The 279,584-nt window shown below is 42.0% G+C and overlaps 7 protein-coding genes and 1 non-coding gene across 10 annotated transcripts; 3 read left to right on the top strand and 5 right to left on the bottom strand.

Moving 5' to 3' along the window:
- Positions 1-11,854: 11,854 nt before the first annotated feature.
- On the bottom strand, positions 11,855-18,304 carry mbip (MAP3K12 binding inhibitory protein 1). Its single transcript, XM_073482715.1, has 9 exons — positions 18,175-18,304; positions 17,143-17,259; positions 16,686-16,895; positions 16,003-16,099; positions 15,632-15,697; positions 15,049-15,207; positions 14,745-14,842; positions 12,195-12,233; positions 11,855-12,104 (listed from the first exon to the last, which is right to left on the bottom strand). Exons 1-9 carry the CDS (start codon positions 18,292-18,294, stop codon positions 11,997-11,999), a joined length of 1,014 nt encoding a protein of 337 aa, XP_073338816.1. The 5' UTR covers positions 18,295-18,304; the 3' UTR covers positions 11,855-11,996.
- A 19,922-nt stretch (positions 18,305-38,226) lies between these two features.
- nkx2.1 (NK2 homeobox 1) lies at positions 38,227-39,931 on the bottom strand. Its single transcript, XM_073484214.1, has 2 exons — positions 39,565-39,931; positions 38,227-38,903 (listed from the first exon to the last, which is right to left on the bottom strand). Exons 1-2 carry the CDS (start codon positions 39,929-39,931, stop codon positions 38,227-38,229), a joined length of 1,044 nt encoding a protein of 347 aa, XP_073340315.1.
- A 7,766-nt stretch (positions 39,932-47,697) lies between these two features.
- On the bottom strand, positions 47,698-55,162 carry nkx2.9 (NK2 transcription factor related, locus 9 (Drosophila)). Its single transcript, XM_073484384.1, has 6 exons — positions 55,086-55,162; positions 54,022-54,168; positions 53,775-53,852; positions 53,445-53,523; positions 48,527-48,719; positions 47,698-48,316 (listed from the first exon to the last, which is right to left on the bottom strand). The coding sequence occupies exons 5-6, from the start codon at positions 48,684-48,686 to the stop codon at positions 47,745-47,747; spliced, it is 732 nt and encodes a 243-aa protein (XP_073340485.1). The 5' UTR covers positions 48,687-48,719; positions 53,445-53,523; positions 53,775-53,852; positions 54,022-54,168; positions 55,086-55,162; the 3' UTR covers positions 47,698-47,744.
- A 7,181-nt stretch (positions 55,163-62,343) lies between these two features.
- On the top strand, positions 62,344-69,769 carry pax9 (paired box 9). The gene is made up of 4 exons (XM_073483124.1): positions 62,344-62,581; positions 63,206-63,820; positions 65,731-65,870; positions 69,521-69,769. The coding sequence occupies exons 1-4, from the start codon at positions 62,344-62,346 to the stop codon at positions 69,767-69,769; spliced, it is 1,242 nt and encodes a 413-aa protein (XP_073339225.1).
- Positions 69,770-74,726: 4,957 nt separating this feature from the next.
- slc25a21 (solute carrier family 25 member 21) lies at positions 74,727-170,279 on the bottom strand. The gene is made up of 11 exons (XM_073483002.1): positions 170,072-170,279; positions 169,867-169,948; positions 106,183-106,231; positions 93,767-93,850; positions 84,590-84,656; positions 83,480-83,539; positions 81,049-81,156; positions 80,792-80,956; positions 78,613-78,794; positions 77,504-77,556; positions 74,727-76,679 (listed from the first exon to the last, which is right to left on the bottom strand). Exons 2-11 carry the CDS (start codon positions 169,934-169,936, stop codon positions 76,618-76,620), a joined length of 900 nt encoding a protein of 299 aa, XP_073339103.1. The 5' UTR covers positions 169,937-169,948; positions 170,072-170,279; the 3' UTR covers positions 74,727-76,617.
- Positions 170,280-173,390: 3,111 nt separating this feature from the next.
- plekhh1 (pleckstrin homology domain containing, family H (with MyTH4 domain) member 1) lies at positions 173,391-203,640 on the bottom strand. Of its 3 annotated transcripts, XR_012180178.1 has the most exons (31): positions 203,424-203,640; positions 198,044-198,229; positions 191,534-191,596; positions 190,662-190,811; positions 190,483-190,566; positions 190,159-190,240; positions 189,204-189,386; positions 188,052-188,815; positions 187,574-187,652; positions 186,116-186,207; positions 185,804-185,951; positions 185,523-185,659; positions 185,304-185,414; positions 184,952-185,038; positions 184,452-184,610; positions 182,706-182,786; positions 182,127-182,306; positions 181,912-182,023; positions 181,219-181,331; positions 180,034-180,210; positions 179,825-179,922; positions 179,553-179,730; positions 178,681-178,836; positions 178,220-178,317; positions 177,811-177,952; positions 177,573-177,715; positions 177,046-177,175; positions 176,711-176,794; positions 175,921-176,067; positions 175,213-175,468; positions 173,391-175,005 (listed from the first exon to the last, which is right to left on the bottom strand). XR_012180178.1 is itself a non-coding variant. In XM_073482982.1 (30 exons), the coding sequence occupies exons 2-30, from the start codon at positions 198,188-198,190 to the stop codon at positions 175,316-175,318; spliced, it is 4,278 nt and encodes a 1,425-aa protein (XP_073339083.1). In that variant the 5' UTR covers positions 198,191-198,229; positions 203,424-203,640; the 3' UTR covers positions 173,391-175,315. The 3 variants fall into 3 exon arrangements, 2 of the variants coding, with proteins under 2 accessions (XP_073339083.1, XP_073339084.1); XM_073482982.1 differs by having other exon boundaries at positions 173,391-175,468; XM_073482983.1 differs by having other exon boundaries at positions 173,391-175,468; positions 198,044-198,224.
- A 15,353-nt stretch (positions 203,641-218,993) lies between these two features.
- On the top strand, positions 218,994-219,085 carry trnar-ucu (transfer RNA arginine (anticodon UCU)). Its single transcript is given in 2 exon segments — positions 218,994-219,030; positions 219,050-219,085. It is a non-coding gene; the product is annotated as a tRNA-Arg (tRNA).
- Positions 219,086-270,594: 51,509 nt separating this feature from the next.
- On the top strand, positions 270,595-275,197 carry zfp36l1a (zinc finger protein 36, C3H type-like 1a). The gene is made up of 2 exons (XM_073483038.1): positions 270,595-270,825; positions 271,975-275,197. Exons 1-2 carry the CDS (start codon positions 270,775-270,777, stop codon positions 273,040-273,042), a joined length of 1,119 nt encoding a protein of 372 aa, XP_073339139.1. The 5' UTR covers positions 270,595-270,774; the 3' UTR covers positions 273,043-275,197.
- Positions 275,198-279,584: the final 4,387 nt, after the last annotated feature.

The raw sequence follows: 279,584 nt of genomic DNA, 5'->3' as shown, positions 1-279,584 counted from the left end.
CAGTTTAGCTACTTATTTAGGCATCCAGCAGATCCAGAGCTACATTACCATTTATTTGGAGTTGTTTTTCTGCTAACCCAGTGAACATGAGTTAAATATGTATGCTCCTTTTAGCTCTGTTTCGGTCCCCACCAACTCCTGAGGGAAATATCTGGATCTTTAGCAGCTAAACTCTCCACTATGTTCACCAGCTAGCTTCTAGCTTTGTCTGTCTGCTGTTTCGTGCTGGGCAGCTGCTGGTTGCTGCTGGAAACGATGCTGATGAGACCAAAACAGGGAGTTTGTAGGCTGTAAAACCAAGACAATGAAAGATGCTAAAATGCTCCTGGGAGCTGAGGGTTGATAATACGGTCGGTAGGAGCACCTCTACTGCAGATGCCAAGTTGGAAGAATATGAAGCACCACCTGTCTTTCCACCATGATGCGATTATGACAATCCAACAATCCCTGTCCACATCTGGTCACACTTTTAACACCAAAATCTGAAAAAGACAACAGTTCTATTGGGCTTTTTAAATTGGTTATGCCAACTTAACATTACTTTCATAAATTTAATCAATTAACAATTATGATAAAAATATGATGTACAAGAAGTAACTTGTACTTTTACTTGAGTAGATTTTTCAAGTGGGAATTTTCACTTTTACTTGAATCATTTTTTATGTGAGTAAATGTAATTTTACTAGTTTGAGTCTTTTCCGTATAGATTTTCAGTACTCTACCCACCCAACTTAAAATGGTCAGATAACACTTTTATGCCCATTTATTTAGTGTGTGTGTTGTAAAAACTTTCCTCACTTCAGCCACATATAGTCAGGCAGTGTATGTATATCTAATGGGTGGGGTTGTGTAGGTGAACTGAAGCTTGCACACCTTAAAAACACTCAAGTTTACCTTCTAACTCTCCTCCTTCCTCTCCAACAAACAGAGAGCCAGACGTCTGTCTCCGCCACACAGATACGACTGCAGCCGCACTGTAAAAGGCACCCCAACAACTGCCGCTGATTCCTCCCAGAACGTGTAATTTTCTCATTTAGCTCACAAGCGTTCTGCCCGACACCAATTAGCACGGGGCCCTGACCTCAGATGTCTGCACTAGGAGACATGGCGGCGAACGATGCGCCGCGTGGCGCACCTCAATCAGCCGCTTGCACCCTCTTTTCTATTTTGCAGCCATCAAATCATTGCCATATACATAATTCATACACCTCAGATTTGGAGGTTTATTATAACCCCCTCTCTAACTCTGAGAGTATGATTATATCTTCAACTTTATAAAAACAGGACGATGGGCTGTCTCGCTGTTCCATCTACATATCATCTTTCAAGAACCCCTGTTTTACATAGCCTCAGTGACTGTTGTTTCTTGCAATATTCAGACAAAGACAAGCTTTATGCATGTCATTTTATTCATCATTGATCAATACCTTGTGATCAAGTTGCACTCTAGTATTATTTAAATCTCAGACCAGTTGATAGTAGACGTTAGCATGTGTGGACTGACAGTAAGCGCCTTCCCATAAATCACCTTTTTTTATTTTCCCAGGCCATGTTATGCAATACCACATCTCACCATAGGAGGGTGGGGTCATACCAAAGTGCTAGTGCAGTCACCCATGGCCTCTCATTATAAGAGATCCATGAATGTCAATGAGGAGGTTGCAGTGGGCTTTGGGGCTATCACAATGTAATAGTAAGATATATTGAAACCTTGATGATCAGGGAAATTGGAGGCAGAATTGTAGTCTTTTTAACAAGGTATAGGATGGAGACAAGTTAAATAAAAAAGGAAATTAACTTGTAATTCCTCCTAAAGATGATGGTTTTCTTACTGTGAAACTCCATGTACTTCTATTGATTCTAAGTAATACATACTGCAGTGATGCATTAGTATGCACCATGAGCTACAATTAGATGAACTTTGGTTGTTTTGTCATTAACCTCTCATGCTCATCTTGTTGTGGAAATTCACATTTAGTGGACCCGCATTATATCTGATTAGTTTCCTGATGCACTTATTTTGATTTAATTTGATGATGTTTGCGTGTGTGTGCGAACGAGTGTTTACATATGTATATGTATGCATGCGAGTGCGTGTCTGTATGTGGGTCCATTTGCACGTGTGTGAGTGTGCAGCATGCACATGTCTCTCCTCCTTGACGTCGTCTGTGCACCCCACCAGGCAGCTCTTGGCCTCCTCCTTTCATTGCTAAGAAACCATCCATTCTGTGTGAGTAATCAGAGCTGTGCCTCCAGGAGCCCAGCCAAGCCTCTCATCCTTGGGCTGCTCAAGAGCTGCTTTAATTAACCATCATACCACAGATGGGATCAATTTTTCCCCCCACCCCCTCTTTCTCGCTCTTTCTCTATGCCTCTCTCTCTCCCTTCTATCTCTGCTGCTTCTTTCCTGCACCCTTCTCTCCCATACACAAGCCCCATAATTGCACTGGAACAGTGCCAGCCGCCAGTCGGGCCCCAGACTGCAGGCCTCTCCTCTCCCTCTGTTCTCCTCCTCAGCCCCTGGCCTCACCTGCTCAATACCTTATTAGTGTCAGGATCTGTAGAGAGCCATTGCGGATTAACTAAAGAGATGTGAGATTGATTTCTGCCCCTGCAGATAGAATTGAAGTTTTCTTCTTGTGTGTGCGCACAAGTGCATGTATGTGTGTGTGTGTGTGTGTGTCAACGAGGGACAGAGAGTGAAAAAGAAAGTAGGAAAGATATTTCGGAAAGAAAGAAAAAATGTCAGATTTTTTTTAATCTACAACCTGGCAGGAACATACTGTATGCATATGCACATACATGTTGTGTGTTTGTGCATTACAATTCTCTAGTATGTATAAGGGTTTTTGAAATGAGGGTTTGCTAATTTGCTATTGGAAGACCCACTTGAGCCTCTGCCTCTCTCACAACAAATTAATCCCCCCTCTTGCTTTACCTTCATTGGTTTTCATGTGGTGCTATGAAGGCACAAGGCAGAGTTATATTCCTCCGTGAGAGCTCCTCCCTCCATACACATGAACACACACACACATAGGAAGAAACATGCATGCACACACACCTCCACCACCACCACCACCAATCTGAAAGTCCAATCTCAGATTCTAATCTGCCACAGTAATAGTCACAAGAAATGACCTGTTCTGGGAAAATATGTTCACGAAAATAGCGCCCTATTGATTATTCATGGCTCAGGCACAGCTATATGTGTGTCAACGAGGTCTCAGAGGCAGCCAGTTGGGCGAGAGATTAACATCTATTTCAGAGATAGGTGAATTTGTCGGGAGGAGAGGCGGTAGGGGTGGGGGTGGGCGGTGTGTGTGTGTGTGTGTGTGTGTGTGGAGTTGCAGAGGTTGGGGCTGGAGCGGGGTGGAGGGTTGTCTCCTCAGGATTGTGCTGTAATCACAGGCCTCCGTCTGCATGGCACATCTCAAGAGTGGTGTCAGCTGGGCTCTCTTCTGTTTGCTAATAGCAGGGGGTCAGGCCTCTCTCACAAAGAGGTGCGTTTGATCCCCAGGTATGGGACACGGAGGGAAAGAGGTGACACTACTGAATACTAACAGGGCGAGCTACACGGCTGCTTATCTTTCATCTGGTGTGTGTGTGTGTGTGTGTGTTTGATATCATAATGGTGTTTGTGTGTTGAAGGCAAACAGTTAGGTTAGTGAGTTTAAAGCTTGGAAAATGTGCTGTGAATTCATTTTTCTCAAGGACTTAAAAAACAGGAGAAACTGAAACTAATGCCACTATGACATCTCTAATACGTATGATAATATCCATCAAGCATGCAGCAGATAAAACGGAAACCATTCTAAGCAGCCTTGAGAAGCCAGAGAAACTTTTCCAACACATCCGTCCTGTTTTTTGTTGTTGTGTGATGGCAGGTGCATTGCCTTTGTGTGTTACAGCTGCTGATTTGTAGTGTGGTGTTTGTGCGTTTGTATAACAGCCATTGTGGTGGCGGTTGTGTAGCAGTTCATGGGTCCCAGGGCCCAGCTGCCGGAGTGAGGCAGAAGAGTCAGACATCATTGTGGTGTGATTTCCTCCTCTCCTTGCAGATGGAGTGTTTTTGTCAGAGCGAGGGCCACTGTGATTGCCTCTTCGCCAACGGTGTCAGCCCAGGATAATACTGCAGCCGTCCCCCCAGGAACAAAACAGGATCAGCGCAATCCATTTTCTTTTTCTCTGCCAAAATGGAATAATTTCAAAGAGACAATCCCTGGTAGTCTCCAAAGCCCAGGAAAAATCAAAAGACAACCATTATGGCAAAAATCGTGAAAGAGGTGTTCCACCTTTCCCCTTGGCTCCGCCAAATACCATGCCCAGCTCTAACTAACAAGCACGGCCACAGATAGACAATGAAAGTGGATTGAAGAGCAAAGCTAGCAATCTCAGAAAACAGAGCTCTAAGGTGATACATGAAAGATGCATGCAGGCGGACTGCAGATAAAGGAACGGCAAGTGTAGTCTCCAGTATGGGCCTCTCGCATTAGGTGTCACACTCAGATCTTTACATTCAAAATATGGTGGTTCTATGAGTCCATACATCCGCAGCAATCCAAGTTCTATGGCAACCTGCCCTTTACAATCCTAATGACACTTCAGTAAAGTGTGGTGGCTGAGAGAGGGCGGGAGCCGGGAGGCTTTCCCTCTGAAAGCGCTGAGAGCATCTTATTGGGAAAAGGGGCTAAGAGTGTTGTTGTGATGCCTGACTCCATATTCTCGGGTCATAGATATTCAAGAACCGCACCTCCCTTTCCATTCTGCCTTCCTGTCGCCATAACACATCAGTCGGGACACGGAGTCCTATAGTCAGCCACCTGCAAATGAATATCCGTGCAGAAATAGCAGAGTGATGGGGCTTGAGCTTGATGGTCTGATGTGTAATAAAGATAGGGACAGGCAGGAAGAATTTTGTAAAGCTGCTTTCTCCTGCACGTTAAGGTGTAACAGAAATGATCAAAAACACTTACCTGTGGCTTTTTCAGTGTCCCTTTAGGGGAGATAACGCTTCCCATATTTCTCAAGAACTCGCAATGACAGATTACATGATGTTTTAAGCTCTGCTATGCACAGGTGCTTGAAGGACAATATCGGAGCAGTTGTCTATTATTGTACAGTGTGAATGAATGAAGAGTGATTGAGTGCAGTACTCCACGCCACCTATATAAGAAGAAGTATTGCAATGTGAGGGCCGGAGAGAGAGAGGTTGAGAGAGCTCTAGAGGCCTAAATGAGGTGAAGGGAAGTGGAAGTGTCCAGTAGGGGGTCTACTGCTGTGGGAAGAGAGAGGGAGAGTGGGGAGGAGGGGGGGAAAGGAGGGCTTGCTCTACGCAACGCCTGGGCCAATGCATGAGGGTTTGGGGCTAAGTGTCTCATCAGCATCCAGCTCAGGTGCTGCCAGGGCCCACGCACTAACTATGCCCTGACTTGATTGTAATTGCCTGAATTCAACTCCCGCTGCTCCCTCCTGGCAATATCACAGGCACATTTAACTCCAGAGAGCCTGGGGACCGTGCAGCAGGGCCACAGAGAGCAGCTGACTGCCTCTTGTTGAAGCCTGTGGGCCGCGGGGGGATCCTCTCTTGTGCTGTCTGCTTTGTGGGGGAGGGTCACAGGTGCATGCACCCCCTTCCTCCTCTGGATGTTTGTGAACATGAAACAAGTGCGTGTGCATCGGGTGTACTTTGACAGTGATGGCATGAGCATGACAGAGGCATTTTCTGTTTTAATGTTGCCTTATGGGGAATAACAAATTGCCCCCTAGCTGTCCTGAGGCCACTTGTTCTAAAAAGCTCCAAAGTAAGTACAAGTTTAGTGCTTATACAAGCCCAGCAAAGGTTATTCATGAGAAATAGAAGTTCTTTTTTAAATTCGGTGGTTTATCAGTGGGTTTCCAGAGCTATGAAAAATGGGACCAAAAAATAAATAAAGCAAACACTCTTGTTTCCTGTCACCCTGTGTTTATCATGTCCAATTCAAAGCCAAAGAATGCACTTGATTGCTTCGTATTACCACCTACAGTACTTTTCTTTTAAAAACTGTTGTGAAAATCATTATCATGCTGTAGTTATGCTAATGTTTTGGGGGTTGAAAATTGCTCAAATCTGCTTTCAAAAGAAGAACAAATACCCTCCAGATGCCAGAAATAATTGGATGAAAAACATGAGACCACCATCAACAACTTTACAGTAAGTACATTTGGGTTTTCTATAAACAATGCATATAAATTTTGCTCCAAATATGTAGTTATAGAGCATTCAGCTGCCTAAATTCCAGTCCTTTTGTTTGTGACATTTGTAACTGACAAGTGCATGAATGAAGCACTTCACTGCTATGCCGACAAAAGCCCTTATTCAAAACAAAATACAGAATTATGGGTAGAATTAGATTTTGCAGTGGTTATAAGTAATTTATGTTTCCCAATCGGCCAGCTTTGGCAACTGCAGCAGGGTTAACTTAAAAAAGTTAGCCTGTGGCGCTCCTCACCCTGTGATAATAGGGCTGTCTGTAATGAAGAACAGGCTTGTTGCCAACAGGTGGTCTCTTTAAAAGACCAGAGCCACAGCACTCAGGATGAGGAAAAAACTGCCATGGCAAAATGTGTCAGAATCTAATGTTCTGCAGAGTGAAAAGCCTGTTTTCTGTCTTTTGTTCCCTGCTAGAGATTTAGCCTTGTTCCTCATTGTTCGGGGCACAAACGAGCAACAGTCTTTTTTGACACGGAGCCACAGATGAATAAAGACTGGAGCTGACTAGTCACAGGAAAGAGCTTTCTTTTTGGAGGGCTTGGAGCCCATTAAGAGTTTGTGAGATATGAATGGATATGAATCCTCTCCTTCGACCCCACCAAAAAATACAACTGGACCCATAGAAGACAAGGAACACCTCTGTGTCTTTTTTACCGAGGTTCCCAAGAACATAACAAGAAATCAGGCAGAGGGAGGACTGATTGACAGGCAGGAATTACATAGAGTCAATGAGGAAGTGGCTCTTTGTTAATTTGAAAGGGTACACTATGCCCACCCAACCTTAAAGCAATAACCACTGACACCAATGTTAACTTATATTCTTGACATAAGCTGGAGGAAATAATAATAGTAATTACAGTGATTACAAACTGCATTATTCTGATATAAACTTTACATTTTAGTTAATTTCACTGTAGGAAGCTGCGCGCATAATGCGCCCATGTAATAAAACAGACAGGATAAAGATAATGAGATATTTAGTGAGCCACTTCATGCAGACGCTAGTCAGCGTGCTCGGCTCAATGGGCAGATGATGGGTGGATCCCAGCAAACGCAGCCCACAAAATACAACCTTTTGTCCAACTCTATAATCCATTTGTTACACTCAGACCAATTTGTCCTCATTAACCCTCATAAGGGGACTATGTCTGAGACAAAAGCTCCTGGGGAACAATGAGCAACCCCCCCACACCCCACCCTCCTTGTCCATCCACATCGCTGTAGCTCAAGTGCTCCCCTTCCCAGCACATTGTGGCCCCTTGTTGCCCAGAGGGTTCCAGTCTATGAGCAAGAGACGGACAGAGCCGAACAAGCGAGGTACACCTGAAAGAGGGGGTGAAAAAGAAAACCCCCATTTCCGCGTTAAGAATGACATATCTTCCGCAAAACACAATGCAGCGTCTTCTATTGTATTCAGGTCACTCCATCAATCAACTCTGAAATAAATCTTGACGTGACATACAAAGAGCAACCGCAAAGAAAAGGAAAGGGGAGTTACAGTAATTTCCAGAGACGTGAGAAAGTGTTTTTCTTTCTTACTGTTTGCCACACCTGTTGCAAAATCTATGCTGTGCACATTATTGTCATTTTGTTCCACGAGAAGAGGCACAACTAGAGTTGGATTTTGAAGTATCTTAAACTTCGATCCAGTGTCTCTGAAAGACGGTGTGCATCAGTGCTTTCATTCAGTCAGCCATGAACTGGTCAAGGTACTTGCTTCAAAACAGCTTTTTATTTGCAATTAATTAATTTATAAGAGTTTCATGTTGTAGAAAAGTGTCATTGAGGAAGAAGTTACTAAAACTTTGCTCAAACAGACAGCCTTGATAAGCAAGGGGATTTACTAAAGTACTGTACTTCAGGACAGTTTTGAGGTACTTCAGTATTAAATATTCATGCCATGTCATGTCTATTTTTCAGAGAAAAAACATAGTACTTTTTCACTCAACTACATTTATTTGACAGCTATAGTTAGCAGTTACTTTACATTTGTTATTTATTTTTAATATAAATTAATGTTTGTTTGTATAGGGACAATACCGTAGCATGAATCAATGCATCATAATGATGAATTAATAGCCTAAGCTAATTTGCAATTCAGGTCCCTGGAAGGGCCTTTAAAATACACAAAGCTTAATAAGAGAACACACAGAACAGCACAAATCACAATTACAGAGATACAATAAAATTACCATAAAACACTATGACAAGCAGCACATCATTCATGACTACATGGCTTTTACCTCTTTAAAGTCGGCTTCATCTTAATAAACCCAATAAGAGATTTATTTTTGACACTGTAGCTACATTTCTGTCAGCTGCTAACCAATTATGGCTAATTATTCTTAGATTTTTTCTCTAGTAAAATAGATTGGATTAGATACAGAATGACTTCCTCATCTCTAACTACCTCTGCAGAATAATTCATACAACATTCATATGCTGAGTCCCAGCTAGTCTCAGTTCTTACACATTTTGAGACTCACTCTTGTCTAAATTGGTTTCAGCTTCAAAATCAACTATCTGCCTCCTGGACCCTCTTCCAGCAAATCTTTTTAAATATCTCTGGCCATCTCTTGGACCTACAATGCTGAATATTGTCAATTTATCACTTGCAACTGGCACTAGTCTCCACTAACTTTAAAACTCCTCCTCCAATACCACACCTTGATCCAGGATTGCTGAATAATTATTGACCAGTTTCTAACCTTCCATTCTTTTAAAAGTATTATAGTTGTAACAACAACTTTCCACCCATAGCAATCTTTCTGAACCTTTTCAATCTGCTTTCATGGCCTCTCACTCTACCGAAACAGCACTTTCGAAGGTGGTCAACGACATTTTGTTTGCTATTGGTTCAAATTCCACCTCTGTGTCTCTACTACAGGATCTCAGTGTGGTTTTTGATACCATTGATCACAGTAAACTCCTCGACTGACTTGAAAACCAATTTGGCATCTCTGGCCTGGCTCTGGCAAGGGTGAAATCTTACCTATCCGAAAGAACAGTGCGTTTATTATTGTGAATTAATAATTTCTGATGTGAAATTTGGTGTACCTCAGGGCTCTGTTCTTGGACCTCTTCTGTCCTCTTCATTTATTTCAACTCTTAGCTAAATTATACACATTTATAGAATGCATTTTCACTGCTATGCTGACGATACTCATCTGTGCTTGAAAAAGCTGAAGATCACGCTCAAATAATTAATTCAGAGGCCTCTTTATCCAATGGCAAATCCTGGATGTCACCTATTTCCATATATTTCCTGCTCCTAATTTCTGATAAAACTGAGATGCAGGTCATTTGCCCTGTTCAGCATAGACACCAGTTTGACAGTACAGTAACAATCGACAACTCTGTGATTCCTCTAAGTTTAACAGCTAAAAATCTCAGAGTCATGTTTTATCCTACTGTTTACTATGATCAGGACATTGACCTTTTCCCCCTGCACAACATGGTTAAAATTAGGTATTGTCTGTCGATGGCTGATGAAGAGACCCTGATTCGTGCCATTGTTTCATCCCGACTTGATTACTGTAATACTTTGCTGTCTGGTCTGTCAGATGCTAGTACAAAAATGGTTCCATATTACACCAATTTGAGCTTCACTTCATTGGCTTTCTATCCAAGTCAGATTAGACTTCAAGGTGCTTCTATGATGACTTATAAAATTGTAAATTGTCTCCCACCTTCATATCTCTCTGATCTCATTATACCTCGTATCCATCCCGTGCTCTTCGCTCAAGTAAAATGAAATAAAAAAGCCAGCAAGCTAACCTTGTCCTATCATGCCCCTTTCCTCTTGAATAACCTCCTTGTTAATATCAGACAGTCTGGCTCTGTGGAGTCCTTTAAATCTGAGCCAAAATCTCATCTTTTCACCCTTTCAATTTTTTCTTCTTTTTTTTTTCATTGCTACCATTATCCATACAGCAGGCTGGTCGCAGTCTCAATGGATCTATTACCTTTAGCACTTAAAGTTGATGTTAACAAACTGCAAACTTCTGATAACCGCTGAATCTCTCTTACCTTCTGTTTTTGTTTCCCACAAGCCACCAAGCCGTGTGCGTCTGTTCTCTCTCCTCTCTCTCTCTCACTAGTTTTGTCCTCCTTCCCCTCTCTTTGCACTTAAACATCTCTCTGCTGGACGGTCGGCTGTCCGCAAATCTCTGTCTCTCCTGGCTGTTGGCAGGTGGTATGCTGCATCAGACCCAAAGTAGCGCATTTTTAAAATTATTTATTTTATCTGCCAACATAAAAAAAAAAACAGAATCCAGTAATCAAAATATGCTGAATATCAGATCTGCTTATCAGCCAAGATTATTATCAGTCGGCCAGTAGTATACAGTACATACATACATGTAAATATAATTTAATTTCACTTGTACTTTTCATATTGTATATTGTATATTGTAAATTTAATATTAGATACTTTAAGACTTTTACTCAAGCACTATAAGCACAAGTGACTTTCACCTTACCAAAGTAATATTTTAACATGATATCATTACTTTAACTCACATTATGACTTTGGGGTTCTTTTCTACATCATCTTGATGTTTGGATCTGGATCATCGTGCACCAGGAGATTTAGCCTTTTCTCTTCCCTCCCCCTAGTCTGCATGTTATCATGTCTCTGTTTCCCTCAGTGTGTTTGTCCCTCCTCCTTCCAGGTCTCTCTGGATGATTGGTCTTCCCTTATGTTTTTACAATCTACACGTACTTTTGCCATCAACATTTCTATATATCATGTTTTTTGTTGTTGCTGATCTAGTCTGTACATCTTTAGGTTGTCTGTCCATTTTGGATAAACGTGACATTATTTTACAGATGTCTAGCAGTTGTTAGCAGTTTAATCACAGGGATATGGTCTATTTTAAATTATTTTGAATTTTAAACCAGCTTTGAAAACCAAAAGATCCACACAAACATTCTAATCTGGTTTACTCATGACAGAATAAAACTGAATTATTGCTCCAGCCTCCTTCACAGTTAACGCTCTACGCAAAAGCATTTTATAAACAAGTCACAGTGTCAAACGCAGCAGCGTCCCATTTAATGCTGGTTTGTTGGGTCTCCAATATGTTTTCCAAACAGAGTTGCTGTAATCAGGTCATTTGTTATAATGACAACCATTAGGGGTGATCATCGTCACACAGCAGTCAGGCAGATAAATCAGGTGCTCTCCCAGATTCATCTCAATTACACTCGCGCACACAGACATGAACACACACCTTCCCAGCATTAGACATTAAAGACGAAACTGAAAAAACAACCAAGATGAATTCTTAAGGTATCATAATCTTTTCTTTTTTTTTTTAAAGATGTAGCTCAGTTACAACAGTATACAACAATCTAGTCTAATAGTTAATACAACAGTTATATCTAATAGAGCTAAAACAATGCTGCAATTGTCAGAAAATAAACAATTGATAATTCATTGTTTAAGTTAAATTCCCTGATTATAGCATTTCAAAAGTAAACATTTTATGAACCAAATGGTTTTAGAAAAATTATTTATCTCTTGAAACTGAAAATCTGATTGGAATCACATTACAATTAATAGTTGAGATGTTAAGCTCATGATTAAATTATGAGTTCAAGTTTTCAATGAGGAAAAAACACCTTTATTTTCAGGGCAATTATATCTCAGTTAGTTACAAAACTATTTAGAGGAATACATTTTTTATGCCATGTTGAATGCATTACAGACATAGTGTGCTTGGAATGTTGGTTACTGGGTGTGTTACAGTGGGCACTCTGCTCCATAACCAGGCCCGAATTCATTCACCCTCTTCAGTAGCGCTGCTTTCACTGCACTGATCTTCTCATCCAGCTCTGTCAGACTGCAGGCCTGAAGGACAACGTGAGGAAAAAAACCCATCAATCGATCAGAACAGGCTAAACTAACAAAGTGCAGTTAAAGAAAAACAAAACTACTAACCTGAGCAGGGGATGTCTTTGGTCGCTTGTGCAGGTGACTCTACAGGGAAAAAAGCAAACAAGTACACATAAGGCATTTTTTAATTGGTAAAATATTTAAACTGGCTCTCTTTTTGAAAAGAATACTGAGGAATTTGCTCATTTCCCTTCTTACTTTGCTTCAAGGACTGAAAAACAATTTATTCACAGACAGCCACAATGCAGCAGAAAGACATTATGTAAAACCTAAACTATTTTGGTATGCTAATATCCACTCAATGAAATACAACGAGGTGAACCTTTACAAGCAAAGAACACTTGAATATTATGAGAAATACAGTATGCATTTAATTTTGAGGTTATTTTTAATTCTGTCTTTATTAGATGTTTTAAGAATAGTTGGACAGTAATCATGGGGAGAAAGATAAGAAGGGATAACATCTGAGATAAAACTATATGTCACAGTTAAATAGCATGCGTATAAGACTGCTCCTAAAAAAATTGTTTCTACTGCACATCTTCGACTGTAAGCTGTGAAACTTTGTGGTATTGTTTATTTCTATGATGCTGCATAATTTGTTAAGGAGCCTCCTTTTGCTGTTCAGTGTTAAAATGTTGTTCCTAAAAATCGTGAGCCAACTGTGTACAGCTCTTCAGCAAACACCAAACTACAGTATTTTCCAAAAAAAAAATGAAAAAAGAAAAAAGTGGTACTCCGAATATAAAAGACCCCATCAGTTTATTGAAAGACACTCGACATCTCTTGCTCTGCTCACACAAACATGCAGTGAGTCAAAAGCAGATGGAGAGCAGCATACTCACAGAAGCAGCATGCGGTGCTGAGAAATACCAGTGTGAAGAGACATGCAGCATCTTAAGCACTCTTACTCAAGATAACTAAACATACGCCGGACAGACTCCTTCAAAATGGGTAATAAGAGTCTGTGACTCTGCCGAAGTCTGTCAGGTTGAATATAAAGTCCAATAAATTACCTACTGCCATCCTTTCAGTCTGCTCTACTCTATAAAGCATGGTGCAGTGAAAAGTAGTAATTTCTCGAGTGAGCTTTTTGCAGTGACCTATAAGTTTAAGTAAATCTAACTATGCTGTTTTTTTGACTCAAATCAACTTAAGTGTAACTAGAGGAGGGAGACGTGGTGAAGTATCGGGGCATGTCAGGGGAAAATCCATTAGCATCATGAACAAACTCCTCTCAGAAGTAGATTTCATTTTGAAATGATTCTGCCACCAGCAAACCAATATTCTACTTACCAATTTAGGCATCATACACATTAAATGCACAAGCTGACCAAGTATTTTTAGCATGTCCATTTCACTCCCCCCTTAGAGCTGCTCACCAAATAGTCTTTGTCTGAAATACTGTCAAATTCGTGAGCACAAATTTTAAGATTCTTTCAGTCGATGTATGCAAAATACACCTGTACAAACTTGGACCAAACTGAACAACCAGAAGGTAAACTGCACTCAAAATACATGTAAAAACATTTTCTTTTCTTATATTCTGTGTTCTTCCTGTACTTCTACTGTACAAAAAGTGTATCACATTTATGTCTAAATGGTTATTCACCTTGGTTTATGCCATATTGGGCAGAGTTTCTTTTGGTAAATCTCAACCCTGTCACGTAAAATGTGAATCAGAGGTGGCGCATGGTTGTCTACACCTCCACAAGCTAAGAGAGAAGTTGCCATTAGCAGGGACTTGCAGGTATGACCTACCCTGTATAGTTTATTTTACCATCAGTGGTGCTATGGAGCGATGTTTTTATGAGGTCATCTGCTGTTTGTTCTTGTGAATATGGCTGCAAGTCATTTTACACAAAGATTGTTAAACTGTAAAATATCCTTCCTCTGTTACATTTCTTTTTCACAAGTGTTTCAGGGGTCATATCAGCCGATATATCAATATTAATATATGTCTATCAATTACTTAGTCAAACTGATTATCAAAATAGTTGGTAACTATTATATAATAGCTTACAACTAATTTATTAATAACTGCAGCTCTACCTGTGAACATGTAGGTAAAGCAACATCCAGCCAATAATTTCACACTATTCCACTGAACGACAGGGGGTGGTAATGCGCCAAGTGCTGCAATTTACCACCAAAGGCAGGAAAGAAGCAAAATGCTAGCAAGTAACTACAAATGTTAACAATTCAGTTTTCAACATTTTAAAAATCAGTGGCTTACGAATTGTTTTATGAGACACGAAATGCTTTCAACGGGTTTGTTAAACCTCAAGGATACATGTGGATGAGTGAGAGTGAATGATACCATAACTTTTGTTTGTTTACAAGGACACCTTAAAGTTCAAAGCGCAGATTTGGCTGAAGTTTAAGAGCTCCAGAGTTCAACTGTCTGTAGCAAATAAACAGTCTATATCTGTGCAAATTAAGTTAAACGGAAAATTTCAAATAAAACATCCATAGCATGAATGTTTAATAAAAAAGTGTAAATTACATCCATTACTGTGTATGAACCCTGCCTGAACACTGAGTAGTAATTATCAAGTGCCTTTCATTAATCTATTTCGATGCCTCAAGACTCACCGTGGACTGAAAGTACTCGGGCGAGAGACCCTCCAACTCCAGGATACGATCCTCCAGTTTCTTTAGTCTCTGGTAGACACTCAATGGAACTGGACCCGCTGAGGAATAAAAACACTTGTTAAACAGCCTGAATACTGATGATTTCAAAGTTCAACAAACATAGGGTGGAGATTGTGAGTAAGGCATGTGTGTAAGTTTGAGAAGAAGCACCACCATATCATGCTTGTCATACCAGGTAAAAAAATAATCATTTGGCTTATTTTTAAACACTGACTTCTTTGCTTATTCAAAAAAAGAGTTTAACCTGTTGGGAGTTTCAGGTGAGTCTCGATGTTGTGAAGTCGTTCTTCTATGGCTGCATTTCCACAGTCTCTTCCCATCTGCCCCCTCTGGTGCTCTCCAGGCTCTCCTTGACCTCCCCCACCACGAGTCTGGGGCCCGTAAGTGTTTACCACTCGCGTAACTAGTCAGTCAAACAACAAAACACATAAACAGAAGCTGTAACTAGAGATTAGTTAACAGTATGGTTTTACAGAGGATCAAGAGGTTCTACTAAACCCTGGACCTTCGTGGGCAATTTAGATTAATTTACAGTGAAAAAAATCTGTTGGTGCTTTAATTCGTTCAGTATTCCTCTTTTATGATTTCTAGCAGCAAGCTGCCCCCAAAATCAGATTTTTGTCATGATAAATGTAAGGTACTGTAGAGTGACATTTGAATTTAATTGTATTAATTAAACCAAGAATTACATGGTAGCATTTCTCGTTAAGTCAAGCCTGACTTTCTGAAAATGATGTGTATAATTTTAAAAATGATGGTTACATTTCATAAAATGAAGCTGCTTAGAAATACCACCTGACATTTGTGGCGACTATTTATTTTCTTACCTTTTACGTGACTTTTAAAACCGGGATAAGGAGTGAAAACTGCATCTGTTCTGGCACAGCTGTTTTCTGCAGAAGAGAAATTTAGGATGTAAAAGTGATTTGCTTTTATACACATCTTCTTCCATTAGTGTGTCCTGATTTCTAGTACTGGTGTCTCATGCAGGCTTTAAATTAAAAAAGGCCCTCTGTCTCGTGTTTTTCTGGACTGAGCTGGTTGTGTTTTGAGGCCGAGTGTGTTAGCTACTTCAGCCCCACTCTTGGAGCAGTTCAGCCTGACCTCTCGCCTGTGGAAATCAGCTCTCTCCCAAACATTGGCAATCTGTGTGCAGGCTCCCTCTCCACCCTGCCCCCAACCTCTCTCCCATTCTCACCCTGATTGCAGTCGATCACGTTGCAAAACTCGCGTACATTGTTTTCATTGATCTCCATCTGCTTGCGTTCCATAAATGCAGATATTCTCCGCTCAATCTAGGGTTACAATGGAGAGACAACACATAATAAGATGCAATGGATTGATGAGCCAATGATAGATGTCAAGAATGCATTGAGGGTATTTTTATGCCTGCATAAGTCTAATGATGTGAGGCAAATGGGGTGCAGCAAGTTAAATGACATGGAATGAGAGATGTAGTAGGAAATTACTCCAGGTAGCCAAAAAAGTTGAATTGCTTGCCATCATCACATGATGGAATATGAATACTGTTTGCTTGGCTACCAAAATAAATGCACAACAGAATGGGGCCTCTTGTCCTTCATCCACATGCAATCTCAGAGTAATGAGCATCCACTTCATAATCCATCAAGGACCTGGCCCTCTCTCAAAGCCCTCCAGCAATGTGGTCTGTTCTAACCGACCACAGCACTAAAGAACCCCTTATTCTCGACTGAACTCGGCTTATCAGATCTCCATCAAGCATTTGCTTCACTGCAGCACGTCATGTGCACATCCTTGGAAGCAATTACTTATGATTATTCATTTGCTTGACAGAGAGTAAAGAGGGCTCTAAAAATGTCACTGCCAGAACAGCTGACAGATCTGCTGACTGAGACCAACCTCTGACTTCCTGGCTCTGATCTGAACCATGATGTCATCAGCCTCCACCTTGCTGTCCGCAGCCTCTGAGCTGGGAAGATCATGCTCAGGCAGCGCAGTCGCCAGCTCTTTGAGTGATGATGAGGTGACAGCATCATCTGATGTGTCGTCTTTTGAGGTTGATGTATCACCGTCCGCAACCACCAGTGTATTCAAGCTTTCTGAAACAGCCTATATAAACAGGGCAGAATGAATATTGCATGAAAGAACAAATAATATTTTAAATGAAAGACCCTTACCAACAAAGAAAAGAGGAATTAAATACTTAAAATAGCATCGTGCCATCTGAGATAATGTGCTGTTCAAAAATTCAAACTAATTTCAGCAAATCCTTTTAGACTCAACATGCTAAAAACATTCAATTAAACTGATGTCAAAATGTAGAAATTAGCAATCATTCAATATGTGATCTCTTTACCTGTAATTTAGTGATATGCTTCTGCAAGCAATTGTACACGTGAGCACCTGGAGATGACTGAAGATCCACAGCATCGATGTTCACTTCTATTCTCAGAGCAGCATCACTTAACTTGAGCTGAATTTCAAAGACAAACAAAGCCAAGCCGAGTCAGTGTTAGTCACAGAGTAGCATGTTGTAATGTAGTTTGAAAACTGATTATGGATTATTATTTAGTGACTTGATGAGAAGAAGAAAAAAAAGCCAAACATTTACTGGTACAAGCTTCTTCATTGTGCAGTATTAAGTGGTTGTTTTGCTGCTTTTCTCTGTTGTATATCATTGAAAATTAAATAGCGTTTGCTTGTGTACTGTCAGACAAGAAATTTGAAAACATCATTTTAGGATCTAGTGATGAACATTTTGTAAACTAAATAATTAATCAAGAAAATAATCTTAACTCAGGGCCACTGGGACGGTGCTACTTGTACTAAAGAAAGATCTCTTGTACACAATGAAGGCAGAGTATGTGCAAGGACATTTATACATTTAACATCGCAGACATACAAATGATACTTTTAATACACTGTGCCCTCATTCGTGCTTTCCAAGACAACGGGCAGGACTTCAGATCGCAAATGTACGGAATAATGCGACAAATCATTTACTATACCAAGTGAATATGAAGTATATAGTTCATATGTCCAATACAGATGGCAAGAAAGAGCTAGAAAAAGAGCTGTGAACGGAGTAAAGTGGTATTCAGAGCTTTTGTTTACATTGGTGAGTGGCTAACTTAGATTAGCATGTCTGAAAATGTAGATAAACAAAAATCGGTTCAAATTAGAGGAAGTTAATTAATTAGAAACCCGAGCACGGGTATTGTGTGGCATACTGCTTTTTCAAAAACACCACTTGAGTATCAATGCATGGGGCGAGAGGCATCGACGCTATCCTGCTACACCGGGATGCTAAAAACATTAGCATGTAGCTAGCTAACAACACGGAGCAAAAGAAGCGTGACTCGACGCGGCTCGAACAATGTCAACCAACCTCTCTGCCGAAGTCTGCTAGCAGCTTCAGTATCACACGCATGCAGTCCCTGTAGCTGGACATTTCACCGGATTCATTAGCAGGAACGTGATTTCCACTCAGCTTCATTGTCTCCGCCATTGCAGTCCACCCCCGGAAAGTGCTGCCCGCTGATTGGTTGAAATGACACAGCGTGTGCGCTCACACGCATGCGCAGACTCCTACAACCAGAGCACAGTAAATAAAGTACAGAATAAATCTAGGTGTTTACATTATAAAGAAAATTATATCATTATTATTAATTTAATTGCTCTTTATTTTGCTCTATTTGACGTCAGTCTTAATCTTTTAATATTTTTAATCTTTCTTTAAATCGTCACTAGAAATACTTATTTGTATTGTCTCCACTTTAGTTTATTTGTCAGCCTGTAAAATACTTTATAGTTATGTTATAGATTGCTGCTTCAATGCATGCATAAATAATAGATAAAGTTGTTTAAATTGTTAAAAGTACAGAAACATTAACAACAAAATGTACCGAGCATCAAACATAAAAGGACTTCTTATGCATAAATGTTACAGTATGGTAAATATTTAGATTATTGAAATCACTAATGTACATGCAGCATTTCAGAGTTGCAGCTGGTGATATTTGTATACATATTAGGATATTTTACAAACTAATCTTGTGTATTCTGTTTAAAAGTTGGATCTAGAAAGTAACTCTAGTAATCATGGGTTTCCCACTATGTTTCTTATTGAATTTAGCCTCTGTTTTTGTGCCATTATTTTCATTTTTACATCTTTTATATACATATTTGCCAATTAATTTTTTTCTGTGTTTGTATTTTCTTTTTCTACTATGTTTGAAGTTAGCCTTTGTAATGTTTAAATGTATGTAAAGCACTTTGAAACTGCCCAGTGTATGAATTGAACTACATGAACAAATTTGCTTTGCCTTACCTTATAGATGTAAAGGTCGCAGGTATTGTTGATATTATTAGGAGAGGCTTCAGCAGGATAAAACGTGGCTTTGTTCTTATTATTAAGAGGCTTGAAATGCAAGATGAATGATGCTTAAAGAAGAAAAACATCTTCTGGCTGTACATACTCAAATAAGCATGATTTTACATGTGTTTCTTAACTAATTGTATAATAAGCCTATAATGCAACTTAAATAATTGAAGTACATGGTATTGTTGCTCAGGATTTTCACTCAATTATATCTGCAGTCATATGAGAAACAAATCGACATGGCTTCCTGCAGACTGGACTGACTCGAATGTGAGATTTGTAGCTGCATTTGACTGTATTCTCCATCACTCACTTTTCAGTGAGAAAGAATGGTCAGTCAATTATAGGAACATTGTCCCTCAGACCGCGGCAGACTGTGCAGCAGGGCATTGGGATGGGAACCTGGCGACAATGGCGTATTTTTCTGAGTTGAGTGACTGTGGGAAAATCTCCCTCTTCTATTCAGACATTTTTTCCTTCTTTTCATATAATGAGGAGAGAGACTGATGAAGGCAACAACAGAAAAAGAACAATTACAGGCAATGAGAAAGCACAACCACTCAGAGCTCAATAATGCTCTCTAGAAGGGTTAATCATTTTAGGAAGGGGTCTGAAGACAAGCCTTTTTAGTTTAATTCATCTCTGGGGTGATATTTTTTTCCCCCGAAACAGGAAGGGAACTGTAACACTTGACATGGTTTGACATGCTGAGCCACTGCTGAATGTTCCCACACAGCAAGGAGCTCAGAAATTAAAAAACTGCTCATTTAATTTGCCTGGCTGCAGACCGCAGACCTGTGATTATTTTTTTACTTTAAACTGGCAGGAATAGGGATTTAAGGTGCATAATATAGCATTTAGGTTATATTTAAGGTTTTAAAAAGAAATTTGAGCATTGCAGATAGTAATAATGTTAAAATGTGGTGGAAGAAGTTTTTATCTTTTCATTTAAACTAAAAGTACCAGTACTGAACAAAAAAAAGTATAATTGCAAGAGAAAGTTTAGTATTCTAAATTTTACTCAAAAAGTACAGAAGTACTATAAACAAAATATACTTAAAGGTACAAAAAGCAAAAAGTGTTCTGTATGCAGAACAGGCCCCGTCGGCAATGTATTATATTATTGGATTGTTGTTATATAAAGTACTTGAGTAAATGTACTTAGTTACTCTCTACCACTGAGAAAGACATGCACTTCAAAAGAAACATATTTTCAAAATGTGTTTTGATGAGTTTTTAAACAAACAAAAAGATATTTAACCATTCTATTTAGCATTCATAAGCAGTAAAACACTTAAGAAATCTAAATGTAGCTGTAAAAAGATATTTTTAAGTGGCTAATAATGTATTTGTCAGCATTACTACTTGTTCTTTGAATCCGTAACTGGTGTATAAACAGTTAATGAAACATAGTAACGTCCCATGAATGTATTGCAGGATATAAGGTTATTTTAAATGGTTTTGGGTTCAAAGAATCATTCTTGATCTTGGAAATTAATGCTTACTTACAAGATTTCTGTAGCTTTTCATGGCCTTCATCGGTGGTTGTCATGAAGAGTAAGAAATATTCATAAATATATAAATTGCCCTACTTAATGAATAGATATTATTAATACAGACAATAGAAAATGTATATTTAACAAACAATATAGAGACATCATGACCACGACTGTTATATTGTCTATCATCTGTCTGTACACTTACTGATATACTTCACAAGAGCTTTACGTCTTGATAAATACAGTTAAAAATAAAAAAAAACTGATGTAACATTTAGTAATGCTTAAAACTAAATATGGTAGGTTAAATTATAGTGTTACTAGTAACTCCTCCATAGAAAACTTGCAAGTATTTTGTCTAGTTGACACAAGTTTCTGAGGTGCATCTTAGTGCATTTTCAAGTATTTACCACCATGAGGCTTATTAAAAAAAGAAAAGAGAACCACAAGACTTTCTGCAAAACTCAAATTTGGTTGCTTAGAACAGCATTATATTTAATGACAGTGTGTTAATAACTATTATTAATTGTGCACCAAGATACCTTTTTAGGTGGAAAACTCTTTGCTTCACAAGAGTGCAGGCTTGGCAGAGAGAGGGAGCTTGTGTTGTGCAGGAAACAAGGTGGTGGTGGTGGAGGGAAGCGAGTGAAGAGGGATTTGTTGCTGCCTCTTGCCTCAGTCACATCAGCCACCTGCAGGAAAGTAAAAAAGCTCTGCTTTTGAGCCCGTCTGCACCACAGTGGCAGATGATGTTGACAGAGCATGAGACAGAGTAAAGGCCAGACGGGAGGGTTGGGAGAAAGAGGGAGCACAATGTAGAGAGGCAAGTGGATTGCGGTGGGAAGGTTTTGCCTCGTTTAACTGAGAGGGGAATAATTAAATGTATTCCTCTCCTGTGGACTTAGGACTGAGCCCCCAGCAACAGCTGAATGTATAGAAACGTTTTTAACAGCTACCAACAAATGTTTTTAACAACCATCTTTTTATTTTGAGACACTACGAAGCAGCAAAACAACACACTGGACAAAATATGTGGAATCACTGTTTGACAAGACTATCTACTTAGACACAGCAGTGTTTTAAGCTAAATGCTAACTTTATCATGCAAACATGTAGGTTATGCTGTCTGTACATAAGTACAGACAGCATAACCTAAAACATAAGTTAGTGTGTAAGTGGTGTGACTGAACTTAGTTATTTTAACCCAATGTAGAATCTTTTCTAAACCTAACAAAGTATTTTTTCCGGGGAAAACTTTGGTTTGCTATGCTTGGATAAACAAATGTGACTTTCTGTCACCATCCTAGGAGGAAGAATCATAGTCTTAGTCAGGTAACCCTTGTCATCATGGAAACTATAATAAATGTAGACAACATTGTGAAACAGTCAGTTTGGTTAGGATTAAGCAACAGAACTATTTGGTTAGGATTAGGGAGAGTTCAAAGTTTGGGTTAAAACAAGCATAGTAAATTAGAATTTTGGTTTCACATTTAACACAAGTTAAGGAAGAATAATTATATCATACAATACAATATACCATCACGTAGGTGCAAGGCTTTCAAGAGAGCAGGAATGATAAATGGTAACACCAATGCCACAGACCATGTCCATTCTTGCTCTTTATACTACGCCACATTGTTGTTGTTGTTTTATGATTTTGAGAGTAAAATGACTCACAAAAAGATTTACCAACAGACGTCAGCCCACACTGTCATCTATCACTATAAGATACATCAATAGTGTGGATAAAAATCCAACCCCAACACTAAAGTCAGACAGAAATACTGGTCACTGTGTTTTCACTGCTCACATGGAGGCAAACCCAGCTCCTCCAAACTCTCAGTGAGTTAATGTGATGGGGAGAACACCACATTCCTGTTCAGTGCAGTCTCCACTGAAACTTAGCCACAAAGGTAGGCAGGTTATTGCTTTAAGCCACTTGTGACTGTGAAGAGCATTAATGATATGGACAAAGCGCTAAGGATCCTCATAAAGTTATTAACTGGCTTTTACTGCTGCATGCTGCTGTTCCTGCCACATTTCCAATCAGCAAGAGGAAGATGCACAGCCACCAGCACTTCAGCCTTTCAATGTGCAGCCGCTTAATCAGTTTAATACAGGTTCCCTGCTACATATGTAGCGACTGAAGAGGTCTCTTTTCTTACCTATGTTTAGATAGTTTTCCATTACATACCTTAGACTGTCAGGTTTTTTTAGTTACCTCATATCTGATGCATAACAAGACTCTAAAACTCATGAAATAACAGCACCAGCATCGAAGGGTAACCAAAAAGGCCAACAACGTAGTAGTCGCTCAGGAACTGTCATGAGTGGATGATGTTTGCCCAGTTGTCCTTGAATTGTAGATTAGTTGCTGAGAAAACTACATAGATTCCTTTACTTTAAGCTGTGAGGTTGCAAATTGCAACCAACTGAAATCCCCTCATCCTTGGAGATCTGCGTGATCGTCTCAGCCAGTCCTCTGAGTGCATGCTGTTTTTCTATAATTTGTGTATTTCACCTTACATCAATGTGCAAGGAAAGTAATAGTCTGCCTTATTTGACCGTTTGAATCATTTTATGACAAGTTTTCTGCCAGAAAACCTTCAGGAAGTTTGGTGATATAGTGTAAGGACAGACAAGGACTGGTTTCATAACACGTCATGTTGGATGAATGGATCTTGTAGAACCTTCAATGCCTGTTTGTGATCAAGAGGTTTAAGTGGACCTTATATTTTTGGACTCCAGGTATTCTAAAGAATATTTTCCATTTTCAGCTGCAGTTTGGTTAGGTTTAGTCACAAAACTACCTGGTTATATTTAGGAAAAGATCATGGTTTGGATTAAAATAATAAGTCAACTTATTGTAGTAACACGTTGCAGTGAGGAAAGAAACAAAAGCAGAAGGTTAAACGAGTCTTGACGATCGGGGAGGTGCAGTCAACGGGTTTGCTATTATGGTGGTGAGATGTTAAGTTTCTGTCAACAGTAGTATTCTAGCTATTGTAGCCTCAAGGGCTAGAATGTTTGCCACTGCTGGCAGCACCATCAGCTGCTCTGGGATGCCTCTCCTATTGGTTGTTGTGGTCCAGCTCAGAAATCACTCCAGATATGAAATATTATAGTGTATATCAAATTTGTTTGATATTATTGGGGCGGCCGACCTGTGAGCAGCTCAGGAGGCTTAAGACTGGATCTGTTAACCCGTCTCATTACCAAAAAATCTGTGCCGAACAGCATGTTCTTGAGTTAATGTGCTTAAAGACTGCACTTACTTGAGCAAATTTGTTATTTTCCACCACTGCTATTTGGTGTATGTGTAGCTAAATATGTATGAAGCTTTAAACTACAATGTATTTAATAATGTTGTAATGTTTAAAAAGAATTGTTGACATATTCCTTTGGATTAAAAGATGTTCAGTCAGCCCACAGACAATCTGTCTCACCTCAGTCTGTAAATCTGTGGCCCTGCGGATACATCATGCTATAATAAACCCCCCCCCCCCCCCCCCCCCCCCCCCCCGTTTCATGACACCATCCCTGCCCCCACCTTCAGCCGACTGCACCTGTCACCTGCGGGCCTCTGCCTACATTCAGGATCAATTTACATAACCTCATTTAGCAGTTCACAAATCAGAGCCATTAAGAGCTACTAACAGGAACCAAGAGTTCTAATTTAGCTTGCCTTTCACAGTGGGAAAATTGTTCAGTTCAGGCCTACAAATAAAGATCCAGGTCTTGGCTTTGATTGTTGATTGTGATGGTAAATGTACAGATGATTAGAACAGATTTTCCCCCCTGTATTGATTTCCTGCCAAAACACAGCAGGCACTGGTCCTGCACTGGGAAACCACGGGAGGAGGTGAGCACAAATGGAGTTTCTTGCAGACATTGATATGTACATATATTTAGGTTTTTTTTTAAAAAGTGCTCATTAAAATGGTAAGGTGCTGCAAATTGTAAAAATGAGATGTTAAAGATGGTAAGGTGATCTGTAAAACATTCATGGTTTATTTTTGTGTATATCATGCAAAAAAAGCAGTGAAACAAATTTAAAAATACTCATACTCAAATAGTGATATTTTAAAATACTAGTAAGAAAGGAAATAATAAATTCAATATAACAACTTCATTTAAAGTAACTTGACGCTTTGATGTCTCTATGCACATTAGACGGTAACCCTCAACTGACAGCTGCACAATCATTTGAAGGATTTCTCTGAAGACTTAAATGCCTTTATTTACATTTGTGTGGCAATGTGACAGTAGCAAAAAACCAATTCAGGGAGCCGTGAATAGCTAAAGTCAAGAGCTGAAAAATTATTTTCAATCTGCAATTCAATTTGGCAAAGATGGGGCTCATAGAATAAAGAGGCTGATTCAAATTTCCACTTGTTCACCACTAAACTTGGTGGTACGGCATTGTGAACATGTGCTTTTAGGGGGCATTTTTGGGCGAGCATGTTTTAATTAATGAACAAATCAGCGCTCCTCTCCGCTGGCGTTCCCAGACGCATATGTTTGCACTTCAGGCTGTAGGATAAGGAGGAGGCTCGGCATGAGATGCATCAAGCCGCCTACAGATTTTGTCTGTTGCAAAATGTGATTGCATAACATCAGTCATCAGCAGGCAGATAAGTAGGCAATAACAGTAGGCCCATAGAGTTGGCAAGGTTTAGAGGATATGCGCTGAAAGACCCAGACACACTGCATTGACTGTATAAAAGCTTTGGGGGTCAAGTCATACAAAAAATGAAAATGTTTATGAGGCGTGATTCTGTAAAGTGGGCCCTGTCCAGCTTTGGTCCAGCTCATTTTAGTCGTTTCACTTGAGGATAATTTATTACAAGTGTGCTGAGCAGGTCTATGTGGGGGTTGGGATTTAGCAGAATGGTGCTTGAAAATGCTATAGCAACCAACAAGAGCTTGTGGGCCTTTGGTGAAAGCAACTCTGATTGTGTAAAAAGGAGATAAGATAGCATACTGATCACGGTGGTAGAACATGACATTTTAACATAACACTTGGTTAAACAACAGAGATCAGGAGGTTTTTTTCTAAGCAAGGCAGTCTGAAACAAATGAGAGTGGATGCATAATTGCTTTTTAATGAGGACGGTCAACGTGGAGTTTTTAAGTTGTTTAAAATGGATACAAGCAGAGGATTCAATTACAACTGGGGACATATCCCCGGAAAGTTCACATCAAAAAAGCAGAATTTGTTGAAGTGTTCTAAAACAAAGCTTGCAACAAGAAACGTTAGCTAACAAATGAGGACGATTGTTTGGCTCTTCATCAGCAGCTGCAGCTGAAACTGCCTGCCGCTGATACTGATGCGTGATCTGACAAACCTTAAACCCAGGACCAGTGGCCTTTAGTAAGGCTAAGCAACATGTTCAGGAAAACAGTTATTGTTCATTGGGATAATAAATGTGATACGCATACCGTGTGCTGTCATATCCACATAAGTAATATTACGTACCCGTACTGTAATTATCTACTCTGACCACATGTGTTCTCCCCATTACAGTGCCTTAAAGGATAAGTTCACCCAAAAATGAAAATTCAGTCATTATCTACTCACCGTCACACCGATGGAAAGTCGGGTGAAGTTTTGAAGTCTGCACAACATTTCTGGAGCTTCACAGCAAAACAGTGTTGCAGTATTCTCCTAAACAACTCAAGTCACGTCTCAAGACTATTTTAAAAACATAAATTAACGATAAAAACATAAAAGGGCATCATACAGCTTGTCCTGTGTAAAACAAACAAACAAACAAACAAACAAGATGTTATTTAGCTTAGCAGCTACAGCGATGTTTTCAACCTGAAAAAGGGTGTAAATAATGTCTTCTCAAATCATTTTGGGATCTCTGGGCTTCCGGAGACTTCGGTTACAGCGTACGAGCTCCATTGAGCCATTTTAGGTTTTGTTTTTGTTTTTTTTCCCAAGTTTTATTTTTTTAAAACAAGTCCCCATTTACTTCAGTTGTTTTGCCTTGAAGCTCCGGAAATGTTTTGTGGACTACGAAACTTGACATGGCTTTCCATCCGCATGGCTGTGAGTAAATAATGACAAACTTTTCATTTTGGGGTCAACTTATCCTTTAAATTTTATAGTTAATGACCATGAGTGACCATCTGAGCTTTTAGTTCCCCACTTAGTTGACTTTTAGGCTGTTTTGAGCCTAACACAGACAGTTTGAGACCACCTTGCCTCAAACTCCTCTTGCTCCAAAAAGTCCCAGACTGACTGAGATTAAATTGCTAAAAAAAAAAAAAGAAAAAGAAAAAAAAAAGGGGGTCTTGGACTCAGGCCAGTGTCTTCTTGTCCATCACTCCGTGGAAAAAAAGGACAAGGAGGAGAAAACTGTTGTTGTTTTGTAGCCTGGACGAATTACTTTTAATGAACATGTAATTAATGGAAATAGACTCAACGGTTTCAAAGCAAACAACGATTCTAATTGATTTGCATTTCCCTTTTTTTTTTTGGACGCCCTGATTCCCTTTGTCCGGCGTCTCTATTGATTACCCCTCTATGTGTATCGCTCCGCATGTGTTTTCCTTCATTAAGAGATAACGGGTTCCTGACTACTCCCATCCCTGGGTTTAATGTTGCTTAATGTCTACTTTGTTCCCGTGTCATGTCGGAGGGCAGCGAGAATAATGTGAGAGTGGGTGGGCCTTGATTGGCCCGCAGTAAGGCAATAGTGTTTAGGACGCCGGCTGCAAGGGGATCAGTGGAGAGGTTAGAAAAGCAGAACCTTTTGGGCTGGCTGAGACGCAGCATGTGGCCTCCCGAGTCCGATTCACTCTCACTTACACCGCTGTTTTTCTGTTAAACTGCCATTTTACTATCAACACCTTGACAGCCCTTTTTTTTTTATTAAGCTGCCTGTCAGCCTTGACACCCCTGAGATGCGCGTAAAACATAAACGCGCCTCCACGCACCGCACATAGCCGCTCTTTGGGGGATTAGGATATAAGCCCTTATTCTGTCGATTTCCGTTCATTCAGCCTGTAAATTGACCAAGTAAGAAATCACATAGGCTATATCCTACTGAGCAATTCAGCGACCGGAATAGCATACAGTGACAATTGGCCTAAGAAGAGAACTATGGCGTTGTGAGCAGAATTGCATGTTAGCTAATTGTTAATTTAAGCGGCTCGCAGTGGCTAATTATGTCGGCACAGCCAAGCCATTTGCATGATGGACCAGCCACCTGCCTGAAGGCGCTGCCAGGGCAAACTATGTAATTACTGAACAGCAGTGGGGCAATTTTTGACTGTCGCCCCTTTTGTGTCACATGAATTCCTCGTAATGACATATTTCATTAGGGGGGCAAATATCACCCCCTCCTCCCGTCTGACGAACAAAAACGCGCAAGTCTCAACAGGTCCTAATATACAGGACCTATTTACATCCAGCTCCACCCTGTGTTTTCACGAACCTGCAGTTATGTGGGTCTTTACTGTGAGATAAATGGACTGAGTCCGTGCCTTTTCTCAGCTCGGCTCACACAAGGCCCTGCGTGTTTTGCTCGGGTTAAAATGGACCAGACCTTTTCTTAAAGTGATTGCAGCCTGAACTCATTAAGCTGTCAAATGTCCACGCTTTTGGGCTCTTGATTGCTTATTGTAGCAACATTTAAGGAATTTTTTTTCTTTCTTTTTTTCCCCCACAGCCCTACTACTGAGGAGTGAGCAGACTACTGGCAGCCTGCATAAAGTTGTATTAATTATTTAATTTTAGCAATAAAACAAATAAAAGCCGATGTCATTATTTCGTTATTTCATTTTGTTGCATTACAACATTTTTACTGATGTTATAGTGTTTTTTCAGTATCACTTTAGTATTATTTATTAAAAACTACACTATAAAAAATCTCAATTACAAGTTAAAATCCTCCATTCAAAATTGTACCTAGTATTATAGAAATATTAGCCACACAATGTACTTAAAGGGGCACCATGTAGTTTTGGAGAAGAAATTCAAACTCAGAATGATTTATCTTGAATAAACATGCTGTTCTCAGAGGACAATAATGTCCCCAGAACACTATTAATGTAAAATGTGTTTATTCAGTGTGTTTGTTTATTTGTTTTTGTTTTTTTGTGAGGATGAAGATCTTTCTCTTTGGACTAAAATGTCTTCCCCAAAACTACATAATGGACCTTTAAAGTCCTTATGCACTTTATCATAATCATGATCATGATCATTAATAAATGGTACATTTAAATAAGTTGTTAAACTTTAGTTAATAGTTAAACAATTAAATACTTTATAAACCATTTATTAAGTGATTGTAAAGGTTTATAAACATCAGTTGCAGCTTTATAATGGCCATCCAAACAATGTTTATAGATCACCTACAGAGTATTTCTAAATATTTACAAAGTATTATAAACATCAGTTGCAACATTACAATAAAGAATTGCTCAATAAATAGTTTATTGATCATTTCATTGATTGTTAACTGTTAAATAACTATTAACTAACGTTTAAGTAGCTATTTACTATGTGTCAATAATGACTATTGTTAATGTTACCAGTTATCCAAATATATAATGACTGGATCACTATACACACAAGACCTACTTTAATGTTGTAGTTGGGCATTGGTAATTAGTAAAGTCACAGTTAATTACACCTGTAAAATAATTGTAATGGAGTTAAACTTGCAGTACTCTTTTTGAAATGTAGTGGAGTAGAAGAATAAAGTAGAAAAAAAAATCTAACTACTCAGGTAAAGCACAAGTACCTCCTACTTTAGTTACTTTCCTGTTTAAAATACTTTGTATGTGAAACTTTTCTAGGTCTGTCCATCTAAAAAAAAAAAAAAAGTTCTTATATAATCTAAGAGCCCTCGTGTTTATGGCGTGCAGGTCAATTTAAATTCACTTTAGGTCCTGGCATTTGAAAGGGATAGCCTTGGACTATTCAAACCTTCATTAAATGGAGAAGTTATTGCCGCGGGCCTTTAGAGCGAGCAGCGGGACCCGGGTCGGTCTGGAGGGTCTGGTGTTAACGGGGTTAGTGATGGCTCGTTGGTTTCTAAAGGACTCCTGCTGGTACTGTACACAGACATGACAACTCCGCTTTAGTCTGCTCGCATTTAATTGGCATGTTTAACGGGAGCACGCGCATGGAGACGCGCGCGCCCGCAAACGCACACACGTTTTCTTGAATTTCTATCCTTGTGAGGACCCCTCCATTCAGCTCAACAAATATCCAACTTTAATCCCGGTCTAATTTAAATACTGTATCCGAGTACAATTTTGAGGTACTTCCATTATCTGCTACTGCAATATAGTACTTTTCACTCCACTATATTTATTTGACAACTTTAGCTGCCAGTTACTTTGCAGATTTAGTTTAATAATACAAAATATAATAAACAAATGATGTATGATGTTATATTATAGTTTGAGTTAAAACTTTCTTGATAAGATACCCAGCAGAAATAAACTATATAAAGTAATACAATAATACAATATACAGTATTTTTTATATATGCCATTCTGCATTGTGACTACTCTTACTGTTAGTACTTAAAGTGCATTTTGGTGCTAATACTTTTATACTTTTAGTCCAATAAAAAAAATGAAATGTATGGCTTTGATTTGTATCAAAGTATTCCTACTTTTACTTAAGTACAAGATCTGAGTACCTTTTTCACTGAAATGTAAAGTTTGCAGGATTTTAGGAGTGAAATCTAGAAATCCTGCTGTGGTATTAAGTGAGATTTAGTTCCAGGTTTGAGCCAGAAAGTTTGAATATGTAGAGAAAAAAAAAAAAAATTGGTTTATTAGTATAAACACGAAGAGGACAACAGCTCATTGGAACATCAGAAGGAAGCATCAGTAAAACTATTTAACATACAAAACTCTAATCTATGTTCAAGTTTGGCTTACAATGCTGGCATTCATGGGTTAAGAATATGCTTTTGAAAAAATGCAGAACAGATGAATGAGGTTGTTCTTTGGGGAGGATACAAAAGTTTGCATCCATTGCAGTATGGGTGACATGAGATAGCAGCCCTGCAGTGTTTATAAGATGTTAGAGATGCATGAGAGCAGGTTTGCCAAAGAAAAAGGCCATTTTTGTGTGATGAAGAAAAACGTATTGTTAAGATACTAGATGGTTTGGGCAAATTATGTTTTTGACTATGCTTGGAAGGAAAATCTGAAAGTACCCAATGGTTCGTACATAGCAAGTAGAATTTTACTTAAGAGAGAAGGGGTCATTGTGTGCACAAATTAGTTTTGAAATATTGGTGCAATAATTATGTTATCACCAGAGGGTTTTTTGCATGCGTGATCACACTGAGTTCTTTCCTTAATTCTTGCAATTTGGTCTCATGAGACTAGAGTCTGGTAAACAGGGTGTATTAACATACAGTATTTTGTCTTGTAGTTAAATCCATGATTTGCAAGCTCCTGGTGCCCGATGCTTCTCATAGAGCAAATAAAAATGCAGGCATTTACACAAGCTCAACCAAAGCTTATAATCTAAATCAACCTCATCAGACAAATTAATCTTAAAGCCTAATTTTAAACTTTTCAACAAATCCATATCTTAAAATGTACCCCTCTAAAATGCAGATCAGGGATTCTAAGGACGGATGACGTAATGCGAGCACTTGTATTAGCTTGGACACAGCCAGGAAAGTACTTCAGTTTAGAGGAAGAGAGCCAATGAACAACTGACTGAAATGGTTTGAGTATCATTGCCAACACTGTCTGAACTCGTGGAGTAGATATTAGTTTAATGCTGCACATCTACGGCAAATATGATGTCTTCATTTGAGGTACAGCCCTCAGAATTTGTCAGTTTATCAGGTTTCTGTTTCTGTTTCAGTTTCAGTCATAATGGTTTTAATTATGTTGTAACTGACCCAAATAAACTAAGCTATCGCATTACATCTGATCTGTGAGTATGTGCTCATGTTTTTACGCATACCTCTAGTAGGCATTCATCAACCTCCTCACTATCGGCCAAAACAAAAGTTGCGAGGGTGTATTCAGGTACTTAACATTTACGCACTTAGGATAATGAAGCAGACAACTGAAGAGAGACACATTTCCTAATAATTATAAAAAACAAATTCAATGAATTCAATAAACTAAACTGTCATGGTTAATTTTCCAGCTTCAGTGGAGGTCATGCTAGCCTGCTGATATATCCATTTAAAATCTCAGAATGAACAAAAAGTGCATTCATGGTTTTATTTAGAATACTCCTAACTCCCATCTGCACCAAGATGTCTCAGTGCACGCCTGCAACAAGATTTATGACAAAAGGCTGTCAAGAGTGAGGGTGAGGAACGTGGTAAAGTCTGTGTTGGTAGGATGAGTAATTGTTCTGGGTATTTTTGTTGGAGATGTTTATTTCCTTTTTTGACTAAATGATTCCAGAACAATTAAATAGAACTTCGCTACAAACTAACCATGGTTGCACATTTTTAAAGACTGAAAGATGTCAGAACCAGACTGGGATAAAGACAGTGCAGACAGAACTGTTCTAAAAATAATGACATTATGACCGCAACTTGTGATTTTCCATCAAAACACAAAAGGACCAGTTTGCACATCAAAAATTGTTTTAGCATCAACTTGTTTTGTATGCATCTACAGTTTCTGGCTCAGATAATTGACTAAATCTCTTATTTTTTTCATAAGACAGTCTTTGTCATTCCTGGGGTGCCACAGGGTCCAGTTCTTGGAACAGCTATTTTCTTATTTTAGATACACCCCCTAGGCTATGTAATTATTGTTCCATCTTTACTCCTGGATTTATTTAATAGCTTTATATAATGTAAATAACATTATTTTACAAAGTGTGTGATTGGATTCAAGGTAGATAAAAACTTTGCTTATATTTCCAAAGAAAATGTCTTTGCAGATCCATATCTTTGTGTTGCTCCATACTACCACACAGCTCTGTGTTGCAGTGATTTCTAAGCCAAGTCCCCTTCTTAGCAATCCAATGACATTTGATTTGAGGACTTGATTTAAGGTCCTTTCATAACTAAACCTTGTCCATTTACTCGGTTTTGCTCAGAACACCTCACAAAACTAAAGCATAATACTCTTAAACTCATGTTTCAATGTGACTTCTATTCTTTGCAGATGATACTGTCCTTAAAACCTCAAAGATAGCATAAGCAGATTGAACAGCAAGGTCATTTTTAATTAGTGACCAGAAAGGGTTAGGAAACATAGTTCTAGTACTTTGAAATGTACATGAAAATCAGAATAAAGACTTATTTACAAGGGTTTTCCCATTTCAGGTTTTTAGATTCATGAGTTTGGAACAGCTAAATTAAAAAATATGCCAGGCCTGTTAGCTTGTAACAGCTCTTAATCGACAAGAAATATTAACATTAGAGCTATATTTTTTTTAAAATTTGAGTTCTTAAAAGATTGACCACAAGCAAAGGAGAATTTATACCTGATATGTCCTTAACCACTGGTATTTCCCAGTTTAATATTTTTTTCAGTTCTGTTACAAATTTCAATAAGTTTTCTCATAATTTGTGCTACATGTAAAAGGGGATCGATAAAATACAACAAGTATGTGGTAAAATAAGTATCTTTCTGTTTTGAAGACAAAATCATCACTGGTTTGCTTTTTCACTTTTACTCACTTTTTAAGATGTCTGCCCTTGGACCTTCATCAGGTAATATTAGTGTTTCCTTCTGTGTTTCTCAGAATTAAGTATATTTTACATGTTTGTTTATTGTGATTCTAAAGCACAGGTCACAAATAAATATGCAGGTCTAGATAAGTCTTGCAATGGCTGTAACATTTTACAAGTTATTGCTGGTCTGAAGGTAATGTATAAAATTAAGTTTTTGTGGATTTTCTTCTTCTTTTTTCCCCACATCAATTGTAATTTTGACCGAAGAAACAGTTATACATCCAGTCTGAAAGATGCGGTTAATCCCTTCATCAATCACTGTCTTCCTGAAGTGTCCTTGAGCAGGACCCCGAAGTCCTGCTGTCCGGTATCATTAAGTTAAACGCCTGTCATGTCAAACTGATGAACACATCCATTTACAAGTTTTCTTTCTTCTTCTTTTTTAGGGGGGGGGGGGCTAAGCATGAAGTCCATTGTGAGGTGTTGAATTGAGAAATCTTGTGATTTGTGCCGTTTTTCCGCCCCAGCAGTGTTATTAAAATGAAGATAAATTGCAGCCAATCCCAAATTTTCTTCAAAAGAAACAAAGCCAAATGAACACCGAAGATGTATAAAATGCGCTTTGTTCATCAGAGGGAGGGAGAGAGAAAAAGACTCCACTCAGCGAGCACTGAATGCTGCATTTCATGCCTGCAACAATTATGCTGAAAGGTCAAGTATTACAGCATCTTGTGCTCCGCTTTGCATGCAAAGTATTTCAGTTCACAAATGACCCTCGTTTGCGCTCTTTGAACAATGGTTTCAAGAACCAGATAAACGTAGGACAATTAAAGATTTTTGCTCCTAGCTGACAATAACATTTACCAAAGGGGGGGTGATTGCAGTTGCTGTGTAATTGTCCTATTTGTAATGCCCGTGAATGCTTAGTCCTGCTGCCGTGAAATGTTTAGGAACTCAAGAAAGGGCAACCTTGGAAAGAGGCACGAGAGTGGCCGTGCTTTTATTTTTTTTAAATCTCCAGACAAGGTTATTATGAGACTGTTTGGAAAAGTAGTTCTGTATAGGTTCTCGTTATTATCAAATATATGTTAGATTTCACTTGATTTTACCAAACACATTTTCCTCAGCCTCATATTGCACGTGGTTGTGCTCTATTTACATATATTTCAGAACCGTGGACAGCACCAAGTTCGTCTCTTGCTGAAATAAAAAATAAACAACATACAGAAAAAATATAAAACGTTATTTTTAAAAAAAATTGAAATTCACTGCTAAAAATTGTAATGTTTTAATAAGATGTGTTGTTGGGCTTCTACCTAATGCAAGCCAATAACAGCACAGTGTTAATGCATATATAATGCCCGCTTCTCAGCAGTATATATGTCAGAAGTCACACTTGGACGTTCACGTAAAATCAGTCTTAGACAATTATGTTTTTGTATATTTTTTCTATTATTCATAATTTTGGATTATTTCTATTTTGAACTCTTGTTAAGATTTAATTTATCTCATTAAAGTTTGATTCAGTCTTGCAAATCTAAGTTTTAAATCTGAGACCCTCGTTATTGATTTTGCCAGAGCCTGCACACAAAGAACACCGCAGAAATGTCCATCTTCAAGTGATTTAATCATTTAAAACCTGCAGTAAAGTGAGATTGGGTCATTTTCTTTACGCACTATAGATACTGACACCACATTTATTATAATATTTATCTTAAAACAGTGAACTTGCACCGGAAACAAACCCCCAGTGCGTCACTTTCGTTAATTTAAGTGTAGTCATAATTTGCTTTACTTTCACTTGTCGAAGCCACTGCGAAGAATTAAATTAACTCTAGCGTGTTAATAAAAATTATTGAAGCCTTAATTTTAGACGCACACCTATTTGATATCTTATAAAACCTTAAATTCAGCCTAAACTACACGCCACTGATACATAAAATAGGTTTTATGGATGCTACACATTACCACAAAGTGATACTGAAGCTAAACAGGCGAATAAAATTCAACATCCAGCCGCTAACTCAAATATGATTACCTTGAGATTAGGGACTAATTGCTTGGGGTTCATGGAGACCAGCCCACCATAAAGCCATGGAGGACTTGGGGAGTTGCACTGTGAGTTTCTACAAAAGAGAGCGATGAGAGCACACACGCTTCCAACAAGTCATTCTCAACAGCTACAAGCTGCACACAAAGACCACACACCGCGCCAAAGACATGTTAATGTAATCCCAAAGTTCTCACTTTTCTCCCGAACAAAACCAGCTCTGCAAAATACCTAATAGAAGATAGTTTCTGATGCTGGTGAGATTTCACTTAAAAGTCTCCCAAAAGGGCTTTTTTGGAGGCTGGCTGGTAGCCTAAGAACTGGAGCTGGAGCTGCTGCTGGCTTAAAGTAACAGACGCAGATTGGAGAAGAGGCGGATATTAAAGTTCAGCTTCATTTTCTGAGCATTTTTTTTTTGTGAGCAACAACTTTAAGTTTCAAGTGAGTTTTGTATGAAATTACTCACTCCAGAAAAAAAATCAGTGAACATGCCAATAGTAACCTGCTCTTACTGGATAAGGCTAAAGGTGCTGAAAGCCATTACACCAAACCTCTGAGGGATTTTAACATATTTAAGGAATGTATTTAAAAAATAAAAACATGGATATAACCAAATTACGCATCAGGTCAAATATAATTTTACAACATAATATTTTATAGTTATGGCTGATAGTTATAAAATGCAGCCTGGATAATGTAAATACCAGCAAATACATGCATGAAAAATCAGCCATCCCACGTAAAAGACGCGCTTTAGATGTGGAAACAGGACAAACAGGACGACTGCAGCTGCATGTGAGGGATCACCGACGGCACACACTTCATAGTTGTTTTTATTCCAAGGCAGTAATAGACCACATAGCTGAATAGTCCGGTGGTGTGTCAACCTATTAAGTTGTGTTTGCGTTTTCATTTTACGTCTGAATTAAAAGCACCAAAACAAGTCGTTTGTGGTGAGATTTGACGTGAAGAGGACGCAGGGTCAGAGAGGCCGCGCCGCCTACAAATAGCTCAATTGGCCCATGCGCAGAAATGATCATTTATCTCAAAACAGTCGATGCTCCAGTCTACAAAAAAAAATGTGCCCTTTAAAATGAAGCTATAGCATTTCAATCAAGCTGGATTGTTCTGATCTCCCTCCCTGACCGAAACTATTTGAAATAATCTTTGCAGGACAACAACTGAATAGAAAAGCAACTTGTTTCAGCCACGAACGAAAATCACCTGTCTTTACCTCCGTTGCTCAGCAACCACGTTGTTTACAGTGAATACTTATAGCGCTATTAGGCGGCGGGAGAATAGTCCCCTAATGGTTATTATAGCTTATATTTATAGGCCGACTGCACCTACAGAGAAATAAATTACTGGTTGTGCGTGCGGCCGTTAAAAAAAAAAAAAAAAAGACACATCGAGGTAAAATACAACCTCAGAAAAGAAAAATGTTTGTGGAGACTTTTGTGTGTGTGCTGGTTTTGTTATTGACACCGGACACAAACAACCCTTCGCCGTTTCCTTTCAATTCCCCTGATTGATTATTGATAACGCAGCTGATAGCCGCGCGTCGGCAGTTATTTGAGAAGAACACCGCGCTGTTTGGTCAGGGATTTTTTCTTTCTTTCTTTCTTTCTTTTTTTTTTTTTATCGATAAGCTGTTTCTTTGCGCAGCCCTTTTGTGTTTGATGTTGGGAGCCGACTGACCTCACCTTTTCTGACTCACACACAGTCAGCATATAGGGGCAGAGAAAAACACACACCAGCGCTTCAAACGCAGACAGAAAGAGAGAGGGAGGAAAGAAAAGAAAAAACCTGCACATAAAGGCTCAGTTTACTCATGCTTGTGTGAGCTGCAGCCTTTTGGCGATAAGCCTGAGCGGTGTGTGATTTGTCACTGAATATAAAACAGAAATTAAAAAAAAAAAAGGCCCCAGTGTTTAATTGTAGTGTCAGAATAAGAGCCTGAGTGTTGATAAAGTATTTAAGTCCTGTTAGGTTGCCAAACCGGATACGTAGTGCTTGGAAATTTTTCACATTATCTCACAATAAACCCAGTAATCAATAAAACCAGTAGAGGAAAAACACCTATAATAGAAGTAGACATAATAATAATAATAATAATAATAATAATAATAATAATAATAAACGCACTGGTTTCATTTTTTCCCTACTGATTTTTCCCCCAAAGGACTATTTCCGCCATTTTCCACCGCATGTGTTGACATATTTCACAACCAAAACCTCAACTGTCTTGTTTCCATAATTTATTAATAGGACTGTTTTGTTGTAAGTCAAATATCTATATAAGTTACAAAGAAATAAAACGTACAAATACCAATGAAACGACAACAAACCGGCAATAAGCGTCAAAAACTTTGTACAACAGATAGCTAAAATTCAAACCTTTTACAGAAATATACAAGCTAGATCTACGGCTTACATTAAATTCTATTATAAATCAGAGCCATCGTGTGTGTGTGTTTGTTTTTGAGGGGGGGAGGGGGAGGGGGATTTCACAGCACCCATATACAGCAGTTTTTTTTAGTTCAGGTTCACTTCTTCCCAACTAATGCGGCCTATAATGACTGCTGATTCTTCTTTTTGTCTCAAATATAATTTACATAAATAAATCCAAAGACTTTCACATCCGCAGTTTCTGGTCAAAAGTGTCTCTTTCTCTCCTTCACTTCCGTGTAAGTCACACTTCCTTCCAAAAGGTGAAAATTCAAAGAGGAGCTGCTGCGCCGGTGTCGCTCGGCGTTTGTTCAAATGCGCACATTTACAGTGAAACTGTCTTGAAAGAAAGAAAAAAAAAAAGTCTCTTTTTTTTTCTTTAAATAGAAGAATTGGTTTAAATCATAGCCGGCGCCTCTTGTCACCACGTCCTGCCGTATAACAGGGCTGAACACTGCAGGGCCGAGCCGTACTCTGCGCCGGGGGAATTGAGGTGGGAGAGGCCGGCCACTTGGCTCTGCAGCGACGGCGGACTGGAGGAGTGCGGCGCCAAATCTGGAGAGTGCCCTGTGCTTCCCACCTGCTGGCTCTGATGCTGCCCGAGGCCGGACGTGTTGTTGGACATGATCATGACATTGCCCCCTTGCTGGTGGTGGTTCTGCGCGGAGGATGTGGGCGTGTGTCCGCTGCCTTGGCACGGCTTCCCGTCCTTCACCAGCACCGGCACGGCCACCCTCCGCGGGGACTGCTGCTGCTGCTGCTGGCACGAGCCGTTGTCCTGCTGCATCTGCTGCTGGGACACCTTGTCTTTCGCCTGCCTCTTCATCTTGTACCGGTGATTCTGGAACCAGATTTTCACCTGGGTCGGGGTGAGGTGGATCATACTTGCCAGGTGTTCCCTCTCGGGCGCCGACAGGTATTTCTGCTGCTTGAAGCGTCGCTCCAGCTCGTAGACCTGCGCCTGGGAGAACAACACTCGCCTCTTTCTCCTCGGGGTGCTGGACAGAGAGCCCATACCTTTGCCCACGTCTGCCAGGGAGCTGAGGCTGCCCATGCTGCCCATGTTCATGCCCGACGACGAGCCCATGAAGCGAGAAACTGAGGAGGGAAAAACATTAAATTAATACAATGAAATTACTGTTTTTTACTTGCAAAAATGAAAGTAAAAAAGTCCCCCAGAAAGCCGGCTCGGATAAAACTTTGTGTTATAATGTCTTTAATGTCGTAATTATTTGCACAGCTGCCAGCAAATATCCACTCAACATGGTCAGCATTTTGAGTCTTCAAATGATTCCCATTAAAACAAACCCTAACGCGTATCAAAGTCCATATTCACACATTATCCAGCTGTCACCTGAGCACAAATTTCAGCACGAGCTCATGACTGGCGGAGTATTATTATTAGATTCATGTGATAAAGCGTTCAAAATTAAATTATCTTAAATAATGGCGCAATGCTTGGAGGGGATTTCCCGCATGAATGCGTCTTATGGTGAGACTTTTCCTCCAGATGTTGCACACAGCACATGAAACGCATGTTTTTTTTTCTTTATCTTTGCCCTGCTTGATAATATTTTTCAAAACTAGCGGATGAAATCTAGACCGTAGGGGATTTGGAGAGTGTGCACCTTGGCGCACAGACACGCACAGGTGACAGAAACAATACAGCAAGCGCTAAAAATGCACACAAAACTGCACTTCAGCCCCCTGCGATAACCCAAAAGCTTGAGACGAAGCACAGGTGCGGCTGGATACTCACTGGTGGAGAAGCGCGGGTCCGGGTTGGCTCCGTACCAGCCGGTGGCCGTGGTGCTGCCCCTCATGCCGTCCTGGTACGACGGCAGGTCGCCCATGTTGCCCAGGTTGCCGTTACAGTAGCCCCCCATGGCCGTGTGTGACAGCTGGGAAACACCTGCCGCAGTCATGTGGTAAGCCGCAGACACAGTCCCATTATGGCCCATGTGGTGCTGCTGCATCGCCGCCTGAGAGACCTGCGGCTGCCGGTAAGAACTGAGAGGTGCCCCCAAGTTGTTATTCTCCATACTTACTTTCTTATAGCTCTCCTCAAGAGGACTCAAGATATCGGAAACAGAAAAAGGAGTCGTATGCTTAGGGCTCATCGACATTGTTCTGGGGCTGGAGAGGGAGAAATTAGAAGGCAAGGCAATCTCTCCTTCTCTCTCCTCTTTTTTTTTTTTTTTTTTTTTTTTTTGGCCAAAGCCCCTCTGGTTCCTGTTGTCTCAACGTCGATCCTGGTAGATGAACACGTAGGAGAGCGCCTCAAGTCCGCCTTAATTGGATTGAGTGGGAGCTCGGTGCTGGCTTTGGTTTGTTTTAGCTGGGTGCCAGGTTTAAGGCTACCATCAGAGGCGGGGCATCGGCAACAATACCAAACAGCTCTAGCCTCCTTTCGCCGAGCGTAATTTCACTTACAAGACATGTGCTCCCCTCCCACTAACAATAACATAAGCGCTGTACATGATCATAAATGTTCATCCCGGCGGCTGCAGGCGCTGTCCTGACTCGCTGCTGAGCTGCTGCGTTTGGAGTTTGTGACTTGTTGCTGCCGCTGATAAACACACGGCTGCACCTTGAGACTGCACTGACCACACAATACACTTTATTAACTGTAGTGATGTTTACGAGGGCCTCTTGATGAAAGGAGGCCTATATGGACTTGAGAGTTGGAGAACCACTCCTCAGTTGAACTACTGACTTTTAATGGCCATGAGAGGCCTCCAGTGATTGCAGGATTGTTTGTGTTATGCCTTATCGTACTCAGACATGCAAAAGTGCACTTGCGGGGAGGGAAATTGACTGATACTGATAAGTAAATAAATACACATCCGCGTGTTAAGTGGCTGCGTAAATGATTAACCTCCCCCCGTTCTTTTTTTTTTCTTTTGATATCATTGGACCCAAGCAGCGTGTAAGCTAAATTCAGATGCACACACTCGTCCAGGAGACCCAGTGAAAAATACAAACATGACGAAAAAAACCCCACAACAAAATACAGTCTGGAGGAGGAGAGGCTCTCATGTGAAGTTAACGGCGGTGAAGGACTCTCCTGCAACACAACGCCAGGTAGCCCTCAGTAGCATTTCGGCTTAATGCTCAAGGAGCCTCAGCAGTTTAACTCAATCATATCTCATTTCTAAAATTTGACTCAGGAGCACGGGAAAAGATTTTCTGGCTTCATCCAACCGGCTTTGAAGTAGAGAAATGGTATTCTGTGCCCTGTCGCCTGTGCGTAAAGTCCACTTTTACGCACAGCTTTTAGGTGACGTTTCTGCGTCTTTTACTCCAAAATGAGAATCAAAACATTTTTTTTTACACAAAATATTAATAGATTACTCTAATAGTGTCGCGTGTGCGTATTTTTGGTTGTATTATTATTGAGATTTTTATTACTGTTATATTTGTAATCGGCCATTACCACCAGTACTTTTTTTTAGGATTTGTATAAGTTTTCTTTTTACCGAACAGTACTAGTATAATTATTTTGCATGTTTGTCAGTTTTTTCACATAAAACAGCCAAAAGTAAAAGCTATCATTCGGCCACGGATTTATCCAAATTCTTGTTGTTTTTTTTAGGTACAAACTATCAACCTACATCATTACAAAATAAGAATTGAAATCGAGAACTTCTAACTTACACAATCTGTGGATGTCAGGATCATACCGGAGCTCAATCTATGCCTACTGTAAAATATTATCAATACATTTCGGTTCTGTAAAGGTCCTGCCGGGAGGTCTAACGTCAGTCTCGCAGCAGAAGCAGCAGCAACAGATGCCACCAGCTCCTTCCAGAAGAAGAAGTCTGAGCCTGCAGGTTGAGTCGATATTTCCTAACACAGGAATTAAAGAAACACAGCGTCTTCTGGTGGCAGACACAATAATTTCTAATGTTGTGAGAGGTTTTATTCCACTGTGACTCTACGCATGTATTCCTTGTTTCTTTTACAAAATAAAACGATACATTTTCAACCAGTTTAATTGTTTCTTTTTGCTCAAATTAATGATTCTGCGCCCTCAGCAGCAAACTGGCTCGGCAGCGGTGTGAGGGTGTCCCATTACTGCAGTGACATGCAGATCACTGACAGTTTGTCACGGGGATCACCAGCCACTGTAGCTTGTCGCTGCATATTTCACGGCTGCCTGCATGTTGCAGAAGGATAATCTGTCTGTGCACTATTTGCAGAGATGCATGGAGGTCCAATTTAAAGAGCCCGGCACAGTAAACAATCTATATCCTCCTATTACCGTATAATTACCTCTAATGAAGCAATATTATCATATAGTGCCAGCCTAAACATTACAGTTAAAACAAATTGTTTGGATGATAGCCGAGCTGCGGTGAGCATAATTCACAGGCCATATAATCGCAGGCAATTAGAATTACAGCATGTTTCTGCATCCAAGGTAAATCTTGCTTATGCCTTCCTTAATTACGGAACTTCGCAAGACATTCTTAATCATCTAAATCAGTACCTTTTTACTGTTCTGGCACACGGCTATTATGGCCAATTAGCGGCAATTAGTCCAAATGTTCCGACTAATTCCTCAGAATAATGAGGACACTTTGAAGTGGAGGGTATGAGGCTACCGAGACTTTGTTATCGAGGCTTCAGGTTGTTGTTTAGGAACTGATTGGTGCATGATATAAACCCACAGAGCAAGTGTATGTAATGAAAACTAAAAAAGTGAAGTTACTTACTGTTATTATTCAACATGGAATATTAACCATGTTTTCTTTTAACGATAGAAAATTCACTGCAAATATTTAGTACCCAAAATATATAATAAGGTAGTTACAGTGACACTGTAAAGAGAGATAAGTAAGAAGATATCATAAAATGCACCTCAAAGCATGCATACATCGAGGCTAATGAAGGGCAAATGACGAAGGATGAGAACATCCGCACACATATCTCCAGAGAAATAACACATTGTTTAAACATTTGGTTTGTTTTGCATTAAAATGTAACACTTTATAATAACCATCGTTAATAAATGGTAAAGTTATAGTTAAATAAACTTGAGTGAATAGTTATTTCACTGTTAACAAACAATCAAACGCTTTATAAACTATTTATTAAGCAATTTATCATTGTAATGTTGCAACTGATGTTTACAAACATGTATAATTGTTTGTTAATAGTAAAATAACCATAAAGTTGAATTCATTCTACATTTGCCATTTATAAATGATGGATATCATGTGTTACTGCTTGCATGCTGTCCTGAATGTCTCAGACCAAATTAAATCTAATTTGAGCAGATTGAGGATAATAACTGTAGCCTCTTGCTCTGATATCATTGGCTCCCCTGAGGATTTTTTTCCCTCTAAACTTTTTTCTGACTTTTTTTTCTCCTTCTATTTTCTGCAACTCTGTCGACTCTTGTTCTGCCAGGAAATGAGAAAGCAGACAAAAGGGGGGAAAAAAACAGACGCTGAGAAGGAGGTGATGAAAGAAAGCAGATCTTCACCTTCACACATGAGACTTCATCTGATGATGAACTTAAAAGTCTTTCTTTCTTTCTTTGGACCACAGGGTCAGATAGAGTCATAAGAAAGCATCTTTTCCACTCATTATCCAATTATGTCACCTCACATGGACATGTAAAGATTTATGGGTAACACCATCATTAATAAAAAAGTAAATTCATAGTTAATTAAACTTTAGTACATAGTTATTTCGCTGTTAACAATCAGTAAAATGCTTTATAAACCATTTATTAAGCAGCTGGTTCATGTAAAGTTGCAGCTGATGTTTATAAACCTTAACAAGTGCTTAATGCATGGTTTATAATCATAAAGGGAAAGTGACAGGATTCACTAGAGAACAAGTGAGCTTGTGCAACACCCTTGATCACATACTGACACATGACGTCACTCCATGCAGCCACACATCACTGCGGGTTGCCATTTTTTGCACCCAATCAGCAGATGCAAAGCAACATGGTAGAGGGGGACTCGAAGAGTAAAACGTGGTGTTTCCCCAGTGAAGTGCGACCCCTAGTGGATCACCGGCTGTCCGCAGCCAAAAGAACTAAACACAACATTCAGTCAAAATCACCGCCCGAGGTGAGAAGTGATACTGTGTGTTAGTGCGCCATCTAGTGGACAGTTGGGCCATAAACAGCAAACACCTGTTTACATCTCACTGTATGTATTTATTAATACCTGTTTACCTGGTGGTGACAATACAACTTTTATTATTTGTTGTTATTCTTTTTGTGTTTTTTTTGTGTGTTATTTTTTGTTATTTTTTTGTTATTCTTTTGTTATTTTTTGTTATTCTTTTGTTATTTTTTGTTATTTTTTTGTTATTCTTTTGTTATTTTTTGTTATTCTTTTGTTATTTTTTTGTTATTCTTTTGTTATTTTTTTGTTATTCTTTTGTTATTTTTTGTTATTCTTTTGTTATTTTTTGTTATTTTTTGTTAATATTTTTGTTATTTTTTTTGTTACAGGCCTGATTTTGATAGATTAAGAATGAAGACTGTATTTTAAGCACATTTACACATTGTTCCATTGAGTGAATTGTAGATGGGCCTGAGTTAATTGGGCGAGAGAGTTATCATTAGCTACATCCATTAATAAGGCTGGTCTCATTTTATTTTTGTCTTTATTTAGTCTTTCCATGGGAGGAACTCTGAAGATTTCACTACACCACTGCATAACAGATGTTTTTATCTTGGATCCAGTTAGATAATGTGCATTTACTTGCTGAGAAAAGACACGTATTTAGTATTTTAGATTCATGAGAGCCTGAGATTCCAGCGTTGGATCGCAGCTTTGAGGTTTATTCTATATTATAACTGCTGCACTCTTCAATGTCTTAGGTCCTGCTTACATTTTGGTCCATTTAGGTCTACATGATATTCCTTTACACATATTTTTCTGTAAGATCACTGTTATACTTTAAACACAGTAACTTATTTCTAAATTATAGGGTAAAGGAGCATTACGACTATTACTAAACAAATACATTTTGTGGCCAGTATGTAAAACACTAAATTTATGAGCATACAAAAACAAATCCAAAGAGGAACTGTGACTTTAAAAATGTGATGTGGATAGAATACATATGTTTTGGTGCCATTAGAGCCATTAATGTGTTTTCAAGTTTAAACCATATATAAGTTATACCTATGGTCTGACCTTGGCCTTTGAAAACATAAACGAAAACTCTCATAGTTTTTAACGTTTTGAAATGTGTTACAAGGAACACCATCTTCTTTTACTGGCATTAGTTTGTGTTATGACAACACAACACTGTAGATCTTTATAAAGACCTCGGGGCAAATTCCAGCCATGTTTGAGGTGTTTGTGGTGACCAAAACAGGCATTTCAAGCCAAAACACGATCTCTTCCTAGCTCTAATCAAATGGTGTTTGTGCCTTAACCTAACAAGAGCATAAGCACAGCATTGATACAACATAAACATTGAAAACTGAAAAAGCAAAGTAAAGCTGCATCATAAAAAAATGTAAAGTTTCAACATGTCTGTGGTTTGCAGAAAAGTACATTGCCAATATAAATTCTGGCGACTGACTCTCTGTCTGTACCATCTCCTCTCTTCAGCTGCTGTCATTCACCTGCAGTGAATTTAGGCTGGCACTCACTCAGAGCTCCAGGAGAGGCAGTAAATCAAACTTAAGTCTCACTTCAAGATAGTGCAGAGCTCACTCATACAGGCTCACACAAGTCAATAAACTGCTAATTTAGTCATTAGATGTTGTTCATCATTCAACCAACAAACATAAACGCTGCGGTAGCTCTTCACATAGTGCCAAATAAATGAAGGCCTTATAAACTCAAATTATACATCTTCATCATCTTGAAACATGATCAGAAATCAGGCAGTGATGTTTAAATGTTGAGTAAGTAAAAAAACATTATATTTTCTTAAGTTTGTTGCTGATACTGCACGTTTTCACACAGTCAGTGTTTGCAAATGGCAACCGAACAAATTCTGTCATTCTAGGTTTTGAAATGATCATATCTAACTTCAAAAAGATGCCAACAAATGATCTTCGTAGAATTTGAAAAATACAATCGGTCTCTTTGTCTCCGAGGGCCATTAGCAGCTAATACATAATAAATGTTATTTGCAGCGACTTAACAAAAACTCCTCCTGTGGCCTAGTTTATGTGGACCTTATAACTTTCCTGAAAGGGGCCCCTGGGGGCAGAGCAGTGAGTAAAACTATAGGATGGGCAGGCTAATACAAGCCCATCCTTTTCAGACAATTCCTCTGACCAACTTAAAAAACCAATGGCAACCTCTAAAAAGCCTGTCTTTGTCACCCTTAAACCCCGAGATGCTCTAAAACACCATTGTGCAGTTAAACCTCATAAATTTGTCGCAGGGACTGATTAAACATCACGGGAATTGAAACACTAAAGATTTTGTCTCGGTCCCTTTTGGATGAGGGACAATGGTCCATTCACGGGGAGACACACAGACAAAAAGAGTGTTTAAGGGGAGATGCAGCGAGCTGAGGGGTTCGGCCAGTCCCCTCCATATGTGATACAAGGTGGCCCCAGCGCGGGGGACAAAGGACCAGGTGACAGGGACGATGGGCTGCAGGGTCACAGGACGAGCAAACAACATTATAGTGGGCGTGAAAGCAGAAGACCCCCCTCGTCACTGATGAAATACTGACATGATTTTAAACACCGAGGCATATTTTTCATGGGAGTGGAAATCGGTGACACGAATAACACAAGCTGTGCTCTAAATCCATGTTCACTGGTAGTTTGGCAGCTTTTAACAGCTGGGAAATGTAAAAAGTCTGTAAAATCTGCTGTGCCAAACAAAAAACATTCATAAAACCTCTTCTTATTCTTGCATATTTCTGGATTTAAAAGCATCTTGATCCTCAACTGCACCTGTTCAGTTATCTGATTGTTTAGGATTATCTGAAGAAAGCTGATCATCCGCCTTGCACCCCTCAAATATCATATCCTCAATACACAAACCAAGATTTTCCTCAGTGTAATAGCCGTATTTATCCCCTCCTGCTTTAGAATAACAAAAGTTAATTGTATGAAAGTGAAAAGCAGGCCCATGGGCCCAGACGACAACAGGGTGCTATAGTGTGAGAGGCTGTAATGTTTACTAGGTATTCTTATGCTTAACCAAAGCCAGGCCTTTTAGGGAGTGATGTTTGCTCAGCTTCTGGGTGCATAATTAGTTTTTTTTAACATTATAAAAGCCTCCAGGCTCCTGTCATGACCTGCTACATATTTTAGATTTTATGAATTAGATTATATATTAGGATTTTTTTTTTTTTTTTTTAAACAGATTTTACTATGTCTGGAAGATGGGTTAAGGTTAAATGCACTTTTTAAAGAAACAAGAAAAACCCACATAGATTTTTCAAAAAAGGTTATTTTTTGGGGGCCCAAACTTGAAAAATAAAGCACGTTGCACAGTCAGATTTATCATCAAAATATGAGAAACTTTTTATTAATTATTTCGTTCACAAAAAGAAACAGTTTAAACAGTTAAAACCTTTAAAGAAAGTCTCCTTAAAGACAAAACAAACAAACAAACAAAACATTTCTTCCTTCAAACTTCAGGGTAATATAGTGGCTTTGCTGCTACCTCTCCTATCTCCACCTACTTATTTGACTTTAACAAAAGTTATTTATACAAATATTATGTTTAAACAGCTTCACATACAAATGCATTATCTCACTGGATAATTAAAAATCTACAGGCTACACCAGTAAGCCCATGCATGAGAAAATATTATCAAAAATAGTCACAAACACGCGCAGAAATATCAAAATAAAATGTGCAAAATATCCTTCGTTCTATAGTGAAAATCTAAATGTTTAAGTTGCTCGAAAATTTGCAAAACATTCAGAAAACATTTGATGCTATTCTAAATGAGTCCGTGCATTGAAGTGAGGCCTTCGCTTCACTTGAAGGAATTAAAGGCGACCGAGTCGCTCCAAAAGTCCCTCCAGGCGAATCTGGAGGCCGCGGCGGTGGGAAAGTGCTGGTGGTACCGTGGGGGAAGAGCGACGGGGGACGGGTGCTGCAGAGACGGGTAGGCTAAGGGGAAGGGAACCCCCGGAGAGGGAGGTAAACAGCCAGATTTCTCCGTGTCAAGTAAGCAGGTGTGAAATGGTTTCCCATCCCGGACCAGGATCGGAACAACGACCCGGCGCAACATCGGAGGTGGATGCGGTATCTCCACGTCCTGCATCCCTCCCTCCGCCCGGCCTCTCTTCATCTTGTAGCGGTGGTTCTGGAACCAGATCTTCACCTGGGTGGGGGTCAGGCTGAGGAGGCGGGCCAGCTGTTCCCTCTCAGGGCCGGACAGGTAGCGCTGCTGACGGAAGCGCCTCTCCAGCTCCAGGGTCTGCGCCTTGGAGAACAGGACCCGGCGCTTCTTGCTCTTTTTGCTCTTGTCGGGCTCCGAGTCCGGGGACGAGTCATCCGGCTTGGTGGAGTCGGGTGAGGCCTCGACACTCCCTTCATCAGAAGCTGTGGAAATAAATAACGCAGGTTAGTCCAAAATCAAGTAAAACATAATGAGATATTACGCATTTTATCCATCTATCTATTATATCTTATAATTTCAAAATAAAACTACAAGATGTTAATTTAAAATAAAGACACAAATGGCAATACATTTAGCGTAGGGCTGATGGATATTTCAATAAATTGCATTCTTCATCATCATCATGTACTCACATATGCAAGGACTCCGGTCACAGTCCATCCAGGAGGTGTAAGGCGAGCTGGAGGAGCAAGAGGAGTAAACCGGGGAGGACCGCGGCGCAGCCTCCGCATCCTGCTCGGGCAAATCCAGGATGCTCCTGACGGAAAAACTGAACTTGTTGGCGGCAGCCATCGTGTCCTGTGCGTGTACTCCGGGTTTGTTTTGCTTGAGAGAGAGAAAAAAACCCACACACAAGTCCTCAAAGTGAATCTATCCAAAGGAGGAGAAAAAAGACGCAGCGGATTCCTCTCCACTTTTACGCGCTGTCCAAACACCAATGTGTGCACTGGGCTCAGTGTTTACACAAACAGCACTCCATAAGCTGCAAACACAAGGCTGCTCCGCTTATAAAGCCTCCTCCTCTTCCTCCTCCGCTGAGTACCTGAATGGCTGGAGTGCTGTCACCCAATGATGGTAGGTGTGGAATAAGAAAAACGCCTCAACAATGAGCGAAGGAAACACTCGTCATCATTACAGATTCGTCCCGTATCGTCAAACTGGGGGAACAGATAATGGTAATTGTTGGAGCTGAATCACGTCTTGGGTGGCAACTGACAACAGAGCCCGTCCCATCATCAAATTCTCTCCCCCTCCTCCTCCTCCTCCTCCTCCTCCTCCTCCTTCGTCGTCTCCCTCCTCCTCTCGCCCAAACAACGTGTCCAACATTTGCATACAAAGTGAGCAATTAGCGTGATGCCCGCAAGTTGGTTTAACTAATACGTCCATTAGAGGCGTATTAATTACAGGCGTGAGAAGTTTGGACGTTTATGGATGTGGAGGACTTCCCAAACATGCTTTTTTCCCCCCACCTCTCTCTTCCAGAGCATTCCTTTGACATAGGGAATTGTCAACAGGGAAATCTTTCTTTTCAAACTTTCTGGATGATGTATGATGATATTCTAGCTCATGACGGATGAAAAAAAAGGGTAAATTTTTGCTTTAACGTTCAATAAATAGTTTTAAACACGATATAACGTTGTTATGGGCAGATTTAAGTGTTTATTCATTTATTTTTAAACTCCTCTTGTGGGCACGAATAAGTGAAGGACCATTACCAACTAAGGAAGTAAGTAAATAAATGAATAAGTCATAAAGTAAGTAAGGAAGTAAGTATATATATAAATATATATATATATATGTATATATATATATATATATATATATATATATATATATATATATATATATATATATATATATATATATATATATATATATATATATACATACATACATGGTAAGTAAATCAATCAATAACTGCAGGTAATTAAGTACGTAAATAAACAATCATATATGTACGTTAGGCAAGTAAATAAATATATAGATAAGTAAGTAAGTACATAAGTTAAGTAAGTAAATAAATAAGTAAGTAAGTAGTAAAGTAATTAAGGTGAATTAATAAATGAATACATAAATAAATAAGTAAATAAATAAGTAAGGTAAGTAAATAAATAAGTACATAAATGAATAAATACACAAATAAATACATCAGTAAATTAATAAGTAAGTAAATAAATAACTAAATGTGACATTATACTGAAATAGTTGTAAAAAAATACCAAACATGTCTTCCTAAAAGAAGTTCTAATAATACTTCTGTACTTGTGTTGTTTTATAAACACTTATTAAATGTTTCTGTGGTGTTTATAGATGTTAATAATGGGCTTAGACTAACGTGTTTATTATTAATTGTACTGCAAAAGCAAATTGATTGTAAATATATAGGTTGTATGCCTCACTTAGACCTCTAAACGGGCCTTTCTCAGCTTCTGACAAATTGGGGCAGTGACTGATGACTGCTGACAAGATTTTATTAATTGGTTATCAAGATTAATTATTGATCATTCATCATGCTTCACGCACAGAACCTAAATGGAGCACGTCTGTTTATTATGATATTTAGAAAGTCTAAAAGTTTGATAACCTTATGTGAAAGTAGTCTGATCGGTCCCTGTGCAGGCTGACGGCTACAGGCTGATATCTCGTCTCTTTCTGTCTCTCCACACATATAAAACGCATTAAATGCAAAGCGTGAATCCAGCCGTATGTGGGGGGGCTTCTTCCCCCCTCGTATTTGATATTGATATCGGCCCTCATCCACTTCAGCGAGGCGCATGAGGCCGGGGAAGAGAGTGCTGGTGGACATGCCTCCCCAGGCGTCCTGGGTGGTCGGACGAGAGGGAACACAAATACATGCCAACCAGAGGAGGGGAACAAAAGGGGAAAATGTAGCCCCGCGTCCGAGACCCGTTGGAAGCATTTGTTCCAGTCAAGATTTTGCATTTGTTCAGTCCCGCAATAATGCCTGATTGACGCCCCGGCACAATGTCCTTTAACTTTGCAGGATAAATCCGAGCTTGTTCCGTGTTGTCATGGTTTTGAATGGAGCTGAAAAGGATCTGGGACACTATCTACTGCTCTGCGTCTGCTGCCGCCAAGTCTATAGTCCGGAGCAATATTACATGTGTGATTCGAGACGTATTAAATCCCGTTTACATTTTCAGAGTTCATCAAGTCGGTGACCTGTAGTGTTGCCACAAAATGTACCTAATTTTCGCCCTTTACGCACATTACGCACGAGTTTCCTCAGAAAACAAATATTATGATGCGACTTTTAAGATGAGATTTTCCATCACTAATAACTGAGGGAGCGGACTTCCCTTCCCTGCGCACACAACAGCCTCCCAGCGGTTGACAAACACCAGCGGATTACAGTACCGCAGGGTCGCTGGAGTGGATAGTTTACAGAGGGCACTCGATTGGAGAGCAAAAACACGCAAAGGCAAAGAGAAGTCATGTCCAAAGAGCGGGAATTTCTCTGTCCACAATGACCCAGCAGCCACTTAATCTATTTAACACCCGCAGGCTTCAGCCAGAGAGGGTCCTCTGCAGCTCCCAAGAGCTCTCCACTGCCAAATATTTACTCTGTTGTTCAGCTCTCCATTCCCAATCCCTTCCTCGGCTTAGCCAAATGGAGATTTTTCTCACATGGTTCCGGATTCAGCAGCTGAAGTGACAGCTCCGACCTGAGCAACTGAGGACACCCAGTGAATGTGTTGCAGACTGATCAACCACTCTGAACATTTAACACTGAACCACATAGAGTTGTTTACTCCAGTGTTACATTATATATGAAATCTCAATTATTTAAGTCCCCCTCCACTCAGAAATGTGTTTTGCCTCCTGTTACTTCATTTGGATATTTGACCTTCACTGTGGAGAGTTGGACACTAGAAGGATGTTTTCACATTCATCTGCTGAAGGCCAAAAGTTTCTCTGTGCTCACCTTAAATCTGACATTTAAGAGACACCTACATGGAGCATCATTTTTGTGACATCACTACTTGCTTCAAAGCTCACAGTCCAATGTACAAATAACAGAGATTTAAGGAGTGGACATCTTATGGCTATAGGTTAATATTTGCAGATTAACAGATTCATTTTTGAATGAAGTAGTAGAGAGAGAGAATGAGTAGATGAATTTTAATGATTTGAACAATGTAATCGCACTTTGTGGGGGTGTAAAAACTAGATGCAACGCTTAGTAATATTCAAAGTATGTCTTCAAAGTAGGGTTGTCATGATAACGTGATATCTATAGAAATATGAAAAAAATGTCAAAATATCAGTCAAATTCATCTTTAACTCTGGCAAATAAGTTACACTCAAAATACAGGTGTAAAGAGGTGGAAGAAGACTTGATACCTACATTACCCCGAATGCAACTAAGCCGCCAACACTCTGGTTGGAGATTTGGGTGTGTTATGCGAGCCGCCAGCCTCAAGAGCAGATGAGAAGCGAGCTACATAGTTTCCGGTGAACTCACTTCTTTCTCACACCATCAGGGTTTTGTCATGTTAGACCACGTGACCCCAACTGACAATCAGTCGCCTCCTGTGATGTCACATAAGGCGATTGATCAGATTTCAATCAGTCGTCTCTGGAGCCACAAAAGGCTTTCAAATATGCTCATCACCACCTCTAAACAGACTGTGATGTGTAAAAATTGGAGGAGAAAAGCGTAGTTATCTTCTTGCATTCTGTCTTTGCTTACTGGTAATTGCTTTTATTGTGGAGCACTTGACTAAACTTGAGTTTTGAAAAGTGTTGTTTGAATAAATCTTTACATAATTTACATATTCAAATCAGATATCAGTGCTTGTCTAAGTTAACATCTTCTAACCAAACACGCACCGGCTCTAACCACGACACGGCGTCTCAAACTGTGAGCTTTGTGAGTCGACCGAAGAAAAAGATAAAGCCCAGGATGTTTATCTGATTATCCATCACCTAAACATCCACAATGACCCCTCTGTTACTCTTCAGTGTAGCATGATGCTCCAGCAGCTGCACCTGCCGCTGGTGTCCTCTCCCTTCTCTCAGTCCTGTAAATACCATTAGCATTTTGGAGAGGGGCTGCGGGGGGATAATGACTTGGCAGCCACATCACTCTCTCTGCAGTAAACTGGAGTCTTGTGAGGCTGCTTGATCATGAGGCAGCTGTGTGTGTGCTGTGCTTAGTGAAAGTGTGTAAAAATGGAAGTCAGGTTTGTTTATACAGAGCTTTAAGACATGTGTGCTGATGGGATTTTCATGAAAGGAGTTACAAAACAGGGGAAAGTGGGACATCGACAGGCAAATCCTGACATTATAGAAACAAAGTGCGTTTAAAAGTAAGAAATAAGGCGACATAAAGAAATGTTTGAAATGTTTTAGTAGTAAAATGTAGTAAAAGTTTGGGTTTTTTTACATTGCAAATGATATAGTCAGCTGTGATCAATCATTGCTCTGATTGGACTTACAGGAAGTGATTATATACTTCAGTTCATTACCTCACGTCAATGTGAGACATGCAAGAAAGTCTTTAAAATATAACTATATACTACTTACTTTTGAGTTGAACTGCCATCGTCACAGCCAGTCAGGGTGGCTCTAAGTCCCAATAAGTTGACGTCATCATCTGACTGATCTATTTTAAAAGCAGCAAAGCAATAAATCACATCATCAAATCTCTATGTATTATTTTGTCCTATGTCAAATAAATATTTACTGCAATTCTCGGGACAAAATACATGTAAACATATCCAAGTATACACTATGAAAAGATCAACAAGATTAACAACAAGACCAAATGTGGGAAACACCTGTGCCTGTACCAAACTCACTTTGTGTTATATTTATAAAGTCAACATGGAAGTGAAGAAATCTGAGTTTACTTACATGCAACAGAACAGACTCTTTAGAAGATCTGCAGCTCCTGAAACTCAGATGATGGTCAGTGTTGAACCTCTTGAAGGGCTGTCGGGAAAGCATGTGAATGAAAAGATGTGTGAATGAAAACTATGGGAATGTCACAATAACTCTCCCTATCCTCTGTACCACTGACGCACGTGTGTGTAAATAATAAAAATTAACTTTATAAATACAATATAATATAATATATTTGTGAATGTATGTAATTTCTGACCTGACGAAGAGCCAAGTGGGATAGAAACGTTGTCTTTCTTAAACTTCTGTGGCATGGAGTAAGTGTGCAGATGTTATAACATGAGGCTGTGTGGAGATTAATAGGTTTTTTCAGCCGGAACAGCCAGCCTGCTCCAGACTGCGATGCCTTGAGGAAACAGAGGATGTAGGCATCAGTCACTGCCAGTGGAACTACCAGTCTCCTGACAGTTTTGACAATCCTGTAACAAGAAATGAAAAACGTTTCATGTCTGACTTCCTGAACACGACTTCTGAGCACCAACCAAGACTCTGAACTGACACTGCTCTGTTTGACTTGTTGCACATGTGTGATACTTGGTTGCCCTCTGCAGGACACACTGATGAAAGACTGTCAGACGCCTCATGTTAGCCCTTCTCGACTCTTGTGGGTGGAGTTCAGTTCACTTTCAGGGCAGTGCTTTTGCAGCCTGAGGCGGAGGAGGTGTTCAGATGCATAACTTATTCAGAAGTACTGATGCAACACTGTAAAAAAGTCTTCTTTAGTAAGTCCTTCATTGAAAATGTTAAGTATAACCAGAACACCAGAAAGTATATATAAAAATACTCATGCTGTTGTAATTGGTTGAAGTGGAGCTCATTTTAACAATTTCAGGAATGTAACACATGGTTTTTTTCATGAGGAATTAAACTGCTGATTATTTTTCTGGATTAATCACTAGTTTGTTTGGTTTGTGATGAATCTGAAAAAGTGCCTGAGAAAGTGAGAAGTCAGAAATGTCATCAAAGTTACCACATATATCTAAAAGTACACTTCTTTAGCTTTGTGATGAGGCATTTTCCAGATAATCCAATACACTGCATCCCATTGCCAGAGTAAATATAAGTGATATAGGTAACTGTTTGCAATGTACGTTTCTGCAAACCACATATGTGTTAAAACTTTACTTTTCTATAGGTTAAATTTGATATTTTATGTTGTGACAACGCTTTGCTCATGCTCTGGTTAGGTTTAGGCACCAAAACAACTTGGTTAGGGTACGGAAAAGCTCATGTTTTTGCTTAGTATATACCTGCTTTGCTCACCAAAAACACAGCTGGAGAGAAGTCCTGAGGTCTCGTCAACAATGTCCAGCTTTTGTCGCACACACATGGTTGCAAACTATCTTGATGTGCCCTCAACACTGAGTGGTGTCATGCTTACAAATATTAAAAAACAGTCTCGACCACCAGATTTGGAGAGGCATGGTTTTCACTGAACATGGACAAGATATAAAAAAAAATGATAATCAGAAAAGTAGCTAACTAAAGCTTGTTACATTTGCAATTTTACAATAAACACTTGCTTAAAAAATGGTTAATGAAAATTATTCCATCAATGATGTGTTACCATATTAAGCTACATGAAGTATAATTCCTTGTATTTGGAGCCTACTTAAGTAAATGTTCTGCCACTGCAGAATATTCCTGGAAAATACCAAGTTGCTCCTCGAGTACTGGCGTTTGATTCCTATTAATGTCCACCAGATGGTGCCACCGTATTTTGGAATAAACAGGCAGCAAACAGCAGCAGCATCAGTGACCCTCTGCAGACAGTCTGACCATCTAGGGCAACAACTACAGAATAAAATAAGTTGATTTAACATTTCTGATAATTGGCGATGAGGAAACAACTGGACAGATGTTTTACCCCAAAGTCTGATTCTAGGAACATCTGTTGCGCAGAGAGTACTGGATGTCTCCGTTCATACCAAACATTTCACTCTAAAATCAACTCACCTCACTGTACCTGATCCTCCTGCCAAGAAATGCTGCTTCAGATTCCACCAACACGCAACTCGTCATTAGATAAAGCAATGATAAGCACCGGTCTGACACCATTTGCATGCTGGGAGTGTCACCACGCTGCACGGAGGCCTCAGTGCTGCTTCAGTCCTGTGAACTGATCTCCTCTTCATCAGGGAGAAAGATTACATCACTGAGCTGAAAATAAAAAAAATAGAAGAGACGTTATTCTCATTTCTATCATTCATGTGTTGGGTTATTTTCCTGCCAGCAGGCTCCATGTCGGCTCATTAAATAACAAAAAATATCAGAGGACTTACTCCTTGTCACAATTCTCACTGACATTACGCATCTGACTCTGTTTGTTTATGAGGATGTTGAACGCTCGCTGCTCTCAGTAATCTAATAAGACTGTGTAAAAATCTGACGCTCGTGCGCAGCCCAAGAGTTGACTAATTGCAGGAATGTTTCTGAGATCTTAATGGATGAGGAAATTTAATATAAATCCAATCCAGGTATGACTCAACGATTCCTCGGGTTTGGAGCGCACGACGCGGCGGTGTGGTCTGCATCAACACCCCATTTGCACTTTTCGGCACAAAGGAAACGCCGCGTAAAAGCGCACTAAAGGTACGACTCTCCATTTTTCTCCCGGTGTCCTTGGTTCGGGACAAAAAGCGCTCCAAATTAGGGCGGAATGAAATATTTAATACTAATGGGTGCCAGGTGCCAGACGAACAGATGTCAAAGTGATGTATGCTTAAAAGTGTCGTAAATATTGTTTCTTTCTGTCCCCTCTCTGCTGAACTCCAGGCCTGGCCCCTGAAACACGACTACATACGTCGTTAACCCGCGTTCGTCCTCATTAAGGCCGCACTAAAGTTACCGGGCCACTCAGCCCGGGAGAAGTGCTAACCTGCAGAAAGTCTTTAATGGTGTCACCGCCGCTCGGGCCGCAAAGGTTAGGAGTCATCAGTGCGGGTTATTTTAAAGGCGCCCGAGTGATGGCATGTCCCTAAAAACTGGCAGCCTCCACACGTTAAGAGCTCCACAGTCTTATCTTATTTGTATCAAGCAGCTGGAGGCGACACCACCTCCCTCTCCGTCTTAATAGCCCGGATTAGTGGCGCGTTTGGATGACAAACTGCTTGGGCCTTGTTTCTGAAAGCGCACACTCACACACTCACACACACACACCATAACTCTCCACGCGTGTGTATCCCATTGCAGATGTCAGTCAGTTTGGGGACAGTTAGTATGAGATGACAGACCTCCAACCCCTCTGTGAAGCAAGAAATCACTGCGCGTCCCCCCATAACAACCCATTAGTGGTGACTTGGATTTCCCACAGGATCTTACTGGGAACACAAAACCGGGAACTGGGAACTTTTTTCCTTTTTTCCCACCACGGAAAGGTCTGAGCAGAAACAGAAAATCTGCCCAGCACCAGGAAGAAGAAGAAGAAGAAGAAGAAGAAGAAGAAGAAGAAGAAGAAGAAGAAGAAGAAGAAGAAGAAGAAGAAGAAGAAGAAGAAGAAGAAGCGGTTGACGGATTACAGTCAATTCATCCGCAGTGACTTCTTCTCTCTAGATACAAGAAGTTCAAGTCATGTCTGATGTCAGATCCATCCGCGTTAATGTCTGGAACTAGATAATAACACAAATTATTATTATTATTATTGTTAATAATAATAATAATAATAATAATAATAATAATAATAATAATAGAGACTGTTCAATTCACCCTCCACACTCATATAAAGTAGTTTTTCTTTTTGTTTCCTTTTCTGTGATCTCAAACTCAATTTCGTTTTGCAGCCCTGGCGTTGTTAGAGGATAAATAAACGTAACCCTGTAACCTTGTGATTATATGATATAAAATATGGGAGCTGAGGCCTTCAAAAATGACACAAGTGCATAAATAAATAAACAGCTGCAATCACCGCTCTTATTTTTGGACTTTCCAGTTGACTTGTTCTAATTGTTCCTGCATCGAAAACGTAATTTACCACCAAGTTACAGCGGATTAAAAATATATCTGAGAGCCTACAGCCATGACTGAACGATCGCTCGAGTCTTTTTTTTTGGTCAACTTCCTGCAGCTCTGGAAGATGAACGTATCTTCATGTAGGCATTGAAGAGGTCAGACTACTTAAATAAATAATAAATATTAAAACTAATAGAACGAATAATATTTGTGACCTGGTTGTCATTTTGACATTTTGATGAAACACAAAGATGTTTATGGCTGTTGGAGGAATCATCCTCGTCACCCTTCACAGATAAATAAAGGTCTTTGACAGGTTTTGAATAAAAAACAGCTACAATAAATAAATACATCTAAAAACATTTTCACAATTTAAACTTTTGATTCTTTTGATTCCGATCTGATTTTTCAAGCGTGAAACTATTTTGTTTCACAACGAGATGTAAAGGATGAGACGTCGTTTTCTTTTTTCTTTTTTTTTGTCATCTTTCGTCGTTAATCGTTTGTGTTAATTCGGTGACTAATGGTGTATAGATTACCTTAATCTCACTGTTAGATGAAGAACACCTCGATTGTGTGACACACTTTGACTGAGATGAATCTTGATCAGATGAAATATAGAAATATTATTAATTAACGTTTGATTTTTACGCAGACGCGCTGCTTCTCTCCAATGAGGAGAACCCTTCATAATAAAAGCAGTCCACACAGACTGACATCTCTTCGATCAGACTTCATCGAAATCAACACAACAATCCGCCTGTTTCTTTGTGTACCTGACGTGAAAAAAGCCAGAACAGGTATCTCTCCAAACGTGGAGCTGCATTTCTCTCACCTTGGCGACAACGGCTGAGGAAACAAAAGTCTATCAAGTCTTCACTTGTCCGAAATTAAAAACAAAAAAAAAGCGGTTGAGTTACTTTGCTCACACATGAAGGAGATAGTTGAGGCGGGAGTGGCTGCCATCAGCGCACTTTATGGCAGTACACTGTGTACATGTCAACAAAAAGTCACCTGGCACACTTTTTGACAAAGCAGTCTCCAGCAAAATGGGACTGGAGCTGCTGTGTGATTTATACCTGCGTAAATTTGATTTTGCAGAAAGATGAGGTGAACATCAGACTTCGTTTTGAGAGTGGGTAAAGGTGCGCGTCTTTATGTTTCACATATTCACCTGAAAACTCCCTTTTAGCTTTATTTTCTCTGCACTTCATCCTGTCTGACGGTGTCTCCTGAAAGTCCTCATCACTTGGGGCCAAACGCATCTTAACGGGGACTGAAATGAGCGGCACAAAAATAATCTGTGACCTGCTCGGCCCGTGAAATCAATTAGGACCCAAGCAAACACTGTTTAACGTGAAAGAAAGCTGTGATATATAAACAGGTAGGACATCAGACCAGAGCAGCATGAATCATAAAGCAGCTCCAGCTGGGACGAGACATGATTTCCCAAACGAGGAAAGGAAGAAGAAATCTGGACACAAAGGACACAAATGACAACATATTTTAAAATTATTTAAATCATTTTTATTATTATATATGAGCTAACTTCCACACCTCACATTTCAAAGTGTTTTTATTACACAAAATCTGAATATTTTCCTTATTTTAACATATATTTTTAAACGTTATACAATTTTTTTTGTTGAGGGATTATTATATTTGTACAGTAGGAGATTCTGGCACAACTTCACCTGCTTCAAAGGTGCATGGAGAAGGGAGAAAGTCTCAAGAGGTCAACACATGTAGCATATAGAACAACTTTATTAACTTTTTAAAAATATTCATTTTTATTTTGACCTCTAAAAACTTGATGTAAGGAGGGGGAGCTCCGCAGAAGAGGTGTTAGAATATTATATTATTTATAACAAAGGCTCACTGAGACTGAGTGCTCTTGCACTTACTGTATATCCAAAACACAACAAGACACTATATCCTGCGGGACTTCACCCCCACAAAGAAACACACTTTAAAGACAGAACCATCATTTTATTTAAGCCATTTTGGTGCGTTTATCTTGAGACGTCTGCAGCAAATCTTACTAGTATTATGACGCAAAGGCCCAGGAGGACAACCCTGCTGCCAAACCAAGCAAAACGGTATGAGATGAGGGGATAAGTGAGTGTAATAAGTCGGCGTGTCCTCCTGCTGAGAGAGACGGTCGAAGCTTTTCAGTCCATTGTTACACAATTTGTCTGATAAATGAAGCGTTGTTGCCTTCAACGACTCAACGACGGTGGACGAGTTTGGGCCGGTGAGCTTCACACACACGTGACAGCCGTGATGTCGAGTCTGGAAATCATTATTAACAACCGGGGACACGCATAATAATAATAATAATAATAATAATAATAATAATAATAATAATAATAATAATAATAATAATAATAATACTGTATGGGAATTTTAAACATTGCGTTCAACACCCCGCAATTATTTTTTTTCTCCAAACCAGCTATTTAATGTTAATTTTCTCCAGTAGTTGCATGATGTCATTAATAGGATAAACCCGGTGACGTGGCTGCAGCATCCTCAGGTGGACATCCATCAGATCACAGCAACAAGAAAAAAAAAAAAAAAAAGCAGGAAGGTGTCCGTTCAGCCTCCAAAAATCCAGACGATGGAGACCTTTGATCCCTCACCGCTGACCTTTTGTTATTTCAGCCACCGGAGGAACCTCAATGGAAACAAGTGGAGCACGTTTCCCCACGGTAAACATTATCCTTGACGCATTAGTGGCCTGGGAGCTGAGCCGGCTGGGCAGGCAGGCAGGCGGGCAGGCGGGCAGGCGGGCAGGTGGGGGCGCAGGACAAAAAGAGTAAATTAAAGGTGAAATAAGCCGACATGGAAACACAAATATGCAGAAAAGTGTTAAAATAGGCCTCCTTTAACTGACTCGTATTGACGCCAAAACGCGCTGCAACGTGCGTAATTGCAGAGATCTGTGCCATCCTGAAAAGGTGGGAAATAAAAAACAAAACAATATAGGTATACAGTAGTGCGTTCCCCCTCCACCCAGCCTCCGTGCTGAAACAAATACTGAGGAATACTTTGTGTACATTTTAGCCCCTCACAGACGCGTCGGTGTTTAATGTCAGCAGAGGTTTCTCAACAATATTCCTAATTGCACTGCTGTACAGGAGCGCCGTTGTTTGATGTTTACATGCACGTTGATCCCTTTCGAGGTTGCGCAGAGATGAAGGTCAGTCATGCGCCGTGGCCTTTTAAAAATATGACACGAGAAAACCCAAAGCATGTGTCAAAGTGAGAGTGGAAGGAGAGAGTGAAGGCGCAAAGTTATGGCGTGTGTTTGTTTCTCGTGTCGGGAAGCAACAAATCTTTCTTATTGCTTGTGAGTGTTTTTTTTTTTCTTCTTCCTGAGAGCAGAGGTAGTAAAGTTAGAAATAATCCATTTATAAGATCTGCAAGCTTTGAGTCTGAAATGTAATTATGTAAAGGTTGAGACTTAAAAGGTCATTTCTTTATCATTTTAAGCTCGGAATGCGTCAAAGCTTTCTGTGCGTAATTGGCTAAAAAAAAGGCACGTTTGGCCTTTAGCCTTAATGCAAATCAAATGGACGCTCAGTCTAAAATGTAGAGGCGAATATTAGTGAGTTAAAACAACACCTTAAAGTGTACCGTCGTTACACACACACACACTTCAAAATAAATCACATAAAATTCAATTTAGAATTGGCACAAGAGATAAATCTGGCGCGCGTTTATTTTCAAACTGCGCGACCAGACAGATTCCTTCCAGAGGTGAAACACGTTTTATCGCCTCATTTTCATCCAAACATCACCCCAGTGAGGGATTTGTTTTTGGCGTGTTTTAACAAAGTGTAGCAGTCGGTGCTTGATGCGTAAAGGAGAGTTAGAATAAAACAAAATAAAATAAATAAAAAACCATGGGCGACAAATGAGGGAAAAAAGTGTGATAATCCTCAAGCGCGCTGGAGATACAATTTACAAACATCACCCGGCCAATCACATTACTCAAAAACCAATCATTCATTTCCTCCCATTTCCTTAATGATGCCATTTAAAAGGTTGAGATGAAGGGTGGTGTAGTGGAGCGTAAAAGCCACCCAAACTCAGCTTCTCCACCTTTTATGTTTTCTCAATTTTGCACTTTGAAAGTTTAAATCTCACTGATAAAAAAACAAACATAACTAAAGTATGAAGTGAATGATAGATTTTTATTTAAATTGCAAGGTTTTAATTGTAGAAGTTTGTGCGTTTTCATAAAACTAAACACTTTCTGAGGTGATGGTTCCTTGTCACCAACTTGAGCGTCTTCTCATCTTTCCATCTTTTTATATTTTTTCCCTCATCACAGCTGAACATGTGAAGATCTGATCCAAAGTCTCGATATGGCATTATACTCACCCTATCTGTCTCAATAACAAACGCATTCATGGTGGTATATCCCCAGCTTTGCTCACTGATGGGAGAGAGCAGGACGAGGAGGAGGACTGTGGGGGGAATCTCTGCGGACTTGTCATGTCAAACTTTTGGACCAATAGCAACGCGGCTCTCAGCAAACTCATAAGTCTATTGGCGAGTGGAGCCAATGAGTGGGGGAGAAGCGTTGGAAGTCCAGCCTCCTGATTTCAACAGATTGAAATGTAAGCCTGTCTCCAGCGCCGTCAGGAAACAGATCGAGAATTTTGTTCCTCTTGTTCCTTATCGCGCAAGAAGATTTTCTTGGACGCGGTTTCGGACGGTGGACACGCTGGACGCGGAGCAGGACCCACGCAGGAGGCACGAACCGGACACCGTATTCTTCGTTTGCGGCTTTAACACGATGGGTGAGTTCAGTGTCGTATCGGGTTTTTTTTTCTCTTCTTGTCAGGGATGCAAGCGAGCGGTCCAACGGCAAGGTGGGAAAAATACAGCGAGATTTGGTCTGTGTGTGATGTTTTGGCGGGTCGTTTTAGCTGCAAATCCAGCGGGAAGAAGCCAGCAGACTGAATTATTACATGTGCCAGTTACGCATGAGTTTTGGCAGTGAGCGCTGGACATCCGTGTGAAGTTAAGCCTGCGTGAACGACAGCTATCAGTCAGCTATTGGCTGGTACTTTTCACTCAAACATTATACTTAACTGTAAGTCACAATCTGGTGTTTAAGGGTGACACTTTATGGGTGGAAACACTTGAAGTTTAAAAATATGCGCAAGTGCGTAAAGATGTTTTTACACAGTGGATTAGTTTTGGTTTCACAAATGATAAAAACTTGGAATAAGCAGATTAAAAACTCAGTTTAACTCTTAACATCTTTGCCGGATTTGATTGTACACAATGGTGTGTTTGGTAAGAAATATCAGGCTTCACATGTGTGATTTAACCCAGGTTAAAGCTTGGCAGGCCTTGGTTTGGTTACCTAATCACTTTCTCATTGTTCGGCCTGCTTGTGTGTTTGTTTCTGACACCAGAGCCAGCCTTCGGTGAGGTGAACCAGCTCGGCGGTGTTTTCGTGAACGGCAGGCCGCTCCCCAACGCCATCCGGCTCCGGATAGTGGAGCTGGCCCAGCTCGGGATTCGACCCTGTGACATCAGCAGACAGCTGCGCGTCTCCCACGGCTGCGTCAGCAAGATCCTGGCCCGCTACAACGAGACCGGCTCCATCCTCCCGGGGGCCATCGGAGGCAGCAAGCCGCGGGTCACCACACCCACCGTGGTCAAACACATACGGACATACAAGCAGAGAGACCCGGGGATTTTTGCCTGGGAGATCCGGGACAGGCTACTCGCCGACGGGGTTTGCGATAAATTCAATCTGCCCTCCGTCAGCTCCATCAGTCGGATCCTGCGCAACAAGATCGGGAATCTGTCCCAGCAGAGCCAGTACGAGTCGGGCAAGCAGGGGCCTCATCCACCGCCACAACCAACGTTACCCTACAACCACTTATACTCATATCCGACATCCAAAGTGCCCACTCCCCCTGGCATGCCCACCCTTCCCGGACACATGGCCATGCACAGGATATGGCCCTCCTCGCACTCTGTAACAGATATTCTGGGGATACGGTCTATTACTGAGCAACAAAGTAAGCATGGCTGCATGGAGGGCGGTTTGCATTTGTTTATTGCACTACATTTAAACAACTTTTGAAGGGGTTTTGCGCGCAAGAGTGCGAATGTGTGTGTGTTTGACAGAGAAAGTGGATTTATTTTCCTCTTTGAGTTACTCTAATTGTTCTTTATAGGCCTCCGAAAGTAACTATCGGGATGTTATAAACTCACAGGCCTCTGAGACAGAGAGCGAGAGAGAGAAGGAAGGGGGGGTGGGGGGGTCATAGAGAGAGTTTAAATGGCATTTGACCTGCCTGCTGATATTGATTTGAAAGGGAGGCAGGTTAGTTGAGAAACAGATGGTCCGGCTTGCAGTAATAATTAAGAGGCGGATGTGGAATATTAGAGGGACAGAGGAGGGAGAGGCGGTGAGGTGAAGTGCATCAAAATGAGGTGTGCTGCAGACATTTTGTGCCGCGCATCGAGGAGCCAGCAGCTCACATTAGGATGCATATCTGCTGCACGGTGCTGTGTTTGTCGTATATGTGTCACATGCAGGTAGGCCCAGATACGTTTGGCGCGGACTCAGGCCACAACTGTTTTGGAAACAGTGAAACAGGATCCGGCATAAATCAGTGTTAATGGCCGGCTCGGTGTTGTGAGAGGGATTTTCTGAGAGCCTGTTTTCCAGTGGCAGGGGAAAGGGAAGCGCTGTCAGTCCACTGCGAGCAAGTCCTGCTGTCAGGATTCATGGCTACCCATGCAGAAAACACGCCCCGGCTCCTCTCCACAGGCGAACTCGGGGGATCTAAACAAGACAAATGTAGCGCGAATATCCACGAGAAATCACAGGAGATAAAAGGGAAAGGATGCCTTTATAAACAATTTGTGCATTTGTAAATTATTAGCAGATGTTTGTGGCAGGTTTTTGAAGGCTTAGTTTTACAGTACATTTGGTGAGATGAGAGCTCATTTTGCTCAAAAATGATTTCAACGGTCAGATTGTTTTAAAAAAAGGATTTGGAGTTTATGGAAAATGGTGGATTTTAGTGAAATATTAAGAGAAAATGTGCAGGATTGTTATCATAAACTGTTTGTGATTTTATTTCTGTTTGATTTGACGCGCATGCGGGCACACGCAGGCTGCATAGAGTCGATTGTTGTGGGTGAATTCAGTTGCATGCATCGAAAATTGACGCAAAAGGCTCTTTGTCGAGTTATGACTTCAGTGGGTTTGCTTTTCCAAGTGTTAACTGTGAGGACTGAGTTTAATATAATATCAATCACCCACAAAAGGAGGGAGACGGTGAAAGTCAAGCTAAATCGTCCCCGACAGGAAGACAGTTTTGGTGGGATAAAATGTCCCTGACCCTCCTCAGAGTCGTCTGCACATCTTCAGCTGGGCCCAAGTTTGAATCTCAGGAGGAGCCAAACTTTACTTTCGAAGATTATTTTACTTTTACAGTGTTCAGTGGTTGTAGTCGAAATCCTGAACAGAAAAAAGTTGAGGCCTGGTGAAGTTTATTGGTTAAAGAAAAATTACAGAAACAAGAGAAAATATCCCAAACTCCATATTTTAGGAAGCTTCACTCGCAGAGAGTTAGAAAGAAAAAATAACTGACACAATATCTGATTATGTGAGCGTTTGAGAAAGGCGACCAAAGGTGATGTTCTGTCTCGTGTTCAGCAAACTTTACGCACGCGGAACTCCATTGATATATGAGCTAATTGTGCTTAAGATGACAAATAACCGTGCTCCAGTGCAAAATGTCACGGGGTTTATTGTCTCATGCAGCCTGGCTAACCTTGGCCTGCTGATGGCTGCATGAGAAGTAGCACCGGCCTGTGCGGGTCATTTTTTTTTTTTTTTTTTCTCTCCTCATAGTCTTCAAAAATCTCCTCTCTGATTTTCCTCTCTTCTCTTTTTTCTCTTTTGCCCCCCCAGTTAGTGACAGTCCATCCTTTCCCAGCGCCAAACTAGAAGAATGGAGCCTTATAAACAGGACTAATTTCCCACCAGCAAGCTCTCCACTAGTCAATGGCTTGGATAAACCGCATTTAGATCCTGAAGCAAAATACACACAGGTAAAACAAAAATGGACACCTCTTATTTTCTGTAAGCTAAAATGCAGCAGTAGTAGAAGGAGTCTATCAGAACTTCTGGCAACCAGACTGTTAATCTAACAGAGTATTTTTCCTTTTTAAATATTATAATAATTATGTGGCTTGGACATTTCCCTCTCACAGCTTTAATGCGCTCCTTATGTTGGCTATAATATCTGATTATTTTTTTATTTCGGCCTAAAGCTGCAGTTCCTGTAGGCCCTGCTGCTGCTGCATGGTCACTGCTTTTATGAATCATCTGAGTGTGAATTATTTCATAATTAGTAGGTCAAAGAGTTTTGGGATAGCCCAGATATTCTCTCGATTCTTGTTTTCCAGCTTGGAATTAATTGTAGCGTGCTTAACACTCAGAAACTGGCTGGACCCATAAAATATGAGTCAGAAAAGTGATATGTGGTGTGTTTTCGGGTTTCCTGGTGAATTATTCTAGCATAGGCCTAGAGTTTTTTTTAATGGGATGGTTTAGTGCGAGAATCCATGCAGGGTTTTCGCCAAGATATTGAACTGCGTAAGGAAAACTGCATTTTTGAAAGAGAAAGAGAAAATAAAGCTGCTGTTAGGCTGACACGTTGTCTGAGGCAAGAGTCGTGCAGGCCTAATATTTCGGCATTTTAATTTGTTATATGCGGCAAATAGGCGTGAAATAGCCATTTCCGAAATAAGGCAGGAGCGACGTTCATTCAGTCATCGACGCCGAATTTCGCACGTTACACACATTCACATTAAATTAAAAATAGTAGTTTTTATTTTTATTTTAAAGGATGGAAACACATGGTGAAAATGTAATTATAGTAGTCTCTAAACACTTTATATATTTTTTATATTTCCCTACTTTTCTATGCAAATCTAAATGGAGTACGTTTATGTGAAGTAGGCTTTTATTTTTGGTCTTATTGGGCTATGATAACGCCAACTGTGCGCGCATGCGTGCTTGTTTTCGCTCATTTTTGACAGGCCGTGCGTTTCTCGTCACAGACAAAAAAGGGGAAATAATAATAATAATAATAATAATAAACAATTTCATGCGGCATAATTTATTTTGCCACTTTATCACGCTCATTACGCAGAGAACAGGGCCGATGCTGTGAGATTAGGAGCGCTCAGAAGTTACAGCACAGAGTGGACACTAACTGTCTGAGCGGTTAGCCAACCGGCTGCACAAAAAACAAAAAGTGAACCATTAAAGGCAGAAAATAACAACTCTATAAATTACTGAGTTTATTGCATGAAAAACAAAGGATGGTAAAGCGAGCACTCTTTCCACCAGAGCGGTGCAGGATTAATCGTAGCCTTTGTCACTCAGACTTTTTATACAGGCAGCTCTCAGCCTGCAGAGATGTGATGTTAAATAGGTCTGTTTGTGTTTGGGAGAGACAGTAAAACAGAGAGATGTCATGCGAGCATCGTCTAGAAATGGACGCCGAAAAACTCAGGAGTTTTCAAACTACAGTTTATATTCTTCATGTCATGTTTTTCCACATTTTCTTGGAGCCTAAGGCCTTGTTTTGTATATTTTCCTCACGGTTGACAGAAAACTGGTGAAGGTCTTTTTTTAAACATTTTTATTTAAATTTTTTTCTTTTAATTCTTGTTAGATATGACTAGTTTGAGGCTGCGGTTTGTAGGCCCACATGTGGCCTATAGGCGCTGCTCAGAGGGCAGATGCACCCATGGGACTCTCAGGTTTTTAACTAGAGGAAGAAGAAGAAGAAGAAGAAGAAGAGCATCATTAAAATAGATTTAAGGTTGAAGTCATGAGCTCAGTGCGCGCAGCGGCGGAAAAAAAAGTAAAACTTGCTTTATATATATATGTATATATTTATTTATATATATGTATTTGTTCGTGTCAGATTGGTGTTTTTAAATAGTCCAAGGCTTTAATGATTTATTTGAAATATAAACAAAGGCATCAGAGCGTGACGAAGTTAATCCGTTTGAGTTGTAATTATTTGGATGAATGGCGTCAATGCTTTTATTATTCATTATTCAGTTCTGCTTACTACTTGTGCTTAATGATGGCCGAATTTTAAAAAAACATCAATTACCAACGCATGTTATTAGAAATAAAATATTCTGATCCACAAAAGAAGAGAAACATTTTTTTTCTTTAAATTAGGCACTTTTTAAATGGAAGTTTTGTATGTGGGTGGATACATTTTTTGCATAGTATGTAATTGTTAAATAAATCTAAATCTTAAGATGTGTTTAGATATAGTATGGTTTTATAGTATATCCACCTATATAGATAATGGGTGGTGAAGTACGGGTGGACAAAATAACAGGTATACCTGAAGAAATTATGCAATCTGATACAGGAACACTGCCATAAATACGCCTTTTGTTGACCTTTTAAATTTTGTTGACTTTTTGTTACACACTGTGTGTGTGCAACACACTGTGAGAAGTTTCTCATTATTTTGTATATGTGCTGTGATTGTGTGTTACATATGCTGCTCTTCATTGCAGAAGAGGTGATAATCTTTGGAAAATCTTTTAACAAGAAAAACTGGTTTAAATGAAAAAAAACAAAAAAAGCAAACATTATTTTAAAACGCAGCCTCAAGCCTGTGAGCCCATTTGTGAAATAAGCTTCGATCATTCCAGCATTATCACACCCACAGTCACCGACAGACACCCACAGTCACCCAGCATAGACCCACAGACACCCTCAATGGCGTGTGTACACACACAAATCCAGTTTTCACTCTATGGTTATGTTTTATAATCACCACAAATGTCAGTTTAGAGTTTGTTTTTTTATATCTATTTTCAAAAAATAGCCGGTGACTCTGCCAGTCGAGCAAAGGAGGTCAAAGAAACCGAAAAGGTCCCAATTTTAGAAATAATTCTCAGTAGTCGCAGACCACCCAGGAACCGAAATTCAGCCTCCCTGTTCAAATGCTTTGGTGAATTCCTCAAGTTAAGTCCTGTCGCTGTGCCAGAAAAGCAAAGCCCATTCATTCATGCTTCGAACCCTGCGCTCGCCTCATTCTCTATCATATTTCCCCTGTTCCTGCCCTTTCACTCTCAATCTCTCATGACATCTGTTTTGTGGCGCCCCCAACCACCTCCGTCTCCCATTGTCTGACGTGGTGTATCACTGCCGCCGCCGGAGAAAACGTCCGCTTTCTCAGTTCGAAATTATATGGACATAGATGGGCGATCATGCATGTATGGTTTTCATACATGTTTAATATGTTCCAGGGGCATGAGGGCGCATAATTGATCATTCATACTTTCATCAAAAATTGGGAAAATGGGGTTTTTTTATGTGGTGGCTGTGAAGTTTGAATTTCTGCTGTTTATAATTCGACCAACATCACTTCTCCTTTCACTTTCTTTCTCCTTCTACAGCTTGCCTCAGCTTTTTCCTGTTATAACTCAACTGCTTGTGTGTGTGTTGACCTGTGGCAGGGTACGCCACCAACTATTGTAGCTAAAAATGGAGGTCTTGCTTTACATTCCCCTCTTAAGTGACTAGATTTAATGAGGCAAATAATTTCCTTTTTCTCCAATGTTGGAGGAGAATCACTCACCACAATTTCTACACTAAGCAGTGACCTTTAAAAATCAATTTCACCTACTAATGTTCTCATTTCCTTTGTCCCCAGACGCCGAATGGATTGCCCACAGTGAACAGCTATGTCACAGCACCCAGCATCCCTCCCTACCACCCTCCCACCCAAGTGTCTCCCTACATGGGGTACAGCGCCACCACCTCGGCCTATGTGACCGGACCCACATGGCAGCCGGCCAGTGGCAGTGCTCTATCTCCCCACAGCTGTGACATCGCCACCCCTCTGGCCTTCAAGAGCATGAGCCGTGACGCCATCCACCCAGTCACCGCCTCGGCGCTGTGAAGTCAGCTCCGCAGACTGATGGGGGAGAGGAGGAGGGGGGGAGACGGCGAGGACAGGAAGTCTGTCGCCTGTGGCTTCATTTCATTCCTCCTTTCTATGAAGGACTCGGCCCCCAGGACCCATATTTGTGCCGTTCTGTGTGTGACCCCCCTTCCTCGTCCTCCTCGTCCTCCTCTGCTACACACACTCAGACCAAAGACATGAGAGGAATAAACAGTCTGTCGATTTTAACTACAAACTTGCAGGACAGGTGTACCGAAGAACTGATGTATGACTCCTTCCACATCCATCAACACAATTCCTCCTCTCAGATTCTTTACTGCACACTTCTGCAAATGTCTTTGGGCAAAATGGGGTAATGTACAACTTCATGAATAAGCAATCACAGAAGAGGGAGAGAAAAAAAAACTTTGCATTAGTGTTTCAGGGTGCTTATTAACTGCTATTGTTTTTATATGTTTGTATGCTTTTTTTTGTGTTGTAATGTTTTGATAAAAGCAACCGTCTTATGGAGCATCGTTTCCCCCTACACTTCTCTTAAAATGTAGCCAGTGCGAGAGCTCCAGAGAGAAGTTTATTTATTAGATTAAGGTACGTTGAATGAAGTGCAATTAGCCTTATGAGACAGCAAGGGAATCTCCACGCACGTTTAGACAAAATTGGCATTGGTCTTATGATGGAGTCGAGAGCATTAATTGACAAATGTTGCACAATGAAATTGAATGTATCTTATTAAACTGTTTGGCTGTTATTGGAGTTTGCCGGTCGTGTGGAGAACTTTTATATTTACTTTATTTAAATGTCCTCAATCTTAATGTGATTGCGACTATGCTAAATTGAAGGTATTGTAGCCTGGTCTGCTTTACATGAGCAGGAAACTGCTTTCCATAAAAAAAGAGAAGTGCTCGTCCAAGGCCTGTATTTTCTATTACCGAATGTCACGGCTCATTAGGAAAGTTCATCAGAAATGCTTTGAGTGTTTGTCACCACACGAAGTCATTGTTTTTGAATGTTTTGGCCATTGAAACTCACCTCATTACACTTAGTATGGCCCCATCTACTTTAATTTATGTCCGGCCATTAGCTCAACGACAAAAGGAAACGTGGGCTAAAGAGATTTAATATGTAAAAGCAGTACTAAAATTTGCACCATTTTCAAATAAATTTAGCATCTAAAACATGTATTTTATGTTAAAAACGAAGCACTAAAAATATAAAATAACTGCTATTACCAAAAAATAGACATGGTATTTTTAATCTCACTGTTCATACAGAAAAGGCGTCTTCAGTTACTTTCTCATACTTTGTAAGTTATAGTGAAAGTCTACTGCAGAGGCGCCCAAACTTTTTTGCTTTGGAGGGCCAGTAATTCAACTTTAAAGGTGCACAATGTAGTTTTGGGGAAGACATTTTTATGAGAAGAGAAAATCTTTATTGAACTTAATATACAAACTCTTTGTTTTCATGATTGAATAAACAAAAGGCGGACCCTGCCAGGGGACCTTATTTTCCTCTGAGAGCAGCTTATGTAAATTCAGTTACGGAAAAAAAAAAAAATTCTGAGTTTGCATTATTACCTCATTGATATTGTAAATATTAAAATTCTGAGTTTGAATGTATCTTCCAAAACTGCACCGTGCCCCTTTAATTGTGGGCAACACTGCAAAAACAAACACCTATTGTTATTTTATTGTAATGTATTGTTAAGATGCAAAATGACACCTGGATCCCACGTTCCTTTAGTTCCATAAGTGTCACTTTACCTCACAAAAACAAAAAAATAAAACAGCAAAAACATTATTTTAATATTTTTTAATTATGACTTATAAATATATATCTGCTGAGCCAAACTGAACCCACTTTGGCCAGCCCTGGTCTGATGACATGTTAATTTTAAACAGCTATAAGTCATAAAGGAATTTTCAGTAAAGCGTGTGTAAGGCACACTAAATTAAAACATTGCTGTTGCATAAAAATTTGAAAATCTGTGTGCGGGGGGGACTCCCCAGCCTCCGGGGGTTGAGGTGGAGTCCACGTGCATTCAAAGAGCCACAAATAGGCTCATTGGCCTGCGGTCTCCAAGGTCATCAGACATGTGACCCAAACGCGAACCTTCAGCAGCCACAAAACAGCCAAATAGGGCTTGTCAGGGCCAACTCAACATGTTCATTACAAAAGAAAAAGCACACGGCCCGGTTGACAAATGACATGTTTGCAAAATGATGCAAAAATACTTTCTGAAAGTTTTGAGGGGGGAAAGTGTAGTGTAATAAATTATGAGTGCGTCTGGCAAGCCCTGTCTAGCCCTGCAGCGGAAACCAGAGATTTAAACTAGCCGGGCTCTAGCGTGGACATGAAGTTTTTAAGATTAATAACTTGATAAAATTGCTCACCTGCTCTTTTACATAGCATTACCTGCTGCTGAGGGTTCAGAAGGTGCTTGAGTTTAGTTTCCATTCCTCCTGTGTTACAGCATAAACAGTCCCTCCGTGTGACAGTGTCAACAGTCCTCCCCACGCAGGAGCTGATTTGACTTGGAAAGCACTCTTCCCCGCATCCAGTGGTCACGGACCGTTGCTCAGGGATCGTAGTGTTTCTTTGACCGTACGTGAACCACATCACAGGGACGTGATGATACACTCTCTGTACCAGCCAGCCCTCACGGCCACCCCATTACCCTGCACCATCCATCACGTAGGACTGCAGTAAATGATGGTGAACTCTCTGAGTGGCATGAAAAAGTCGTTACATGCTCTGTGTTTTTACCTCAGCCTACAAACAACAAGGCCAAACAACTTTTCCTTTCAACTAAGCTACATGAACTGAGCACAGTCTTGTTAGTCTCCTCTGACTCATGCAACAAAATTAAAATGCGGTCGTCTTAATTGACACCAGTTTTTATGTATAAAAAAGAAAAAATAGGAACAGTGTGTTTTCTAGACAGGACGAATAGCTTCTCGAAAGTCTAATGATCCCTGCTCTTGTAGTCTAATGTTGGTCAGCTTTATGGAGGCGAAGGTCTAAAAGGCGTAGTCTTAAAAATAGGAGCAGACACGTGTTTATAATTAATGATGTCGAGTCTGACTTCAATGTCATATGGTTATCTTTACTTCTCCACATGCAATCAGAAACAAGACAGCCATTTGCAGAGTAACACAGAGCAGAGTACGCAACACCGGGTGAACACAGCACTTCATGCGTGTTACTGCTCAATGAACAGTTCTTAAAAGAAGCTGACAACAGCCAGAGTGTTTTCTTAATGCCTTAAAACAGCAATTTAGAGCAGACAGGTGAGTGAAACCTCTTAAAAAACTGGGCTCGGAAAAATCACAACACGTCTGGTTCAGCGTCTTTGGTATGTAAGTGTAAGCATGTGGTTCTCGTGCTCGATCACACCGAACGTGTCTCCGTCTATTCGTCAAACAAACCGATGGAAACTTTTGAAATGTCGCACAATGTTCAATTTGGCAAGTTGTTATTATTCTCTCATGGCATTTAGTAGCTTTTCTTCGTCGATGATCAGTCATGCGAGTTAAATGTTGGCTATGTCATCTCTTTTTTTAAAAAAAGGTGAAAACCATACCAGGGCAAAAGCTTTTTTCTTTGCAAATTAAGTTAACGTTTATTTGTCAAGCTACTTTTAAAAAGTCGCAAAAAAGGAAGTAAAAAAAAATGCAAATTGCGCGCATTTCGAGGTTGCAAAACCAGAAACACAACCAGTTGTTTGCCAATCGCCAAAAAACCTCAAAGAAGAAGGATTTTTTTGTTCATTTGAGTTAGTTGTAATTATTCTTTCATGCTAGCTAGTATTTTTTCTTCTCCCTCTCACCTAGCAGAAACAGGTAGTCCGTCACGTACGTTACATGTTTCGCCCACAGAACCGTCTCCAATTAACTCTTTCGAAAAGGCAAAACATTTTCGCAAGACTCAAGATGTCGTTCCCGTCAGCGTTTTTGAGTGCAATACTTCAAAACGCTGATGGAAACATGACTACTGGCATGAATTACTTGCTTTTCTTTCCACATGTAGTGTAAATCTTGGACATTTTAATCTATTTTAATCATTAACTGCATCTGCGTTGAGAGAGACAGGTACAGCCATGCCCAAATTGCAGGCTTGTCAAAGTGGAGCCACTGGAATTGAAATGTTACAGGTGAGGATGAGGAACATACATGGACGGGGTTGCGAAGAAAAAACGAGGAGAAGGGGACTTTGCTGCTGAAGATTTATGATCAGTGCGGGGAATCCAGGTGAAGGGTGGCTGTGTTGCCTGGCTACCAGCAATACACGTCGCACATGTTACAAACTGTCACGTCTGAAACAAACATTCAGCACTCCATTACAGAAAAGGACAGGTTAAGCGCTTACAATTCCATCAGTCTGCAAGCCGCAGTTGTTAGTCTATCACCACAGGCCCCCCGGCAAAAAACCAGGAGCCGTTTCATTTTGGCAGAGAGAGACTCCCACATTAATGATGACTGTCAAATGCCAACGTGGCTCAGTTTTACCTACTACCAGATGAGGTTATGATGAGTATCTTACAGAACAGCCATGATCCCTAAGGCTGTGCAACAGGTGTGTGTGAGAGTGTGCATATTTGTGTAAGAGATAGACTGGCAAAGAGAGAAAATGTGTGCGGTCACCCCCCCATTCCTGCAGCCACATTTGCATTTCTTGAGCTTGTTGTTTTAGCTTGCACTGAAGCTACGATAGAGAAAGCACTGACGCTCGGTTGGCTAATACAACTTCTCTTGACAGGTTCTCAAACAACACAGTGCTCTGATGGGGGAGAGAGGGGGAGGAGGGTGAAGAAGGGGTAAACTGAGGGAAGGTGATACACTTATGTCAATGCCAAAACTCTCCCGGAGAACACGCAACAACACAAACTCACAGTTACAGGACACACAAGTGCTTTACCCTTAACCCAACACACACACACACGCACTGAGACACCAAGTGAGGAGTTTTATTCCTTTTTATTTGTTATGAATACATGATAGTAACTTTCCACAAATGCTAATATTTAAGATCGAGATTAAAAAAAAGTCAAATTATCACAATTTCTTACAAGTAAATGCTTGAAAAATAATGATTTCAATCTAGTCTAATTTAAAGGAGGTACGTAAAAATGTCAGTCATGCAAAAAAGATTTAAAAGGCCTTAAACATATCAGTGTGTAAGAAATTCTTATACACAATAATTCTTATTAAGAATTATAGGCACTATTGCAGCTGAGATACGCAGTACGGCTCAGTACTATGGTTGAGATCACAGTTAGTATTTGTGATCACGTACACATTATTGTTCAGAAAGTACATACAAACGGTATGTATGTGTGCGCATAGACACGTGTGGGTCACTCCTCGGTTGTAGTTGGTGTGTGTAGCTGACATCACAGGCTTTTCCTTAAAGGGGCAGTGCACCCCAAAATCAAAAATACGTATTTTTTCTCTTACCTGTAGTGCTATACGTGCATCTAGTCATTTTGGTCAGAGTTGTCGTTGAAAGTTTTAGAGGTATCGGCTGCAGAGATGTCTGACTTGCCTTGAATATCATGAACCTAGATGGAACTCTGTTCAAAAGCAATGTTTTTTTCCCCCAGAAATCAAGACCAGGTTACTCATGATAATCCACAGTCCTTGTTGTGTGCAGTTTCACACAGGAACGATTTTCTTTTATGGACGAGAGGCTGGTTAACTAAGCTAGCTTACATTACAGCTCAGTCTCTCATCTGTGGCTAGATGCACGCTTCCTTCTGTGTAGTGACATGACAAGAAAATAGTTCCTACATAAAACTGATCACAAAAAGGTCTGTGAATCATCTCGAGTAACGGGGTCATGATTTCTAGGAAGAGACATTGTTGTTGAGTTCTTCAAATTAATTTTTTTGGCGCTCTGAGTAACTCAGCCGAGTGCCAGCTACTCACGCCAAAACAGTCTAGATAGATAAATAGCACAGCGGGTAGGAAGAAAAATAAATATGTTTGATTTGGGGTGAACTGTCTCTTTTATAAGTAGTTTATATTAAGACACAAGAGGTGGATGATCTACTGAGCGTAAGGAAGTGAATCTCACCTGAGCTCAGCACGTGTTCCTTGCTTCATGTTACATGTACTGTGCAGCGATATAATGATGAGATCACTTCAGTGCTCTGTAGTTGGTTTAGAGCTGAGTTTTTTGGTGGTTGTCCTGGAAACATTCCTTCACTCACACTGATTATTGAAGTCCATGAAAACTTGGCTTCAAACACCAAGAATTTATTTTGAACATTAAGTAATATTGACTAAATAAGCTAACATTCTTACTTCTTTTTATTCTTCAAGAGTTTAACTCTCAAAAACTCTTAATTTGCTTCATTAGGACTGTGCGGGTGTGGTAAACAAACAACCCGACAATTATCTTTTGTAATAATCTCTCACGTCAAATAATCAGAATGGTTATAAATTTGGTAGAAAATATTGTGTTCATGTAGGGCCATGATGCTCATAGTAAGAAGCTGATTTAAATAAAAAAAAAATAAAACAGGTTTGTACTTTCGTACTGATCCACTGGTAAAAACCTGTTTAGTATTAGAAATGTATTTTTCAGTTTTCAAACGTTGCAGCTATTTTTAATTCCTGAGAAACTCACTTTGATGACAATGTAGTCTTTCCTGCAGAAAGCTGCATACAAACATATATTGTAATGCTGGTTTGGTATTTTGCAGGGCAGTATTTTGTATTCACGGTAAAAACAAACAAACAAAAAAAATCATTTGGTCTGACGTTACTGGAGGCAGTCAACGATATTGCAACCAGGCACAATCCGGAAGGCACGCTTGGAGTTTCCTTTTTTCCTTTCCGTCTTTTTTACCAGTTCTTCTGCAGCCACCCAGACACATATTCATAGACCAGCAGCATCACCGCTCCACCTGTCAGTGAACAGAAGAGAGAGCCACAGTCAATCAATCCGTAGTTTCCTGCTTGTGACGAAGCAGCGTAAGCTACACAACCAATAGAAACTGATGTTTAAGAGTCATGTGATCTACAGTGCGGATTCAGAGGCTTTCTGGGAAACACACAGGAATATATTATGTATTCCAGATAGATATTACATGTTTGGACAAATTAGGAAAAACTACTGTGGTGGAAAGAGGCTCGAGCTCACAAGATTTCCATTCAAACATTACATAGATGTTAGAAAACACAATGTAAACATAGATTTGACATTTTTGTTATTGAGCACACAGTACAGAACAGCATGAATTAATCAGCCCAGTTGCCAGGATAAAATGTTGGCAGTTAATGTTTCTGCAAACCACTAATGCATTCACATTTGTACGTGTCATACATAGATTATTGACATGTTCATGAGCTGTCTTTTATATGGAGAGGTGGAGGGGATTGGTGGAGTTACAGGCGAGAAGGCTGCCAAGCCAGTGACCACAGTTTGAGACTGTGTTTCAACGTTTGTAAGCGTGACACCACTGGATATTTTTAAGTAGACCTCGGGACGATCTCCAGCAGTGTTTGTGGCGACAAAAACAGGTATTTTAAGCCAAAACATGATCCCTTCTAACCCTAACCAAGCGGGTGTTGTGCCTTAACTAAGCCAGACCATAAACAGTGTTGTAACAAAATAAAGTAGAAAATATATCCTAAAGAAACGTAACGAATCGTTTTCATCTGTTGTAACTGACAATTTGCGATTATAAGGACTATTTTAATATCAGTATAAAGAACTGTTTATTGTTACCTGGTCCAAGCCTCATTATCTTGGGCACCAACCCCTTGTATAGTGCCAAGTACCTGTAGAAAAAAAGAGGATGTTAATAATGTGCAAACACTCAAAAATACATAGTTTAAATTTGAAGTGTGTAAATCAAGTCAAGATTTCAGCTCAAGAGCAGACTCATTCAGTATGTGTGTGTACTTAAGTGTGTGTATATGCGGCGAGTTCTTGCCTGGCTGTCTGTCGGCTGCCCTGCCTGCCTGCCTGTCTGTCTCTCACCCCGTCAGGTACATAGTTGGGGTCTAACGGCCGGTGGAGGCGAGGACCTGCCCCTTAATGCATTCAAGGTGATCAGTGGCTGCCTGCCTCCGCCTCGTGCTCCCTGTCCCGCTCCCTGCCCCCGCCACTGATGGCGTTAATAAGGCTCGACCCACTTCCTCCCTGGCCCTCTGTCTGATTAGATTGACCCGTGGAGCGCCGCGCGGCTCGTTAGGGTCTGCTTAACGACGTCTCCCATAGGGACCACTAATTAGCTGGGACTGTGTTGTGTTAGAGCAGAGGACTGGATGTGGCGGAGGGGGCACCCTCCACGCACCCCTGCGACGATTCAGTGCCGTTCCTGCAGCAGCCCCCAAGGCTCCTGTGTCCACTAACTACAAACGTCTCGCTGGCCCTTGTCTAGTGGAGCTGCATGGGGGGAAAGTGGAAAGCCCAGGGCAATTGCTAACATAACATACATCTTTCCTTGAAGCTTCTATTTAGAGCTGTCATCCTCTGAGGCTTGAAAATATGTTAACATTTACTGTACGACTGACAGACTGCAGAAATGTATGATCACACACACGAGGGGAACACAGCCCAGAATGTAACGTCACTATTTGGTTTCTATTCTTCAGATCGCAGCTTTGCATCAAGCTTTTCATGCACTCCCCTTGTAGTTAGAGCAGGAAACTCACACTGCACAATCAAACCCTGCTAACTTGTAGCTACAGCTGGTATAATTTTTCTTCTCTGACAGCCAGTTTGGCAGCTAACCAACTATCATCTGCTAAGAAAGCAGACAAAGTGCCTCATTAATTCTTGGATGCACCATTGACAGTTTTTCAAGTTGCGTTTCCCGACTTATCCCTTACCCTTCCTCCCGGTACACCAGTGCCATGGTCTGGAAGCAGGTGCGGTACTTGATCTCTCCGGGCACGGGCTGGGGGCCTTGGATGCGGCTCTTGGCTACGTCGAAGGGAATGTTCACGCAGGACGAGATGGTCCCAGACACCAGGCCGATAGCGAACTTCCTCAGGAACTCCAGGGTAGGGTCCTGGCAGAGACGAAGACGAATAACAATAATAACAGTTTGGACATTATGACCACTATGTATTGTTCTGCAGGCATATCTACTGAAGTTAGCATGCTAACCAGCTAACCTTGGCCTGTCCTGGGCCAAAACTACTGTGCTAGCAGTATAAACAAACCCTAACTAACCGAACCACTAGCTGCACGGCTAACTGAGCTATCTAGCTAACAGGAGCTACAGTGAGCAGCCGTTAGCAGTTACCCTAGTGACATGTTGGAACGAAAATGTTGGAAAAACGCCCCAGAAAGTAAGAAAAATTGGATCTGTCACTTTATCTGGATCCGCACCAAAATTTAACGGATTCTGTTCTGAACTGAGACCCATCCTCCATCCAAGTATTGTGGAAATACATTCAGTAATTTCTGTGTAATCCTGCTGACAAACCAACAAACCAAGCGACAAATGGACACTGGTGAAAACACAACCTCCTTGGCGGAGGTCATACACAAGCACCGGGAAACATTTCTAGAGTGGGCACCAGGTGTTAAATATAATAACACAAAGGACAAGTAGTAAATAAAACTTACTGCAACAGAGAGAAAGTTAACAAAATAAATGCTGAGCCATTGTGTGTATATATACATGTGAAGGAGAGCATGAGGGGGCTTGTGCATATGATTGTAAAGCTGGCATGAAAGCCCTGATCATTTTAAGGTAGCGGGGGGCAGATTAGTGCTTCCTGACTGCGGTGCAGCATTCTGATTGGCTGAACAGAAGCACATGTTCTTCGGGGAGCCAAGACGGAGGATTTATAAACAGGGTGCATGCAGGCAGACTGGGGAGGCATATGGGGACAATTTGGGTAATTGGGCTGTGACTCGGCACAGGGGTATTACTGTACCAAAGAAGCCCAGACTCAGAGAGCTCTGACAGCTAATTGGCCGGGATATTTTTACAAATGACAGCGGCCTCACTGGTCCAGGCCTTTCTCAAGCGGCTGGACACCCTGAGAGCCGAGGTAAATCAACAGCTAATCCCACTTCTTCTTCTGTTTTTTTTCCAAGTGGGATGTGAGGAAGGAGGTAACATACCCGCGTCCTAAGTACACCCATCAACCCACTTCCTAACAGCCTTAAGCAAACATGTCCTCACACATTCACTTGCGAATGATGGCAGTGTGCTATCTGACTCCTCTGCCCTATTAAAACAGCGTTATGAGAGAAGCCCCAAGCTCGGCCGGCTCAATTTGACTACGGACATGTTTGAGCTGCAAGCTCATCGCTCATGTTTCTGACAACAGGGCTTTGGAGAAGCGCCACTCTCCGCTCCGCCTGTAAGCTGTTGGAGGCCACAATATTTATCCTTTTCTGCCTCAACAATAGCCATCGTTAGCCTCTCACAAACAAGATCATTCCATCATACCGAAGGATCGTTCCCAAAAGCGACGGCCGCAATCTAAGAGAGCTATTTGGGTCGTCCAGCCACATAATTATCATTCAGAGGATGACCACTTGGTTCTCTGTATACCATGCGTCACTGGAAAAATGTAGAAAATATAGCAGAGGCTGGGCTCCCACTGTAACCTCCTCTTGAAAATAGTATCGTTGTCTGCTTCCAATTAGTTCATTGGAGTTAATCTAATGCTCCCAGTTTGTACATGTGGAACCGGCGTATGGTAACGTTTCCATTAAACAAAATTAACTTTTGTTTGGGCCATCAGGCCCTGCCGGATGTGTAATCTGAGACTTTGAGGATGTTATGAGGAGCAAACAGACGAGGTATTAGCAGGGCTGATCTTACAAGCTCCTCTCTGATTTTTGCTTCCTCCTTGCCATGGCAGGCAGGCTAACTAATCATACTGTCAAACACTTGCAATTCTCCACTGGTGAGGTGGCTGGGACACGTGCGTATCAGATACCCTGAAGGCAGCAAAAATTAGTTGTAGTCAAGCATGGGTCACTTGGTTTGCATTTTCAGCAAGGAGGTTGGAGTATGATCACAGATTTTGATTGGCATATTACCGGGCTGGTAGGAATGGCATCCTTGACATTGAAGTAGAAGCCAAAGTAGATCATGTTGAAAACTCCATGGCGTCCCAGTGTTGATGTTAATCCTTTATTTAGACCATGACGTCCGAATCCGTCTGTCTTAATTATGCGTCTTGCTTGAGCGAATGAGGAGGGTTGCTGTGTAGGAGAGAGTGAATTTCAAATGCTGACAAAGAGAAAAGTGCACATTACCAACACGTTATGAGTCACGGTATTTTATTTCTATTGACCTCTTTGAAGGAATCTCTGTTGGCCTGGAGACTGACTTTCACCACCTCGAATGGATTGACAACAACAGCCTCAGTCAAGCCCGCGCCAAGCCCAGCTACAGACAGCGCCTGGAGGGGAGATGGACATGATTTAGGAGTGTTAGGAGAATGTGAAGATAGTATTTGGGTAGAGACAGAGCAAACTGACGCAGACAATGAGGACGGATGTCAACGTGTCCGAGCTGCGAGAGGTTATTAATGCTGAATCATAGTTTCGTTTTCAGGAAACTCGTTCACCGAGTCTTTTTGTCTTCTCGTGTTTCTGTCACGTCCGTCATTGTTGTCGTTTGACAAATGTCTGAAGGCACACAAGACACCTGCGCTTGTTATCGTTTGAGAAATTGTTAGATGACAGACGGGAGGGAGAGGAAGGTGAGCGAAAGGAGGAAATAGGAATGCGAGTGAGAGGTTAAAGGTTGTTTAAAAAAAGGCAGAGTATGATTCAAGGACGACAAAAAACTTCATGATCAGTCATTTTCTTCTATTAAAAAATATCTAATATAAATGTATATCTCTGACATGTTTATGGGGCTGTAAATGTCTGCATGTAAGTGTGTGCGTGTTTGTGGGCGTGCATGCGTGCTCACAGAGAAGCGTAATGGGAACATGTCAGGATCGTGTCTTTAGCTCATTACTCTTTCTACCTCTTTATCCTGCTGTCAGAGCCCCGGGACCCATCCTCTCAGACATGCCTCGCGATGTTTACACAGCTAGCCAGCTACGCTTTAATTCCTTATTTGTATTATTACTGTGCGTGTCCTCATTAATCAGAGTGAAGGCATTCAGCTGTGCCACACTGAGTAGGAGAGAGAGAGCGATCCTTTCAGGACTAATCTGTAATTCACTCGCGCTAATGACCTGATGTGATTACAGTACTTGATACGAGGGGGCCTCTGGGGGAAATGGGGCTGGAGGCACTCGAGGAAGAGGAAGATGAAGAGATAGAGAAGGAGAAAGGGGGGGGGGGGGGGGGGAGCATGATGGATGGGACAGGTAAACATTTTTTCCACTAGTGTGCTGTGAAAACAAGACGAGGATATGCGCCGTGCCGGGGCGGCCTCCACGCTGCGTTACAGGTGAGCCATCCATCATGCCTGACACTTGGCTGCCACCTGAATAGGTGGTGTGTGGTGACCACACCCCGGCAACGCAAATCTGTCTTACTTAAAACTCTGACTCAATATAACAGAAACCAGATTAGTCAAGAAGGACGAGACTACTTTATTTGAGGTTTAAGCAGGCACTCAAGTCTTTTGGTCCAAGTTTCAAGCGAGTCCCAAGTCATTTTTTCTTGGACAAGTCACGTCAAGTCCTTAGTTCTGACAAGTCAAATCACTTTCTACTACAGTCTCACCAGTCTTTATAATTAGAGAAGGCAAGGTATCAGTGCCTGTCTGATAATAGTATTATTGGCCAGTTTTGATGTTCAAAAGGTATGACAGTGATTTGAATTTGTATTATAATTATTGATATTTTTATATATATTATAGAAGCATTTTTTTTTACCAACCTGAGCTCCCTGACTTCCAACTACACACTAATTCACACAACAGCGCTGTCTTTTAAACGACATGCTTCATATACCTCATTCCTAAATCTGAGTGAAACGTTCAGGTTCTGATTTAGAAGTAAAAAAAAAACTACTAAACCTGGGTCCCATTCTTTTTTTCAATAAAACTATGTAATGCCGACTAAATTGGCCCCAATTGTCATTAATTAAAGTTGGTTCACAAACCGGTGACCGTCTATGACACACCCAACATTTAAATGTTTAAGCTAGTCATCAGGGAAGCATTCACATGTGCTTAACACCTAACAAAAGTGTTATTCCAGGCTGTCTTCACTTAATCCGCGCCCGCGAAGTGTACTTTTTGTCCCGTCTAATGCGAGAAGACCAATTTTGTGTTGCCACAATGGTGAACTAACAAAACAAAACCGAGCAGATGTTTTGTTAGGCTAGCGATAGTAGAAACACTACGCTGTGGTCAGGGTGAACAGGTGAGTCGCCACATAGAGAAAAAAACAGACAAAAATGTAAATGTGTGATAAATTCTCTAAGTGTATTCATGCACAACCTGTATTTGTACATGAACCAGCAATGAAAACTATACGTTGACAACATTGACAAATTTGCATAAATGTCTTTAGCAGCTAAAATTATTCTTGGCATCGCTCTTTGTTTTACCAGCGTTTGGCAGGTGAGCTGAAACGTTGATTTTTGACACTGGGTGTAAAGCTCTTCCTGGTCCTGTGTGTGTGTGTTTGTTTATTTTTCAGGTGAGAGTGTATTCAGGTGTTCCTCTGTGTGTGTGTGTGTGTGTGTGTGTGTGTGTGTGTGTGTGTGTGTGTGTGTGTGTGTGTGTGTGTGTGTGAGAGAGAGAGAGAGACTCACCACACCAGGAGACAAAGGGGTCAGATTCAACAACTTCTTGTATTGCTCAAAGGTGAAAAACTGCAGAGGAAAGATCGGGACAAATGAGCTGTCAGAGAGTTGCATTCATACGCTGCACACACACACAACACACTCCCACATGTACACACGCTTTAAAAACAGCTACCTGTCGGTTGACTCCTTCTAAACTAGCGATAGCTCTTGTTGCACTCTGTTAGCAGAGTGGAAAGAGGCACTGAGACGTGCATAAAGTCACATCTTTTGGACAGTCGCAGGAAATCCAACTCGAGTCCTTCCAGAAGAAATTCAGCTGCATTAAACGACTTCAACAAAATCGTCAGAGACGGGGAAGGTCTCATTTATCATGTCACAATACAATCCGCTCAAATATGGCTAATAAAAAAGCGATAAATACGTCATTTGCTAAGCATTTTTACATAGAGCCCCTTTAAAACTCAACAAGCAAATGACGACGAACTCTGTGGAAGGAGAAAAGTCTAAATATAAAAACGAGACACATCCATCTGATTTGTTTATTTGAGCGGAGGGCAAAATGCCAGCAGAGGCGTTTTAATCGGAGCTTTAATTCGCTTTAATTCTTCGCTCCAGACATTTCTCACCATCAGCCAGCTTTGTTCGCTGTGTGAGCGATTACCCCATCTTCTCAGTGTGAGTGCTTAATTTTAAAGTTCACACATCCCCGTCTCCAGCATCTCATTATGGAGCAGCTCCATGCCAGGCATCAATGACCCCCCTCCCACTAACCCTCGCCTCCTCGTCACCCCATTAGTGCGAGGCGAGAGATGCTAAGCCCTCCTACAAACAAATATCAAAAGATGGGGCTCAGGGGAAGGCTTGCTGTAAATGCTTGTAAGTCAATATTTGGTAGGCGAACAGAACAAACAGGAGTGGCTGAGGAGGCAGACATGGCGGAGGGCGTCATGTGTTTAATCAACATGTGTGTACCACGTTACAGAGAAGCTGCGGTCAGAGTGTTTTCATATGGCAGCGGAGCAGTTCAGGGTGAAACCAGAGGCTGAGCGTTGCATCATGGAGCGAGAAGGTTTGCTGTTTTCTATTAAAAACTAACATGCACATCCTAAATCTCACCTTCACCGCTCTCTTTGGCGTCTCTGCCACAATCGGAGGCAGGATTCCCTTGTAGAAGCCGAAGATTCTGCGGAGAAAGAAAATAAAATGTTACACAAGCTACGCTCACTGTTACGATAGACGATTGATCATTAAGTCCTCTTTGGAGCAAAAATACAAAACATTACCTATTTTTAACTTAAGATTCGCTGCTTTTCTTCATCATACGTGATAGTACACTAAATACCTTTTGGGTTTTGGTCTGTTGATCGGACACGACAAGTTCTGTCATATCATTATTTTGTAACACTTTGCATATCGTACAATTAATCATTTAATTCAAGAGATTGAACAGCATATTCCTTGATAATTAAAATGATCTTTAGTTGCAACTTTTTTTTATTGCAAATCATTTCGCGAACCATGCTATTGTTTGTTGTTATGTTTTAGAAATCTGACTCCATTTATTTTGTCATTCAAGGCAGCCATTAGTTTCCATTCATCTCTGTAAAATGTAGAAATCAACAAGCAGACTACTGAGACTGTCAAATGCGAGACATTCAGTTGCCTGTTTATTTGCTATACTGTATCCATAATCCAACAGCCCTGTGATAAATCCTACCTGTTTTATGTTCAGTTTCTGTGTTTCTAATATTTTGTAAATTCCATTTTTATCAATGAGGGTACGCTAAGTAACAGTAACATCTCTCTGTATAATGCAATATGATTCAACAGCCTCAAAAATGAGCAACTTTCTAAAACAGTTTCAATAAAAACGAAAACAAAACTTTAATACAAAACTTAACAAACTCATTGATTTCCAAACTGTACGGAAATGAATGGAAGTCAGTGGCTGCCTGGTTACAGTACTCAGACAATACAACTAACAATCTGTTGTATAGCACTTCAATCATGTGTCTGGAAAAGCTGTATCCTACATCTCCCATCATGGAACCAATAGAATATTTTTAGGCCCTCCCTGCCTGGTAAACGACCACATCTTTCAAACACCACACCTTCAGTCTGTGATGCCAGGTTTCTGTTTTGATAAGGGTTATTTTGTCAGACTTGGCAAAGCTCCTTTAAAAGACACGAAATACGTGGAATTACCCTTAAGGACTTTAAATTTTGCCAACATCCTGGTACGTTCTTTTTTTTACGTCCACTTTTTCAAATATGTACAGTTACTAGAGGGATCAAATGTCTGACAGTATAGAGTTCCTGGTGAATACCAAGCTCACAAAATGGGAAACAGAAAGTGTGTTGCTGCTGTTTGGCACCATAACAACCAAGATATATTCTGAAACCACAAACCCTGGCAGACAAGTTCTCAAGGAATCTGTGAAGGAAATGATTTAAGAGTTTATTCCAGCGTTTGATATACTGGATGTTTCAAAAGACTCTAGCTGTATAATTTTAGTCAATTTGGTAGTTTGCCTTTGCTCAATCATACGTCCAGCCGTGATTTAAAGCGTACTCAAAGACAGGAAAAATAATAAAATGTTACAGTGAGTTATGTATATAAAGATGTATGCCTACATTTAACACACACTGTATTTTGTAAGCAATCCATTTTATGGAGTATATTTACAGAGTAAATGGACAGTCTGGTTAGATTGTTAGTTTTATGCAAATTCTCTTAAAATAGACTTGGTTTAATGAAGTTTCTCTTGAAATTTTCAGAATTTTCAGGAATTATCGTACAAAATAATATATCCAAAAATTCATGTTTAACTCAATTAAAACATTTGCTGAATTTATTTAATAAACGAAAAACAAATCTAAAAATAAAATATTGAAAATATTTTGCATTAAGTATTTTTACTTTGTTGGAAAACCCAGGAGAAATTATCAAGAGAGGTAGTTATTATTTCCCTTTACAAGCAGCTGTTTGTGAACATGATAGTAGAGGTTTGTGCCTGACCAGTCCATGCAGACATGGAAGAAGATAGTAGTACCCTTTCTGTTTTGCTAAGAGGGCACAAAGCATGTTTCGTATACATTCAGAAGTGCACACATGTGCATTTCCCCCACTCTTGAATTTAGTGAAAACATGGGTTGAATAGTTAATTTGTTTGAACCTGGCAGATGATGTCGGACAAGTTGTCAAACAAATACAAATATACAGGTATCGATTGATTTTCAAGTACCTTCTTTACAATCCTTTTGGTCACAACCTTATTTCTCAAACCTCGTTTATACATGACAATAGTGAGCTTCCATAAAAAAAAAAAAAAAAAGTATTGTGCTACTGTAGGTGTGAAACCTGGCATACACGAGGCATGTGCCACTACTTAAAAACTTGCTGTTGTGGAGATAACCCTTTCATCAACAGCGAGCTTCTTTTACTTCTGCTATTGTTTTTAAATGTTGTTTTAAGGGGACTGCCTCAAAGTGAAACAGGTACAACAGGTCTAAATCTAAAAAAACAAAACAGGCAGTAACCATAACATCAAGTTGTCACATTTTATATCTGATAAAAGATATAACGATAGAACAAACTGAAGGGGTCAATTAAATAATTATCTCCGCCCTCGTACATTCTTTATACATGATTACCCAACGGACAAGTGGGGTTGTGTCAGGTCTGTATAATGCAGCAGCTAAATGTGGAGCTTACACCATGCCTCCACACTATACGGAGTATTTCTGACAGATTTAGCCATAAATTATATAATGTCAAACCACACCAAACAAAGTAGACAAGGGTAAGTACCATTTTGAGCCTGTCGTAGTGAGTTGAGAGTGTAAAAAACATCTGAGAGGGAGCCACTGAGCTGAGGGACCAGCAGTACACAAACCTGTTGCCATGGCAGAATTAAAAATGTCCTGCATTCACCAGCTGTCAAATGTTTTAAGACTGCCACACTTCCTTGTTTCTTTACGAATGGGACATTCTTGAGTAATTGTGCAGCTCGTGTAAAAACACTAGGGATGCACGATATATATATCGAACCAATTAATTGTCTGCCTGATAATGGGAAATTTATATTATCAGCTATTCAAAACTATTCGTGAAACTCTAGCCAATAAATAGAGCTGATAACATGAGGCCTAACGGCTTTCGTTGACTTAACAAGCGCAGCATTTACAAACTCAAATACAGAAGGTGGCTGTTTGCACCTTCAAAGGGTTTTTGTGATCGACTAATAAACACTGAGAAGGAGAAGAAGAAGAAGAAGAAGATGCAAAATGAAGAATGTAAAATGTGAAATTATCGGTTATTGGCATTAGCTGAAAGAAATTCATATCATGCATCTTTAAAAATGCTGTTGATGGTTAGATTAATGAAAAGATTTCAAGTCACTTGATTTGTCTTCCTAATTGTAAGGATACAAATAACACCAGCCTCTCTTCTTCTTATTGACAACACATGCCATAAAAAACAAAACAAAAACATCAATGAACTGAAGCACTATCATGAATTGTCGGTGCAGTTAAAGCCTGATATATGTCATTCCTCTGTGCCACAGAGCTCCTGTTGTCTGCAAATATTCACACATCACTGAGCCATGTTGTTGCACCGTGTCGTGTGTTCCTACATCAGGATCAACACGGGCGCTGTAGTTTATCAGGAGTCGATTCAAAACACACAAACCATCCTGTTGCGGTAAGTACACAGTGTTTAACTGTATTAATCCGAAAGCTAAAAATAGTCCCTGACAAACAATATTTACTCCTCCCCCTATATTCCTTCCAAAGCTGTTAAAATGGCTAATGAGAATAAATAGTTGTAATAGGACGTTATGATTTATGAATACTTATCTAAGATTTTTTTTTTTCACTAAAAATGATGCCTCCTATCTGTGATGCAATAAAAATATCTGTTTCCTGACAAAATGCAAGGTTTAAGTGATTCCTGTACGTTTTAGTGTAATTTTAGTCTTTATTTTTGAAGTTTTAAGAATATTAATGATTATCGGAATAATATCGTGAATAGCAATTATGCTTGACAGGATATTCGTGACATGAAACTTTCATATCATCACATGCCTCACTGAGACGAACATTCTGAACGCGTTATTTACATTTCCAAAGGATGCTTTTAAAACCCAAAAAATATCGACATATCCTACGTGTCTTAACTGGAAAACTCACATTCAGAGTATTAGTGTGCATGTAAATGTAGACATTGCTGGTTTGGGTCTTTTGTGAGATGTGTTGAAAATAACAAATACATAGAATATCACCAGCCTTCGTTTCAGTCATCAAACCAATTTAAAACGATGAAAGTCAACAGCAGAAATACATAATATATCTGTAAACGTGCACAGGACCGTGATCCTCTTCCACTTAACTGCTTGCAGGATACAAAGAGAGAGAGAGAGAAAGTATAAGGGAGTGCGTATTGATACTGAACACAGGTCTGTGGACAAAAAGGACAACGTGGCGTGACCGGCTGTATCCTGTGAACTGTGGCACCAGCTCTGTTGTGGCAACATTCTTTACAAGTCAACAGAGATGATCTTGGTTGATTGGGTCCAAGTGTAAATATTTTTGCTCCTGGCACACATTTCCACTGAACATAACCTGAGAAGGGCAGGACATGACACTTACAAGGAATCCAATGCAGCGAGGCCACCTTCAATAAACAGCAGTGACCCACAAGTAATTATGAAAACACTTGCCATCAGGTGACAAAGCCAACCTATTTCACCTGAAGATACATGCTTGGTACAGCCTCTGGGTAGTCGAGCGATCATAATAATGCTGGTGTGGGGCGATTATGGCTGAGGAAGCCAGGAATTAATCCCTCGTATTGTTTGTGTAAACAAGTTATTTCAGTCAGACGGAAGACCCTTCCCTCTGCTCTCTTTGTCCATGCAAATGGTGGCCACAGATTTCCCGGGTGTGGTCAGGCTGGCGAGCCACCAGGTGATGAAGAAGGGGTGAAATTTGTTACAGAACAAATATGGCCTCCAGTGAGTGGCCATCATTTGAATCCTAATTTGATTTCCAATGTAAAGTGCACACTAAGTCCCTTTTTGACTTTCCTAAGCAAATGGCCTCCTGACACTGAGCGAGGGAAGAGGGGGGGCATGTGTGGGTATGTAGGTGTGTGTTTGTGTTTTATTTGTCTTTCATTTTCATAAACCTTTCCTTTTTTAACAGCCTCCCTCCATCTGGAGAGGAGCGTAGCACCGACAGAACTGCAGACACGACGGGTTAAATAAACCGACCAATAATATCCAATCAGAAAATCCATCAAGAAAAAATTTTGACCACCTAGCAGTAGAAATGTACATGAAGTAAAAAGATAATTTGCATTAAAAAAAAACAAAAAAACAATTGAGGACAATCATTGTCTGCAGCAGACTTGTTAATTTCCATACATGAGGAAAACCATGGGAAATATGAGGTGCCCCAGGGAACATTGTAACATGTAAACAACCGGCATGCTTCATCTGCAAATATTTTCACTTTCCCAGTGTCTACTGTAACCTTGACATTGTCACTAGCCAGGGATAGACAACAGAATTACCAGTGGCCAGGATTCACATGGTGAAAGCACAAATAACACGTATCTCCACCTAGTGTGTCATGCACATTATAAGGTGGAAATAATTATTAATTCCCATCTGAAGTAAGCACAAAAAATATATATAATCAAATGTGATACTTATAGACTTGGATGCAGATAATTGATTACTGGAGGATTTCTTTTTTCGCTATGTAATGATGAACCTACAGTTCTTGTTTTTGGTGATCAAATGTTGAGACATGTGAATTTGGGGCAATCAATGAGATAATAGCACTATAAACTATAGAAATGTATAATTAATATAAGTATGATATTTTAAAATAATCCCTTTTACCTAAATGTTGGTTTGTTACACAGATTATCTGTAAAGGTGCCACTGGAAACTGTTTGGAAATTGGCAGGCACTCAAAAAATACTTGAGGGATGAGCCATCTATGATGACACATCACATGATGATGTGTTCTTGGGAATTCGGATTCCCAACAAGGAAATAACTCAGTTCTGAAGTAAATCAATGGCTTACACCTTCGAACCGTATTTTATAAAGAATTTTAGACAACTTACTCACCAACAGCCAGTAAGCCTATTTTACACAAAGGCTGGAAACAAAGGGACTCTGACTAACTCAACTGAATCCACAGACTAGCACCTCTGAAGCCCACAAATCAACATGTTGTTTCTTGTCCAATTCATTCAATAACTGATGTGAAAAAAACACATATAACTTGGCTAAGAAGAATTTCCCAAAATGTCAAACTCTTCATTAAAATTGATTGTTGCTTCATACAATCCTTGCCTGTGTCACCGTAGTAAAACATATGTAATCTGTTGGACACGCTTATCTGCACTTCTTCACAATTCCATGAACGTAGATATTACTTGCATGGGTGGTCCCAGCTGGACTCAACCCCCCCACCTCCCTCAATCATGCACTACTTCCAGGAATTAGTCATTGATCTACTGTACACAGGCCAACGCGCTCGGCTGCAATGCATTGGACCCTTTTAATATTCCTGTGGCCGTGCTTTGGGTCCCGACCCAGTCTCTGGATACCACACTGGTAAAGAATGCTCGAGAATAGAGACTTTTTGTTTCCCTCCAGACGGAAACACTTAACACATGCTCACGCTGCTACACCCACATGCAACAGAAAAAGGAGCGTGGCCTGTAAGGCAATACACAAACCGAGTGTTGCTGAGCGTGGTTCACACTGTCACACACTTATGAGCACAGCTACAGGATTTCATGCTGCATTTTCCAGATTTAACAACAACATGATGTAAAATGTTGACTTTTTAACAGAAATAATCCACGCTATAACAGTCTTCAAAATTTATCCTGCGGCCACATCAAAAGTCTACATTATGTCTAGGCTTCAGATTGTCTTAAAGATGATGTCACACGTGTACATTTCCATGTCTTTCCTCACTTTAATCACTGAGCTCGAGCCGGGAGCTCAGGTTTCCTCCCTCATCACCTCAGAGAGAGAGTGAGGCCTGGTGTTAGCTCGGCCCTGCCATGAGCCGACGGGAGATGTTTATTTTTAATAATAATTCTACAACAGTGGGGCCTAACACTATTTGTATAAGTTATAACTAAGTGGTTTGGCCTGGAGGAAATCCGCGATGTGCTACTGTGAAGTGATTACAGCCTCAGCAAAAATATACTGTAGTGATAATTGGTTGACAGCAAGGTGGATCTTCCGTCTTTGGGGAAACACCGGCGCTTTGTTATAAGAGCCGTCATTTCATAGGTGTCAAATGTGGTGGTGATAATGACGCTGTTTAATTTGGCAAACATCTTATTGTGTTAAAGTCTTCTCTGGAAATTCATGTTTGCCTAGTCCCACAGGACACACCCAGAAAGCATGCAGGCACAAAGGCATTAAATTTCACACTGTGAGCGTGTGTGTGGGTGTGTGTGGGGTGAAGAGGGCACAGCTACCGTACTAGGATAGCCGTGTCTGTTGAGCTGCAGCCAGCGTAGGATTTCCAACTGTCACTGACCGGCCTCCTTCACCGTGCACTCGCTCGCTCACACCTCGCAGCAGATCAACTTTATATCCGCTGTAAAGCTGTCGACTCGCCGTAAACAGAGCCAGTGGCAACCACTTTCTCCTGCACCTGCACTGTCTCACAGTCCTGTCACTGGGCAGGCAGTAGAGGAGGGAGAACGGCCTGAGGACTGTCTTTGGTTAGTTGTGAAAGTTTTACATTTAGGTCTGAAGCCAATAACAGCTGCACTCTCATCCCATGTGAGGTACAATGAATGATAAGACACGTTTGGTGGCTTACTGCAGGATATATCTGTCAGACACAACGGCAGTTTTTCAGGATCTGAACATCTAACTGTTTCCAGCCATAGACCACCAACCAGGGCTGAACAGTTAATCGAAATATTATTGAAATTGCAATATGGCTAAGCACAATATCCAAATCGCTGGTGCAACATACCAATATAAACTAGAATGGCACTCAGTAGAGCTCATAGATACAAACTACCTAAATAAACCTAATTTTGTTGATCAAGGTTTTGATCAAATTTAAAATGCCGGAAAAACACCCTATCTCACAATTTTAAAGAAAGTAAAGTTTCTGGATCCGTCCCTTTATCCGGATCAACACCATCCATTCGGTAATCGTGCTGACAAACCAACCAACCAACCACCAGACAGACAGACAGGTCAGGAAGCATTGTGGTGCTACAGAGATTCTCCAGCCTACAAATCATATTCTCCAGATGTTTGTTTGGTACAGACCCCACCAAAAATCAATAGCAATATGACGTTTTCTTGCATATCGTTCAGGCCTACCACCCACTGTGAATGGCATTTGACTCATAATATTTCTGATACACATATGTACTGCACACTTGCATCTGTTCCCCAGCAGATAATAGGATCATTTTCGATGACAAGGAGGCCATACATACTTTATTATGGAGGTGACACCATCATTAAATTAAATTATAGTGTGTGGCGTATTAGTCCATTTCAAACATTCTTTTGAACTTTTTCCAATGAGGTGCCTTTGTGGTGTTGGGTAATGTTGGCCTGCTATGGACCGGGAAGAGTTGGCCCTTGCGTATTTAAGGTTTTTCTTAACATGATCTTTATAAAATGTTTTTATATTTAGAAAGGGTTAGGGTTAGATTTAATATTAAAAACAAACAGAGAAGATATCCTATCTGAAAGGCTAAAATAGCTGCTTGGGGAGGGTCAAGGGGGTGGGGTGTGGGTAATGTTGTTCCTGTTCTGTTGGCCATTTTGTACAGTGATGTGAAGACAATTTTTCTGATTGATAAGCAAAAAGTTGTCCACTTCACGAATATCATACACTGTGATGTTTTTTTCTTTTTTTTTCAAAAAGAAAAAAAAGGACGCATGTTTATTTGGATGCTATAAATGATGAGAACCCCCACAACAAAAAACTTTGTGAAACAAAATGTTTTTATATTTTTGTGTGTGCAAATACACTTGCTGCATCTTGCTCCATGAAAGTAAAATAAGGTATTCCTTTTATGAAATAATTCTCTTCAAAATACTCTAAGTCTGAGCCATCTGCCATTAAAATAAAGGAGGGGAAATTACTCCTTCTCTGCCCATGGGAAACAGGAAGGCTGACATCATTGGTGCTCTGCAGAAACTGTAATTTGTGAACTTTTTTTTAAACGTCCTGTAGTCCAGTAGTTGGCAACAACTGTTCTGGATAACCTACCCTTCATTGCGGAAGATGGTCCGGAAGCAATCACCCAGGCTCTTGTAGCTGTTGGGGTCACTGGATCCCCTTTGGATCTGGAACCTGCAATGACAAAGTTCTCATTAAAGTTTCTAAAGTATCAGCCGCTCCACATTTAACTAGTTTCTGTGTTATTGATATACATTGTGACACTTGTGTTAATAACAGACTTATCCTAAATGAGCTCATTTCCCTCCTTTTTTTCCTCCCTCTCCCTTTCATCCGCGTTTTTTTCCTCCTCCGCTATAAGACGAGAGGCTCCTGCCACCAGGTCCCCCCAGCGCAGGGGAGAACTCAAACATTTATTTAACCCAACCGATCCAATTAGCCACCCAACTCCCCAGGACCAGGCCTTTTGCAGCAAGCTTTTCGGCCACTAACATGCTAGTAAGCCAATTGTAACAGCTCTTCAGTTACGTGTAAATTTTTAATATGATGGAGCCAGTCGAGGGACTTTTTGTTGTATAGCAAACACGCTGGTACCTCCCTAATAAAGGCTGGTGAGCTGCGTGTAAATCTTTTACATGAGAGACCAGTTGGGGGTGAAAGAATGAACATAAATGGTGCCTGTTGGAGATAAAGAGTTTCAAGTATTAGGATGATGAGATGACATTCTCATTATATGCTGCCACATGGCTGACTCCAACAGAAGAAAACATGTTAAACTAAATGGTCTGATGAGATTACGCAATGATTTTAACCCAATTAACAATACACAATAAATAAAAGCATGGTTCAAAATGTGGTTCAACTCGAGTGATTTAAATAAGTTATAGTGAAGAACATCAGGGACTGTGAGGGCAGAAACAGAGGCAGAAGTAAAGAAAGTAGGAGGGAACAGGACAAGAGAAAGATTCCCTCCTCATATGGCTTCAACTGCCAGGTCACAAGGTCAGCAGTAAGTCGTCCATGCGGGTGCCTGATGGGGCCATAAAGGGCCCCCGGGTTCCAGTGGAGGGGGAGTTTAGTGGGGTGAGCGGCCTTTCATATCGCTAACAGATTAACATCTTAGAGGGGTGTCCCTCAAATCCTATTTGGTGGATTCCCAAATAGCTTGTAACCCGTTCCTGAAAACCAGTTAAACCAGCATAATAAATAGATGTCTGACACCATATTAAAGAGAAGAAGAAAAAGAAGGACTGGAGGTATGAGGGGATGGTGGGATAAGGGGTGCGGAGAGGGGGGCAAAGACCCGGAAGATTTAAGACTACTGGGGCTTGTAAACATATTCAAATCTGACTTAATTAAAGGCATATGATGCTGGGGTCAAGGATGGAAGAGACCCTGTCCCCCGTCTCCCCCTCGACACGAGCCGGCCCTGAGAGAGTGGGGTTGGCAGGGCCGTGGTCCGGTTCCAGCCCCCTGACTCCACTCATGACCCTGGGGTCACCTCATTTCCTCATGGCCCTCTCCTACCCCGCCATAAAAGCCAGGGACCAAACAGCAAGGCCCAGGGAGTGGGAGATAATAGGGAGGACCAGAAGAAGTTGAGGCAGCAGGGGAACCGTCAAGCCCCTGGCTAGGAAGCTGCTAATGTTGCTTTTCAGAGTGGAAAATAAGTCTCAAAGCTTCAGTCAGTCCTGGTTGAATTTGCTGTTTTAGAGGATTTGTGCAGACAAAAAGCTCTAGTTTCTGTTAATAAGGCCTCAGTGACGATATACTGCCTGAAGAAGAGCATAAGAGCCTCCATTGCTCTGGCAGATTCACTTGGCCTTGGAGTCAGCCATGCAGATCGTAAACTCTGCAGACAGAAGACTCAAGGAAAACCCTGGGGCTTCCTTAAAACAAACCGCTTGGAGCATCTCCTTCAATCATCAGCGAAAGCTAGTGGAGATACTACATACTCAGAGGTGATGAGATCTGCGAGTTCATCAAAAGTCCCCCTCCTTTCATTTCCTTCCCATATCCAACTCAGCCTGTGTTTGTGTTTTACAGGCCCAGAGCTGCCCAGGTGAGGGTGAAGGCGAGGGCAGGTTGGTGCTTCTGCGAGCGAGACAACGGGGTAAATGATCCCGAAGACCTCGTCCACCTGACCTCCACCGCCTATAAAAGTACAAACTCTAGGCGTCCACAAAGAAGTCAAAAAGGTAAATGAGGGCGGAGTGGCTGACGAGAGCCCCGTTCTTTGTATTTTTATGGACAGGAGCGCGGTGTTTGAGGGCCTTACAAGGCCGTGTCCGCTCCCAGACCCCAGTGGTAATAGGCTCGAACCGGGGACCAACAAGACGGGCTGTCACCTCGGAGAAGACGAGATGTAGAGGTGAGGCTCATTAATGATGGTGTTAAAAAAATGCCTATGGGAAGGGGGTAGGGGGGTTATTGGGTTGATCAAAAGGGAGAGGCTTGATGGGCCTTCTTTTAAAAAGGGGCAGGCCATGCTTTTTAGGAGTTCTCTTAAAAAAATATGCCCTATTAAATGAGGGGTATTCCCTCAGTGGCACTCAGACCAATTTTGATGACTTGCTCACTTTAAAATTTAGTGTCTAATAAGGCTGATATGAAATCATATTTACAGCTATTCAGACAGATTGACATCCAAATTAACACCCTATATAGAGACGTAATGACCTAATCTACAACAGGTAGTTATCTAATGCCATCTATTATACTGCAATAATTCAAACTGTGCAATTTTCTCCAAGTTTGAACATTATGATTTATGTGCGTTGCTGTGTTTTTGGACTGGTTACTACAGCTTGAGTCTTGATCTGCTCATGCCTTCCCTGCAGGAATGCCAAGTTCTTTGACAAGAAAAAAAAAAAAAACGAGAGAAAGAGACAAAATATATGATTGAAGGAAAAAGAAAAAGTGAATCACCAGGGGGAAGGGATGGAAGCCATTTCTCATGATGCATCTGAAGTGCATAAGACAATCCAGAAGGCAACATAAAGGGGAAATCTAGTTTTTACAGCCAGACAATTAATTTTAATGAGCGGATCATAAAGATCGTAGAAGTCCATCGCATTGGTACATGAGGTTAAGAGCACTTTTCAGACCTAAATAGTCCAACATGGCAAATGCGGCCGATTGTGACTTTAGCCAATCGTGCTTCAGGGTAAGAGAGTGTAACCAAAAAAGGGTCCCATTTGGATCCAATAGTTGCTTGTTGTGACAACCCATTGTTGTTGGCAACAGTGCTTACTGACTGAAAGTATGTTTGAAGAATAAAAAGTAGGGATACTTTCCCAATTTTTGATGAGATTTAGCTCTTTTGTTCCTACAAAGTTTGACTTGATGTAAAATGCGTCGGGCAAAAGAACATGCCCAAAAAATGTAATGTAATAATGCTGATTTTAGCTGCATAATTACATGTTAAAAAATGAGCAAAGAAAACAAATACTGATGGATTGAATCTATGGCAAAACTGTCAAAGGAAAAAGTGTTTGAGCGAGGCAGGAGGAGGCCAATAAAGACAGTCCTTTGGAGAGAGGAATAGGAAAATAAAGTCAAGGGGAAGAAGATGCAAGATGGGAGCAGAGGGGAAGTGATAAACCTTTGGCGCTTGTGACACGGCAGGCTGCCAGAGCTTGATCTGGACCAGGCCAGGTTGGGTTACAACAGCACCGCAAACCTACTAGACCTGGGAAAGCCCAGGTTACGGAGCGGGCTGTGGTGTAGACAAGGGAGAAAAAGTGGCTGTTAAAGGCAGTTCGACATCCCCCTGTCACTCTGGATCCTTCCTCACTCCGATAAAACTGACTCCTCTGATTCCCTATGGTGATGTTGGGACCACTTTGCCGGTCCAGATGTCTGCTCATATATTGTGACCTCTGTGACCCGAGATCAGGCTGTGTTACCATGGAAGAGCAGGAAAAGAGCTGCATAAAACAGCACGAGGACAGGCTAGGCCAGGACTGTGACTCAGATGTTTTGAGCATTACAAACTCCACGTTGACTGACGGATCTTTCTATATGATTAACTCGACTGAAGCAAATTTAGAAAGCCACTAACACTGAAGCGGAGCAGATAGGTGGAAAAAATGAGCAGTCTTCCTGACATTTCCAGTAAGTGGTTGCATAACACATAAGATTTCTTGGGTGTTTAAACTGGGGTCTCCTAACCCCTGCCAAAAGCTGTTAACTGAAATTATGCTGCAAGAGCTTCAGCAATAATTTTAATTACACAATATATAAAGCAGTATAACAGTGAAAATAGCTTTGCAAGAAAGTCAAGACCCTTTCTTTAAAGGAACCGATCTACACTGATGCACAATTTCAAGGTCTGGCTGCAGAGAAAAACAGAAGCCCTGATAAATGATGGAAAACCAGACACGCCAAGTCAGGACTACCCAGTGACAGACAATAACAGCCACTTTGATGTGAGGAGATGCTGCAGGATTGTGGAGACTCCCCCCTGACAGCAGGTAACCACTGGCTATAACATAGTGAGCTCCAGACAGAAGACAACTGCCCTGCATGCTTCTAGGGGGAAATCTCAGAGTAGACGTTACTACGCTATCTTGTCTATGCTGTCGCTGTGGGCGCCACTCAGCTCCCCACAGATGCTAAAAACTAATGAGATTTTACGGAGGCCTTTATTGTTGCTTTAAAATGGGTAATTTCAGCTCCCTGTTATATTCTTTATTCTTTATAAACAAGGCCACTACTGTTAACTTCCTCTCATCATTTATCTGACATGTACATCTTAAGGCCTTGTTGTTTTTGTCATGAGTAACAGATGGTGAATATTACACGGTGAAAAAGCTACATCATCTTCTGAGAACAAGGTTGATTTTTCTGAGCTTTTCGCACCACGGATGAAAGCATCAGCCAATCATGTTGTGCAGAACAGACGTCATGTCAACACTCAGGACAATGGCAGACCGGTACAGATCAAGAAATTATGGTTTTTGCGCTGGTGTTTGCAACTTTGCTCATGCCAGCAAAACCTCTGCACACAGAGGTTAATTTAACATAGGTAAACTTAAAATAGGCAATTGCCTCCTTTCTCATTGCCAGTAGATGAGTTTTTCTTTCATGTTATTTACTTGTGTGTCTCTTTCCACATTACAAACACTCCAGAAAACAGCATAGAGGCCTTTTATATATCTTTTACTTCAGTCTTTATTTCAAGCTCAATCCCAACTGAACGATTTTGGAGGCTGCTCGAACAGAGACGGATGGAAATTACACGTCAACATCCTTAATATCGATATGCATCATAGCATTGCACTGTGTCCACCCAGGTATGTCAGGTTTCCATCAATGCTTGTCAGAACCGGAGCTGACGAACACCCGTGATTACTGCAGAGCCATTTGAAGCGGGAATGAATGCCAGTTGTATCCTTTCCCACTGAAGACAAAAGCCAGATGTTAATGGGTGTTAGTGGGTTTTTTTGCCCAGCATGAAAGGGGTAAAAGAGACATCACATGCAGCTTTTCCTGAGCAGCCTTCTAGTGTACGGCATTTTGGATAGCAATGGCAACACCAACAGGGCGGCGAGCGTGACTTGCGAGTGTAGGGATGTACATACACATGAATTGCTGTGGAGAGTGCAGTGGGCACAGGGACCATGCTGAGTCCTTATGTGTCTGTTCAACACTTCAAGTGCAGATTATCACAACTACATCAACAATGCGCTTTAGGCACTTAGTAAGCTTAAATGCTTTCACAGTTTGAATGACTGAAAGAGAAGAGGTGTCCCACTGCGCACCATGTTTTGTAATTGGAAATTGTCAAACAGCTGTGATGCCTGCATTCACTGCAGCTTAGTCGTTTATTGTTCAGGTATTAGTGCCTCAATGACAACAATATTTGCCGAGTTTGAAAGTGGCTTTTCGAGTGACTCAACAACTGCTTGCAAGAGGTTGGAAAAGGAGTGATGGAGGCGGGATAAAAGATGTATGGACATGCATGCGTTAGTTTTGAGAGTCAAAAATAAAGAGAGAGATGGGGCAGCAGGGGGGCAGCACTGTGGTCGCAGCACAGTCAGGGTCTACTGAAATGAAAGCACATAATGCCTTCACTCTGTAATTAGTGTACTGGAATGTGAAGCCCATCACTGATAATGATTACAGGTGCTCAAGTATGGCACACACGCTGAAATGCACATCTGTTCTTTATGTCTACCTCTATCTATAACCGAAATCTCTAATTAAGTAATCAATTTGTTACATCTCTGACATCTGTGAGTAACTGCAGCAACATCTGTCGCAACATTAAAACTAATGGGACACGGTTTTAAAAGTTTATTTTTCTCTCGATGCATTTTACTCTAATTAGATAATCTACAAAGAAATGATGCTGCAGCTAAATGAAATGCATCATATACAGCTGCGACCACCACGATGGCCCAATGTAATATTATTCAAGAAAGAAGAACGGCCAAATTGAAGTGATATATTTAGTGATCTATTTCAACTATTTATTTAATTTGTTTAATCAAAAGCAGACAAAGCGGCCAGATGTTCCCGATTTTTAGTAGCTTGAGATGGGCAGTTGATATTGTGTTTGAACTGTTTTGGTACATGTTGATGGGGGTCTTTTGCAAGAACTGAAGTAATAAATAACATATACTCAAACAAATTTGTTAGAGCTGAACACCTTCTTTTTTGATTTTCTGTTGTATATGTGAATTAAACTCTGAACAGTAATCCAACACAAACATTTTTAAAATTCTTGCTTCCCACAATATCTGTTTAGAGCGACTACAGTATCATCCAGGTTCGGGAAAGATTGCGGATATGGCAAAAAAAGTGTTTAAGGTATGCAAGCAATAATTGTCTGTGACATTGACTATATGAAATGCAGATGTTTCATAAACCTGCATTCTTCTTCATTCTTCTTCTAATGGCCAGCAGTGGCCAACTCCACTGGTTTCAAAAATACATAAGGTTGTATGTAAGCTTATGAGAAAATGACCCTAATTCTCAGTTGATTTATCTCCTCAGCAAACAGTTACCTAATGGGTTTTTGGTCTTCTTCAATATAGCATGATGTTCATTTAGCAAATTAAGGTCCCGTTTAGAGAGAAATAGACAATCAAGCAGGGTACGCTTTAGGGCGTGTGATTGAGAAATTGCTGACATGGCGAGGTCTCGGGTTCTCAGTCAGATCCAATCAGGATATCCTACCCAGCTCCACCCTTTGTCCAAATATGGTCACCTTTGGCTTCTAAAAACCAGCCAGTCTCAAGGCCTCAAAATGGCAAAACCAATGGGTGATGTTAATGGAACAATTTTTCATACGGAAGTCTGAGGTGTCATCTGAGTATGACTGGAATGCAAAGGCATCATTTTCAATCCTGCCAAACATGCTGCTCTGCTGTGCTCATGAAAAGAGTTGCTCTCCACCTTTTGCACTGGACTCGCCCTCGCTCATGCTCGTGCAATGAAGCGATGCAAAGACTGAGCTCAGTTTATCCTGCACGCATGCCGCATGTGTTTGGCTTTTTCACTGCGAGTAAAGTCTTGCCCTGCAGTCTCACAGCGCCAGAGGGATTAGGAGCTGGCTTGACGACCGCTGACCTGCTTGCTCCTTTACAAGGCGAGATCAGCCATCAGGCTGCTGCTGCTTTGTGCCCTGCTGTTTGAGGGTTGTGTCAGGGATTCCTCCATAAGTGCACCGGGGTTCACCAAGCAGTTGGGGGCACACGGAGGTGGAGGCGGGGTGAAGCCTTTGGGCCATCCTCGGCGGTGTCACACGTTGCCCAGAAAGACTGGACGTCATCTGTCAAAGACCTCATCAAAGATCACTTTCAAGCCCCCCGAGTGGGACACACTTTCATGCGTGCTGTGACCAAATGGAGGTAGTGTTGCCATGGAGACTGCCGCGAGCGAGGGCCAGAACCAGGTTTTTCTAATCAGGCTTGAAACAGGCTACTGGCAGGCTTAGTGGTTTGCAATGACTCTGACAGCCATGTCATACAATACAATTTACAGAATTGCATAATTCGATACAAATCTTCTAAAACACATGTACAACGGGGATTTAAAAGAAAACATTACATAATCGCTCAACAAGCTACAAATTCAGAAGGAATGATGGAAGGAACAATGCGTTCAACATGTTGATGATGATGTTGTTATATGATATGGGTTGTATTAACAAAAAAGTAGTGGCTGATTATAACAAGGGGCGAACGGAGATGGTTGTTGAAAAACTAAAACGACCAAACGCAAAAGAAACAGTTAATGTTCAGAGGGAGGGGTTAACAAAGCACGAGGTTGTTATCTGAGAGGGGGAAAAGACGAGGAGCAAGGGGAAACAGAATAGGAATGCATGAATGGCATGAGAAAGGAACAAAGGCAAGAGTTATTGCACAAACTACATCTTCGGGGGACATTATGTCAAACACATCAGATCATGTGCACGGCGTAGAAACTTCAGGAAGCTCACGATGACAGGAGGAGTTGTTCAAGGAGATGCAACACGAGGAAGGCGTGACTTCACTATTTGGGGCGGAAGTCAAAGGGGTGACGGGAAGCTGCTTTCAGATGAGTATGTTTGCGCATGCATGTGCATTAGGGTGGAGCTCCATGTAACAGGATCTCGACATGAAGGGGAAATGCAGGCTCAGTCCAACTCCCTAATGAGAGGGAGAACCTGATCAGAGTCAGATGGGGTGCCCCGAGTGCACAGCCCCCCGCAGAAAGCGCCGCCCGACACCCTTTGTTACCTCCAAGTGAGCTGAGACCAGCCCATGAACCATGTAACTAGGTGGTTTCCAGGTTAATGAAAAGCTGTAACTCCGGTCCCACTGTCTCTCTCTGCTAAACTGACGACTGCCCTCCCTCCCCCACACCGCATCGCACCCTCCATCTTCACCCCCACATTCCTGCCCCTACCGACGGAGGAGGAGGAGGGGAGGTCAGGGTCAGGGGCAATTAACGGTTTACTTTGTGCGAAGTATGCTACATTTACATTTTAGGCTGATTATTATTCAGAGTGACTCACAATGAGAAAAATGTTGCGATTTCTGGATTCACTTTCATTTTTGGATTGCGAGTATTAAAAGCAGCAAAGAACAAGAACCAGAACTGTCCCAGCTGCAGATGTGAAGCTACATGTGTAATAAATAGTCGAACTAAACTTTTGTGCGCTTGTATTCACACTCAGTTTGGACTGCAGTGTGTGTGCGTTCTCATTGAAGAAGAAATGTGTAATCAAAATCAGGATTTTTCTGCTTTCCTTCTGTTTTATATCATTGTAAATGGATTTCTTTGGGGTTTTAAACTGTTATGTCGGACAAAACAAAGCACTTCAGATGGACATATTTCACTATGTGGCATTTTATTGAGCAAATGATTAACTCATAATGAATGTATTCATTGCAGCTTTACTATCCTCTGACAAAAAGGCCACTTCACACTACAGCTGATGCTATCAATAACCATTTGTCCGGTAAAAGAAGTATTTAATGATGCATTCAGGGTCCAAATTAACTTTTTGGTCCGGTACAGGCCAAAATATTTTTCAACTGACCATAAAACAGAAAAGATATCATTCCAAATTCAAAATGAGCCGCGGCAAACACTGCTAATCATCGTATTAGTTTTGCTTTTCCTTATCTGTGAACTTCTCTGTAAATTGTATTTTAAACATACTTCCACGTTGCTCTGTATTTTCCCTTTAGGCTGATCAGTAAGGCTGAGGATAAAATGTTGGCAGTTCATTTCTGCAAACCATGAATACACTCATAAGGCTACAGACAATATTTACATTTCAACAAAACGTGCCATGTCACATTCATGTGTCATGTCTATGACCTGACTGTCATATCTGGTGGTGGAGGGGGTGGTGGTGGAGTTACAGGCGACAGTTCAGGACTCTGTTTCAACATTGTGTGACATCACTGGGTATTTTTAAGGAGACCTCGGGACAATTTCCAGTCGTGTTTGTGGTGACCAAAACAGGTATTTTAAACCAAAACATGATCTTTTCCTAAGCATAATCAAGTGGGTTTTGTGCCTAAACCTAACCAGTACAGCCTTGTCTCAACATAAAACGAAAAATGTATATTGCCAACATTTATTCAGTGTTAAGTTACATAATGTTGCTTTAATTAAATTACTATTTTTCCAGCATTTGGTGAATGGCAGGTGTTAATTTTGTACCCTGGATGCATCCATGTGCTTACCTCAAAATGGCCTACATACATTTGTGCACATTCAACTCTTTCACAACGATGAAAGAGGCAGTAAGTCACACTGATGGAAGGTGGGCTCTGCAGGAGTCCCTCAGATGTAAGATAGATGTACTTGTTAGCAAAGGTGAGTGAAGGGGGTCATGGCTTGACTGGTCAGCGAGCAACGCGACGGGGAGTAAAAGTGCAACAACAAAGGCAGAAAGACACACTGTGAATCATCTGACAAGACTTTCACTTTTACGGCCCATAGCTAAAGCAGTGTTCAGTGTGGTCTAGTAGTCAAAAATTACTCAGAAGTGTTTGCTCTTCAGTATTTTTAATCATTTTGTCATAATGGGCTTGCTTTGCTGCTCTGCATTAAAAACATCTCTGAAATAGTCCAAATGTCGCACTATCAATCACGTTGGAAGTTATGTGTCACATTTTTTTTATTTATCTCTGGAACAAAGCTCTTCATTAATCTGCCAAAGCAGCCGTTTTGGAGGATGAATCATTATTTGTTTAAAGCAAAAAGCTGCCAAATGCTCCTTTTTGATTCATAACAGCAGTATTTGGCTACTGGTGGAGTGTTTCTACACCAACTGCTGCAGCTAATCCTGAATCCGCCTCCCTCCTCCTCCTTCCCCACTCGGAGAAAGAGAAGAAAGATAAACCCTCATTTGGAAAATAGGTAAACATCGGCTCCCGGGCAGGTACACAGTTAGTCAAGTTTACCTTGAAAAAAAAGGGGAAAAAAGGAGAAAGAAAGGGGGGGAAAAAATCCCTTTGATTCTGAGTTGGTGGAAAAAAGTAAATTTACTCCAGTTGCCGTTCAATTTGGACCGGTGGACATTAAAAGCAGGAGCCGGTGCCTAATAAGAGCCATGCCTGAGTGAGAGAGAGAAAGAGCGAGAGACCCAGAGAGCCAGTGGAGGTGTGTCTGTGTCTGCACTCTCGGCTCCAAGGCTCCTGCTAATAGATTTCAGCTCCCTCAGTGTCCCAATTAGCTGGTATGTATGCTTGGTTTATGAATTCATGTGTGGATGTTAAGTGTGTGAACATGCACGTACAGTATGTATATGTTACAATCAGCAACCCTCATGTTGTTTAGACACTCTCGACGCCGTCCAAAGAAAGACGCGTCTGTTTCTTGCATAAAAAAAAACAACAAAAAAAAACAGAGTATACCCGGAGCCAAGACCAAAAGGAATCAATTTGCACAGACCCATTCTCAGCACCTATCCACGTAAACACATGGCGACACAAACAGGGAAAACAAACAGATAAAGCTGTCCAGTTTTAAAGCAGCTTTTACCGCTTTTTAAGGAAGAGCATTACAAAGAAAATACTGAGTGCACTTTTAACCCTGACCCCGTGTGAGGACGGACAGGCAGAGCTCAAGAATTACCTGTAATAAACCCCCTTAGTTTCTACACGTGACCGTAAATCACACCGTGTGCCTTCAAAGTATCAAATATCGACTAATACAACGCCGCTCACCCCTGGCTTTTATCCTCGCGTTTCCTCCTCTGTGTTCTGATGGTGGCACGGCCTTCAAAGTGCAACCATCTCACTTTTTTAAAAGGCACGCCAAGCAATTTATTTACCAAGAAACTGCTGCCGTAAATGACAGAAAAAGCAGTACAATTTACTGACAAGTATGAGGCAGGGTGGGGAGGGGGGCAAAGAACGAAGCCAGGGGTCCTGGCCAGGCCTGTGAAAGACTATAAAGCTTTAGTAGTAGCCCACGACCTGTTAATGGCTGGCTGAGACACTGTGGTGTGAGGCTCCTGATCACTCAACAGCTCAACACTGCTGCTGCTCTTGCATAACACACAAACAGGAGATGGCAACGGAAAACACGCTATTAAAAGTAGCCTGTGCATTTAGTGGCATCTGATTCATCTTGCATGTTCCCATTTTTTTCACATGAACCACAGACCATACTAAAAAAAAAAATTAAAAAAAATGTGTGATTCTTTTTTTCTTAAATTGAGTAATAAGGTAAAAAGTTTGGGAGCATAAAAACATCTAACGTTAGCATTGTGTGGGGAATAAAGGAGTAAATGAGGCATTTCATTTTCCACAAAATGTCTAAGGCTCTTGGCATTGGTGCCCACTTGTGTGGATTATGAGTGCGGAGCTGGCAAGGCCAACTGAGCTGGGAAAAAAGACCTGGTATGCTCGGAACTCCACTACACAGACCCAAATACCCACCAAGAGGATTCAAGGCAGATGTGGACGAAAAGTTGCTCTCTTGTAAGCAGCCTAAACGTTAAAGATACACGAAATATGAGTTAATGTATGAGCTGCTAAGGTTGAACTTACCTCGTCTTCACTACGTCAAGGGGGTGCATCAAGCAGATCTCCACCAGACCTGAAAGTAGAAAAAGTCAGAATAAGCCTCTTTAATATTAGTCCATTAAACTATAGAGGGGCTGAAGTGAAATCAGAACTTCCAGGTTCTGTTGGTAAGAAAACCTCATTCAAAATCCCATTGACATTTTGAACTACTCTAAGAACTAAAAATCCAGTTGGGAGCACAAGTAGGAGGTTGTCTGTTTCACTTCGCAAGTTCAGACAAGGGCAAAAACAAATAACAATCAAACAGAGGAGCTATCTGACATCGTGGTTAATTAAATATTTTAATATTGCGCAGCCTTTAATTAACACCATTTCCCTTAAGCCATGGAACATTACGTGCTAAATGCCATGGCACGAAAAAAAGAGACGAGTCCGTGGAAGAGTTTTATAGATATGGCAAAACCTGGTTATGGCACCTGGGCTTGGAAATTTTAAGTAATTGCTGTTCAACTTTAAATTTCTCATTGCAAGTTTTGTAATGGATGCCCAAGACCATGCTGCGTTTTTTCAGAAAGATAACAGAGAAATACTGAATGAAAGATCGGTCAAGTCATAGAAGCTAGAGGGGACAATGCTAGCTTGGATGTGATATCAGGACGTTGTTTCTTTATAAAGCATTAATTACAGTTGTAATGTAAAGAAGACTCAGCAGTCGTCTCCTTTTCAGTAACACACACACACACACACGCACACACACGTACATCTAAGATATCTCTATGGTTCTCTTAAAGCATCTGTGGTGAGACTCCCATTAACCACAGATTCCAGCATAAAACCATCTTAAGTCAGTTGACACAGAATTGATTATAGACTAACTGTTTTCACACACTTGTCAAGCAATAGTTGCTTTGTCAAATATTTTTTTTCATACCATTCTGCTTTTCTTTTTACAGCAGGCACGTTACACTGAATGCTGTCCACCTGTCAAATCCACCATATAGACTCTATGTGAACTTGTACATGTCAAATTAAATGTTAAATCCCCGCAGGATCAGATTGCAACATAAATCTGATGTTTTACGTCATGCGTGACAGTTCACCTGAAAATGATCTGATAAATCGTCTGACAGCTGACTGGGGCAAAAGTCGCTGGAGGTTTTGCCATGTGATTTTTTGCTTTCAAATTTAAAGCTGTACAAATGCACTTTTGTTGGCCCCTTATGGTTCGAACTGAAATCCAGCGCCTGTCGATCCTCCATGAGAACCTCATCACCTCTCTGATTGTCACTACACCTGATACTGCTTCAGTAAATCTCAGTGCTCTTGAGTCTGATGCCATCTTTGCAAGAACAAGAGTCTGAATGAGTGACCCGATGAGACTTGTTTCAAAAAAAATCCTGTGAGTGACTGTACTTGTCTGCTTTTTGAAGGGCAGAATCCATCAACCATATCATCCACGCAAACCAAGCACATCACCCGTGTGCCAGCAGCTGGAGAATCAATGCAGCTGGGTGATCAGTCAAGGACTCTGAGGTTTCACACACACGCTAACTATGCGCATCTGTGTTGAAAAGCCACTGCTTTGGCACGGAGGCCTTCTGACTCAATCAGTTTTTTGTTTTTTTTCTTAGCTAACAATTCTCACTGCATCCCTTCACTGGTGCTCTGAGGGCTTCCCTTGCAGATTCCTCTGTGTGTGTACACAGCTGCTGTGCAATATGGACTCTTACTAATTTGCTCAATTAAACATATTGTCTATAAAAGAATGTCTTCTGGGGTTTTTCCAAGGAAGTAATTATCAAGTGAAATACCACAGGAAAAATTACTTGGTTGAACTACAGTTGAATCTTAATGTACGAATGTGATGATCAAGAATTACTCAACAAAGCTACCGGCAGGCAACAGTCAAACAAAACTCCATCTGTCACGGCTCAGTTGACCTGAATACCGTAATTAATGATTTTGCACTGAGAAGGTAAATACAAGGCTGCTTTGGACACCACATCCCGGACTTGCTATTAATAGGCTGGCAGTGAAGATGAGGCGCATCAAATCTTTCAGCAGGTAATCAGATTACATGATGAAACCTGACCTGCCTGCCTGCTTTATCAGCTTGTGCAAACATGAAGATGCTGGGAAGTGACCAAACATGCTCCAACAGGAGATGCAGAGGTGGGAAAGTAAAGTCAAGAACAAAGACAACTTTGGCAATCTCAAACAGTACACTTGGACACTAAGTGGGAAGCAAAAACAAAGAGCAGACTATATAAACATCTTCTAAAATTCTCAACATTTCCAAAAGACTCCTGCAAATTGTGAGTGAAACATGTTAAACTTAAGTCATATTCACTTTATAGCAAAAAAATGAAGTTTTTGCGCAACACGTTTCTTTTTTGAAGAGGATTCTTCAGGGGAGTCTGTGGAAATTAAGATAACTTATCAGCAAACTATAATGGTACTCAGTAGAGCACATACAAGGCCCAACAGTCCCCTCATTCCTACTCACTCATAGATACCAGCCACCTAAATACCCTGATTTGTTTCCATTATGAGCCATGCACTTTTGCCTGAGAAATTGATGAAAACGTCCTATCTCGCAATGTTAAAGAAAGTGAGAAAAAGATCCTGGATCCGTCCCTTTGTCCGAATCCGCATCAGAAGTTAAAGGGAATTAATCAATTAACTGTCAATGTCAATTAATATCTTGATTAATCAATTAGCCATTTGGTGTTTAAATTGTTAGAAAATGGTGAAAAATGTCAGTCAGTGTTTCCCAAAGTCCAAGATGACTTCGACAAATGTCTTGTTTTGTCCACAACCAAAAGCTATTCACATTCTTAAATGTTTTCAATAATAACCAAAAGAGCGTGCTGCTAATGGTTTCTTGTACCTGCAAGTGACCAGAGCAGCTGTGCACATCTGGATACTTCACTTAAAATGATTCACACTAGATTTTGGGCCTCATCGTAAACCTCAGATTACAGGAACTCTAAAGGATACAGGTTACCAAATGCTTCATTAACTTAGAAAGGTAACAGTAGTTAACACTTTTTACTAATTAACACACCTGCCCCGCTGTGCCGTTCACATCCAGTGATTGGTTCAGTGTGTCGGGCTCAGTTCTCAGGCTGTCTGTGTCTAAGTGCACCGGGGACCAGTGTCTTTAGAAGTGAGGTGAACGTCAGTTAGAAGAGCATACGCCTTCAAGATGGCAGTTGCAGAAGGATTACGTGATGACAAGCGTGAATGCAAAACTACGTCGTGTTTATTTGAGCGTGGGTCGCCCCCGCAGACTAGACACGTTAAGAACAGCTGCTGGCAGATGAGACGACAGGCTGTAGGGGTTTGAAGGAAAACCTGACGAAGAGACAGAGTGTGATCATAATCCTAAAATGACCTTTGTGTGACATGTGGTACAGCTCTTGTTTAAAGCTTATTTAAACTGACTTATTTCTACATTGTGGGAGGCCAAATCAATATGTTGTAGTACACTTCCCACAAACATTTATCCAACAACTACCTGAAGTCTTCTATGCATCAAAAAAATGAATTCACCCTTAGGCAGTCTTAGATATTGTACAATAAATGTAGAATGGGTATTACTGCAACTGATGAGTAATTTTGTGCTGAAGTGTTGTCATTTTCTGACATGTTTCCACTTAATTCATCAACTTTCCTTCATGTCAATGAACAGCCCAGTCACTGGGATAAAATGTGAGCAGTTAACCGCTGATACGTTCACATTAGTACATGTCATATGCCTACGCATACTCTACAAAACGTGTCATATCATGTTCACATTACATGTTTATGACCTGCCATATCCAGAGGTGGAGGGGATGGTGGTGGTGTTACATGCGAGAAGGCTGCCAAGCCCGTGACCCCAGTTCGAGACTGTGTTTCAACATTTGTAAGAATGATACTACTGGATATTTTTAAGGAGGCGTCGTGTTTGTGGCGACAAAAAAATTGATGTTTTACTAAACTTAAGCTGGGGGTCAATAACCCGTGGCTCTTTTGCCCCTCTGCAGTGGCTCTCAGGCCCTTTCATGATTCTTTCATTGTCTGATTGTAAAAATGGGTAGCCGAAGCACAGAATAGCATCAGACCCAGAGCTGATTTTGTTGTGTTTTATGCTCTGGCCTGAGGATTGATTGCTGTATGTGCCTGAGGGGAAAAAAAAGAAGAGGGTTACTGTGACGTTTGCTTACCCCTGCCCTAACCAATAGAAAATTGAACATGAAGACCCATACAGTTGCAACATAAGGAAATGTACACTTTCAACATATGTGTAGCTCGGAGAAATGTATATTGTGATGTGAATGTATATATCTGCTGATTGTGTTCCCTTGTGTTCCAGTCACAGAGGTCCTTTGTGCTGTATGTCAAAAGAACAAATGAAAGTTTATCCGCTTGAGCAAAAGTCAGAGAGCGAATGTTGTTGTGTGACTTGTCAATCATATTGCTGCAGAAACGGGCGTTGCATTGAACTGACGACAGATCCACAAAAGACGCAGCCTGTCGCTGAAAAACGTGTTAATCTGCGAAGGCTATTTTCAGTGATGCAATTAATTGCTGATATTTCAAGGAGCCGAATTGTTTTCTCGTCCTGCCCGGCAGGGAATATTTGACCGTTAAAACCTGCCAAGTATGTACGAGTGTCATTTTACTTTGATTCAGCTTTGCTGGTGACACATCATGGAAACGTCTCTGCTTCAAAGCCTAAAGACACCCAATAACGTCTAATTTCACCTACAGCTTCTGGCGCTGCTGTGCCCCAGTGCATCATGCTCTTCTACTCCAGCTGTCAGCACATACTACTGTTTAATCATAGAGCGCGGCAGCAGTGAACCCACACACACTCTCGGGAGCACTTCACACTCCTCTGTAGCCTCTGATGCACAGTCACCGAGCATGGTGAGGGCAGACCAAAGAGATGATGCTACTGAGCGGCTGAGCTCAGCTTCCTCTTCTTCTGCAGAGAGCCACCTCCTCCAGCTGTTAGGAGGAGGAGGAGGTAATATTACAGTGACCTGCCATCTGGCTGACGTTGATGGCTTTGCTATGCACCAGTGAGTGACATATTGGGAGATTCCATTATGTGAAGGTTCTTTTGTTCCTGAACTACAATGGTGGTGAAAGACCTTGTAGGCACACACTTGTTAAACACAAGTGCTAATAGCGAAGGAGTGTCTGGAGCACAGCCATTAAGACAAACTCTTAAAATAGAAGACTGCAACAAATGCATTTTGTGCCAGCAGACAGCGTAAAGGATAATTGCGCAATGGAAACAAAAACGCTACAAGGCTACAGTGAGATATTACACTGATTCTACACTGCCGCAGCATATAGTTTTTATTCAACGCCTGGTTTTCTTATTGCACAGAGCTGACGTCATGCAGAATTTTAAAAGCCGTGAAATTTGGCTTTTGAGTCGGGCGCTGGATTAGACGATCATATGGCAGAAACAGTGAGGCCGGGTGTTAAAACCTGCTGTATCATCGCTCGTTCAGCTGGGCTAATTTTGTGTGGACGGCTCACTACGTCTCTGGGACAGACCCAACAAGTAGCCTCACTGGTAGCACTTGCATTGCCACAAACGCGTTGGCGAAACATTCCAGGTCGAATGATGACTTGTCTCCCAATGAGAGAAGATCATGCATCACGCAAGATGATTATCTGAGTTGGTTTTGGCTCGGGAATGCACACGGTTTGCTCCCACGCAAAAGTGAGAAAGAACAACAATTGTGCGCCAGGGAGCGATTGCTCAACGGGTGCAGGTGTCATCCATCATGCCGAGACACACACTGAATGACTGTAATTCCCAGCAGCCACAGGGAGAAGGTCACTGCCACAGGAAGCACAGCTCCCCCAGTTAAATGGACTAATACATGAGAGACATACTGGTCGCTCATTTCACACGCTTATTTGACCCGCTAAATGCTACAGTCTCTAATAATAGCTCACGCGCTACTTTGTTAAATATGCTAATAATATTCTCTAATAAAATAATAGAAATTGGAAATTAAATCCTGGTTCTCTTGCAACTTTCTCTTCACAGTGATAAAACTGACGTTCTCCTCGTCTGCACCAAATCCACTAAACCCGACAGGTTTTCTTTGACTTCCACTCCACAGTACTTCCTTCCCCTCGGGTTACGAGCCTGGGTGTCAGCCTGGACAGCCCATTATCTCTTGGAGCAACATCAACAATGTTACTCTGTCTGCATTCCTTTATCTATGGAGTATTCTCCTCGTCTTCGCCTACTGCTTACACCGAACAGCACAACCATTCCCATTCACTCCCTATTGACTATCACAACTCTATTCTCTTTGGTCTCCCTCTCAAATGTCTTCATAAACTTCACCTGGTCCATATCATATTACTCCAGTTCTTCTGCAGCCCTGCTGAATATTGCATTGATTTTAAGATTTTGCCTTTAAGGCGTTTTAGTTTCCTGAGAACGAACACATCACACATCACCACCCCAGTAAAAAAAGGCACAGAAAAGGCTCTACTTCTTACGGGAACTAATTTCCGGAGCCAAATTCTTTTACAGAGGAGCAATAGAAAAGCATTATGACTGGAAACATCACAAACTGGCATGATTCGTGCACGGCCCAGGACAGGAGGGCTCTGCAGCAGGTGATCAAAACTGCCAAGAACATCACTGGTACCCATCTACAGAGCATCAGCGACATAGGGGAGATGTTTGCACAGAGCCCAAATGATACAAAAAGATGACACCCACCCCGGACACACTCTGTTCACCCTGCTGCCATCTGGCAAAAGATACAGAAGTAACCGCTGCTGTACCACCAGACTACAGAGCAGCTTCTTTCCTCAGGCTGAGAATTCAAAGCACTGCACCAGAAGAAAATAGTTTTAATTCTATGACTTATACAACCTGTACAAGTTAAAGTCTGACCAGGTGACAGGCATGAAGAATAACTATAATAACTATAAAGAAATAGCCAATCTTCTCATTGATGGTCTTGTTTGTCTATGTAGGCCATATACTGTTGGTCATATCAGCATAAAATGTGGGCTTAAAGTTCCTTGAAGAACAGTTAAAAAATGTGTTTCAGAAATGAACACATTGCTAATTGTTTTAAAAACATGTTACAGAACAATATATTTCTTGGGCCATTGAACGCCAAAGCAGAAAATCGTAGACCTTCCTGGGGTTTCGAGGCGTGAGATGAGGCATAAGAGTGTCATGATGACAGAGATTCACCTCGCAGGCCTACTCTGGTTTTGACAGGAGCTCCTGACTGAACCTGCAAGGTGATATCTCATGCCTCCATGTGCTCCATTAATACTTTTCAAAACACATCGGATCTGGAATGCCAAACAAACCCTGTGACTCGCTGCTCCCCCCAGCAATTTGTCATCTGCAGTAACAAAGCCAACGTGATATCCATCAGCAACCGGGCCGGGCGCTGTGATATAGAAACTCGGGATTGATCTCGAGATCTTTTAACGCTCAGGTAGGAATACAGGCGAAAGAATGAAGTGAGTGTCACGCTGATAAATAAGAAGATGCAGAGATTATAATTATTAGACCTTAAACAAGCCACAAGAGATAGAAGAATTCAAAACAATCTCTTTCGGCAAGGCTTACCTGCCACTCCTCACTCTTTAAACCATGCCGAGTTGATTTTAGCCGTGTTTATTTTCCATAACAAACAATCAGAGCCCGCCTGACTCCATTTTAATGCCACATTCATTCTGTTAGTTTATTAAAACATAAACCTACTACGACAGATGACAATAAATTCACACTGTATGTGTAAGAAAACACTTGTGGTTGGCTTAAACGAGACAAATCAGGGAAGTGGGTGAAATAAATGTAACATAAAAGGTTCCCAAATAACATGAGGCCTGCCTGCTTAGGTGAGGTGAGGCCAATAAACTATAGTTACTACCGAGTGAGGCACACTATAGTATTGAAATACGGCCTCGGAGCCAAACTTGTTTTTAAAGCAAACAGGAGGTGTAACGATTCCAAACTGATCACATTAAAACTGAAATGGAGTATAAACCATTTTCATACAATAATGGCACAAGTAATCTGTCAAAAGAGCATTTAATCACCTCATGGGGAGAGGGGGGAAAGAAACGCCTTTAGTCCCTATATATTAAAAGGTAATTAAAGGTGCACGACGTAGTTTTGGGAAATTCATTTTAATCGGAAGAGAAAGATCTTCACCGACTGATTTTTTAAATTTATTTCTAAACAAACTAAATAAACAAACTCTCTTTGTTTTCTGGACTGAATAAACAAACTGACCTTAAAGGACAACACAATTTCACACAGTTTTACTTTGTTTATATGTGGCGGACCCTGCCACCTCTCTAGCTTCAAACAGTGTTCTGGGGACCTTATTTGAAATATTCGCATTTAGTTTCAATTTCTTCTCCAAAACTATACACAGTGCCCCTTTAAGTTTAAAAATGTCATTAATGCAGAGGCAGGCAGTCATTACTAAAAGTGATTTATGCTCCACATCTTCTGTCAGAAGTGGATGAATCTGTTCTCAGCAAATTAGTAGGGGGAAAGGAAAAGAGAAAAAAAAAGGAACATTATATTAACTCTATCTCCTAAAGCAAACACTACTTGAGGAACTGATTATGTAGGAATTTATATGTTTAAAAAAAACACAGAGGATAATGGCTCAAGACATCTGGAGCGAGAGAGAGAGGAGGACCGAGAGAGAAAGAGAGAGAGAGAGAGAGCTATTAATCACAGATATCACCAATCAGGCTTCCTGTCTCGGAAGCGCAGAAGCGTCCCAGTGAACTCCCCAAACAGTCCCTAATTCTGCACTTGAAAAAGCTCAAAGGGTGCTTAGAAAAACAAGCGGGGCCATCTCCAGTGACAGCGGGGGAGTTTTTAAGTAAAAGGGCCCCCGACGAGAGGTGCAAGCATCCCGGCATTCCGCAGGCCTGTGGCGGCTACCGGTGCTGCTGCTTATATCACCCTCCGAGGGCGCACGGTGCGGATATCCACACTATTAATAGTCTTAAGTTAAATTATTAAATAAGCAAAACAGTAAATCGTTTTTCTTAATTCTCAATATGTTAAACTCCTTGAATTAAATTAGCGTCTCCTCGTATGTAACGCAAAACAGCTCATTTAAAAAAAAAAAAAAATGTATGATCTTTAGAAACAATTTTATTAATTTTTTTATTTCTACAAATTTAATGCAAAAGCTTCATTCGCTCATTTATGCAGATTTATTTTATATGTCCAGGATTTAAGATGTTTCTGCCGCTCAGCCACCAAAACACCGGACTTAAATTGAATTGTTTGTGGTGCGTAAAGGGTCTCCATTCACAAAAACAATAACAAAAAAAAAAGCCTAACTTGTATTGTATAACAGATAGTTTCATTGGAAATATTCGTCTATGAAAGGGACGTTGTGTAATGACTCTTTAACAGGTGAATGCAGGTGGACACAATCGCAATTTCGCCATCAGGCAAATCCTCCGACGTGCCATCGGTTCTTACTAATGCGGACACACTACATCCTGCTGAGCTTTGAATCCGGTTTACAGGGTAACAAAGAGAGAAGGAGAGCGATTCGTTAACCTCACCGTCATACTTTTTTGCATAACAGTTGGTCAACACCCTGAAAAACCAAACATCTGCCTTCTCCTTTCTCTGATACTCTTATCAAATTACAAAAAAAATAAATAAACAAACGTTTTATTAAATCATACAGAGTCCAATATAGATATATCCAGTTTGTAAGTGATCGATTGATTTTTCAGGTGAGTCCGTGTCTCCACTTTAGATTAATTGTTGGAAGTCATGCGTCATGGCGCGTTTTCACCCACTGGCTACACGCAGACAGCTCGGGTATGTCCCTGTCTGTCAAACTTGAGATGAACTCTGTGATATTGATGGATGTCTAAAGGTGTGTGTGTGACGTGCGTGTATGTTGCTGACTTGGTCAGGGCCCGAGCTGCCTGCGGTGACGGGCTAATAATAAGTCAGTGACAGGCTGACAGACAGACCGTGCCGACAGCGCAGCAGCGTCAGTGTCGGATCTTCCCTCCTCCATTACTGTCACTGTCTTCTTGACACCTGTGGTCACAGTTTTTTTTGTCTATACACGACCATGAGATGCAAATGCACGCGCAAGCAGTGCGGAAGCTGGTGACAGGAGGGGGAAAAGGGGGACAAAATGGATGCAAAACCTGGTGTAACTGATGTTTGACAGGAAGTGCCCCGTGTCATCTCGGCCTGATTCTCTCACCAGGTCGCTTTTTAAACAAATTGTTTCCAACTCCTGCAGGACACCTGTCACCATCTAAACAAACTGTATAACCCTGTAACAAAAGCTGACACACATTACCACAGAGCTCTGCACATATGAGCACAACTGGGAGCTAGAAAGCCTTCAGGGGATTTTAATTATGCATGCGTGTTCACTAGGGTTCACAAACTGGGTTGTGTAAGATAACTACTTGGATAAGGGGAAAACATTTGCCTAATAATTGTTCTGTTGAAATTGTTCAAATCAAATAATAAGACTTTATTTTAATTTAGCTGCTCATACTAGAGGAGTTAAAGCTGCCCTCTCCAACCCCCAACAGAAAATTTCATTCATTTACTTAGTTTTTAACAGAATTCCACCATGTTTTTTTTGTATCAGTGTTTTGTTTTTTTATTGTTTATATTCTTTTCTTGTGTGTGTGTGTGTGTGTGTGTGAGAGAGAGAGTGTGTGTGTGTGTGTGTGTGTGTGTGCAACAAGCAGAAGATCTGAAGACCCTAAATCCTTCAGCGCACCACTGCCAGGGGCCTCTCAATCAGAACAAATCAAAAGACGTAGTTTTGTGACATCCTGATGAACTGTGGGATCATGGTAGTTGTTGTCTTTATTGTTAAATGACCACCATTGCCAATGAAGAGCTATCTTACGTGGCAGAAATGTTCACAAATGAGGTAATGTATTAGTTATTTACGTTATTGTCACACTCGCCGACTTCCTTCGTCAGTCAGACGTATCGTCTGACGTTTCCCTGATTTTTCTGGGTTTGCACATTGGTGAAAACATTTGAGGTAACATAGTACACACAACAGATATATGACAAAGGACTAATCATTTTTTGGGTATGCAAATGTGGAAATGTTACATTATTAATTAAATCATAAATGAAAATGGTAATGTTTTCACCTTGTTTTTGTCTTGACACCCAACCACATTTGCTGAATCAGCAGCTTAAAACCATGTACAGTAATTCTTCGATTCAAATATAAACATGAAAATCAAGAAGACTGGCACCGCCACAGCCAATTTGTGTACTTACCTTGGCATTCACCTGTCTGCACAATTTCATCATACCTTTACACATGCCTACAGGTCAAACCAAGCCTGAAAACCACTTAAGTACACACTTCTAGGCTGTTGGCACCAGCGCTTTAATTACCAGACGGCAATTACATGAACTGTACAAAACAGAATAAATGGCTCTGTTGCAACATCACTAAAATGTCAGTTAAAGATGATTTTTTTAAAAATGGAACTACAGCATAAAAATCAGTCAGTGCAGCAGAAAGATTTCACTTGAAATCTGATTAAGTCTGCGATTAAGAAAGATTACTGGTAACCAAACACAAATGCCCTGTGCCAAACTCTTTTCTGTCTTTATCTGTTTTGCAATCAGAGCGTTGTAGCAGCCTGACCGTAACGGAAAAGCATTGATGTTTATTTTTCTCCATCTCAGAGAAATTTATTTCAACACTGGATTAAACTGATTAAACAAATTTGACATTGATATGTAAAACACTCGATGTGTCACGATACTTCGCAAAAGTTGTTAGTGAGTCATCTGTTCTTCTGAACAACAACTCCATCGTTGTTGTTTTAAGGGGCTGCTCTGTGTTTGTTTGTGTGTGTGTGTGTGTGTGTGTGTGTGTGTGTGTGTGTGTGTGTGTGTGTGTGTGTGCGCGCGCACACGTGTATACATGTGACCAGGCCTGTTTTTAATCACATCATTACACTCATCAAACATCATTTTGTGGTCATCAAGTCCTGTTCTAGTTTGAACATGTGAAATAATTCCACCAGATGACTGTCATCTGTCACATATCGATACCGGAGGGGGAAAAAAAGAAGGAAAAAAAACACACTACTTTTAAAGTACTACTGAATTTTTCAAAAATGTATTCAGATATTTGTGTTCAGGAGGAGTGAGGCTGATCTTTAGTACATTTCCTGTCAAAATAGCCAATGAACCACCAGCTATAATAGGCCTGACTGCAAAGGAGCACCTACAGTTTGCAACCATAACACCTAAATGCCACATACTGCTGTACAGAGTAGGTGAGGACAACTTAGAAAGCAAGCAGAGAAGTATAAATACAATACTAAAAGTGCTAATAGAGTTGCAAAATAGAAGAAGCTATTTTTGGCACTTATGGTTCCTGAAGTAAATGTGCAAATTAATTTTTCCCACAATGTCACATGAGTCTGAAGTTCTTCTACTGCTTGAATGGGCACAAACCTCTCCTGGTTAAATCATCAAAACAGATAATTGAGAACTGCTACAAGCCTGTGTACGTGCAAACGTTCAGGGAGAAGTTAACCACAACTCCCAAGGTGCATTTCAGCAAGAGTCATTCAGTCACCAGGCTTGAAATTCTTTGATGTGTGACCACTTTTTGAATTATACACTGATCAGCGGAGGAGGTAAATAGCACTATCTCCTTGCCATGCAATATTCTGCTGGGTCCTGGCATTCATGTGGTTGTCACTTGACACGTACACACAAGTACACCCCCTTAATGGCAACAGCACTCCTTGAAGGCAGTGGCCCCTGCAGGAGGACAATGCCCCCTGGCAGGCTGCAAAAACTGCCCGGGAATGGCACGAGGAACGTGAAAAAGAGCTCATCGCATCGACCTGGCCTCCCTGTGATCCACAGAGGCTCCACTGTGGATCGGACTTTGCTCTGACCCATCGAGGCACATACACAGGATCTTTGAGGGTGTCCCTTTGTGTGGCCGATCCTTTGTCACGTTCATCTTCCTCCATGTTTGTTTGCGTTGCCTCCATGCATATTTCCTGCCTGCATTCATGCTGTGTGTAAGAACATAATGCATCGTCTATCTATCTCACATGGTATGTATCATCACGTTTCACTTTGGATTTCTGATGACTGGCTTGTCCATAGCAGCCGTATGAATGCAACTTGATCAGTTCAAATATTTTTCGTCAGAAACATGATGATTCAAAGTGTCTAAAAGGCAGCAAGGTTACATCAGACAAAAAAAAATGGAAAAAAGTTGGTGTGTGGCTCCTATTTCAGCTGCAAAGAGGCCAAGAAAGTCAACCCGGTGATATTAGACATAATGGTGCCAGAACATCTACTACTACAACTACTGCTACAAAACAACCATGTTTCTTACTTTACTTTCTGAGCTTTCGCAGAGAACAACCAATGGGCCATTATGGTGAGCCTTTATATGCTGCTGAGTGATGTGAAGCAGAATAGTAAATGGGTAGAAAGTGGACTTCCCACTGTAGACACAACCATCATTAACCTCACCACCACGTCACCACATCAGTACAGCATCACCACTGCTGCTGACACACCCACCCAGTCCATAACCTCCAGTTTTAGGCCAATTCACCTTGTGTAAACAAAGATTACACCTCATCCCATCCCCAACCCCCAGAGGGGAGAGCTGGGTCATTACTGTCACCTAGTGGACGGAGGGGAGACAGAGATTGATTAATACACAGAGAGGTGAGGCCGAGACAGAGATGGAAAGCACATGTGGGAGCCACACAAGAGATGGCTCTCTGCCTGAGAGAGAAAAGCTGCTGCAGAAGCATATTTCATGTAATGTGACAAGAAAAAATGCATATGCAAATTATCCATCTGTGCAGTGTGTCGCTTTATAAAGTATAATCTAAGTTTATGACAAAAACTTCACAGATTCTAGCCCCCGAGCTTCATAGCTTTTCTGAATCCTGTTATTTCAGACAGAGTCGCAGCTGACCACTCAACCAAAACAAGCAAACTTTCTCCAGAAGCTCACCTGAGTCCATAAAAGCTGATAATAGAGCCAATAATTGGGAGGGAACAGCAATAATGGAGTTTTAGTGAGGCAGTAAATTCTTTAATTAGTTGTTAACACCTTGTGTCTATATGTATAGGTTGAAGCTTCCCCCATCGCTAGCTGCTGGCGAGAGCAGGCTGGATGGACATTCAGGCAGAGGGCCAGTGACTCATCTTTTAACAGAGAAAATACCTTCACCTTTACTGTTAACAGGCTGTTGAGAGGCTGGGAGACATAAAACCAAGACGAACTATGGTTATGTCTATGTTCCAGGGCCACAATACGTTTCCCTATCTAATAAGTACGCAAAAGATCACACTGATTGATTCAACATAGGGAGAATTGAGGGATATTTAAGAATGGCATCAATAACATTCTTATTTCAACCAAATCTGTGATCTTTTCCAAAACCTTACCAAGTAATTTTGGTGCATAAACCTAACCAAATTTAAGCTGAACCTGCGCCCGATGGTTTGTCACACAGAAGCATCTGGAAAGGCGCTGCTAGGAACTGTTTAGAAAAACGGCAAGCACTTTCAAAAAATACTCGGCAGGTGTTTGGAAGAACCGTCTCTCTATTGGTGTCTAACTTCAACTCAGATCAAAAGTAGGATGATCAAGAAAAGACTTCAATGCCGTTCATTGCTCTTCTTTCTTTCCACTTAGAATAAAACTGATACTACTGCAGCATCGAAACTAACTTCTTGAGGAGCTGCCTTAAGTTTCCAAATGGAAATCAAAATCAGTAGTCGCTTCTCTCACTGGTTGTCACATCCAAACCATGCCTGAAGCCCGTATTCTTCATAGGACACTGATTGGTTCAACCACTTGTGTGTTAAGCTTGAAACCTGAAAACGTTAACCATGCACGTCACATACGTAACATCACATACGTAACATCACATACGTAACATCACATACGTAACATCACATACGTAACATCACATACGTAACATCACATACGTGAGCTCTATTCTCATGTAGTCAGCTACTGTGCTGTTGGCAACAGACGCACCTCACTACAAAAGCTGTCTGTGCAAGCTAATTTGTAACTTTGCTGCCTGGGACCTTGGGATCTGGCTTTAGGTGAAAAATACAGAGCGGGCAGAGATCTTCTGTGGGCCCAGGCCTCTCACCGCCTGGAATAAAACCCTCGTTGGCTGACATTTCGGGATGCATCACGGTAGAGACGTTCTCTAAACATACAATCTTTTTGGGTAAAGAAAAAGGCTGCAAGGTAGATAAATGCAAATGATGCAGGGACTGAAAGAAACAGCGGACATTCCTGAAGAGTGATACCATCTTCTCGTCCACAAAGTGATACAGTAGAGGAGAGAGTGAATAATCTGACAGGGTGGTCCTTCCGAGGAAAAGGGAGAGGAGCTGCGAGGCTGCAGAAGTAGCAGAGGCAGGACTTGTGGCAGTAGCAAAAGGGAAGTACCCGCATGGCTCGCTCTTGTCCTAAGCCAGGAGAGTTAAAGGCAGGAAGCCATTACCAAAGTGTAAATGCACTCAGCCATCACTGCTTAAACACAGTCGAAATATGTTCCAGCGCTTGAAAAAGTAGGGTGTGGGGAGAAGGTCTGTCTCATGCAAACAGGGCTCTGTTGTCCCATTTAGATAAAAGACTCTCGACAAGTTAAAACCCTACACAAACCGACCAGCTTTGCATATATTGTTAGCAAACTCGCTGCGTGTCTTTCCAAACATTGGAAACGCCGCCCCAGATGCACGCCGGTGGTTTGAGACTGATGAGAGACCGTGATTATGTTACATACGACGGTGGTTGGATGCAATAATTATGCAATCAGCAGCACAGCTTTGTGTTATGTCTATGATTTATCAACATTATTTGAATTGGGGTAATTAATTGTCGCAGGCAGGCGGGCTTAATGGCTCACTGTGTGACAGGGCATCTCTGACGGCTTTTGTTTTGGCAGATGGCCGTGTGCCACGTCGCTCACCCAGCACCAGGGAAACCATACTCAGGCTTAATCACAATACAGGCCTTACCCTCTTCCTATCAGTGCTTTCTAAGTCATACACAAACAGACTAGATCTACAGATAGGGGAACAGATGCAGAGGGGCCTAGAGAGACAGAAACTGCAGCGCTGGGAAAAAAAGGTCAAACCAGGGAGATCCAGCATAAACCAGAGCAAACATGGCATTATTCCTGCAATCTTAGACAGTTAAGTCAGGATTTGTATACATGATCACATGTCACTCAAGCTGGAAATGAGAGGCAAGGCTCTCTAGTTGTTGTCATTAAGGAGACAAACCCTGGAGCTGCTCCATTGGCAATGAATGACAGACCGACTTTCTGGACGGACTCTGTGTCCGAGGTGATGCCGAGAAAGGTCAAGCAAACATTCTTTGAGTCCATAAGTCTCCGATTCATTGTCAGTGGAGCGGATCCACGTTTTGTCTCGCGATGGCATCAGATTATAGCCTCGGTTCTCTGGTTTCTGGCTTTGTGTGAGACTTGTTGGAAAAGGTAGCGGAAGGAACCAAAGATCACAGAAATACAGAGAGAATTACTTTGGAACAACACTGAATGTATATAAAAAGAGGTTTAGAAACTGCACATGTGGGAAACTCTCAACTTTTATTGCAAAATTCAAAGCTACACCGAGTTCATTTCACATGTGTGGATGCGAAATTGTTAATGAAATTCAGCAACACGCAAGAGAAACAGCTCCATCATCCTGTAATTGAGGGGTCAAGATCTCCTCGTTGGACAAACTCCAACTGAACCGTGCACGGATGTGGTGGTCCCTTTTATCCTGCTATTTGTCAGAGAAGCTGAAATAACTCCCAACTGTCAGCAGAGAATTATGAATGAGAACCGGTTTGTGGAAAAAGGGGGAAAGTCACACAGTAACAAGGTGTTGAGGAGTTCCAAAACATAATGTACACCATTTAAAAACATCTGATTAATAACAAGAAAAGATTTGGAGGATCAAACTAAAAACTTCATGGAGTATTTCTCAGGTTTTAAGCCATTTCATTTATTGCAAAATTAAATGTACTGTTGAAATCTTGTGTCATAAATTTCAGGGCCCATTTTTATTTTTGCGTCAAATGGAAATACAGTATTTTCATTTGGTTTGGATACGTAAAGGTTCATAAAAGTAACAGATGACACCTTGGCTCAGTCCGCTACAATGTGTGGGGGCTCTTGCGCAGAAGCCAATCTGGTCTTGGGACAGATCCTAACATGTCCTAAAAGGATCCGTCAGTTTGCTTATGTTTAGCCATCACTGAGGCCAGTTTGGCGACAGCAGTTGCATGGCCTGTGTACATTTGAAGCAAGAGCGAGTCGCTGCGGTGTGAGACTAGCAAGCGCTTTTTGGGAACCGACTTTGCTATGACAGATGCTGGCGATGAACTCTTGACACTGGCTCGACCGGTTTATGTTCAACATGTGTGTCTCCGTTACTGTCTCTGGTTTCCAGAAGGCTGCCCTGGCTGCCTCGCTGCGGACGTAGGTATGTGTGGGTCTGTGTGTCTTTGTTGAGGCCGGGGAGAGATGAGAGGAGCAGCAGGATCTGTAGCTATCTGGGAGGTTGAGCCGTAATGACACACCGGGGACAGATTAGGTTCCTGTCCATCAGGGTTCCATCAGGAAGACTCTGATTTACAGCCATGCTGACCAGCCAGCCAGCCCTCCACCCAAAGCAAACACACACGAAAACACCACCGCCTCTGTGTGGTGGCAGCTGGTGGGCTCGCACACATGTTGCATTTGGCTACTTCGTTCACCCGGTCAGTTTTGACTCCAACATCAGGGCAGAAGTAAGCATGAAAGTGCTTTAGGGAGCTTGAAATTAAAATTAAGTTGATTTTGATGTTAAATTATTCATATGCTTACATGTCTGTTTAGAATATTTAACGCTATGCACGCTACTTACTGCCTACCTCCCCAGAACAGTGAGAGAGGGAGATGGACAGATCCATTAAACAAGATGTCACCCCCAAACACAACAATGATTAATCACATGCTGCAAATTATAAGCACCTGTATGAATGAACGGCAAAGCATGGCCCTCTCCCACTGTCTGACTGCATGCTTTCACTCTCTCAGACAGCCGCCCCGCCACCACCACCTCGGCCCCACACAACCCCCCCTGGCCCCTTCTCTCCTCGCTGACCCTCTGCCCCCCTCGCTCCTACCAAGAGGAAGTCTGCCTGCAAAGAAATAACTCAGCACGTATACAAAAGGCCATTCTGACTTAAACTCTCGATGAAATGATAGATTTTGATGTTTTATGCGGAGTTACAGGAGCGGTGACGGAAAGCAAATATGTGACACTTGGATGTGGCATGAATTTAAAGTAGTGGAAATTAAGGCTTGAGTTTAGCTCTTTTTTTTTTTTACTTTTAGGCTCAGACAGGAAGAAGTTTCATTAAAAAAGGCAGAATTAGAAAAACTACTTGATTATGATTACATGTAAATTAGAATTTAACCTAAATATAGCAGCAAAAAACCAAAAGTTCTTGTTTTTATTCATCTTCAAACGTACTGAATTTACTTCCAGGAGACTGTGGCCCTCTGTGTAAAACCACCTGAATTCATTATGCTAACAAGCCCGCCCTGCTGATAGGCACACGGGCTGATGTGAGGAAATGTGAGTTTGATTAATGTGGGCAAAATTGAGCTGTGCAGACCGCTCCCCAACCCCAGTTAAAGGAGTCGCCTGCCATCAGGCTCAAACAGGGCTCCAAGCTGCAGAGCGCGCTCTCCGGCCTTGCGCTGCTGCCCGACACTTCACAGCAAATCTGCAGCAGACCTTCCTCCTCCTGCCACACAAAACAAAAGTGGCCCCTGCCTGGACCTGAATAAATCTCGCTGGCACACACAGAGCCGTAAATGAAAACCATATTCCTGACAGCTTACACAATGAGGGAGATGTGCTCTGTGTTTTGTGTTCATGTATATACATATCAAAAAGACCTGGGGCTGGCTTGTCTCTGTCTGTGATCCTCCAGTGCTCTTAAACTAGCCAGATCACAGCAGGCAGGCAGGACCGAGCGGGCCAACAGAGCAGAATCTCCCGAGAGCCGGTCCCAGGAGAGGGACCATCTCACGGAGCCCAGCCGAGCAGCCGGCAGGATCCAAGAGCAGCAAACCTGGAGATCTCTGGCCCACCACCGCGCATCGAGAAAGCATAGAGGTAGAGAGGTAGAGGGGGAGAAGGGAGGGGGGAAAGGAGAGTGGGAGGAAGGGGAAAGCTGAGCAACTAACAGAGCCCCCAGGTACCTGCCTGTACAGTCGCCTCTCTCCAAATGTTTACTTTGGACCAGACTGGCGGCCAACTGGTTGCAATTGACCCTCTACCAGGACGAGTTAGAGAGTGAACATGAGACTTTTCCTTCTGGGAAAAAGATGGAGGAGAGCCACACACGTACACAGATTCTTAAGCACACACACACATGCAGATGCAAATCAACAGATGGAAGGCAAACACACAAAAAATAGACAAATCACTTTAATAGTCAAAAAAATATGCACACTTAAAGAAGAACCTGTCATGTTCAGCCCCATGGATCCAGCAAAAAAATGAAGGGTAAAAAATTTTGAGCCAATCTGGAAAAAAGCCTGAAGCCAACAGCAGACTCAGAACCTACACAAGTCCACCTGCCACAGGTGTTAAAGCTCAGGCCTGCTGAGACTCTGGGCAAAGTCCAACACTGTCACCACCAAAAACTGTTCTATACAACAGACTCAGAGTCTTGATCCACTACCCCACGTTAACTGGCTAGTCATCCACCTGATAGACGGGGCTGCGGTGGAACAGTTTAAAAATGACGTCCTTTGTCTTTTCGTAACACTTGTTCTTGACCAAAAAATGAAAGATGTGAAGGAGAATTCTTGGAGACTCGGGAAAAGAAAACTGCAGCACTAAGAGAATCTGACTGCACTTGCAGTAGGGTTGCAAGGAGTTGTTGGACGGCATTATCTCTTTTCCTTTAGTAAAGGATGGTCCAGTAAGCTAAAGGAGGTAAGAAAGGAAGCAAGCACCATTTAAGGGGTGTGACAATCCATCATAATGGACAGTTTATAAAAAGATGATCAAATCGTTTCAGCAACTTTTTTGTTCCACAAATTCTTCTTCGCTTTCAAAGTCTGGTGCCTTCATTACCCACAATGCAACTTAGCCACAGAGTGACATCACTGGACTCAATTTAACTCTGGAGCCACAACAGACTTTATACTACTTTTTTTTTTTTTTTCCATATGCAGTAGTACTCCCCAAGACCTGTAAATACACTTTAATGTGCAAAGTTGGTTGAGGTGTCCTTTAAGAAACGTCCTCATTTTGAAAATCCAATGGCAATGGTCTGTGTCACCTTGTCTGTCGAAGTGCACCTCTTTCCTCAACATCCAAACAGTGCTAGCGCCAGGATGATAATGGCAAGCAACCAAGAAAAACTGATGAGGATATTTACTGCCCTCCTTAGAATAAATCAGCAGTTTGGAAATATTTTGGGTTCTTGAGAACAGCTACCAGCAACTGCTACGAGGTAGCTTTAACTACAGTAATATTAGCTTTACTGTTGGGTGAAATACACATGCATGCATGGGTAGAAGTCTGCTAGCTGCTATGCTAATTTATGCAATGTAAAAAAGCTCAAATGCTGACGAGCAAAAAAACAATTCTCATATCGATCACAGGCCCCTAAATTGAATCAAATCTATCGTGGCAGGCTTTGTGATAGCGGCAAATATTGTATCATTGTCCACAGAATCGATAGGAGATCGTACCGTGATGAAACCTTTGATTCAACCCCTGTTACCTCAACATTTAGAGACCCTTTCTTATCACAACTGCAACTTAGATACTTACAGGTCATTTCACTCAGTTAGGAACCTTCCTTAGCAATCGAGAGGCTTGTTCGTGATGGAGGAGGGTTGCAGCTGAGGACGCCCGCTGGCCCCATAGACTAAATAAAACCTCTTAATCCTCATAAACTGGTCCATATGAGTATTATATCCCTAACTCTGCACAGGACTGGAAGGGAATGGAACTCATTTCTGGGGTAAAACATTACCAGGATTCCTCCTGCTGCTGCCTGGCTTCCATAATAGGTTCCGTGTTCTGCTGAGGCCCGCCCGCTCCGATGCGAACTCTCAATTTCCCCGCAAATATCGATGACAGAACGCGCTTACGATGAAAAATGCGCCGGAAAATGTAAATGAGGGGGGGCTGGCTAGATGAAATGATTGCTGCGTATGAGTAAGCATGTGTGTTCGGACAGGCAAAGCATGCTGCCCGACGAGGATACAAACCGTGTGTTGAGTCGCTTAAGGTTTCATTGCACCACAAGAAGAAAAAACAGAGCAGAGCTGCACGCCACCCCTCTGCAGAACGTGATCATACAGGCCTGCAGAGTTGATATGATTCATCAATAAAAATCACGTTTAAAATAAACACGGCCATGTAATCATTTCTCTTGTCAGCTGGCCTATTCATGCTCAGCACGCAAACCCTCTCAGCGCACACCTGAGCAGTGTAAGCATACCTCGGCCCAGGCAGGAAACAAGGGAGGGGGAGGGGGCAGGTTGGCATTTGACTCCAGGCCAGTCATTTGTCACAATTGTCACAGAATGCACAAACACAAATTACTGAATTATAACTGCGGATGTGTGTGTCCTGCCTTGGCTAAACCAAGACAGCGCTGGGAGCTGTCATAACAGGGGCTGGTGTCTGGGCCACCGTGAGGGTGGAGGAGGTGGCCTGAGTCCGTTTGTGATTGCCGAGTTAGCAGCTAGGTGTTTATCTTGGTAAACACAATGTGAATGCGGGGCTGACTGACATGAGAGACGGAGGATAAACAGAAAATGGTGAAGGTAGAGAGCTTTGGACAAAAGCGTCTGCTAAATGCCATAAATGTAAATGTAAATAATGCAAGACAAAACACTTTTCTATTATAGTTCTTTTCATGGAAGTTAATCACCTTGAGGCATATGTAAAGGTGCTACAATTAGCATGAACAAAGATACAATGGATTATATACCATAAACAAATTGGATTGAGCTGAAACAATTAGTTCATTAGTTATGTAGTAACTTGAAAGCAATAAAAAGCAAAAATAAACTTGTCAGTGCTCTCTGCTGGACAAACTATGTAAAAGAGAAACTAACAGTCCTTAGTTTGACATTCCTGTACTGAAATGTCTTGGTGCTTATTGGCCGAAAGAATCGAATCTGCAATTAGACAATATCCGCCAATATATCGGCCAGGCCAATCAATCGCTCTCGCTCTGGTTCTTTGGACGTTTTCTTGCGTTTAATAAAAAAAAGGTTGGCAGTGCCATTTCCCTTGGCTTTTTGCTTATTATAGAAAGAAAGAGTGCCAAACATTTTCATTTTCTACTTCCAGATTTGCTGCTTTTTGTCGGCATTTGACAGAAAACCGAACATCTTCCGACTGTCAGTCAAATTAAACAAAACATAAATTTAAATGATGATTTTAAACAATTCACTATTTTCTGACATTTAGTAGAAACAGTTATTAATCACATACTTAAGAAAATAATCATTAAAAAATGAACACATAAAAGTATCTTAAGATGCAGCCATCATTAGTAGTAGCCGCAAAATGCGGCACAGTGGCATGCAAAGTAAAAGGCGACGGTTGCCCATTCTCTCAGCAAGGTAACCATAATTAGCTGATTTAAATCGTCATATTCTAAAGCTAAAGATTTAAAGATTAACTGATGTTGAAATGCATCACTTTAGCAAAAGTAAAAACAACCGTATAAGTTCTGCACAGGACCAAATGTCTCAGCCATCTGTATCCATCCTGCACAAACTAAATCCCCAGTGTTACTAAAAGACGTCCTGGTATGCGTCTGACTTGCTCTGTTGTACAGCGAGTGTGTGTCGAGGTGAACCACACAGGTATGGTGGGCCAGACACAGGAAACGTATTAACATGGACCGCCGTTTACTCTCCTAACCACACTGCGTCCCACAGGGACACGGATAAAAAGCTCAAGCCAAAGTCTCTTCAGACACACACACAGACTCACACACACACACACACACACACACACACACACACACACACACACAGACACACACAAATCCAAACATATAAATTCAGATAAACTAGACAGTTACACAGACAGACACACAATAATTTTAATATATGCTGCAAAAAATTGAGACATTCAAAAGTGCACACAGAGACACACTCATAACGTGCAGATAAAGAAACACAAATTAAGCCAAATTCAAACATAAAATAAAATATTTGAACACACAAACACCCTCCGCTTTACACATGCAAATACACACACACACACACACGCACTCACTCATATTCAGACATAAACAACGTTTCACACACACAGTGACACTCACAGACAGAGACAGCCACCGGCTTCTCCACCTCTCCACGTTAACACCTGTCCACAGAGACGTTCGCACACGATCCATTAACACCTACATAAAACACCTACAGGCACCCGTATTCTATTAGAGGTCAGCGCCCAGCTCCTCAATTTCATGGCCCATGTATGAGGGCAGTAAAGGTGACTGTGATGACAGACGGGCGGGCGGGCGAGCTGCGCCGCTGCAGACGGACTATCTCGCTCTGACTCACACGGGCGGCAGATGTGCATGGAACCGCCTCGTGTACACACATCTCAATCAAAGCTGTGAGCTTTTTTTTTGCATTAAACACAAAATATTGATGGATTTGAGGCTCTGAAGAACAGCATAGATGGAGAAAAAGGGGACCACGGTGTGCAGAATTTGAATAAAAGGACAAATGACTTTAAAATAACTGATTAATCGACCACTTCCTCCTCGATTCATTAGATGTCAGCCCTCCATGTGTCCCTCTTTCCATCCACTCAGCCCTCTCTCTCTCAGTTGTTCTCTTTAGCTATCAGACTCTCAAAGCTCTCCTCTCTTTCTTTTTTTCCCTCCCTCCCTCCCTCCCTCCCACAGGAACTATGTCTCTTCCATGGCTGGGAGGTTGTAATTTGTTACAGGCGGCTGGGCAGGCAGAGAGGTCTCCCTCTTATCTGGACAGGGGATCACCAGGAAAATCATATCAGAGGGAAGGCGTGTTTAAATATAGCCGTAATTGCAGCAATCATTTCTCGCTGTCTCTTCAGCCCCCACCTCTTGCTTCAAAAAAAGGCCCCACCCTCCGTTCCACTAACTTTCTCCAGTCCCCCCGACGTTTTCCCCCCTGGCTTTTCACGACGACCTCCCTCTTCCCCAGTGTTTCCTCCTCTAGTATCCAGTTAATCCTGGCTCGTGGTGTGGGCTCAGGGGCTGACAGTTGCATGACAAGGAATGTTTCCCTTTGTAAGAGCCTACTTCCTCCTCGCGCAGTTTTAGCCTAATTGAAATGTTTCCTATTGAGCTCAATCAAGGGGGCAATTACCTAATTATTCGCTTATGCCTTACTCGACCCGGTAGAGAGAGACGGGGAGAGCCAGAGAGAGGGGAGAGGGACGGAAAAAGGGGAGAGGGGATGAAGAGGAGGGAGGGAGGCAGAAATATCGAGATAAAGGCAACAAAAATGTGAAGAGAGAAGGGGGCAGAGGAAATAAAGGAACAAATTAGACTTGGAGCAACATATTCTTAAAGGGTAATGCACCTTAAGTCTTGAAATCTAAGTTTCACTTGTCCGCAGTACAATTTCATCTGAGGATTTTCTTTGACGACTTTAAATCAAGAAGTTTCTGCAGAAATTTGAATTTTGAATTTCTATTATTGTTCAGTAAAACAACATTTTACAATTGTATGTGTACATTTAACAGCTGGTTAGGGTGGATATTTTCTCACAGTGGGCACATTTTAGTTTCTCTGCACACTTCAAAGTTCAAAGGGTAACGCCAACATTTTGACACATTACAGTGAATTTACAGGTCTTGTGAAAAAAGTGGGTTAAAGCCCTTTTCTGTCTCCTGAGGAAGCTGCATGATATCTGAGAAATTGCCTCCAGGGATGTCACTCAGTGGCTTAGTTGCTTTGTGGGTAATGTAGGCGCCAGGTTTTGAAAAGGAAGAAGAATGTGTGGAATGAAAAAAGCTGATTCTGCTCGCTTCTGACCTGTCCACATGAACAGTGTTATAGGAGTGCAATGATAGACCAGTGGACTGCTTTTTAAAAACCTGGCGCCAACATTACCCAGAATGCAATTTAGCCACTGAGTGACATCGCTGGAGGTCATTTAACAGATTACATGCAGCTTCCTCTGGAGCCACAGAAGGCTTTATACTGCTTTTTCATGTATTTAGTTGTACTCCCCAAGCCCTGTAAACACACTTTAATGTATGCAATTGGTGGAGTTCCTCTTTAAACTGTGAGGTGTGAAGGGAAACAGTTTCATTAGTAGAATTTAAATGTGCCCACTGTGAGAAATGCCCACCTTAGCTAGCTATTTAATACATACATGATGTTGTGAAGTCTTATTTTGCTGAATGATAATTGAGAAAATGCAAGATTTCGACAGAAAATCCAAATTTCCTCAGAAGCTTCACATGACATTATTCAAGATATTGCCACTTATTCAATTAAATTCAAGCTAAATTGGTGCCATATTAAAAATCTTTTTGACTTGCTTTATGAAAAATTTAGATTTAAAGACTTAAGGTACATTCATGGGGGAACAACTAGTTGGAAAGTAGGTGAAAAATGTACTACACAACTTGCCGAACTTGTCATGTGTCATATATGCAGAGAAGTGGACAAAAGGACTTTTTTTTTTTTAATGGTAAGAAACTTTATATTAATTGCAAATTAATCTTTTCCTCACATGTAATTTGTAAGTTCGAAAAGTTATTTACTAGCATTAACCCTGGTGAATACGAGACTAACTTAAGATGCATATTTTTTGCAGCGCGCAGAGGAAAAAGGTGGTTCTCTGAGAAAGCGTCTGGTTTTATGGGCTCATAAGGAAAAGTATTATCAAAGAGAGGAGCGAGGGGGACGGGGGAGACGAGAGGGAGACATTAAAGGAGCTGGAATGTTTTGTCCCAGCTCAGCCGGCCTCCAACACATTTAATAATGAGACAGGTAATAAAACACACTGGCACACGCACCCTCATACACACACATATATACACACATATCCTGGCGAATGGGAGGACATGTTTTCTTACGTTTTCTTCCAGGCTTTCCTGACATTAAAATAGATTGCCTATGTCATGTTCTGAACCATAATAAACAAAATTTTATAGCTCATTTGAAAATGGAGTATGTTAAAAAGCAATCAGTACATCGTTAAAAGTATCCATCTTGTGCAAAGTAAAGCTTTACTTCTGAATAATTTACTTCAGCTCTGTGAATAATGTCCCTCAGCCGCGCCGTGGATGGCGTAAATATCACTACCTGTGTGAGAGAGGCTGTGTATGCTCTCATTTGAATTCTGTCCTTCTTCTCTCTCATCTCTGGAAGCCCGCCCCCCCCAATCCACAGCTTCAACAAGTGTTGGCTGGGCGACTCTTAAATCAATCATTTAAATATATGGATAAATCAGCAAGCCGTCTGGGTTTAAGCACACATGCCGTAGCTTAATTCACCCGAGCAAACGAGCACAGCGGCCATATTTCAGCCAACATGTGCACCACTGTTGTCTAAACAAGCGCTGCGAGGCAGGCCGCAGAGGAGGGTCCTGGCTGGAGGTCATGGAAAGCAGTTATAATGCACACACAAACACACAAATATATATACACACACACACGTGGGCCGTGAAGGGAGTGAAGGCCCTGGCTTGAGGTCATGGAAATCAGTTATAATGCCGCCTTTCACCAGGGAAAATGAGAGGAGCAGGGGATCACAGACAGAAGCTGCTTTCCTGCGACACATGTGAGCATGTGTACACACACTAAAAACACATGTACACGCACACACATATGCTCCGTGGCCTCAAAAACACAGGAAAATAGGCAGGCAAACATATGACGGCCTGATACGCTCACACACACGCAGTCACACTGACCTCTCCGGTCCGCTGAGAGAAGAAAAATGGAAGCCCACTCTCTCACAGGCTGGGTGGGCTGGTCAGCTGGACTTAGCGGGGCAGTGCATCTGGGAATTCTGCTAAAACGCTTTGCACACACACGCAAATACATACTATTTTTTTTATTTCGTAAAAACTTGGTCCGACTTCCAGTATGCACAGAAAGAAAAGGGTGAAAACAAATAAAAGTAACAGAAAAGAGAAAATCAACTTTTTCAATGCAAACAGTAAGCAATGCGAGCTGAGGAAAAGAAGAAGAAGAAGAAGAAGAAAAGGAAAGGCTGAGCAGAGAAAGAGAGAGCGTCCAGGTGGTCCTTACCCCCGGAGCCTGCACTGGCACTACACTGACTTGAAGGGCAAAACCTGAAACCCATGCAAATGTGATCAGCAGGGCTGGCCTTGATTGGGACGGCCGCATATGATTAAATATAATTGCAAAGAACCTTTTCCAAATGCCTCGGCGGTTTTGAAAAAGTAGGAAGGAAGGATTTAAAACCAATTCCCAGCCTTTTCGGTGAAATGAGATAGAAAATGGAGGTGTGTGTGTGTGTGCGCTTGTGAGAAAACTTCTGCGAGAGACAGACAAGAGATAAAAATGCGACTGACTTCTTTCAAAGCAGGGCTGGTTTTTACATGCACACGTTGAGCAGGGAGGCTTTGCTGGCAGATAAAGTATACGCTGGGGTTCAGGGGCAGAGCCGTCACACTCGGATGATTGATGGCTCAGTCTGAATGCTTAAGTCAACAGAGCATGAGCACGTCTCAGCAGCCCAGCCTAGGCCCTCCACTCAGCACCTATTTAAGGGTCAGGTGCTTCAGAACACACTCACTGTGCAACTGCTGCCATTATCTTATCAAAGCCGTCGCTGAGAGGTAAACACAGCGGGGAAATCACCTCTCAGTTTTGAAAACTATGGCGTGCATGATATTAGTGTGATGTGACTCAAGGATTAAGGGACAGGTTCTCAAGTCTGTCTCAAAACAATACTTACACTCTCATACATGTCGGTCGCTTTAATTGTGCTTTTTGTTCATTCTGGTTTCAAGAGATTTCCTTCTAAAAGCTTTTTAAATATAATTTATGCATATTTTTGTGCAAAACATGTATTCCAGTTTTTCAGCTAATGCTCTAAGACGAGGCTCGACAAATTCTTCAACCACAGCTGAGCAAAGAATTTATTTAAATCTATTGAGTCCTCACAAATGTAAGAAAGACCTAGGAAATAAGTTATTTCTGTCGCTGGGGGTTTGACAATTTAAAACAATAAAAAAAACGAAATATTTAGTTTGATGATGTTGTGAAGAAGCCTGGGATTATCAGAACTGATGACGTCACTGTAAAACCACCACCGCCAGTGAAAATCTGTCTGATGTGACTCAGGCAGAAATCCCCTTCACTGTTTGATTCACGTTACCTTTAGTCACATTCGCCGTATCTTCTGATATTTCCCCGGAAATTATAGCAACAGACAACCAAATGAAAAGCCAGAGAAATCAGTAATTTAACTCATGGTAATGGTGCTTTTCCCATTACCAAGAGTTAAATTACTGATTTCTCTGGCTTTAAATATTGTTGAAAACATTTGGGATAATACAAGTACACAACCAAATAATATATATACATTTTTGCATTTTTACAGATGATTAACTCATTATCAAAAGTGTTTTTTTGTCGATTTACTAATCAACCTTAAAAGCCCTTAACACTGATTTCCCCAATCAGCTTTTATTTTGAAAGCTGAGGTCACGCATGAAGATTTTCTGACAAAGTTTGAACAGTTTGAGTTATGTCACGTCAGAACTTTCTGCATTTGTATCTGTTGCCCTTGGTATTTCACTGGTTTTAGTGGGTGGGACCTTTGGGAAAGGGTGATGTCATGCATCCAAGTGCACCAACCAGAATTAAGAAATATTTGAATCGAAATATGCTGAGAGTTGTGTGGTTGTTTGCTTATGTTGTGTGTAGAATTAAACTATTCATAAAAAATACCTCAGGATATTTTATTCCAAACTTTAACCATGGTTGTTTCTAGCATTTGAGCATTTGGATGCGTGGGTACGTGCAAAGGAAAACATTTGTGTGTGAGTGTGCATGTGTGTTTATAACCCTCCATTGTGTGAGGAAGGATTTGTAAAGTTCTGGGCTATTTGTTACAGAGGGGGCAGGTGTCCACCCCGCTGATCTGTGGGCTGTTCCACTTCAACACCTTGTCACCAAACCCCCCAAAGCCTCCTCCAAACTCTCCGCCCACCCTCCACTCCATCATGTCATAAAAGAATCCAGGTGAGAAACCTGTCTCTTTTATCCTGTGAATTTATGGTACTTCAACTCTCATGTCACACTGGGTGTAATTAGAAATGTGCAGTTACTCATCTACATCTGGGAGAGCTGAACGTGTTTACAGTTCACCAGGAGTTTCAAAGAAAGGTCTTGACTTTCATAATTTTCTCCATCTTTGCTTTCACATTTTACTCACCAGCCCCACTTTACAACAGAAGGCATGAAGGCAAGTAACAGCAGCGGTCAGACGAACTGATGATAATTTCATTTGGATAACATAGTTAGACCAGGGATTTGTTTACAACCTGTCTGAGTGTCTGACCACTCGAGAGCCTTGCCCTAATGGACTCCTTCAAGTCTGTTTAGAGATGAAGCTGGCCTTAGACATCCTAACTTCTTCCAAAAATAAAGAGTTTCTGTCAATTCAATTTTCTATTTTATCTTGTAACAGTGCTCTGGTTAGGTGTCAGCACAAAAACCTCTTAGTCAGTGTTAGGAAAAGATCATGTTTTGGCTTAAAATGCCTGTTTTTGGTACCACAAACATGGCAAGAGATGTCCTGACTTCCCTTCAAAAATATCCAGTGGTTTGACGCTTACAAATGTTAAACTGAACTGGAGTCACTTGCATGGCAGCCTTCTCGCCTGTAAGTCCACCACCATCCCCTCCACCTCACGATATAAAAGTCAGGTCATAAAGATGTAACATGGAGCGTGATATGACACATTTTCTAGAACTGTCAATGGATAATTACGTACGGCGCGTACAGATGTGAACGCATCAGTGGTTTGCAGACGTCAACTGCAAACATTTCATCCTGAAGATAAGCTGTTGAGTCAAAGCTCTCTCCCTGTTGTTGGGACAGAACCTGTGCTTTCCACTTGCAATCTTTAATTCTTGGACTACCCAGACGCCCTGTCAGAACCATAATGTGCCAAATATATAAAGTTCTCCAACATTTTGGACAACACAAGAGTTCTGGAAAGTCACCGATAGATGCCTCAAAGTTGCATTATGTTTTTTGCCCCTTAAGTTTCCCACATGTCGATTCTACAAAAATCAAACACAGATGCACGACAAATACACTCATGCACATCAGAGCCTTCGGTGGGGTTTGCTACAGATTGGCGACATCGCCGAGGCAGCACTGTGAGTGGTGTTTAAACAAAGTAAAATTCAATTGTGGAGATGTGGCTGGAGTTTGAAATTTGCTCCATGTGCTGTGCAAACATATGTTTAAAACACAGTAGATATGTACATATACAACGGAGTGGGAATGCCTGTTTGCTACTTTTGTAACCCCCCAGAAAGAGACAGAGAGAGAGCAAAAGAAAGCAGAAATAGAGTCAGGAAGTAAAGAGAAAAAGACAGAAATGATCCTGTGGTCTGAGTCATTTTCATCAGTGTGTTTGTCTTCCACTCCAAATGAATGGCAGATGCTACAAGGTGGGCTTCTAACAACTGCATGGCCTCTACAACAAATAGCACGTACACAGTTCAGATTTATCTCCGCGATACAGTGTTGTGGCAATCTCCGTTTGATTAGGAGCAGGCCGAGGAGCGAGCTGCGAGGAGATAAGCTTCGAGGGGCGGAAGGGACGAGGAAACTGAGACAGCTTTGACATGCTGTAGGTCTCGACTGGAGCGAAGCCCAATAAATCGCATGGATTTCAGGCTCTGTCATGGTTCCACCCAGCCCTGTATATATACATGTGTGTGTGTGTGCATGTCGAGGCCTATTTGCAGATGTCTCCCCAATAGGCGTACAACTCTGACACACCCCTGCATATATGAGTGTGGTGTATGCGTGTCTTCCTGTGGGGCCTGCAGCTGTGACAGGACCTACATCACAACACAAACATCGGGAAAATAGCTCAGAACACAATCACTGGATCACACAAGATCAGATTCAGTGACTCAGCAGGGGCCTGGGGTGCACTAACGAAACAATCACATGTAGACAAAACACACAGACAGCACACGAACACACACACACGGCAGGAAGAGCATTTAACCTTCGCTCTGTAGGGGGAGTCTCATCTCTGATTTCCCCAATTTCCCCCCGTTGATTCGCTCCCTGCTGGAGCCAGATGAGGACGAGGATGGCACAACAAAGGCCGGCGCTCTTGATCTTCCTCCTGGTCATCAGTGTCCGCATCGTCATCCAGACCAACCTCCCCCCGTAGCCTTCTCGCTCACCCACCCGCTCACCCGCTGCCACCCCTCGCCCCCATGCGCTGGGTGCTTCCCAGCTGCAGCCCGGCTCGTCCTGATTGCGCCTGATTTGGGTTAAGTGATTATTACCCTGCTGCGGTTTGGGTAGGGACTCTCCCACAGGGTGGAAACAAGGAAGGAGGGAGACCTCTCCCTCTCATACACACACACACACACACACACACACACACACACACTGACTGTTTAGGTGTGTATCTACGATGGGAGGACAGAAAGAGAGAGAGACTGCCTGAAGGGAAAAGATGACTGTAAACACACATGACAAAATGCCAGACATCAGAGAAACGTGTGCGTGTGTGTGTGTGTGTGTGTGTGTGGGTGGGAAAGAGACAGAATGCAGAAGTGCGTCTGTCCAAATTTAGCATGAATTTTAACCAAATATCCATAAAATAAGCCAAAGAGAAATAGAAATAATGTGTTTCCATCCACCGTTGTTATGTTTATATTAGGAGTCGGGCGCATCCAGATAAACAGCTGGTGGCGCCAATTCTCCGGTCGGATGCTATCAAAGCGTTGCAGAAGACGATGATGACATAATTCAAAAAGCCATTCATCAAACAATGGAAAACCATGAGCTGGAATTATGGCATTTTTGTTTGTTTCTTGCTTTTATTTGAGGACCGTTGCATTTCTCACCCCATGCAGATCTGATGTTTTCGTCTGACGCCATTTCGTTCTCTTTACTGCATCTGAAGGTTGAGTGAAAAATAACTTGCATGCTTCATATGTGTCATGATGTATTAAGTCCATTTTTCTAAATTACTGGAATCTGATATTCCATAGATTTTTTATAATCTCCACCAACAAGGTTATATTAGTAAAGTAAAGTAAATTGTACTGTCACATTCCATCACTGATTATTCTAAAATTTAATTTCCATTTTTACTGAAAATGTATATCAGTTCCAAATATCAGTTATTGGTCTCCTTCATTATGAATAATCCCAATCAGCCCTGAAAAAAAAAAAAACTTTTCCACCTCAGCCAAGCATAAACGTCTTTGCAATGTTTGGACTTTCTGGTTTTTCCACTCAAAAATGCGCAAAAAACAGGTGGATGGAAATACACTTAGTGGAAGAGCGAGACAGACAGGAAAAGCAGTATAGTATTAAACATACATATCACAAAAATGATAGCAACACACACTAAAGGCTCTGTTTAGCCCAGTAACAGGGACGTTACAGGAGAAGCGTGGAGGGAGGGAAAAAGGGAAAATGTTCCAAACACATATTTACGACCCGGAGTTAAACTGTCTCTCACTCTGTAATTCTCTGAGCTTTTTACTGCAGGCTGGGGGTGAACAAAGTGCACGTTCTGTTATTCTACCGTCCGTCTCGTCTTACATCCACCCATCAGATTTAGAGCTGAGGTTTCAGGGCCTCGGCTACAGAGACTCGGGGCCTTCGCTGCATTAGGAACACCCTGAAAATTGGGTAGAGTTCAGGATGGGTTATGGGTTGCTATTCATACTCTCTTCCTTTCTGATTTGCTATTCCTGGAGAGACAGTGCAGTTTCCATGGCCGATTTCTGTCTGCGCGTTCGGTAACATGTGACTTTCTGACAGATATTTGGTCCAAGACGCTCAGATTTTTATTTGTGACTCATGTAAGAATAATGAAAATTGTAAGTTTGGTTTATTTTGCCGTCAGAATGTGACTTGACCTTTCAGAAGACAATGTTAAAGTACTTAACTGTCTATAAACTTCATGAATGCTTTCCCTGAAATGTTTTTGATATTTCCCATTTTTCATTACTTTTCCAGGCCTGAAATAAAGCCTGCCTTACAGCATAATACACCTTGAATGAGCCAACAGGACAGTAGCTTTTATCCAACATACATAGCCAGCAGAAAAAAAGAGCATCCATTCATCATACCAGTCATAGAATCCCACATTTCCCTATCTCATCTTTTGAATCAACAGCAGTGTAGTTTGTTAATCTACCCGTCCCATCAGATGTTCCTCTCATTATAAATTCAAGGTGTCCTGAGTTCACGTTGAAGATAATGAGTGAACAGCTGCAGTCCAGCTTTGGCTCTCTGAACACAGCCTATTTCAGGCTCCAAGCTAAGATTCTCGGCCCAGAAGCACATGAAAAGAGGAACAGCAACGAGTTCAAAATGAATACACACACAGAACCTCAGGACGGCGGGGAGCCAAAAAACACACTATAATCTAAAACATACCAATTTAATCACGGTGGGAAAGATTCAACAAGCCGCGCACACCTGCTCGACGGAGCTTTTCCACACGGGAGCGATATTTCACAAGTCCAACAATGAATTTTAATCATGTGGCTGCAGTGGACAGAATGCAAAGTAACTGTCAAAGTCAGAAATAGTTTCATCTATGGAAATATGCAGTGTATGCATTACTGAAATGATCTTTAACACAGCTGAGCACCAGAACAGATGGTGTTATTTTTATGAGGATAGAAGAGAGCATGCTACATTCACTGAAAAAATGAATACTGATTCACAAACTTGAAACATTTACAGCTTCAAGCAAACTATCCAGCAAATCTTGACACTTTGTAGGCCTGCAACAATATTGAAAAACAAAATAAAATAGCACAGTGCAGACTGACGTGTGTTTCAATCTCAGTCAGTTGCACAAGTCTTCTTCAATACTTTTTCCCATAAACAATTTTTTTCTATTTTAATGTCTAACCTATAATTTGTTTACACTTCTCATCATTTATTCCCCAAATATACAACATTTGGGAAATAAAGCAGTGTGCTATGGAAATTATTTCATTTTGATCGACTTGTAAAAAACAAAAAGAAACAGTGTTATTGTGTATGTTGAGACATCATATGCAGTTGTCATTATGCAGCTGTTTTCATTGTTTTATGACAATGTGATAAAAATATATCTAACATCACCTCAAAACACTTTCCAAAGCTGTTTAAAAAAGATGATGTTAGTATCAGTAAGACCATTATGTGATTAATATTCTTTTTTAAATTACTTTAAAAAGTGGCTTTCTGGCTTTTGCTGCCTGTAGCCAGGTGTGCTAAAAACAAAGGCACGCATTTAAATGACTCAGAAACCGAGAACAAAGCCAAACAAACTCCAGATGTAGTTTTTCATAATTTATGCTGCATTTTCTTTTGCTTTTTACTTCAAATTCCATCACACTGCATACGGTTTGAATGTTGTTGTTCTATATGAATCCACACATTTTTAGACTGAAAAACTAGTGTAGCACTGCATCATATAATATAAGCACATCGTATGTTTTATTATGTTAAAAGAGCTGCAACGGTTAAGTGATTAGTCAGTCAAAAGCTAATCATCGATGAATCGCTTCAGTTATTTTTTGAAGCAAAAATGCCAAACAATTTAAAAAAAACACTTTTTAAATGTAAGGATTTGCTGCTTTTCTTCATCACGCATGATATCAAATGAAGAAGGAAGGAAGCAATTTGAAGACGTAACCCTGCACTACTTAACAAATCATCCGAGTCACTTCTGTCCATCACTGAATCTGTGGCATTTGCTCAGACTCACTGATACATAGCTGAATACTTGCACACATGGCAGCTAAAACACATGTTAAGACAGCTGATACTAGACGTCGAGCAGCTTAATGGAACAACGTACCTTCAGATAGTACTAATGAGAGGGATGGGGATGCATGAGATGATTCTCATGCCTCGTGGAGCTCGGGCGCAGATCCCGAGGCCCAATTACGCACAGCCAAAACATGGTGTGAAGTTTTTTGAGAAGCAAATTGGTCTGCTTTTAATTATGCAGAGAAGCAGTTGGACATTAAGGCAGGAATGCAGGGTGTGAATAGATTCTTCAGCAGCAACTAATTTCAGATGTTTACCATGCATGAGCTGTTTTTAAAAGTTGAAAAATGGTGGAAAACATAACACTGAACATTATCAGGTTTTGTGAGATGTGGACAGACAAGAAATGAATTATGTTTGACACCGATGGCTTGCCACACAAGTAACTATACAGCTACTGTTCTGTAACACACTTTCATTTCATTCATTCACTTGGTTAAAGAAGGACAAAAATATACTTGTTTTAGTTGGATCATCTCTGTGGAAACAAGCGTGTACCTCTCTGACTGTATCTCTACAGAGACCTGTGAAAGCTTGACTTTAGGCTGAATTCATACCAGTGCATCCTGAATATACAGTAGTGTATTCTCAATCAAAGCAAACTACGAACATTGGCCACTGGGGAAATCGCACACTGTTGTCCAAACAAGGGCAGAGAAGAGAGAAAACATCAGCTGAGAAGGGGGTAACCCGGACCACCAGGGTTATCCTCCTCCCTCCTTATTTACTTAAACTTTCATGGTCTGGCTCGGGTCCTACAGGGCCATCTTTCACCCCACGTTTTCCCCTCCTTCACACCCAAAAACAGCATGCAGCGCGAGAAGTTTCCTGTAGCAGCCGTCTGACTAACATGGACATCCTAAACAGGCCGGCGCACACACACACACACACACACACACACACACACACACACACACACACACACACACACACACACACACACACACACACACACACACACACACACACACACACACACACACACACACACAAGATGGGAGGGAAATAATCCTCCTTGGTCCATTTGACCTATGGGTAAGGTCAAGCAAACGGGAATATTTCCCATAGAAGAGTAGAGCAGTTGCGTTTTTAAATATTTAGATATTCAGATAAACCCAAAACTCTCTGTATAACTACATACTGTCCCACTCAAGGAAACCGTCACTTCACGAAAACACTGAAACGACGTGCTTATGTTTCAACATTTGTAAGCGTGTAATGGCTGGATATTTTTGACGGGAAGTCGGGACATCTCACCAAAACAGCTATTTTCAGCCAAAACATTCCCGAACCTTAACCGAATGGTCTTTGTGCCTAAACCTTAACAGATCATCAGCATGTCCCAAGATAAAATTAAAAAATTAACCTAAGGAAACAAAAGTTGCAACATGTAGGAAAAGTTTTAACACAGCCGCGGTTTGCAGAAGCATATTGCCAACATTTATTCTGACGAAAGCGTTGGTGTGACATGGGAGATTGCCGTTTCCCACCGACAGTCAGCGTTTGTTTCTTTGAACCATCTTTAAGCAAACCATGACGTTCCCCTAACTTGTTTTTGTGTGCCGGACCAAAACAATGGCATTGTAAAATCTTTTATTTTTGAAATGCTGATGTCATCCTGTTTAAGAAAAAAGAACAAACAACTTTCGTTGTCGTTTAATTCGGGACTCGCTGCGCAAGGGGTATGTTCTTTTTTGAAGCTTTAAAGCTTTAAAGCCTTTATTTGATAGTGACAGGACATGTAGGAAATGAGAGCAGGGGAATGAAATGCAGCAAAACGGTCCGCCCAGCCAAGGAATCGAACCGGGGACTCACAGCTCAGGGGCTTTTAGCACCCATGTGGTATGCCTTAACCACTTGGCGATCATGTTGCCCTCTTTTAACCCTCTTTTTTTGTTTGAAGTGTAAGTTCAACCAAATTAAAAGACACAGACAAAGGTGTCATTATGCTTCAAATTAAGTGCTTTTCAGACGGTGTTTGAACACCCCACACCTTTTTCGACGTCACAGCTGGGTGTTCGAAACTTTCCAAAACAGAGAATTCAACAAGAAAGCTCACTTCACACGGCGACCGGCCAGGTGTGCAGAGGTGAGAAAGTATGCAGGATTTCAAAGTCTCTGTAAAGTGTTTTTTTTTTCTTTCTTCATTATTTGGACAACTGCTTCAATTGAGTGAAACATCATGCTTTCCAGGAAACTAGTCCCAAATGTCTATCTATGATGGCAGGCTTGGCTATAAAAGATAGTTGGAGGTTACTTGGTACGAGCTAGTTAATTGTAAGCATTCCTTAATCATATAACGAATCAGAATCAAATCACAGCAAAAGGTCATCTGCATTTAAATAAAAGTGGACACAGGGCAGGAAGATGGACAGCCTCCCTGTCTGTCTGGCTGGGTGAGGCAGCTTACTGCCGGGGTAGGAATGCTGTGGCTTCCCCCCACCCAGGGGACCTGAAACCGGGACGGCTGCTTGTTGTTCTTCAGTCCCCTGAGACTCCCCCTCACTGCCTATCACAGCACCGAAACGACTAAAATCACTGAAAAACATTCAGATCGTGACATCACATCAGAAACCGCCAGTCTGTGTGTTTTCTTGTGGTGTGTAGAGGTGATCTCGCCGAAGACACATCTTCGCTCTCCCACACACTCCTCCGTACGATACAGGCTTCCCAGAGAGGTCTTGTGCTTTGACAGTGAAGGTGAAAGGAGGGGAGGGGGGGGCAAGTTTTTTTTCAGGCTGTGGAAAATGGAGGCGAGTTTTATGACCCATGTTCCCTGTCCTCCTGTAAAAATCACACCAGCCGTTTTCCAGCGTTGCAGCATCATCGGCTGCGCAGCCAATGAAAACAATGGAGCGTGTGGAGAAGAAACAAGGCAAACAAAGAGGGGAAAAAAAAGAGCTTCTTGGACGGAAATACCTGCAGGTCTACTTTATACATATACATCATCCTTTCCCTTCCCATCAGACTCTGAGGTAGACCCCTTACCTACTCACACACATGTAGAAATCTTTAAGACTCTGAAAAGTTCTCATGGGTTTTCAGTGGCAATCCAAGCTGGCGATCTTCCAAAGCTCTCTGCAGGCACTTTGTTTTGCGGAGGGGGGTCTTTTGGGTCGAGCCCAACAAAGATGCATCACTGCGCGGACCCACCACATGTGGGTGGATAACTGGGCACGGTTTTGTAATTCCATATTACCAAGGGAAAGCTGCCAGGCTACTCTGCCTTTGCCCTAATTGTGATTGTCAAACTCTCTATTGAATTATGCAAAGAGAGCGGGGAGTGCATGTCTCTACTAAGCCTTAGAGATGAGAGAGCAGAAAATGCCAAAGTGGCTGTCCTGTGAGGTCCTGTCTGTAGAGGTCGGATGAAGACATGCATTGTGTGTATGATTCATATGCCACACTGCATTAGCGCACAACAAGGGCTGAGAGGAGGCAGATTGGCTTGGAACGCTAGAGGAGAGGGACAAGGCATTTGTATTCTCCTGCGCTGGTAATACATGGTAACAAGGGTGATTTGCACAGCTAAATCAAAACCAAGTGATGGTGACATTGAAGTCTAACGCATCTTAAGATGATGAAGCTCTTCAATGCGTACCACATCCAAGCCCACTGCAATCCATTTGCTTCTCAGGAGACTCAGTCACTCGAGGTAACATGACGAGCTGGTTAACCTGTGGGAGCGTGCTTGAACCCTAATGCGCTGCAGATGTAGCCATCTTAGAAGTCACACGTTTTATGGAAAGCTTGCCGCACTGCTGCTTCGTTGCTTCTCTATGCCTTCGGGAAATGTTTAGAGAAAGAGAATTGGATCTTTTTATCTGGAGATGTAAGGAACGATGCTGCAAAAGCTTTGATCAAGACACAGAGCAGCGTGACTGTTCACCCTAAAAACAGAAATACATATTTTTCCCCTTACCTGTAGTGCTATTTATACATCTAGTTTGTCTTGGTCGTAGAGATTTCTGCTTTCTCTCGGATATAATGGAAATAGATGGCACTTGGCTAGCAGTGCTCAAAACGGCAAAAAAAGAAAAACTCAACACATTTTTATTCTTTATTTTGGGGTGAGCTGTTCCTTTAAAGGAAGTGTTTGGAGAATCTGAATTGTTTGGGATTTCTTTCATCTGGAGATGTCGGAATGATGTTGCAACTCATGGACAAGAGGCTAGCTGACCAAGCTAACTAATCTAGCTAAAGTTTCAAGGTTCAGGTGAGGAGGAAGCCATAAATGATTAAATTCTGCACTGTCCCACGTAAAAGTCTCTTGTCCATGGGTAGATGCACAATTCCTTATGCGCAGGATACAGTTGGTGGGTATAGTTTGGGAAAATAGACAATAGTTCCTACATGAAACCACTCACAACAAGGTCAATGGTTCACCGTGAGAATCCAGGTCATGATTTCTGGAAAGAGACGTTGCTGTTGAGTTTTTCAAATGCGCTTTGATATTTGATTGATAATTTGATTGATTAATCTCGGCAACTCAACCCAAAACAATCTAGATGCATAAAAGCAGTAGGCGATTGGATGCCATCCCCCATGTTAGCAAAAGGACAAAAATGAAGCCCTAGTAGCAAAGAGAGTGCAGGGTCAGAGGGGTTGTTTAGTGTTAGTTTAGTCTACCTAACTCATCGATCATTTATCTCACTGAGGTTTTGCAAGCTAGAATCTGTGACCTGACCATGGTTTTGAATCCAAAAGAAACAAAAGAGTCAGTTTGCTAGTTGCAGGTAAATCAAACAAATTGGGTCCATCACTTCTGTTAAAAATCATCAAATGACCTAGATGGATAAAAGGCACTGCAGGTACTGTAAGAGGAAAAATATGTTGTTTTGATTTTGGGGTGAACTGTCCCTTTAAAGGAAATGTTTAGAGAATGAGAATTGTATTTGAGGAGTGAGGAACGATGTTGCAAACTCTTTGATCAAGACACAAATTAACATGACTGTTCGGTTATTTGAGAACATTTAAGGCTACAAGCCACAACAAAAAAAGCAAAGAAAGACGGTTGCATGATAGGTGACTTCTGTTAAGGCTTCCAATGGACATGTCTGCCAGGCAGCCACATTACTCATGTAGTTGGAAGGTCTATTATAAAATTGGCTACGCATTACAGGAATCTAATGCGGACCTCCTGGCAGTCCTGCACACTGCCTGCGGTGAGGCTATCTAACACAGTCAGTGGGATTTATCTGCTGTTATGATCAGACCCACAGCAGGCCTGCCTAAACACAGCTTATCTCCCCCCTGAGTCCCAGATCACATCCAGCCCAAGGAGAAGGCTTGAAGGAACGCTCAAGACGTGCGAACAAGTCCCAATCAGATGATTCAACCCGAAATCACACGAGAGAACAGACTCTAGACCTGACAAGCACCTTAAATACTTCATCAACCCACTTCGAGGCTCCTCCTCATCTCCCCCCTTCCCTCGCTCAGATCCCCGACCACCACCACCACCACCGCCACCACCTCCCTGGCTCCATTGCTCCAGGAGATCCTATCATTTCTCCCGCAGACTAGATTTCTTGGGTGACTTCAAAGCTTGTTCACTAAGTGTTTAGAAGAATGCAATGGAAACAGGAAAATAATGTTCTGATTTCTGTAAACTTTTTAACATCTGCTTTTGCTTAGTGCTGCTGCAGTGTGAAGCAGGGGGCTCCATACTGTGTTCAGTTTGGGACGTTTTTTTGTTTTTTTTCCCCACAGTTTAAACGGCATCTCAGACACTGCTTAAAAAAGTGTCTTAAGCTTAAGGAACATATTATCACTGGTAACGAAAATGACAATAATGAAGATTTGGTAAGAGCAAGAGCTTGTCTTCATAAGTTCCCATTTTCAGCCATGTCACAGGCCATTTGAAAGGCAGGTGAGGATGAATCCCACAAGAAAGCCAATACTTTAACCCTCTAAGACCTAATTTCCATCTCTGTTTGTGTAACCTTCATCTTTTGAGAATTCAGAGGATGCAGTGAGTATATTTCCACGCAGAGGGAAAGGAACCAGGCGAGGCTTTGCTTGTGTCCCAAAAGGCCTGTGAGTAATGTTGCTGGCACCGTGCAAGCATACACACAGACTAACGCTACCTCCTTGTGTATACAACAAGATGACAAGCCGTTTTTAGGGCCAGGCCAGATAACTCCATCACAATCTCCCCATGCTAACAGGGCAGCATGACAAGAGCGCCGTGTATACACACACACACACACACACAGCATACGACTGGCAGCCTCAGGGCTCCTGTCTCCTTTCCCCTAACTCAATCATGCTCGGGTTTCACTCTCGCCCATCCGAGGCTAACTCGCTTCCTCTCTCGATCCCCTCCCCGTCCTTAAAATCCTTAACCCACATCCCACCCATACAGTATCAGTACTCAAGACACATGCGAGTAAGAAAAGGCAAACTGCTTTTTAATATATATCATCTACCAAAAGTAAAATGACAGATATGCAATTATTATAACCTCCACCGAGGAGGTTATGTTTGGTTTGTTTGTTGGATGGTTGGTTTATCAACAGGAATACACAAAAACTACTGAACAGATTTCCATGAATCTTGGACGGAGAATGAATCTCGGCCCAGAATAGACCCTGTTAATGTTTGGTACAGATCATGATAGAGCGACGGATTTTTTGTCTCTTTCTTTAACATTGCAAGATGGGCTGTTTTTCAACATTTTCTCCTGGATTAATTTCTCAGGGAACAATAGTGGGTTGTTGATGAAATAAAAAAAAAAAATCAGGCATATTTAGGTGGCTGATGTCTAGGAGTGAGTATAAATGGGGACTATTGTGCCTGGTGGAACTTCTAGTTTTCATTATTGTGTAATCTGTTGACTATTTTCTCGATTTATCAATTAGTTGTTTAATCTACGGTGAAAAATGGTCACTGGAAATGGAGAATCACTGTTCTCCAAACACCCCAAGACGACGTCCTTAAATGTCTTGTTTTGTCCACAACCCAAAGATATTCAGTTTAAGTGTAATAAGGAGTAAAGAAATCAGGACATATTCACATTTAAGGAGCTGAAATCAGAGATTTGTTTTTTTTAAAAAGGTGCCATATGTAAGAATTTTGGGTGAAAACATTCAAAACTTCACCAAAATTATCTACAGAATGTGAAAAACAGTTCTGACATTATGACATCTATGTATTTTGTCGCATAGATAGTTAGTCTGTCCCAGTACAGACTGCAGTTAGCGATTTGCTGCCCCTTATTTGCTGCCGAGTATGAATTTGACAGGTGGTCAATTCTTACATATTGCACTAAAACTACTTAAACCGTATAATCGGTCCTGAAAGTAGTTGGTGATTAATGTTGACAACCAACTGTTTAATCGATGCATCTCTATACTCAAACCTTCAAAATGATCTAAATTGATGTACTATTCCTGGATAGGAAATAACATGGAGCCGTTACTGAGTCTTTGTATTTCTTCAAACAGTTGAAAATAGAAGTACAGACATCGGAGAGTTATTTTTGGCAGGATGCAGTCCCAGGCCAACTAGGACACACAGAGACGGTAGTCCTAAACATTGAATTCTCCATGAACACAGTTTAAAGGAAAAATCCTCCCTAAATCACTCTGACACTGCTTAAGAAACACAAGCATTGGCAATACACCTTGCACTTCTCCATTTCATTGTTTGGTTGTGTATCTGTCATATTCCAGCGAAAGTGCCAAAATACCACAAACATGAAGTCGCGGTGAGCTATTTCCAGTTGCAGCTACAAAAGGCGCTTGCCAAGTTTGCAAATAAATCCAGTTCGGCCATTTAAAACATCAAATGTCAGAGTTTGGTGTCAGTTCCTCAGAAATAAAGAGCATCTTTCGGCTGCGGCCTCATTCTGCTCTGATATATAACAAATATCAAAACATGGAGAAATCCATCACAGATGTGGAGGAGATGACCCGCTGACAGAAGCCTCAATAAGCCACAATGCAATGCAGCCACAAGAGATGCTGACTTGTCTTCTTAACGAGCCAAGAAAACTCAGACTCCCTGACCTGACAGTTTACACACACAAGTCCTCCTCTCAGTGAGCAGTACTTTCATCAGGTGGACTGGCCTGTTATGGCCTGTTCATAATGACAGAGGATTGGCTTTGTAGAGATTTTGCTTTTTGTAATACTCACTCACTGATTTAAAACTGGAAAGTGGCCATTTTTCTTTTTTTATGTTTTGCTATTTCCAACATAAATTACGAGAAACATTTAACTCATAGCTAAATGCAAGTTGAGGCTCTCTGAGAATTTCAGAAGTGTAGAAATATATCTAACTGTAGGTACTCAGAGGTTAACTCAAGCTGAACTAGGCCACAAGTGGAGGGACCAGATCCTTGTCAAGCCTGTGTGCCTGTGTGAGGTTGAACATGTGCTGGCCCCAACATGCTCGACCTCGCTCTGTTCTCTGTTACCTACGACTTCACACGTTTCCTTGTAGAAACTGTGACAATGCCATTTTGTTTACAGCATTGTTGTACTGCACATGCTTAGGGGTTAATGACTTGCAGATGCAGTGTCAGGTTTGTTTCTGGGACGAGGAACTAACAGGGTGTTAAACGCTGGACATGTTTGAAGGATCGGACGTGCTGCAACAAGCCAGTCGCCGAGCATGTGGTCCGTTGTGGGATATACACATAGTGTTCACTTGGCTCTGATGATGCAGAATTCACCTTTAAGGGGATGGTGGTGGAGTTAATTGAGAAGGCTGCCAAGCCAGTGACCACAGTTCAGGACTGTGTTTCGACATTTGTAAACTTGACATCACTGGATATTTTTAAGGAGACCTCGGGATGATTTCCAGCCATGTTTATGACAACAAAAACCGGGTATTTTGAGCCAAAACAAAGCCCTAACCAAATGTTTTTGTTTCCTAAACCTAACCAGAGCATAAGCACAGCATTGTGACAAGATAAAACTGAATATTTAACATAAAGAAATGTAAAGTTGCGACATGAGGAAATGGTTTGCAGAAACATACACTTATTCTGGCAATTGGGTTGCTAATAGAGCCTTTACGCTAAGAATTAAGAAGAAAACACTGAATCTGTCAAGAAACAAGCTCTTAAGTATGCATGACTATTAAAAATAATTGTATAAAAAGTTCCTAAGAAATATTTAAAAAATCATCTCACAAGAAATAATCTACAATCAGTTTACCAACACTTCCTGGAGTTATTGGGTTCACTATTTGAGTTAATTTTACAGTTCATCAGTTGTTCTGTACTGGTATTGTCATGAATTGAATATAATATGAAATATTCACAACACATGGCACTTAGAAGTGGTCATCGGTTTACTCCATAAGGAAAAAAGTTGGGAACCACTGCTTTAGAGGAAAGCACATGCAGTGACACTTTCCCTAATAGCCATCTCGTGCAGCTGACCATGACCGTCAGGCTGAAGGGGAGGAGTTTCCCTGGTCAAGACTCACTGAGTAAACATTCATTTCATGGCCGGCTGGACTCAGGTTGTATCTGTTCTTTTTGGCCATGAGGGAAAAAAAGTGACATCTTCCTTCTCCAGCAACCAGCTCTCCCTCTGTCATCCACAGTTCCTCTTCTCCCCAAACCTCTCCATCCAGGTCCAGCCATTTGTTTCCTGCCCTGGACGCCCACTGCCATGATGAATGGGCCCAAGCTCCATTCAATTATGCCCAAAGTGCGAAGACGCAGGAACAATGGAAACTGGCCTCAGCAGTGCAGTGCAGACCCTCAGCATTCTTCGCAACAATTTAGTCTAATTAGCATCAACTCCTGCCCCATCCATCATACTCCTCAAGAAACATAAACAAACTGTCGGCTCTAGCGTAACAAACAGATCGCCCAGCTACTTAGCACAAATTATTCTTACATGAAACGCAGCTTCTCAGGCAACCTTCCCCCCCTTCAGGCCATCTGGGGGAACGGAGAGCTATTAAAATTGAAGACATATGTTTCAGTCAAGTTCAACTCTCCAGAGTGCCACGGTGGACACAGTGACAGTTTCCTCTGCTGGGCTGAGGCTGCAGGACTGAGGGGGGTGTGGTGACCGTGATCAGTGTATATAAGGGTGTGTATGTATATATGTATGTTCAAGCATGTTGCATTTGCATGTGTGTATGTTTACAGTGTGTTTATATAAGATGAACAACTTACTGTATGCATGTGTTTGCACTGGAATTACAAAAACTGGATTTTGGCATCTCTTGATTCGATGTTTTTGCCATGTGATGGATGATTTTCTGACTCAGAATGAGGTTGCATTGGTTTGTATGTAAATGAACATATAAACCTCATCAGCTACATGTAACAAGAATTCATCAATGCCATAGAGTCACTAAATAGAATTCACTACATGGTTTTTACAGCTTTTAAGAACAAAATTCAAACTCTTTTCAAGCAATTTTAAGATAACTAACCCAAAAATTTCCATACTTTTGAAGCCTTTATCATCACAACAAAATTGCTGCTATAAATGCAATTGCAAAATATAAAGTGACAATGAACAAATACGTATGACAACAGGATTGTTTCATTTAAGATATTATATTTTTTGGTTTTAATTCATCCTTATGTCGATGACACAGTCGTATTATGTAGCAAGCATTTTTCAAGGATTATATTCAAGCACATTCCAAACATTGAAAAAGATAATGGTTAAAAACTCATTGCAAAAGCATTTTCCAAACTTTCATAAAACAGCGTCCAGCTAAAAGAGGTTTTAGCAGGACGCGTTTGAGTTAATTTCCATTTATATGACATTGCATGACCTGCAATGTGATTATTTTGCAAGCGCACATCACAATGTTCATGCTAAACGATATATTGTGCAGCCCTAAAACAAAACCCTGATATGTGTAGAAAGAAATCCCTGAATATGCTGGAAATCTGAAAAATCAGGCTTAGCAAAAGAGTAGTGTATGAAAAGAAGCTGTCATTTGCAATTTACTTTGCAGATTTTCTGGAAATTTGCTGTCAACTGGAGCTAAACTTGCCTGTCTACTTTCATGTATAAAAAGATAATTTTTCAGTCACATGTCAAGTTGTTTTCATCAAAGTTGCAATATCGCAAATTGATGTTGATGAAACAAATGTCATGCCATGAAGAGGAGTTTCTCAAAAACACCATCCCTAAATGCCAAATACAATACATGCTCTGGATTTTCCTGATTTCTGCAAGAACAATCATCACGAAGGGGCTAATAATGAGCACGTAAATTGTCTGGCAGTCATCGTAGGCGCAGACTACACAAACAATCAGCACTTAACAAACCCAACACTTTTGATCACATTTCAGACTTTGTGTTTGATTGTGTTTTAAGAGGCTGTCTGACCCACCCAGGAAATGCGGTAACCAAATTTAAAACACTCTTTCTGCCCTACAAATCGCATTCAAGTCATGCTGTGGCTGCATTAAAATTCAATTTAGCACATTCTACTCGTGCTTATCTTGGTGCTTATAATCAGTTATAAAGCCTCTATCATAAACATCAGATAATAAATTAGCTAATGAATTCAGAATAAAGAAATGTCTTGGAAGAATGAAAACAGGGCATTAAAAAACCCACAGCACCGCTGATTGGTGTAAATTGGACTAAGTTGTGCAGCACACTTGTTTTAGAGTGACCATGTGCTCTGTTGGAGCTCGACCAACTCTCCACTCCAGAAACACCCCTCCCTCTTTACATGGACCATGCTTAATTTGTCAATTTTCCATGTCCTTTTTGATGTTCTGCACAGTGTGAAATGCTTCGCTAATTATCTAGGAAGTTTGGCAGGCGAGGCTTGTTGTTTTTAGAGAGCTGATGGCGAGCCTCACTCATCCCAGCGATGAGGGAACTGTGCAAACTCAACAATGACAAATAAAACCAGACACCTCCCCCCCCGCTCCTCCTCGTCTCTCTGTTAACAGCTAAAAATGTTCAGCAGAATAACAAAAATCCTGCTTAACGAAACGTCAGCGCCAACGCTCATTTTTCTTTCCCCCTTAAATGTTCTTCTTCCACATTAAACGCACCACAGTGTGGGGGGAAAAGTCTCAAAACCAAAACCATAGGAGCTGAGAGAGGCTTTGACAGGCAGATTGCAGAGCAGTTGGATGCCTGCGCCAAGGTGAGAGTGGAGGGTTATTCTAATCAAGCTAATTCCCTCCAAACCTCAAAATGATGTCATCCAGTGTTTGCTCATTAGAGATTCTTGTCAGGAGGCCAAGACTAATTCTCATTCAGTCGTGAATACAAATATGAGCCTCTCCTCCTTCTACTCCTTCTTCTTCTTCTTCTTCTCACAGGACAAATTTAGAGATCTACACTGTATCGGAGGGGATTGGCTCGACTAGAATGACTAATAAATGGATCACATTTGTCATACAGACAGCTCTCTGCACCTCAGATTAAATTCACCTTCATGCAAAAATGCCCATTTTCCTCCTCGCTTTCCCACAAAGCTCAATTTTTCATGTCGGGTTTCTAACGCGGAGCTTTCTGCCCCGTTTCTCTCCTGATGGACTTCACTCACAAGGCGTTAAACTCCTGACATGCTCTCCGCTCTGTACTGTCAGAACTGTGACTCGGCTCGCAGAGTGATTCTCAGATCAAATGAACAAACGGATCATAAGGAGGGCCGGAGCGCCAGAGCTTTCTCTTTTCTTTTCTTTTTTTTCTCTCTTTCTGTCCCTCTGTGGCCGCTCCCAGATCTTTCTGCTCTCTCATTTTTCATCTTCTCCCCTCCGCCTGTCTTTTGTGTGGACTCTTTTCGATGACCACATCAGTTTGTCTGCACTCTTTGTAGACGAGGCAGGCCCAGCATTGATGGGCAAACAAGCTATATCCTGTATCACAGACTTAAATCCAGCCTGAGTACATGTTTATGCACTCACTAATATCTAAACAATCCCAACTAGGGCTGATTATTTTAATCATTGTTTAGTCTGACTATGATTTTCTCAATTAATCAGTCTGTAAAATATAAATATAAACAGACCAAAACTCAAAACAATTCAGTTTTTTATCATGGGAGACTAAGAAATCCAGCTAATATTCACACTTTAGAGGAAGAAGAATCCAGTGAACTACATACCATGTTGGCAAAACGTGTCACATAATGTTCACATTACATGCTTGTGAGTTGCATTGTGAGGTGGAGCGGATGGTGGTGAAGTTACAGGAGAGAAAATTGCCAAGCCAGTGGCCACAGTTCAAGACTGTGTTTTAACATCTGTAAGCGCGACACCGCTTGACATTTTCAAAAGAGAGAGAACTCGGGACAATTTCAAACCGTGTTTGTGGTGGCAAAAATACTGATATTTTTTATGAAAAGTCGGGATATCTCCACCCGTGTTTGTGGTGACAAAAACATATTTTTTAAGCCAAAACATGATCTTTTCCTGACTCTAACCAAGTGGTTTTTGTGCCCAACCCTAACCAGAGCATGAAGAAAAATGCACCCAAATGAGCATAAAGTTGCAACATTTTCAAATGTAAAGTGTCAACATGTGCAACATGTGTCTGCCAACATTCATTCTACTGGTTGAGATTTAAAGAAGTATAGCGCCATACAATTACCACTAAGTGTAGTAGAGCTGCAATGATTAATAAAAAATCTCTGGCTCAGGGCTATGAGACTATTTTCAATATAATGAATCTGAATTAATGAATTAATCGATTCATTATTTGGCCGACAGTCAAAAAAGTACTTGTCGCAATTTTAGAGCCAAGGGTGACATCTTCAGACCTGACTCACAGTCCACAACCAGAATATATTCAGTTTACTACAATGTACAAAAAAACCAGCAGATTCTCACAGTTGTCAGTTAGTTTTCGAGTAATCAACTACTCATTAATTATAATTTGTATGTAATTAGATGTTTGACTTGGAGTGACTTTTTACTGGTGGTGATATACGGTAAGTATTCATTGTGTTGGTAGCATGATGTCAAGGAACACATTGGAAATAAATCTTGAACTTTATTGTGTTAACAAGGACACTTTTGCAGATGTGCTCCTTCTCGTATAATGTCAACCAAGCTAAAAACTAAACTAACATTTTTTTCTTTCTTTCCGGGATTGCCACTGTATATTTCCTCGTGTAAAAGACAAATGATTTGGATTGATTGAATGGACGTTGACGTGAATGGAAACTCTGATTTATGCGGCTTCATAAATGCAATATTAAGATTACAGTGCAGGTTAATGATTTGCCAAAATAAAAATCAAGCCGCAGGAACCACATTTGCTTTTCGCATTCACATGTCCTCATTAGGTTGCAATTTTTTTTTGCCAGCTTTTTGCATATGTGTGTAATAAGTTGGCATTATTATGCGGCTTGTGCGTGTTTATAGGGCCACACAAACATATTTGAGCTGCCTTAAAGAGACTGCAGAGAAAACCACCAACAAACTACCTCCTCCCTGATCCACTGTGGTGCTTACAGCGTGATGAAGCTGACTAAAGGATTTCATGCACACGAGCACGCCTAGCCGAGTACAGTAAATCACTCCCTCTGCCGACGGTGGCGGGAGAGCTGCTGCTGCTGCTGCTGCTGCTGCTGCTGCGTTTTTCAGGTGCTGTTCATCTGGCAGAGGTTTCAGAGGCCTGCCTCCAGAGAAAGAAAACAAACCCTGATCCACTTCCCCACGAACGGCTCCCCGCAAGCCAGCTAGCGGCCTCCAGGAGGCCGTCCAGCCACTCCGGCCCCTCGGACCAGGATGTTTGGGTTAGAAAATGACTTTCCTACTCCCTCAGCCCCTTTCTCTAATTGCCCCGAGGGTAATTACCTTGTCTCCTTTCCACTTAAGAAAAACCGAGAGCTGTAGTGTTATTGTATCAAGTAGAAAGTAAAGTTTAGGAGTAATATTTGTATAATTATAATCATTATTACAGTTTTCAGAGCGTGGGTGATGTAAATATCAATAAACTATTAAAATAAAGCGAACTGACAACTGAACGCACATACAGAATGACTCAAGAAGACGGCAATCAAATGATCCAAAATTTTACTAACAAAACATTTCCTCAAGTAATCACAATAAAAACAACATCTGCAAAACCACAAAAGCCTGTGTATGATCACTCAAGACGTTTAAAAAAAACCAAAAAAAAAACCACACACCATCAATTTAAAGTAAATTTTGAATATGATGGGGGGGCCATAATGGCAGAGGCCTGCCTGAGTGTGTCACTCTGCCTTCCTCCTCCAGCCTGGGGACTGATAGATTGTTGCAGAGTGCAGATTCTCCCCTGGGTGTGATATATCAGGCTGCAACGCTCCAAGTACCATTATGAAACACACCCGAGAGTACCGCAATTCAGGAAAGACCAGAACACCAATGGAGCTCTCGAAAGATTTCTTCTTGTGCGGTACAGGCAGAGACAGAGGAAACTTTTTTTTTTGGACTGATAATTCAACTCCAACTGTTACACACCGAGCAGCGCAAACTTGGAAACGCACAAATTCAGGGGGAAGAAAGTTAAAGAAAAAAAAGATCACCTGCTCTAAAAGCAGCAGACGAGAGGGAAGCTTGAAAAGAGACAGGCCTTTGCTACAGTTATTGTTGGATTCACATTCTCCTTTTGAAGACGTCAACATCAATGCCTCACTATGGAAACAGCTGGCCGCCTGTGTGTTCCTCCAAAGCTTCTGTGGGGATTTCTTATCGAGAAAGCATCTGTCAGAGCCTCTGATTACAGAGCTGCCCAGCTGAGCGCTTGCCCCGTCAGACTGATAACTTAACCTTCCTCCGTCCCCGTTCCTCGGCCGCTGCCCTCTCCCCAAACGCTGCAGAGCTGCTGTGCCGGCGCCCTGTGTGGTCTCCGTTCTACTAAACGCGTCTCAGTGTGAACCCTTGTTTCAAATCTCACACAGGCCATAGAAAACACAGCCTGTGTCCTATCTGAGTCATGATTTGGATCTCAGCGTGGGGATGAAACAATTTCAAGAATCAGTGTGCTGAATGAAAGCTTGGAGGCCTTTCAGGATAAATAACTCTCCATACTGGTAATATTAACATTTCCAATGATACCTGCGGCAAACTAAACACAGATGTGAGGGGATTATCTCATATTTTGAGAGCTGTACGTCTTGGTTAAGTGAAATCATTTGCGCATACATGTGAAAGGATCAGCAAAGTTATCCGTCTTCTTATTACCTTTAAGTCCGTCCGCTGGGATCAGAACAAACTCTTAACTCGCTGCATCAAAGAGGCGGATTAAAAAAAGCAGCAGTATGGCTCTCTCCTGCCCTCTAGTCTCTCTGCCTGAGTCATCATATTCATGACATATTTGGATCAGATCCTCCTCCAGAGGGTGAGACATTTTAATCCTCGTTAAAAATGCAGCGCAGGAAATGAATGTTAACACTTGAAATGCCTGATATTTTGTTGTCCTTGCACATGTAAATAACAACAATTGATCGGTTAATCAAGTAATCGCTGCAGCTGTGGAACATATTGCATCATTCTCAGGATGAACATTAACACACTAACACACTGCTCTTTTTTCTCTCCAACCCCGCAGCTTCCTTCACGTCTCCATCCCTCGCTCTTTATTCAAACAAACTGCACCTCTCACTGTTCTTTACGAGCTCTTTCCAGACCCTGACATTTGCGTCCGCTTCGATTTCGCTGCGGGACTCTTTGATTTCAGAATGATAATGAAATGGTAAACAGATTCCAAACATGACCTTTCATTTTTTCAGTTTCTCATTATCAAATTTTCCCTCGTCCCCTGCCAGCGTCCTTCTTCTCTTAAGTATGTCATCCTCCAACCACTCAAGATCAGAAATAATACAAAGTGTCTATAAATTTGAACTTCCCTAAATTAAAGCCTTGCCCCGGGACATGCGCTCGCACGGCCACCAGGCACGGGATATTTCCTCTCAAACGACACAAATTGGCCCGTGAGCACAACAAATTACATTATGATTACTGCACTGGCCCAAATGCTGTTCATCTTGATAGAGTTAACCCAAAGTGGGCAGGCCCGTCTCCCAACTACAGAGCTAAAAGGGGAGGAAGAATTACAGTTTTTGGCCGGGGCTTACTGTAAAAACCTGTGTTGTAAATTTCCAGCTCATCCAGAGAATCACAGGGCGCACAATGCACACACACGCACGCACACACAAATACATGGCCATGTAATTCGGGGTTTTTAGTTTGTCCGGTTTTGTTTTTGTTTTTTTGACAGTACTTATTATGTTTATTTATATTTCAGCGCTTACAGCAGGAGCACCGAGGGTTTGTAATTACTGTATCTGAACTCTTGAATCGTGTATCAAATTCAGTTGAAATAACATGAGGTTTGTCTTGGCCTCGACTCGTTCTCGAAGATTTCCTGAAACAAAACAAAAACTATTAAACAAGAGATCAAAAACCGGTGAGCCTGAAAAATCAGCATTAGGAAAGCATCCAGTGGTTGCTCCTACCGCAGTGCAGCAGGCCCATATGTCTGACCTACTGCCGACTGTGGCTACGAGCTGCAGGGCAGGAGGTTAAATGCCCAATTCGAGACTTTTCAACACACATGTCAATGTCGATGAGGAACAAGGTGGTGGAGGATAAACAGCGGCCATGTTGCTGCTCTTAAGGTTCAGTCAAAACTTTTGGAAAAGTTCATTTTTACAATTGTTTTAAAGCAATAAATACAAGAACGTCCGGGATGACAGACGGTAGCTCTCCACAGGAAGAGCTCGTCCCTCCTGTGACTTAATTAGGAGGTTCAAGACAGCGGCGGGCTCAAAAATATACACACTTCAGAAAACATAATCCAGACCCATGCAGAACACACACACGCTTAAATATATCTATTTCCTTAGATGCATGTGCACGCACGTCTAGCACAAAAACACACCCAATTATGTCCAATTTCCCGGCATAAATTTCTCACTCGGATGCACACGCGCACGCAAACGAAAACAAACAAACAAACACATACGCTTGACCATTTCGTGGCATGAAAACGTTGCCCACGCACGCAGCCATTTTTCCTTCGCACGAATACATAACCCAGATGCACCGAAAACACACACACAGTACAATCTCACAACTGTAAACTTTCATTTTCTTGCAGGGTCACTCTCTCTTTGCCCCTTGACTACTTAGTCTAAGTGCTCAATTAAGCATAGCTTGTTTTGCTGATTTCCCTCCCAGTTTTATTATTGTTGCCATGTGCTGCACGATGTCCGCCTTCACTTTTCACTTCTCCACTGCCACGGAACTTGAGTGATCTCAGCACTTACTCCGCACCGGCCCTCCTCCGTGTTCTAGCATTGTGAATAAACCCCTCCGCGCACACGTTGTAATGACTCGCACTACTGGTGAAGTGTCACGCGGCGAGATCATCTTGTTTGCAGTATGAAATCATGCCATGATGTGATGAAAAAGTCTAAAAAATCAGCTCCCTGCAGCGCAGCGGCCCTGGTTTTAATAATTGGTACTTCTAAATAGGAGGCAATGATGCAGAGAAAGTCTTCCATGTTGAGCAATCATAATTATCTGACTGAATCCGCTCGTACCATAACAGTATAATTATTATTATTATCCTAGGAACTCACATGTATGATAAATGCCCTGTGTGTGTCGACATGCCTGACCATGATATTCACCAAAGGCTGTTTTCGAAGAGGTTCTGACCTGCCAAGACAACTGTAAATTACTAATGAAAACGGACCACCATGCTGCTCGTATTCATGCGCTAAACCATCATCAGATCATAGTTCTTACCGGTTATAATTAACTCATTGAAGCCTGCATGTAAAAGTATTCTTCTAAAATAACTATTTGTTTACTGTCTGTTTGCAATATATGACTGTGATCAGTTGGACCCTGCACTGCCCACATTATGTAACCTTACACAGTGATGAAATGTAACTAAGTAGATTCACTCAAGAGCTGTACTTAAGCACATTATTAATGTACTTGTACTACACTTTTCTGCTACTTTATACTTCCGCTCCACTATATTTTGGAGGTAAATATTATACTGTTTACTACATTTATTTGATAACTTACGTTACTGGTTACTCTGCAGATTGCACGTTCTATTGGAGCTAAAGTAGCGCATTTTTAAAACAATGTATTTTATCTGCAATGAGATAAAAAGGTGCACTATGTAGTTTTGGGGAAGAACTTTTAATCAAAGGACGACGCGATCATATTCATTGACTTTGTTTATATTTGAAGGACCCTTCTACGTAGCCCCTTTCCTACATTCTGGACAGCTTGTTTATTCAGTTATGGAAAAATATCGAGTACATATTTCTGATAAATATTTGTAAGTTTTAATTATTACCTTATTAATAATGTGAATGTTACCGTTCGGAGTTTGAATTTCTTTTCCAAAACCACATAGTGCGCCTGAAAAAAAGATATATCAAGCAATTGTTTATTATAAGGATGATGATAAAGCTTTACAATTGCTCACTAAACGGTTTATAAAGCATTTCATTGTTTGTTAACAGTGAAATGACTATCAAATTAAGTTTAATTAACTCTAAATGTGCCTTTTATTAATAATGGTTATTATAAAGTGTGACCCATTAAAGTCACATTATACGTTCTGCAATAATGATGCAGTAGTGTGTCACCTAAACTCACTGGGCTGGCTCCTTGACCAACAACAGCTGTAACTGTGTGTTGCGTCTTTGGCTGAGCACATTTCAACAGAGGAGTCTCCTTCTCTCCCCACCGCCCGGCCTCCTCCGGTCCGCCGAAACTCCGCCAGGGAACCGTTTTCATAAATCACGTCATTAAGATAACGTCGAGAGCGCGAGAGGGGCTCATACATCACATCACAGACCCTCAGCTTGGACACACTGCTTTATTTCTGTCCAGACTCTGAGTGCGGTTCTGCTTTTGTCTTAAATCAGAATGAACGTCAACGCAAACAAACACACCGCTTAAAAAAAGCCAAATTTACAGCTAAGAAAGTACAAGGATTCAGGATTCAGTTACCTTTCTCTGTGCTCATTCCGTCCAAAAATGTGACAGAGACAGATCTGAGTCCCGGTCTGAGCTAATTTCACTGAGAATTGATGGCACTTGTCAAATCACGATGATTCACATGCAGCCTGAAGCCTGACAGGCCTCACCTGTAGACACAGCTGAAACTGAGACGCAGTCAAATAAAGACATGTTTTTGATTTTGCTGCTGGCATTACATAAGTGAAAAAAAGGAGGCCAAGCCATCATGCGGAGTCTTGATGTCTGCCGTAATGGTTCTGCTTTTTTTTTTTTACATAAACAAAAATATATATTTTTTAAATGTAATTGTTTCTGTGCTGTAAGACAGACACTGCCGATTTAACAGGCAGCCATTAGAGACTTCTTGTTTGACTCTATCCGACCTGGATGACTGAGAATCTTCGTAGGCATATTGCTGTCAAAACGCAGTCATTAGCCACGCTGATTGTAGCGCAGGAAGTCAGCCAAATGGCACACGACCGACCGCCAGAGTCTTTTAAAGACAGCGTGAGCTGAGGTTACCAACATCTGTCCCTGACGAAAAATACCCGTCATACTCCCCTGGGCCTGCTGATAATGTGTGTTTAGTGCACATTAGCAGTGCCCAATGGCATTTCTGCTGCAGGAGATATTACTGATCAGGCTTTTGCAGAGATAAAATTAATTATAATTATATTTTTGTGTGTCAAAATGGAAAGTAGCAAAAAAAAAGACCCCCTTGCCTGACAAAATATAATTCAACTTAATTTAAGATAAATAATTCAGGCCTAATTATTTAATTATGATTGCGCAAATAGCATTATTTAATCACCATTATAATCATGAGCTAAAAACTCGTAATTATGCAATAACGGGTAAAAAATAATTAGTTACATTTTGTCAAAATGATGAGATAAAAGTCATAATTCAATTTAAAAAAGTACAAAGTACATTTCTCTCATTATTCTGACTTTTCATCTCATTATTATGCTTTTTCCCCTCATAATTATGATTTACCATGAGATTTTTTTTTTTTTTTTTAAATCATGGCAAAGTTTTCATCAGTTGTGTTTCTTTAACTGGCAGAATTGAGCTTCCTTAAGATTTGGATGTGAAGGCACATTAATTAGACCACCATTAGACTTAATGCCTGTTCACATTCAGCTGATTTCTTATGGCATTGTGATCATTCACATTAGCCGAGGACGGTAATTATTTGACAGAGATAATAAATCTCACGTGTTTATTTTTGGAACGTTGTAATTTTTCCTTATTAAATGAGGGGTTACTTTAATTATTGCCTGCGCACCCTGCAGCATGCAATTTATTCTTAGAGAAACACAAGGGGGAATTTTGCTCAAGTGTCTATAAAGAAATTGATACTTCAAATAATCAATGCAGTTCACTCTAATGTTTACAAGCTTGTCAGAAATGCTGCCTTCACGGTATATCCAGGTCTGGTTCTGAAGCAGACACGTGTAAAGAGAAGCACTGAGAACAAAAGACAGATGTGTCCGGTTAAGTAGCCATCCTTCAGCACTATCATGGCTCATTTTAAACAAGCCATCCACGACCCCCACGCATGTGGACATCTGTCTGTCAAGGATGGAACAAAAAATGTTAATGTGTGCCGTTTAATGCGAGCCAAAGCACACATTAAATATGAAGGACGTGAGGTCCGTGTGCCCTCCCAGACTGAGACACAAGAAGTGGAAAAAAAGAGAGAGATGGGAGGCAGATTTAGAGGAACAGGCACCCCATCCAGAATCAACATTACTTCAAACATGAGGTCATCTAAACATCTGTCTACAACATGTCCACCGGGAGTTCAATCAAAGCCCCAGTGAAACATGTACAATTGTTTCTGGAAATAAATATTAGGCCTAATTCGGCTGTGATTGGTGCAGCCACTTGAAGATAAAGAAACACACACTGCAGCCTCTGTCAGTGGATAACACACACACACACATGCACACACACACACACACACACATTCATTCATGTGCACACACGCTGTTTGACTTTATTTATTTGATTCCCCCCTCTCCTCCTTTTCCTCCTCTCCTACATTTCGCCTAAGTGGCTTTATTTGTTCTTTCCCGACTGATTTCAGGTTCACTGTTTAAAACCAATTAAATCAGGAGAGTCTGAGCGAGGCTCTGACAGTCTGGAGGGAGAGCTGCAGTAATCACACGCGGGGGCGTCTGTCTCATGTCGTCACAGTCCATTTGCTGGAGACGGATCGATTTACTCATGGAGTTTAAAAAATGCATCCACCAAGGAAATAACAAAGGACTTAGAGAAAACATTACAGCAGTGAGCATGAAACTAGATAGATTTCCTTTCCTTTTTTTATTTTGTATTTGGTTTACTGTGTATTTAATCATTATGACATTATTATTTTCAGGACATTTTTCTGCCTCTACTTCCATCTGCTCATTCATAAGAGAACATAACTTAAATTTTTTATTTGAGATCAGTTACAAATCCTCGTAAGCTGCCCTGCAGAGCGCCCAATGCATCACTGTCTCCCTGTAACCAAAAGTTTAGACTGAAACTCAACCACTAAAAATGTTGGAGCGTCCCTTTACCATGCCAACAGATACAGTATGCAACTACTACCCCCTTGTGGACAAAATGAGAAAGGCAGTTAATGTATGACTTACATAGCGTCATTACCCATTCGCTCATCTGCAGGATGAAGTGAGTTTGAACATTTTAATGATTGCTGCACAACCATGTTGAATTTATTGGAAATACACAGAACTCCAACAAACACACTGGGACACAAGTCATTTGGTCGAAGTCTCAAGCAAGTCCCAAGTCATTTTTTCTTGGGTCAAGTCAGGGAGGGTTAATCAGGCAAGCCAAGTCTCAAGTTAAGTCATCCCCCAAGATTCTGCAGGATCCGGTCTTTGTAAAAGGACAAAACAAGATATTAACACCAGTCTAATAACGATGTTATTGGCCAATTTCTCTAATCTGTTCATAAAGTATGATAATCATTGATATTCAGTGAAATTAATGTAACAAAACAAAAATTAATTCCTTTATTCAAGCTTAATTATATTTTTTATTTATATTTAAACAATCACTGGAAATAAGCATGCAAATGTGTCTAATCCATTCATTACACATCTGGTGAACCCCCTTTACATTAACTATACGACTCTGTGTATGGTGTTGGACATCATGTCAAATACATTGCGGGTAAGAGCGCTGTCCTAATTTGTAGAACCAAGGAGGACAAGTGTCTTAAATTTCCTGACTTCAAATTGTCTCATAATTATCTTAAGGTTGGTAAAAAGGTTAAACATCTTGGACTTGTTATTACAGAACAAATGACAGATGATGATGACATTTATAGGCAGCGCCGCAAGATGTATGCACAAGCAATAAACATGCTCTCACGCTAGTTATGTGTGCAGATGGAGTGAAGATGTCTCTGTTCAGAGCAAACTGTACACCACTTTGTACTGCACACTTACGGTCAAACGAAAATGAAAGCTTACACAGACCTCAAGTGGCTGATGATGATGCCTTGAGAATGATGTTTAACAGACTGAGATTGTACAGTGCGAGTAAAACGTTTGCGGCTGCAGGAGTCAACACTTTCCGAGCTGTTTTAAGAAATATCATGCATGGATTAATTAAAGATAAGGTTTAGCACTACACCCTACCAATCCCTATATGTGTATAACTTATTCTATGGAGTGTCCTGTCTTTTATCTGGAGCCTGAGTCTGTCATAAAGTTTGAATTGAGAAGGGAAAAGGGAAAAAACACCATGTTACCCATTAGAGGGATTATTATCAAAAAGGTAAGCAACTATTTGTCTTTCCAATTAGTCCTTCAGCTCTACACACAGTAAAAAGGTCCCGCTAATATCACAAAATAAACACACTGTAATACACCTGGCACTCAACACAGAGGTAAACACGCACTGACGCACTGCAGAATGCCGAACCTTGTCAAGACGACTTTACAGAAAACAGAACGCAGCTTTAACGTACAGGCTTGATCACCGGCTCGCACATAAATTAACACCGGTCCGCCTCCATCCTCGTTAACGCTGAGTCGGGATGAAGAAAAAAAATCCCTGGAGTGGAGGTATAGAGTGAAGGGGAGGAGAAACACTGAGGTCATTCTGCTCAGGGGTTAAAACTTCTGTCCCATCATTCTGGGTGAGGACAGACGAACGGAGGCTGAGGACAGCCGGCTGTCACACCCAGGGGGCTTGTGAGGTGTGAGTACGTGACACCTTGTTTCTCGTAAAAACATCACCCGAGACAAGTAGCACCCGGACTACTGCATAATTAGTTGACAGCATGAAAAGAGCTGTTCATTGCCAACTGACTTAAAAGTCAACTGAAGTTCATACGGCCTGGCCGACATGGCCTTCAAAAAATACTGCAGTATTTTTGGGCTATATTACGATACACAATATATATTTCTTGATATTTTGAAATCTAGAACAAGTAGAACAGTCTGGTAAGTTCAGAACATTGCATCACTTTACTGTAATACAGCCTTTAAAAGCAGGAAAATACAACACTTATGCCATATCACAATATTACGATATCTAATTGGTTTTGCTTCTTGAACACCATAATTAATGTTGCTTTGGGTTAAAATAGATCATTTCACGACGTTAAATACATGTTACAAAGGGATAACTTCTCCCATATGCGTATTTTTATGATCTTCTTCCCCAAGTTGCGAAAGTATGACATTAAAAAAAACATGATCCGTCGGTTGCATTCGTGGTCCTGGAGCAACAATTATTATGATGTTGCAGGAAGAACAACGACAGGGGGATATCAGATCGTGCATAGTCTCATATCATGATATAGCAATATTGCCCAGGCCTATAACCAACACGTAGACCCAGCGTTCATTAGCCGATCACAGATGGTAATGCGACAATCTCTGGAGAGCTCACACAACATAAAAAAAATGCCAACCAACTGCACTCCTGACCAAAAGTGTGTTTGTTTGTTTTGGTTGCAGAGGAGCCAGGACGGTGCATTTACCACTGCTGGGATCGGCTGTTAGTTCCTTCTTAAATGAACGAAGGTATGTCCGCAAAGTACTGGAGAAAATGAGGTAAATATCAGACTTTTGGAACCAAACGCCAATCATTCCACTGTAAAACACCTGGAATATACTGCACTAACTGTTTAGAGAAACTTTTGACATTGTGCGATTTCCTTTGGAGCAGTAAAACGATTACATCAGTGACTTTAACAGCATGAGAGAGGACATGGCAACTAAGCACCAGGTGTCACAGACATTTCTACTGGCTGTAACACGGATTAGAAGTACATAATTGCAAGTAAAGTTAAGGAGCCATCAATTGAAGTAATACAGGACCTCTAACAACCTCTGTCAGTAGCCAGAGGAACTGCAACAACAGTGACACAACAGCTGAAACACCCCTTTAACCCTTTGATAGCAGACAAGAAGAAACAGTCACATTTTTCCACAAAAGTCAAGCAAGCTCAAGAGGGAAGTGTTATGGAGGGGCAGCGTAACACTGGGAAGCAAACCATCGACTGAAAATCTGCCTGTGAACTGTGCAGGAAGGAAGAGAACATAGTGTACTTTTGGCTTCAAACTTGGAGATTTCCCAAAGCATTTAATGAGTCACTTGAACTTTTTATGGTCATTCTGTGCGATGGTGAAATAACAAGATGCTTTCAGCCTATTTAACGGTTTATATAGGGAAATCTACATATTTCAAATCAAATTGCATTACCAACAATACTCCTATAATAAAGAGGCTCACATGCAAACACATTGGAAAATATCAAAAAGGTACACAGTATGTTTGGCATCTGTAAAGTAAAGTCTCACATTGTATTATTATGAGTTCTGTATATGAAAATAACTTAGGACATTGTGGACAGAAAGATTAAAAAAAAAAAACGCCCTTCTGTGCTGATCAAGTCGGTGAGTGAGCGCAGAAACAACAGCAAGAACACAAACATGAGGAAAGAGTTTTGCGGTCCTTATTGTTTACAGCTGTTGGCCCGTTGGGAAAAAAACAAAAACTGACACCACGAAGAGACAAGAGAGAGTCTGCACTCATTCTGAATAATCCATGTCGCTCGCGCTTGTTGAGAACATTCTACTGTTACTTGTTCACAAATAGATAAAAGAACATATCATATTTTCTTCGTTTAAACATTTTGATGCAGAACTGGCACAAAGAAGCATCACAGCAGCTGTGTGACTTACTAATGAAGAGCAGAACATGATGAGTTACCAAGTATGAGATACGTAACAATTTAGTGTGTGGATTAAGAACTCAATTAAATATTAAACTGCGTACAAGACATAAAAAACACCACTGGGCTGCCAGGTCAATGTCCCAAGTTAGATATGGCGTTGTAAGCATGACACCACTGGATATTTTTAAGGAGACCTCGCGACAGCTGTGTTTGTGGTGACCAAAACAGGTCTTTTAGGCAACAACACGACCTTTTCCAAACCCTAAACAGGTTGTTTTATGGCTGCAGGTCGAGACAGCGTTGAAACATTTGCAAGTGTGACACCACTGGATATTTTTAAGGGGAACGACAAAAATCAGGCGTTTTAAGCCAAAACATGATCTTTTCCTCACCGAGTGGTTTTCATGCCTAAACCTAACTGAGCCATGAACACAGCATTGTCACCACACAATTTTGAATTGAAAAACGGAACCTAAAGAAACGTAAAGCTGCAACATAAAGTAAGGTAAAGTTGTAAACATATCCATGGTTTGCAGGAATGTACATTAGCCAACATTTCTTCTGGTATCCTGCGACATTTCTGGCTTTTTACTGAGCAGCCGCATCGTGTGAATCCATCACATTCATTCCACAAATAACACGCAGCCACAATGCTGAGCTGCTGGCCACTGAGCTGCTCATGCAGAGTGGAGGACTGAGACTACATTTTAACAGCAAGCAGTTCATGAAGGGTGAATTATTACACATTCAGTCACACTACCGTTGACTATCACTGCCGCCTGCTAGATTTGAGGAATGTAAAATGATTAACCATCAACCTCGACCTTGGCTTTGCATACTTCTTTACAGAACATGTACGAAAAAAGAGTCGACTATCTTCTCATGCAATCAACACCCTACCTGTTGCCATTTTCTGCCAAACTGCAACTGTAACTTTTTGTATGAGACTTGCGAGGCAGAGCAGACGGAATAAGGTAATCTACCTGCGTGCTCAAACTCTTTCAACACATTTGTTGTTTCACAATAATGGCTTGGGTGTGAATCGTTAGACAGCCCGTTTTTTGGCTCAACTATATTATACTCATTGTGGCATAATAACTATTCACTAGGTGTGATCACTTAGAGGAGGGCTATCTCTGGCGCTGTCACCAAAACTTGATTGGAAGTAAATTATAACCCCTTTTAAAGAGAAGCGTTCATTCGTGTGTTTTTCCATCTCCAACACCCACGTGACATCCCCCCACGAGACTCATTATGAAAGCCAGACTAAGCTGTTAATTACACCAAATGTATGACGAACACTTGACTACGCAGCGCCTCCTTCACTGCATCTCTGATCGAGGGGAAACTGTCTCATGAGGCTCTGAGGACAGAATGTGCCATCAGCTGTACAGAGCCCCGTGAGGCAAATTGTTATTTGTGATCTTGACTCGACTACCTACTCCACTGTTGTCTCTCTCGCTGGCTTTGCCTTTTTTCTTCAACAACGTGTCAGCCGAATTATGCAACATAAAGCCACTCACTTACAGACAATGGGAGGAGGAACAGAGGAGATTGTGTGTGAGGTTAAAGTAGAGCGAAGAAGCGAGAGAGCTGACTCCTGCTCACTTTCAGGCTGGACGCAAGGAAACTAAAAAGCTTTTTTAAGACGTGTTTACATTTCTTGGTTCGACACCGCACCTGGTCTGTCTGTACTCCAGCCACCATCTAGCCCAATTTGTGTCCTCGGCACTCTGTACTGTATGTAAGTCCATGATTTGTATTTGAATGGACTCCAACTACACTAAAGATGTTTGCACTCATGATTAAACTACATCCACAAAGCTTTGTATTACCTACAGTGAGTTTGCATCCTATTCATTGTCTTCCTGTCGCTCTGATTCTTGCTCACATGTGTTCAGGTTATTATTTTACTGAAGCTGCAGGTGGTGATGTTAATTCATCATACTTTTGGTTGAAATAACTAAGAACATTTCATTGAAAGTTTCCTTTCCGCGCGCTGCACCTAAGAAAACCCCTTTTGTTTTGGACACTTTTACGCATGCGCTTCTCCGACGCTTCCGTGAACACCCACACGGATCGAGCATGTGAGGAGTGTGAGAACTATCTTGAGAACACATGCGTAATCTTTGGCCAGGAGATTCCCACATCTCCCGCGGAAGACTTTAACTATTCGGTTGTCGATTAACGACGCGTAAGCGATAGCGGGACACATTTTGGACCGGTTTCCATGCCAAGACAAACGGGAAGGACGGCGTCACTGCGTTTATGTTTCACTGACAACACTGTGTGCTCATATGCTACTTACATTTAGCAGCATGCATGCTATATAAAGTATTGCGTAATCTGTTTGAAGTGTCCCAAACAGCTGAAGTGGAACAATTGTTGGACTCACCAGCGGATCCACCGGCAATAATCTGATGAGAAGCCTCCCGGAGCATGCTCTGCGGCTTTTTGGCTGTCATTTTCCTGGTTTCCTAAAAAAGCAAACACACGGGGAGAGAAAAAACAGCTACAAGTTATCCATACTCGCGGTCCATAAACATGCCATAATGTTCCGTTAGCAGTGAGCCTCGGTGCTGGTGAGCAGCCAGCCCTACCTGTCCCTCTCAGTGAGCTCTCTCCCCTCGGCTGTGTCTCGTCCCGCGGTTAGCTCGGAGTTAGCGGCAGGCAGCCCACGCTGGAGGAGCGCACCACTGATATCTCTCCGAGTGCTCCCAGGCTAGGCTAGGCTAATATGGATTCAATTACCACCACAAAACTGCTGTTTCACATTTACCCTCCCATTGCCTCACAGCCACCAAGTGTTTTGTAAATTGCAAATAAAAATGGATGGGACCCTGACCCCCCTCCCCCCTCACCTCAGGTGGTCGATATGAGGCAAACAATCACATAATGAGCACAAAGGTCATTTTATTTCCATACATGTTAAGTTATAGTTTAGCTGCACTGATGCTCACAATGCACATTATACATGTATGCATTGTTTTGACAGCTCGGTTAAACCATATTTAGTGTTATGCATTGATATAATATACAGTACAGGGGATTGTACAGCTGTCCAGAGGGAGGGGGAGGGGTTATTCCCATGTCTCTGCAGGCTCCTGCATGTTGCACAGTCTGATTCATCAAATAACACCCCACCCATAGTCTGTCTTTTGGGAATCAACCTCAAAAGCTCAGGATGTGTGATGTGCACTGCAGTTTGTAAGTGTTAAATAAAAAAATGTATGCATTATTGATTATTTTGTCAATTAATCGCTTAATATGTCAGAAAATTAGAGCTTGACTGATATTGGATTTCAGTGGCCGATATGTATATATATATAACGATATGTTGGTCGATATTCTTACATAGGCTACACATAAAGATTTTTTTGCAATAATCCTTTAAATTAGGTTATTGAACACTGTTGTCAGTAAACTTACTTGCGAGTGAAGTGGACAGTGTGCGGGAGTCTTCTTCCTGTTATCAAACACTAGAGGCAGGGTATTTTACAGTTAAACAATGAACTTTATTCATCAGCGTACTGAAACTGTATACTTCACTGGGAATAGCATTCTTGGAAATTACGCCAAGCATCTTTTTATGTAGTATGTCGTGTAAAGGAAAAGTTCTCACCGGCCCACATATGCCAGTATCGGTCAATAATACCGGCCAGCTGATTTATCAGTAGGGCTTTACAGAAAATAGGGACAAAGGCTGTATCACAAGATCCCAGAGGTGAAGAGATTACTGTTGTTGTCTAATTTGTGTTTACTACAACTGCACACAGTTGATGCTAATATGCATATGCAATCATGCCAATAAAGCCACTTTAATTATGCCTCCAGATATTTTAATCTTACTTTCAGATCTACAGGCGGCAATAACATGTTTGATCCTCTTGAGGCCTGAAAAGAATGAAGCCTGGCTAAATAATTCAAAGCCAGGACTAGTATCAGCGTGCAATATATCAAATATCGATAGACAATGGAGATTTGATGTCACAGGTCTAAAACAGATCATAAGGGACAAGTACAAGAATCTGAACATGAATCCTCATATATGTGGTATCTGCCCTTGACCCACAGGTTGCAGGTTTGCATAAGAAACATATATGAGGCCCCTAAAAGCACACACAGCCACAGCCCCCTGTCTCACCCCAGTTTATGTATGTGAATCTCATGTTTTAAAGACATACTAGAATCCTGCTCTCCAACAGTCAGATTACATGTTCAGAGAGGTTTAAAGTAGGAATGTTACCGTTAGGTATATAGACATTGCTCAACAACAGGTTTTACTCTAATTCCTAAAACAGCCTGTACAGCACACAGTGTTCTTTGACATGTAACATCACAGACGTGTTATGTAATAGTGGTGTTTCAGAAAGTGGCTCCACATGGACATAAATACAACATGACAAGGTTCTTACATGGATTTGTGATGGATGAAAATGGAACAATATATTCAACAATAATATATGATGTGAAAGGAGTCAGGACTTCTACTTGTAATACTCTTCTTTTACTTAAGTAAAGGATCTGAGTACTAGTTCCACCACTGCTACACTATTTTGAGTGTGTCCCATTTATGTTATATTTTAAAAAACTGTCACTATTTACTGGTGTTTGTAGAGAAATCCACTTTTAAATTACAAGAAAATAAATGGTAGACTATTCAATAATGAAATGAATTCTATTCTATCTATTCTATTTGCAGCCCACATATTACGACCACATATATCTGCATATGTCGCAGCTACTTGCGAATTTCTTTCTGGCAAAAGCAATCACATGCTCATGAGAAAGAACACAAGGCTTTTTATGATTTAAAATAAGCTTTACACTTTGCACATACATCCCTTTATATTCTGGCTAAATGTTATTTTTCTAATCCTGCTTCTTTCATAATTCATATAACATTCATTATGACACAGTCGCCCAGTAAAATGCTATTCAGGGTTTACAGTAAGGGAAACAAAACCTCCATCCATCCAACAACACTGGAATCTGTTACTTTAAATGCAATTTGATTTAAACTCTTATAAAGCATGTGGCCCGAGCTGCTTTGCACCACGGAAAAATTAGACGAGTTATTTTCTTTTTTGATGAGCAATGAAGGCATGCAGAAATTCAGCAGTGAGCCTTATAACGAGCGGTTCATTCTGCATGGGAGCAGCTATGGAACAACAAGGGCTTCAGACCAGCTATTAAAATGTGGGATTTACAGCATATATTTGGCAGAAAAATGCTATTACCACTTTGACCCCCTTGGATAAGAAAAAGCAGAACAGCTTCCACTCGTACAACCTCAACTCTAGTGCAACATGTAGACTGGGCAGGCTGTGTACGACCAGCACACAGCCTAAGTATATAGTTTATGGATGTGTTGAATGAGAGAAGAAGTTTTTTTTTAGAAAAACAGTTTGTAGAAACACTGTTCTTTTTTTCCACAAGGAGCTTTGACTAAAATGTTGAAGTTTGTTAGGGTTGCACGAACCCTGAGCGCCAGAAGGTGTGAGAGAGAGCCAATGAAAGTTTGTGCAGAGAATAGGCCAAAACATCTTACTGGTGCATTCAAGAACAGACATCACCTAGGGACTTTTAAGTTTTGAAGTACAATAAAAAGGTTGCTACACTTCTATAATCACAGAGAAGTCTGTTCATCCAAAAAATAAAGAGACATAGCAGTAAAATCACCTGGCTTTTCATGAGAATGACCTATAATCTGCTATAAAAAGCACAAAAAACTAATGGTAGATGCCTAGTATGAATAGTCTTTGTGGGTATAGTTAACTTTATGCGTGCTCTACCCTGTATGGTGTTATTTCATTCATATATGACAGACCAATCAAGTGAAGACCAATCTCAAGGTGATTATTAATGTGTCAATAGCAAAAAAGATTGAATTAAGTTATGAGGAAACACACAGGAACACAGGATTGTACCATTTATTTTGTCACCACACACACATACGACATAAGGCAACATAACGACACCCTCTTTCAATCACATTCTAGTACAGATACAGTAACCAAACATACTCTGCTCTTAAATTACTCTGCTACGAAAAAAAGGCAAACTAAGTCTTTCAAAATAAATGTGGTGGAAAACATCACTAAAGGTAATGTATGAATGGAAAAAAAAAAATCAATGTTGGACATAAAATAAATAACTAATATGGACATGAGCAAGACAGTGGTTTGATCCAAGACAGTTCAAGTCATTCAAAATATTTTGTAGCTCTTTTTTTTTCACTTCCGTTTGTTTGTTAATTATTAAAACGCTAAGCGACCTGATTATGAATGTGCTGTATGTCTTAAAGATTTCAGAGACATATTGTGTGGAGGACCATGAGAAAAATGAACATATAAACATGCTGCACAGCTAAAAACTTAGCATAGATGCAGACCCCATCCCTCTTATTGTTTACCTCGGTAACATTACATTGTTAGCAGATCTGGGCTGACGCACTTTAATTTGGCCTTCTTTAAGCTAAATATTAAGGCCCCAGTAGAAAGGGATTACAAAAGGTTCCTTTAATATGACCTTAATTTCTTTGGGAAAAGCAGTCCTACCCACTATTTCACAAGGAAAACCAAATTTTGCTGCGGAAGGGTTGAAACGTATAATTGAGTAACTGATTAGTTCAACACATTTCATACTTGATTCATCATTTAAGTCATTTTAAAACAAATATTCAGTGGTTGCAGCAGCTCAAATGTGAATATTAATAAACATGTTAAACATAAATTCTTTAGACTTTGGGTCAATGGACTATGTCAGGAAACGGGAAACTCGTGACAGACACTTGCTTGAGAATATAATTGTCAAATTAATCTATATTGAAAATATTTGTTCCTTGCAGCTCTAAATTAGAGAAATATTATACTGAGAATATCAAATTAAGACACTAAAAACTATGAAACTGAAGTCTTACATGCCATATCGGTCCCTTTCTAATTGCACAGCACCTCATGGGTGTATCTAAAAGCGCCATGTTGGTGTTTTTCACATCATGATTAATGTTGTTCCAGGACATTTATTAAAACATATGAGACAGTGTCGATAACCAGACTTGGAGCAATCTGTTGAGGTTATTTTCTGTTTCTTTTCAGTTTTCTGTCGATGCTTTGTTAGGCTTAGGTACCAAAAATGCTCAGTTGGGTTTAGGAAACATGATCTGGATAAAATAGACCCTTTCACATCATTGCACGCATGTTAGAAAGGATCATTTCTTCTATGTGCGTATTTTTCTGGTCTTTTTTTCCCCAGGTTGCAGAGCTTTGACATTACAAAATCATGGCTGGTCAGTTTCAAAGATGATCCTTGAGCAACATTAATTATGATGATCCAAGAGTAACATCAACACATCGATATCAGATTGTCCGTACCTCATAAATCAATTCAAGCTACATTTTATCGTCAAGTATAGGTGATCATTCAGCGACACGCAACGCTGTATTCCAGACAATGCAGCTCTCAGAAGACAACAGCTTTGTTTTTATGGGAGAAAAGAGTCTGATGCCTGAACAACTGGAAAACACGAAGCCTGTGGAAATGAAACAGGTGCTCAGATCACTGCTGTGTTTACGTCTAATTTTAACAAGGCATTAGAAGATGACCTTACATCTAAGTGAAGCAGAGTTGAAACACTCTTTTGTTGGAGAAATAAATAGTCTAAGATGACCAATCCTGACGTTTCTAAATCTAAATCTTCATTAAAAAAAAAACACTTGAAAAAATAATCTCCTAGTACCTGTTCTTTAATACATGCAACCCAACGCACTCCATATGAATGCAGACTAAAGGTAACTGTTGTCATCAAGCCTCCCTGTAGTCAAACAGTCGTTGTTGTTATTTCACAGTAGTGTGGGGCCCTTGGTGGTGTAGTTCATTGCGGGGAAGTGCCGGCCGTCTACGTCCCAGTGGCCGAGCGGCTGGTGTGAGGCAGACGGGAGGCTGGGGTTCCAGTGGTTCATGTAGCTGGCCATGAGCAGAGTCAGCTCCAGTATCTGAGACAAAAACAGGTGAGACCAGAGCGGGATTAATGGCTTTAACATGATGATACGGTCATGTTTCATTTGATTCTGGGGAGCTGCAGGCCCACAGTGGCTCACGGAAGATGTGAAAACCTGAGAAGCCCCACTGATCTGCGACAAGAATGAAGTTACTCTCAAAAGCTTCACTCACACCAGTAATATGAGTCCGTTTTAAAGCTCCATTGAGGTTTTGCACATAAAATAAGAGAAACAACCTGTTTTCTCCATTAGCTTTCACTTGTGTGTAAAGACAGGTGAGTATGGATAAGTCAGGGTTCTCTGTTCCCTCCCTTAGCTCCTCTCCCTTAACACCTTGAGTACTCACTCTATCTACCAATATTTCTATTACACAACTACACGCCTCAGCTGTCATTCAGGCAATCATTCAGACTGACCGTTTGTGCAGATGTACTCATTAAACGTACCTTTGGTTTAGCCATTGCAAAGACCAGCTTCTCTACACTCTTCTTCCCGACTCCAGGCTCCTTCTGCTGGCTCGTGACCACCATGAAATCATCACGGCAACCACCGAAGGTAATCACAGACTGGTAGGCGTACGTGACCAGTGTGTGCTGAAAAATGAAAAGCATTGCCAGTGTGAAACGTGCAGTAAATCGGATATAAACAGGGAGCATTTTCTGATTTTATTGCTTATCCCGAAATAGAGTATGGAATTCATTTGGGGAAATCATTTTGGTTTCTTCTTTTCTGAGGGGTAAATTGAGTGTGAAGGAGCGTGACATGATTTCCAGCAACTTCTTGTTATTTTCACTGTGTTTTTCTCTCTGACTTTCTGAAAGCGCATGAGCAACGCTGCCCACCAGACCAATAATGAAATGGGTCAACATGGGCTGCTGAAAATTACAGAGCTCGGGCTAACATCATTTACATGTCGGATCTGCTGTCTGTCAGGGTCAAGAATGTCAAGTCGGAGTCTGGCCATTTTATTTTCCTGTGGATTTCTGGTTTTTGAAACACCACAGAGTGAAAATCATTCCAGACCAATGGGTCGACAAATCTTTGCTGTGGCCGAGCAAGCCGAGCCATGCAGTTGTAAAAAGGAATTTTTGGAGCAATGAAATGAAGAAAGAGAGACAAATTTTCTGAAATACTTAAATGTTCTGATTAAACTTGACGCCATTCTCGCCATTTGTTTTATGCAACGACAGAGATAGTGTTGATGGAGGTATTTACTCTTCCCAGTTTGAAACTCACCATTGTGTAGTCCAGCACACACAGTCCATCTTCATTGACTGCCAGCCACACCTGGCTCTGCTCAACAGGAGAGGGCGGGACAGGCTGCGGAGAGGGAAAACAAAGACAGGTTGAGTTACAGTGTAACTCATCCTAGTAAACATTAAAGCTTCCTGTCTGGGTTTTTTGAAACTGGTTCAATCTGTGCTTGAAAGTTCGATGGGTGGCTGTGTGTGTGCAAGCCAAATGAAAAGTGAATTTTTAGAAAGGTATGATTTGTGTCAAGAGAGCATGCTCGCTGTCATTAAGACTTTAAAAAAAGACTGGATATAACAGACTAAAAGCTGATCCCTTACCTTGGCACTGAAGAGTTTGGCTCCAAACAGGGGCCATTTCCGAGCCACCGTTAGGTATATTCTCACACACTCGGATGCACTGCACCCACGTAGCATAGACCACTTAGTGGCCAAACGCTCAGTAAGATCTCTGAAAGGATCACAGGAATGTAGGTTAAAGTTTACAGCGAGGAACAAGAACAAGCACAGCGAGAACATCCTGCCATGTTTTGTTTGATCTGGCCTTGCCTGACGTGGATCAATTTCATTGATTCATTTATGACAAAGTGCCACCGCTGTGTTTGTCGGACTGTTTTGTTGTTGCATGGCGGTATTGCACGATACAACAAATAAATCTGTATAAGGACATAAAGTTCTGAAAGGCGTGATGCTATGTCATGTCTGGAAGTTAAGGCAACACTCGAACATTGTTCAGGTAATGCTGAGTTTGAAAAAGAGACTGAAGTAATAGCTTTTAAAAAAGTTGTTAGTGGTTTCCGTGTCACTAATAACTGAGCCTGTGGTAGTGGAAGTGGTATTTGTTTTACCTGAGCTGCTCTGAGCTGCAGTCCTGTTTGTAGCGTTTGGGGTAGAAGCGCTCTAAGGCCTGCAGGAGAATCAGCTGAGATTTAGGCTGAGGAGAGCCGGTAGGAGAGGAGGCAGCTGGTCGCTCCAAATCACCATGTTCAACCTGGGAGAAGAAAAACAAAATAAGAGAAAATCTTTTTAAAAATAGGAGAATGCAGTCTTCTTAGTCCAAGAAGTTGGATTGCAGTCTTTACCAACCTGTGCCATGAGGGCAGCCACCTCCAGAGCCAGCTCTTTGTTCACAGGGAAGTGGCCTTGCTGAACTTCATCATTCACCTGGTACGCCAGCAGGAGGCGCTCACGCTCCGTCTCGCCTTTCACCTGAGATCTGAAACACAACCTGTGCGTGCAGAAATGAAGAAAAGGTTGTCATGAAACTTGTTTTCCTGGAATTCCTGGAATTGTGTACACTACACTGTACACTCACTTCAAAGAAAAGAAGAAAAACAGGTATCACATCACCGTCTTTTATTGTGTGGTTGTTTTATTTCAAAAGGCCTTTTCTTTCTTCAGACAAATGTTTATGGGTTCAACATCACTAAAGATGGCAAGGTGATATGTGTGTATGTGTTTGAGTTAGACCCAGACGTGACACAAGAACTCCTACCTGTTCTTGTATGTAAGGCGGACGATCCGTGTCCCCTCATTTTTCCCAGGATGCAGCTCTTTTAGGGCCTGCTCCCACTTGGAAATGACATCACAGATCTAGCAAAAAGGGATACGAGTCAGTCTCCAGTCAGACATGTGGACACTTTTACCTTACTTCTGGTCCTGTCCGAAGGTGGAAGAAGCAGAAAGTGTACTGTAGACTGACAGAGTTTAACGTCTCAGATGGAACAGTTTCAGTAACCAAAATGAAAATTAAGTGGAGGCACCTCTTTTATCATGATTGGGTGGAATTAAATTACAGAGGAAGGCTTTGGTTTGGACAGCCTTAATTTGTCAAAATAGCCCTTTACTACCCACAACTGACCTTTTCAAATATTAGGTAACATGAGACAAATTTGAATAAATGCGCCACAACAGCCTCAGTGGTGTGTAGAGGGTTTCTTCCATCCACACTCGTACCTTGGCAGACGGCTGCAGGCAGTGCTCCAGGTCTTTGCCTGATGGATCATCAGTGAAAAGAGCAAACCCAGACAGCTGAGGCTTCCTCACGCTGATCCTCTGGTTCAACGTATTCAGGAACTCTTCCACTGTGGTGGAGCCGTCGAAACCCACCACCTACGTGGGAAAACAAGGGACACATCTCATTCTTATTGATGAAAAACACCAGAAAAAAAAGACACAGCTAATATTATTTTGGTGTCAGAGCTGCAGGACCAGTAGCTTTAGATCCTGCAGTGCTTGACCTGGAGTTGTAGTCCTAACTGTGCCACCGATTAGCAAGAAAAGTAACAGCACGAGCAGATTAGACCTACAGTCAACACTGATTAAGTAGATGGTGAATCAGAAAACAAAATATAAAACTTGGGAGTGAAACATTGATTTTAATCTGTCTTTACTCCCATATGAAACTCCAGTGAAGTCGTGATATCCAGTAAGATAGCACGTCTGCCTGTAAAAAGACTTTCGTGAGGACTTCCTCGCTTGCCGGCGCACCAAAAATAACTTTGTAACAGCCTGCAAGATGGTGGCCCAGAACAACTTTGGGTTCAAGTGAGGATCGAGGAAATAATAAGGGCATTGGGATGTACCCATTACATATTGAAGCAGCAATTACTTAATTTGCCTCTAGGTGGCAACATCAACACGTCCTCACATCAAAATGTATAAACTGATGCTGCCGGTACTTTCTCTACCTGGAGGCAGCTCAGGTTCTAACGTGTAAAACTGCTCCCTGCTCGTCTTTAAGATATAGATATAGATATAGATACGGCAAGATTATAAAGGTAGACACAGCTTGAGTAAGAGTGTCTTGCACTATGACCATGCTTTACCTGGTAGGTGTTGTTCATGAAGTGAACTGGGATGCTGAATGGCAGCGAATGGTGGTAGGGGTTCCTCAGCAGGATGGAGACGATCTCCATACGTGAAGGCTTGGCCTCCCGCTCTCCGTTCTGCAGTGTTCGCTCCACAGACCTCTGGCAGTACACCGCGTACTTCCCCACCTCACTCCTGTGTGGAAAAATAAGAGATAGAGATGTAAACAATGGACTAAAAACTGCTGGTTTCGGTTACATTGATGTTTTTCTGCCACCTGTTTTCTCACCTTGGGTCAGCATTGCGTTGCAGGTACTGTCTGAGGTACCAAAGGAAATGTTGTTGAGGAAGGAACAGAGCCACACACAGAGACAACAGCTGCCAGCACTACAGGAAGAGGTGGTGAAAGAAGAAAACTTAAACGTGGAAGTAAAACAAATATATCCACTTTTGCCATTCACATGCTTTTCTTTTGTCGTTAATATGCACCAGGCTGACCTGTGTGAGGGAGTAGTTGTGTGGCGTCCGCCGGTTGGTCTGCCTGATGAGCTGACAGTACATTTCGTTCTGCAGCTCCGGGTGGGTCAGGCACACTTGCAAAGCATTCTGGGCCAGCGAGGTGTGGTAATCGACAGACGGAGACTCGACCAGCACGTTGATGAAGAGCTGACAGGACTGCAGAGAGGGAACGACTTCTTAATTCAACTGTACCGCCAGCAGGTGGAGGCAAACACACACACACACACACCAGAGACTCCACATTTAAATCCGTCTTAAAATAGTTAAAACAATAAAACTCCAGGTGAGGTCAGAAGAAATTTAAAAAACAACAAAAGAGGACGTCATGAGGTTGAGTCTAAATGTGTATGACATTGTTTTTTGAGGTAATCTCCGCTCTCATCCACTGGGACAGCTGAAGACAAAGAACCAATTTAACAGCTCTCATCAGTCTTGTCAGATTCATTAATAAACTTCAAAGGCATGAAGTAGAGCTTGAAAAGTGTGTCACTTCCATTCACTCTGCTCCTTTGTGTGCGTTTGGGACTGTTTTTCAAGGCTGGCTGGTCAAAGAGAGCCGATCCATTCAACTTTCAATCCTGCAGTGTAGTGACTGTAGTGGATGGGGCTGTGAAGCATGAGTCGGGCGTGGGGAGGGGGCTGCTGGGTGGGCGCACCGAGGGCCACAGAGTTGAAAAGAGAGGAAAAGGATCTGCCATCTTCCTACAAGGTCCCTGCTCTGTCTCCTCCCCCATCCTGTGGCTTCCATATCCATTGCTGCCACTCTCTGAAGGCCCTGACCTCCCATGTCTCCTGTTTAAAGGGGATCCTTTCACACTAGCTGTAAACCCGAGGAACGGTTAGCCTCAATCAGAGCAGATAATCAAGGCCATTATCTCTCTTCCACACTTTTAATGAGCTGGGGCCCTCGTCCTCGAGCCTTTGATCTGGTTCAGAGACGGGAGGGAAGAGGAGAGCAGGGCCACGGAGCGCATCCAGGAGTAGGAGGGGATAATGGGGGCTATGGTCTGGACAAACTGGAGTAGGGTGGATGATGCCTTGAACAGACCCTCACAGTGAGAACCAGACAGAAAAGTAAAGAGGAGATGAAAGTAAGAGGAGAAAAAGGAAGTGGAACAGAACAAAAGAGACGGAACGAAAGGGGTGAGAGGTGGAGAGACCGACCTTGAAAAGCTTGAGAGCTTCAGTCTGCAGCGCTTCAGAAGGCAGAGTGGTGAGAGGCGAGCGCAGACCCTCCTTACAGAAGCTCAAGGCCTCGCTCTTCCACAAGGCACATTCTGGGAAATGACACACATACACACAAACCCACGCAAACACGTGCACACACACAGACAAACACAAAGATTGAGTTTCAAAGTTGTAATGACTCAACAGCTGACACGAATTCACACACAGTGCTCCGGTCGTAAACACAGTCTGCAGTGTGGAGTGAGGCTGTCAGACGCTGTGGTTCAAAATAACATGCAGAATGATGTTGTGTAAATGAAGTCTGAAGCCTTTCAGACGATTATACATCTACTGTTTATGTCCAAGTGTTAAATATACTGTATCTCAAGAAAGAATATAGTGCCTTAAAATCTTATGTAAATGCAAGGATTCTTCACCTCCAACATACGGACTCTGGATTAAGGATGTTATGCATTATGTACAGCTGGAGAAGGGATCATCTCCGTGCTTCTTTGCCACCTGGCAACCATTTTTAACTTTTGTGGCATATATGAAAGCTAAAATTTGTGGTGAAGTACACTTTTCTCCATATGTCATGCCTGCAAAAAAAAAGATTACAAAAAAAACCCAAAACACAGACTGTTAGAGCTCCTTATGATGCTTCTTTGCTGTAGGACGGGGATTTCTCACCTGGATCTCCTTCGGCATCGAGGAGTTTACCGATGAGCTGCTCGTACTCCGTGCCCACTTTGAGGGTTGCGCTGCTGCCCGCTGCCACCTTCAGGTGATACAACCACGTGTCCTGTGTAGACAAAAAGCGTACTCATTAACATACAAACAGAAATGAACGACCAAAATAATGGTTTGAATCTCAGTTTTATAAAAGATATTGCCTGTTCAGGTACCTTCTCCTGCTTGGTACCAATGAGCAGGTATGTAGGACTCTGGTCCCTTGGTTGGACAACCAAGGTGCAGTGGGAGGAGAGGAAACCTCGACTGCCCGTCTCGTAGTCCTCATCTGAATCACAGGAGCGATCCACTTCCTGTACAGAGGCCTCCCGCATCTGCAGCTGCCCCAGAGGCAACTATGACAAAAAAAAAGGACAATATCTAATTACTGCTGCTAGGGGTCTCTCTTTCATCCATGAACACCCAACATTGTTGAAAACAGCTAGAGCTTTGTCATATATTTTGCTGAGTTGTGTACTTACATTATCCCAGATGTTTGTCAGCATTTTCATGCAGAAATCTTACATCATATATCTTCAAATAAACATACTATATTGACATAATTACACCTTTTTCCTTCTTCTTTCTTCTGTCTAAACAACAGTTGTAAGCACCTACTTGTCAAAGGCCTGTTATTTCGTTAAGACAACCAGTAAAAAGCAAAACCATTTTGAGGCAGGTGTTAATAATCACTAACAAAAGGCCAAATCGAAAGCAGACGAGGAGAGAAAAAAACAGAGGCTAGTTTTCTTAACCTTGTCTTCCTGATTACGATAGTAGTAGAAGACTTTTCCGACCAAAGAACACCACACCAGCTTCGAGTGTCCGTGTTTGACCTGAAACAAGAAGAAAAGTATGAGTAAAGTGTCAGGACTATGTGGCCGTTCAAAACAAATAAAAGACTGTACATTTTTTCTGTATTCTTTGAAACTCAGACCAAAGGAGTTTTCATAAAGCTTGACAGATGTTAGTCAGGGAGTTTCTACATCTGACCAGCAGATGTCCCAGGAGTGTGGAGGTGGGTGTGCAAATCATTTAAAAGAGCAACGTCAGGGAATTCAAGTGGCAGTTTGAACATCCATACAGGACGTTTTTTTTTTATTTCAAAGCAAAGTGACTCCTGTGATTCCTGCATTCAACTTCGCTTTAACCAGGAATGCAGCTGCACATGATAATTACACAACACCTTCTGCAACAGGCTTCTTTCAGAGAGTTTCGAAATGTGAATGGAGCAATGATGTCACTGGAGGATGGCGTCAACACGAAGCCAGCTGTGCATCCCTCAGAGGGGGTCGCCGGGGGTTAACTGCGCTGAGAAGCAGAATAGCCCCTGTCTGAACCGAGATCACGTCATAACCAGGAGATCAAAGGCAACTCTCAGGGAGGGATTGGGGGGGTTTGGCGAGAGGACGTGGGCTCCATCATCTCAGCTTGAGGCTGTCAGTCATCTGTCAGAGATCCATCACAGACACCCGTCAGATGTGCGAGCGTCTTTACCAAAAGACAGGCTTCAGTTCAGGAAAGGCAGAAAAAAAGGAGGGAGGAGGGGAGAAGAAATCTCAAGCATTCCAGCAGCTCGGGCAGTATAGCCGTGTCCAAACGTGCTCAGTCAAACCTTCCCCACCCCAGTGACAGACGCTGCTATATCTGTCTGAAAGAGCACGTTAAGCCGGAAAATGAGTTATTTCTGGCATCCTCTTCATGGAGACAGCCTGGTTAACCCATACCTCTTGTGAATATGCAATAAAAGCGGGGTAGGGAAGTAAGGATTAGTAATAAGTAAATCAAAATTCTTCACAAAGAATGCAATGCCAGTTAAAAACCTAATAAAATAAACAATACAAACAAAAAGTATGTACAAAAGTTTCATTATTTCTACACTGAATTTGTGTGATGTCAGATGCTATCAAAACTTTTTAATTAGTCGATCAGCAGAAAAAACAACACTGATAATCTATTAATCAACTTAAAGTAGTTTTTTTAGGAAAAAAGTTAAGATAGTTTATTAAACATTTCATTGTTTGTTAACAGTTAAATCAATTAACTACAAATTTACCAATTATTAATGATGGTTAAACCAAAGTCTTGTCTATTACACTCCCATCAAATAATAATTAAGGAGGCTTTGTTTGTTTTTTGCTAACTTAATATCATTAATATTTTACATTATACAGAAATTTCTTGCTAAGAGATTGATAGGAGGAAAAATACCACTTTTATGTCCACAGAGAGCAGCCATTAGCTTATCTTAGCTTAGCATAAAGATTGGGAACATTGTGAAACAGCCTGCAGAGGTAAAAAAAGCTCAGAAATTAGCACAAAATATCTCTTTTGTTTAATTTGTATAACAAAATAAAATGTTGTGTGCTCAATGAGTGCTTACGTACCTATTCATATAATCATCTCCTAGCAGTAGCTTCATATTAAGCTTAAAGACATCAGAGAATATTTATCTCATCTAATACTCTCCAAGTAAGATAACATGACTTCTATCTCCTGACCTTTGTGAGCCAACCTCTCACGGTGGGCTTGGCGGTGGTCTCCACCGTAACCGGTCCGCTGGCCTGGACTTTGAGTATGTTCTGCAGAACCCTGATCCACTCCTCGAGGATGTTGGGTGAATCGGCGGTCAGATAGAAGGTCTTCTTCTCTGTAATCAACTGATTAGACGAAAGGGGAGAAATATGGAAAAAATGCTGAGCCAAGCCGGCTGAGATAGCATCATCGTGTCAGACGAGATCAGAATCAGCTTGCGAAGAGCCAGGAAAACATTCCAGGCCAATACTATACCTGATGTCATTTTAAGCCGCTTCTCTGGTATGCAGCAGTAAAGCTCGACTGTGATGCTGCGCTATATGTGTGTGTAGCTGCATCTGCTGTCTAAGAACTGTATTTAAGTTTTCTCTTTTTCGTTCATGCCACAGTCCTTTGAAATGTAGATCTTTCAATTCTTTGCATTCGGATCCTAAGGATAAGGATTTCGGACATGTTTTCCACTTACTTGAAATGTCTGCGCTCCTTCTCCACGAACTATCCGGCAGGATGAGTTCAGCTCGATCTGACCCTGAGGTTTCCTGATCACGTCACTCTGAATACACACCAGAACACACACAATAATCGTCACTTCTGTCCAAAATCATATAATTACAAACTCAATCACAAAGTTTGCAGCTGCAGTGCTCATGTAATGTAAATGTTTTTTTCATTTACACTGACAACTACTTATGCCTTCAACTGCGGCCATCTTGCATGTAAACACGGAAGATTTTGAAATATTCCTGCAATGTTTTCTGTGCAGATATCAAAACCTTAGAAGGAAGCAGACAGGCTGGCTCACAGCGAGACACACTCACAGGAGATTTGTAGTAGAGGATCTCTCCATTCCTCAGGATGAACCAGCGACGTTTCCAGGCTTTCACCTGACTGCCCATCTTCAGCAGGTACCCAGACTTCTCCAGCATCTCCTACAGACACAAACAACACAGGAATCCTTTAAACACAACCGACTGGTCATACTGTGTTTGAGTTGTGTCTTGACAGTAGAATAAGGTGTAAAGCAGGACATCACTCACAGGCCCAGTGCTCTCACAGGAGTAGGAGGAGGTTCGCTGGACTTTATGCTCAGGTTCAGAGTAGTCACTGTCCAGAGAGTAGGCGTCAGGAGGAATAGCATAATCACTCTCTGAGCTGATGGAAGACATGGATACACCTTGGAAAACAGGAAAGGATACAGTAGAAGTAGTGAAAGGGAGAAAAACAAGCATGTTTATCTTTTTTGTTTTACTACAATTATACACCAATCCACAAAGAGCCTTTTCCTAGCTCCTGACATGACAACATCTGCAGTCCTCACCTCTCTTGACAGCACGTGGGCTCCCAGGGACACTGCTCTTCCTGTCTGGACTCAGGATAGAGGTCCGTAAACTGGCCAAGGAGCTGCTGTCATCCTCAGAACCCGAGTCATCATCAGGTAGAGGTACACTGCTGATCTGAGTGGCTTTCTGTAACAGTTGACAGAGTACTGTAAGGTAAAACAGCACCTACGGTGATGACATTTCTGTACAGATGAAAACTAGTCCGTAGCTAGAAGTAGCTAAGGGGCTGCTCAGCACAGATCCAGCTGCAATGTAAACCTTAAATAATCACTAAATAACATTTCACTCACCCCTTTCAGTGTGGTGTAGACTGGTACGTTGATATTCTTGTAGATCAACTGGCTGAACGGACCTGCCGCTGGATATTGGGGTAGGTTGGACACTGGGGAACATTAAGAATGAATCAGATTTTACGTGTATTTTTACAGTAGCATGCTATGCTATTACAAATAGCACCACATTTGTAGCTTAACATGATACCACAGGAAACATGGTGTAGCAGCAGCACAAGAAGCAAAGAGTCATTAAGTCAGTAAACTACCTCTGTGATGTCCCTTAGCCTACACAGCAATATATATAGGTTAGCTACTGTAACAGTCACCACCATGAGCTGAAAATGAATTTAAAGGTGCATTATGTAAGAATTAGCCACCTGTCGAATTCATACTCCATACCAAAAGGGGGCAGCAGCATATCACCAGAGTAACCGCTAACTGCTGCTAACTGTTACTGCCATTAGGTATAGTAGTAAGCTCAGTTAGCCATGCAGCTAGCAGTCAGGAGTAAGAAAACGTCAACAAAACTTGTTAAATAATGCCCCTTTAAGTTTTCATTGGTAAAAGGGATTATTATGAGCTCTTGTTTTGTTATTTCTTGTGTTATTTCGTCTTTTATAGGTCAAACAAGTCTCAAACATTACGACAACCTACTTCAAAGACAAAAGAGTTCTGTACACATGTTTCTTTTTCAATTGTGAGGATTAACAAACAAAGCTGGGGAAAAAATAAAATGGTGCCTTGTCTTAACAAGTTTATCAGGACTGTATGCTTCTCAAAAAAAGTTAAACAACCCTTGAACCAAAACAAAATACAACTGTTCCATGGTATTAATTTTACCAGAGATCAAAATGATCCAAGAACAGATTCACCTTAAGGCACAAACACGAGAGGAAGCTGAATAAGCTGAGCAAGCATGACTTAATCCACAACAGCCGCTTGGCAGTCAGCTCCGTGTACCTGGCAGTCAGGATGCTCAGCAGTCAGAGTGCTGTCAAACTTAACCGTCTGCATCCTGACAAAATGGATGATGATGTCGGGACAGAAAGCATAGCAGTAATTACACCCAGACCACCTCCTTTCATCGCAGCTGATTAAAAAGCAGCTTCTCCCTCGGCTCCTCTAAACCTCCCTCCACCTTGGCTTTTCCTCAGCTCTTTCAAAAAAAAAAAAGGGAGGCGAGGATCTAAACGGCCTCCCCGAAGAGGAGCCCACACCTGTGCAGGTGTGTGGAGCCTCGGGCCGGAGGAAGTGACATCAAAGGCGGCAATGACAGATCCAAACCAACCACACGCCTCCACAGCAGCTTTAGCATCAGCTGAATGACATGTCATTTCACAGTACTGACTCGTCTCCTGCACCACCCAGGCTCATGACGCGCACACACACACACACACACAGACACACACAGAGGGTTAAAGACTGCCAAAGCAGAAAAGAGATTGTCTTGATTCTGGCTGCAGGGGGACTCACCTCGTCCGGGGCCCCTGGCTCCAGGACTGGCCTCTGACACTCTCATTCCTGACTTTGCGACAGCGTAGATCCGACTCTCCTGCAGAAAATGTCAGAAATGTTTGTCTTCACTCAAAAACTCATCATAAACTCCTTCACATAGTGCAACATTCGGCCATTGAGATTCACGTTATTGCCGAGAGTTAAATGAGAAGATTGATACCATGCTCATATCTGTACGGTAAATATGAAATTTTCCTGCCAGCAGCAAATTAGCTTAGCTTAGCATCAGTATTCTTGTCTTACTCTCGGCAAGAAAGCAAATAAGCGTCTTTCCCATGTCACACTATTCCTTTCATCTCAAATAGAGTGCTGCGACTTTGTCTGAAACAAAAAGATAACAGATCTAATTGAATTGCTCATGCTTGCAGTTACAAGTCATTAGATATAAACAGCATTAAGTAATAGTGGAAGCATGCAGAATACTGGTCTCTCATACCCATGAAGGGAAGCGGTGCAAAGGCGGCGTTGGCGGCTTCAGCACCTCTGGATCCAGCCGCTCCAGCTCTTCTGCGAGTCCCACAAAGGAGACTCCATCCCGGGACGGCGCCTCTGATTCCGACCCCTCCACCACCCCGTCCATGCTGTCAGGGAGCCCATCGTCGATGTCTGTTTCTTCCACAACCTGCGAGAAGGCCAAGCTGGCGGTGCCTGCGCTCTTGAGGGTGGAGGAAGTAGAAGATGGGGTCATGATGTCTATGTTTACGTTGAGGTGGTGAAGTCTGTCCAGGCTGGGCTGCGGCTGGCTGTAGTGCTTCTTGACCAGCTGGATGCTGTCTCTGGGGGTGAGCGGAGTCCGTACTTTGGGTAACGTCATGCTGGTGCCTGACTGGTGAACTGGAGGATTCGGGAAGGGGTTGTTGGTAGAGGGGGAGCGCGACAGGAGCGGGCTTTTGGGTGTCAATCTGATGATCGACTCTGGGGAGCTCGGTCCATGGGCCATCTCGTAGGCTGAGGATGAAGATGAAGATGAAGAGGACGAGTGAAGGCACTGAGAGCGGAACTTGCTGTTGAGCTCATCGGAGGAGTTGTCTCTGTCAGACCCCCCTGCAGGACCCTCTGGGCCCACTGGGAGCTCTGGTCCACTAATGGAAACAGGGCTGCTGGGACCCTCCCTGCTCCAACCCTGAGAGAGAGCATCGTGGGCTACAAGGTCTCCGAGGCAAATCCCTTTACTGGAATGTTCGGGGGTCCTTTTCACATCTGAGGAGACAGATTGATAACATCTGAGAAAGCCTACATACCATGGAGGACCTTATGTTAAAGAAATACACAGAAGTAGTGTATTTTAAGATGTTGAGGAACTAGAACGAGAGCATTTAGAGAACATGGGTCAACAGTGGAGAAGTAGGTTTAAAAGTCTGTGGGCAGTTTGATGCATTTTGATGTTTTTTGCTGTAATTTTGAGTGACTTCAGTGCATCCAAGCTGTGATACACCACAACAGAGCCAAAAACTAAAAAAAGACTACAGGAATAATAGCTAACAATGGGATTTTGGTGATCAGCCAGACCTGAATTAAAAGAGACACTCACTGCTTCAAAAGCTTCCTGCCACCCATCCCAAGATAATATAAATGAAGGGTAGCACACCTGCTGGCGATGTCTTCATATTAGTGGCGGCTCCACGGGGACCAGTCTGTCTCCAGCTGTCATCTTGGGCAGGTGGTGTGCCGGGGCAGCTGGGAGGAAACAGCGGACTGCTGGGCACTAGGTGGGTATCCATTACAGGGGAGGTGGCAGGGGATCCAGAGGATGCAGGTTTCTCTAAGAGAGCTGAAGAGGAAAAGACAACACCCGTCACTTAAACTGTTTCCCACTGGAGCTCTGGGAATATATTCTGACAGATACACCAGCTCCCCACATGTCTACATGACATTTAACTCTGCTACTGCTAACAAAACAGTGTTACCCAATGGCTGACAGTAACAAAGGCCTTGTAGGTAAGTGAGTTTAAATCAATAAATGTGTTTGTAACGTTAATATAAGCAAAAGAAACTCATAAGGCTTTTACAAACATTTTTAAGCAGTCAATCAAATATCAAGAGCCTATAAATGTCTATTAATGGCACAATAAACATGTTCATTATGCTGTTATTAACACTTATATAGTCTTACTCATGTTAATAAGCATCTTATAAGGAAGTACAAGTGCCTTACTAACTATTAACAAGTGCTTATTACAAGGACCTTAATATAACGCAGTTTGTAATCAAACTACCTAAATGTACAAGGAAGCTGAGAGAAGCTTTGTTGATGGGCGGATGTGGGCTGCGGGGCTCAGGGGTAGAGCCAGCGTCTTGTTATCGGAAGGTCGCTGGTTCGATTCCCCTTCCAAGTGAACCCCAAATTGCTCCTGAAGTGCTGGTTGGCACCTTGCATGGCAGCCACCGCCATCAGTGTATGAATGTTTGAATTACTGTAAGTAAGTAGTTGGACAAAAGCGTCTGCTAAATGCCCTAAATGAATGAATGAAACTAATGCTGATTCCAAGTCCCCGACCACTTCACTTGGCAGTACAGTTTACAGAACAGTTGTCTGAATTCACCTTGTAGTTTGTCCTGCAGCAACATTATCTGTTCAGTCTGATTCAGATTGGCCAGTTTCAGCTGCTGGTTCTCTTGTTCCATCTGCAACAAAAGTTAAACCTTTAGCAGCCAAATACAGAGTATGGTGGAAAGAATAAGGAAATGCCATGCCTCTTCAAACTGCTTAATTACTGAGACACATTTGTCTTAGTTTATAAAAAAGCATGTTTAAATCCTCTGACTGCTGAACATAATACACCTTCAATCATAAGCATCTCTTGTTGCCACACATAATGTCTCCCAGAGGCTCATACTTCAGTGTTTCTATACATGTGTGAGCGTACCTCTCTGAGCTTAAAGGTGACCCAGTCTTTAATCTTGGCAGCCTTCTCCTCGATAATTTTTGCCTCCTGGGCTCTGACTAAGATCTGCAATCAGAGAAAAACAGAGGTTGTGGATTATTTCAAACTACATTTTATCAACATAAATGGATTATTTCTTTATCTGATGGCTCGGTCCATACCTGTTTTTCCAGCTGCATCTCTAATCTCTTTATCGCAGCATCTTTCTCTTGAACCTGACTGGTCAGGTCTTGATACTTTCTACACAGCGAGCTCTCCGATTCGCTGGTTTGTATATTTGCAGACTTCAGCTTTTCTTCCATGACATGGATCTGAAATGCATAATTAGAGCAGTGAATGCACGAGCACGGCCAAAAGACAGCTCAAATTTGCATGCTTCGTTTAGTTTTGATGGGCACCAGACAAAGCCAAGAAGAAAACACAGAGGATACTTTTTTTTGAAAACGCTGACGAGAAAAAGTTCTCTAAGCCCTTAGGTATTTCTTGTTTTTAAAGAAAGGGTGCTGTTAAATTACCACCTACAGAAACACCTGGAGCAGCCAGTAATGACAGCAAATCTGAGATTAAACACAAAGGCAAGAGAGACAGAGTATGTGTCATGTACAGTATGAGGTTTCTTATCCTCCAACCACACTCTCCTTTTGTTAAGTCCCATCAAAGGTTAACTCCCACTTAGTGGTTACAAGACCGAAACTTTATGGATCCCAATTTTAGGATTTCTTCTCAACGTTGAACATGAAATTTCATACAGTTCTTGATCTTGAGAACGAAAAGGACACAATCTTAATTTAATTTTAGAGCTTTTAGCTACAAATTCAAACTTTTCTTGTGATTGATGGACTCTCTCAGCACATAGAGTTTTACTCATATACAAACAATGAGACAATGTGAAATGCAGTTAATTATACTGAAATAAGTCCGATGGAAAAGTTATTTGTTATTTGCCTTTGTGCAGTCGTACGACTTCAAAAAGTGGAAATATCCTTTAACATTTGACAAGCTGTGGCCAAAAGGATGTGAACTGCCCCTCTACCTGTTTCTCAGCACTTTCAGCCCGCTGGTCAGCCTCCGTCACCCTCTGCTCCAGCTCCTGCATCTGGAATAGAGAGAAAAGAGGTTGCAGTCGTTCTTCTACAGCCAAGAACAACAGGTTCTGGCAAGACACATCTCATAACCCTGTACTGTAAGAGTGACAACCAAAACCCAGGTCTACCTACACAAACACACACCTACACAGTTAATCCTTCATAATCACTTTTGCCACAGGGAAGACATTTTAAGATGAATGTAGTGAGAAGATTTAACAGAACCAGAGTGTTAGGAGAACATCCCTTATCGAGACAATCTTGCTGAATCAATAAAACAATAGAAGTGCTAAAGAAAGAAGAAGAAAGCTGGACAAAATATCAGAAAAAAGCAGCAAAAAAAGGATAATCTTCAGTAAAATTAAATAATTTCCTGTCTAACAAAGATGCCACTTCAAGCAGAGGGACGTACACGTACAGTAGGACCAGCAGAGAGGCCCTCAGAGGTGGCTGAACATCTTTCACACTGACACCGCCGGTCAAACAACAGTGTGATAGAAGAATGCCACCATGTGTGTGCGCAAGCTTGTGTCACCTTTTGTGCAAGCATGCATACTCGTGCTTTCAAAGGCAAACACTCTCCATCCTGCAAGTATGCACACATCTGCAAGTGCCCTCTCTCTCAGCGAGCCACGCAGACACAAGTGCATGCACAAAATACCCCTAAATGCTTGCACACACACACACACACACACACACACACACACACACACACACAAGTTCAACACAGGACTCCCTCTCTTGTGAGTTCAGTGACCCAGGTGAAAGGAGAACAAACACACTAATGGATTCACGCTGCTCGAGAGATGCATTTGAATTCCTCCCGTCATCTTTGTTTCCCTTCCCTTTGCTTCTTTATTTCTCCCTTTCTCGTCACCTCCATAAGGGCCCCCTGATTCCCAGAATCCACCACTCACAACATGTGAACGCTTCCTCGCAGCCAGACTAACACTGACTAAACCCAGAGCGAATGCTGATGGTTAGTGGTTGGATGACTCTTCACCTCAAGGTCAAAAGCCTTCATTGTGAGTCAAAGGCTTTGCCGAGCTCGAGCCGAAGAGCAAACAGCACTTTGTCCTCAATTCAAAAAAACAAAATAGGAGAGGCAACATAACACTTGAATATAAAGTGCCCCAGAAGTCACAATGTTGAACAGATCAGTAATCAGAATAGGCCATCAGAAAGCTGCTGCATCCAGTTTGAGAACAAGTGAGAGGTCAGGAGGTGGAGCTGGGTGGACCTTGAGTCGTGGCTGTGAATGAGAGCTAGCAGTGAGAGTGTGAAGCCAACACAAAGGACTAAATGGTGGTGATATCAGCACTGAAAGAAGAAGCTTCTGACAAAGTTTGTGCAGAGAACAGCTTTAGCATTACTACTGGTGAATAAGAGGCTTCCTAAGGGGCATTTTCTTGGCAGTTCCCAACTGCACCAACACAGCCCTCGCAGACGAACTCAAGCACACCTTCACCAACCAAAGCCGTCATGTTCGGGTTGCTTTTTAATCGATGTTATTAAAAGGTATCAACTATGTTTTTCATGCAATTGTGTCTTGTTTGTTTTTTTATATAGTTAAACTGCCCTCGGGTTGGTTCGGTCAAGCTGCGTCGATACGTCGTTATGCATTTTTAATCAAATTTAGTTTTTAAATGACTTAAGCTACTTCAAAAATATGTCCACACCCACCTCGGTAACTGCAGAGGTAAATTCTTGTGTACAAGTATGCACAGGTTTAAAATCACTGTCATATCTCTGCCTGTTGGGTCCTAACTCAAACCAGTCACGAGTGACCTGATGGTAACAAATTGGCTTCTGTAACCTTAAGGCCATCAGATATGGATGACAACTGTGTCAGGTAGCGCTGTCAGTTTATCTCTCTGTCTGTCTCTGTCTGATTAGTCACCGCAGAGTCCAACTGTTGAGGCCTGAGTCGCTGAGCAGGCATGAGACAACTATGCGTGCAATCCAGCATCTGTGCAACACACTTGTTTCTGCTGCTGAGGAGGCTGAAATGGATGAGGTGGGAGTCATGTTTCGCAAAGGTTCGTATTAGCAGTCTGAGTTGCATTTATCGCCAGACTTTAAGGATTAGTGTCATGATATTCTGAGTATTGTCTGAGCAGGAAGAAGCTTGTATAGATTATTACTCTGTGCCGTCTACAACACATGCCATACAGTTTCACTTACTAACATGTTCCTTGGTTACCATGAACATGGGCCCTGCAGTTTGTTTGCGATCAATCCCAAGGGCTAAAAATAGCTCCAATCAATGCATTCTTGTTTGAGTAGCTTTCACTAAAAACTCCAGTCCGGCTGTTTTAGGAGAGGATATAGCCATTTTAAAATGTTTAAATCTTCAGTTGGACTGAATTTCGTGAGATTTATTGACAAAAAGAAAGAAAATTTAGACTATAACCAGCCAACTGAAAATGACAGATTGACGCTAAATCTTCATTTGTTTAAACTTTTTTTTCTGGCATAGAGTTTTGCAGAATACTCTGGTAGGGGAGCAGAGTGTCAGCCCCCTCTGCCTCAGTGTGGATTCCAGAGGGACAGATAATATGCAAGGAATTGAAGATAAGATGGGAGGAGGTTACAGACACCAGATCATCTGCTTCACAGACAGCTAGCAGATCTGCCACAACTAAATATCTGTTTACTGTTGCTGTCAGACACTAACTGACTGAGATCTGATCCTATAGATTAGATCCTGTCCGCATTTTTCCTCCCTTTTCCTCTCTGTTTCACACCGTTTATGTGACCAGGGTCTGAAAATGTGAAGGTAAAACGGGTCTACTCTCACCATGCATTAGTTTCACTGTGAAATATCAGTTCACTGAGTGCTCCACCTGCCTCTCGACTTTAATCATTAACCCTTCTGCACTGCTGATGGTTAGTAATGACTCCAGATAAATCATTGAATGTTAAAACGCCTGTACAAAAAAGCGCAGGGGGAAGAGAAATGAGGCACTGGTAGAGAAAAAAATACAGAATCACACAGTATGAATACTGTGTAGGACACAAGGGTATCTTAATAAGTGAGAGAGCTAATGAAGTGATCATACAAGACAAGACAAAACTACAAAACTCCCACAGGAATGCCAGCTCTTAACCAATCCCTCACAGGGTTAAAAACACAGGCTACAAAAAAACAAACCAACCATAACATGAAAAACAGGCTGAGGCAAATGAGCTATTAGAAAGTGCTGATCCAAACAAATCCTCTCATGAAAATAAATGTTTATGCACACCAATGAACCTCATGACCTCCCCGCAGTCATCCTCGCTGACTGATACCGCCGGTCTGAGTGTGAAAGTAACAGTGTTTCTGCTCCTCGAGCCACGTGAGGCTTATGGAAGAGATTAATCTAATTTGACCAGTATTAGATTATCCACGTAATGAAAGGACAACCTTGAAGTGGGAATACCCCCCGATTAAAGATTCCTCGGATTGAAGTGTATCAATATTCTTGGAAAGCCTAGCAAACACATTTAAAACTTTCTGGATCATCTTCCTACTTGAGGATTTTTCTCTTGAAGGCCATTCTCTGACACAGCTCGAGTCTTTGTTTATTGGACGCCAGTATGCTTCTTCATAACGGCTCAAAAGATAGCTGCAGACGCAACCTTTCCAGCGTCAGATTGGGGTGGCTGTGTCGGATCATTTCTTGTGACTTTTCCAAAACTGTGCAGAGATGATAAGGAGCCAGGGTTTGAATTTCTCTCTCAAGCTTCTTTCTCACCGAGCGCAACACTGTGACTATCACGTCTCCTCCCTATCTATGACAGCCAGCTTTTTACTCCACGTTCTAACGCGGCTATTTGGACAAACTATAAACACGTCTGATTTCTGACATGGTTTTCCAACACGTCATATGAACTACTTCTCAGCATAATCCTTCCCTTAGGGCTGCTTCATGATCTCTTGTCTTTTGCAATTAGTTGACTATAATCAGTTCATGTTAGCCATCCGCCTGATGAAGAAACAGCAGGGTCAAAACCTCGCTGGTTTCAGTCCAATAAAGCACTCAAGGCTACAGAGCAGAAACCTCTAATATTGAGCAAGTCTCTACTTTTTCCCAACTCTGAACCAAACTGGAACTGGAAAGTTAAGATTTCAAGATTTATTTTGCCAACAAACGTAGAAGCCTTTGGTCATTCAAATCTGGAGTTTCTTTTTTTAATTATAAAGTCGTGTCATCAGAATCAGCACCGGTCTAATTCCAGTTCTTTCTGCCTGGAGAGGTTTCTGTTTTTATAGGCCACCAGCTGACAGCTGTCGATTGCACTTTCCTAATCCACAGTAAAAACAAAAAAAAACAAAAAAACCCCTCTCAGATGGAGTCCTCATCCTGTTACACTCCTCACAAGGCAAATGGGGCATCTCCTACTCTCTTCTCCCTCACTCACAGTCAACCTCTGGGGATAAATGCCATGTCACAGGCAACCACGTCAACTTTTTTTTTTTTTTTTTTCATGTTTTTCCATACCAAAGTGGGTCAATGTGTAAAACACTCCTAACTTGGCAAGAGAGGAGATGAAGAGCGTGAAGCAGACTTTCCAAACAGCAATAACATGACGGAATGGTAGTCACTCAGCACCCTCCCCCCCTCAAGAAAAACTCAGAAAAACACACTCAGCAGCACGGGCCTCCACTTAAACCCTGTGCTGCGTGTGAGTGTGTACGCATGTGTGTTAGCTAGAGGAGTGAGAGAAAAAGTTAGAGATTAATTAGCTTGTTTTCAACTTTGCAACGTGGCCAAAAAGAACAATAAATACTGTGTGTGCTGGGTATTAACTTTGTGTTTTTTTATGCGGACAGTAATTAGTCCATTTTCAGAGAAAGTTTCAACTCCCCTCTACTCTTGGCATCATACTGAAATGAATATTACAAATGGGGAGCTAACAGTGTGTTCGTGTATGCTTTTTCAAGTTGCAACTAATTTTATTGGTGGTTGAGAAATAAGGCTGGCATTATTTCGTATTTTTCTGGTCAAAAAATCCGATAAAAAGACCAAAACCAACACCGTGTTAACATTCGGTCCACCTTTCTGTACTCGTACTCTTTCATTAGTGCTAGAAATGAGGTGGATAGGATTATTAACAACATAATAAACAATAACAACAAATTTTGCCTTTTATAAGTCGTGAACTTTTACCCTTTGGCTGGCGTAGATCCTTCTTCAAGATCACTGTAGTGGAAGAACCCTTTTTAATGATTCTTTCATAGTGTGTGTGTTTGTGTTACACGGGATCTCACAGACGAGCTGGAGGTCTGACAGAACCTGACAGAGGCCACAGCGGGGAGCCGTCCTGCTTTTATCAGACACAGGGTCATGTTTGGACCGTAAACATCCTGCTCACTGACTGGATGAACCGCTCCAGCACCGCAGAGTAAGAGATGATACAGAAAAGAGTACGACCGTGGCAGCTCCGAGCCATCTGAGTCAATAAATGGCGGACACTTGTGAAAATACAGAAGAAATCGACCGAAAACTGCAGAAAAGTCAAGACAGGGGAAGAGTTTTTCTGCTACTACACTCACTCCTCTTTCCTCCACTCCAAACACTTCCAACTCTTTCACCAACAAATCTTCAGAGCAGAGTTGAATCTCCTGATGACAGTTGATTACTTTCCAAAGTGTCTGGTAGTCGGGCTTTACAACAGCCACAACTTTACAAGCATTTGGCTGGCGACTGGCGGTTATTTCCAAAACTAGAGGGGAAGCACCAGGAGTGATGAGTTAAATGTTAAATATTCATCTTGGCTGCGACTGTAGCCAACCTCTGATGACACAGAGTGAGTGGACCGAATGTTTACCAAATAAACTGAGTAATCTCATCTGTCTTTATGCGCACACATAAACACACAATCATCTGCACCTGTATGATTCACTTGCTTTAATTGTCTCCTCATGCTGCAAAACACTTAAAAACACTGCCAGAAGAAGAAGAAGAAGAAGAAGAAGAGGAAGATGACGAAGCAGATCTGCACAGTGTTAGGCCAGGATATCTTGTGGCATTCTCAAGATGAAAGTGGCACGACAAGTTTAAACAGCCACATGTTCAGTTCGTTTTACATTATGTATGCCAAATCAGAGCCAGGCCACATCATCAGTTCAAACATGTGACATGTACTGTAGTTTGAGCTGAACAAAGCAGGCAAGGTCTTACTCAAAATCCAGTTAGCTCTCATTTTCTGTCCGTTTCTGAACCTCCTAATCCATTCACTGAAGTGTTTTATGATAAAAGTGCCACTTTCGCAAACACGCCCTGGCTTTTTTGGCACTTTGGGTGTATTTGGTTGTTTGTTACCATGGCAGCAAAGAGGGAGCTCTGTCAATCTTTGTGCCGACTCTCAATATAACCAGCTGATCCAAGTGAAGAGTCGCTGCAACTGGCCCCAGAAGACTCGAATCCTTATCAGAAAAACCCTGCACGCATGATGACCTTCTCTCTTACCTTCTCTGCCAGCAGCTCGCGGATTTTACCCGCCTGGAGCCGGAACCTCAGCAGCTGCATCTCCAGAGCGATGCAGCGTTTCTGCCAATCCACGCTGGCTACTTTGACGGCTCCCGGCCCGCCGCTGCTGTCCAGCACGTCAGCCATGGCGAAGATTCAGAGCTCTGCCTCTGGACTCGGACTGCACTGAAAAAGACAGAAAACACACGGCTATTCACCAGTTCGAGCTAACATAGGATATGGCTTGTCTGATTTGAGCGGCCTGTCAAGAGCCATTGGACACACTGTACGCGAAATAACAACTTTGTCCTTAGTGATTAGTTATATTTAACTGAAATCTAAATCATAGCCCCAACAGGGTGCACAAATAACCCTGTGATGGTATTTCCTCAAGCAGTCCTGCTTCTGTTTTCATTTACAGTGAGGGATGAAAAAAAAGTGACTTAACCTCATTAAAAGCTGTTTGCTGACCACACTTCCCATGATTCACTGAGGAAACGTGAGAAAAGCAAACACTCACGATGACTCCGCAATGACAAGTTTAATGAACGCTTCCTCTCACTTTCTGTGTTGCTCTGTGACATGCAACCGCAAAGAAAAAATACATACATACGCATAACACGCGGCTGGAAAGACTGCCACAGCCGTAACCTTTCTTTCCTTTGCGTCCGCTGTCTCTCCACATGCCCACACACACTGAACAAAACCTCAGCGGGGAGGCTGTGTGTCAGCGGGGGAGTCGGGTTCATGCGTGCCGGCTTCCAGGCCTGCCAGCTACAAAGCAGGTCAGCGCTCTGCTTTTTAGCCAAATTACCTACTAACCCAATCCCCTGGTCCTTCCCCACCTCCCCACCCCACAACTCCCTCACCATGCAATCCCTTCTTAATTACAAGGCAAGACTGAAACGGGATCCTGTGCAGCACAATAGTGTCTTTCTGCATGACAGTCCCATCACAGCTAGAGAGGGGGGCCGTCAGCTCGCCTCGGCAAAGAAAGGAGGAAGGAATGTGTGAGAATGAATGGGTCGGGTGCTGAATGTGGGAAACTGGGGCGCTGAGGTTATTTTTACCTGAGGAGGATTGACTAGCGGCTATTTTTCTCTGGACAGATACTCATTCACAAAGGTTAAGGCCCCAACTTAATAAAAATCTGATTATCTTGAGATAAAAGTAGCCGTAACGATCAGCTTTAGGGTTATAACTCACAAACGCCCAACGATGATGTCGAGGTGCGGAAGAATTTGAGTGAAAGTTTGCATATCATTAAACCCTTGAACCCTAATGCATTCTTAAGTATCTTAAATTATGAAAAAAAAGTATTCTACTTAAACAATACATATACAGGACATTATACCTGTCTGTTCCAACTCATAAAGAAAGTACATTAATTTGCCCACTTCCTGATGGTAAGATAAGAAGATCCATACATCTATCGTGCCTGCACGGGCAGTGTTAACCGAACGCTAGCAGCCAGTTAAGCTAAGCTAATTTGCCAGCATGCATTCTTTGTGCAAGAAAACAAATAAGCATATTTCCCAAAATGATTCCTTTAACTGAAGCCATACTATGTCGTTTTAGCTGAACCCATTCACAACTGGAAACGTTCTAATAACACTTTGTGTTAAAGACAATTTCCCTTAAATTTCCCCCAAAACACCAAAACAACACAAAACAGTGATTCAAATAAACTTCAGTCGGGGCTTTTAAGTAGAAATGAAACCAAATCAAGTTCATAAGGAAGTTGAAAAGTTAAGTAGTATCCAGACAGACTCAAAGTGCTGCCAGACTCTGTCAGCAGAACAGCAGACGTTCAAAGTCCAGCCACTATAACTGCACCATAGCACTCCCTACAATTAGCATGCTCATAAATACAGGCCTAGCAAACAAATTACAGAAGTCATGCATGTGGAGGTTTCACCAGCCGACCGCGGTACCCAGGGCCTGGACATTCAAGGTCTAGCTACCGACATCTCTTTCTCTCTCTCTTTCCGGGGCAGACTGGAGGTTATAAAGGTCAAGCGTGGGGAAGAGCAGAAAAATCAGGCCGCTTGAACGAGCCCTGCTGCGCCACACCGGGGCAAGCCAGGACAGATGAGGCCAGGCCCTCCTCCAGAGGAGCTAACAGCTGGGTGCAAACAAGCCATTTGATGCTTAAACACTCTCAGCACTGCTATGCCAATTCTCCCCGGAACAATTCATTCAGCGCTCCCTGCATGTTGGACGTGACGGAGCCGTTACAGTTCATGCCAACTGATGCCAGGAAACACTTCTGAACAATCAGCAAGAGGAAAGTTAAAATGTATCATGAGTAGGAAGTGGAATAAAGGCAACTGGAGTTTACAAAAGGCAGCATCTCCTCTCTGCACCAGAGTGCATAAATATAAAGTCAACCCAAAATCAGCAGCCGGTCAAGAATGAGGTCATTTTCACTGTGTGTGTAGGAGTAATGCAGCTTTTGTTACAGTGAAGATTTAAACCCGAGTCAAGTTCTCTTTTTTTGAGTATAACCCTTCATTGTGGGATGGTTTATGGCTGTAGTTCTCAAACTTTTTCACATTAGTGACCCATAAACTGACTGATAGAAATCAGACAATAGGCCCTAATTTAAGACATTAAATTCCCAGTGTCCCTCATCTGACAAGAATATGTCTTTCAGATGTTTTTGCCCATTTGTCCATTTGTTGGTTGGTTGGTTTGTCAGCAGGATTAAACCAAATCTACTGACTGGATTTCCATGAAACTCGGATGGAGGATGGGTCTAGGCTCAGAATACACCCAATTAAGTTTTGATGCCAATCCGGATAAAGGGCCTTGGCGGAGGTGTGCACTCTACTGAGTGTTTGAAACCTTTGACCAAAATAGTCATACATTCTGTCACAGTGCTACGTATGGATAGAATTATGGTGAAATTAAATGATTCCCCTTTTTTCCTTGGGACCCCCTGGAAGTCCCTCAAGGACCACTGTGGGACCTTGAACCTCACTTTGAGAACCACCAGTATATAGAAATGCAGAAGCCACTTAGTCAATGGTTATATATAGATTCTAATAAAAACAATTCTCTTCTGCAGTATCTTCTCTGTCTGGTATATTACGCCAATGCTCGAAACATTCAAGTGATGGGTGGGGATGAAAGCCCAGATACAAAAACAACGTTTCCAGGATCTGCATGGTGGATCCATGAAGTAACATGAAGGCCACCCAGAGCGGGTGGGTGTGAAGAGGTGGATGCATTGGTGGAGCTGAAGCCCAGAATGGCGAGTCCTCTCCTGGCTGCAGACTGACACGAAGGCCCTGGGAGCTTCTCTACTTCCATCTAGCTGCGAGAACTTGCAGGCAACCGTGGCCAGAGCAAACAGTGGGGAAGACGACTGAATGGAAACGCCACCGCAACGATCCCAGCAGGATCGTTTCTACGGCTGCCATCGCCTACGACTGCTTTCCACTGGCTACACTGACAGTTATACGGCATTATTCCTTGGACTGAGTGAGATTTGATATCCAGCGAGGAGAGTTTTTATTCAAAAATGTGGAAGCTATCAGAGATCGTAGTTGTTTGGACTGGATGCCGTGCGTGTGTCTGTCTGGCTGTCGACTGCACCTTTTGCTCCATCAAATGTTTGAGGGTGTGCGCTGCTCTTTGGAGGATGCAACAAGCCCAATTGGTTTAAACCTCCTCAATCACCACATATTCAAACACAAGCTCCCCGGCCAGTCGTAACTCTTCAGACACAGATGGAGATACACACAGAAATAGATTGGAAACAGACACATGTGCACACACACACACGCGCGCACACACACGCTGACACACTGCTGAGCATGCAGCTGCGGTGATGTAAGTGATTAGGTGGTTCAGTGATATCATCCCCACCAGACATTTCAAATCCCCGCTGTTGTTGTCTCTGCTGAGGTCCGACTTGGCTTCCCCACGTTTTTGGCATCGCCCCTTCACCCCCTTCAAATAAAAAATGATTCCCATCAAACGGCACAGGAGCATGTGTGAAAATCTGGGTCAGTCGCTGCTGATCGGTGTCAGCGTGGCAGATCTCTGTGTGTACAAGAGGAGACAAAGACAAATTATCCCAGAGCACGAGGAGTCAAGTGTGGGTGTGTTAAATATTGCCTTATCTTCTCCTCTGTGGCCCCGAGTGTTTAACAAAGGGGACCTCTGTCGACTCCCATCCGGTCAAGTAGGCCTCACGCTTTTGTTTGAATTAGCGCCTCTCTATTCTGGTCCCATTTTAAAGCTACAGCTGCAGCGCAGTCCTATAAATAAAGAGGTGAATCTCCACATTTCTTAACCTTTGACCCCATTCTTGGAAATCTGAGAGGTTCGGTGCAAAAGGAGAACGTTCCAAAACTTTAAAAAATGACAGCATCTCGTCATAATTCAGACTCAAAGGGCAATTTTAACTGAGCAATGACTCAAATTAGACATTTGAAGCACAAGTCGTCAGCCTTCTTTTTTGAAATCACCTTTCTCCTCCTCACATTCATCATCTTATCTATCTTGTCTTACTCCTCTTCCTCTTCCCCTCCTCCACCTCTCACTTTCCATCCTCCTGCGGCTCCTTCCCCTCACCTCCTGCAGCACCTTTCCCACCCTCCTCTTCCTTCCCTCCTCCTGCTTCTTGCCAGCAAGCAAACCTGCTGCTCTCTCCCAGCTCAGGTTAATGACAGGCCCTCAGCAAACTGACCACACTCATTATCAGTCTCCGGCTTAAACACAGGCCCTTGCATTCTTATGTGCTGAGGTGTAAACATATACCTCTTGCAGCTCTCCTGTCCTGCACACACACTTAGTCCTCCTTTGCTTCTTGAAAAAAAAAACGCATGAGTTATAGCAAAAGACACCCCTAGCCATATATTTTGAGACAGTATATATCTTCTGGTCGTGTTTCAGCTTAGGGAGGTGTTCAGTAACAGCTCGGGCTGCCGTATGGAGCAGTATGGATGATTTCTCCAGATGCGCACAACGATGAGAAGGACGCAAACGCAACCAAGAAGATGTACATTTCTTTTCTGGATTCACATACAGACTTAAAATAGATTTAAATGAACGTTTTAGAGCTGCTCCAAGGGCAAGCAGTGGCCAAGATTTTGTCCAAAAAAGGCCACAAGGAACAGGTGTGCCAGACGCGCACAGCTCAGTGGAATAGTAGCAACCGTAAAACCGTCAGTCAGCGAAAAAAAAAAAGAAAAAAAAGTTCAAGCAGACCTCTCACACATCTCTCAAAATACTCTGCCGCTGCGGCTGTGGCTTTTGTCGCCAACAACCTCGCGCGTCTTCCTTGGTTCAACGCGCCAGAGCGTGATATGGTGAGAAACGAAGGAGATAAGTGTGTTTCTGTAGCGCAGCTCCCTCACGGCTACTTTACCTTGTGACTCTGTTGTCTCTCTCTCCCCCCACAGTCGGCTTTCTGCGCTCACGGACACCTTCCCCGGCAAGTCGTCGCAGCTCGGCTCATAACTTCTTCCTCAGCGCGTCGACTCTCTCCTCGCTCTCATTCCTCATTCATTTCTCCTCGCCCAGTGTTTCATGTCTTCATGTCGCGCCGTCCCGCTGCTGTCCTTGGCTTTTCTTTGGAGCGCAGACGTGTGTGGGTCTCACTCACTCTGAGCTCCATTCAACAGACTCATCCCATATTCCTTTAAAGGGCCCATTGCGGGATCAAATTTCTTCAGGAGTCAGGCCCCCCCCTTATGTGCAGCAGGAGCTGCTCAGGATATTGCATTAAGGCTGGCTCGGGTTTTTTTTTCTTCTTTAGGATGTAAACAGTCCTGTGAAGATTTCTTTGAGCTGAAGGAGAAAAAGTCTGTCGCCCTTTAGCTCCACACAGTAACAAAACCAGAGGTTATTTAAGCCCATAGGTTGACATGCTGGAGCTGATTGTTGGTTTTCCATTAAAAAAGTTCATTAAAGGAGCACTATGCACGTTCTCAGAGGAAAATAAGGTCTCAAGAACACTGTTTGAAGCTAGATAGGTGGCGGGGTCCGCCACATGTAAACAAAGTAAAACAGTATGAAGTTGTGTTGTCCTTTAAAGTCAGTTCGTTTATTCAGTTATGAAGATGAAGAGAGTTTGTTTATTAAGATAAAAAAAAAAAAAAATGAAGATCTTTCTCTTTGGATTAAAATTTCTTCCCCAAAACTACATAGTGCACCTTTAACTGGTTAATTGTGAGGCTCGACTTGGCTAAATGCTAATGTACCATAGCCTATATTAAGTGTCATAGCAACACCAATGCTAGTGTGCTATCAAGCTTACAATAACTATGCTAAATGCTGATATTAAGCGATAGTTCAACATGTTATTGTGTTACCATGCTAGGGCCTGAAAATAATATCATAGAATATATATCTCAATGTTTGGATGCTAGGACTGGGTGACAAAATCAAATATCAATATCAATATTTTTGACCAAACACCCCAATATCGATTCCTGCATGATAGTGTCACGGAAAATTGTTTCTCATGTGGGGAGGCTAAATCCCCACAAAAGAAAAGGTAAGAGAAGCTAACTTGTTTAGGTTTGTACGGTTAGCAACCAGGTAAAGGTTGGGGTAACTTGCCGTCTTCAGCGTGTAGTTTGCTAGCTCGGAGGTTGTTGTTGGTGTCCAATAAACGTTTTCTTGACTTTTATGATGCCGGCACGGGTAGGCCCAGAGAAGGACGCCAACAGCGTGTTCATGGGGGCTGGGCCTCACAGATAACTGTACAAAGACACAACTGTACACCTCTGTACTGGGGCGGTGGAGGCTAGTCAAAGAACCAAGGTGATTTACGGAGTGAGTAATGGACAGATATAGCTTTTTATTTATATGGTTAAGTAGTTGCTAACTGCTGCTAAATGTAGCTGCCATTAGCAAATTAGCTCAGTTCGCGGTCCTATTTGCTATTTCGGGGGATGGATGGTCGCAACACATATTCAGCTGTTAGTTACTGCAAATGCCTATGAATGTTAGCTTCCTATTCTTACAGGACACAGAATTATGCCGAGGAAAAAGCATGGGAACTCACATTTTGATTTAAGGTGAGCACAGAGAAACTTTGCCTCTCCAGCAAGGAGTATAAAACATTTATCCTGCACAGTGGATGTCAAGTAACTCGAAGTCAAACACACTTTTGAGTGGAGGTGGGTGTTAAAGTAATTTTCAGCACTCTGTTTATTACCTCTGATTCGAAATCAAGAACTTAGAGACCACCAACAGGGAACATTGAGAAGTCCAACTTTCAGGTTTTAAGTAGCCTAATTACAGTATGTTTGTTTATTGGCAAGGCTCGCAGGCTGGGCTTTACTGGAATCAAAAGTTGTTAAACCACTGTGTGGAGCTTTGCAACTGTAATGAATCATTATCTGGGCAGTAAAAAGAATTGTGAGGGGATAATTTGGGATGGTTTGAGACCACACCAACAAAATACAAGTGTGCTCAGGTCTCAGATCCCCTTCAGGGTCCTGGCCTTCATTCTCCAAACCTCACAAGGATTCCCTCAAATGTCAGAAAATAGCTCACAGTCAAGCTGCTTTAATCAGCGCTGTAGTTTAGAAACAAATGGGGCCCTAATCAAAAAGGCAGACTTGTGGCTCTGGTGGGAAGATCGGCTTCCATTCTGAAGTCTTCGCACATCTCCATCTGGAACGTTTCATAATGTCCGTCTGAGATTTTGACTTGTCGCTTGTTACACCTAAACAAATAGCTCACATTCGTCTCTTGCTAACCTTACATTCACATCAGATACTAAGTCATAACAGAACTGCAGCGCCTCGGTATAATGTAATAATATAAGAAAACAGCGCTTCAAATCTAATTATAATATGTCCTGAAATGGAACCATGGCATGATTTTTTTTTTTAACTTTGCGTGTTAATGTAACAGGCATGCCGTGGCGTGACACACCCTGCTGCATCCACTGACTGAATCGCACAAATCCAGAGCGCACACATGATGACAGAATCAGACACAGACAAAGAGCGCACGCAAATAACCACATGTACTCCTACGGCTGCTGGTCTGCGCAGAAAGTGGATCAGGATGCTGCGTGACATGGAAATAATATCACATGTTCTCATGATCAAGTAGGCTAACTCTGTTAAACCGGCTCCAAAGGGCATCTGTGTTTTTCTTTATTACCAAAGGCGTCAGCTTCTATCATGTATGAATGCGAAGCTTATAAGGCCTCGCTAGTGGCTCTCTGAGGCAGTCCTTGTTGTGTTCCCACAGGAAGCAAAGCAAATGTTTTGTGCATCGAGATTGCGTACAAAGTCAGTGCAAAGATGGGAATAGAGGCAATTTTGTGTGTTTTCGAGCTGGGAGGCTGCAAATTTGCCATCAGTCTCGTATTCTCGTACATTGCGCATACATTGTTATCCAGAGAGCTAGCCTACGCTCACATTTTTTGACCCACATCTGGTTCAAGCCAGATTTGTATATCATTCAAAGCCCTTATCATAACCTGCTCAGACAATATGTGAAGTGTCACACAGCTCAAACAACTTGAATATGAGACTATTTAGTGGCTTTATTTACTTTAATGTGAGAATTTAGTGGTAACTGGAGCTGAAACTATCAGCAGTACCTAATGGACTCTAGTGGGTGTGACTTACTCAGGAACAAATACACGTCACTGTGCATATGAAAATGTTCTCATATGATTAACCGCTCCTTTCTAGAGAAAATCTTCCGAAATTCCACCATGGAAAAGGTCTACTCTGGAAGTGGGAGGGGTGAGTTTACAGCAGGGATTTCGGGGCTATAGCTTATGAGGCTAAAGGCTCTGCCTTGTGTTGCACAATAAGTCAGTGCCTCAGTGCTCTCAGTCAAAACAACTGGTGTCAGGCCTACATGGTTTACATGCCTATTCTCGGGCACGGCTGCCAGCGAGAGGCAGGACAGTGGAGAGGGAGCTTAAGGCCAGTTTCACCAAGTGTTCGCAGATTAATGTGTTTTCTTACAGCTATTTAACCTCCAGAGCTGTGTGATGACCCAGACAGTGGCCGGGTCAATGAGCAGAGACCAGACTGACCCATCGTATGCCAAAGGCAGAGGCATTGGATGACAGTGCATTCAGATTCGTCATAATTACAGGTCTGGAACATGGCAGGAAAGATAAGATGAGGGTTCGATGGCTGTAACTGCTCTATATTTTTCTTGTCAACGAATCCCAAAGTATTTTCTGCCAATGCAGCTTATTTCTCTCCCCCATTATCGTCTAAAATCGACTAAAAAAACCCATCGAGAAGTGACAGATAGTTGCAATCCCACATAAACTCTCCTGCTGTTGTAGATACATCTTAGCACACCAAATCCATGGCTAAAAATAGTTTTAAAGAAATGCATATTCACAGTTTAATAAACCTTTATAAATAAATAAAGATAGTTGATTGCTGAGTCTCATTCACAAGTCGTCAAATCAACGCTTTGGGTGAGAAGTTCGGACCGAATACCGACCCAAAGCGTTGGCACTTTACAACTTGGGAATGAGACTCAACAATCAACTTTCATTCTCCAAAATCGCTTTCGCAATCGCTTTTAAACTCAAAAAGTCAAAATGCCTGCAAAGTATTTAAAACTTTCAGTCCACCAGTATCAGAAAACAGGTCTTCGATGACAGTGGCGAGACGGCGCGACAGAGGGTACACTGACATAGATTTGTCGGGGCTGTTTAGTGTTCGAAGTTCTAGGAAACCACAATAAAACAAGGAAAAAGTCTGCTTTCAGTTTTCATTCACTTCACATCCAAATGGAACAGACTGCCGGAAAAATCTCAACGTAGACTCAGTCATTCCACTAGCATTTTAAAGCCATAATTTTAGCAAACACAGCAGTTGAAAGCACTTGTTTTTATGATGACTTTGCATGCATTTTTTTTTATTTGACCAAAGCTGCCTTTAGTTGAGTTATGTTCTTGTTTTTTAATGTGTTCACTTTATTTTGCATCTCTCAGGACTTTGACTGAGTTTTAATTGACCTCGTACACAAAAAGAACTCTCCCACAACATAAATAAAGATCCAGATGTCAAAGGCTGGTCGACTGACTATTGACCCATCTCCGACACTGACACTGACACTGACACTGACACTGCTTGGCTACTTCCCTGCGGCTGTTATTCGGCCACTTGTCTTACCCCTCACAGCAGCACTGAAGCAGAGCATTGCCTCGTTTTTCTCACATGTTGACTGCCTGTAACTACTGAGGATTTTGTTAGGCTAACAAATAGGTCTCCTTTTCCCTCTCTGATGTCCTTTGAGCATTTTATTGCCATTTGGCCAGCCGTGCTGGAACCACAGAGGGAGTGGAGCATGATGGAAACTCCATATAAAAAGAAAATAAACCAAACTCACTTTAACAGCAACGTTGTGAGAGAGAGGACAGCGTCGAGGATGAGAGATGCAAAGGACAACATGTTTGACACTGAGGGGAGGTGGTGGTGAACATACATTATGAGTTTTTATGGCGGAAAAAACTACTCACCATTTCATTTTTCACCCTCTGTGATAACAAGACCGTTAACTCCTCTCCCCTTTGCCTCCTTATCCTCTCGTTTTCTTTTTCAGTGCTGTGCTTCCTCCTCACTCTGTGTGTGGTCTGCTCGGTTAGCTGCATTGTGGCTTCAAGTTAACAAATGCTATGTGTTGCAGGTAGGGGTCATCTCGCTTTTGGCCACTGCTGTGAAAGGAAACAGTAGAAAGCCAGTTTTACACCCAGGCGCCACACTCTAAAAATCACTGCTAGATTAACTTTACTCAGAAGCCATGGGTGGAGAACCACCCAAGACAGGGGTTTGTTTTGACCCAGTGTTGATGTTCTCTATCTCTATGTTATTATTTAATCTTTTTAAGCTATACTGTAAAATTTAAAAACTAGAACAATGGAAATTAAAGTGTGTTTCCGGCCACTTGTGTTATATGAATATTAGGATTTCATTATATCAAGGTAAACAGCTGTTGGTCCTAAGTTTTCTGTCAGGTGCCATAAAATGATTGCATAAGAAGAGGGTGCAATAATGGAAATAATGGAAAACAATGTAGAAGACGTGACGAAAGTGTAACATTTCTACATTATCGTGTATAAACTTGAGGAACTTTACAGTCTCCTCATTGCTCCATGTAGATCTGATGTTTATCTGCTGCCATTTTTTGTTTCTGCAAGGTCTCCAGCTCAGCCAAAAGTAAAAACGTTCGTGTTATTTCCACTTCTGTTTTGAATTTACGACATTTTTAGTCAAGCTTTTAGTCATAAATTGAAAATGTGCATAAAATCACGTGGATGGACTTACTTATTTGTTACTGATTAATAGTAACATGTGTATTCCAATGTTGAGTGTAATATGCCAGGCCTATTCAGATTTGTAAAATCACGATAAGACCAGTAAGAGTGAACCAAAACTGTAAAATCATGTTAAAAAAACAAAGATCCAAGGCCCTGTTCATGCAAAAAGGTTCAAAAAAACTTTATTCAGATTTCTACTTCATGCTGAAATTCTTAAAAACATTGACAATGCATGTAAAGAAGCTGAGTAGCAACCCACACGTAGCCACACAAACCTTTTGTGTATCTTTGTGCATGAAGAGTGCCTTGGATCTTTCTTTTTTTAGCCTCTCTGTTCCCTGCCAAAGAGCATCTTCACCTCATTTTCTTTGGACTTCCGAGTCACTCCAGACTTTGTCCCTCTGAAGACAGTAAAATTACAGCTTGGAAGCTAAACAATAAACTGAAACTCACTATAAAGCTCTGTAAAGCTGAGGGAGCTGCAGATTTGGGTGATGACTCTCTGTACGTTCATCACTTTCAGCAACCTTTTTCACATTTGTAACATTGTTATTATGAAAAAACCTATTATAGCGGCTTTAAGGTAAAACGTGTTGTATCTGGGCCACAGTAACCATATTTAATAACCCAAAACCCAACGATTTTTTAGTGTGTAAACTCTGTAATTTAATACTGAACATGTGTTATAGGCATTAGTGCAGGGGTTTAGCCTGGCATTGTGCGTGCCGTCAACATCATCAGCACAGGAGCTGTTGGAAAATATGCCTGGTGAGTGAGATGTAAAGCAGTGACAGTGGCTGTGGAGGCAGACAGTGTGAGTGTGGTCAGACAGTGATCCTTAAATCACAGGTCCAGAGAGTGATGACTGTTTAGCCAGTTCACAATAACACTCATTTCATATAGCTGCACGTGGGAGTGCGTGCGTGTGTGTAGCTCTAAAAGACATAAGTTGGCATGCACCGTGTACACAGTAAACGTGTGTTTGCGCCCGAGTGCTCGCTTGTATGTGTGTATCATGAAACCCTGTAAAAATCTAAATTACAACGCAGAGCCTGGTGGTCATGCGTTGCAGCGATTTACCATAGGTAGATCCAGCCAGAGTGTTTGCAAATCACAGCCAGTCCACAAACCACCACACCACAATTGTTGAATATAGTTTTCCACCCCGACTAAAGCTGTGAAACTAGCCACGTTCACATCCTGCGGTCGCAAATTCACAGCTACAGTCGAAAAAGATTTCACTCTGACAAGCCCTTAGTGTCATATCTGATACTTTAAAAGCCCTATCCTCTTATTGGATTATGCAACTGGGAGTTTAACTTTCCTTTAAGAAAACACACACGTGCACTAGAGGGACGAGTTCAGTGTTTTCCTGAAGAACGTTTAGACGAGGAAGGGATTCAACCTCCTAACCTCGCAGCTATGGGGTGGTCTCATTTACCACCAGGCTATCCAAGAAAAGATATAATGCAGCTGTTACAGGGAAGAACGCCTAAAGGAACAGTTCAACATTTTGAGAATTACACTCATTTGCCTTTTTGTTGAGAGTTAGATGAGAAGACTATTACCACTAACATGTCTGTATGATAAATATGAAGCTAACGTCAGCAGACAGTCAGCTTAGCTAAGCATGTAGGCTGACAACAAGGCAAAACAGCAAGCCTGGCTCTGTCTAAATCAGCACAGTCTTCAGGATAAATGCTTAGCTTGACTGTTGAGTGTTTATCCTGTGATATAGCCCTTTTGAGTTTCCCGCTTTTTCTTGTCAGTCAACACACTTTGTAAACTCTGTTTTTAAAGCTGCTATATAAATAAAGTGTATAACTATATCATTATATAAAATGTCGGCAGTTAACGTAAACATATGTAGACATTTGTACGTGTCATAGACTACGCACCATATTGATATTTCGACAAAACGTTTCATATCATGTTCACATTACATGTTTATGACCTGACTTTCATATCGGGAGGTGGGGGTGAGAAGGCTGCCAAGCCAGTGACTGGAGTTCAAGACTGGGTTTCAACATTTGTAAGCGTCACACCGCTGGATATTTTCCAGGAGACTTCGGGATAATTTCCCGCTGTGTGTTGTGAACAAAACAGGTAGTTTAAGCCAAAACATGATGTTTTCCTAACCCTAACCAAGTGTTTTTATGCCTAAACCTAAGCTACCCAAGTAGAAACATTAAGAAATGTTCAGTGAAGGGACTTGGGTTGCTAAATTAGAAAAAAATTAGCCTGACCGAGGGTTATGAATATTATTTCTTGCTGGTTGGTTCCAGCCATGGCATGGTGTGATTCATAACCCCTGTAAAATGAAAGCAAATACATGTATTCTCATCTAGGGTTTTTCCCACTGCACTTAGGGCCTAGGGCTTAGAAGCTCCTTAGCCCCAGGCTAAGAAACCGTTCACCCTGGTACAATCCTTGCCCATCCCAAAATGGGCTAACCCCAACATTAGCTTATGGGCTTGCTGGCCCTGCTCTAGAGCAGGGTTAGCCCAAAGCTGGTAGAGTTATCCCCTGAAAAAATGTTTCTGAGAAGGAGCTAAGTTACCCCAGGGCCAACTCTTAACCTAGGGTGAAAGATAGCCCTGTGCCAGCAATATGCAATGATAAAAGCCCTAAACTCTCTGCCAGAAAGCAAATAAGTGTATTTCCTAAAATGTCAAAGTATCCCTTTAATGTTTAAATGCCTCAACAGGAAGTAAACCATCTTTGCAAGGAGACCTTTTGACTCCTTGGATGGTAGTGGTGGTGTTTGAAATATGTTTTTGAGCACTGAATCTGACTTTCACCACCACAAAATGAACTTCTGGTAGAAAAGAAACCCACATTCTCTGATGCTCTGTCACCACATTCACTGTCCTCATACTTGAAGGGGGCAGCATAGCAGGCGTTGCGCACCAAACAAACACCACTGTTGTTTGGAGACTGTCAAAACAAAGTGAGGGTGAGTGGAAATGTCCGCTTGCACACGTTGCAGGCATCGAGGGGATCTCAATCCATCACGGTGATTCCCACAGACAAAACAGTCAACACCAAGGACAGACAAGATCAGCCGGGGCACAATACAATCTCTGTTTACTATGGGAAACCATGCATCAAGTGAGAAAGAGCGCAGGGAGACAAGGAACAGCGGAGCGAGAGATAGAAGTCGGGTGCAAAGCCAGATAGTGTGCATGATGTGTTTAGAAATTTGGAAAGAACACAGTAAAACAGGGTGGAGGTAGAAAAGCAGGGCGTTCTGCAAACAGAGGATGAGGCAATGTCACATGATCTTTTGAAGCCCGATGGATGGGGAGCTGTGAAAGCTCGGGGACAATGGAGAGTATGAGAGCATGAAATGGAGAAAACCCAGCATTGTAAACTGTGACTCTCCAGCCTGAAGGCTTCACTCCTCTGAGGGAAATTCTGGCTGCGGTCCTGCAGCGCGACTGGCCCGTTGTCAGCCGCTACAGAGCGAGAGTGTTGTGCATGAAGAGATGATAAGATCCAGCTTTGATAAGCGTCTCGTTTTGACACGAGCAGACAGGATGTGAGGTTTGGGTGCCACCGTATTGAAGAAAAACAGATACGAGAATTCAAAGTTGACAAAATGTGGATCGATAATGCACTTTGATCACTGCTTTTTCTTTTCAACTTCATACTTTATATGAGAGCAGCGGCAGAAGAAGTCTTTAGATGCTTTACTTTAACTTTTTTAGATTTTCTTGGTAGTGTCCTGTGGTTCCCAACCTAAGGGTCAGGCCCCCTACAGAGGGCCACAAGATCTGAGGGGTCATGGGATGATAATGGGAGAGAAAAGAAGAAAAAACAAAGAGAAAGTCAGATAAATTTATGGACTTAAAACAATAGATTGACATTTTGAAAGTACATTTATAGGGAGAGAGAAAAGATAGAGTACTCGGCTGAACCATGTAACCAGCAGCCAGCAGATGTTAGCTTAGCTTAGCACAAAGAGGAAACTTTCTTTGTTGGAACCGCTAAAAAATCAAAAGTAAATGTACTTTTTTTTACATCCCAACTCTGTTTGAGACACAATTCTTGAGGCTGGTAAACGAAACTCGTCTTTCATTTGATATGTTTTGTTTTTCCCCACCTCCACTTCCTCTGTTGGCCCTCTGGGGACGCCTGTGTGAATGTGTGAATACATCTGTTGTTGGTGCTGGTGCTCAGTAGCACAGAGTGAGCTGTGAGCTCTAAGAGAAGGTGCGAGGCCCACACAGGCCTCCATACAACCTACGAAACACACTGCTTTCCTCTGCTTGTGTGTGTTCCACCTGTTGAAAGGATGACGTCTCTTTACCTCCAGAAGAAGAGATGGAAGAGTGTGAATGCCCCACAGAGGGATTAGCGCCGACACATCCATGTTTTCTCAAGGGCACCGAACATACCACACACATGCTGACACTGACAAAGTCTTGATATACATTTATTTAGCAGAGAAAAGGTTCTCAAGCATCATCTCTGCCACACATTCCCAGATGCTGCTGCAGACTGGTCATCGTCACCCGCAGTTTGACGTGTTGAGCACAAAACAGCTCAAAATGACCTCCCCAAGGGAAACTGTTAAGCACATCCCCAAACCAGACTTTTATGAAGCCATAAATCCGCTGGTCAGTCAGCGCTGAGAGGTGTTTGTTATCTGCCAGCCAGCTTCTGCAGAGGAGGAGAGGAGACACTGAGGGCGACTTTGTGTAAACACATACCAAACTGGCTTTGTTGTTAAAGAGACCCACCAGAGGTCCAGAAGGGACTTCAAGGGACAAGGAACAGGATAAAGAGAGCCGCGACAGGCTTGTAAACCTATACACCGCCACACACCGCACCATGGAAAGCCATAAGATAAAAGTGAGTTTTTAAGGAGAGATTTAAAGAAAGATACTGAGCCTGGCTGCCTAAATATATATGCATGTTATATATGTATAAATAACAGCAAAAGCCTGGTCATCTTTGGTGACGTATCAAGATTTTGGAACCATTAAGGGGATGCTGGCAGAGGATCTCAAGCAGAGTCAGGCTTTTAGGAAGTAAGCAAATCACAGATGTAGGCAAGAACCTTTCAAGGCCTTAAAAAAAGCATTAAATTCAGCAAGGATTGGTGTAATGTGGTCGCTTTTCTTTGTACGTGTTAAAACCTGACAGCCACGTTTATGGTAATCCAGTGGGAATCCATCCAGCACTTTTTCCAGACATTTCATTACAAAACCAAAGATTGTAACCTCAAGGTGGAGCTAAAAGTAGTCCACCAAAGTCAGTTGGATTAATGTTCTGGGAACCATGAATGCTTATCTGAGATACTTTCATGGATAAGTGAAAAGTTTGGCCTGCAGATGTGATGAAAGATCACACAATCACTTAAGTCATTACAATTCATCCCCTGGGGACCACGAATGTTTGTATCATTCATGGAAATCGGTCCTATAATTGTTGACGAATTTGTTCAATGTGCTGAAGATAGAAACAAGATGATTCTAACCAACCACCATTTAACAGCCAAGTAAAAGTTCAAGACATGAAGCATGGCCTGAATTATAGAAACGATAACTGTTTGAATCAATGAAACGATGAAGTTGTGATTTGCATGGAGTTGTACAGTAGTTAACCGCAGCGTCTGTATCCTCACGGTCGTGTTCGACAGAGCGAAGAGGCGGAAAAACGTGAGAAATATGAACTCGGCCTTCCCACTCATCCCACCTTGGCTTCTCCTTCTCCTCGTATGTCAGCCTCTTTCATCTCAGTGAGCGCAGAGCTGATGTCATCCACATGAAGTCAAATGACTCCAGCAGCATTCGTTCACAAAGAGGAAGAATAAGGTCGATTTGGAGGTGAGGAGTGAAGAGAGAAATAAAGGGGGGGGGGGGGGGGGGGGGGGGGGGGGGCGTAGGAGTGGGAGGAGGTGGCAAAGGAAGACGGATGAGTGAGGAGAAAGGACTGAGGAGAGGAGGGAGAGAAAACACAGGGCGGAGGTTAGAGGGGGGCAGAGTGATGGTTTTAGCAGCAGTATAGAGAGGAAAAACAGCTCCCTGCTACACAACTCAAGAAACAGACCATATGGTTGGCCTGCCTGTGTGGTGTTGTCCGTCTGTCTGTGTGCAGCTTTAGCAGGGCTGACAGTGAAGAAGCTCAAGAAGGAACACGAGGGAGGAAGATAGAAGATTAAAGTGGAGGATGAAAATAAATAACTGAAGACAAGAGTGGATGACAGACGGTGAGAGAAGAGGAAGGTAGAGAGATCAAACTTTGCTGTCTCGGTCAACTCATTGTAATCTTAGTGGCATGCTGCCCTCTGCTGGACAGTAAACGATCTGCTCTCCATGTTCATTACTTTTAAATTTTTACCACAAGAGGCCGGTAGAACTTCAGCCTCTTTGTTATAGATGCATTTGGATGAAAAGGCTCTGGACAATACACAACATTTTTAAAGTTTGATGCTGAGCTACTTCTACTCCACTGATGTAATCCAATGCGCCAGTGTTGTACTTTTACTCCATTACATTTATTTGACAACTTTAGTTACCCCGTGCTTAATTGGATTGCAGAATCAGTGACATCTTATCTTTAAAAACAGAACTCCAAATATGTTCTTGCGTGAGGTCAAACAAGGTGTCAGACTTGCTTCCTCACCCTCCCTCGCCCTGGAATTATGGGAACGGACGACCAAACGAAACGCATGGTTACCTTAATTTGTCTGTGAACATTGGGGATCATGTCAGTGCACAAAATAATAAAATGTACAACAAAGGTTGAAGTTGTTTTTAGACATTTTGATGCAGAAATGTCATTTTATTTGCCAGTGTTGGAATGTAATTAAGTACATCACCCAAGTGCTGTGCTACTTAAGTATTTCCATTTTATACAACTTAATACTTCTTCTGGGATGTGGTTCATACTTTAATTTCTATTCCATTACATTCTTCTGACAGGTTTAATCACTAGTTTCTTTGCAGCTTACAATTTTTCACACCCTTCCTGTTTAGTAAAGACTACATTTTTGCTAATTATGCTGATTCTGAATTTGAATTTCCCTGATAAACTAAGTGATTAATTGATCCTTTATGGGTGGAGAAAATTCTGCCATCTCTTAAACCAAATAAACTATATAAACCCCCTTTTGGATGATCTGAAAAAAGTCCTCATCAGCTTTTACTGAGCTCATGTATCCCACCCTGTGTGTTTCTCCTCTCTGCTTGATTCAACACACTGTTATCAAGGAAGATGCACCATATAAACACAATTTGAAACCATGTCTTATATAACCACGCCCCCCTCTGCATTACATAACTGCTTTCTGGGGCAGAGTAATGCTCGATATGACTAGAAAACTTGTTTGATGTGTAAAATCCCCTTTCACAGTTCCCCTCTAATGTTGGAAGCACAAGGACCGATTAACCGAACAGGAGGCTTCACTGTGTGTAGGTGATGCCCCTTGGTCCACTATTAATTGAATTCAAGTCATGTTGAGACTTAGTGTTGCAAATAGTATTATCATGCTTAACATGCGCTTAGTGATTCATTTGCTTATCAATGTTTTATCATATATCCAGTCTCAGATACGTTAGATCTGTATCCCTGCCACTATTGTTTATCATCTTCATTCTAAGTCGATTCTAAATTCAAAAGCTGACATGTTTTTGCTTTGAAACTGCACGTAGCTGCACCCAGTGACATGTAAGTGTTCCTCGGTTTGATGTCATTTGTCCTCCTCCCACCAGACCACTAACCAGCTTAATTTGTCTAACTAATCAATGTCGGAGCGGGCTACGTCACATGTTTGAAAAATTACTATAATTGGATTTTCTTTCATTTTTTTCTTTTAAATTGCCAATTGGTAACAGTCTGCATCATGTTTTCCACAAGATGGATATCTTGTGTTGGAATACAGTTTGTGTTTTTCCTCAGTGAACGCGAGTGAATGGAAAAGAAAATGATGTTTAAGGCTTCTCGTACAGACTGCAGATGCTTTTTGTGCAGGCGTATTCCTTAAAAATATGTTATACAGCTGTCAAACACAACAGTTGTGTTAATCACCAAATGTTCTGCTCTTTGATGGCTTGGCTGTACACACATATAACAATAGAGTAAATAACACCAGACTCTTGAAACAAATAGCTCCCCTTCTGCTGCGCCACCCTCCTCCTGTTCTCAGAAAACGCTTTAAAGAACTATTAACAGATGCTGCCACCGCTAAAACACACTGACACAGTCAATTTGTCTTTTGTCCACTTCTTGTCGGTTTTTGTCTTTAACCTGCTCCCCCAGCCAACTCCTCCACCTCCACCTCCTGAATGAAGCAGGGTGGCGAGAGAAAGACGACTAGTTGTGTGGGACAGTTAGAGTGGATAGGTTTCTGAAATGGGGGTTGTTTAGCAGTTATACGTGAAGGAAAAGCGTCCGAGCCCCAACGCCGCAGCGGGAAAGGGGGGCAGAAGGTCACGACCTTGGTATCGGCTTCTTGGTGGGGGTGTGCATCCCGAAAAAAAGAAAGGGACAAGACAATTGAGCACTCTCTCTGTACACTCAGCCCCACCGGCCTCCACCCGCTCTACACCCCCAGCAACGCCACATCCCATTGAATAACGGACACTTTGATCAAAGGGGAATTCCAGCTCTCCGTCTCTTGCCGTCACTATCTCGTCAGTCAACTGGAGCGAAGGATGGAGGACATACTGGTTATTCAGTTTCTGGTATACTGATTAGAACACAATGGAGCCTCACGCTGTGTCAGTTATGTGTGTGTGTTAAAGCATCCTCTACGCCACTATATGCAGACACGCACACAGTGCACATCCCAAACAGGCTCGCTCTATGACCACGACCCTATAGCAGGTGGTGTGAGGGCAACAATTGCTTGGGCCGGAATCTGTTCTCGGCCAGCTGTGGAGACGCCGGCCAACGGCAGGAACTGCCTGAAGAGCTGGTACTGAGGAGTTTAACTGGCAGAGGGACAGAGTCGTGGGACAGGGGCAAAGAGATCCAGGCAGATGACCACTTCAGGGAGTCACAGTTAGATCGTAGAGGATGGGAAACATAGAAGAAGACTGATGAGACTGAGCTGAGACTGGGAAAGTTTCCGAAGGCCCAGACACACCAAACCTACATCAAAGATGTCCAGGTCTACTGTTGTGTCGCCTCACGTTGCCTGAGGCCCGGCCAAAAAGCTGCACTTGAACACACCGCAAAGACTACAGCCGACAGCCAACTAGCTCGTTCGCTCTGCACCTGTGTGAGAGGAAACAACTCTCCGTACCACCAGCTGGCGGTAGTCTGTAATTTGGGTTTCAAAGGTCCAGTGTGCAGGATTTAAATGAATGGACTGGCTGAAATAGAATATAATATTCACAATTATGTTTTTATTACTGTATAATCACCTGCGACTAAGGATCGTTGTGTTTCCGTTATCTTAGAATGAGCCTTTTTTAACTACAGAGGCTCTCTCCAGCGAAGAGGAACCACTAAATCAGAACGCACAAAACAAACATTGGCTGTAAAGCGGCCTTAACATATTTTTCCGCACCAGGTATTTGTTTTTTTGGACTATGTTCCTCCTGTTGCGTCAGAGTTGGCTGTCCACACACAAAACATTTAAATTTTGTGGAAAAAAGCTCTGACATTATGAATGTCATTATGGATATCAGCACACAACAGGAGGAGGACTCTAGAGGACTAGGCTCTGTGGCGCAATGGATAGCGCGTTGGACTTCTAGTTAATCGCAGGAGAAGTGATTCAAAGGTTGTGGGTTCGAGTCCCACCAGAGTCGAGCTTTATACAGTAGATGTACAAAGTTGTTCAACTTCACACACTATGTGACTATTTGAGAAAGTGGGGGCGGCTGTGGCTCAGGGGCAGCGTCTTGTTATCGGAAGGTCGCTGGTTCAATTCCCCTAGTCTGCATGTCAAATACTGAACCCCAAAATACTGCTCCTGATGTGCTGGTCAGCACCTTGCATGGCAGCCACCGCCATCAGTGTATGAATGATTTACTGTAAGTTGTTTTGGACAAAAAGCATCTGCTAAATGCCCTAAAAAAACATGTAATGGAGGATTTTGTTGGGTGGTGCAAGACAAAGGAGCTGACAGAATTATGCCTGCCCTGAACCCTGTATCCATCCAGGGGAAGGTCTGTCTATCTATCTATACGGAACTTTAACCATGCTTCACTGCAATACATATAGGCACACATCAAACCACTTCTTCATTGTTACACATACTGTATTATCTGCCGTACCGACACACATCCTCTTTATGTTTCTCTGACTTCCTCCGTGGGATTTGTGCCATCTGAAGGGTTCCTGCACAGCTGTCGTGCTGCATTAACTGCACATTTTCCACACCAACCAAGACTAATGTAAGAACTGAGGGAGCGAGGCAGGGATGGCGCTCGCTGACGCAATCTTTCAGTCAGACATGATCTACATATTAAATGTGCTGAGTAGCTTAAATTTGCAGGAGAACATTTTTATGCTATTATGCTCTTGTTTCAAATTCTGGTCTGTTGTTAAGATAAATATTCAACTTGCTGCGATCAGGGAGGACGGTTTTCAGCATACACCGGCAGGTAAAACCAAAAGATATGACACATTTGAGAGAGAAATGGGGTGCATGCACAACATGGTGTGATGTTGTTTTAAGTTCACTATTTTCCTTTGTTTGGCTAACTTGGAGTTTTATTTTTGAGACCTTTCTCATCATTTAACTCCTCATGTTTCTCCTTCACCTGTCTAGATCTGAGGAATTTACCTGGTGTCTGTAATGTTATTATTATTAGCAATGGGAGCGATGGCCAAAACTTTGAAAACAATGTCGAGCTGCAGTGGATTGACTTGAATTTACTTCTTACGACTGGCCAGTAAGTGAACAAAACAACACATATCTCTGTTTCTAAAACAACATGATGGCTGCAGCGTAAGAGGTGAAATTTGACAAAGTGTCAGGGCCAAAATTGTTCCTCCAGGAAATGTTTAGGAGCATGTTTCAGGCCATTTGGAGTATATTGGTACCTATTTGTATTGACACTTTTTTGGCTCTACCAGGCCTTTGTCGTACATTGTCATAACTTTCCTTAGAAACATATCATGTTGCTTAAGTACCTTAACGTGCGTTATCATGTCCTGTCCTTTTTCTCCTGACCGTCCATCGCTGACCTCTTCCGTATTCGTACTTTACAGTTTTCACAGTACTTCTCCGCACTTCCTCCTCGGCAGCTGTAATAATTACTACAGCCACTAGAGGTCGTCGCCTAACAACAAATGTAAATATGGCTTGTAATTAGCTGCTTTCATGTGCGACCTACGTGGTCTTCTTTCTGCTGAAGACCGGCTCGACTTGAGACCTGTAACACATCAATCTGACGTTTGAGCTTCCCACCCTGAACATGACATCAGAGTGAATATGGTCTATTGGGTCTTCAGGCGCATGTCTTTTTTTTCTTACTTAATCCACTGGGCAGATGCAGTACATCATGGAAAATCACTCTCCTGAGCAGATGTGACGAATGCAAGAGCAGAGGAGGTTAGTCTGGGAAGATGTTGTTATGTTGGGCTGGACCACCGCACAGGGCAGCCAGTGTCTCCCTCCTGCCAGGGCCGGAGTTTCCTCTCACCACCTGATTCAGCAGCTCACATCTGCGCTGAATTAGCATCCTAACAGTCGTACCCAAACCCCTGGAGCCAGCCAAACAAGGGGCCGAAGCAAACAGATCCCCATGACACACAGACTAATGCAGCCAGACGGACAGCCCACAGAAACGCCTCACATGTTCCACAGAGGGAATGCAAAACATCCTGCGCTCAGCAGCACCTCAGAGCGCGGCGCACATCTGGGCTGCAGATGTCAGCAGAAAAGAGGCGAGAGGCTGCTGCACGGTGCTGGTGTGTGTGAGTGACTGTGTGTATCCATATTGACTTTGTATATAGAGGCCGTGCACACGTGTGTCTATGTGTATAACCAAATGGGCCGTAGCGGGAGCAGCAGTTTTGTGGGTGGAAGGAGAGAGGGTGAGAGGTAACTTCACAGGAGTGGGTACAATCAGCCATTGAGAGCTGGAGTCTGTTTAGAAAGGCGTGGAGGCTCGACATCTATGCTGGAAGAGAAGATGTTTCAGGTCAGCGGAAGACAAACACACAGACGGAGGCAGATGTTCTGACCACTGCATACACTCAGTGAAAAAAAGGGAAGAAAAAAGGGAAGAAAAATGAACAGAAACATATAAATAAATATAAACGTGTAATGAAAGCGGGCCCGCCCTGTGCCTTCACATCATAGCAGCAAGCCTTGAAATATGCATGATGTAATATTGGCCCGATCTTCAAGAAGGAGAGCCGTGAATACATAGAAATCTGAGGAGGCGGAAGAGAGCGCCTGACTTCATTCCAGCGTTCCTGTGTTTTGCAATGTTTACGAGGCCGATATGATCTCACAACACCATGACCTGAGCGGAGTCTGCAGATTCATCTGGAGTGGCTGTGTATGACCATAGAGAATAACAGGATCTAACGACTCATGACTCATCTCATGACCCAAGATGTCATTAGCGTCACTGTCATGTTGAAGAGTTGACTGAGTTGCTGTTGGCTGAAGGGATCACACGTTGGTCTTCGAATGTTAAAATGATAATCGAGGGCTAATATGGTCATAAGTCCGTCGCGTCTCGTCTGAATGACAGCCCTGCCACATAAATTACTTTTGTTACAGTTTTAATCTGGTCCGTCTCACATATTTTTAGATGTATTGTGGTTATTTTTGTCAGCCTAGAGCTTCGACTCGAAGAAATATTTTGACATTTTAGAAATATGCTCATTCTTATTCATAGAAGACTGATACCACTTGTATCTCTATTCATTAAAGAAACAATATGTGACATTCTGGAGAAGGATATTTGATTGTTGAGTCTCATTTCCCAGGTCGTCAAATTCTGGTGCTTCGGATTAGAATTTTGGGCTGAATACCGACCCAAAGCGCTGCTATTCGACGACCTGGGAATGAGACTCAAGAATCAGCTATCTCCTCATCACCGTTTGTAACTCTTATTTGTGTAATTTAACTTCCCTGTCTGCACGGCTTTCAGCAAAGTTATTATCATTTACTACAATTTACCTGAACTTTATAAAACATTCATTAAAAGTGCTTAAAACAGTCAGCAGCACACAGCAAATCTATGCTCCAAGTAGTCTCGAATAAGAATAAATGTCAACCTAGATATGTAAAGTCATAAACAAAAAAAAGAGAGTACGTTTTAAGAGATAAGATCTGTTGCTCAGGTCAGGTTGATCTGAGACAAAAGGCATGCAAGGCCTCAAACAGCCTTTCTGCTGTGAACTTTAAATGTCAGCCGGGGTGCAGTGTTGCTTCTGTCCACTAGGTGCCACTTGTGCTCTGTCTCGTCACTGGTTGAGGGCAGAGATTCACTCACCCTCTCCAGACGAGTTTAAAACCTTGTGATCTGTGAAAAATCTGATTTCTGCCCGAGACTGAGACACAGATGATGGAGGCAAACACAACCATGCACTGTCTGCTTTCCCTCTGTGACAAAATCAAAGCATATTTAACTGTTGCAGCATCTCATTTTCTTTCTGTCTCCAATTTGTCCACACACAGACACACATATACAGAACAAACCACACACACTGCACATAAAACACCTAATACACACTACAAACATCCACACGTGCATCAGTATCACATGTATTATGTACCTTTCTTTGCACTCTCGGGTCATATTTCTGAATGAATGCTACAGGATGCCTGAGGCTTGTTTCCTGGCACAGATGAAACACCTGTAGGTCTCATGAATGACTGGAAACAGCTTCAGCAGTAACCACAGCAGAATGTGGCCCGCCAGGTGAACTTTCCAGGCATTGTTGTTGTTGTCGGTGTTGTCCTCAGATCACATCAGGCTACTGTTTCCTTTCCTCTCCCTAGCACGTTTGTTTCTCCAGAGGGACACCCAGGGCAGTGTTTAAGAAGCCCAGAGGGACACGGAGATGAGAGCAGGGTAAACACATTGAAGGGAGGCCGTAAAAAGACAAGAGGCTAGAAGCTGTGGTCACAAAGTGAGTCAACTTACTCCAGAAAAGTTTCCATGAACAGATGGAGAAGTGGTCCAGTGCCCAAAATCAGTTATGTAAAAGTGATTTAAGTGATAAAAGCAAGCTGCTTCTTAGTGATTTTACTCTCATGAGATTTTGAAAAGGCTGACAGTGTGCTGTGTGTACAAAAACAAGTGGAATATAAAATCCCATGTTTGATTATTGGGAATGAACCATCTAATCAGTTGTTTTAAAGGAGTCGCTCAACATTTTGGCGAACATACTCAACAGCTGGCAGCCAGTTAGCTTAGCTTAGCTTATCTTAGCGTATTGACCGGAGTCAGGGGTAAACTGGCTGTATTGTACAAATGTGCAAATAGGTGGATTTTATTTCCTTTTGACAGAGCTGCCTTATCTGTTTCCTTTTTTTCCAGTCTTTGTGCTGAGCTACCCTAAGTTAACCAGCTTTGACTATCATCTAACTGCAGTGATTTCAGATTACACAGTACAGTTTTTTTTTTTTTTTGGGGGGGGGGGGGGCACTCCTCCATCTTTTGAGTTGATATAACTAACTTTGACATCACTAAGGATGAATAAAGAAGAAAAGAAAAGAAAATTTTGCTTTTAAGAACGCGTTCGCCTACGCATGATGGCTGCCTTGTGTATCTTGCGTCCATTTGGTACGTTGGTTGTGCACGTCCTCGGAAATTAACGCTGCCCATCTGCAAGTTGCAATACACACATGAATGGGGATATGAGGACAGTGTAGGGCCTGTCTGGGGATGCTTACCAGCTAGGTGCTAATTTTGTAAGTTTGTAGTCTGGTGCCGTGCAGGAAGTGCACTGTTAGTTCATCAGAGCTTGTTTTCTGAAAAAATCTGCATGCTGTGACTGAAAACAAGAATGTAATAGTAAAGTTGTGGGTGGGAAAATAAAAAAATAATGAGCTTAAACTAGCTACAAAGTTGGCACTAAGAGTGGCGCCTTTCATATAGTTATTTGATCCACTGTTGTTGTAAAAATATTCAGTGCAGCGGCTTTAACAGACAGACATGAGAGTCTCATCATAACTCCGTGAAAAAGCAAATAAGCGCCTTTCCTGTAATGTTGAACTGTTCCTTTAAGAGATCCAATAAGCTGCCCCGATTGAGACGTAAAGACAAAAACAACAAAGTATGAAATGTTTATCTGGTAGTCAAACACTGTTCAGCTTCGGAGGGTATAATGACTACAGCGAGGTGGAGAGGGACAGCATGACTCAGAGCGGGGAGGGAAAATAAATACGATGATGAAGACACTTAGACAAGGCCTTTCATAGCTCGTTTCATTTACTGACACAAACCGCATCACTCTGACTGATGAAGGAACCCCTGCAGTTTGTGTTGTGTGTGTGTTCCTCTCCGTTAATGTGTTTATGTGTAGAAAGAAATAGGACAAGTTGTCTCCCAGCGTGTGGTAAACACCTCTGTGGGCAAGTTTAATCTCTGCTCTCCCTCTTTTCTTTTCTCCTCTCCTCCCGCTGAATGAAAGAGTAAGTGGGCCCAGGTTGTAATTACAGTAATGAATGATTTTGCTCTACCTTTCCGCCCATGTAACATGTTTTCTGATCCCCCCCCTCCCCTTCTCTTAAGCCCCTTTCACCCCTCCCTGTTCCGCTGGATGTGGGTTGGCTGCTCAGGCCTCTTTGTTTTTGGTAAGGAGATCCCCTGTTTATGTGGAGGTGGGTGTCCCTGGGTGTTCTTTTTTAACCACATTTACTTTGATCTGCTCCTCCCACTCTTGCCTCCAGTGTGCTGGAGTGTGTGTCTGCATACTTCTGAAGAGCATCAGTCTTAAAAATGAATACTACACTGTCTGTTTTGTGCCCACAAACATGGGTTTTGTGTGTCCGTGCTCACATTTTTGTCTTTTAATGTAAGTTCTGTGTGTGAGTGGCTTTGGTGGCTTTGGGAGTCTGCAGGAGTGTAATAACGTGCTGCCGGACGACTTCAGAATTGAAACGTCACTTGAAAAATCAAAGTCTCTCCCTCCAAAACCTGGGAACAGCAGAGTATACATGCACATATGGCAAAAGTCATGCTTGCATATGGTTATTGTTACACGCAGACTTCATGTTGTAACCCCTCAGCATCCATTTCCCCCCATTTCTCCCTTGAGAAGCTTCAAAGCTGCTGTAATCAAATATTGCTGTTTTTCCCATCATTCTGCTCCTATTAGGCTAAAAAAGCTGAAAACTTAGGCCCAATACCATCCGTTACCCCTACCACTTAACCCTACCTCTCCATTTTGTTCCTTCATGCTGAGGGTCAGGGTGTCCAGATTCTTGTTGGGATAGAGGGGGCCAGGTAAGGGCTACATGGGTTTTGAGAACTCTTTCAACAATCGTTGCAAGTTTGCTGTTATCATGGTAGCTTACTAGCTAGCTTGCTTACATTGTTATTGCTGATTTGTGCATGACCCCCATTTGTATGTACTTCAATGTTGCATTCCCCCCATTTGATGACATACAAGACCCGAAAGCAAAGCTGCTGTACCTCTCCTCTAATATCAGTGTAGACTTGCAGGGTAGGAGCAGGGGTTGCTAATGTTAGCAAATAAAGCGACGGTAGTGGCCAGGTAATGACCCCTTGTAACCACCACTTGTATCTTTGTTCTGAGGGGCAAGGGGGCACTCGAAAACGAGGGGTAGGGGTAAAAATCATGTTCACTGTCTATGCATTGCCCGCTCCCCATTTGCATAAAGTCGAAATCTGGCTACTTTATGCAAATCAGGAGTGTCTGGTGCAACACAATCTGGAAAAAATATTAAAACCAACCATTGTCAAGTTATATGAAGACAGTTTCAGAAACTGCATGACTTATTTTGTCATCTAAAATGTTCTCAGAAACACATTTGGTGAATTATTTGAGTAAAATAAGACAATTCCCAAACGAGCAGCCATGTTGGATCAATTTGATGTCTGGCAGCACACAGCCCACGACTGGAATTCGTCCAATCAGGTGCAGACAGTACGTTTTTGCGTGGTTGTTTGAGGGTGTAGCCTGTTTTGGTAAAGCCTGCAAAGCTGGGGAGCTTCATGTTGCCTGTGGAGGTTTGGGGTTGTTAAAATCATACACAGTGAAATATTTAAGCCCAATGGCTGCACCGTTCCATCAAATAACAACATAATAGATGCATAGTGTTGCATTTAATACACATTTCCCCAGGATTCACACACATTTGGAAACTTTTAGATCTTCATTAATGTCTAAAATAAAGTTCTATACTGGAGGTTTGAATGTTTGGCTGAACAGCATTTGCTTGTGGTGATGTGACCGATCAGCAGGCAGCTGCATGATGAGGGGGTCAAAAAAAAACTTCCTCTCCAACTGTTTTTGATTTTGCACCATAAATCAGAATGTTAAATCATCACTAAATCACCTGATTCAGCAAACTAAACTTTGCTATTAGCAAACAGCTACTTTGAATTTGGGGAAGTAAAACTAAAACATTGAGCAAGTTTGTATCAAGGATGAAATCAAGTTCCTCTACAAAGGCTAAGACTCGGTCTTTTGATAGAGGAAGGAGGACAGAAATTGCACGGTCAGAAAGAAAGAAAAGCAAACTGTCTGCAAAAACAAATAATGTTGAAAAATATTGAGTGCTGCTCATGGTCAGCATGATCAGGAGACATGTGTCGCAACTACACAGATTGTTGATGCTTTCATTTTTCCCACATCCCCTTCACCGAAATTGTAAAATCTAAACCATGAGCAAAATCAATCAAGTGAAGAGAGATGAGGTCTAATGCTTCACACCTAACTCTTGTCTGCCCTTTCGCCCTCACACCTCCTCCTCGCTCTCCGGGTCACAGCTGGGCTGCTCCTACAGGCGTGTTGAGCGTTACCTGTCAGACAAAGCGAGCGGCCAGATTCGCTGAGCTCTGCTGGGATCTAGGAGCGGAGAGCCTTCCTGCCTCCCCCCCGGCACAAACAGCTGAGTAGTGGGAGGGAAGAATGATATGAAACCCGGAGTCGCTGACCCCTGGTTCCACAAGCAGTTCACGGAGAGTTGAGTCAGCGGACAGCTAGTTAATTCCTCTCTTCCTCAGTGGGCTCCAGTGTGAGCTCGCATACATGATCGCCCGCTACAATTACAGCACATGAGGTAGATGTGGAGCAGAAACTGACATGCTGAATTTATTTCAAGACCAAGAAGACCATAACTGCAGGGATATCACCATATCGAACGATAGTTTGATACATACTGTACTTACTTCCTGGTTTCTATGGGAAGACGAGTCACCAAGAAAACCTGACGCTCGCACAAAAAAAATGTTTGTGTTTGGTCGATGTTCCAACACGGAATAAAGATGAGTACGTTGATTTAAACTCCTTTGTGTTTGTATTTGTTTGCTCATAAAAAACAAAATATCCCAGACATAAAATTCATCATGATTACACACACACACACACACACACGGCAATACAAGGGGTGAATGAAGAGGAGTTTTACTTTAGTTTTCTGTGAAGACAAATGTGGATCAGATAAATTTTAGTTTACAGTGGCTACGGTCTGCATGTTCCACATTTTATTGTATATCATGCATTGTGGGACTCGCACTGGTCGCGGTCTTGACTTGGTCTCAACCCTTCAAAGTCTTGCTCTTGTCTCGGTCTCCGTAACGTTGGTCTCGGTCGTGACTTGGTCTCGGTTTAGGTGGTCTTGACTACAATACCGGTATTTTATCCAACATATGTGGATCAGAAACCCTAATGCTGGTAGGTGAGTCACTTACTTCTGTTTTGGTAAAGCCAGACTCTATTGAAGTGTCTGGGGGAAATTCTCGGTTGAAAAACAACGAGATTCATTTTTCACAAGAAATTATAGAGTCACTTCCTTAAAGAGTGTCTTGTGGCTGTTTTGAAACTGTTCGGCGGTGTGGTCGCCCCTTCTAAGCCTGTGTCACACACAGAAGTGGCGACACATCTTCGTTGGTTGTTGTTTCCTCATCCCATTTCAGCTCTACCCAGAATCCATTTCAGTGCCGTAAATAAAATGATCTGGCTCTAAACAACGTACAAAATGATGTGGGTGGTAAACCCATGGATGTATTCTGAGAACTGGAAACCAGACTCCAGATGGCGCCCGTTCATGCTATGAGTTGATCGTGATCGGAAATAGTTTTCTTCCGTCCTGATTTGAGTCTATATTGTTCAGTGAACATGAACATAAACATTACCGCATCTGTCCTCAGTCTTTGCACTGAACCTTTAAGGCTTAAATATTTTAAAATACAAAATAAGAAATCAAACTTTTCTGCAGTTAGAGGTGTCCTGTCAACAGTTTTACAGACTTCTGTTTTAATGGGAAAAATGCTTTTTGGGGTCTAGGGGATTTTTTTCATGGTTAGCCACTAGCAAATTGGGAGCAAGGCTCGCTCCCTTGAAGGGCTATTCCAGCAATTTAGTACTGGACCTCCACAAAGTTGGGGCATTAACAAGAGACAAATTTTAAAAAGGAAAAGAAAAAGACTGGTCAAAATCGAAGCAGTAGAGGCCAAGACATCCTGACTTGTATCACTGTAAAAACAAAAACATATTGGATCCTATATTTCCCATAATGCAATGGAAGATATCTTTCATTTGGCCTTCAAATTAAATAATTCATTATCTTGTACCCCCTCTTCTTCATGGCCGATCCCAGCTGTGGTAGAGTTGGTAGGACTAGAGTTTCCACTGGGGGTTTCTGGGTATCACAGTTCAGAAGGACAGCATTTGGTCAATCTGTGGAGGAAAGTGGAACTCCATACCTACAAACACTAGACACTGCATTGTTTAAAACTAGTTTTGGCTAAAATCAATATAAAAGTGTCATCAACCTTGATTGTCTTGCATATATTGTTTATCTTAAAATATACTGATGGGCTTTTGTGTTTTGTACTGTCATGCACTGTAATGTCCATATTAATGGGTTTTTATGTATTGTGTTATTTAATGTAATGTTCACATTAATCTGCATAGTATTTAGCGTGTTTTTATAGGTAGTGTATTTGCTGTTCTGGGACGACAGATGCTAATTAGCTGCTAGCCTGCTCTGGGGCAATTGTGTGCCGTCCCTGTAAAAATGAACAAGAACAATAAAAGCAAAAGTCCAGATGGAACAGCATTTTAAAAGTATCTACCTACCATATCCTGACACATTTCCCGATGAGAAAGGACAGGCAGGCGGGACATAAGAAAGAAGGAATCTTAAGTCTGTGCAGCTGTATGTTGAATGATGTTATTGATTGAAATTGGTTGGTTCAGGCCTATGATAGCACACATCATATTTCATTTTACAGGAAGGAAAAAATGATCAGATTTTGAAATAAGAAAGAAGAAATGGATTTTGAATTTCCGCTTTTTGTTGGCATATATTGTCTATAGGGGCACGATAGGACCAAAGAGGTGATCTTGAACAGTTTAAAAGGCATTTTTAATTTCCTCTTACCAACTTTTGGGATAAATTATGTCTTGTGGCTGCATTGCCTTCTGGTCCGACAAGCATACTGTCAGCAGGACAATGGATATAGCTTCATCGTGTGATGGGTTTTTGTTGGACAGCGTTTGTGCTTTGCCTGTAATATACCGCATAAAAGGTCTGACATTTACTGCTGATGGAAAATCCCCCAGTTATTAAACCTATATTTTAAAAAGAGAATCTCAGCGTGTTGTCACATTACTCTGCTTTGCCAGATACCAAAGAGAATGAAAAGAAAGCCAAGTCCTGGCAACAAAAGCACAGGTAGCACTAAACTCTAGATTTTGTTCATTTTTTGTGGAAATATAAAGCCTGAGTTCATGTCTACACACGTCACTTGTCTTTGTGTCTCTTTATGTACGAGTACAGCACATCATGTTACTGCTTACATAAACCAGATCGTGTTAAAAATTACATAACCTTCGCCGTATGTCACCACGGAGGATGCAGGGAGCGAGCTGTGAGGGCAGGGATCCATCGGCTCACACCAACCCTGCCAACAAGAACGACGGGGCTTAAAATGAAACACCCCGGCTAATGGAGGGAGTGTTTCTAATTAGGGTGGCGAGCTGGTGAGCAGGCCTGCTCCACCAGGGCACGTGAAACTGAAGGCCAGAGTATAAAGCAGCGAATAATGGACTAGAAAGTGGACTCTTAACCTGTGAAAAGCCTCCATGTCGACCCCTCAGCCCACTTATCCCATCCTGAGCTCCCCGAGCCGAGCTTCACAGCAGCCCAGGGAGAGGCATGTAAATCTGGCCCCCTTCGAGCGAGCAACAGGCTCCGGAGAAAATAAATCTGCAGAGGTTCACGGTGAGTTCAGCCAAGCCACAGCTCGAGGCTTTCTCTCTCTCTCTGAAACTGCTGCTGTCTTTGTCAATGCATCCCCCTTTCTATCGCCGTCTCATTCCCTTCATCACTCCTTGCCTCTTTTCCCCTCAATCGTCACCACATATTTGGTAATGTCACAGACGGACAGCACTACAGTGATGTCATTGTTCTGATAACGACCTCTGGGAGGAAGAGGGACAGTCCCCTTCACATGTGTTGTGTCTGGTCTGGTTTGGTCGAGTGTCTGATTGAATCTAGCTTTGTCTAGTTTGGATCTAGTTTGATGCACCACTGCAGGCCTCACTTTCCCCAACTTCAGATTGAAGCCCACGAGGTTCTCTATGGTGGGAGCCACATGACGGGAGTAATCATGTTTCAGTGAGTCACTCACAGAGAGATGCGAGAATAAAGTTTGCATTCAGTGGGTCTGGAGAACTGCTTTGACGGATGGGATCTTATTTCCACAGCAGCTGGTTTGAACTTGAGTGTAACAGTCAGGATTGGAAATCTGAAGTAGCAGTGGAGCAACTGCTTGCAGCGCTTTGTGATGGCTTTTTATAGTAAAATAACCAGTGTTTTGAATTAACTCCTACAGGATGGAACAAAGATGATAGTCCAAAGGAACAGTTTGACATTTTGGGGAAATATTCTTATTTGTGTTCTGCAATGAATTAGATTGATACCACTCTCGTGTCTCTCCGATAAATATGAAGCTACAGCTGGTAGCCAGTTAGCTTAGCTTTGCATAAATTGCTTGTATTTCAATGAAATATAATCTCCCTTTCTGATGTAACTGATGCTAGAGCATCTACGCTAGCCTCCTGAGGAGCCGCCATTGTTGTTTGAAACAAACATCTGCTTCTCTCGCTGGTCGTCACACCTGAACCACACCTGTATTTGCCCACTGTAGCCGACAGTGGTTCTTCTCATGATCCCATGATCTCATGAATCCATTTTTTTCACCAAAGAGATAGCATCTCGGAGTAAGTGTTGTTTACTGCAGAGTCTCACCGGTGGATCATGTCAGGCAGCTCTGTGTTGACACTGCTAAGCCCTGACTTCTGATGTAGCTGTTTATCAGAAACGGACAGATAGTTTTGAGAAGAAAGAGGAGGAGGAAGAGGAGGAGGTCTGGTCACTGAGTACTTCCAGACCTCTAATGAAGATGGATGTGAGGACGCAGTGTCCACCGCCATAACCCTGTAAACTCTGACCTGTGACACAGCAAAGCACAGAGGCCTAGCTCAAAAAAAGGGGATGTTTGGCCGGAGGAGACGGCTTCATTTGCGCTGGGTAACTCCATGACATCCTTCCAACACATTTTGCAGTTTCACCATCCCACTGGAAGAAATGTTTTCACACCATAAACCAGCTCAAATTGTGGAAAATATCTGCCCGCAGTAAACAAGCAAGAAAACAAAGGCCTCATTGTAGCTCCCCCAGGCCCTTTTCAGATCAGATGTATGAAGAGAGTCTCAAACCACGCATGTGCACAATGCGTCCACAATACACTGATATACAATACTGCTCATTATTTCAAATCACTGCTTCTCTGTTTATGCTTCCACGACAAATTGTGTGAGTAATTGTAGGTAACCTCTCTTTGTCTGACGTTAGCTGCCCCGTCTCCTTATCTTCGGGGTCTTAGACAAACCCCAATCCTCTGATAATATTGATGTCTCCCTGACAAGTGTTAAGGGTGTCCCAGAGTAATGTGCAGCTCATTCAGCAGGGCCTCGTTCTTAATCCGTGACCTAGAAGAGGGAGGAATCTCAGTTTACACAGCGAGTGGTGGGAGTGTTAGATTACACTAAGTCTGTAATTATAAGGCCTCAAGACTGATGAATAGAGGCGAATGCTAACGCACATTAATGCGCAGACTAATGCACACGTATGCAAGCATGCCCTCAGGTGCACATGAGATTTTATACCTCTGTCTTCTCTCTTAAAGTTTATTCAAACCGTGCTGTCTGGTCAGGTGGTTCTTTTTCTTACATGACACGATTAATTTCAGAAGATCCGAATACAGCAATCGAATCGAAACAACCAAACCAAGATCCTTCATGCATATGTTCAGCATATCATCCAAAAATAAATACCAATTGTAATTACTGATTGCATTGTGACGGTTGTAGAAAAATGACACCGTACGCATAATGATTGGTTCCCTTCCCACACTTTCACAACAGTCTTGAAAAGTCAATTACGCTTTAAAGTAGTTTAACAACGAAGTACATTGTCATCTTGATATTTGGCTGATTGGACCTTCTTCCTGCACTTACTTTCTTGCTCCTACCCCTGACACATCTAAACAATGACAAGAGAAAATGTCCACTAAAAGAGGACCAGCGTTGGGTCAGCTATCCCCTATATCTCACTTTTGTTCTCTCCCTAAAAATAGCAGAATACACAGACCTGGCAACTTTGCAATGACATTAGCGGTTAACCAGGCCATGTGAGTATTGGTTCGGACAATTAAGCAGCACCTTGACATTGGTAGGGGCCTAAATCTATGCCTATAGTAGGTACTGTATGCATGAACTCACTGTAAACTTCACCTAACTGTTATGGCTACAAAAGTGAAATAGCCCACACATACGCTTTTAAAAAAAAAAAAGCTTGACATAGCAGAAAAACAGAGTGAAGGGGTCCCTGATGTCCATTAGTGGAAATCAAAGAGAGTGCTGTCAGAGACTGAGCGCAGCAGCATCACGAAGCCACAGGGGTTGGAACTGACATAACAAACACAACCAAACGGGCTTGATCCAATCCTCTTCAAACAACCACTAATTTCATGTCGCATCTTTGAGCGTGAATGCCCAACTGTGTTTGCTCTGTGTGCACTCTGACCCCTGTCCCTCATCTTCGTGACCCCCCTCCTCATCCTGCCGAGCTCAGCCAGGCTTAGGCCGGCCCACTCAACAGGACAAACTGCAGGCCCCCTAATCAGCTCATTTGGAGCAGATCAATGGCACTGATGACAAGAGCCTAAGCGGAGAGCACGGACCAAATGAGCGCTGAACAAAACACCCTTCTTAAACGATGGCCTCGGAGCAAATAACCTCCGGGCGAGGGGGTCAGGAGGTTGGTGACCTGGGTAGGTGCGGCGGTGGAGGTGTCCGACTGGGCCTGAGTGGGGGGTTTTGAGTCCCTGGTGTCCCCGCTGGTGGGCCAGCTGAACAAACAGCTGGGAACAAGGCCGGGCTTCAGCGTGCAGAGACACAGAGCTCCAGCCATGCAGGCCAGACTCAGACCAGGCCAGGCTAGACTTTAGACCCAGGACAGCATGAAGGACAGTGAGCTGCTTTCTTCCCCGCGTCTGATCAGCGCACATACCAAAATGGACACAAGCACGGAAATGCACATCCACACATGCAGTGTTTGCACGCATTAATTCTTGCACGTGCACACACCCTATCTCATGAATTCACAAAGCCTCAGTCGCTCTCTCATCTTTAACAAAAGGCCTGTGTCTGTTTGGTTTCTGCTCAAACTAACACTCCTCTATCTCCAAGCTATTGATCTCCACTCATCTGTTCCTCCACAGGACATCCACTGTTTCTACTCACTTTACTGCAACCCACCAGCTCCTTAAGATCTGGCCCGGTTGACATCACCCCAGGGGTGGTCACATTCCAGGATCTATTCCATATCGGCACAGCGTTTTTTAAAGCTGCACGTCCGCTTGCAACACTGATTATGTAAACGCTTGGAGCGCAGACAGCTGGAAATAGCTGAGAAGATGCTAGCTGTGGTTATTACAGGCTTGGGAAAGCGAGAGTAAAACTACAGCAAGTGATAGAGGCTGTCCAGATAAAACAGACGAGGACGTTCATTTTGACGTTCCTCCTGCTCCTCTCTGATGCCAAACTAAACACAGTGAAGCCTCGATCAGCTCAGGTCAACCTGAGTCAGATTCCCAATTGTATTCGCTCCAGTTCTGGCAAAACAGGGTCACTGAAAGATATAAAGAAGTAAAATACACGCACACACACCGCACTCACACACACACACACGGTCGTACACACAGACAGCCTTGTTTGGGGCGGCGGGGGGCACAAGCTCTGATAATGAGTGGCACACATGAAAGAGTGGCTCCTCACTAAAAAACAAACTTCACTAGGCTGACCTCTGAGCCTCTGAGTGGGCACATTGTCCCCCGATGGATCCCCTCTGACAGCCTGTCACTCAACTCAGCTGTCTCCATCAGCCAATCAGGGCCAGGCGCTGGCAACCCTCTGGGAAAACTCCGCCCACTGAGAGGACTTAAGAATTTGGTGTGCCGCCATGTTTAGACGGCAGAGGAAAAATGTTGCTCTGTGGCTGTTCCCGAGGTGCAATCATCAGACTGATGACCTTCTGTAATAAATATCATCATATAAACAGAATCAGTCAGTGAACTAATTATAGGATTATAAAGTGATTTATATTTTGCAACTTAAAATAACTCGCCTCGGTTAGATATTAAAGGATCAGTTTGTGCCAAAAACTATATTTTCTCAATTACGTCCTGTGGTATGTTGCCAGTTTTGTTTCTTTTTATTAGTGATGTGGGTGAACTCTTCCTTTATTTCTGCACTTAATATATGAGGAAGAAATGTCACGGTCAGTGTGAGTTATTCAAGTCAAACAAAAAGAGGTTAAATGCAGGTAAAAGCACTGCAGGGCACCCGCTGAGTTCTAGCCTTTCCCTGAAGAGCTGTGCAAGGAATCTGTTCACTGTTCACTCACTGTACTCGCTCCACATTGTAAGCAGACAAAGGACAGGGAGTGGGGATGACGGGGTGGAGGCTCACTCCTGCTGACTGCATCTCCAGTTTCAGGTCCTGAGGGTGGCCGTGGGTGCACAGCGTAGGAGGAGGAGGTTGTGGTTGATTGTATCCCCTGAGCAGGGAGGGGGAGTGTGTGGCCTGTGCAGTGCATGAAGGATTTTCACGTGTCAGGAGCAGCATTTCGGGAATCCGTGTGGATCTCGTGGTACGCAGCGCCAGAGCCCGAGAGAGGAGATGAGAGACGCTCATCTCCTCTTTCGCCTGTCATCACCTTGATGTCTCAGAGATAAATGAGAGGATCCTTCTGAGCTGCTGAGTGTGTCAGTGAAACTTCTGTTTCTGCTCGCTAAAAGATCACAACAAAGATAAGCCATCTGACTTTATTACTTTAAGGTGGCAATAATCGAGAAATGACGATATGAAAACGTGAAACCTGCAGAGAATTATCACCTGAAACTGTTACTCGCCTTACGGAGGAACAAGGTGCCACCTTTGATGACTTCCCAGACCTGCCAGTATAGCTGCCACAAACACAAAAATAATTTCCGAAAGTATAATAAACGAAACTAACTAACTCCTAGCAGCATTTTTTGCAAGAGCATGCAGCTTTTTTCTGTAAAAATGCTTTGATGCGCCTTGATTCCACTAGGCATGTTTCACATGTGCAATGCCTGCTTGATATTGTTGACTTGCTCAGATTGTGTTTATTTCATCATTTTCCCTTGATTTTTGTGCTTCTACCACTGGCTTATGTAATTACACAGTTTCTTCTTTTGTCTGTTTTATTTGTATTTATTGTTTTTATTTTTTACTTTGTTGTGTTTTATTTCGCAGGTCTGCACAGGGTGTTTTTATTTTGAAAAATTGACCGGATGCTCTATGCTGTTCTTTGTGCAATGACATCCTGTCTGTCTTGATCGTTTCTGTGCTGCTTGACACGGCTTCTGTGCACTTCCGTCAAAAAACAGACTAGGTGCTAGGCTCGGCCATTGTCAAAAATATTGCAATAGATGATATTATCGTCGCCTGGACCGTGCTTATTGCCAATTTGGCGAGCTGGCAATCTTAGAAACTAAGTCCTCCATGTCTGCATCAGGCCAATTTACTTGTAGTAACCTCCCAAAAATCGAAGCACGTTGCCTCCGCCGCCATGACAGTTCCAAGCAAATTTTCACGAGGTCAAAAAAACAATTGCAAGTTCAACGTAGCATCATAAGAGCCAAATGCTAGATTAATATTGGTATATATCATTTTATTCATCACAAAGCTCAAATTCAACACACATGATCTCAGTGTAGTCTCAATAGCTTGGCCAGAGCTACAATATGAAAGGCCTTGTGTTGAAATCCACAATAAAAGGGAGAGCCTGTGAGCCAGATGTGTATAGATAACGGCTATATTTTATCATTGCAGCTCTGTATACACTGTCTGCATATCACAGCAGTTTATAGCTTCCAAACTGGGAGTGGTAATGAACTTGTTTTACACTCCTTGATTCATGGTCTGCTGCTTTAACTTCTCCCAAGCACACACCTTCTCTTACACAACCGCAAGCTGATCATACACTGCGCATTAATATCAAAGATGAAAAACATTTAAAAAAAAAAAAAAACATCGACAAAAACAAGACGTGTGTTTTGAAACCCAAACACTAACCTCCTCAGAGCCGGTTTAATACAAGGAGATGTGAGGAGTTTCCTGCTAAGACTATTGTAATTCGTCCAGCCGCTGATTGTGAAACAGGATGACACGGACAACTGCCTCCTCCATCCTCGATGGAGCCCTGCCTGGCCCTGAACTTCCCTTTCCATATGAGGGGACTTCCTTCATTTCACAACAAGTCCTCATGCGCCTGACTCCTCTGTCTTCGGTCAGCACACCAAAACACGTCCTCCTGCTGAGCCACTGACATCTCATTCAGCTGTGTGTGAACGCCTAATCATTGCCGCATGGATGAGAAAAGTGAGAGGATTAAAGGGGAAATAATTTTCCCCATGACTGCTAAAACCAAAGTGGGTGTTTTTTTCTTTGGAATCAGCCCTCCAAGCACTGATGTAAGATAGGAGCTTTTTGTGTCTACCACCCATTGTCTCACCTTATAAATCTTCCATGCCGACAGTTGATACCTGATATCATCGCCCATTTGTCACCCATGTTTACGTCTGGGATGTTGAGTGCTGTTGGGATGGGATGCTCCCCTCCACCTCCGCCTCCCCTCCCCCAAGGCTGCGGGTGCTGCTGGGACAGGTGACACTGTGAGCTGGGGGGTCAGTTTGAGGGTGGGGAAGCGCAGGGATGGGCCAGAGAAGTTCGGATGAATCCTCTGAGCCGCCCTCAGGAAATACAGGTCTTATCACGTCCCCGATAGAAGGAGGAAAAGATGTAGAGCAAGTTAATGAATGACTGGTAGTGAGTCACAATAAGTAAGGGAAAGGAATTTGTAAAGAGGCGAGTTTACCAAAATGAGAAAAACTTTTTGTCCTCTGTGGTGTTTGGCAGCGTGCAGCATGCACACGTTTTTGAGATATCTGCCTTCACTGCAACACAGAGCCGACACCTCAAGAAATTGTTACAGGGCTAAATACAGCGTCAAACTTAGAAGCAAAGGGCCACTGACCAGGCTAGGGCCGGGTTTCGAACTTCGTACAAACGACGTTCATTACCAGGCTAAATGACTCTATAGCAGTAACGTTTATTTATCAGCTCCAGCTCCAATCCACAGCGATGTAAACAAGGCACCTGGAAGGACACGCTCATTTCCGCCCCTTTTCTAGCGCAACGCTATGACATACGTCTATCATTCCCTGTTTTCCTGTGACTTTGCGGCGTTGAACGCGACACACCAGACAAAAAAACACAGAGGCAATCGTCTACTGGCAGTGTGGGAGGTGTCCATCGCCTATTTTTTTTAAGTGGGATTAGCTGCAAAAGGTAGAAGAGAAATCAGGATGTAATGCAGCCAGAAGGAGTTCATGACCTCAACTTCATGTGTGGCTTTAAACAACAGGTATCACAACTCTTGTCTCAGCTATGGTTGGACGACATTCCAAACAAGTAAACTGCAAGCGTTCCCTAGATAAGATATTGGGAGGATTTCTTCTGTAGAGTAATTCGAGTGAAAACTGTTCAGACTGAGGTCTGGGAAATACCCAGAGTGACTGGGATAGTTTCATTCTCCATTGTATTTGGCTGGTGGCAGAAACCTTCAAATCTGGGGGAAATGAAAGCAAAACTATGTGCTTGACTACACGCAACCTTTAACTTACTTTACTATAAAGCCCATCTCAGACCTATACTGTACAATATGCATGTCCTTGTTTATTCAACAGCCGCAGCACCGCCCCTCAACTCCGCCTTTTGCACTCCATCCAGGCCCGCACACAATAACCCTCAATGCCAGTGCATCGGTAAATACTCGCAGGCACTCTGGCATAAAGAAAATAGCCGAGCAGGGAGAAGAAAAGAAAGAGCGGCGGAGGGAGGGGAGCAAGAAAAGAAACGGAGCAAAGAAAAGATTAGGCTCTGGTGAAGTACAACTTTTCCAAAGCTGGCTCGGTTCTTGGCAGAAGGCCAGAGACGGGAGACAATGCAACGCTGTGCGGATCCAGGAATCTATAGACGCTCACTGGAGCATTGGGCTATTGGTAGGAGGGTTAGGGAGAGGCGGGGGGAGGTTAAGCACTCTGTTTTCCAAAGCCAAGCACAGAGGACATGATGGGGCACTGTGGTGGCTGGAGCCAGTAGGGGTGCGTTGTTGAATTGGTGGAGCAGAATTAGCAGTGCAGTCACAACGTATAGAAAATATTGACCTGACAGACTCCATCAGGGGATGCATAGAGCTCTTACTGTCCTGCTTGCCCCCACCCATCAAAGTCCCATCCCTCAGCCCTTATAGAAACCCTCCCATCACCGAGCCTCCATATCCCTGGCTCAAGTCTCACCCTTGCAGCACCTGCTCTGTGTCAGCGGAGATGTGAGGGGGCTGAACAATATACCACAAACAATCTGTCAAAGGACCGTCTCAGTACGTCCCCCGGGCCTTTTAATAAGGAAAGACAGGAGGAATATAACAAGTGATTTTTGTTTTCCCTCCTCGCTTTGCATCCCGTCCTTTGGCCCTCTCTTCACTTCATTACATTTTCATTCATTTCAATCAGCGTTTCATTTCCTTTTTCTCCTCTCGGCCCTCTTGGCGATACGAGGAGGGTCGAGGCTAATACAGGAAAAAAGAAGTGAAAGAGAAGAAGAAAAAGAGGAGGAGGAGTGATGGAAGAGACAGAGAGGAGAGGTGCACCCCTCTAAGATCAAAGTCCCAGTCCCATTGTGAGGACTGTACAATGGAGTGCTGCGGAGAATATGTTCAGACAAACCCCCCCCCCCCTCCGCTGCTCCGGACCCCCCCGCAGGCCAACTGACAACATAGCTGGGAGGGGGCATCAGGGGTAATTGGAGGAATGAGTGGGACTGTGTACAGTGAAGTACAGTTATTTAAGATAGGCCACACGCAGTTGGACAGTTAGAGGTATGAACACACACATATGTGCACACACACCAGGACAAAAATGCACATCAAAGATTAAAGATACAATATGCAGCATTAAAAACAGATAAGGTAATGTTTAAAGTTTTATTCCCGTTATGTTTAGTCTTGTTCGTCAACTTCCTCCTTTACTTTCTGACTCTCTCAGAAGTATAGCGACAGGTGACCAACTGAACACACTGTAACCTTGAGTGAAATTACTTATTTTTCTGGGTTTGAACATGTTGGAAACATTTGGGATAATGTTGGTACGCAATTCCACAAAATATATAAGAAAGGTCAAGCAATTTTTTAGGCATTTTAACGCACACGTTAAATTTTTTGAAACGTTATGACAGATATAAGTCCGTTATTTTCTGTTTCTCTCTGTTGTGGTCTCGACCAACCCCAAATATTTCACTCTTTAGCTACCACCATGTTCATCACCGGTGTCCAACATTGCCTGTCGTTTACGTCTGAGGAGGAAGTGTACAGTCAAGCAAGGTTGGTGAGAGCGGTGAGGGTGAACAACACAGTTTAGATGAACGCTGTAAACCCATTAAAATGAGCTGAAAGACGCAAAAATGCACCGTTAAGTCAGGTAATCATATTTACCGTCACATTAACGTTACGTTTACAAGAGTCTGCCTCCTGAGTCTTCTGATATTTCCTGGATTCAAAATGTATTCAGCAAAGCAGATTTGTCATATATAAACATGTTTTATAGGAAGTTGCCTTGGGACATTTCCCAATGTTTTCTCAGGACTACATGGAACCTGAAGCAGGAAAAAACTATCCTGTTGTTACATAAAAATCCTTTATTGGACAATAAATAGATAAAAGTAAAAATTATTAAACAAAAAAGACACAAACCGCCAACAATCACGCATTACGTACATGAAAAAACACAACTTTTTGAAAAGAGAAAACCCACAGGCATTATTAGTACATGATGTAATTACAGACTATCTTTGAAGATAAGACCCTCACAGGGGTTTATATCTGTCTATTTCTCTCTTTCTGTTGCATGATATGTGGTGGGAGGGTAACCACAATCTACAGCACTGCAACGACATGACATACAATATCCTGCCTTGACACAAGCTGCACACGAAGTGGTGAGGGCCGCCCCCTCGTATCTAAGATGCAGTGACAGATAAACCATAGTGTCAAGGCTTGCATACGCTTCATAAAAGTCCCCAAAGATCCCCCACAGAGGAGTGCTGGCGGTTGGGGTTGTGCTCTTACAGCTGTAACCAGTGAATGACCTTGGGGCACAGCTCCACATCCACACAATAGGAAGAAACAAAAACTTCTCTGTGCCTTAAAAGGCCCATAGCTTTTAGATGTTCCCCTCTTTTCTCTTTACTCTTCAGTGTTTCAAGTGCACTTGTGATTATTGCCCTCTTGTTAGCTCCTCTTTTCTGAGTTAACTCCTTTTTCCAACTTTTGCTTCCCTCTCCTCCTTCCCTCCTCCCCCTTCCTCCCCTCCCTCTCTAAGCCTGCGGGGCTTATCTTTGGGGATGAGGGAGAGAGGAGAATGGGGAAGACAGGCACTTTCATGGCTGAGTTGGGAGCCATTAGCCCCCTGTGTGCTCGGCCCTGTTCTACCTCCTCTCAGTATTAATCTGCAGTGACAGCCTCACTGTTTACCAAATCCACCCAGGATCCTGGGGGATGACCGGCCGGCGCCACTCTGCTCCATTAACCTCTGACCTCCAACGTTACGGCACCAGAGCCAGGCCCGGGGCTCGGGGTTAACCCGGCTCGAGCAACCGGTCGGACACCTGTCTGATGTCCGAGACGGGACTCCTGTCACGCAGACAATCTGTTCACAGAGATGTATCTCAGCTGGACTTTAAAAGGTGGTGTCACACCTCGTTTACCTTTTGTCTACATGTTGTTTACATCGCCTCTGAATAAGAAGATATAGATGGAGCAATGAGGCTTATAAGGAGATTATTTATTACAGGTGGAGACTTTGATTCATCTCAGCAGTGTCAGGTGATGCAGAGAGAATTGAATTATGCACACACGCTAATAATGTGGAAACATCGAGCTTTGCTTGAAGGAGTAGTTCGATATTTCCACTGGGACCAGTGACTACCTATTTCCTCTTATTTACAGTTTTGCTAAGCTAAACTAACCGGTTGCTGGTACCAGTTACTGTACAAACGTGATGGTGGAGAAGAATGAAGAAGAAACGGAAGAAGAAGTATCAGCTATCAGTATCAGCTGAAAAAAAATCCTTGTCACGCATCGCCAGTTCTAATCAAGCTCTCGGCGAACAAGCATATTTCCAAGAATACCGAAGTCTTGAATGGAGGCCACTCCTTCTTTTGATGATGTCCATCCACGGGCCTTCTGATCCATTTCCCAGCTGTGTGTGAGGAATACTACATTCTCCTCCTTTGAAGTAGCTGCTATAATCAATCCCTCTTAAGATCAACCTTCCCTGCTACAGAAGCTGAGTCTTGCTAAAGGTGTGTCTTGACTACTGTATGTAAAGTTGAAGGTTTACAAGTTACAGTTACAGTTGGATAAACTGCAACTGACTCAGGAGTCAAATAAAGGTGATATGTCTTGGTAAATTTAGTGTTACAAATGTCCAATAATTGCCAATTGTTGCCACCGTTTAGCAAAATAATGAATTGTGACCTAAATTTTTACTTTGAGTGATTGTCAGTGATGAGTTTTCTTTTGAACTCCTTTCTCCTGGAACCGTTTGTGTCATTTCCCACTAAGGATTGCTATATTTGTGTTTATATTGTGCTTTGGCAGGACTGAAAAAGTGAGTCATGGATATCTGCGTACTAATAAGGATTGAGCAATGTTTGACTCAGATGTGATTACAGTTATGGGGCTGTTTGCTGATTCTAATCAAATCTGATAAAACCGCACACGCACAGTGCTGATAGTGCATCTGTTTTCGAATGTGAAACTCTAAAATATGCAAAGATCCTTTTCCCTGATCTTTAACTATTACTGTTGCTCATTTCGTCTTGAATATGTAATGTTGTTGGAGGTGCTTGGAGAGACTATCAGGCTCTCCAAGCACCTCCATATTGACAGATGTCAACTTGTAACTCAAAAGCGAGGGGTAGAGGTAAAAATTGGAAATGGGATTGGGCCTTAATTGCTCACCACAAACTAAACATCACATGGAGCCCTTCAAATCTGCACCTTCGTTTAACTCTGAGGCAGCTGACACTTTGTCAAAGATAGCACTGTTCTCCTTCACCACTTCTTGCTGTTGTAAAGCACAAGTGCCCTGACTAAGCCGCCCCGGTTGATCTTATAATGTTTACCTTACATGGGTTCACTCTGGGCCAAACCAGGTCTCCGGACAAAGTTGACTAAGCAGCAGTTTAACAGCAATCGCACCACAGTGTGAATGCAAAGCTCAGAATTTTTATTGCTCGTCTGGATCTAGAGCCTGTGTGCTCAGCAAAGAAAGAAATGTGTTGAAGTTCAGGTAGTAAATATCAAATATTAAATAAAACAGTAACTTTAGCAACATCTTCACCTTGTCGACAAAACTTTCTGATTTCTTTTGCAAGTAAAAGAGGAGAAGGTTTCTGACAGAATTGCTATTTTGAAGTGCTTACGACTTTGCCGTAAATATAAGGTTTGAGGATGACATTTAGATTTGTGCGTTTATTATGCTGTCTAAGATACCGCACGGTGGTTCAATCTGATGATAAAGTGTTCAGAAACTTTAAAACATAATGTGACGAGCAAATAAAATTAAAGTAACTCTTCTTAGATCAAACATGGAGGTGTGAATGCTGATGTTGCAGATCTGTGAGTGTGCACAATGTCACGCTGTACAGTCATAACGCACACACACACACACACACACACATTTCCCAGCAGTGTGTTGGCTTGCAAAGCAGCACGAGCATGCACACTAAGAGGCATGCACACTCACACACACACACACACACACACACACACACACACACATGGAAACTCCTCAAGCCAAACACACTCAGTCTTCTGACCAGACATGAGGAGTGACAAAGCACCACGTCCTTCCATCAGCAGCCTGCAGACTCACTCCCCCTCCCCATGTGACCTCTGACCTTGATGACAACAGACTGTCATCACCGTCACTCCTGCTAGGTAAACACACATCCTACACAAACTAGCAAGGCGGACTGAATGGTGTGCCGAAGCTGTGTGTGTGTAGTGTATGCTCACTTTTATGTGTGTGTTCTGTCCTCTTTAAACATTCGGTTTGTTTTTTGGTTTGTCCTTTGGCCCTGCTTTTTTATTAAATTGTCATGTGCTCTGGTTTTATCTCCTCGGCCCTTTAAATAACTAATTCCTGAAGCCAGCCGACCTGCAGCCACGACCAGAGTTCACTTCGAGCCAACGCTCTCTTCGATTTTTCTGCTGAATGTTCAGGAAAAAGAGGGTTAGAGCTCACAACTGGTGCCAAAAAGAGAAATATTTACCCAAGGTGACGCAAGCAGTGCCCTGCTATTGAACCGCTCTCAGCTATATTTAGAAGTTCCTTGCCACCAGACCAAAGTGCTGCACTCATCAAGATAACATGAAAGACATAAAATGAGTCTTTGGAAGAACTTACCCCCTCCTCATCACCCCCCTTCAACCCACTTTAAGTTAACCCTCTCGGTGTGTCACCAGCACATGTTGTGGACTACACTAACAGCTCGTGAACTTGCCTTTTTACCTCACGATAACCTCACCATATAGTTAACGACATTGGACATGATCAGCATGTGAAATTTGGACTACGAATCCAAACACATACCCTACTGCTCGCACCCCCCCCCCGCTAGTCGCTTTCCGCAAATCATACACAAATGTTTATAGGTTTTTCCACAAATTAAACAAATAAAGAGGGGGCTGGGTCAGGGGAGCAGAAGGGAGTAAGGGGAGGGGGGACTCTTGGACGGAGTGCGAGCTGGAGCCTGGAGCCAACGGAGCGCTCCTCCTCCTCCTCTCCCAGGAGAACGGCCACGCCACGGCCAGCTGGAAACCATTGACAGGAGTTTGGGGTTAGTGAGCAAAAGAGGAGAGGGGCTTGACGGAGGAGATCACGGGGGCCTGGCTGTCTCGATGAATCCATTTTCCACAACCAAAGTAAGACCAGAAACCAAAGGAGGAGGAGAAGAACAAGTAATATATCTGTGTCATATATTTTCATGCTGGGAGGGAGAGAGAGAGAGAGAGAGAGAGAGAGAGAGAGAGAGAGAGAGAGAGAGAGAAAGGGGGGGCGTTTGAAAAATCATGAATCATCAGCTGCGTTTCCCGAAAGCGGCCTAACGAAAAGCTAAAAGGGAAAAAAAGTGGATGTACTCCAAATGGGATGTATTGGTCATTCATAAGAATCTAAAGTTTACATTTCATGTGAAGAAAATTAAGGAAGTGTTTATAACATTTTTCATTAAACTACTTGAGCACAAAAACAACCTCTGCAGACGTGTAGGACGGATACCTTATGCTGATTTGAGTCATGCAGCACTTGACACTTTGGCGCAACGCATGAGCAAGTCGAGCTTGTGTTGAATTTGTGCCATTTTTGCAAAGAGAGAAAAAAAACGGGGAAGTGGTTTTAAACACTTTCTCAATACTCACTTCTTGATGGCTGCAAGACGTACGTGGGTGTACTCTGGTGTTTTGAATTTATTTATTTCCTTGAAGATTGGAACCAAGAACCACTTGATCTGTGTGTTGTCTCAAACTTTGCAGAAGAGGTGTGGAAAATAAAGTAAAGCCAAAGAGAAAGAATGCAAGAGACAGACCATTTAAAATCCCGGCGATGAAGACATAGAAGTTTTACACAAAACACAACACAAACATCCTCCATCTGCACCACTTCAAACCAACACCACAACAAGACACGAGAGCCTGAACAGCATGCAGCTTCATCCAGTCAACTCCGTGATTACTAGATAAACAGAAGACAATTGCACAACATCTACTCCCATGACATCAGGCCTTTGCCATCGCCACTCACTTAAACAACGCTTAAACATGCAAATCTAATGAGTGAATCACCAGTTTCTTCACAAAAAACTGCTTAAAATGGAAGAAGTTGGTGCTGGCTTGACATAGAAGTTCATCCAGGGCGCTAAAAGTGCAAACTTGAGCAAGTATTTTGTATCCCAAATATCAAGCGTGAAGTATTTCGTTATCTCTGGAATCTGTTTGCACTTAAGGAGCGTCTATTTTGACTGGTTTACCTGCGCCTGAAACATGTGGACAGCTGGTTTCCATTTCCATTGGTCAAAATGAGAGGAGGAACATGGCTTCCCTACTCCAAGACAATAATTTCTGGTTGCAACTGGTAAATTCCTCCAAACTGCTATATTGATCATTTTAAACTTAACTGTAAACTGTATCAAGAGCAAGATAGGACAAGAGTTCAGGATTTGGGGGCCATATTGGTCCATAGAGCATGTGCACCTTTAACAATACATGAATTACAAGATGTGATGTGTGCTTGAACAGAATAACCTGTATTTCAACTTGTCAATGGACTTCTAAATCCACTATAATGTTAATTTAACTTTGATGATTGCCCTAGTCTCATAACGATATGTTTATGACCCTAAGATATATTGAGGTCTTGTGTGAAGAAGGCAATGTTTCAGCCATGTTACAGATGCAAACTGTGGCTTTGTCGACAGGAAATCCAATCATATCAAGTACACAACATGTAATGCATCAACCATCACTGGTAAAGCTTTGCAAGTCAATAAACTACCTGATTTCTTCCTGTCAGCGATGCTGTGTGCGTTACTGAGGCCAACAGGCATTACACTGAATTTATGTTGTTTCCATCCATCCTTGTTTCTTTTTCAGTTCCCGAGTTCTCGAGACACGCTAATCCCACAACACAGCAAACACAGCTAACAAATGATTACAAGAATATAATCACAGCGTTTGGGTTTCCTACAGCCATGCCCCTGGGACAGTGGTCACAGCCTGGTGGGAGTCTAGTCATGTTTTAATTCCAATTGGCTTCCTCCCTTCGAGCTGATTAGAAAGTCTGTTGTCCATTACAGATGTTTTTTTGAGGGGAAAACAAAGTGATCCTCCAAACGGACTATTATGGCTCGCACACGACTGCAGAACAACACAAAGATATAACTCATCTTTCTCATGTAATGCAACGCTGTGTGTGCATGCATGTGCACCTGAAACTAGATATGGCAATCACTGGGAGTGGGAAAATACCCAACAACAATGGCATCAAAAGGAAGGTTATGAGGAAGCTTGTCATGTTTTTTTTTGTTGTTTAAGAGTTATTGCCCAAGAACTCCAAACTGCTTAATTACCAGTGTCTATTTGGAGCCGCAGAGTCATTTGGTAACATTAGACATTCACAAAGCTCCCCTTTATGACATCATCGGCTATCACAAAAGGTGATTGCTGGAGAAAAAAAAACACTGGCACTGGCACATGATAAGAATGAAAAGGTTTATCTGATACTGCCGTGTTGGTGTTGTTTCGAGAACATCATAATTAACGTTGTACCGGGATCGTCATTGAAATTTACGAGAAAGCTGTAGCAAGACGTCATGGCTGACTGGATTAAATACAGGACATCCACCTAGGACACTTGGGATTGTGCCCCTTTTTTAGTTTTCTGTAGCAGTTCGGTTAGGTTGAGGCAACAAACATATTTGGTTGGGATTAGGCAACAAAAATACTTGGTTAGGTTTAGGAAAAGATGATTTGGGAAAGGGAAATGTGTCTAATTTTCTGGTCTTTCCGCCGACTCACAAAGCTATGAGATTAAAAAAACATGATTGTTCAAATGCAATGATGTCCTGAAGCAAAATTAATTATGATGTTCCAGGAACCACGCCGACATGGCGATTCCAGGACGCACAGCCCTTTTTCTTTGTTTTCTCTGGTCATGTAGCACCAATTTAAAAAATTTTTTTATGTCTTTCTACTGCTTAGATGGCCCAGTTTTATGTAAGTTCCCATCTATCCAGCTGTGAAATACTACTTTAAGGATCTACCCTGGATCAGAGGTGCAGTAAGTGGCGCCTTGCATGCAGCAGATGATGACAGGAGGGACCTCTTGGACTTTTCTTTGCCTAAATTGGTCATGGAGACCTGCTCCACCAGCAGCCTTTAAGCTTTGGAAACCATTAAGATTTGTTGATGCCTCACGTTTATACTGTCTGTATTTGTTTCTGTTGTGTGAGTTTTCTAATCTTTATGTTGTGTCTTCATTCTTCATTCTTTTCTTGTTGATGTTGCAACTTTAATTTGTGTTTTTTTGTTGTGTCGCTGCGCACCTCAGCAGCGAGGAAAACATCTGGGTCAGGTTGTCAGCGTCCTGCGCTCCTTCCCTTAATGCCCTCACTTCTTTATATAATCATTAAATCACTGACGGATGTGAGAGGGGAGCAGCAGGGGGCTGGGAAACAGGAGAGGGCAAGATGGAGACAGAAAAAGAAATAAACAGGAAGGTGCAAGGTGTTATTCTGGCATTGAAAGGCGCCGTGCTTCAGCAAGCACAAGTCTGAGCTGCAGATAATGACGTGAGGTCTTATAAAAGGCAGATGTTGCTTTAACATCACAAATATGGTCTGTTATGACCGTGCGTCTCCATGTGTTTGGGCTTCATAATTAAAACATTTACAGACGGTGAGAGGCGTGCTTCTAACTCACGTCATCCCTTCCAAAAGTTACTCATCTAGCACTTGTTGAGTGCATGAGAAAAATATTCTACCATTTGGAGGTTAGCATATCTACATCTGTAGGTAGGTGATGTTCTTGAAAGGCAAACATGAGTTACAGGATTGCCCGCATGCAATTATTCTGACTGTGATTAATAAATTTGAGGTGAGAAAACTATAGAGTTGGTTTTTTATCAACACAATCACATCATTAAATCCACCCACACCCGATAAAGTGCTGTTTCAGTTTGACTCTGGTTGAGAAATGATTCTATGGCAGCTTTAACTGCCCACCGTGTGATAAATGTAAAATGATATCATAAATCTTCTTAAAGGATTGTAAGCTTTCAGTTTAAAGACAAGATTTTGTTTGTTTAATGTGTTATAAATTAACTCTATGTAAGACAATAGAAATGACAAGAGAAACAATGCACTTTTTATGAGACTAATATTCCACTTCCTGTGTAGTCCCTGAACTCAGTCTATTGTCACGGGTCTGACTCGAGATGTTGTGACATGATTTCCTTTGCTGAGCCAATTCAGCCCTTTTAAACTCGAGCGAGTGGCGAGCTGTGTCCACAGGCGTGCGGCCCACCGCTAGAACCTGAAGTGCAGCACGTATGGAGGAAACCACTCCAGTTGGAGAAATTGGATCCATCTATGGGGAATATCCCAAAATAAACCCCTCTGTTCTCCCATATCAGGCCTTGTATAAATAAGATAGCACTGCAGGCACACTGCGCCATGGGAATTAGCCAATCCAGTCCTGTAAACATCAGCCAATGACTTCTGGCAGGCTGGCCGGCTCTCAGGAGGGGAGGTTCTGCACTGGAATTCATAAATAAATCACTTTTCTGGGAGGATTATGTGTCCACAGTCCCCGTCCTCCCGGCCGCCTCCCCCCAAAAATAAACAGGGCCAAGCAGAAATAGCAGAGTTTAAGCACCACTACAGGAAATTATCTGGGCATGTTGCTATAATTTGGGGACATTATTTTCATAGCATTTGCATTTTAGTAAGGCCCAAACTTTTTCAGGCCATGTTACACAATCTACTCCACTCTCCTCTTCCATGTGTGGCTGTACATCCATGTAACACGAATAGAAACAAATCACCGAGCAGAATAAATGTTCCCCTGTTAGACTTTGATGACTTGTGATTAGATAAGAAGCACACTCACTTTCTCCAATTCTTCAAATAGTTTTCAACACGAAACTGAGGTCAAGCGACCTTTAGCTGCGTTGTTTGTGCTACCGTCCAGCGGTTGTTTTGGGGGTCTGTTTATGGCATTAACGGGTTCCCAAAGGAAGTAACGCAGCACTATTTAAACCCACTTAGCCTGGCCCTCCCTAGACAAACACGGGGCCGAGTGACAGATGCTGAGTAAAGGTTTGGGTTGGAGTCAGTGGTGTGGTAGAAATGGTTGGAAATTAGCTCAAGTAGGAACTGATTTGGAGGTCAAAGAAGTGTATTCTAGGTTGAAACGGGGCTAAATCTTGAATAGTTTTATAGGGCAGGTAAGAAATAGCACTTGAGTAAAAGTCTAAAAATATCTGATATTAGATGTACTAAAGCAGGAGTAGAAGTAATTATACTATAAAAAAGTTATTTATATTATACCTTGAGCATATCTGCAAAGTAACTAGTGACTAAATGTATATTTTACCTTAAAATAACAGCTTCAAAATCATGTTGATGGTACAGTGTCTACTAATAGTGTGAGTGGTGTCTCTCACACAGCCACTCTGCCCCACTAACACTTTTCTGCACTATGTAACTAGAGTAGGGTAGAGATCACAGCGTTACACACACGATTACTTCAGGACACAAGTTTTCAACACATAACATAGTTATGATGTAATGAGTTTCGTTTGTAGACCTGAGATTTTTTTTTCACAACAGTGGAGTGGCACTGAGAAACTGCAGGGGGCGCCAAATTGCAACCCAATTTCTACATAATGACGCTTTAAGTATCAAAAGTATAAGTAAATTATACATAAATGTACGTATACTGTATATTATGGGTTAACTGATTATCAGATCTGATATTCAGCATTTTCCAGATTATCAGAATCAGTGTGTTTTTTATCTGATTGCGCTGTGTGTGTTACTTTGGCTTTGATGCAGCGTGTAATCTACAAAGTAACTAGTAACTAAAGTTATCAAATAAATGTAGTTGAGTAAAGGTACAACATTTGCCTCCAACATGTAGTGGAGTGGAATTAAAAGCTAACAGAAAATGAAAATACTCAAGTACCTGAAAATTGTACTGCAGTACAGTACTTGTTGGTAAGTTGTTTGTTTTGTTTATGAGAAATTACATCTTGCATAACAAGATATTTGGTCCAAATGATCTATGGACATCATGGAAATTACAGTAAAGCATCTAAATGTTCTTCAGTAAATGAAAGGCAGCCATGGTGGGATTTTCCAGGAGGAGGAGGAGGAGGAGGAAGAGCCTGTTGTTGTTGCTCTCTCATGCTACTAACTTATTCTTGTGTGGGCATGAACGGGTTAAACGGCTGAGCGGCGAGACGACTCATGCCTTCATATGTACACAGAGGCATCAAAGAATGGAGCGCTCCTCGCCTCCTCTGCATGTTCCATACAGTCTGCAGCAGCAGCACAACTTTTACTCATACAGTACAGAAAAGCCTGGTGGGTAGTACAGATGCCTACAGCGAGAAGAGAGACACAGACCAACCCACCGACATCCTGTCTGGTACGTCTGCACACAGGTGCTGCAACACAACAGAATGCCAAAAAACCAGGTCCCAAACTACAGTCCCGAATCACGACATAAAGTTAGTTCTGACATTTGCGCAGCGAAAGAATTCAGGTTATTTCTGCTCTGAGACTGCATTACCGCACTTTTTGTGGTGCTGTGATAAGTAGGTCTGGGGAAAGTAAGGGGGCTTCCTCTTTCCACATCAATAAGATAAGAAAGGAAGTGACATAAGTTCCTGCAGTGGCACGAGGCTGATAGTGTGCGTTGCATGTGTTATGTTCACACAAAAAGACTTGACTCTTGCCTCACATGAACTGGCTCAAATCTGAAAATGTTTTAATCGGCACAAAACGTCTGTACTCGCTGGGAATTCTTGGCCATCGTGCTGTAACTGTGTGAGAAGATAAAACAGGTTGGTAATCATGTCTAAACCACAGACTTAGTCATAAACTGATCATGACAGATAAGAAAATGTCCCGCAGAGACCTCTGTTAACCTTGTCTGTCAGCTCAGACCATTAAGAAATAAACTCTTACATGACTTTTATCAGATCAGTTGATATTTCTAAAACACTGATGGGTCTATGAGTCTATCATCAAATATACAATTGCCAGCAGAACTTTCTGCTACAGTAATAAGACATATAAAGCGATCCTTAGAATCAGATCTGAAAAAAGCACATCAGAACGACAAGTGTGACCATGACCAGAGAGGACTCATTGTGCAATATTGTTTGTAAACTGAACCCTGAACTGGTGACTGCCGGGTTCACGGCGTGAGTCACAGCCTGTGGTGTCGCCAGGCTTTAGCAGCTCGGTAAACAAGGCAGCAGATTGCCAAACAGGAGAAAGTGATCTGGAAAGTACCCAAGAAGCTCCGCGGTGCAGACAGGGGGAAAATCATCTTCAGGCTCAATCGACTGATAGGAGGGGACAGTCTCAGCTCTGACTTAATCTATCGACGCTGAGGATGAAGCTGGAGATCAAAAGCTAAGATGAAAAGGGTTGCATGCAGGCTTTTTGTGTTTGTGTGTTGAAAGACAGCGAGCAAAACTGAAGGAGGAAGAAAATATAAAGGAAACAGATTAAAGAAATAATCTACTTGGGCTCCACTTTGTTCACACAAGTCAAGAAACTTGCCTTTAATTCAACCGTTCACCATCTGAAAGGGTTTTTAGAAACCATCCAACTTGGACACGGTCTCACCTTTTGTTCTTTGGGTGACGGATTAATGACTCGTACACCCCACACTTTCCCAAAATCAGGGTTGGCGAGGGTCAGCGTGCCCCTCTAGTTCTTGATAATGGACCAGCCGGGCCACATGAAGACAGAGTCGACACACTGTCAGAGTCAAAAGTCCAGAGTTTGAACCCGTTCCACTTTGGACTTGGCTGCGACTCAGAGAGACCACAGGCCACTCGCTCCCAGACTGATAAACAACTCCTGGGCAGAGAAGTAGGCCGAGGGACACGGAGCTGAGCTGAGTGCGACCACAGCTTACACACAGAAAAGGATCAATTGGTATGAAAACAATAAATATGTTCAGTCGAAGTATGTTAATCATCTGACTAAATGTCGGCCAAGTACGTTTCTGGTACGTTTCACAGGCTGACCATGAACATCCCCAGACTCCAAGCAGAACGAAGGTGAATCACACTGAATCAGGAAATGCACTCATGACTTCATTCAGCTTTAACACAAATGAATAGAGGATGGCATCTCCTGGTTTGTGCTAATGTGACAGAAGAATTACGCAAGAATTACACAACATTAAATCACAATACCTGACATGATAATGGCCTTGAGGCAGGTCATGGATTTTCTCTGCAGCCATTCTGACTTGTTACAATAGGAGAAGCACAGGTGTCACCGATAACATGAATGACGGCTCTGTTTCATTCAGGTGTCCTGTTAAGCCATGTGTGCTCCAGTGACCGACTGTGTTTCATGTGTAAGTGTGAAACCACTGGATATTTTTCAGGAGGCCTCGGGACTAATTTTCAGCTGCGTTTGAGATGACAAAAAACAGATATTTTTGATTGGAGGTCGGGACATCTCCAGCCACGTTGGTGCCAAGTAATGGTCTTTCCCTAACCCTAACCAAATGCTTTTTGTGCCTTAACCTTACCAGACCATAAGCACAGCATTGAAACATGTTAAAATCAAAAAAATGAGCCTTAAGAAACGTAACGTTGCTCGTAAAGAAAGATTGAAAAGTTTTAACATATCCGTTCTTTGCTGAAACGTACATTGTCAATGTTTATTTTGGTGATGAGGGCGCAAGTTTTATATCATTTCCTGTTATTATAAAATGAAAAGTAATGTGTGTTGATTTGTTGTATACTAACTGCAAAAACAGTACAGTGTTAATTAGAATTAGCATACACAAGTGGTATTATGAGTTGTAATTGGGGCACAGTGCTGGAAAGACCTCTATGGCAGCCCACAGGCGACAAAAATCAACTTTTCACCTCAATACCTGAAATGACAGTGACCATCTAATTACCATGGGCTTTTTACAGCTCATCACTTCACAGGCATCTTTTTGTCTGTGGGCACTTTAAAACTGTCACAGGCATTTTTCTCTCGAGCCCCTGTTGATCTCTGAGCCTGTTGCGTTTGCACATCCTCGCATTACATCAAGACCTGAGCACAGGAAGTGGGCAGAAAGGGGAGTTTTGCGAAAGCCTAAAATAGCTTGTCAGACACTAAGATGTATGTCTCTAAGGTTTTCTGCTTGGGTGCCTCCTCTATTGTGCTTCAGTCACAGCTCAACGTAAGAATATAAAGGGGATATATTTTTAAGAAAACAGAACAAGTTGAGGAGAACCAGTTTTCCCCCAAAAAAATGTGGCTTACAGTCCAAGTAGGGCCTTATGTAACCGACAAGGTAATTTATTTTAACCCACTTAGGAAATAAAGAGATCAGTGTAGTGGCTGCAAACTTCATTAGCCAGTGACACTATTTCTTGGAAGTCTCGAGGGCACTCTCTGCGTCGAAAAGTTGGCACTCCAGCTTCGAGGAGGTCACCTCTTTAACAGCCATGAATCACACAAGAATCAACAAGCCAAGACTTTTTCCACCAAACTACCGAGGGTCACATAAAGTACGTGGCACTGTCATTGTACACTGTGTGAGGGAGCGCTGGTGGAGCGACACGCAGTATATGAACTTTAATATTTCCAGCTACTTCAGGAAACGGCTGTGCAGTAATTTCACCTCGCATTTATTTGTTGTTGTTTTTTCCAACTGAAGGAGTGAAACCGTTATTGTTGTTGTCATGAGGAGTTCTCGTCTATGTCATCTCCTCTCATGATTCATCTAATCGGGTGGTGTTCATATTGAAAGAGAGACTGAAGCTAAAATATTTGGGAGATGACAAATGTGCTTGGGAACCTCATATTGAATATATAAAGAGAAAAGTGTGTAGATGAATAGCTGTTTTGAAAAAAAAACAAAACAAAGGACAGTTTAAGGACATACACTGAAATGAGCTAAACAAAACCAGATATGAAGATGAAGATGAATAGGGGGCAACCAGTTCATGAATTTGACCTATAATTGGTGATTTACAGGACAGAGGATGAACGCTCAGAACATAACAGAACCTCGCATATAGTGGAAGGAAGATGTAGCGCGCGACTGTAGACTAAACATAAACGCACCAGGAGTTTACATTGAGAGCTGTGGGGCTGTAACAGCACTGGCACGGCTGGTAGCAGCAGAGCCACAGATGTGCAACTACTGCATCAAAGATGCATCTGTTCCTGATCTGAGATAATGCTCTGAAAATCTGAAAATTACAAGTCGTAATATGATTTCATTACATTTTATGTGGGTTTAAGTCTTTTGTCTTTACGTCCCTGCTCTGTATATGTACCCCAAAGGGTTGTACACTCCCTACAGAGCTTCTGCTTTGTCATTTTACTTTACTGCAGACGTCCCAAGAACAGCAGGAAGGCAGGAAGCTCCACCCTCCACCCTCCTTTAACCTGGCCCAGACTGCAGCCAGGCCGAGTCAAGGCCACAGTTTGACCCACTCCTCCTTTTGAGCTGTTATCATGCATGCGCTAGGGCGTCTTTACACAAACATGCATGATTCTCTGCAGACATTTCTTTCAAACCCACAGCGAGGAAATAAATTAACATCACGAAAACACGATCCCCACCAACTTCTCTTTCTTATTCCTCGCCTTCCCCCTCCTCCCCTCTCTCGCCTTCTAACTTCTTCCAAAAACCAAAGTACTCCCACTCCTTCCCTCCCCTTCCCCCTCCTTCATCTTATGGGCCCTCTCACTGACAGCTGGCTCTGATTATGGCTGTGAAAAATGGGGCAGTCACGCCAGCAATCCCCCCCTCCAGCATTCCTACAGCATGACTCCGCACTTTCTCCCTGCGCTGGTGCTAGGCCCGTCTCTGCCTCCCTCCCTTTTCCTCTGCATCCCTCTGTCTTTCTTCAGCTGTCTTTATTTCATTCTCTCTTGTTGTTTTTCCAATCCGAACACTGTTTAGCAGAGAAAGAGCTTTAAGTTTATGCAAGCAGCTGTTTGTTTGAGGGGATTTGTGTCCTGCAGTAATGGCTGTTTAAAAAAGGGGACCTTAAATGAGGGTGTAAGAAAAACTGGATGTGAGATTACGTTTTAAAGCACGCGACAAAGATAGATGGAAGAGATACTGAAGCGGCAGTCGACAGCGTCTTCACATATGGAGCACGACTCAAAAAACGCAGCCAGCCCGCACAAGAGCAAACATACTCCATCACTGCCTCATGCTATGACATTTATGGTACATTACATGACGATATAATGGTTACAGCATGTCCAAGAGCACATTGTTTTGGCAGATTTTGCCATATGTACTTATTTATTTGTCTAATCTGAAAAAGACAGGAACCGCTGTGTTGGCATGAGCGTAAACAGTGAATGCTGGTTGGGTTTTGTTACACGCTTTGGCTCCGTTGATGCAATTTATTCAGACCATAAAAAGCTGCAGTTTTAGCACATCTATCCACACCTGCGCTGGTCTGCCAAACTTTTCACCTTGGGTGCTCCCACCCTCTTTTGCTCGGAAAATAGAAGACTTGCCCAGAATTCATAATAGAATCTTTGACGCCGTAAAACTTGAAGTAGTTGGCCTGGATTGTATTTTCTTCGTGAAGAAAAATGATCAGGGGATTAATAGATAGGGTTTCTCTTTCTGAACAATAAACCTCAAATGTAACAGCCGAATAATAGAATACACAATTACATCTAATGAAACATTTTACTGCGTCTGCACATCCACAAGACCTTTGCCAGCAGGATATGGTGCTGTGGCTACATGACAGATTTATCAGTGGTTGTGCAAGCTACTTCATCGCTAAAAAATGTCTTTCAGCGAGGTGTTTGTTTGCTGAAACATGTGGCATGAAGACAGATAATAAATTCACATCAGTCCCTTGTTGAAAGATTTATTGTACTGTAACTCTGATCCCCTATGAGCTTAAACTCTGACTTCAAACTATTAAACTAGGCCTTTTTCTACTGCCACTCTCTAGATCTTAAGCTAGATGTTGCTTAAAGGTGCAATATGTAGACTAACATACGACCACCTGTCAGATGTCACTCCAGACCTATAGGGGGCAGCATATCACTAGAATAATGCTCTTTTCTGGAGCTTCCTTTGGCTGTAGCTACTAGCTGCCATTAGCTAGTTAGTTAAGTTTGTCACTTTAAGACAAAAGTACGTTTTACAATGTGTTACAAGGCAATTAAGCTTGTCTTAGTTCGGTAAGAAAGAGAGACGTGACTCAGAAGTGCGGGTGTATATTTCTATATTTTCTATATTGTATATTCTTTATAACTCACCGCTTGAGAAACAAAGTGGAGACAGGTCATGTCAGGGCTAGCCAGTTAGCATGCTAACTTCAGTAGAAACTTCAGCAACACAATATGTATGTCTAAGGTAAGAACTGGTATTTCTTTACATTCTCTTGATAATGTTCGTAAATTTTATTTTTAATTTTAAAATGACACACTGCATCTTTAAAGCTATTAGTCAAAAATCCAAAAAGCACAGATAATTTTGTGCTACCAGTAATTTTCAGGTTAAATATCTTAAAAATCAGTGTTTTTTTTAATTATTTTATTCTAAGGAGACTACAGACATGCTTAAAGCTAATGTTCATATGCAAACAGTGCTAACATGCTGATGTTTAACAGGTGTAATATGTACCAATCTTACCATTTGAGTGTAGCATGTTAGCATACTAACTTTAGCACCAAATACAAAGTAGTTGAGGCTGTCTCTAATGCACAAAAGACATTTTTGACCTAATGATGGTGCTGGATCAAAAGCCAAGTCAGCCGACGCAAAATCTATCCAACAGTTGTCAATACATGTCACTCAAAAACACAAAGGTCAAGTCTGAGTCATTTGTTGCTCTAACTTGAAGATCATGAACTTAAACTCGACCTTAAAACTATTTAACAATGCCATTCTCAACTCTCGCCATATTATATTAAGTCCAGCTGGTATTAGAGTTGAGCTGGGTGTTATTCATTCCTAAGTAAAAAAAAAAAAACCCACCGAGTGCAGATGTGTGTACAAAACGACTGAATTAAATGTTCTTGAGCGAGCAGTATTTTTCCTACACCCTCCGCTGAATCTCCTACATCTGAAATACCTTAATAATCTCTGTTTGACTGCCTCGTAGGGAGCGGAGAGGGTTGTTACAGCATGAAGTGAGCGCTCCAGAGGCCAGCAGATGCCTTATGTCAGGTTGCATAAACAAGATAGAACACTTTCATCCATCATGCTGCTGAACTGGGAGCTTTAGGCCCTCTTATCCGGCTCAAGGCATCTTGTTGAAGCAGAGACATTTTCAGGGCGGCGACCTTGATATTACCTCAGTGGAGATAAATCATGACTGAATACTGAGCTCTACAAATACCCACTCTTTGCCTCTCTCTCTCTCTCTGACCTCGGAAAAAGGTTTCGACATTGTTATTTCGCAACCCCTCATCCTCTAATCGTATCAAAAGCATTCAACCCTTAGAAAATTCTTATGATAGCATAAGACAGCAATGTGATGGAAGTTGAGGCTTGTTAACAGGGCAGACTCATATCCTGTGTGTGGGGGGGGGACCATCAGACAAAAACAGAACAGCCTCTGACTCGAGTCAATTAAGGCACTCATTCAAAATCAGACGCAAGATGTGATAGTGATGTGAAAATATCAGTTGACTGAGCTTCACCCTGAAGTGCGAGATTAGTCTAATGTCACGGTTTCTAAAAGGCACAAACTGTGCGTCAGTCTTGATGTCATCATCCAACATGAGAGTTTTGTTGTGTTTGATGAGATCGTAAGAATTTTTTCGGTGGTATTTCAATTGTGCATCCGTCTCATGTGGTGAGTCATGCAGCGAGAAAGTTGCCCACAGTGGAAGCTCCAGCACTGTACGCTACCAAAGCACCACCTACACATCAGCGCCTCACCTGCAAACTCTGTTCCACTCTGTCTCTCCATTCACAAAGAAGACTTAGCAGACAACATTAACAATCCAAACGCCAGAATAAATGTTAGCTAAGTAAGTTTCTGCAAAAAACACAGATGAGTTCAAGCTGTAGGTTTCTTTTATGTTGCAACTTTACATTTGTATCGGTTCAATTTTCTGTGTCTCTCTTGTCACAATGCTGTGGTTCTGCTCTGGTTGGTTTAAGGCACAAAAGCACTTGGTTAGGTTTAGGAAAACATCTGGTTTGGCTTAAAATGCCTCTTTTGTCCAGGGGTCTCTTTCGAAACACCCGGGTTTGCTGCCTCAAACATGACTGTAGATGTCCCGAGGTTTCCTTCTAAACACTTGGTTTTGTCGCCAGATACATGGCTGGAGATGGCCCGACTTCCCGTGAAGAATATCTGGTTTGATCGGCAAAAACACAGCTGGAAATTTCATGAAGTCGCTTTAAAAACAACCACAAACGTAGCCTATATCACGTCAAACGTGGACGCGTCTGTGGTTTGCAGAAACGTTAACTGCTAACATTATATCCCGTAGGCTGACATTAAAGCTTGACTGTTTGGACTTTTAGCACATGATCAAAGCAGAACTCCCAAGGTGCCTGGAAACAGCTGTGTAGGCCAAGTCTGACACTGAGATTTTATCAAAATATGATAAATGATTGAGGTCACCATATTAAACATATTAACAGGTTTTCCCCATAGGGCTCTTACTCATGTGGAACTCATTTCATCCGCCTCTTCATAATATCTTTGATTTTACTGGATCGTGCCGACTGTGAGTTGGCGTCGTAAGAAGATCTCAATAAGTGTCTCACATTGGAAATTGACTGCATCTTTCTGTGAGTGTACGTGTGAACATAAGCCAGAAGAGTAAAATGTAATAAAAAAAAAAAAGTAATTAGCATCCAAAGCTAATTTTGTGACTCACATCCTGTATTACAATCCATTTCTAGCTGTAGCCTGTAGTGAGTTTTATTAACCCTGGATCAAACTGTAGGTGGTGCTATGCAGTCTTAAGTCAAACAGTGAGAAAGCCGTCCTTTAATGTCTGGTAAAGTACTTTAAGCTCTTTATTATGATAAAGAAAGTTAAAAATGAAGACTGGAGTTTAATGGTGTACATACACTTCCCAACAGCATTTGGACTGTTCTTCCCTCTGAGTCTCGAGTTGGCTCCGGCTGTACCGAAGTAAACACTGTTAACAGACAGTTGGAAGGTTTCAATGAGGAGAAAGGGGGATTGTTTTGGGTGTATTTTGGCAGCGGTTTTGGCGTATAGTAATGGTACTGGTAATGGTATGAAGGTGGGGGCTGTCGGCTTGGGATTTTTGGTAAATGTGCCATTATTTACGAGTCGGGTGGGCTGAGGGGGACAATAAACTTTCATTTCTGGGAAAGCCATTCAATTTTACTAGACTTTGTAGAACCTATAAGAGTGCGAGGCAAGAAAAAAAAGGGCAAACCAGAAAGTATTTAACAAGCACAAAAAGTGTTTCCATATTCAGCTGTCACACAACACAGCAATAATGTGAGTACTCCCCTGGGTTGACAGAGTCACGTGGGCTGCCATTTGGGCCCGATGTGACACTAATAGTGCTTACTGGAAACGTACACAAGCTCTGCTGTGTATGTTTCTGAGGGCATGTTAATGACATCAAACCACTCGCAACAGCCAAAACCGAGCTTAATGCATAATTCATTTGTTTTTCTGATTGTTAGAGCCCCTCGTCACAAACAGGAAAACTTGCTGACACACATGTTACTGGTCAAATTACAATAAACATCTGCTTTGACGAGTCATTTAGAGTTGTATTCAGCCTTCTGATCTCATTGTTCTTGAATCAGGACCAAAACTGTGCCAGTCGGGTGAAGTAATTCCTCTTGTTCTTAATTAAATTTCTTTTGTAAGAGGAATTCTTCTAGAAATGAGTGTCAGTACCTTGAAATGAGACGTAATCTGGCAGTAGCATGAAGAAAATAACATATGGTTCCCATGATTTCTGTTAGAAATCACACAAACCAACTAGCAAACCACGGCCGACTAAGCAGGCTGGCAGCTACTAGTGAGCATGAACCGGGACGGAGCCTCTGAGAAGACAGAGGCCAGTTTGATGATGGGGAATAAAGAACTGAGGTGGTTTTCTTGTGAGGTTTGTCCCTGGGGCTGAGTCAACAATTAGGATCAATAACCTAGCTGTACGGCTAAGGAACAGTGGCAGGCTTTGACGCCAGTGTTCGTAGTGGCCAAACCGTGTAATCACATCGTCACCTGACGCACTGTGGTCCAAAAAGACTTAAGTTTACATTGTGAGGTAAGGGTCTGTAAAATGCTGGATCTTTTTTTTTGAGCGTCACAACCCCCCGAAATGACTCGTTTCACTATTATAATTTGAGCCAGTAGTTAGCAGCTGCTAGCAACAAGGAAAGCAAATCAATGACTAAAGTTCTTCATGAAGGTCATTAAGTTGTGGTGGTTCTTTTACAACTTAGAAATGTGTCTTAAAGTACAGAAATCCAATGAGACACGGGCACTCAGCTCTAACAGCGCCCTTTTTCTTTTATACATGCGTTACAACATTTGTGTTGGTTACTAGACTAAGTAAGGTTGAGCTACATTTTGCCAGCGGCTAAGTGCAACTATAAAGGAAGTATTAGGTTCAGTGGTTTAAAGATTTGCAATGTCAGAAATGTGGAATTCCATGCAGAAGAGCTCAACTCATTTTTAACAAAACAAATTTAAAAGCTGAACAAATTAAATTAAATTAAATTAAATGTTTGTTGAAAATTAGACTAATGGCTTGTGAGGCCTGATTGGATTTAAGACATTACAGACACCCTGCAGACACACTCAAGACCCAAACATGGACTAATTGACTTGTTGTGAAGGTAGTGTTTAAGTCTGGACCCCTAGATTCTTCCACGTTTTGGCAGACAGGCAATTGGACCCCTGTGTGTTATATGGCGGGAGGACAATCCCCATTGTCTTGTTTGATACAAGTGGCTGGAGCCCAGGAACTGCTCTGGCCTGGATGTTAGGCCCTGGCAGCAGAAAATTATAGCTTTGGCCAGGAAAGTCAACCAAATGGGCTGATTCTTCTCATTCAGCCCGAAGGACTCCACACAGCTGCACTTTCTTTCACTGCCAAGGAAGAAGACAGTCTGAAAGAGGGAGAGGAGAAAGAGAGGCGGAGTGGGGAACAGTTGGGGGCCTTTGGACTGGACCGGCCTCAAAGACCCAGAGGGTTGGTTTCTTTACACAAAAAAAAGAAGAAAAAGAAGCAGCTTAGACTCGTCTTGGACATCAAACTCTATTTTGGGCTGTGTATGCACTGAGGGCAATCACACGATATCCCCCCGAGTTGTTTTCTTTGATTGATTGGGGACACTTTTGCGAAATTACAATCAAGGAGGTAGGATGGTGATGTATTCTGGCCCCTTTGAGAAAGTAAAATGCAGTTCAAACTTTTATCTGTTTTCCCTCCTAGGAAATCTTTCTGCCATCGGGCTCCTTGATCTTTATCCGCATACCTTGAGTTTTGCTCATTTCCTCATCATTTTCCTTTTAAGCGAAGACGGATACACTTCACGAGCTCATGCGACTCTCTGGGAGTCACGGCGGGTCACAGAGAAGAAAAGAGCAGACGTTACAAGGACTTTTCATCTCGGGAGGAAAGGCAAAGGTGCAGTTTAACAGATGAATAATCTGCTGCTGAAAGTGAAACACCTGTAGCTCTAAAGATAGCAAACTGTTTTAACAGCACAGGGTTCACCACGACACCCACATACAGCTTTTCCACCCGTTGTCTCCTCATGAACCAAAAGCTAAGTTGGCTCTGAGAACTCAACAAAGAAAAAATCTTGATAAATACGCATTTCTACACCTTGACTTATAGGGAAATTGGTTTTTCAGCAAGAAAATCACCCAATACCAGTGGCAGCATATATGACGGCAGTGTGCTATAATGCAGTGATACTACCAGATACAGGAATGCAGCACAAACACAGAGTTCAAGTATAGAAACGCGCTCCAAATACACACAACACAACTAGAAAACACAGCTAAAAACACAGCCATTAACAACTGGCGTTTCGTTTTATTGCGCGATCCCCAGAGACTTTGGGCCGAATGTGTTCGTGGTTGCCATGGACGGAAGCTAGTTCGCTAGTCGATGTCGAGCTGATGACATTTTAACAGTGCCAGTACAAACAAAGAAGTAGCTAGCTAGCTTCCCTAAAGTATGATTCAGTGGGCGCTAACAAGCTCACAGTTAATCTGTGCTTTGGGAAGTGCATGTTCTGCTGTCATTTTAACTTAACTTCGTTGTTCTGATTGATTGTAGGTTCTATCCGATTGCATCCAGAGACATGTTGGTCTGTGTTTGTTGTTCAAAAATGAACTGGGAGGTTTTATACGGATAAGAATTTGCTAATTAACTTTTGTCGTGGATCCAGATAAAAGGACGGATCCAGAAATGTTTTCTCACTTTCTTGAACATTGCCAGATAGGGAGATTGGGTTGATTTCTCATGGAAGAATGCAGGGATCTTGATGTTCAGATGGCTGGAGTACAATCTGATGCGGATCTTGATTGAAGCAGTTACGGGTGGTTTAAAATTTAGAGTGATACAGGGCTATCAAGTTTGATATTGGATTAGGCTCAACTGACTTAAAGTGGACTGTTGGGCCTTAGCGGAAGTATGCGCTCTACTGATTTGTGTTTTCTTCAGCCCCCAAAATGATCACAAACCTGACCATTACTCCCTACATGGAGAGTAGTAAAAGAAAAAAGAAAAATAACAAGCCTTGATACAAAACAGACATGTCCTGCAGTGGTGCATTCATCAAACAGTTGAGCAGATAACTGTAATTTGTAGCATTCTACTGGCAATAAAGGCAGGCGCTAACAACGGTTTAAATTAGAGCTGAGACAATAAAACACATTTTTCACAATAAATCATCACACGCCTACATCAACACAGACTTTGACATCACCATATGCTCTGGGTTCACTGAGGACGGTTTCACAAAAAACTAATCCTTTTCTCACAGCTCATTTAATCAAAACCACGCTCCCATCACTTTATGCATCATCAAAAGCTAATATCCAGAGTCTCATTAACGACAGGGGAGCTGTTGTCACACTAACTGCGACCATGTCAGAAGTGCGTCCTCATCAACAGCATCTGGAGAAATATCATTAACTGGAGAGTAGACACATCCAATTCAATAAATCTGCAGGGATAAAGTGTGAGAAAAGTGGGCAGGGCCACACGGGCGGTTGGTTTTGTGTATTGTCCAGAGCCGGACACACGGACTGTGTAATTCTAGTCCAGGAGTGACCACACAGGGCCGGTTGTGAGGTCTGGGACTGCTGGAGAATGGAGACAGATGGGACAGGGGCAGGACTTTTTTGGTGAGAGAATGCTTTCCACTGTTCGGACGCCATACAAAGCCCATTGATTTTTCCCTGTGTTGAGTGAGGAGCTGTGGAATATCTCGTTTCAGCGTCCGCCGCATGGTCATGACACCTGGACTAAGGTCAGGTCTGTCCAGTCCCAAGCGGAGGCACGCTGAGCAACGAGATTGCTCTCTTCGTCCCTAAGTGTGCCATCTCTGCATTGTGTATCATATAGCTGTGGTCGCCATCTCATTTCTATCGCTTGATGACTTTGACCTTTGGGTCTTCCTCTGCGACCCCTAATGCGCGAGTGGAAAACCGAACTCTCCCTTCCCATGAGCCCTCCGCACAGACAGAAAGATTGTTCCTCAGGAAACACGGGTCAGGAAGTCAGAGGAGGAAGCTGGCCTTTCGTTCTAAATACAACCCTCCTCTAGAGACCGGCGTGTCAGCAGAGAATTGGACAGTAAATCTCCTTTAAACGCCGACCCCTCACTCTTGTTTTGTTGCTATTTTTGCGACCTCGCAGTTAACCAAAACATCATTACTCTTCTCCAGTTTCGCTGCGAATTGGCTGCGACAGGGCCAAAGACTTTCATTTCCAATATGGTGTTTGTTTTGAACTCTGGTCGCGATCGTAATGACGTGACGTGTCAGAGCTATCCAAATGAGCCCCGCACTGATGCCGCATCCCACCCAGCGTGAGATGAAGGGCAGTGGATGCGAGTGGATGGGCATGTTGGAGCGATTCATGGGAACAACATCAGCAAGAGCAGCTGGTGGTTCACCACTAACAATGCTGTGGCTACTCTTATGGACAATTAATCGCTGCTAGTTCTCATTTTCCTCCCTACCTCTCTTCTCTCTCCCTCACCCTCTTCCTCTGAGGCGAGTTTCACCCTATGAGATGACCACAGTCCCCCCATATGAATTTGGCAAACATACCATGAGACATGAAAGGGGGCAATCATGGCGTCCTGGCCGTCAAAGCTTAACCGGATCACACAAATTGGGATGTGGGGGAACAGAATGTATACAGAAAGTAAACCCACGCAGCGTCACAGCGAATGTGGGTCGACTCATGACAACATATCCAAGAAATCAGACCCCGGTTCAGTTCGAACTTGGCCACCCTTAACCGATGATTGCTCAACAATCAGCGGGCTGATTAGCTATCCGGTCAATGTTTCGAAAGATGTGCTCACATGCTGGGAAAAAAGGGAAGTTATGGAAGAATTAAGTAATCCATGGCTTTTAATAGGAGATGTTTCAGCTCTGACTAACAGTTTTATGTGATGTATCATGCTTCAAGTGGTGAAATGTACTGTAAATATAACTACTGTTCCTAAGTACATGAAAAACTTTATTGATTTTGCCACTATAATAAAGTCTTTCCTTGCTTGTTTTGATTCTTTTTGTTGTTTGGAGTGTGTGGATTGCTTCTGCTTTTTGATGGTTATTCATCCGTTTTTATCATTTTTGCTTTGTGAGTAGCATAAAGGGACAACAGCTTGATTTCACTGTAAAACCCCATGATGTAGAATGATAAATTAGTGAACCTTGTACCTTGTGGTTATAGGTTAAACCACCTGTACATGCAGTAAAATAGATCAAATAACCTCCACTTCGACCTGCTACAACAGAAAAATGCATCTTACACATTAAAGGTGCAAGCTGTAGATTTGGAGAAGATGTTTTAATAAGACAATAAAAATCATTGATTGATATTGATGACTTAATAAACTGAATAAACAGTAAACTGTATATTTGCCAGACACTGACACCTTTCTAGCTTCAAACGCTGATCTTGGGACCTTATTTTCCTCTGTTTGCATTTTTTACCTCAATAATATTGTAAATATGACCTTTCTGAGTTTTCCACTATAATGATTAAAGGATAAAAAAAAAAAATAAGATAACATAACACCCAAAAGATCATTGTTTCGTATATTGAGTACTTCATATTTTGTTGAAAAAACTGCACTTTTCTTTTATTTATGCAAAGTACTTTTAAATGATCCTTCTTGTACTTAAGTAAAGGACCGGATTTTCCACCACCGCATGCTTGTCTGTAATTGACACTAATAATAACGTAATAATTCACCAAAATATACGAGATTCAAAAAACATTTCTCACGAAGAGGAGATGTTCCACTTACAGTTGCTCGCAACACATTTCAGTGTTATGGAATTGAAAATGCAACTGTGCGGGGGATGGCTGTTTTCTTTCCAAAACTGAAACTTCTGCTGGAAAATTAACTTTATAAGAAATCAGAATGCCTCTATGTGGCAAACAGTTCACTGGTATTTAACTACAACCCTATCAATCCCAGAATATACATGTTGCATCATGAGGCAGTAAAAATACTGCTTATTTCTCCTTTAATATGTCGTTTAATGAGCCTGTGGTCGGACTAAGTGGGATGTGGTGCGGCACAGCTTGAGATTACCGCGAGCATTTGTGTTTCATAGCTGATAAGTCTCTTTGCTTTCTATAAGGCCAGTAAGTTAGTGTGTCAGTGGAAAGGCTGATTACACAATACACAGACTTGTGCTGAGTCCTAATTCACCTCAAAGCCACACAAGGGGAGAGCTGTGTTTGACTGCGCTGACCTGCTCATCTAATCTTAGAAGTTCCCACTCCTGCTGAAACCATTTTGATCATCTAAATCTGCGCTTTAAGTAAACATGGAGACACTTTAAATAGTGGACAAAGAGAGGGGAGTAAATAGGAAATGCTGGAAAAGAAGGAGAGAAAAGGAAGAACTCTGCCCTCCGTTGGCTGAGAGGAGGAACTACGGTTAACTGTTGCTGTTACAAGACAACTTCCAATTTGTTGTGTTTCTCCCAAGACTTTCTTTCATCTCCTGTTCTGTTAGATAAAATTATTTAACTTCCAGTCATCCCACTTAAACCTTATCAGTGACCTCAAGCCTCATCCCCGTCCTCCCTTCTCAGGAGGGGGGTCATCAGAGAAATCAAACCATCCAGCAGAGGCCGAGGAGTGACTAACTGCAGCCCCATCAGAGACTGATAGGGCGGACAGGCCAGAGGAGGACAGCTGTGACCTCAAGGAGCACAAATCTGCAGAAATTAACTCGAGTCTGTCAACAGTGAGTGGAAAATCCTGGCTGAGGAGCTGGGGTCTAGTTTGAAAGATTGAGCAGGAAAAACTCATAACTCCTTCACTTCGTCCTTGACTTTTACAAGCATTTATGGCATATACATAGAGTTATAGTCGCAAGTTTTTATCCATTTGTCAATCAAGAGTTCTAGCTTTTATTTTGGGAGAATTTACTGCTTTGCTTCAGCACAGACGACTGTACGTTGAATATTATTTGGATTTTGGACTGGTGTTTGAACAAAACAAGACATATGAATATATAATCTTGGGCTTCAGATGGCATTTTTCACTATTTTCTGACATTTGATAGACCAAACAAAGAAAATGAAAAAAAACACTTGTGGTTATTAGAATATAACCTTTAGTTGCAACTGTTATTCTCTGACGGTAAATTTCAGTATTACTGTAAATTTCAGTATTACTGTCAAATGTCACCTTTGAGTGAATACTGCATATCCTGTTTTCTTATGCAGTCCAACCTACACTTTAAAATGCCAACAAAGGCAATTGATCTCAACTTTTTCAGAGGGAGATGTTTTGAAGATAAACACAGTTGATAACTGTTAAATATAGCCTAACTGTAAAGAAGATAAAGATAGAGATATATAAAATGTATTAAAGTATACATATTTTGCTCATTTTCAGGTTCATAATTTTATTTTGAGTTACTACTAGAATAGGTTTACATGCTTTAATGCTCAAAAAAACACATACTGTCCAGTGCTGCAGCACTGTATTCCCCCTCACTCTATTTGAGCTCCTGTGTCTTTAAGCCCCTCCCCCCTCCCCGAGCACCTAGTCTCCTCTGATTGGCCAGCTCACACACACCTGAGCCAGCACCGCTAACAACAACAGCAACGGAGCAGCTGTGCTTAAATACTTCTAACGTGCCAAACTAGCCGCTAGGCTATGTGTGACATGGTGACATAGTGTGATGTCACAAAGTCACAGAATTATAGACTACTGACAAGGCATTTCAGCCACTTCAGGAGCACTGTTTTCTGTGGGAGAGAGGAGCTTCAGTTCTTCAAGTATGTTTCTGCGTTCTCCTTCACACTTCAATACAAATTCATTTTGTCACCCAGATATATAAATGTGTCTAAACTAACATAACTTTTTTTCGCAAAACCAAGCGTTGAAAAGTAAAAAGTCAAAGCTCTGTGTCAGAACTACATCTGGAAACAGCTACCCTCTGAGAGAGCAGCCTGACTTGTTTTTGTTTAGTTTTTTTATTTCATTTTGGCAGGAAACAGGTGCCTCCTCCTAAACCTGGAAGGATAACGGCATCGCACAATATCAAGCAGGCACAATACATCTGAGAGTATTAAAGTAAACAAGTGCAGTTCACGAGGCCACTCGGGGCCAAGGTCCAGTAACGAAGACATTTCCCTGAGAGTCAGCCGCTTGTGTTTTGAGCCCTGCTGACCTGCTAACATCGCAGCTCCTGCCAGTGCATTTACTGTACTGCAATAATGTTTAATGTGTGACACATTATGACTTCTTTAGATCATTTCACACCAGCTAGAGGGAAAGAAAAGTGCTGTGATTCTCCTCCTCCTTCTCCTCCGAAGAATAACTACAGCAGGGAAGGAGGGGGGGGGGGGGGCAATCGATCTGATCTACTTAATCAATCAGTGACAGGGCCTTTGAACTGCAGACGTGATTTCCAGCAAGTCTGTCATCCCACCCTGTCGTCTGTGAAAGCACTCCAGGGGGAGATTGCTCCACACAGCTCCTCGGCTCGTAAAAACTCTTTTTTTATGTAAACACACACACCCTCGCTCTTTGCTGACTGGGTCCAGAATATCTCATGAAGTTGTATCAAGGATAACATCATGACAAAAAAAGAAGTTTGTACTCAGTCCTGCTTATTCTCTTTTTCTATCTCAACTAGTACAAAAACAACTTCCCCTGCCTCCTCTGCGGCTGTGAGACAAAGCTCTCCACCCCCTGTGTGGCTTCTGTATAGGCACAGAAGAGGAAGGGAAAAGGGAATGTTTTGCTTCTCTCTCCCCACCCCTCTTCCCTCACCTCCCTGGGGCAGCGCTGTGTAGTAATAAACGTCCCCCGTAAATCTCCCCCTCACGCCATCATCCCCTCCTCCACCAACTCCAACTTTTCTTTTTTTTTTTTTGTTTTGTTAACAGCTTCTTTTCTTCTCCCCCTCCACCACCACCACCACCACCACCAACCCTGCCTTTCTCTTCCCTCTCCTCTTTTCTATTGCAACCCAACCCTGACATTGACTCTGCACATGGCCGATGGCTGCTCTGTCACGGATTCAGAGGGCGGGCTGGAGGGAGGAAGAAGACGATGGGGTTCACAATAGATTTTGTATAGGTTTCACTCTCTTTCATATGTGGCTGGGAGCGTCATTGTGACTGTCTGTGGTTGAATCTAGTGAGGTCACTCATATATCAGGTTATCAGGAATGACACATACAGACATGAGTGCGGGAGAGGAGCTGCAGACAAACAGTTTAAATAACAGAGAGAGAAAGAGGGGTTTAATGGGAAATAGCTGTGGTGCGGAAAGAGTTAAAAAAGCTGCTTGAATTCACCGGAAAGTCCCACGAGTGACGTTACAGTCCAGCAATTAAGAGTAAATTAATTACAGAGTAGTGGATGGTAGCTGAAAGCCTGAGGATAGTGTAGCGCCTCCCAGTAAACAACTCCAGACTGCTTAAGTACCAGACTTCCTTAAGAAAAAGGAGGAAATAAGGTTGTAGCCGAGCTTGAAATCCACTCATCCTTACTTTGTTTCACCGACTCGTACGGTTAATTTAAGAAACCATTCCTCCAATAAAGTTAGTTAACAGAACATGTACTTCATCCCGAGTGTAATAAGTAACTTTGTGTGTGTGATCCAATGTCCATACTCCTCCTGATGTGCAAATAAAGTGGCTCACAAGGGGAGTTGAACAGTTAACAGGGTTTATATTTGCTTTATGGTGCTCACAAATTAAAAAAAAAAAAAAAAAAGGTCCTCTGTTTAGTATTCATACTGCGTGCAACAGTGTAGTAATCTCAAACAAACTGACAAACCACTGCATGTTTGTCCCCGCAGAAGAGGAAGAAAAAAAAGAGAGAGAGAGAGAAAAAAAGAAAAGAAAAAAAAAGTTGACTGAAAGTTGACGCCCATGGCTCGAGGCTCCTCCTGCAAAAGGATTATAAAGCAAATGTCGGGGCTGGTGCAGGGCAGAGGGGGAGTTCTGCTGGGTCAAAAAATACACAGGAGCTGCAAACACCAGAACCTCAGCAGACCTGCGCAACTTTTTTTGTAACAAGCACAGTTTGTTTTGTTTTTTGTTTTTTTGTTTGTTTTTTTAAATTCTGCTACTTTAGTTTTTTTTGAGTTGATTCCGGTCGCTGCAAAGATGACCACAGCCGTGGTGTCGCCTTTCTTCGACTTCGAAGTAATGAACAAGGTAGCTTCACAACTTTTTCTCTTCATTTATATCTCTCTTCTCTCTCTGGGCTTATTTCTAGTAAAGTGTTGAACTCTCGCTAGCCTGTTAGCTTGCAGTGAGTCAGCCTGCTGTGGAGGAATGATGAGCTGCTGCCTGCACGCCCGCGGCCCTCGGTCCGCCGTACTGCGCCTGTGTGGCCGCTGTTTTTGTTTTGCTGTTCTGATTTGTTTGTAACGCGACTGTTTTTCCTGGTGTCGCCTGTTTGTCTAAACGTCGACGTGTGCGCTGCGTTTACGTTAAAGTGAGCGTCTTTGAAAAGTGTGCCGAAGTCTGGCGGTAACTTTAAAATGTACGTAACAGTTGTTGAAAATGGGGAACTTTTACATATTCAACATGTGCCACATCAGCTGGTTTTAAATGTGTAGTTTTTCTTACGGGGTACGGTGCTGTTTCATCTTTTCTTGAAATGAGGGCAGTTTTGCGCCACTTTTTTAATACTCCTCACAATGCAGCCACATGCTCGCTAATCATTGACCAGATTTGTCTGGCTTTCACCGACTATTGCTCCTATAAAGCTGCTCCTTTTTGATTAACAGAGTTGATCTTTGGTGTGTGTTGGGTAATAACTTTAGCCTCAGAGTTGTAACAGCTCTAGGTCACTGCACTGTTATTCGTTTGCATACATTTTCATATTTTCAGTGTCAGATTTCTTCTTTAAAACAGCGGGTTTCTACCCCTCTGGTGGCTTTAATACACATGTAATTCAGTCACCCCCATCTAGTTTGGGAGTGTGCTGAATAGCGGATGAGTTTTTCTCTTGTAATTCAGCAGGATGCCTTGCCACTTTCATTATCTTTCAAATGATGCAGCCTCTTTGTAGCCACCAGCGGCCCTCTGGCCTCTCATGTGCTGCTGCTCCATTTACTAAACAGGCACACATTCCTAACCAGGGCAACTTGCCAAACCAGCTGCTGTTCTATAGGCCTGTATCCGCTCATGTTGTCAGAGCCAAAAAGAACACAGTCATGCAAGAGAGGAGGCTGTGGATTTTTTTTTTTCCCTCTCTCCAGCCCACCAGTTCAAATCAGCACCACATTGGCTGTCAGTCTCGCTGATTGTGAAGAATATATTTTTCTAATCAAGTGTTTTTCTTTGTGTCCCCTGCAGAACAACAAACTGCTCAGCTACAACAGCAACCTGGGTGCTCCCCATCCAATGTCTGTCCCTTGCACTGGCACCAATGTGCCCCTCTCCAGCCCCGCCGGAGCCCTGCTGGACAGGAAGGCGGTGGGATCTCCCTCAGTGGGAGGTGTGTACCAGCGGCGGCACTCTGTCAGCAGCACAAAGTTCAGCCAGAACCAGTTTCTGAACAGCCTGAAGGCAGCGGACCACTCCTCACTCATCTCAGGGGTTGGCAATGCCAGCAACAACAAGGAGAACCGCCTGCGAGACCGCTCCTTCTCTGAGACGGGCGAGAGGCTCCTCAACAAGTGCCTGGGCCCTGCCAGTCCCACCGGCGGCAGCAGCCAAGTGAATTCCAGCCGTTATAAGACGGAGCTTTGCAGGCCCTTTGAGGAGAACGGTTCCTGCAAATATGGCGACAAATGCCAGTTTGCTCATGGAATCCATGAACTGCGCAGCCTGAGCCGCCATCCCAAATACAAAACTGAGCTGTGCCGCACCTTCCACACCATCGGATTCTGCCCATATGGGCCTCGCTGCCATTTCATCCACAACGCTGAGGAGCGCCGTGGACCTCCCCAGCAGTCCTCCCCTCTTAACTCTTCCAACAAGATGGATAGGCCTCGGCTGCAGCACAGCTACAGCTTTGCAGGCTTCTCCAGCTCAGGTGGGCTGAGAGACAGCCCCACCTCGGTCACCCCTCCACCCATGTTCTTCCCTGATGAGGTCCTCGACTGGCCCAGCAGTAACCCCTTCACCTACTCCAGCCAGGAGCTGGCCAGCCTGTTTGGGCCCAGCCTCAGTGTCGGTCCTGTCGGCACAGAGCCCAACACCCCTGCACCCCCTTCTCCAACAAGCACGCCTTACTATTTCAGACCCATGTCGGAGTCCCCTCAGATGTTCGAGTCTCCACCCAGCCCTCCCGACTCTCTGTCAGACCAAGAGGGCTACCAGAGCAGCTCTGGAGGCAGCCTGAGTGGCTCCGAGTCCCCCACGCTGGACACCACCCGCCGCCTTCCCATCTTCAGCCGCCTCTCCATCTCTGACGATTAGACTGCACATATCCACCAGTGACTTTAAGTTCGATGACACAAAGAGAACACGGCACTCCCCTCTACCTCTGCCCTATTCCGAAGCTTCCCCGTCTTCCCTCAACACAAGACGCCGTGTTAGTTCCTCGTTAGCATTGTAAGGATGTAGTCAATTAAGGGAACTCTCAACTTAGATTATCATTTCATCCTTTTCAATCCGCACAGCAAGTTTTAAAACGTACCCTGCCATGTGTCATAGTGCCAAAAAAAAGGAGAGGAAATTGAACAATGAAAATCACGAAAACAAGAATAGACTGTTTTGCCAGGTGCCACTTGTTTTTTTTTTTTCTTTTCTTCTTCATATGTTCTTGAATGTGTAGCAGCACAAGTGGCCTTGGAAAGGGGAGTGCATTGCACTATTCCCCGACCCCCTTCCTCCCCTCCTTTTCCCCCCCTCCTCCCTGACGATACCACTTCCCCTGAGCTAGCTAGAGGGTGCTCACTAACGTAACTGTAGATCTACCGCAGCCGTTTTTACAGACTGAGTTGAGACAAAAGGAAAAAAAATAAAAATAAAGACCCTGAAAAGATATGAATAGTTTTTAAAAAAAGAAAAAAGTGCCTGGGGCGGTTTCTGCATGTGTTTAGGGTGAATGGACTACTGTTTGTTTTTGGTTCTTTCTCATTTGCCCCCTCCTCTCCTCTCCACCCCCTCCACCCTCCTGTCACGGTTCTTCTCAAGCCCCGTCTTATGTAATTGTGGACTGGGCGAGTCTGCAGGAAGGACTTTGAACTGGAAGTTGGTTATGTTCCCCCCCACACACACCTCTCCCTGAGTTTTCTCCTCCTGTTGCTGGTCACTGGCTCTGTTTTTTTGGGAAAGGAAGTCTTGATATCAAACTGATCATTAAACCTGTAGGACTTTGTCCCGCCTCTCTCAACCCTGCCTCCCCCCCTCCCCTTCATCGACGATCTGGGGAATTCCAGCATTCCCATGGTGCAGTTGTACATCCTGCGACTTGACAAGATCGAATCTCCAAGCTATTTACTTTACTTCTTGTCCCCCCCCCCACTTTAGAACCTGCTCCGAGGAGCACTCTGTACTCATTACATCCCTTTTTTTTTGCTTTTCTTTATTTGATAATTATTTTTTATTAATGTTATTATTACGGTTATTATTGTTTGAAAAACTTTCCAGACAGAAGGTTTGCTTGTCACTGCTTATTTAACTTATCAGAACATATTTATTGGTGATCATATGCATTTTTTGTTAATTTTGTTTTGTATTTATCTGGATAATGAACAATAGAATATATTTTCTTTTATGTTAAATTATGATCTTCCATATTAATCTAAAGATTGTGAAGACGTTTTTGTCAGTTTTCCTTTTTTCACAGTTAATATATTGTACTTCAATGACTTTTGTTCTGCAACTACACTTTGTCAAAATGAAACTTAATTTAAAGCAAAAAAAAATGCAAAAAAAGACGTTTTGCGTTTTGATTATTTATTGTACTTTTTTTTTTTTTTCTTACTCCCTCTTATTGGACTGCAATTCCATCTAAACTAGATTTGCTTGTATTCATTTCCCCTTTCACATTTTCAATACTCTGACAGTAACAGTAGCTAACTGTTATGACATTTATGATTCAACTCTTGGGTTGATGGTGGAAGTAAAGGGGTGCTAAAAGACGTCTCACATCACTGGTTCAGGAGTCTTCACGTTAGACTGGTTGTGATGAAATGTTGGTAATGTTCTTGCCCAGTCTGTTTTACAAGCAATAGCTGTGACCAAATGGGTTGAGGAAAGTTATTTTGTTTTTTTTCTTTTTAATTTGGATGCGTGATGCACTTCCTTGGCCCCCTCATTGGAAGTGCCTCATTTAATACATTCCAGGTAGCTAAGGCTTTCTCTGCCTTTTATATTTGATAATGGAGGACAATTAATTTTTATAGTCACGTGTTCTGTGTTGCCTTCACGTGTTTTGGAAGAGGTGAGCAGATTTTGACACAAAGAAAGTAAAAACAGTTGAATGTATTTTTTCAGCCATGTTTTTTTTTTTTTCACTACAGTAATTTCTGTGAGTTTATATGAAAACCTGTTTTGTTTTTTTTCCTCTTTTGTAAGTATTGATTGCAGTTAAGTCAATAAACCCCGTATTTTTTGAAAAGTGAAACTGTGTAATGAGTTGTGTGCAAGGGTTTTTATGGGAATTCAGACAGATCTAAATGCTCACACACCTAAAATGGTTACAGACACCATGCATAGTGCTACAAAATCTGTTCAATAATAGTGGTGAAGTTAAATAACTTTGATTAGGTTACTTTAGGTGCAATGAAGAGACAATGGAGACCTTTAGGGAATGAAGTTGTCGATTACAAGCCTCATAAATCCACATAGAAATGATAGAAAAACAACCCTCATAACTCCAGACTTGCCTTAGACTTATCAGTAAGAAGTAATCCAGTTATAGTTGTCTGTACATGCATGGGTACACCACAACAAGGAAGTGCTAATAACTAATTCGGCTTACTTTTGATCCCCCCCCAATTTGCCAAAATGTAAACACATAAAAAAAGTTGTAGCCCTCAGCTTACTAGCTGACTCCATGGAGACATAATACTTCACTGTCAGACTTTGAAAACTCCTGCTTCATGTTAAGCAACAGAATATGTTTGAAAGATAAAATCTTACATGGAAGTAATGGAAAATAAAAGCGAGCCACTGGCTGCTGCTCTCTGCAGAATGCAAAACTAAAAGGGAGTTTCACTGTGGTGGAAGTTGATTGGTGAACTCCTCGGAGAGCAGTCAGGGGTATTGACCTGGAGATGATCAAACTCTCATTGAGCAGGTTCGGTTACGCAAAGACACAACACTCCCTGGTTTCAGCTGAAATATTGATCGGGGGAGCTGTGATCGTTACATTTCCAAGAATAAAAGAAAAAAGTGATTTGCGGAGGTTATCAGCTCGATCAATGGTCCTGAGGTTACAAGTAAGCTGATCGATGAGTGTGTGAGGATATTCCTGGCATGGGATGAACAAGCGAGCCATGACAGCGTTACCAAAGCATCAAATGTATATATTTTTTCATAGATTTTAAAAAAAAGGAAGATAACAATCTCTGTTTCAATACAAGCAGAGCGGTATTTGATTTCAGAAACAACATACTGGAGCTTCCCCTTCGTACGCTCCAGTCAACATCCACACTGCTTCTGCTTTCGCTCGCTGTCTGGACACTTCCGTCTGTCCGTGTTTATATTTTCTCAGATTGCAAAAACGAGCCGGAACAGGAACTCCCTTCCCTCCACACATACAATGGTGGGTGCTGACCCGTCACAGCTGACCCGTGGAGGCCTCCTTGTTGCTTTATTCCAGGAGAACCTGGGCCTGCTAGATCCTTGTCTTGTTCCTTTACTCCCTCTCCACCCTCCCGCCCCCCCTCATCCCCATCTCTGGACAAGCTGTCTGCCTGCTGAGAGCATGAAGTTACTCTACCTACTTCTCTGCATGCCAAACGCAAGTTAAACAGGGACACTGCCTCCCAAACACTGCCTTTTTTTGATATTCACAGGCACTAATGACTAGTTTTGGGATGATTACTCACTACTATTGTTTCATTTTGTGTCACGTGGGCAAGCAGAGATAGTTAAACGTCCCACAAAATGTAGTAAAAGCAAGAAATGAGTGTTCGTGACATGCTGCTCATAAAATCATTGCCTTTTAAAGCAGCGATTAACAACAAACTCAGAAGAAGAAGCCATTATTTTTAAGTCAAAGGAGTTGCTTTTAAAAAAGAGTAATATAATGTCCAAGTTTGGAATAAAGACATTAGGAATTCAGGATGAATCTGCATCTGCAAAAGCAAATAAAGGCCTTACTGCTTAGTTCATGTTCACTAAAGCAAAACAACATGGAGGGGTGTTCTGTTAAAGTTCGTCTTAAAAGCTCAAAAACATATTGGCTCTAGGTAACCATTTGCATTAATTTACATGTATAAATCTATTTTTTATTGGCTGTATGTGGGCAGATTGTTACGTGACGTGAAAAATGTGACCTTCCCGTCTCTCTCTGTTGCTTCACAAGGCTGTGGACGTTTTTTTTCAAAGTTTTTCCATGCAGCTGGAGTGTGGATTTCTGTGTGAAGGACTCGGGTCAGATTTTCTGTGACAGTCCAAAGGATGTGACTTAACGCGCATTTGTCTCAACGCCTCAGAACCAGCATTTTCCATGTTAACAGGATACTAATCTTAAGGCACGTCATTCATTCATGAAGATTCAGGTTAGCAACTTTGACAAGTGAATACTACCAATACTGTTATTATTGCTTAGCCCACCAGGCTAACGTTTCTGAAGCCGGTGTACTCATTATTATGACACTTTGTTTCTAAGGCTAGCTCCGGGTCACTGGAAGTATCACCCTTAATTGCTTCCCCAGTGACCTCCCCTCTGTCACCTGTAGGAAACTTTTGGATAAGCACGACATGTTTCAGAAGTTTGTTACAGAGAATGGCTAATAACTGTGTGGTTAAAAGTATTTTTATGCAGCACTACTCCTCCAAAAATCTCAAATAAGTCTATTTGCATTCCTTTTTTTGGAGTTTTTGAAACCTCAAACAAGTAAAATCACTATGAAAGATAACATTTAGTGCATTTATTTGTCTGTGGATGGAAACAAAATGATTATCTATTGGTGCATGCATAGCCCATATGACATTTAAAACAAGAATACTTCCTCTTTTGGTGTATTAATAATACTCATGTTAATATTTTTAGGTCAAAGATAAAAAAGACATATTTCCACAGGTGAGAATGACTCATGCACACCTTCCACTCTTAATGCACCCTCTGAGAAAAAATTAAAATGTGTGCACTTTGAGGGACATGAAAGAGGGCTGCTTCCTGTTTGTGTGGTGCATGTATAGAGGCACCTTGAGACGAACTACCAGGAAGTGGGTTTATAAACCTCCAGCAGCAGGTCTGGGGGTGGTGGAGGGAGGGGGTCGTCTGCTCTTCGATATGCGGTGCGAAAAAAAAAAAAAAACTTCCATTACTTCATCGCATTTTACAGCAGGTTACTTTCCTACATGGAAACAGTATCATGCTTGTGGTTCATTCATCTCTTCCTGCACAACAGGTGTGTAGTTTTACTCTCGGTATCCAAATCTTCATTCACCTTTAACCCGCACGGTTGAGCAAGAGAATGCGGCGGCATGTACACTTTGTAATTGCGTTATCAGAGGCAGGCTTACCTCTTTGTTTGAGAAAGAGGTGAGCAAACAGTGCTGGATGTGCTAACCGTGCAATTTTTCTTATCTGCGCTCACAGCTGAGAATAAGGTAGCTGCAGCCCCGCGTGTGTGCATGAGTCTGCGTCGCTGTGCAGTGTCACAGGTGATGTGGGAGGGGTAATTAATCACCAGACGAGGGCTGAGGTCAACACTGAGTGATGAGGTTAGGTTAGGGGCTATTCTGAGGCTGCTTTTGTCTGCAGAGAACAGAGAGGCACAATTAACCTCCATTTGGACACACATACCAGAGCTCACAAACCTGCATTAGACACATCCACCCAAGTAATAACTGCACTTCTAATGTCAGTGGAGGGATTGGATGTCTCGAAAATGTCGAGCCACAGTGAGAGCAACAGAAAGTGGTCAAACTTAAAGCAGAAGTTTGTCATCTTGGGAAATCTATTGCTCATTTGCTAGCTGAGAGTCAGATGAGAAGATTTATACCAAAGCCAGAAGCTGCTTAGCTTAGCTTACCTTCGCACAAAGACTGGAAACGGGGCAACAGCTAGCCTGGCTCAGTCCAAAGGTAACAAAATCTGCTTGCCTGCACCTTTAAAGCTCACTAATTAACATGCTGTATCTTGTTTGTTTGAAGGAGCCATTTGGAAGATATTGCCAGTATTGCAGAGTTGTCTACTCAAGTTAGCATGCTAACTAGCTAGCCCCAGCCTGGTCTGTTCCATAATACCATTGTGTTTTGTGAGCTACCTTACCTACTGAGCTAACATATTCTACAAATTACACCTTTACTCTGGACAGAAATGAAACAAACAGTAGTCACAGTTTCCAGTCTTTATGTTGCTAACTACATTTAGCAGCAGTTAGCACTTACTTTAGCAACAAAGCTACTGGTATCTGGCTATCAGGAAACTCCATAAATCACCGTAATACTGTAACTGGCCTCCTTCTTCTGTGTATAGTCCCAGTCCAGGGCTAAGCTAAGCTAACTGGCTGCTGGCTGCAGGTACATATTGTCCATACAAAAATGAGAGTATAATTTATCGCATCAACACCGATCAACTCTTTGCAAGAAAGCAAAATAAGTACACCAGCTAAAATGTTGAGGTGTGCCTTTAAAGCAAAACATTTTCCTTACTTTAGAAAGTTGTATTTTGGAAATATTTCATATATTTCACGTCTGCTCTCTTGTCAACAACATATTTCATGATAAAGAAGAATATTACAGATAAAGATAAAAGTCTGTACAATCTGTTTGTTATCTTAAACCAGACACACAGATGTATGGGTAGCAATAATGACTCACTTGTTTACGCT

The sequence above is a fragment of the Pagrus major genome, chromosome 16 (genome assembly GCF_040436345.1).
Source record: "Pagrus major chromosome 16, Pma_NU_1.0".
NCBI lineage: Eukaryota > Metazoa > Chordata > Actinopteri > Spariformes > Sparidae > Pagrus > Pagrus major.
The sequence above is the reverse complement of the archived record's forward strand: the minus strand, read 5'-3'. Positions and strand labels throughout refer to the sequence as shown.

Excerpts from the sequence above, each read along its gene's own strand:
- slc25a21 (XM_073483002.1), bottom strand. The coding sequence starts at position 169,936 with ATGACAGCCAAAAAGCCGCAGAGCATGCTCCGGGAGGCTTCTCATCAG. Across the intron at positions 83,540-84,589 it reads CGCCAAAGAGAGCGGTGAAG|TTTTTCACCTTTGAGCAATA; the intron begins GTGAGATTTAGG and ends TTTCCTCTGCAG. Across the intron at positions 81,157-83,479 it reads CCCCTTTGTCTCCTGGTGTG|GCGCTGTCTGTAGCTGGGCT; the intron begins GTGAGTCTCTCT and ends TCTCCCCTCCAG.
- nkx2.1 (XM_073484214.1), bottom strand. The coding sequence starts at position 39,931 with ATGTCGATGAGCCCTAAGCATACGACTCCTTTTTCTGTTTCCGATATC. Across the intron at positions 38,904-39,564 it reads GGACCCGCGCTTCTCCACCA|TTTCTCGCTTCATGGGCTCG; the intron begins GTGAGTATCCAG and ends TTCCCTCCTCAG.
- pax9 (XM_073483124.1), top strand. The coding sequence starts at position 62,344 with ATGAGTGGGGGAGAAGCGTTGGAAGTCCAGCCTCCTGATTTCAACAGA. Across the intron at positions 62,582-63,205 it reads TTGCGGCTTTAACACGATGG|AGCCAGCCTTCGGTGAGGTG; the intron begins GTGAGTTCAGTG and ends TTCTGACACCAG. Across the intron at positions 65,871-69,520 it reads CTGAAGCAAAATACACACAG|ACGCCGAATGGATTGCCCAC; the intron begins GTAAAACAAAAA and ends CTTTGTCCCCAG.
- plekhh1 (XM_073482982.1), bottom strand. The coding sequence starts at position 198,190 with ATGGCTGACGTGCTGGACAGCAGCGGCGGGCCGGGAGCCGTCAAAGTA. Across the intron at positions 191,597-198,043 it reads GCGAGCTGCTGGCAGAGAAG|ATGCAGGAGCTGGAGCAGAG; the intron begins GTAAGAGAGAAG and ends TCTCTATTCCAG. Across the intron at positions 177,953-178,219 it reads CGCCTTACATACAAGAACAG|GTTGTGTTTCAGATCTCAGG; the intron begins GTAGGAGTTCTT and ends CTGCACGCACAG.
- mbip (XM_073482715.1), bottom strand. The coding sequence starts at position 18,294 with ATGGCGGAGACAATGAAGCTGAGTGGAAATCACGTTCCTGCTAATGAA. Across the intron at positions 15,698-16,002 it reads CGTGATCGACTGCAATCAGG|AAAACAGCTGTGCCAGAACA; the intron begins GTGAGAATGGGA and ends TCTCTTCTGCAG. Across the intron at positions 12,234-14,744 it reads CCGAGTACTTTCAGTCCACG|AGTCACCTGCACAAGCGACC; the intron begins GTGAGTCTTGAG and ends TTTTCCCTGTAG.
- nkx2.9 (XM_073484384.1), bottom strand. The coding sequence starts at position 48,686 with ATGGCTGCCGCCAACAAGTTCAGTTTTTCCGTCAGGAGCATCCTGGAT. Across the intron at positions 48,317-48,526 it reads TGACCGGAGTCCTTGCATAT|CTTCTGATGAAGGGAGTGTC; the intron begins GTGAGTACATGA and ends TTATTTCCACAG.
- zfp36l1a (XM_073483038.1), top strand. The coding sequence starts at position 270,775 with ATGACCACAGCCGTGGTGTCGCCTTTCTTCGACTTCGAAGTAATGAAC. Across the intron at positions 270,826-271,974 it reads ACTTCGAAGTAATGAACAAG|AACAACAAACTGCTCAGCTA; the intron begins GTAGCTTCACAA and ends TGTCCCCTGCAG.